The sequence below is a fragment of the Rhinopithecus roxellana genome, chromosome 9, assembly GCF_007565055.1.
Source record: "Rhinopithecus roxellana isolate Shanxi Qingling chromosome 9, ASM756505v1, whole genome shotgun sequence".
Taxonomy (NCBI): domain Eukaryota; kingdom Metazoa; phylum Chordata; class Mammalia; order Primates; family Cercopithecidae; genus Rhinopithecus; species Rhinopithecus roxellana.
The window spans coordinates 113,774,671-114,063,028 of NC_044557.1; the positions used below are offsets into that span (position 1 = coordinate 113,774,671).

The 288,358-nt window shown below is 39.5% G+C and overlaps 1 protein-coding gene across 5 annotated transcripts; it reads right to left on the reverse strand.

The window, feature by feature from the left end:
- Nucleotides 1-10,439: 10,439 nt before the first annotated feature.
- ADRA1A (adrenoceptor alpha 1A) lies at nucleotides 10,440-135,011 on the reverse strand. Of its 5 annotated transcripts, none has more exons than XM_010378133.2 (4): nucleotides 134,666-135,007; nucleotides 131,826-133,376; nucleotides 26,144-26,529; nucleotides 19,853-21,476 (listed from the first exon to the last, which is right to left on the reverse strand). In XM_010378133.2, the coding sequence occupies exons 2-4, from the start codon at nucleotides 132,706-132,708 to the stop codon at nucleotides 21,468-21,470; spliced, it is 1,278 nt and encodes a 425-aa protein (XP_010376435.1). In that variant the 5' UTR covers nucleotides 132,709-133,376; nucleotides 134,666-135,007; the 3' UTR covers nucleotides 19,853-21,467. The 5 variants fall into 5 exon arrangements, with proteins under 5 accessions (XP_030793867.1, XP_010376435.1, XP_030793868.1 ...); XM_010378132.2 differs by lacking the exon at nucleotides 19,853-21,476 and having other exon boundaries at nucleotides 26,012-26,529; nucleotides 131,826-133,126; nucleotides 133,252-133,376; nucleotides 134,666-135,011; XM_030938007.1 differs by lacking the exons at nucleotides 19,853-21,476; nucleotides 134,666-135,007 and adding an exon at nucleotides 10,440-12,703 and having other exon boundaries at nucleotides 131,826-134,202.
- Nucleotides 135,012-288,358: the final 153,347 nt, after the last annotated feature.

A 288,358-nucleotide genomic window follows, 5' to 3' on the forward strand; every position in this document is an offset into this window, starting at 1 on the left:
GGACACGTGTGGTTGAGGGCCTAAATCCAACAGGAACTCACTGATAATGTGTTGTATTACAGGTTGGGTTCCCTACTGGCTTGGCCCTGGGCAAGTTACTTAACCTCTTTAGACCTCTATTCTCTAATAAGGAAAATGTGAATTAATAACTACCACCTGTGATGTTGCTGCGAGCAGCAAATGTTAGTGCATTAAATGTAAGGCATTTAGCATTCTGCTTTGGTTTGTTGCTGTTGGCTTTCCAATACCCACAAATACTCCAACTCTCTGGACACCATCTGGATGCCCTATAATTTAATTCAATTCTGATGCTACCAGGAGTTAATGTGGACCCCGCAAAACTGTCCCCCATTTCAGATGTCAATTCCAAGTGGTGGGTCCCCAGGTCACCTACAACTTCTGTCTGACTTCACTACAAATTGGGGATTTCCACAACCTCCTTCTTAGATTTGATAATTTGCTATAATGGCTTATGGAACTCAGGGAAACACTTGCCTTATGTTTACCTGTTTGTTATAAAGGATATACCTCAGGAACAGCTGAACAAAAAGAATGCACAGGGCAGGTATGAGTCAATGTGCATGGAGCTTCCACAGTCTCTCTGGTTACAGCACGCCCCAGCACCTGAGTGTGTTCACACATCCTATCTTGTTCAAGAGTTTTCAATAGAGCTTAGTCTCCAACACTCTCTTCTTTTTGGAGGTTGACTGGTGGGGCTGAGTGTTTCCATCCTCTACTACCTGGTCTTCCTGGCAACCAGCCACGTCCTGAGGCTCTCTAGGGGTTCCACCTTAAGTCACCTCATTAGCATGAACTCAGATGTGACCGAAGACACTCCTGTCACTCTAGAAATTCCAAAGATTTTAGGGGCTCTGTGCTAGGAACCAGGAACAAAGACCAAATACATTTCTTATGATCTCACAGAGTATTGCGTGGTACGTAGGGAGTACTCCACGAGTGGCAGCAATGGTTATTTTTGAGGCAGATCATTGGCTTTGCTACACTTTGCAGGGAAAGGGTGACTGAACCAGGAAACTGAGGGCTCCTGTGGTCCAGGTCTAAAGCAAGAGCTCCAGGCTGGGTGAGGAAAGAGGTAAGACAAGATGGGAGATTCAGAACACATGGGCACCCAGGGAGATAAGGATGATTTTCTTAATATTTCCAAGTGCACTAGTGGTCATCTACATGGCCTTCAGTCTGTCCTGGAGGCAATCTCAGAACCATCTGGGCAGGAAATTTTGGGCCTAGAATACCTGGGACATGATCTATAAGGGCAGCCGGGGTGGTTCTCTGGCCTCGCGAATTTCTTGCCATATCCAAGGTGAGGTTCCTGAATGTCAATGTACCATGCCTTTACTTGCCTGGGCTGAGGACTCTACTGCCTGTTCAGACAGCTTCTAACCGTAGCAAACTAGAAAAGGATGCTTGTCCATCAGAGTTGTTTCTCTTCATTTTCTGTAGAGTCTTTCTCATGTGATTGCAGTCCAAAACAGTGCCTGGGGACCTTGTGCCTGAGGCATGAAGGTCTTGTCTTTCTGGCTTTGTCCTCATGTCCTCTTTAGGTTTACAGTGGCAGGCACACTGTGACGATGTGAGGATGTCTCTTCTAAAAATGGATGTGAATTATTCTCAAACCTCTCAAACCTCCCGGTCCACATGGGACTGAGCTTGGAGAGGAGAGTCCCTTTCTTCCCTTAGGAAATCCTTATCATAGAGTGGCAGGATCCCCCCTTCATGTGGGTGGCAAGCAGCTATTAAATCAGCATCTCTCCAGTCACCGGCTAATAGGGAGCAAGGGGATTAACTGGTGCTCATTTTGCAAGTAATTAAAAAATGTGTTACCATGATGAACTCTGGGAAGAAATTTTCTGGAAGCAATATTTACTATTTGGAGAATTTCAACTCTGAGTCCTAAGAGAGCCTTCCAAGCAGCAAGGCTGGAATTAGCTGCAAAAGGAATAATAACTTTCAATACTGGTGTCCATGTTTTACTGGGGCTGGGTCTCTCATTGGCTTCCTCATCAGAAAGCAAAAATATCAGATCGTCTCAGCTGTCTTATGGTGTCACAGCGCTTGCTTCGGGAACTGGAGGCTGATGTAGTGGCCACAACTCTATGTTCAGGGATGCCCTTAGTCTAGATATTCTGTTATGTTTCTAAAACTGCGTGCTTTGATTTCAGGATGTTAGAATATTATCAAAGGTGGGTAGTGAATGTGTTTTTGGAGAAAAACCATATTAAACATGTTACTAGGAGCTTTATTATACAAGGTGGAGAATTTGAAAAGCCATGCTCTAATTTAGGGCAGCATTTGAATGTGTCATATCGTAGCAAGTTTCTTTTCTTTGCAAGAAGTCAGTTTGCTATACGGAGAGAAGGAACATGATGCTGGCCCTGGACAGCAGGAACTGAGCAGGTGCTTAATTGTGCTATGCCTCAGTTTCCTCATCTGTAAAAGGAACATACTCTGGACTTTAAAAGCTGACTGTGAAGAATAGATTAGACAGTGTGTGTAAAGTGCCTATCCTAAGGAGGTGTTTGAAGCCACCTAGTACATGCCCTGGTTGCTGACCCTTTGCTTAGCTCTTGGGTCCACCTTTCATAGCTTCTTCAGTCTCAGGATATCTGCTGGTTTAGACCATTTGCAGAGATCTAGTCTCTCCACTTTGCTTTATTGCTGTCTCTTTGTCCTGTCCTGAATTTTGCTTCCTACCCAACTTTGGGTCCCACCATTGCCCTGACCTTTCCTGTCTCCCTCTGTGCTCCTTGTTAGGGTGAGTGTGTCCTGCCCACTCCTCAACTCTTCCTCCACCCATCCCATGAAGGAGTAGCTTAATCCAATTGGTGAATCTGGAATGAATCAACTGGCAGGCTCAGTTCTAAGACTACTTTTATCCTTTTGGGATGAGCTGCCTCCAGAGAGCAGCAGTTTCTTTTAGCTTTTCCAGGCTGTGTCCCCCTTGGGCAGGCTCCTCCACACCCCATCTGGTATGGGTACCCTGGTTTTGCACTGCCCATAGGGCAGCCCCTCGCAAAGCTCATTTGCCCACAGATATCAGCTGTGTCCTTCAACTTGAGTCTTTACTGGGAATAAAACTGAGAGTCTAGTGTCTAGGGGGGCATATTGGTTAAGAAATTGGTCTCTGGAGTTAAAGTACCTTGGTTCAAATCCAAGCTCTACCATTCACTTGGAGTGAAAATTTTGTGTGTGAAAATTTTTCAAACCCCTAAACCCCATTGAGCCTCAGTTTTCCTTCTGTAAAAGGAGGGAAACAATAGAAACTACTTCATAGTTCTGTTGGGAGCATTACACGAATTAGTGTATGTACATCATTTGGAACAATGCCTGCCCCTGGAAGCCATAACTGAATGCTGGCTAACTGTACATATCAGTGTATTCAGGGCTTGCCAGGGAAGGTGGAGAAGAGCACCACTTGGGCACTTCAGAGACCCATTCCCAGGTCCTGCCTCTCTACTGGTACCCTCAAGGTGGCTTCAGAGCCAGGGCCCAGTGGCTTCAGAGCCAGGGCCCTCCTGACCACACCTCAGCACCTGCCCTTGTCATGCTTCCCATGTATGTCCACTTGATCCATGTGTTACTTCCCTAGGTTTCAAATCGATTATTATCCCTGCTGGAGGAGTAGGGAGCAAAATGAAAATGGAGCATTTGTCTCCTCCTCTGTCATCAGTTACCATCACCCCATTCCCCCAGACCATAGGCTACCTCCTACTCATTCATGTTATGAATTCAAAGAGTGCTAGGATGCCCCATCTGTTTTTTTTCCCCAGCCTTCGAAAACTTCTCTCTGCTCTGGATTTCAACCTATAGGAAATTGTTCTTGCAGATACGAACCACTGTTTGCTAATGATCTTTGGTAGATCAAGAGCAGTGGGTCTTCCATTGCTCTTTAGTAGTTTCCTTTAAATGTTGAGCTCTTTTAAGAGCCCCCCACCTTCTACTCCTTCAACAGCCATTTACTACCTGATCCCCTTTCTCATTTGGAAAACCTTTATTAACCATTGGCTATGGGCTGGGTGTCTATGGGAAGGTAAGATAACTGCCCCAGAAGAATGTGTAGTCCAGTGGTGCTTAAATCATGCTCCACAGTGTCCTGTGTGCTCTCTAGAGGCCCCTCAGTAGTCACCGTGGAGAGTGTGTATGTGTGTGTTGGGGGTGGTTCTGAGTGGTTGGGGTCTTACCCCACTCTCAACATCCGTCCAGAACTACTGTTTTTCTTTCTTTTGCATATTGAGCAAGATTTCATCCAAAGAAAGGATTGCACCGTTAAAAAAGAAAAAAAAAGTTGGGAAGGGTGCAGTGGCTCACGCCTGTAATCCCAGCGCTTTGGGAGGCTAAGGCGGGCAGATCACAAGGTCAAGAAATCGAGATCATCCTGGCCAACATGGTGAAACCCCATTTCTACTAAAAATACAAAAATTAGCAGGGCCTGGTGGCACGTGCCTGTAGTCCCAGCTGCTCGGGAGGCTGAGGCAGAATGGCTTCAACCTGGGAGGCGTAGGTTGCAGTGAGCCAAGATCGTGCCATTGCACTCCAGCCTGGTGACAGAGCTAGACTCCATCTAAAAAAAAAAAAAAAAAAAAAAAAAAAAAAAAGTTGAAAAACCATTGACCTAATTTTTTCCACTGGATTTATTCAGCATGGCTTTTTATAGTGGTTTGATCCTCCCAGCTTGCATTTGGCCAACAGGATGACCTGGCCAACGTCCTGGCACCAGTCACCTACGGACTCAACCAGAGAGGACCTCTGAAACTGTCTCCTCAGCAGGTGAGGTTCACCTTTTGTATTGGAGAAAGATGTTTTGTGGTCAAAGTTAGTATTATTTCCAATAATAAGTAAATAAGGAATTTGTTGGGAGAGGTACCACACATAAATTGACTCTGAAGGCAGTCTCAAAACAGTTTCAAAAATGTTTTAGGCAGTGACAACACGATTGAAATATACTCATGGCCCCTAAAAATACTAGAAGCTCTAAAATAAGCTCCAAAATTGTTTTGTAGGACTCATAATATCAAACTATAACTTTCCAAAGGACAGGAGACTGGACTTTTCTTTAACTTTGTGGTGTGTTTGTTATGGCAACAACCCAGGGATCTAAGATAATCAGGGGCTGATGGCCCAATCACTGATCTATAGAGATGCATCTAATATAACCAATCAATATCTGGCTCATTCTGTTTTTACAAGGATATTTATGCAGTCCACATATTTGCATGTTTATAGAGCATTTCTGGAAGATGTTCTAGCATGTTAGCTTCATAGAGTAAGCCTTATGTTATTCTGTTTTGTTCACTAATGTGATCAAAGATGATGCCTGGCATGTAACAAATTTTTAATAGCTATGAATTGAATGAGTAAACTCACAAGAAAATGATAAAGGTGGTTACCTCTAGGGAGTAGGACTAGAGATTGGTGAAACTATTACTTTTCAATTTATATCCACATATGGCATTTATATGAAGAGGGCAGGAAGACTGTCTGCTTTTCTCTTTGTATTTGCTCCTTTACCCACAGAGAGGAAGAAATTTCTGCCTTTGCTTTCACTGCTGTCTTTTGGCCTTATGACTCCTCCATGGGCAGCCCAAACCAAAAAGGAATGCACAATCTGGCTGGTTGTTCTTGGACCATGTATTCTTAGTGGGCAAGATTCCACTCTTCTTCACTCATTTCCTATCTCCATTGCTTTATGATCAGGGCCTCCCTTCCAGAATAAGTCCTGCTCATGACTCTACTCTCAATTTCAGCTTTTCCATTAGTGTTTGGTTCACAGGGCTAGAGGCATGTGAGCATTTAAATTTGTCCTTGTCTTACTTCATCTGGGCTGCTGTAACAAAATAACATAAATAGGTGGCTTATACACAACAGACATTTATTTCTCTCAGCTCTAGAGGCTGGGAAGTTCAAAGCAAGGCACCGGCAGATTTGGTATCTGGTAAAGGCCTGTTTTCTGGTTCGTAGGTGGCCATCTCCTCACTGGAACCTCACATAGCAGAAGGGACAAGGAAGCTATCTGGGCTGGGGTCTCTTCTTTTTCTTTCTTTCTTTCTTTTTTATTTTTTTGAGACAGAATCTTGCTCTGTTGCCCAGGCTGGAGTGCAGTGGCAAGATCTTGGCTCACTGCAACCTCTGTTTCCTGGGTTCAAGCGATTCCCCTGCCTCAGTCTCCCAAGTAGCTGGGACTACAGACATGTGCCACTATGCCCAACTAATTTTTGTATTTTTAGTAGAGACAGGGTTTCACCATGTTGCCCAGGCTGGTCTCGAACTCCTGAGCTCAAGTGATCCACTGGCCTTGGCCTCCAAATGTGCTGGAATTACAGGCATGAGCCACCACACCCAGCTGGGTCTCTTCCTATAAGGACAAAAATCTCATTCACGAAGGCTTTGCTTTCATGACCTAATTACTTCCCAAAGGTCCCAACTCCAAATAGTTTTATAATGGGAATGATATTTTAACATAGGGATTTTGGAGGGACACAAACATTCCTTCTGTGGCATTCCTCAAACCTGGACATTTTAGATGCAAGCAAGTTGGGTATAGGAAACCCTGAGTGAGACAGAGTAGCTCAGCAGAGATGTTTTAATTTTGGGAACACAGCTCTCCTGGTGATTAATAAAAATTCTAACTTGTAGGCTGGGCACAGTGGCTCATGCCTGTAGCCCCAGCACTTTGGGAGGCCAAGGTGGGCGGATCACCTGAGGTCGGGAGTTCGAGACCAGCCTGACCAATATGGAGGAACCCCATCTCTACTAAAAATACAAAATTAGCCGGGCATGGTGGTGCATGCCTGTAATCCAGCTACTCAGGAGGATGAGGCAGGAGAATCACTTGAACCCAGGAGGCAGAGGTTGTGGTGAGCCAAGATCACACCATTGCACTCCAGCCTGGGCAGCAAAAGTAAAACTCTGTCTCAAAACAACAACAACAACAACAACAACAACAACAACAAAAATTGTAAGTTGTTTCGCATTTTGCTCTTGTCCTCCTATGTACAGTTTCTGCAACGAGGCTGCAGTGATAGGATTCAGAAACCCAGAGCCCATTCCAACCTCATGATACTGCCGTGCTTTTACTTGTTTAGTTTGTCATGTGCATATATAATTTGGAAATGAGTATATGGATCAGAACATAATAACATGTGAGGAGTGAGTACAAAGTATTTTTTCCTCCACCTACACAACATAATAAAATAGTTGTTTTTCATAAATTCTGTTGGAGGCAATTTGTATTTATAAACAGGAGAAAATAATAATAATAGGCTGGCAGGATGATTTAGCATTAACAGGCCTTTTGTCTAAGAAAACTAGTTCATAGAATCATTAAATACTTTGGTTAAAATTGAAAAGGAAAGGGACAGAGTTAACCCCGAAACTTTGGAGTCTGAAGCAGAGACTTAACAAATTCAGTATGGGTGAGTGTAAGGAGTAGGTGCTACATCGTGACCAAAAAAAGGATTGTAATGCTGCCACACATATTTCAGAAAAGTTGATCTACTAGGGAATGTGTGTGGATGGACACTTTTGCTGTTCTGAGATGTCTGTGATCTGTGCTAATAGGCATCAGTATTGTGTTAACAATAACAGCAATTACAACAACAACAGCTAAGACTCATTGAATGTTTATTATGAACTACACAGACATTCTTTACATGTATCGGTCCAATGAGGAAACTTCTATTATTATGCCATTTTACAGATAAGGAAATAAACACTCAGGTAGGCTTAGGTCACATGCTGCTAAGGGGCATGGGTGGAATCAGTGGAGTGTTGAAGTTGGCTTGTACAGGCTCTTGAGAACAGACTGTGCACACCTCTTTGCAACAGTGTGTTCAACAACATCATGTTGCTACCTTGAATTTGGCCATTGTGGGCTAATATACACCACAAAAATTGATAAAATACCACAGATCATGTGGCATTTTTTTTTTTTTTCCAGAGAGCTCATTGGCAAACATTCTAACAAATCACTAGATAGGATTCAAACCCAGGCGGTTTGACTGGATAGCATCTTGGCAAAGATGCATGTTTTCAGGCCAAAGTATTGATAATGGTTTTAACAATTGTCTTATTGTGTGAGCCACTTTTATTTGGTTGGTTTTATAGATGAGCTTGAGGAGGCAGTGTCTCATTTACATGGGGCATAGTGGATTGGTTGGACCAGGTGTGCCATTTACATAGTGCCAGAGGAGGCTGACCATTCCACCCTAATCTTTTATTATGCAAATGAGGTCTTTACCTGGCCTGTGCCATGTTACCTGCACATGTGGCAACAAAGAAAAGGGAAGGGAAAACCTCCATTTTGAATATAACTGGCTTCCAGGTATCCCTTTTTTATTGGTATAACTGCTCGCATTTACCTATGCAAGCTTCAAGCTTGCTTGTCTATGCCTGCAGCTTGATTTTTCAGGCTGCTTTTTGTTAGAAAAGAGATTATTTTGGGGCTGCTTTTTATTAAAAGGAAATTCCACCGAGAACTCTTTTACCCTAACTGCCTAAATAATTTCTTTTTAGCTCCTGTATTACTATCATTTGACTTATATGCCAAGGAGTTTGGGTGGAAAATAATGATCCCTCCTCATCAGGAAGCAGATGCTCACCTTTGTGGATAGTCAAACTGACAGCCACAAAAATCCCCCAGCAAGATCAATGAGAAAAAAAACAACCTGTGATTGCTGAGTGCTAACTATATGTCAGGCATTTCCTTAAATCATTACCTGCATGGTTTTATTTCATTAGCCCAGAAGCCCTCTAATGATGCGCAGTAGCCGTTGTTCTCATTTTTGAGAAGAGGAAGTGAAGATTTGGAGATGGTGAAACATTGGCTTGAGATCTTCTAAGTGGCGAGTGGTTGAGGGAATTTGGAGCCTGTAACAGCTGCCAGACAAATCTGACTCCAGAGTTCATGTACCCCAGGGAGGAAACCATACTGCTGAGGAGTCCCACTGAGGGAGTGGGGCAGAGAGCGTAGCCCCGAGGCTTCCAGGTTCTGAGCAGAAGAACCTCCATCAAAGCACTCCACCAAAACACAGCTGTGTTGTCTGTGATCTTCTCTGACCTCGGCCCTCATAACCTTTTGCCTTGGCTATGGGTAATTTAATATGTCCTGTCCTGAACACATCCAACATTTCCATGTGTCTGACTTCTAATACCACATTCCCCCACTACCTGCTTCTAAACCTGATGATCCAGGCGTATTCTGGTCTTTGCCCATATCTTGAATGCAGTCCCTGTACACCCTGTGTCTCTGTACACCCTATGTCCAATCTACCCTATTTATTATTATTTTTTCCAGTATACTTTCTATTTTATTTTTTTTAAAGTGAGGATATAAAAATGAGATTCTTGAAGAAAATAATAAAGTGTTATCTTTGGAAGGTAAACTTAAAGGCACCTTCTATTTTGCTCTTCCTATACTTATGTACTTATTTTCTACATTTTCTATAATGAATGAGTTATTTCCATAACAAAAAAATGCTACTTACAAATGGATAAATGAAGACAAATCTTAAAACAAATCTTAATACCTATTCATCCAAAAAGCAAAGGACACTTTGCAAACTATTACAATCTACCTTATGCAACTGGCTGAAGATACGAACTTTCTTTGTCTGCACTACCCACTCCATTTCTCAAGAGACATTAACAACACACCATGATTGAAAAACTAGGGTGTTATGTGTTTAAAGAAAGGGGTTTAAAATATTTTATTAGAGAACACATATCAATATTAAACAACACTTAAATAGATGGCATTCATATTAATAAGGACAATATAAATTCTTATAATTTGAACAGTCACTTTGTTCAACAAATAAAATAAATTCATTTTTATCAGTGGGCATGATCCATGAAGTATATGTTTTCAATAATTTATTCATCTGCTTAGTACTATATACATTCATTTTCTTTGAAAAGAAACATAAAATCAACGTGATTGTTTATCACATCACATCATAAACAGATGGACCTGTAAAAATGGCGTGTAGAAAATTCAGAAACACTTAAACAGCACATTCCAAGGATACTGAGTCCATGTAAGAGAAATTAAACGCTTTGAAGCCATTGTAGTCAGCCTGGTGTCATATATATGCATCAATACAAAATGTTGCCACAAATTCAAGTATACTGATTCACACACATAAATATATTATTCTGACATAGGAGAGAATGCTCCCTTGAATAGTATAGCGTGCATACCAAACTCTCAGCACGATTCAGATTAACTTTTTTTTTTTTTTTTTTTGTAAAATGGAAGGAAAGGTAATGACATCGTCAACTTAGTCGACAAAATACCAAACCTGGAGAAGGTGGACGTAGTTCACAAACACTGTACAGTTAGAAATTGCACCATACATGGAGTCTTATTTGTCACAACAATTGTTAAAGGTTACAGAAAAACCATAGCAGCTAAAACCAGCCAGTCAGCCCACATTTGCTTCTGTGGCAACGTGGAAATGCTGTGTTTGTATTTTGAACAAATGTAACAAGGAGACAAGCAGAAACGCTGCAGCAAGCCAGGAAATGTCACTGGGTTCATGGTTAAATGGCGTCAGCTTTATTTACTGAAGTATAATTTTAATTTCACAGGCAAAATGAACCTCCAAATTTGTTTTCCTTAGCCCCAGCAAGTCAAGTCCTTCCTAACTGCTAGTTGATTGCAAAAGTGCAGCTTCAAGTCTGTCCCTTTTGTGTTCATTTCTGCGCCCCCACCTCTAGTCCATCAGGTTTCTAACACGAGCAGACGCTGTTTCATATGCTTCAGTGTAGCGTGAGATGTGACCCTTCCGTGATGTGAAAGTCAGCCTTTGGGGGTATTATAGTGATTCAGTTATTTTCTGTTTGTTGTTGTTGTTGTTGTTGCTGTTGGAAAACTTGTTTTTTAAAAACATGCTGCAGAACATCTTCTTGCTAAAAACAATTTCTCAATTAGTAGGAACACTGAATTGCCTTGTATATGATTTGCTTGTTTAGACGTCCAAAGCATTTGGTTATTCTTAAGAATTAGGCACTTCCATTCTTGAGCAAATATTTATTTGTGTGAAGAGAGAGAAATAGACCTCCTTTTTTTTTTTTTTTTTTTTTTTTCTGTTTGGCCATCCCACTGTAATGCTGCACCAGGCCTTGAGAACAAAGAGAATCAGACAACTGGAAAACCAAGGCTTTGTGATTTTCAGCCAAGCCAAACATGGTTACTCTGTCAGGAAAGCCTTGGACTCACCACCGACTGGCTGTTTCAGTGAGTTCTTTCTTGGCTTAAAAAAAGAGTGAGAAGAAGAGCAGTTGTGTGGTTTGCCTGTGGGGACTTGGGCAGTGGGGGTTTGTAGAGCCAAGTGGTCACCGTGATAAGCGAGACTGACTTCCCTGTGCCCTGACATTTGGGAGGAGGCAGCAGCCCCACCACACGCCCAAGGTTTACCAGCCCCTGGGCCTTTGCACAGATTCCTCCCTTCTTTGCAACTGTTTCTGTTCCCCACCCCATTGTGTCCTCCAAGACTCACCATAGAGATCATCACTTTTGAGAAGCCTAACTCTGCAGTTGACTGAGGCCCTCCACCAAGCTCCCATGGCACTGTATCAATATCATAGATGCTTGGAGGTCAAGGACTATGTCTCTGCCCTTGCTATTCTCCACCCCCTGGACTTGGGGCTGGAGCACAGTCAGCCTACACTGAATATTACAGAGGGAATAAAGAAATGAGAGAGCAGAGAGTGCAACAGCAGCTCTCTTTGAACAAAGGGGATTTTGTTTTGCAGCATGATTTTCATGTCTATGAATGTTTCAGAATTCAAGGGACACTGACTTTTACAAGTTAAATGTGCCTTTTTCCTTTTAAAAATATTTTATTCTGAAAAATTTCAAACATGCACAAACATGGAAGAACTGCGTGTGGCCTTGCCTGCCATTCTTATTTCATCTTTCACCCTTGCTTCTCCACTTTTGGCAATAAAACTTTAAAGCAAATTGTAAACATACTTCGATATGCACTTACCAGTTAAGAACAATGCCATTATCACATCCAACAAAATTTAAAGTAACAATCTAATTATCTAACATCTAATAGGACCCAGCCTCTTCTTAATTTTCTCCAATTACTTCAAAAATGTCTTTTTACACTTTGTTTTAATAAAAATCTAAATGAACAAGGCTTATACAGTATACTTGATGAATGCATCTCGTAAGAATATTTTAACCCATAAAAGTTCCCCTTTTTAAAATGCCATTTACTTATTGAAGAAACTGGGGTGCCTTATGGAATTCCTCATACCCTACACATGGCTGATCATTCTCAATGAACTTCTAGGAATGAAATGGGGGAGGGAGGTTGTACGAAACTGATTTACAAAAAATCGAGCTATTTGTCCCCGAAGGCTCTTTTCCTCTTGCCCTTTGCATTCATGATCATTCCTTAAGTTACTGTTTTTCTTGCATCAGCAACAGTAATATGTTGGATTTGTGCCTTAGTCAGATGGATTCTTGATAAAGAAATAAATCCATGTGACAGGCAAGGCTCCTGGGCTCCTGGGGTGGATTCCAAAGACAGTGGTTCACAGGATGAGTGGTGGGTTTGCTTCACTCGTGCATTTGCTTCAAATGCTCCCCTTCCTTGGGCAGTAAGGACAACAGTCGTGGACAGGAAGCTGGCTTCATGTTATGGGTGTGTGTCCCTTTAAAACACAAGGTAGACTAACCTTTAGTTAATCATGCATTTTTAATATCCTAGGCATCATGCATCAACGTGATCACAATTTTACCCTTTTGTAGAGTAAGAATTCTTACTCCAGACACAATGTGTCCATTTTCACAAGTTCAGACTTCGGTAGAGCGGGTTCTTCTCAAATTGAGGATCCCTCTAATTTTCTCATTAGCCAGGCTGGTCACATTCTGCTCCCTGTGAGATGATGCTTTTGGTCTTCTTTCTCCAAACACTGAAAGAACTGAACACTCTTCTTTTTAATTTGGGCCAACACCAATCTGTTCATCCTTGCAGCTGCTTCTCAAAATCCAGAAGACTGAAATAGTCATAGACTGTGTTTACATAAAGCAGAGTTGGGCCAAGAACCTCATCCCCGAAAGTGACTTTTTTCCTCTCTTTAAAACAATTTTGAGATTCTGAGTCACGAGAGACCATTTGGCAGGGAGATGGCAGCAAGTCCCTGCCAAATTCAGCCTCCGAGCATGGCTGACTGCCCCGTCAGCCTGAGTCGTGGTGAGCTGAGCTTGCAGTGTGGACCTCCCTCTGAAGCCACCTGCCTAGAAGGCTGCTGGAGACCACTTAAAGGGTGCCCCAGAAATGTCTAGACTCGACTGGCAGAACCTGAAATTAGAACTAAGATTGCGACCTGGAGCTTCCATGACAGTCTGGAAGTGCAGCGTCAAGTCTGTCCCTTTTGCTTCCATTTCCCCCACCGCCCACCTCTGCTCTGTCAGGTTTGTGACACAAGCAGATACTCATACGCTTCAATGTAGCATGAATCATGACCCTTGGATGATGTGAAAGCCAGCCTTTGGGGGTATTATAGTGATCTTCAACTTGCAGTGAAATCAAAACGACCTCTGTTCATGACTGGGAATTTGCGGTTTTGGCTTGTAAACATTTACTTCCAATAGTTGCCCAAGCCCGGAGGTGCTCATCCCGTATTTCCTTAGATGATGTTACATCTTAGTTTTGCTTCAAATGCTGTACTGCCTTCCAGTGGTCAAAACTACTTCTCTTTCCCATAACATCATTTATATAAGCACACGCACGCACACACACAAAGGCACACACACACACCTTTTCTATAATGACTGCATTTTATGTAGTGTCTTTCATAGGACAACTATGATAACTTAAAATACTTTCTATTGCTAAGCAAGTAGCCAATGTGAGGAAGATGACAAACACCAGCCTTGGATACTCTTGTTCTGACCTGTCTACAATTCAGAGAGCTTGGTGGAAATCTTCAAAGTCGTGCAGTTTGCCTGATTTTTAAAAGCTAAGATAAATTTTCCATGTGGGGTTATTTCCAACCCAAAGAAAATAGCGTGGTGTGGGGAATAACTGAGAGCTGGGATTTGGTGCCTAGCACATTGAATGTAGGAATGACAGGACCCGAGCCGCGGTGCAGCAGGTGCTTTGTGACCTGCTTTCTAATTACAGAGAAATGAATGTCTTCGGGTGGGCATGACCAACTCCTGGAAATGTAAACCTGAAGTGAGATAAAGAGCAAAGGAAAGTGAAGGACTTATTTTCTCTCTTCCTGTACATGGCACTTTCAGTGCTTGAAGATACTTTAAAGGTCATCTAATTTATAGTTGCGTCTTATTTAGATAGCATTTGAGAGGGGAGATGAAGACGGGAAAAGAGTGCTAGCATTTATAGGGGACCTGCTATGATTTTATAGCTTTATCAGCTCATAAGGCATTTCATGTACACAATTTTATCTGCTAATCCCATTTCACAGGTGAGGAAAATGGCTCAAGAGAGGTCACATGACTTGTTTAGGGCCTCTTAAATAGGTACAGAGATGGGGACTGCAATGAATCCCAGGCCTATGGCTCCCAGTCCGTCATCAGTCTTCTCTCAACACCATTTTCCAGATCCTTCCAGTCCCCTTCCTAGTTGGGAAGGTCACGTTTAGCAAGCTAAGCAGTGAGCACAGGAGAACACCAGAAGAACATACAAGAGAACACAGCTCTTTCCAGTCTTTCTCTTTTTCAAAACTCCCTGCAGACTTGACTTACTTTCCTCTTCTCATACCCATAATATATTTATTCTCTGGGAAAATATTTCTTTTGTAATGTGACTATGAAATCTCATACCTTACCATACCATGTGCAAAAAGCTTGGCATGTAGTGGATACTCCAAAAATACCATTTTTACTATTTAAACTTTATCTTTGTATAAATCATCATGGATGCATTATAGGGAGCAAAATGATTTCGTTGTTGGCAATATTGGGTTAAGTTTCTGTGTTAATACTGGAGAGTGAATTGCTCGTGACTTGTTATACCCAGAGATAAAAATAGTTTGTTTTCCCTCACATCTGATGAAGAAAGCATGTGTTTTTGATTCAGCTTTAAATGCTGAGGCAGAATTTCTGTTGCACAAATGTCAGCTCTCACTTGTTGAAGTTTAAGTATCAGGGTTGTGTATGATGTTCAGAAGAGGAAGTTGGGGCCAGACAAGCTGCTGGGAATGGAGATGAGAGCAAGCAACGGACCTCAGTTTTTATTCAATTATTTCCTAATAAAAGTTTGACTCTTTTTGTTTAAAGTATGTAGAAAACTAGCAATAGATTGTTATTTAAATATTTGTAATGCATGCTTTGATCTTAAAAATACTTCACAGAAGTACTTTTTAATAGCCTTCCTACTTGTCAGATTGACTTTGGGCATCCTTATTTGTAGATTCAAGCTGCTCATTCCCCACCACGTTCATCAAGATCCCCTCCTTCTCTGCTCTTCACAACCACTGTCACCTCTGCTATGACTCCAGGACTGACTGGGAGAGGCACTGTGGGGCACGAAGTACTCTACCTAATGCTCAGCTTTTGATTAATGGGCCACAGCCCTCCTATCTCTTGAGACTTCAGTTAGTCGAACTCTTTTCATTATGAAAGATAAGGCTGCATTTAGCAACCGGAATGAAGACAAGGGAGTGGAAGAAATGCAATGTTTAAAGATAAATCAATAAGCCATTGCTACACTTATTCGAACCTGGTTTTGGATGGCTTTTGGGCTTGATTGACCGAATACTCTTGTAGGCTTTTCCTTTTGATGTGATTTTCCCCCTGTCATTTCCAGATTGGACTAAAGTTGGTACATCACGTGACTCTAGACAGCAAGGGTGTTCTGATGTGATTGATGTTGTGGAAGCAGAAACACTTGCAACCTGAGAGTGCCCAGGGAGGAAGGAGGGGGATAGGAGGTCACAGCAGCATGGTGTCTTGCCCAGAAAACACAACAGCAGGTGCAATGCAGTTAGAACAGTCCTGATTCTTCCAAATGAGGATAAATGCTCAGTTGCTTCTCAGCAGGAACCAGGACAGAAGAGAATATATCACTCTGTGGCTGTCAGGGAAACACTGTGAGGCAATACAAGGGTCTTGGGTTGGGTGATTAAGTGGAAATGGCATGGAATTTTTCAAGAGGCACAAGGTGTGCAGGCCAGGATGCCCTGAGACCAGGCAGAGTGGGCAGCAGGGCAGCAGGACCGTCTTATTGCGCTCATGAAGGCTTAGGCTTTAAGAGTGGGAGGTGGTCTTCAGAAGGTCGAAATTAAGACAGCTTTTAGCAGGGCCTGGCTGTCTACATCCTCATATCAAATCCAAACAGTGCAGCTTCCTTTCCTCTTTTCTGTCTTTCTTAGGCTATGAGAAGAGTAGGGGAAAACTACATGAGGCTCTTTGGCACCCATTTTTTAAGCCAGTTGTGTGATACAGGGCAGACAGCACTGATACACCCTTAACCCACCTATCACTGGCACGGGGGCCCCAGTGTGATCACAGGGCTCTCATGTGGTCCTCAATGCCCCAGTTCCCAAGATTGGGCTCTGCTGTTGGTTCTTATCCCATCTTGTTCAGGTCTCACCCTCCTCTCGGAGTCTAGGGTCTGTCCTATTTAATGATGGGGCTCTGCTTCCTCAGGTGCAGATGTCTCTGGGTAAGCATATGCCCACCTGACTCAAGATGGCTGGGATTCCCCACTGCTGACCTGGGGTTCCCCACTGCTGTGCTCTGTACCCCTAACTGGGATCTTACTGTCCCTTAGAATCCTCAGGGTCATCAACTTGAGCCTTTCTGGGTGGATCTTCTGATGTTTCCAGGTCCCTGGGGACTGGCCTCCCAGCTGCTATCTGTAACTAGTGGTTGGATCTTATTACTTGTTCTGCTGTGCACCCCTCTCTCCATGTTTGCTTAGGGGCTGGAGTACTGTCATGGGCATGCTAAGTGACAGACCATTGCTGCCATCCAGGAGTTCTCCTCTAGTTGAGAAGACAGGACTTACATAAGTACAGTGTATACAAGGTACCCTTTAAAATATTTTAAATAGATATAGACTTTTAAAGACAACAGAAAAATTACAATAGACTACAGAATTAGTTGCCAAATACATTCTACAGACAATTGCTGTAAGAACTTGGAGAGAAATTGGAATGATCAGAAAGGGCCGAATTTAAACTTCTAATCTGGGAAAAGAATTATGGATACATTTAGTACTGAGCAGAAATGAGAGAGTGAGGAGAGAGTCCTTATGGGCTCAAATGAAGTCTCCCACAGATTCCTATGTTGAAGTCCCCAAGACCTCAGAATGTGACTGTATTCAGTGATAGTGCCTTTTAAGGCATGGTGTGGTTAAATGAGGTGATGAGGGTGGACCCTAATCCAATAAAACAGGTGTCCTTATAAGAAGAAGAAATTGGGACAGAGAAATGCACAGAGGAAAGACCATGTGAAGACACAGGGAGAAGATATCTATCTGTAAGTCAAGGAGAGATGCCTCATAGGAAACAACCAGCCAACGCCTTAATCTTGGACTTTCCAACCTCCAGAATTGTGGGGCAATATATTTCTGTTGTTGAAGCCACCCCATTTGTTTGTTATGATTGACTAGGACACTAATATGATGGGGCTGGAAATGCATGGAGCTGTGCTGTATCTGCAAAAGCAGGAGCATACTGGTTGGGAGAAGATCCTTTATTTAAAGCAGAAAAGTTCCTGGAACAAGAATATGATGAGTTGGCAGAAGGACTCCATGAACAAGTTCTAGCAGCAGATGGGCTGCTGGGGACAGGGACAAAGAGCAGAGCACCAGAAGAAAAGAACACCCTTTGCCTGGTTGACAGTTTTGCTTAGGGTATACATTCCGATGGGTTAAGCATTGCTCAATGCTATCATAAAACCAGCTTTACTTTATGAGATTAATCAAGGCCTGGAAGGCCCTCAGGTGCTTTTAAGAGGGAAAGTCAACAGGAAAGGAACAATAAGGGCAAGAGACAGAAGATGCAGAAGAAGAGAAAGAGAAGGTGACTTTGCTGGGCTCAGTAGAGACTTTTGAACCATCAGAGAGTGGTAAGAGGTGCACACCACAGAGGCTGATAGAAATACTGCAGCCACCCATTCTGACCACCAGCTCTTTTCTAAAATGCGGCTGCACATTGTGTTTGTACTTGGAAGTAATTGTATGAGAACAGAAAGGCAGCACTGCAAGCAGAGGGCAAAAGTCCATGGGGGCCTTCAGCGTGTCCTCATCCTCCTGGCACCATCTCCTGCCCTGGGCTCTCTGGAGGCTGTGGGCCTGGAGCTCACAGAATCAGGCTGACCTGGGAAGAGGATGGAGTTGCTGAGGGCAGCCCCATCTCGTCACCCAGAGCTATGCATGGAGCATGGATTCCATGGGAAATGGCACCCTCTGGAGCAAGGGCACCCACCCCAGCTTCTTCCACTGTTTGTAAGTTTAGCAAGAAGGGGACAGTGGAATTATGGAGTGGATGGGATCAGGAAAGGAGATGGGAAAGATGAAAGGGCACAGGACCAAGGCCAAACAGGGGACAAGGAAGGGAAGGGAGGGGAAGCTGCCATGTGGCATCAGCCCAAGGTGGCAGTGGTGTTATTACTGAATGGCCTCAGTATTTCCAGGTTCTTCCATATCAGTTCTGCACCCGTCACCGTCCATGCTCCACCCCAGAGCCCTGCTGTGGAGTCTCCTCTCTCAACACTGAACACCGTGCCCTTGGCTGCAGGAACTGCACCTTATTTCTGATTGGGAGAGTCTTTCTCTTCCTTGTTGCCCATCAGGACTGGAGAGAGGAAGGAACAAGAGGTCCCTCCAACAAAGTGTGTCAGCTCAGGGAAACATGGATCTGGTATTCCCAGGAGAGGGATAAATATGCTTCCCCATGGTAATATCATTTCTATTCCAGTTAGTCAAAGAAAAAGGAAAAATAAGAAAAGAAGAAGTGGAGAAGGAGGAGGAAGAGGAAGAGAAAAAGGAGGAGAGAAATTCTGCATCCTATCTGTCATTTGGAAATGCCTGTCATACCCAGCATGCTTTGTGAACCCCATGACTCTTATTGGTGAGCTCCAGGCAGGCCCTCAAATGCCCTGGTGTAGGTTGCCATGTCTAGGACTCAAGGAGTCAAGTGTGGCCCTGAAATTCTCTTGGGGGCCTCTGGGGACCTCCACTTGGGCAGGTCCCAAGGGTCTGGGAGGAATTTCAGGTTGGCCTTGCTCAAGAGGTGTGTATTTATTATTGCTACTCTTAGGGTCAGCCAGATTGTGCTGTGGGGGTTTCCCTGATGAGGTGAGGAGCTGAATGATGTTGAAACTCCCTGGGCTCCAGTGTACCTTCCTGCTCTACAGACGACAGCAGTGGGGGTGGCAGACGCTCACCTCTTATCCTGATGCCTGCTTGGAAGGTCACAATAATTCATAGAGTGGGGCCACTCTGAATATGGACTTGTCACTTTATCCAACGACTCAGTGCAGGCTGAGAACTTGAATTTAGCCAAGCGGAATTGTGTCAATGGCATATGAAAAAATATTTGTATGTTGAACACCGAAACCCATTGTTTAGCATCATCTGTGCTACACTGTTAGCTAGTAATGGCATAGATCATGACAGCAAATTATGGCCCATGAGCTCACTCCAACCTGCAGCCTGGTTTTTTGTTTGTTTGTTTTGTTTGAGAGAATAAGGGTTTTTACATTTTAGAGGGTTGTTTCCCCTCCCCCCAAAAAGGCTAAACAAATAAGAATGTGTGATAGAGACTGTATGACCCCACAATGCCTAAAATATTTACTATCTAGTCACATACAGAAAAGGTTTGCAAACTCCTAAGGTACATTAAATAGATTTTTATTTTTTGGTTCATCTGGGAACATCCTCTCCCTCCCCCATTTATAACAATGCCTCTTGGAAAAATGCTTTCTTGACTTTGAAATAGATGAACCCGGACTCCATCCAGCTTGTAAGCTGGGGACTCTCTGTGCCTCTTTTTCATGCCAAGTGCAGGGCGGGGTGCAGGAGAGGTTGTTTGCTGCTGCTGATGACCAATGGGTATGCAATGACCCACAGGCTGACCGGGAAAATAATTATTCCCCAAACTCCCTTTGGGACCTCTGTATTCCTGAGGACATTAAGGTGACAATCACTGCCTTACATGTCACCCTGTGGAGCAAACCAAGAGCCTCCTGCCCTGCATATTTCCTTGGCTCCGCTGCTGCCATCTAGGGAGAAAGAACAGAATCACCTGTGCTTGTCTGTCAGTCAATGACAGAAGCATAGACAAATATGCCCTTGGCCCCTAGAACAGTGGCATGCCGCCCAGCCATGGCAGAGATAAGGCGGGAGAGAAAGTGCCAATAGAGCTGGGATTATAGGTCAGGGACAAATGAGTGAGATATGAACGTCAGAGTGTCGAGAAACACAGTGGACCTGGGAAACATTGAGGTGTCATGGAAAAAGGAGTTGGAGGCTGGATTTGGGGATATTCAAATAAACCCTTAAATCTCCTACCTCCTCTTTTCTTTATATGCTAAAGTGTAGGTAATAATCTTTTCCTTCTCCTTCTACTGCACAGGGATGACTAAGATAGGCACAATTACTTTGACAAATATAAAGTGCTATATAAATGGACAGAAATAGTAAACTCAAGTTGGGATTTTCTGTCTTAGCTTTCTCTCTACCGCATTTGAATGCACGTATGGGATCCAGGCTTTTGAAGAAGTCAGTGCCTTCATGTTTTTTCTCCAAATACAGTGTATATTTGCTCTTAAATTTTCTGCCTAATTAAGTCTGTAGTTTTTATAGTTTAGTAATAATCATTTCCAGCTTATAACGTGGCTCCACTGAATATGATATGGAGAAAAAGTAAAGTAATAACTCCTGAGCCACACAAAAAGGAAAGGCAATTATTTTGTCTTTTGAAATGAATAAGCCACAATCTTTAGGGCAGTTCCTTGCTTATCAGTTGCAGCAAGGCATGACTCAACCATCCTGCTTTGAGCGATGTCTATGGTAAATCTTCCTGCTTCTAAACCCCTCCACCCCCAAACCCCACAACCTTCCTTTTAGGTGGGAGAACCAGTAATGCATATTTCAGCAGCAAAGCAGAAATGACAATTTCCTGCATAGAGTAGATAGGGCCCATTCTCAACCCCTCCTCCACGACATTTGGGTCTGGGGAGCATGAATGAGCTAATGCTGATGGGAACAGGGCTGGCGTCCTCCGCTGAAATCCTAACTTGCTTTTGTCAGCCCAGCCCCACAACGGTCATCTCCACTCACTCCGCTCCCAGGGGTTCTGGAGGGCCAGGAGGCCACAGCTGCCATTGCTTTCTGAAGATGGTGGGCACCACAGAAGCCTGGCTCAGCCCAGCTCCCCAGCACAGTCTGCAGACATGGAGCGGTGCAAACAGTGTTCCAACTGGGCTCCACTGGAGCTGTGCGCATGTGGTTTCATGGTTAAAAGTCCTAGTAGTGTAAAAAAAATCAGAGTAACTAACTGGTAAGCATACCTCTGATGTCTCCATATTTGCCTTTTCTGCTTTCTTTTCACTTGGTTTTTCCTTGGAAAGTTTACCTCCCATCTGCTTGGGTGCCCTTTGCTGATGAGCAGAGCTCTTTCTTTAATTAAGTCAACAAGTATTCGTACAAACAGGCAGCATCGTTTTTGGCTAAAGGACCTGAGCAGACCAGCCCCAGAAGCAATTGAGAAAGTCTGCTAAGCTCTGATTAAGTAGCCGTGATCAAAGAGTAAACAATTACCTGCCCAAGCAAATAGTTCCTAAAATGTTCTCACTCCCAGGTCTTAACCATGAAACCTACTGGGCCAGAAGGTCAGGATATCCAGTGTTCACTTGTGAAAAGAAATTAGGAACAAGTGATGTCACATAATACATAGCCATAACTTCCAACTGACTCCTAATTTTCAGACTGCCTAGGTCTCCAGCTATCTGGAGATCAACATTCTGAACTCTTTCCCCACGGTGGCATCATAAAATTCACATGCTTGATATGCCCTCTGCAATTCTTGGTGAAATATCTACAATCCATTCCCCTCTGTCCAACTAAAAAAATAGTTGGAATACAGGTGAGTGAGAGTGAGTTATGTTGTATTTGTTTTCATTTATTTTTAAAAGGGATGTACTTCCCGAAAGTGTTTCTATGAACTGTGGTTGGTCATCAATAACTTCAATACAACACCCGATATGTGTCCTGTCTGCAACTGCATTTTACTGTTCTTGGCCAGTGTGGCCCCTTCTGCATTCTCTTCTATGCTCATCTTCCCCCGAACATGCCATTAGTATGTCCTCCTTGCAAGGCCTTAATCACATTCCAGGCCATTAACTCCTAAAAATGTGGTGCAGTCTGATAGTTAGAAGTGCAGACACCAAACCCTTCCACAGATGCCCTGCTCTTGGGTTTGACTGGGCTGGAGATTTGGCAGCATGTTTACCGTGGTTAATTTGGAGGGAAATCCCAAGGAAACAGAACATTAAAAAGTTTGGATGTGGCTTGGCATTCTCAGCACATCCAATCCAAATGGGAAAACTTTTACCTCCATTCTCTTGAGGAAGGAGGGATATGGAAAATGTGCAGGTTGAGAATAGGGAGACCTAGGTTTAAATCATGGTTCCCCCTTGGCCTTGGGCAAGTCCTTAACCTCTCACAATGATGGGATTTTTATCTGTAAAAATAGGGGTAGCAGAGTTTCCAGGGAGTTTAGAGGCAATGGGTGCAAAATTTCCTGCAGATGCCTGGCACACAGTATGACCTAACAGAAAAATTTTAAGAGAATATTTATTTACCCAAACACTACTGTCTACCAGGGAATATTTATTTTTGAATATTTTGGAGAGTGTTAGATATACTATGTGACTACAAGCAGAAGTCCTCTTGGATAAGACATGAGAGAGGCAAAGGAAAGAAAACTGACGAGTAAAATGCTTTTCTGAAATCCTTGACATAGTCTGGGGAAATTTTTGAATAACGAGATTCAGGGTCTCTCTTAATGCATGCAGTTTGAGTTGCAGAATAAACTCAAAATTTCCCTATCCCATAATGTCGTGTTGATTTTTGTGATATTTAGACAATCCCAAAGCAACTACTTTTTATAACACATTAGAGAAGACATCGTTACTCTGGGTAAATTCCTCAAATTCCAAATAGAAGCAGTAAACATGTGAGTATAAATATGACAATCATTTGCTAAACTGCAACAATTTTAGATATTTTTTGGCATGCCTAAAGGTACAGAGATTTAGGGGGAATTAGCAAAAAGTAATTCAACTCATATATTGTTTACCCCACTTTGACTAAGTTTTGGGTGATGTTATCAATTTCTTGTAAAATTGGTGTATCATGCTATGGGAAAGGAAAAAAATGTTAAAAGTTTACCTCCCTGGAGAGAGGGAGCTGGAGAAGAGTATAGCAGACAATTATTTACGGATAGTTTTACATGGATACAATTGTCATGGTTTTAATCTGATGACCGAAAGATTATCTAGTTGTTTATTTAGATTAGATGTAGCATTAGTGCCAGATTTCATGTGTTTCTAAGCTTTCCCATATCTAAAATTTAAATGTGTCTGTAAAGGTGTTTAAAGGATCATTTCTAACATGGAACCATAATTTGCTGAAGAAAAATGATAATCATTCTTCCCATGGGGACGCTCTTTCTGTAAGGAGGAGTGGGGCAAGTGATTTTCTTATTCAGATTCTGGACCAAACTCTTGTCAGCAATGAAACTGATCTTTCCTATCAAGGCCAAAGAGAAGCAAGAGTTTGCATATTCAAGTTCTTCCTAGATGCCTGCCTCTATAATAGGACATCCACATCTGGCAGAGCTCTTATGGGACACACAGAGAGAACAGAAGAGTCTAAAAATCCAGCCAACATCTCAGTGCCAGAATCCAAATTCTGAACACAAGGCTGAATATGTATCTGGCCAGTAAGAAGACACTCTTCAGAAAAAGGCTGAAAAAAGAGTCACACTCCAGGTCTTAACACAACCTATAACAAAACTCAAATAAACATACAAACATACCCTCCATTGCAACGTGGAAAGAGATTTGTTTTTTTTAGGAGGATTTAAGGAAATTATCATTTTGCTGCAGGGGAAGAAGAAAAGGATGTTGAGGCCACTACTCTTGCTGTGAAGGTTAGAGCTGCTTTGAATTTCCTGGAGGAATTACCCCAACAGAGGAAAGAGGCTAGGCAAATGGTCTTTAGTTTTAGACCACTGATTGTTGTCAAGAATTATTCCAAAAACATAAATCCTATTTGAAATCCTTATTGTGGAATGGCAGCCATATATAATTTTTGCGTATAGTTACCATCTTCCTCATTAGTAATCTATAGCTTGAGCAGCCCTAATCTGAAAATCTGAAATCCAAAATGCTCTAAGATCTGAGATTGTTTGAGCACCGACATGACGCCACAGGTGGAAAATTCCACACCTGACCTCAGGTCTATGGGTTGTAGTCCAAAACAGTCAATTAAAAATATTGTATAAAATTACCCTCAGGCTATGCATATGCAGTGTATATGAAACATAAATGAATTTTGTGTTTAGACTTGGGTCCCATCCCAGAGATAATTTGAAAAAATCTGTAATCTGAAACACTTCTGGTTCCAAGCATTTCAGGAAAGAGATACGCAAGTTCTGTACTGACTTATTATGGTTTACAAAAATTTGGTACACATAAAGCAAAATATAGCATGTTCCCCAAGTTCTTGCAGAAAAGTAGGAATAGATGAAGTTGAGTTGACTACTGGATCTTTTTCCAGAACAAATGGGCTTCTATCAAAAAATGTTTGCAAACTCCTGCTTTAGACAGTTCTTTGGTGATCCATCAGTATCTCTCTGAAGCTAAGCATTAGTATATTTCAAAGTTTGGGAAGAATGTACTTGGATCATAAGGCTCATTCCAACATGCCACAGGTGAAGCTCATTCATTATGCAATAGTGAAGCAGATGAGAAGTAATGGGAGACAATCTTTTGCCTTTCAAAATATTATAAGCTCTGGATTTTCATAACAGAGTTCTGGAACAGGTAAGTGATTTGTCAAGAAAGCCTTTTGTAAGCCATGTTGAAATGGCTGTGCAGTAAGTGAACAGCCTCTCTCTTTGCAAGAAATTAACAGCCACCCCAAGCTCTTGATGTTTAAAGATATTAGAGAGAAAGCCTATCATCATCTGATCTTGGAACTGTTTAATGGATTTTCTCTCTAGTAGTTAAATTGAAAGAATGATGCTCAGGTCTACTGTCTTCTCTTGGGAAAAGCCATACCACCCTGGTTGGTTCTTTCAACCCTCTCCTGACCCCAGGATAGAGAATGCTACATTCTGAGACATCATGAGTGCCCCTCACCCTCATCTTTGGGAAATGAGGAGCAGCATCCATTCGAAGTGTAGCCAAAGGTAAACCTCACTGTCAAGTTTCCCTCAAGCTGAGAAATTGGATGTATCAGAAAGGGTGGAGTTTCAGAACTTGCTCTAAAAATAATGTGTCTGGATCTCGGCCACCATCTTAATGCTCTTCCTCTCTAGGCCCTCTCCCCATAAATGTCAAATGTGGCTGTCAGTAGGTTTAGCCTGAAAATAAAATCCCCTCACTTCCTTCAAGAAATAGCTCCAAACTTAGAGTGTGTGCTCAAAATATTCATGATGAAATCATAATCCTGTATTTATAGTCTTTTGGATTGTGCATGAAATTCTGTTTCCCATGGTGGTTTTCGTTGAAGCGGGCACAGAGTGACCGAGAAAGCATTAGCTGCAGGGAAATGCTGTTCCGTATCGTTCTGAACTGGTTGGTTGTGAGAAACCCTCCCTCTTCCCTGTGCCCTATCCACTGCCTAATGAGTTGGGTCTACCCCCCACCCCATTCCCAGAAGGTCCCCTCTTTGATTGGTCCTGTCTTGTCCTCCAAGAAAAGGTGGCCTTCTGAGAAGGAAGTGGGGTGGGTACCTAAGATTATTCCCCTTTCCTCTGCATCTTTCCTGTCCTAGACTTCCTCCCCATTTTCACTGAGGGAGATGGTGTGGACCTTAATGGTTGGAACTTGATGGTTCTTGTCAAGGCTGGGGGTTGAGGGCCCTACACAGCAGCAGACCTGCAAAAAGCTTTTACTTCTCACCCGGGCTGTGGTGCAGGAGGATTGGTCTTTGGACACTGTAATCCTGGCAGATCCACGGGGCATGGAAGAGAAAAATTTCCATTCACAAACGCCATCCGTCTTGGAGATCCTGTAGAAAGTCTCTCCTGATCCCACGGGGATGCGCACCGTGTCCTTGTGCTGCCCTTCCAGGGCCTGACTGGGCGGGTGCAGGGTGTAGCCCAGGGCATGTTTGGAAGACTGCTTTCTGCGGAGACACTGGATTCTCAAGACATTCTGAAAGGCCTTTTTGAACTCTTGGCTGGAACATGGGTATATGATGGGGTTGATGCAGCTGTTTAGATATCCAAGCCAAAATACTATTTTAAAAACTGTTTCAGAGGGCTTGATATCAGGGAAGAAAGACCCTGGAAGAAAACACACAGATTCATATATATTATTTGCAAGCCAGCAGGCCAATTGGCTAAGAAAACAATAAAACAAACATCTTTCTGTATTTTTAAAGCTGTTAAAATGATCTCAAACACATTTGAGTTTCTCATATTTGACTGACTAGCTCCTGTGACTGTCACTCTTTTGCAGTATCTTCAAAGACCATTCCTACTTGGTTCATGTGTGTCATTAATTACAGGAGCAGGCCCAGTGGATAGGGTTGCATTGGCTCTCAGTGACCAATGGCTGCTGTGAAGTTTTACCAAATGAAAATGTGAAACTCAGACTGATCCCACATATGTACATTGTTTTGCCTAAATTGAAAAGTAAGTTGGAACCCATGCAAATAATCCGTATTAAAATTCAGTTACCTGAACATGCCCTTTATTCTCTGATTCAGTGTTAGGTAACAGACACAGCCTCGGTGTTTATGAATTCTTCCCCTCTCGAATATTAGAATTGTGGATTTTGATGAGAATCTCAACTTTACACAGTATTGGCCTTGCCAATGTTGGGCCAGTGATTCTCAATCACTTTTCCTAGATGATGTCTTTTGACGTCACCTCGAGTTCCCTTTGTCAATATCCCTTGATGACTCCCAAATGTGTGTTGTTTGCTTCATACTCAGAGTCCTCCACAGCCCCTGGTCTGACCAGCTTTCTAATATGATTGGTTGTTATTTTTTCTCTAGCCAGACTCACTACACTTTTTCTCCAGGTCATTGGTCAATTTTTTTTTGTCCTCTCAAGTTGGGCCACTGTGTCCTTGATGCCCTTTTCCACCTTCTCTACCCACCCAAACCCTACCCATTGATGTGCATAGCAGGAACCCCACCTCAGGACCTGTCATGTCCTGCACAGAGAGTGCCATGGGGCATTTGGCAGCAGAAGAACAAAACTGTGAAGTCTTAAAGGGGAACAATCTTAAGGATTATCTCCTCCAATTACTCAATTTACAAATGTGAAAAAATGCTTATTTGGCCTTTTCCCAGCTGCCGCCAAGACTTGAGCTGAGCTCTTCTGAGCTGAGGTTGCCTTGGGGTGAGGCCCTCACTGCATCCAGCACTAGCACTATTCCGGGCAGCCCAGCCTTGCACTTGTCCACACCACAGACTCCATCTCAGAGCTCGTCTGCACCGACTCAGCCCTCGTTCTGCATAACGCTGAGGGGATCATCACAGAGGATAAGGTCAATGTCCTTTCTAAAGCAGCTGGGGTAAATGATGACGACTTTTGGCCTGGCTTGTCTGCCAAGGCCCTGGCCATTGTCAACATCGGGAGCCTCCTCTGCAGTGGAGGGGTGGGGTGGGATGACCTGCTACAGCAGCTGGTGGTGCATCTGCAGGAGGTCCTGCCCTTCCATCACTGCAGGCCAGGTAGAGGAGAAGAAAGTGGAAGCAAAGAAAGGAGAAACTGGAGTCTGATGATAACATGGGCTTTTTTTTTTTTTTTTTGAGTAAGACTATTTTATAGCATGTTCAATAAAAAGCTGAACTCTTAAAAATGCTTATTAAGGCCGGGCGCGGTGGCTCAAGCCTGTAATCCCAGCACTTTGGGAGGCCGAGACAGGCGGATCACAAGGTCAGGAGATCAAGACCATTCTGGCTAATATGGTGAAACCCCGTCTCTACTAAAAAATACAAAAAACTAGCCGGGTGACGAGGCGGGCGCCTGTAGTCCCAGCTACTTGGGAGGCTGAGGCAGGAGAATGGCGTAAACCCGGGAGGTGGATCTTGCAGTGAGCTGAGATCCAGCCACTGCACTCCAGCCTGGGTGGCAGAGCAAGACTCTGTCTCAAAAAAAAAAAAAAAAAAAAAAAAAAAAAAAGTGCTTATTAAAGAGATTGTCACAAACCTCATAGCTATAATACTGATAAGAGTGATGGATAAAGGGTATGGGACTCCCAGTCGAATGTTCTTTTTTCTCTGATTCTCAGACTTGCACGGGCTTTTACTAAAGGAGCTTTATGAATTATGAAATCCCAAATGTCCCTCTTCACTCCTTTCAGAGAAATTACAAAATAACATCTTGACTTTCCTTCCACCTCCTTTCTTTTCTTTCTCCACTCCCAAGCTCGTTTTCCTTCTCCACAGGCTTTTAGTCACAGCTTTGTGTACAGTTGGCAGAATGGCTTTGGGAAAGTCCCATGATCCCTTTGGGCCTCCAGTTTTCTTATCTGGAAAAGGAGTAGGTTGAATGGATGATTCCTAATGGCCCTGAACAATTTTGTTGTTGTTTCAAACCTAAGGTCTTGATTTTATGTCTTTCTTTTCTTCTCTGCTCTGTGGACCTATCAGAGTCATGACAAATTGCTGGTGCTCTTAAAATCTACTCTGGCAAACAGTGCTCTGAAATTAAGTCAAAAAGTTCATCAATATAAACAGAAGGTAAACTTAAATACTGAAGATCCCAAAGAAGACACAATATTGTGGTTGTTGATGGGAACATTTATTATCTCTGAAGCAACACTCCCTGCTAAGTTCCATGTATCTCAAATTCACACACACACACACATATACTCACAATGGGTGTTTATTTGGGGGGAAAAAAACATGTAAAGTGAGAAAGTTTTATTCTTTAGTTCTAAAGCTCTTCACATTGTCCTATAATTATAATAAAGTTTACAGTCTTTGAATGCCTGATTTGAAACAGGCAAGGGAGTGTGCTGAACACTTTCCATATGATTTAATCATCATTAGTAACATGAAGAGTTATGTTACTCTTCCCTGTTTTACAAATGAAGAAACTGTGGCTTAATGAGTTTGAATAGCTCAACTGAGGTCACTCATATAGTTACTGGTAGGTTTGAAATTGGATAGTGTGATTTCAGGGCCCATGCTCCTTTATGGAATCTCCAAATATATTGGAATAATACATCTCTTAGGAGGATAGCCGATGGGGAGTGATAAAGTGTGCAGCTAGGGGAAGCTGAATTGGAAAAATGCTTTTTCGAACCTCATCTGTGATGGAAAAAATGGCTAATGCCAACATGACTGATGGTTTTGTGCAAATGCGGTCAGTTCCAGAAAAAAATTTGCCTTACATTATGATACCTATATATTGTCCAATATTTCCTCCTAATAGTGACAGTGATGTGATTAAGGAAACCCATTTCACAAAGGCCTGCCTGGGCTTGTGCTTAATGACTACAAGAACGTCTGAGCTGAGCACACCAAAAACTCACCTTGTCTGGGAATGTCGCTACTCTGTAAATCAGCGAGGGAGGGGAGGATCTTTCCCTTATTTGAATAATTTCAATTTTTAAAAAAGACAAAAAATGCGCTCTGAATGTGAATGCTAATAAATATGATTTGAGAGTCTTGGAACTTCCCATAATTCCTTCAAGGACGCTCATTCTGCTTACAGAGCCCAGTTTTGCACTGATAAATCTCAACATTTCCTTTTAGTCACTTCCTTTCCATCCCATCTTTCCTTGCATGGCCCCGCTCTTAATTCCAGGTCTGGCTGACCCAGAGCCAAGCTCTTGGGCCCTCTCTCTAGTCTCTTGCTGTGTTCCTGTCTTCACAGGTGAATCCTGGACTCCCCCTCTCTGTACCCCACTCAAAACACTCATTTCTTCAATGTGGCTCAGGTATAGGTATAGGTATAGGGTGAGAAAGAGAGTTGGTTAAAACTCTAAGATCTGAATGTCACATACACTAAGATCTGAATGTCACATAATCTCTAGCCCTAACCCCAGGAATATTTTCTTTTTAATCCAAGCAAATCTCTAGATTTTGGCTTATGCTTTCAGGCCAGAGACCTTCTGTAAATGACAACATTTGGTTTATCCCATCAAGTGTGTGACAGCAGCCAGATGTGTGTAAGTCTAGCACGGATTTGCATGCTCCCAAACTGACAATTCCACCAGGGGCAGGTTGCAGGATCCATTGTCAGGCTTGGAGTATTCTTCCCTTGCGATTGGGAGCAGGTGCAGGGAGTCACGTGATTTTCTTTGTGCAGCTGCTGACTAGCTGGGGTTAGAGGAGAGACTCATAGCTGTGCTTCCTTCAGGAACTTTCCAAAGAGTGAGAAGAGACAGCAAAAGGGGTAGGCACGGTGGCTCACACCTGTAATTCCTGCACTTTGGGAGGCTGAGATGGGCAGATCACTTGAGACCAGGAATTTGAGACCAGCCTGGGCAACATGGTGAAACCGCATCTCTACTAAAAATACAAAAATTAGCTGGGTGTGGTGGCATGCGCCTGTAGTTTCAGTTACTCAGGAGGCTGAGGCAGGAGGATTGCTTGAGCCCAGGAGGTGGAGGTTATAGTGAGCCAATGCGCACCACTGCAGTCCAGCCTGGGCAACAGAAGTGAACCCCTGTCTCAAAAAAAAAAAAAAAAAAAAAAAGAAAGAAAAAAAAGGACAGCAGAAGGGCAGCTCCTCTCCTTATTGACATTATTCCCAACTACATATCTCTTCCTTCATTTTTCCTCTCCTAGGAAGGACAGATGGGGCTGGAATCGGGCTTGGAAAGCAGCTGCCTGGTCCTATTCAGGGTTCCCTCCTCCTGCTCTCTCCTTCTCTGCCCAAACCTTCGCCATCTGTGCCCGTTTCTCTGAACTCTGCATTAGTTCTATCCCCAGCCTCCATTCTTCCCAAATCTCTTTCTTCGTGAGGACTGGCAATGCTTTTTAGGGTGAGAAGACAGCTGGATAATGCTTGTCCCTGGCCTCCACCCATCAGGACCTAGAGTGTAAGGGCTGAACCTGGTTTACGGGTGGGTGCCTCTGATCCAGTCACTGGGTGGGGAAGTCCATTCGAACAGCCATCCGGCCAGCTTTGCTCACTCACGGAGCTCCAGAATCCAGTACAATGCTAGAGTCTTGAAGGCATTCTCCAAGTTTTTGCTGCATGGATGGCCAACCTCCTGACTGACGGATGGACTGACTGACTGAATAAATGAATGGCTGTGTCTCTGTGTTCTTGTCTTGGTTCTTCTTCTCAATGTGGCTTGGTTTTCTTCTCTGCTTGATGGCTGTAGCCTCATAGTCTCTCCCAACCCTGCCTTCCTTATGCTGTCTCATTCTCCTTTTTTTTGGCCCACCATTTATGTTCAGTCATTTGGTTGTTTTCTGTAATGTTATTTTACTACCATTTTTTCCTTGCCCTATCATCTGGCATCAGACCCTCTAGTTTTTCTCATCATGCTTCATAGGAAGAGATGGACTTCCAAATCACCCACATGAGAATAGGAGCTCCTATTTTTTTTGGTCACCATGGCTATGGTTTTTCTCCTCAACAATCTCTGCTTCAAGAGGAGCCAACAGCTCCTGACTTAATCCCCTAAACACCTTGCCCTGCAGCTCAAGCCATCCTTTGCATGTGAATTTGCCTGGTTTAATTCTTGGGCTTTGGAAAATCCCCACACCCCAAGGACTCTTCCTTTCACTGAGTTTCTTTCCACCATTTGCTCTGCTGCAGAATTTCTGCCTCTTTCTTGACACCTCTTTCCGGACACCCTGACCAACTTACTACTGGTCAGACTGAGGTGGAAAGAACAGGTGTTTATGGCCAAAAACCATCAACATTCTCATTCATGGAGATTCAGAATCCTCACTTCCACTGTAAAGGCCTCTAGATGCCAAGAAGAAATTGAAACGAATAATTTAAAATGTTGCCTCTATGTCTTTCCACTGAATGCTATATCCATTGGGAACATCTGACTTCATTTTTGAACTGGGGCTCATCTAATAGGCTTATGGGGAGGGGGGCACTAGGAGTCATCCCAGTAAAGGCTTGGCCACTAGTCACCTTTTATAGCTATAAAATTACAGCAGTGTTTGCCTCAATGACTCCAATACAAGATAAAACCATTTTTTTCCTGCCCATGCTGGTCCCCTCCATGAATTTGATACACCGGTGAGTACTACGGTTAGCTTCAAAAGTCGGTGAGAGTAGGAACTGAGTTCTCAAATTCCCATCCAGCACTGGTCATTAAAGCGTTCCTCCTTAGTTCAACTGTTTCTCTCAGAATGAGGGTGACTTGATATGGAAGCTGAAAGCTGTGAGTCAGTCTTCTTGGTTGCAGCCTCCAGCTTCTGTGCTTCATTTTACCCCCTGGAAAACTTGACATCTTAATGACAACTTTGAGAGACATTGGGCTGTGGTAAACCTTACTTAGCTGGAGTCGCAGAAGGCTCAAATGTGAAGACTGGCAGGCACTTTGAGATCAGCGCTGTCAACCTGTCCTTTACAGGTGAAGACAGTAAGGCTGAAGACGGGAGTAGTTCCCCAAAATCACACAACTGGACCCAAAGTCGGTTCCACCTCACCCATTTCCACTCCTGATCTTTGTGTGCCATTTAGCAACCCTACGATGGCACGGAAGTATTAATGGCAATATGTCCAGCTTTCACTGAATGGCAACAGGTTTTGCAGAGATATGGAGAAAGAAGAAAGAGGAGAGTAGTATCCTCAATAATTGCATTATTTTAAAAGTCAGAGTGTGCTGTTTAGAAGAGTTTGTCGGCAGGGCATCACATTCTGAGAATTGGAGTTTGAATGATCTCAATTTAAAAAAATGTTGACTCCAAAGAAGAAGCTAATGTTCTGTGACCATGGGATAAAATAACCCTTAATTGTTTCTCCTTTTCCAGCGAGTGGTCTCTCCGATGTGCCTGGTACACATCCAATGATCAGAGGAGAGAGACAGGCTGCCACACCAACAGGCCAAGGAGCTCCAGTGCCAGTAACATTCAGGCCAGACTCGATGGCGCCTTCTTACTAGGAAGAAAACTGCCCATCAAATTAAACCCCAGAAACAAGCTGTAGAGTCAAAGTTTAAGGGCAGACCATATTCTACCAGATGCCTTTGTGCTGAACTACTTTGGCCTGAGCCCTCCTGGGGTTTATGTGGGGCCACTTGGGCAGCTCTCAGTCAGTAAGAAGTTTTTAGATTATCTACCTTAGATGGTGACCAGGGCTGTCTAAGAAGGTGGCCAGAATAACCATGGACTGTAACCTTAGGCGTGAAACCTCAGGTTCACAGACAGACTTCACATGATTGACATTAAATGTGTATGCCCAGAGATACATTTTCCTAGGAAGAGCCCTTGGCTTGTATTAGCTTCTCGCAGTGGTCTCTGGTGATAGTAAAGATGGTTCAGCCTGGATTCCAGGTAGAGAGGACAAGCTGTACCCTGGCTGGGGAACCTCACTTAGCCCGTATGTCCTAATGATAGAATCAAGCTTACCAACAGAGCAAGCAGATGTGACTTCGGTGCCTCTTTGGAAGGACTTCACCAGTCTTTTCTTCCCCGATTTAACTGGGGCCTGAAATTGTACAGCTCTCCACTCATGTATCTGAGTAAAGTCATGTGCATGCTCACTTGAGAGTGTTGGTATGTGGAGTCTTTTCTGAACTTTCTGGCAGAAAGCATGAGTGGTTGGCAAAGTGAAGAAGGTGGCACTGAGCAGGAATGGAATTAGCTCTCCTCCTGCATGGAGCAAAGCATGGGAGCATGGCACGGGAGGGTGCAGTGAGTAAGGGGAACCGGGCACACTGTGCTGGGTACTCAGTCCCAAAGGAGGCAGGCTCGGGGCACCCTGGGGCCTGCCCAGTGTGGGATGGAAGTGTTGCCCACTTTTCCAGGGACTGGGGTATGTTGGTCTATGGTTACTGTGAAAAACCATTGCTCTTTCCAATCCAGGCACGGAAAGAGGTCACTTGGGGAGATGTCCTCTCATCCCTCAAACTTCTGCAAGTGGCAGCTAAAGCTCTCTTGACAGGACCTGTCTGGCTGGCCAAGGAGAGCTCTGCAGAATCAGGAATTTCATCCTGGATGAGTCTGAACTGCTTGAATTAAAACTTGTCAAATGGTTTGTCTTGCCAGTTAACAAAGCCTAAGCAGCATTTCTCCTTTTAGGAAAAAGGAGCAGGCCCACTCGAATGCATGATTTGGACCCCAATGCCCATAGAAATGCTGGAAATACTAACAGGGGACCCCACATGCAAGCATTTCTCCCTAGAAGACCTCCTTGCATTGAATAAATAATTTGATTTGAAACACTCTCAAAAGATAGCAAGATTCTCTACCCCACCCCCTTTATTTAAAATATTATTTGTTCAGGGAAAAGCTAGCGATGAGGAAGTCGTCATGTGCTTTTATGGGCTGCTTCCTTTAAAAAGCAGATCTGCTTTCATAAGCCAGTGTGTTTTCCAAGACTTGTCACTTTCACTAAGGTCACCATTGTTTCACGAGTCTTCCATTTGAAACATTTTTTAGTTGTCTCTGCACAAAAGCTCTCCCTGAGACCACCCAGTCTAAAGAAGAGTAATCTTCAAACTCACACCTGCTGAGTGGCTTACTTATTTCACGGTACATATCACAGTTTTTATGTTTTCTTATTTACTTGTTTTCTTTGATTGTCTCATCCTCCAGAGCACAGACGATATGCTCTCCAATGGCAGGAGACCAGGTTATCTCTCTCACTGTAGTGTGAGGTGGGGGCAGGAACCCAATTAACAGTTCCTGCCAGAAGAATGTGTATCGAGTTCCTTCTCCCTTTTTTGCTTCTTACATTCCAACTGGTCACCAAACCCCACAGGTGTCTTTTCTTGAAACACCTTCCAAATTTGCCTTCTCCATCACCTCCATCCCCAGCACCCCTGAATGGTGAACTGGTTATTTAAAGCTGGGTGAGTCATTTTTCCCTCTTGGGCCTCAGTTTCCTCATCTGTAAAGTTAAAGACTTAGAACAGTAATTGATACTACCCCTTCCTATCTGTAAGAGCAGATGCTTCTAGGCAAATGGAAACAGTCAAAAGGGGAAAACAGACCCATGACAAGCAGGATGAAGAAGGAGCATGGTGGAGAGATGGCCAGAAAGGAAGAGGGCAGGCTTTGGAAGGAAGAGGGGACCTGAGGTTTTGGGGAGGGCTTTGGGAGGACATCCTGATGTCTATCCTAGAGATTTACTCTGAGATCACAGAAAGGAGGGATGGGAGGAGTGCACCTGCATAGGGACCCAGGCAACTGTGGTTTCACCAAGCGGGAATGGAATTAGCTCTATTCCTGCTTGGAGCACAGCACAGTTTGGGCTCCTGGTCGCGTTAGAACTCATGTGCTCTTTAATAATACATGGGCCGCAGACCTCCACATCTGAGGCCTGGGAGACTAAGGCTGTGCTAATCTGGTCCTTTCCAAGGAGATGGGATGGAAAGGGTAGAAACCATCGGGGAAAATTCCCAGAAATAACTAAAGGGAGGGGAGGCTTATCAAGGGGCTCAGTATTGTAGCTAAGGGAACCTCATAATGGGGTATCTGCCAAGACATGTGTTATACATTATCTTTTTGTTGCTGATAAGATCAAGTTCAAGCTTCTCACTCTGTCATTCAAGGCCCTTCATCATTTGGTTCCACCAGTCCTACACAACCTTCTCCATTCCTCATTCACTTAACACATAATTTACTTAGCACCTGCTCAGGCCAGGCGCTTCCATAGATACTGGAGGTAGAACAGTCAGGAACATGCAAAGGTGTTTACCTTCTATGAGTATCTCCAACAAATGCCTAAGTTGGAGGCATTTGTTGCTCCAACAAATGAATTATGAATTTCCAACACCAAGGCTTTCTTCCTGCCACTGTAGACTTTTCACTAACTTTGTTAGTTCGCGAGGTGACTGTGACCTCAAGCTCCTGTGGTTGTGGTTCTCTGCTGCACTCTTCTGCTCTTCACTCAATGACCTGTCCCTCTCCCCTGTATCAACTCAAACTGGAATCTGTCCAATTCTCTCTGTCTTCAAGGCTGTGTTCAAAATCCCACTCATCCACAGGCCCTTCTTTGTTGCAGTATAACTTGCTTTCTTGCCATTTCCCCTATGGATTTAGCACCAGTTACTTTTCTCTATAGCAGAAGAAACCCCTGGTCCACAGACCAGTACCAGTCTGTGGCCTGTTAGAAACTGGGCTGTATGGCAGGAGGTGTGTGGTGGGCCAGCAAAGCTTCATCTGTATTTACAATTTACAGCCTCTCTCCATTGCTCACATTACCTGTCAGATCAGCAGTGGCATTAGATTTTTATAGGAGCAACAACCCTATCATGAACTGCACACGCCAGGGATCTAGGTTGTGTGTTCCTTATGAGAATCTAATGCCTGATGATCTGTCACTGTTTCCCATCACCCCCAGATGGGACTGCCTAGTTGCAGGAAAGCAAGCTCAGGGCTCCCACTGATTCTACATTATGGTGAGTTGTATAATTATTTCATTATATGTTACAATGTAATAAGCATAGAAATAAAGTGCACAATAAATGTAATACACTTGAATCATCCTGAAACCATCCTCCCATCTCCAGGTCCATAAAAAAGTTGTCTGCCATGAAACCAGTCCCTTGTGACAAAAAGATTGGGGACCACTGCTCTATAGCCCTTATCACCATTTTCTGTGCTTTACTTATTTCTATTTTTGGTTGCTTTTCTTGACTATAAACTCCCTTGAAGGAAGAGATTTTTGTCTTTTAAATTTACTGCTGTATCCTCAACACCCATATCGGCGTACAGCATTTAGTAGGCTCCCAACAATGTTGCTGAATGAATGACACATTCAATCCTCGTGGTTTTAGTCTCCTTAAAGATACACCCTCCTTCTTATCCTTCATTCGTATCTCTCTAAGTGATCAACATGATTCTCAATGAATGCTTATTGAACCAATGGATGACATTGATTGATGGAAGAAAACAACATTTTGAATACAACTCCTGCTTCAATTACTCACAGCTGGAGAGAGATTCTCAAATGCAGAAACGGAGCCTGTCTTAACTCACATTCCAAGGAGGTCTTTCAGATCTTCAAGACACTCACATTTACATGAAAACAAGACCATTCTCCAAATAATTTTATACAGCTAAGTTGCAGACACTTCATAAAATGATTACTTCCAGTACTTTTTTTTTTTTTGAGACGGAGTCTCGCTCTGTCGCCCAGGCTGGAGTGCAGTGGCGGGATCTCAGCTCACTGCAAGCTCTGCCTCCCAGGTTCACGCCATTCTCCTGCCTCAGCCTCCTGAGTAGCTGGGACTACAGGCGCCCGCCACCTCGCCCTGGCTAGTTTTTTGTATTTTTTTAGTAGAGACGGGATTTCACCGTGTTAGCCAGGATGGTCTCGAGCTCCTGACCTTGTGATCCGCCCGTCTCGGCCTCCCAAAGTGCTGGGATTACAGGCTTGAGCCACCGCGACCGGCCACTTCCAGTACTTATAAAAACATTTTATGCGGTCCTGGAGGAAGGGTTGAAGCCTATAATTCAGATGTGATAGTCATCATCTCCTCTCATATTTGTGGGATTCAAGTCCAAGGCCAAACACCACACGTCTGAAGCAGTGACGCAAACAACCAAAACTCATCTCCCAAGAGGAAGTGTGAGGCTTTTTCAGGACTGTGTCCCTTCGTATTCAGCTGAAAGCCTAACGCAGGTTCAGGTCCTGATCCTTGCCAGCAAGGACATAGGTGAGTTGGCTGATGCTTGAGTAGTCACAGGTGAACAGGGGAGCAGGAAAATGGGTTTTTGGTTTTGGACTGCTGCAAAGATGCTTAATCTGAGTGCTCTGGACAGTTCCCTACTTGGAGAGGACATACCAGGTCCTCTCCCAGGCCACTGGCTCACCCAGAGGCATGGCCCTCACATCTTCCAACAGCATCTTCTAGCTCTGTGCAAAGTAGGAATATGAATAAACCCTTGCTCTTCACTCCCAGCTCCTTCACATCTCCCTCCCCTGCCTGAATTAAGCTAGGGATGAAGATTGGCTGTAGGTCTCCGCTGTTATAAAGCTGCATAAGATTGTATACAGCTTAGATTTTATACATCTGGACTAGAACACCTGACCAGAGCCTGACCTCCATCAATCATGGGTCCTGTATTCAAATGGACATTATATATATATATATATATGAATTTTAATAGCTCATTTAAAACATGCAAGATGTCTTTTGGAAGCTATAATATGGCTTCTAAGTATAGCTGGGCAGACCAATTTTAAAATGCAGAAAGGGATTGGGGCAATTTCCTCTTTAATTTTAAAAGGCAATAGAGTATGGTACTGTTTTGATTATATACATTTTTGAAAATAGGAATTGGCCCTGCCTCCTTCTTTCATATAAATGCCACATTTAGAAAGCTCAGCTTTGCTTGCAAGACACATCCTTGCACTTTTCAAACTTAATGAAGCCTTCTGCGTTCTCATCTGAGAACTGGCTGGTACTTTCAGGGGGAAGAGCAAGGTCAGGGCAGCTCATTCATTTCATACCTTTAGTTTCTTTCTTTTCCCTGATGACTTGCAAATCTCTATGCCTAGACCATCTCTGCCTCCTGAGCTCCTGTTCTGCACACACAACTTTTACCAGACATCCCTCCTGATGTTTCCAAACTATCTCATCCTTAACATCATCAAGCTGAACTCATTATCAAGCTGAACTCCCCATCTCCCACAAAACTGACTCTTGCTCCTCTGCTTCACTTTTGGCAGCCTTCCTCTCGGTTGTCCAAGCCAGAAACCCACTGTCATCCTCAACCTTCCACTCTCCAACCTCTTCCACAACATCCAATCACCCAGCCCCGACTACGAAACCTGTGTTCACTTGCTATTGTCCATTCCAGTTCTGGCCACCACCACGTCTAGCTAGAACCTCATATCAGTTTTCTAACTGGGCTTCCTGCTTCTGGTCTTATCTGCTTCCAACCCATTTCTCACACTCTTGCCAGCAAGATTCTGAGAAAGCAAGCATGACGCTATCCCTCCCTTGAGTAAATCGTTTCAATGATTCTTCGCTGAATTAAAGATGAAGTATGAGTTCTACATGAAAATTTATTAGGCCTGGGAGACTGAGAATTCACTTGACTGGTTAAGTGGGTAGTAGAGCATGGTAATCCAAGTGCCCACCCAGAGACTCTAGTCAGTGTCATAGAAGAGCAGAGAACTACATCTGCCAGGATGTGATCATTTGCGTATCTGTTAGCTGAGCAGTGTGGAATCTTTTGTTCAGTAGGATGTAGGCTAGCATTATAGTGGTTGAGATATATAGAATTTAATTTTAAGAAATAAATATACGTCTTCTATAAGGCAGTGCATCCACTAAAAAACTCTTCCCAAGGCCAAAGAATATTAAGAATGAATTTCCAACTGTTCCAGAGATAGTGGTGACAATGATTCAGAAAGTTTTGTAAAACCTGGAAGACCCAAGACAGGCATAAAAATACCTGAAGGATCAACAAGAAAAGTGGTAAAAATACCATTTGACCCAGCAATCCCATTACTGGGTATATACCCAAAGGAATATAAATCATTCTATTTTAAAGATACATGCATGTGTATGTTCATTGCAGCACTATTCACAATGGCAAAGACATGGAATCAACCCACATGCCTACCAATGATAGACTGGATAAAGAAAATGTGGTGCATATACACCATGGAATACTATGCAGCTATAGAAAGGAATGAGATCATGTCCTTTGCAGGGACATGGATGGAGTTGGAACCTGTTATCATCAGCAAACTAACGCAGGAACAGAAAACCAAATACCACGTGTTCTCACTTATAAGTGCGAGCTGAATGAGCACATGGACAGATGGGGGGAACAACACACACTGGGGCCTGTTTGGGGGATGTGGAGAATGAGAGCTTCAGGAAGAAAAATAGCTAATGGATGCTGGGCTTAATACTTAAGTGATAGGTTGATCTGTGCAGCAAACCACCGTGGCACAAGTTTACCTATGTAGCAAATCTGCACATCCTGCAACATGTACCCCGGAACTTACAATAAAAGTTGAAGAAAAATAATCAAACATAGAAACAAGTGCATTTGAGGCTATCTCAGAAGAACTAATCCCTGGTACCCGTTGTGATTTTCTGTGACCCCAAACCAGCCATGTTTCTAAGAAAAAAGTCGTTTCTCACTGTCGGGATTCCCCTCTGAAATGCTCACCCAGTATCTGCTCCAATTAGGTGATTAATTCGGAACATATCAGATTACCACCAGTAATAGTTTCTGTATATGCTGTTAGGGAACAATAGTGTTCATTAACAATCTCAGCACAGATGTACTAATTCCCCAGGTGGGTGTGGAAGCAGTGGAACTTTTACCCAACCGTAGTTATCAATTTCTCTCTCTCTCACTCACAGAAAAATGTTCATGAGAAGAAAAGAAAGCGGGCATAGTTTGTCGAAATGCAAATAATGAGACTCACTATTGTCGTTTATTCAGATTTGATTTTGGAGAATTCTAATTCTCCAGAAAATCCTCAAGATAGGAATTGGTGTTAGCAAGTGACTGCCTTCAGAATGTGTTAGAACCTGGGGATCTGGCTTGACTCTATTTTCCTAAGTTTTCCATAAGGCTTATACTATCTAAGAATAACTGAAGAAGAAGGCTGCTAGGGAGACCAACCAGGAGGCTAGCAGCACATTGGTTTGGGGTCAGAACTCTAAGCGATGGCTGAAAGCTATAGGAAGACTGATTTGGGCTGCCCTGGAACTTGACCTTACCATCAATGATACATAAAAAGTATCTCAGAATAGGCTGGATACCCACTCACTGAGTTCCAAGACTGGGGAGTTCAGCATCACACAGCATCCTATTAAAATACTTGTTAGGGGACATTTAAATCCTGAAGTTTTAGAACTTACTGAGAAAGCAAACACTATTAGAGGAGAGAAAGTTAATTATTTTTTGAATGTTGAATGAATGAAAAAGTTGAATGTCTTGCTTCCCTTTTAATATTGCAATAAGGTGTACATTAGAAGCATTTTAAAGAGCATATATATATATATAAAAGAATATGAATATATTATTGGACATGACAACTTATTTATTTAACACGATTTATCTATTTCTGAGACTAGGACTAGTGTGCATGTATTTCAATAATTCCTAAATTTTCCCCATTTAGGATTCATTTTACACATTTTGATCTAATTTGTGGTTGAAGTCATTTATAATCATGTTGTATAAACACTTAAGGCACCAAGAGCTGAGCTGACATCTGGGCTACAGATAGGCAAGGATGTCAACATTCAGAAAAGATCAGGAATTTGCTCAGGGTTACGCAGCCAGTGAGCAAAAGGACTAGGTTAAAAACTCTGTTCTTCAGATTTCCAATTTAGAAATCTTTCTTTTAATTGATACATTGAATTTTTTCAATTGCAAGAGTAGCAATATCCTCCAATTATTTGGGGGCTCTCAGAAACCCTACTCTAAAAAAAACCATGAACACGTTCAAGCTGAGTATCTGTAGTTAGCATTCAGCCATCAAGCGAGCGGCTTCAGTCCTTGCTTATTTTTTCAGCTCATGATTCATACATACCTCTCCATGTAAATGTCTCACAGAAACCTCAGGGTTAATGTGTTCAAAATGACACATGCTAGTCTGCTTGCTTCTAGCATTTCCCATCTTTATAAGTGATATTTAGCATTCACTCAGTGTTATAAAAACATGACAATCAGTCCTGATGCCTTCTTGACATCTCCAGTAGATCAGAACTCCTAGTATTACCTCAGTCTTTGCACGTCTCTCCATCTCCACTGTTAGTTCCTACTCCAGCCACAACACCTGTCACCTGTAAGAGCCTTCTTATTGATCTCCTGCATGCCTGGGTCACCTTCCCTTTTCCCTAGGATGACCTTTATGGAATACAACTCTAATTCGGTGACATTTCCACTTCAAGACCTCAAACACTTTCCAGTACTCTTAGATGAAGCCCAATGTCCGTAGCATGGGCCATAGGGCTGTACGATCTGCTCTTGCCTTCCTCTCCTGGCCTGCCTTTCACTCTCTTCCCTATCCCCTGCTCTGGCCACCCTGATTTCTTTTTTATTTTTATTAAAAAAAATTTTTTTTGAGATAGGCTCTCACTCTCTCACCCAGACTGGAGTGTAGTGGACACTCCTTGCATGGAGTGTCCTCTCTACCTCTGTCCCCTCCATTCACCATTTATATCTTAGCTTAAGTCCCCCTTCCTCAGGGAAAAGATCTTTGATCCCCTTCCACCCATCCACGTACCTCAGACTCCATGCTGGGTTGGAGGGTCTCATTAAATGTTATCAAAGCATCCTAAACTTTTTCTTCATAGCTCAAGCAATTGTTCTTATTTGATTTTGTGGGTGATGATTTGTTCAATATATCTCCCTATATAAATTTCATAAAGATAGGATTTGTGCCTGGTACATTGTAGTTGTTAAATAAGTATTTGTTCATGAATAAAATATTTATAGAGCACTCATTAAGTGCCAGACATCATGCAAAATATTACACAAACATTATCCCATTTAATTCTCCCAAGAACACGATGTGACTGTATTACCAACCTCATCTTACAGATAAGGAAACTGAGGCTTAAGGAGTTTAATTTGCAACTAAGGAAAATGGCTGACCTCAGATTCAAATCCAGGCTTGATGCCCAAACTCATGTTTTAAATTTCTAGACGATGCTATCTGCGAGTCTATCACTGCTTTGCGGTCTTTACAGTGAAAATAGTGCATAGAATCATGGTACTTGAAGTTCAAAACAAAGACAATCATCAGAATAGCCAAGAGAATTAATCACACATTCCATGTCCTATTTTTTTCAGAAAGCAGAGACATGTGTAATTCAAATTATTAACACAAAAACAAAATCCTCAAATGTTAATAATTAGGTTTGTTCAGAATAGACATGTTTGGACATGGAAAAAAAAACCACACATACTATATTCTGTCTAAAAAGCTTTTGACAAAATGCAACTAATAAAGTATGCCTAAAAAACAATCAGGTAAGACTGGTCAGAAAGTATGATCTGTTATTTATGAAAAAATCGGAGTGAAAGTATAGGACTAAAAGAACTGTCATCTGTAGTTCTTGGATATGGAGAGAAGGGAAGAGTGAAGGAGAGATGATAACAGAAATAGTTACCATCTTGTGTGCTGCATAAAAATATCAATGCCTGACACGGACTTCTGAGTGCTTAGTACTTATTCCCCAGGGAGGAAATTCCGATAGCTCACTTGGTAGTTCAGGGATGAGGGCAAGATTGTTCCCTTTTCTGTGCCTCAGTTTCCTGGCACACGTAAGTGCAGTGTCTGACTGTAAGCATTTGCTCATTTGCTATCCCAGAGCTATGATCAGTTTCCTTCCTCTGCATGTAGCAGCTCTGCATCTACTTTCAGGGTATCTGCTCAGTCATTAGTGCTCATCTTGTCTATTTTTTTTTAACACTTGGGAATAACCAAGGTCAGAAACCGGACATTAAGTGCATCTTCCTGCAGAGATGCCCCTGGATGTGTGGTTCTGGTTTACACAATGGTTACCCAGATGTCACACTTGTCAGCTGCTCTGAGAATCCTCAAGTATTTCCAGAGAACTTCTCTTATTCAGAGTTTTGGGGAGAAACACTGTGCTCGCATTTCTTGCAGAGCCTGTTGTCTGATACTACCTAATTGTGGCTACAGAAAGGTAAGGTATAATTTTATTTATTTGGGATGTTTTTCAAGACTAAGTTGAATCTAATTAGGTAAATAATAGGTGTGTTTCTACAAGTTGTGCTAAGTCTACTCTAGAGCTAAGGCCACATGGTTATTACATTGGATTTCTTGCTGGAATTTCTTCCTCATGGACACCTGGGCTTTGTATCACATCTGGCACTTTGTTTCTTATTTTTGTCACTTTTAAAGAAAAAGCCTCCTAGAATTTAGACATAATTTTTGAAAAAGAGTTTGAGAAGTTTTTAAGTTTCATGATCTCATAACCCATGTGGAGAGTTCTTCCGAGCACCATGAGGTTGATGATGGTGGCACTAGTAATATTAACTATAACAGTAGATGTAATTTATCAGTAATTTCAACTGTCCAGCAATGTACTAAGTACTTTTCATGCACCACCTCATCACCTCATCTCAACCCTGTAAGGTATGCATTGTTTATCCCTATTTTACAAATGACGAAAATGAGACTTGGGGAGTTTAATAACTTGCCATAAAACAATCAGCCAGTAAGAGTGAAGCTGGGTTCAAACACATGCTTGCCTGGCTCCAGACCCTGTCCTGTACCCCCTAACACTGAACGTGCTACAACCCACTGCCTGTTTTCTCTACTGCTGTGTAGTGCTATGTGCTTATTGCTAAATTTTCACTGGCAAACTAAGATCCTGATTTAGACAACAAAACAAAGCAATTTGAATTGATTATTAAGAAATTGTTTTTGTGATAGTTAAAATATATATTTTTTAAATTTTACTTTAAGATCTGGGATGCATGTGCTGAACATGCACGTTTGCTACATAGGTATACATGGTGGCCTGCTGCACATACCAACACGTCATCCAGGTTCCAAGCCCCACATGCATTAGACATATGTCTTAATGCCCCCTTCCCCTTTTCCCCCACCTCTGACAGGCCCCCAGGTGTGATGTTCCCCTAAATTGTTTTTTAAAAGGGTAAAATTCACATGGAACCACAAAAGACCCCAAATAGCCAAAGCAATCCTGAACGAAAAGTACAAAGCTAGAGGCACCACGCTACATGGCTTCAAAATATATTGTGAAGCTATAGTAATCAAAACAGCATGGTACTGATATAAAAATAGACACATAGACCAATGGAATAGGACAGAGAATCCAGAAATCAATCCATGCATTTGCAGCTAACTGATTTTCAACAAAAGTGCCAAGAACATACAGTGGGGCAAGGATAGTCTTTTTGATACATGGTGCTGGGAAAATTGGATATCCATATGCAGAAGAATGAAACTAAACTGTTATTTCTCACCTTACACAAAAATTCACCAAAGTGGTTTAAAAACTTAAATGTAAGACCCAAAAGTATATACTAGAAGAAAATGTAAGGGAAATGCATCAGGACATCGGTCTGGGAGAAATTTAATAAACAAGACCTCAAAAGCACAGGCCACAAAAGCAAAAATAGGTAAATGGGATTATATCAAACTAAAAACCTTATGCACAGCAACGGAAATAAGCTATGTGTGTGACAAGGGATTAATATCCAGAATATAAAAGGAACTTAAACTATTAAACAGTGAAAAATGTGATAATCCACTTAAAAAGGACAAATAATCTGAACAGATATTTCTCAAAAGAAGACATACAAATGGCTAACAAATATATAAAAATATCACGAATCATCAGCTATATGCAAATCCAAACCACAATGAGATATCTTCTTACCCCAGTAAAAATGTTTACCGTCAAAAACAAAAAATATAACAAATGCTGGTGAGGATGTGAAGAAAAGGAAACTATTATACACTGTTGGTGGGAATGTAAACTAGTACAGCCATTATAAAGAACAGTATGGTGGTTCCTCAAAAAACCAAATACAAGTAGAACTACCACAATCCAGCAATCCAGCTATTGGGTATAGAGCCAAAGGAAAGGAAATCAGTATCTTTAAGGGATCTCTGCACTTCTGTGTTTATTGCAATGTTATTCAAGATAGCCAAGATATGGAATCAACCTAAGTATTTATCAACAGATGAATGGATAACAGAAGCGTGGTATATATACACAATAGAATACTACTCAACCCTAAAAAAGAATGAAATTCTCTCATTTGTGGCAACATGGATGAGCCTGGAGGATACTGTATTAAGTGAAATAAGCCAGGAACAGAAAGATAAATACCACATGTTCTCACTCATATGTAGAAGCTAAAAAAGTTGATCCCATAGAAGCAGAGATTAGAATAGTGGTTACTGAAGGCTAGAAAGAATCGTGGGGCGGGGGATAGGGAGAGATTGGGTAAAGGATACAAAATTACAGCCAGATAGGAGGAATAAGTTCTAGTGTTCTATAGCACTATAAGATGACTATAGTTAAAAAGTTATGATATATTTATGGCTAGAAGAGAAGAGTTTGAATGTTCCCAACACAAAGAAATGATCTTATAAATGTTTGAACTGATGGATATGTTAATCACTCTAATTTGACCACTATACATTGTATATATCAAAACATCACTGTGTGCCCCATAAACATAGTATGTATGGTTATTTTGTGTCAATTAAAGAAATAAAAAAAAATTGTTTAAAACTTCCTAACATAGAAATTATAGTGACTTTCTTTTTGGAATAAGTTTAATCTATATTCAGGCACCAAAACTGTTTGAAGAAGGTCATAGCAACTATGTTTAAAAATTATTGTGCTTTTTAAGATACAAAATTAATACATGCCAAATTTGTAAAATCTGTGATATCCACAATTGGTATGCATCCCATGCACATATAGGTGCATGTGTACGCACACACTCACTCACACACACACACAAAATACAAAACTCAACCATGATGCTACAATCTAGAAATAAGAACAGATTTTAAACAACTATGATTGTATTTAGAGCACATGCTTTTGTGACCAGCGTTTATGTAATATGTCATGAACATTTTGCTATTTTATTTTCATTACAGAACACAATTTTTCATGGCATTTTAGTGTTTCATCACATGAATATAACAAAATTTATCTACTTCTGCTAATTTGAATATTTTGGTTCTTTCCAGTTTCCTCTATTATAAAAAACCATGAAATAAATATTTGCGTGGATAGATTTGGAGTATTTTCTTAAGTTACATTTCTAGAGAAAGAATTATGGGTCATATAATATAAAGTTTGTAAGGTTTTTGATCCATATTGCCAAATTGCTCTCTGGAGAGAATATACCTACTTATACTTGTCCAGCAGTGAAATGTAATGACAGTATGGTGATGATGATGGCATTAAATTATGAGTGCCCACTGGGTGCTAAACTCCCAGAGCTTCACATGCAGCAGTTAATCTAATTTTCCCATGTGTTCAGTGAGGTTGGGTGCCACGAAGCCTGTTTTATACAGGCAGGTTTTATCTGCATAGGTGCTAAGAAAGATATCCTTGCCAAAGACTACAAAGGTCTGCCTGATCTGGCCTCTGCCATTTTGTAAGAAAACATTTAACAGTCATGCCAAAATGCTTTTTACTTCTTAAACTGCCCAGATTTTCCTAACAAAGCTTTTGTATTCATTCATGTTCCCTCTTCCTGAGATATTCTTCCCTTGGGTTTGCAGGTCTAGACCTTTCTCTTTTATGTCTCAGCTCAGAGGCTCTTCAGTGAGGCTGGGTGCCACAAAAATGCATTTTCTAAACATGTAATCTAAAGGATACTTCTGTCCCTACTCCCCAATATCCCTAACACCAGCCTCCCTATCACATCAGCCCACTGTATTTCCTTAATGGCTCTTGTCTTTTTCTGAAACATTTAAAAACTGTCTGTTTCACTAACGGAAAGTAATTTCCCTAAGGACAAGGAGCACTAGAATAGGGCCTGGTAAATAGTAGAAACACAATACATACTTGCTGGCTAATGAGTAAATGCCCATATGAAAGGACAGCTAAAAAACAGCCATCAGGATTGGAACCCAAGTGCGCTTTTGAATCTTGCTTTAATCATTGCAATGTACAGAGGATGTCTCCTATCCCACCTTCAGCAGCAGTATGTATTTATTTGCTCTTTGCCAGTTTGATAGGTAAAATATGATATATTTTTATGTTTTATTAGTTATTTGTATTTCTGCTTTTGTTAATTGCCTCTGTCCATTTTTTCCATTGGTTAGTCATCTTTTCTCATTTTTTCTATTTATCAACATTTATATTAGACTTCTAAATATATCCTTGCCAAGTAAGAAAACAGGTAGAAAAGAAGAATACATGATTAATTTGATAGATGGACAAAGACATTAAGTAGAATTCATCAACAATTCTGGATAAAATCATTTAAATTCATATAGACTGGAAGGACACTCTCTTAGTAGCACAAAGAAGGTCTGTAAGTTCCATCACAATATTTCACAAAGAGCTACTAAAAAGATAGACATTTAACTCAGTACTTTCTCACTCCCCCTTTGCCTTAGGTTCTTTATGTAGGAAATGTTTACTTTGTAAGCATCAAATGAATTAATATAGAGAGGAATATGTAGATCAGTGTCTGGCACATAGTAAGGTCATATACATTGGTGATTATTGTTATTACCACTATATAACATATACAATTAAAATAATGAGTTTGTAACCAATCATTCACTCTTGCTTATATTTTTAATACATCCATGCTCATCCTTTTGTGACTAAAGTTAAGTATGAACATGTTCCAATATGTGAATTATAAAAATAAATATAAATGGATTAAAGTGCTGTATTAAAAAATAAAGCCTCTCACACTGAGTTAAGAAAAAAATTGAATATATACTGTTTATGACAGACATAAAAGACATGGTTACAAAAATAATATGGCTTGGAAATATATACTAAACCTAGGTTTAAAAAAATGAGACAGTAATATTAGCATTAAACAAAGCAGACTCCACAACATAAAGCATTTCATGGAATAGACAGGATTATTTTAGGTTGATAAAAGTCATGCTTACCAATAGAGCCATATCTATTAAATTTTATGTACCAGGAGATAGCAAATATGAAGGTATATGTATGTATATTTTTAAAATGCTTAAAAATTGATAAAATTTTGCTTGAAGTAGATGACTAAGATACAGACAACAAAATATGTATCAAGTTTTCAGTTCAAGAGTAAATCAAAACAAGAATGACAACTTAGAAAATACTGAAAATGAGAGCTTCGTGCAAGAAGCCAAAGTTATTCTCCTCTGTGAAGTCTTAGATGGTTATATTTAAACAAGAAAGACACAAATAGCTTCATTGGGGCATGAGAGTAAAGAAGTTGGAAAAGAACTACAAATTAAAACAAAGGAAGCAAAAATTAATGAATTAAAAAACAAAATCTTTAAAATTAATTAGTACATTTAAGCTGATTCATTGAAAAGACTTTAAACTGGAAATGCCTCTGGCAATCCTGACCAGAAAGTAAGAGGAAAAGCATAATTGTCCATCAGTAATGAGAAATAATTTATATTCAGATGCTGAAAAAAGTGAAAGCAATTTCAAGTAAAAAACTGTATGCAGATAATATGAAGAATTGTGATAAATTTGAAGATATTTGTCAAATTTTATTCAAGGAGAGATAATATATGAAAACTATAATCATTATAGAAGACACAAAAACTGATAAAACTTCTCCTTAGAAACTGTTGGATCCAAATAGTTTATATTCATGCTATGTAAGTATTTTCAGATTCTTTAAGTCTGTAAAAATGCTTCCTAATTTCACTTTCAAAGCTAGCATAATCTTGATCTCAAAACTGAGAAACAGAGCCAAATCAAAAGAAAACAAATAACAAATAAATATGAACAACCCACTGTCACCACAAAACAAACAATTCCATTGACTTGTATCATTTAGAAATGAAGTTGAAATACAATAAAAGTTGTCAATTATATCTACCAGTCTATTAAGTAAAAACAAACCATGATCAAGTAGGGCAGGAACTGGCAAACTTTTGGAGTTTTATTATTAAAAACATCAGGGAATAATGGAATAATTAACACAAAGGGAACACTTTCATTTCAAGGATTAAAGTTGTTACCTGAGGTGGCTCTTTTTCTATTCAGTGATACACCATTAGATTCTGCATCATCTTCATGCAACTTTATCTGTCTCTTCATTGTTGTCAGAATAAATTAAGAGAAAAAGTGAAATTTAGAAGGAAAGAAGCCTGCTATCTGGTAATAGATAGTCTGTGTGGTTCTTCTGGCCTCAGAATTGTGGTTCATGAATCTTGCATGAATTTTGGGATACAGGGCCAGATAGTAAATATTTTAGGCTTTGCTAGCTGTATGGTCTCTGTTTCTATTATTCAGCTCTGCCATTGTAGCTTGAATGCAACAATAGTCATTAGGTAAATGAATGTGTGTGACTGTGTTTTAACAAAACTTTATTTGTGAACACTAAAATTTGAATTTCATATAATTTTCCTGTGTCATAAAATAAATTCTTTGATTGTTAAAAATTATTTAAAAATGAAAAAATTGTATTTATTTCATGTGGCCATACCAAAAAAAAAAAAAAAAAGGAGGCAGCTTGGATCTGACCTATGAGCTTTAGTTAGCTAACACCTAAGGTAGAATTTATCCCTCACTTTAAAGGGAATTAAGAACAAAAGTGTTTCTTCTGTCCTTTGATTATTAAGAATATTATTATGAACAAGAAACAGATGTCTAAAATTATAATTAATGAACGATGTTCTAGAAGATTAAGTCAATGTAATGAGAGAAGAAAAGAAAGAAGATATAAATAATGGAAAAGGCAACTTATTAAGATTTGTATCCTGTGTACTATAATAATTTGTTACCTGGAAAACAAATGGTGTATTTTTAAAAATATTTTTTCCTAACTTTGAATTCTAAAAAAACCTAGAAGCAATGATCAGTGCAGTTGCAATGAATATTCCATTAGATTGTGTCCTTCAAACACCATCTCCTACTAAAAAGACCAAGACTTCCTGGAGAAACGGCTGATTCCAGGTCTGGGCAGGAAACATACAAGAACAGACTTACTGCTACAGGTCAGGTAGCCACAAGAGACTGCAGCATCATGTCAAAAGAACTCAGGAACTAACTTAAATAAACAACCATTGGCCAAGGATGAGACAATGTGAGACTTGATAAGGATTCACAAAGAACTAAAAATCTCTGCAAGGATTAATAATGTGTTTCAATTAGTAAGCTCTCAGTGATGCTGGGGGAAAATAAACCTTCTTTTATTACCTTTGAAGGAAACTAATAACTGCCTTATTATTTTGAAAATTGATAAGTAAAGAAACAGGCATATATCCCACCTTTCTTATAAAATCTACACCTCAGTTAATCAAATGGTTGATGAGCAGAAGTTGCTCCATCTATGTGTTTTCCAACTAATAAATTAAGGTGGAATGATAGAATGTCAACATTTTGAAACCCTAATAAATAAAATAAATTAATAAATATAGGCAATTACTATAATTAGTAATATTTTCAAAAACAATAAAACATGATGTACCTCCTGATGGAAGTATATACCATCCAAGCATTAGTTTTACCACAAATAAACAGACAAAGTGATAAATCCTTCTAAGTCCAATAACCAACTTCCAGGAACTATAAGGAGGAGAATATATTAAATGACACCACTGTGATTAAGTCAACAAAATTCAGACTATGGAAAATTGTTTATTCAAAGGAAAACTAAATCGGAATTCCAAGAAAAAGAAAAGATAAGGGAGAACTTGTACAGGAAACAAATTTAGACATATAAACCATTCATACTATATGGACCTGATTTGGATCTCAATTCAAATAAAAAAGTTCTAAAAGTGTCCTAAGAAAATTGAAGATATTTGATTATATAAAATTATTGTCAGCTTTTGTTTAGATATAATAGTATTTTTGTTATACTTTTCAAAAAAAGAGTAACATTTAGAGGTAAATAGTAAAATATTTACAGGTGAAATGACATGCAGTCTAGAATTTGCTTCCAAAGAACCTGAGTAGAGTGAGAAATCTGAATAAAATAAAACTGCCTATGAATTAGTTTACAATTATTAAAATTGGGTGACAAGTACATCAGCTTCATTAGGTGATTTTCTCCACTTTTGTACACATTTGATAATATCCATAATAAATACTTAAAATATTACAGAAGAATAAAAGCACATAACTAAAAAATAACTCACTGATTACCTACAATATTTCATTACCTTCATCTGCATTTCCAAGTTGGTTTTTAATAGCTTTCTTAAATAAGTTTGCTTTTTAATTCATCCTGCTTGAAGCCAAATGCATTCAGGGCTGTGAAGGACACAAAGAGGTGGGATTTTGTTCCCAACCTTCTGGATTCATTATGAACCAAGACTGGTAGAAATCCTACAGTAATTCACAGCCTACAATGTGCGAAGACATGGAGCAAAGATTCAAGGACAAATGTATCCTACACGTGGCCACAGACAACAGACACCATGGGGACATGTGAGACAGTGAAGTGGAGGGTATTTTAAATGAAGGGGAATGATGCTAAAGGAGGGTCAGAGTGAATGTGGATAGAGAGATGATTAATTTTGAAAGGGGGGTACAAGATGAAGGGATGCCCCTGAAATTGGGCACAGGCAGGTGGATTTGATACCAGGATTATCAGGCAACCTCTGTAATGTGTGATCACAGGAAGCTCTTGCATATGACTTTGTTTTAAAAGGCAGATATGTTCAGCACATATTGGAGAGGTTTATTCCCTCACTGAGCAAATTTTTATAGTGATGAGACTAGAAACGAGAGTGAAATGAAGGGATTCGTATTAGAGCATCAGTTCTCTCAATGTTCTCCTCCAAAGGGTCTGCAAGGTGAACAATATGTTCACAACGATACTAAGGCAGTATTTGCCTTTGCCATTATCATTCTGTTATGAAAGTGGAGTGAAATGTTTCAGAGATGAAATGATGTGTGTTATTGTAACAGATTAAATGAAAGGCAGATATGAGGATCTAGCTATCTTTTATAGCCAGACATCAAAGACACTTGCAAAAATGTAAAACAATATCATCCCTCTGACTTTTAAAATTTGGAAAATACAGTTTGTTTTCACAAAAGTATGTTATTTATGTTAATATGTAATGGGTTTATTATTTTTATTTTATTTTATTTATTTTTGAAACAGGGTCTCGCTCTGTCGCCCAGGCTGGAGTGCAGTGGTGCGATCGCAGCTCACTGCAGCCTTCAACTCCTGGGCCCAAGCAATCCTCCTGCCTCAGCCTCTTGAATAGCTGGGACTACAGTCATGAGCCACCATGACTGGCTGATTTTTTGATTTTTTTTGTGGAGATGGGGTCTCATTGTTGCCCAGGCTGGGCGCAAACTTCTGAGCTCAAGTGATCTTCCAGCCTTGGCTTCCCAAAGTGCTGAGATTACAGGTGTGAGCCATCATGCCTGACCTATTATTGTTATTTTAAAGAAATTAATAAATATTTTTTAAATTTCTCAGTTTTAATGTTGAATATGGTAAATATCAACAGAGTCAACATACACGAAAGCTCTTTAAAGTCCTACATAATTTTAAGAGTGTAGAGGGATCCTGAGACCAACAGGTCTGGGAATTACTACATTTGAGTGTTTATTGAGGCTATGGAGAAGAGGGATTCAAGAGGAATTTCAAAGGAAAAGTGATCATGACATGGTGTTTACATCAATAAATAATCGTTAAGCACTCACAATGTCCAAGGTCCTAAACATGAAGTAGAAGGACACAAGGTGTCTTCAGGTGGTCAAGGTGGAGATCGGTTTGATTCAGATACAAATTGTCATCTGCATTGACAAGTAAGTTAGTCTTTTTTTTTTTTTTTTGAGATGGAATTTCACTTGTCGCCCAGGCTGAAATTCAGTGGCACCATCTCTGCTCACTGCAACCTCTGCCTCCCAGGCTCAATTGATTCTCCTGCCTCAGCCTCCTGCATAGCTGGGATTACAGGTGCTTGCCACCACACCTGGCTACTTTTTGTATTTTTAGTAGAGACAGGGTTTCGCCATATTAGCAAGGCTGGTCTTGAACTCCTGACCTCAAGTGATCCTACCACCTCAGCCTGCCAAAGTGCTGGGATTACAAGTGTAAGCCATTGCACCTGACTAGTCTTGATAACTTCTAGTGATGTTCCAAGTGATTTGCTCTTTCAGAGAATTAGATAGGTGAGGTTCTAAATCTCATTCAGAAAAGCATGGCTTTTTTAACCCACAAAGAAAGAATGCTTTCTCAAAAGGACTCAATATGTTAAGCAGATCCGAATATACTTATTCCTTTGCTTACATGAGTCATCAACTCTGTCAGCTCTCACCTACCTCCTGCTTATTCTCATTTACTTTTGTTCAAAGGACATATTTTTATTCCCAAATTATTTCTCCAGACAGAGATAATAATTCAGTATCTTGATGTTCATTTAATGCATGTGCATGGGAAGCCAAGTCATTTGACTATCTGGAGTCTAATGAAAAACAGAATTAGAATGGTATCTGCCTGTAAAAAAGACACAAAGTTTAGAGAATATACTAAAGTTCACAAAAAGAGGATTTTGGGGGTTATGTAGGTTACCATTATTAAATACCCAAATAAGATTATTTCTATAAGAAACAGTTTAAAACACCACTCACCTACCACCATCCCCATGCCAAAATTAAACACTCTCCTTGTGCTCCCACGAGTACTGCAATTTTCCTCCTATAGTATTACCAGCACCTCTGGTATATGACAGTTTGTTGCATTTCTTTCTTTTTTCTCTCTCTGCCCAGGGAGATCTTGCAGAGCAGGTATTTTGCTTTATTCCTATTTGATTTTCAACAATCCCTTACATGGTGCATTCTATCTAGCAAGTTTCAATAATGGATGTTGAATTTAAGGAGCTAAAGAAAGCCCTGGATGTTGTCAAGATTGCATTTGTTTATTTAATGTTTGTAGTTGTTCAAAATTTCACTAGTGGGGTCCAGTTATGACATAGTAATGGGTATGATATACTCTTCTGCTGTTAAAAAAAAAAAGATATAATTGATTACAATATTTGAAGTCCTTGTTTTTAAGCATTTAGGATTTTGATCCTCTGGAGAAGTGAACACATGAGATGAGCTCAATGTTACTCTGTCTTTCTCCTTCAGGGCATTTTCTAAATTGTGGCACAGAGAAGTTGGGCCCTAATGAAACTGATCTCTGGGTGGAGAAAACAGGTTGTCGCCCAGGGAAACTGAGATGGGTGAAATTTGCAAGACAGGGTGCCACAGAGGAGAGAGCTGTGCAGTGACTTCCAGTGAATCTATGTGCTGGATCTCAGTGAAACTATGGCCAAACATTTGCATCTATGGTCAAATATACCCAGTGCAAGCATTGAGTAATTCCCTGCAACAATACCAGTAGGTGGGTTCATTTGGTTCTTTGAGGCATGGCCTTAAGCTTTGCCATTACTTTTAAGGCTAGAGCAATGCTGCTCTAAGATATACTTTTCTGGGGTCCAACTAAGCCCAGATTACAGAACAAGCTCTCTACTGTAGCTTGTTTCACCTTCATTGTGTCATGTGTGACCTCTGGAGTCTCTGTTGAGTTTGCAGCTCTCAGGGACAATAAGTGAATATTTTAGACTGTATGCCAATAAATTAAACAAACTAAATGAATTGAACAAATTCCTTGAAGTACACAAATTTTCAAAAGTGATTTAAGAAGAAAGAACATTTGAATAAATCAATTTACATGGCAATGCAAATAATCTAGAATTGCCAATTCAGTGTGGAGAAAAATAAAGTTGGAGGAGTTATGTTACTTGACTTCATGATGTAATAAAAAGATTATCATCTGCTGGGCATGGCAACTCATGCCTGTAATCCCAGCACTGTGGGAGGCCGAAGAGGGTGGATCACTTGAGGTCAGGAGTTCAAGACCAACCTGGTCATCATGGTGAAACCCTGTCTGTACTAAAAATACAAAAATTAGCCAGGCATGGTGGCACATGCCTGTAATTCCAGCTACTTGGGAGGCTGAGGCATGAGAATCGCTTGAACCTAGGAGGCAGAGGTTGCAGTGAGCTGAGATCGTGCCACTGCACCCCAGCCTGGGTTACAGAGTGAGACTCTGTCTCAAAAAACAAGAGAAAAAATGATCATCATCAAAACAATATTGCATTAGCGTAAGGACAGACTAATAGATGAATAGAAGAGAACAGAAACTCTAGGAACAGGCCAAGACACGAAGAATGATTTTTCAAAAACGGTATAAAAGTAGTTCAATGGAGGAAAGTAGCTCAGTGGCGGAAAGTCTTTTCAACAAATGGTGTAAGAGTAACTGAATATCTATATGAAAAAAAGATCATCCTTGAACCTAGAAGAAATGAATATATTCCTAGACACATACAACCTACCAAGACTGAATCAAGAAGAAATCCAAAATCTGAATAGACCAATAACAAGTAATAATATCAAAGCCATAATAAAAAGCAAAGAAAATCCTGGAACCCAATTAATGATTTTATTGCTGAATTCTACCAAATATTCAAAGAAGAACTAATACCAATCCTATTCAATCTATTTCAACGAATAGAAGAAGAGGGAATACTTCCAAATACTCATTATATGAGGCCAGTATTACCTTGCCACCAAAACACATGAAAAATCATCAAAAAGAGACACAAAAAACCCCAAAACAAAATTACAGGATAATATCTCTGATGAACATTGATGCAAAAATCCTCAACAAAACACTTGTAAACCAAATTCAACAACATATTAAAAAGATTATTCATCATGACCAAGTGAGATTCATTCTAGGGATTCAAGGATGGTTCAACATATGTATATCAATCAGTGTGATACAGCATATCAATAGAATGAAGTACAAAAACTGTATGATCAGTTCAATTGGTTTTGAAAAAGCATTTGATAAAATTCAACATCCCTTCGTGATAAAAAGCCTCATAAAAGTGGGTATAGAAATATTCCAACACAACAAAAGCTATCTATGACAGACCCACAGCTAGTATTACACTGAATTGGAAAAAGTGAAAGCCTTTCCTCTAAATTCTAGAACAAGACAATGATGTTCACTTTCACTGCTGTTAGTTAACATGGTACTAGGAGTCCTAACTAGAGCAATTAGACAAGAGAAAGAAAGTAAAGGCATCCAACTTGGAAAGGAAGAAGTCAAATTATCCTTGTTTGCAGATGATATAATCTTATGTTTGAAAAAATCTAAAGACTACACTGAAAAGCTGTAAGTACTGATTTAAAAATTCAGTAAAATTGCAGGATACAAAAATCAGCAGCATTTCTAAATGCCAACAGCAAACAGTTTGAAAAAGATATTTATAAAGTAAGTCTATTTACAATAGCTACAAAGAAAATAAAATACCTAGGAATAAACTTAACCAAAGAAGTGAAAAATTTCTACATCAAAAACTATAGAACACTGATGAAAGAAATTGAAGAAGACACACAAAAAATGGAGATATACTATGTTCATGGATTGGAAGAATCAATAACTATTAAAGTGTTCATACAACACAAAGCAATCTACAGATTCAGTGCAATCCCTATCAAAATAGCAATGAAGTTCTTCATAGAAATAAAATAAATAATCTTAAATTTATATGGAACCAGAAAAGTCCCAGAATAGCCAAAGGTATCCAGAGCAAAAAGATCAAAACTGGAGGAATCACACTACCTGACTTCAAATTATGCTTCAGAGCTGTGGTAACCATAATAACATGGTACTGGCATAAAAACAGACATACAGACAAATGAAACTGAATAAAGAACCCAGAAATAAATAGATACATCTACAGTGAACTCATTTTTGACAAAGGTGCCACAAATATACACTGGGGAAAGAACAGTCTCTTCAGTGAATGGTGCTGGGAAAACCAGATATCCACATGCAGAAGAATCAAACCAGACCCCTATCTCTCGCAATATACAAAAATCAAATCAAAATTGATTAAAGACTTAAATCTAAGACCGGAAACTATGAAACTACTAAAACAAAACATCAGAGAAACTCTTTAAGACGCTGGACTGGCATACATTTATTGAGTAATATTCCAAAGCACAGGCAACCAAAGCAAAAACGGACAAATTGGGATCACATCAAGTTAACAAGCTTTTGCACAGCAAAGGAAACAATCTACAAAGTGAAGACACAATCCACAGAATGCGAGAAAATATTTGCAAATTATCCATCTAAAAAGAAACTAATAACCAAAATATATAAGGAGCTCAAACAACTCATTAAGAAAACATACAATAATCTGATTAAAAATGGATGAAAGATATGAATAGACATTTCTCAAAAGAAGACATACAAATGGTAAACAGGCATATGAAAATGTGATCAACATTATTCATCATCAGAGAAATGCAAATCAAAACTTCAATGAGATGTCTCACCTCAGTAAAAATGGCTTTTATTCAAAAGACAGGCAATGACAAATGCTGATGAGGATGTGGAGAAAAGGGAACCCTCATACACTGTTGGTGGCAGTGTGAATTACTACAACCACTATGGAGAACAGAATGGGGGCGCCTCAAAAAACGAAAAATAGAGCTACTATATGATCCAGCAATCCTACTGCTAGGTATATACCTAAAAGAAAGGAAATCAATATATTGAGGAGACATCTGCACTCCCATGTTTTTGGCAACACTATTCACAATAGCCAAGATTTGAAAGCAACCTAAGTATCCATCAACAGCTGAATAAATAATACAAATGTGGTACATATACACAATGGAGTACTTTTCAGCCATAAGAAAGGATGAGATCCTGCCATTTGCAACAATATGGATGGAACTGGAGGACATTTTGTTAAGTGAAATAAGCCAGGCAAGGAAAGACAAACTTTGCATGTTCTCACCTATTTTGGGGAGCTCAAAATGAAAAAAACTGGACTCATGGAGACAGAGTAGAATGATGGTTAACAGTGACTGGGAAGGGTAATGGAAGGGCGAAGGTGGGAAATGGGGATGGTTAATCTAAAAATATAGTTAGATATGAAGAATATTATGTAGTATTTGATAGCATAACAGAGTGACTACAGTAAGCAATAATTTGTTGTATATTATGGAATAACTGAGGGAGTACAATTGGAATGTTTGTAAAACAAAAATTGATGAATGACTGAGGTGAAGAAAACCCCATTTATTCTGATATGATTATTACACAGTATATGACTGTATCAAAATATGTCATGTACTCCATAAATATATCCTACTATGTATCCATAAAAATTAAAAATGAAAAAAGATGACTTTCAAATTATACCTTATACCATGCACAAAAATTAATTTCTATGGAGTCTGAACACAAACATAAAAGCTAAACCTGGCCGGGTGCAGTGGCTCACGCCTGTAATCCCAGCACTTTGGGAAGCCGAGGCAGGCAGATCATGAGGCCAGGAGATCGAGACCATCCTGGCTAACACGGTGAAACTCCGTCTCTACTAAAAATACAAAAATAAGTTAGTCAGTCATGGTGGCGGGCACCTGTAGTCCCAGCTACTCGGGAGGCTGAGGCAGGAGAATGGCGTGAACCTGGGAGGTAGAGCTTGCAGTGAGCTGAGATCACGCACTGCACTCCAGCCTGGGAGACAGAGCGAGACTCCGTCTAAAAAAAAAAAAAAAGCTAAACCTATAAAGCTTTAAGAAGAAAACATTGAACAATACCTTTGTGATCCTAGAGTAGTGAAATATTTCCTGGATAAGTCTTGGAAAATGATAAATGTAAAAGCAGATAAATAAGCTTGATAAAAATGCAAACTTCTGCTCATCAAAAGATAGCATTAAGAAAATAGACAAAACACAGCCTACGAGACAATACAGACAATATAAATATCTAACAAAGTACTTGTATCTAGAATATATGCAGAGATGCTAAACTCAATAATTTAAAAAATCCAATTAAAAATATATAAAAGATGAGAATAGACACTTGACATAAAAAGATATACAAATAGCTGATGAGCACAGGAAAAGATGCTCAGCATCATCAGTCATCAGGGACATGCAAATTAAAAGCATAAGGAGATACTACCACATACCTACTACAATCACTCTGCAAAAGAATATTTTGGAAGTTTCAGTTTTTTTGAGACGATTTCACTCTGTTGCTTAGGTTGGAGTGCAGTGGCAAGATCATAGCTCACCGCAACCTTGAACTCCTGGGTTCAAGAGATCCTTCCACTGCAGCATCCCAAGTAGCTGAGACTACAGGTGTGTGCCACCACACTTGGTTAATTTTTAAACTTTTTGGAGAGTCGGGATCTTGCTATGTTGTCCACGCTGGTCTCGAACTCAAGGGCCAAGTGATCCTCCTGCCTTGACCTACCAAAGTGTTGGGGTTACAAGAATAAGCCATGAGTTTCTTGAAAAGTTAAACGTGTATCTATCTTAGGACCCATTACTCCCCTTAATGCTTACCCACGAGACATGAAAACACATCCACAGGCAGACTTGTCTACGAGTGTTCAAAGAGGCTTTATTTGTAATAGCCCCAAAGCGGAAACAGTCCACTTTGTGAAAGTATAAAAAATTATACCTATTACTCTAGAATAAAAAAGAATAGACTATTGACACATGTGACATGCATCTCAAAATCATTATCATGAATGAAAGGAAAGAGGCCAAAAAGATTCATACTGCATGATTTTCTTCATGTAGGAATCTAGAAATTGCAAGGTAATCTACAGTGATGGTAAACAGATCAGTATTTGCCTGGGGACAGAATCCGTAACTCCATGGATTCCATGGGTGTCAGAGTTGTACTCTGACTTGTCTGACATATATCACTATTTGATGAACAAATGATCATATAAAGTGAAAAATCAACCTCTAAACTAAAAGTGTGGGGTCTAATTCCAGAGCAACACCAGTAACCTCTGTGTGTCTCATTGGAAGAACATATGATGCTTCAAGGAGGGTTATGTCAGAGATCAAATGAGATGGTATGTGAAAAATAATGGTAATTATAATATCTGATAGAAATTTAATTTATTCTTATTGTTTGTTATTAATAACAAACTCTGATAAGCTGTGTCTTTACCAAGGGCCAGCATAGCTTGGCTTTGGCTCTGTTAATAATGTCAAACTTATTTCGGGACGAAAGTGCTATAAAAATAAACGTGTTCACTGAACGGGCTTACTAAAATTCCAGTGACTCTTGGCTTGTCAAGTTTCTTGTATCAGGTGGAATCAACCCAAAAAGAAGCCTTGTAATACTTTTCACAGCAAGTGATTATTACCCTTCATAAGAATCACAAATTTAAGCTAGAGATAAGCCTGAAATTATAATTTCATAGCTCATCAGTGAGGATAACGAAGAATTTGCATCAAAATAAGCTTTGGAGTCAGTCTCTCTCTCTCTCACATACACACACAGATACACACATGCGCTTATGCATGCACACACACAAACATACACCACTCAGGTTTCATAGACATTATTTCTGGAGATAAAGGGTATGGCTCCGAATTTTGTTTCTAATGCTGTTGATTATTTGCATGCTAATTCTAGGCTAGGAATCAAATCCTAAAAGGTCAGTTAGATTGTGTCCCACTGTGACCACCAAAAGTGGGGCTCTCACCTCTGCCTACCTGGCTCTTCACTTGAAGTCACCTTTCTTATTTGTCCACTCTCAATTTATGCCTATTGCCTCACTATGGTTATTCAATTGTAATTTCTTACATTTTGAGTGTTATGAGCTAGACAGTAAATTAACATTGAATTAATATTTCCTGGTTTGGATCTACAAGGTGGGAATTATTCCTACTTAAAGATGAGGCAAATCGCTTGCCTACTACGCTGCCACATTGTCTTAGAGAAGGGAGACCGGATAATACAAGACCGAATACTTACTGCGTGTCCACTCTATGCCCAGTGCTTTGGAAATGCTTTCCATATATTAGCACATTTAATTTTCCAAAAATGCTAGGAGGATACCAATACATTAGTGTTATTACAGATTAGGAAACACGCATGAGAGACTAAGTAACTTGCCCAAGGCCATGCAACAAGTGAGAGATGGAACTAGATTTGAATTCTGGTACCCCAGCTCCAGAAGTGGTGGGTAATAATTACTTGCTGTGAAAAGTATTACGAAGCTCTCTTTTTTGTATTGCTTCTACCTGGTACAAGAATCTTCATGAGCCAAGAGTTACTGGAACTTTAGCAAGCTCATTATTTGAACGCATTTATTTTTAACCATTTCCCCCCTACAGAGGTTTGACATTATTAACAGAGCCAAAGCCAAGCTATGTTGGCCTTTGGTAAAGACACAGCTTATCAGAGCCTGGGCCCCCCTTCCCCTAAGCATCTTCTCTCTCTGTTGCAGATGCCGGCCCCCTCCACACCCACTCTGGAAAGCTGAGGGTTGTGGCTGGTTCTCCTTTTCTAGGATGCTCCCTGAAGCCACTTCCAGCAGCGGCCGATGTGCTTGCTCTTCCTATTTTATCCTTCCAGGCATGTGGCGGCTTTACCTAATGAATGAACTCCCGAATGTTCATTCCCATTCTGTCCTGCCTCTCTTTTCCCCTTACTCCAAGAATGACCCATTACGGGGAATTAGCACTGCCCTGTTTTTAACTGGGTTGCAATTCATGCAGCTTCCTAACTGAAAAATCACTTCCCTACAGCCTTCCTTCAGACAAGGTGGCACTGGCCCCAGAAGCTGGGTGTTTACACCAAAGTTGTTTTTTTTTTTTTTTGTCGTTGTTGTTTGTTTTTTGTTTTGTTTTGTTTTGAAAGCTGCCTTCTGTTTTGCTCTTCCCTTATTGTATAACAGATAGCAGGGTACAAAAAGCCCTTTATCCTGTTAATAGTGGCCTTAGGTAAGGGAAAAAAAAAAGCATGATTCAAGTTTTCTGTGGCCTCTGGCTCAGTTTTAATGGAATGTGAGTGCAATGCCAGAGCCTGGTAAAAATAGAAACTCTCCAGTGTCCAGACTCCTCTCCAGATGGTGTGGGAATCCAGATAGTAACTCATCACTAAGGAGGGATGCCATTAATTAGTGGAGAGATGTCATGCCTCACACTGGGGAGTAAATGAAATGGCCTATAGCTTAGAGTGGAACCTCTCGTATCGCCAGAGAGTCCCAGGTTGCTCCCTAAGTCTCTTTACTCTGGCTCAATCGAGAGTTTGGTCATTACATAAAGCTGCCACATGCCTGGAAGGAGGAAATAGGAAGAGCAAGCGCAGTGGCCACTGCTAGAAGTGGCCTCATGGAACATCCTAGAAAAGGAGAACCAGTCACAACCTTCAGCTTCCCAGAGTGGGTGGGGAGGGGGCTGGCATATGTGATAATGAGAGAAGAGGGAGTTGGGCCCAAACTCTGATAAGCTGTGTCTTTACCAAGGGCCAGCGTAGCTTGGCTTTGGCTCTGTTAATAATGTCAAACTTATGTCGGGGGGAAAGTGCTATAAAAATAAACGTGTTCACTGAACGGGCTTACTAAAATTCCAGTGACTCTTGGCTTGTCAAGTTTCTTGTATCAGGTAGAATCAACCCAAAAAGAAGCCTTGTAATACTTTTCACAGCAAGTGATTATTACCCTTCATAAGAATCACAAATTTAACCCCTTTCCATTAAGCATAGCCTCCTAAAAGGAATTAGCTTTGGGCCCTGGGCAAGCCACTGAGCTCTGCTAGTCTCCCCTTCTTTATCAGTGTCATGAGGGTGATCATACCAATTTTCACATGACTGCTTCTGTTGGCAATTAAATAATAAGAAGGTACAAGAATCAAGAAGGGTGACAAGCACATGGGTGTCTAAAAATATTAACTGAAGAAATCAAAGCAATACAAATGATTGGCACCATTAAGTTAGAAAAAATGTATGAGAACTGGAAGGAACCCTTCCACTGGTCAATTTTTATTATTTGGAGTAAATGTCACCTCTCAAAGAAAGTGTTCTCGAAGATCATGTTGCATTGTTAATTTCAGTGTCTGTCTCTCTTAATAGACAGTGAACCTTCAAAGTAGGGAGGACTATGGCACATTCAGGTCTCATTATAGCATCTAGTGCATAAGGTGCTTGGATGTTTATTGAATAAAAGAATGAGTGAAGATTTGGAATAACGGAAAACATTGGGAAGGGTGTTTCTTTCGGTGGGAATGTAGCATGATAAAAACTACGAAGTTACTTAGAATGTCCAGGAAAAGACAAGGGAGGGTGGCATGTGTTGAAAGCAGGAATTGGGGAGTACTGAGCAAGAGACACACTAAAGAGGCCAGGACCCATTCACCTTATCTCCTCACCTATAAATTCTGCTCCCCTCCTCCTTTGCAAGGTCCAAGCCTCACAATATGGCTTCCTCTCTCCACCATCACATCCTGCTCCTCTTTGGAAATGGAACCACAGTTCCCAAGCTCTTTATACTAGACACAGGGCTATGCATTCTGCACTTATTTTTCTAAGTTCATACTTTGAATAGGGTAATACATTTACGTGGCTCAAAAATTAGAACAATATAACAAATTATACTCCAAGGTGTTATACCCTTGACTTTATCTCCCCTATCCCCCTTCAATCCCTACAACATAATCCTTTTAATTAGTTGCTTTTTTATTCTTCCAGTGTTTTATGCAAATATAAGAAGTATGTCTATGTATTATTTACTTATGTTTCCTACACAAAAGATTGCATACTACATATATTTCTACATATTGCTTTTTCCACTTAATATACCCTGGTCCTTTTTTCCCTATCCATGTGTAAAGGTCTTCATCCTTTTTTATAGCTGTGTAGTATTCCATTGTATGTATTTAGCGTAGTTTATTCAACTAATCTTCTAGTGCTGGATTTTTTTTTCATTATATACACTGTGGAAATGAATAATAATTTTGAACACTTTTTGAACTTAGCCTTTTACCTGATTGTTGATGCCTTTTTTCTTCTTTGGTGATCCTGGCAATTTTTAGGACTCCATAGATCTCTTCTATGCTGATGACAAAGGCCCCTTGTGGTGTGCATCCCCTCTCCTGCTTCTAGCTGCCTTCCTGATCTATTACAATGTATTATCTCACAAACATCTCAACAGCAACTCTAAACTTGACCTCATTTTCTCCTCCCACCCTCCTCCACTTAGGAGGTTTTCCTAATGAAAAGTATACACTTAGATGTCACATTCTCTCTCCTACTCACTAAGGTAAGAAACTTCAGTTGCCTGTGATTTCTTCCCTGCTCTGAACTCTGCATCCATTGGGTGCAACAAGCACATTGTTTTCTTGCATAATATTTTGGACATATGTCCTTTCTTTTTATTCTTATTGTCATAAATAACTGATTTTTCCACTTCTCTCTTTCATGTCCTCTGCAATAATCTAGACAGCTTTGGTAGGAAACGTTTCACAACTTTGGTGGGATCATTTTTCTGCCATTAGAGGTATCCCAATGCCTAATGAAGAAAGTGTACATTGCTGTTTGTAATGAGAAACTTGCTTTCTCTTTATTGATGGGTGAACTCTTTAAGAGTAGACACCTGCCTTATTTACTACAATACCCTTACCACCTGCCATGATGCTGGTCTTAGGTATGTGTTCAGTAAATAATTGTTGAATTTGTCTCTGCAATATAATTTCAATGGGCATTTCCAATCTTACCTCCCATTATTCCCCTAAATGAACTTTATTGCCAAAGCTAATTTGAACTACTGTCCAGATATACTATTTAACTTTCATGACTTGGATTATGCCATTATCTCTGCCTAGCATAATCTTCACTCTGTCTCTATGTGCTACTCTGTTCAGTTACTGAAAAGCCAACAGTTTCCAAGGCCCAGCACCTCTGAGAAGTTCTATCTGACTACCCTGAAAACACCGAGGCCCAAAAGAAAGCAACTTCCTCAGTAGAGGAAATGGACCCAGAACCCTGGTTTCTCAGCACTCATGAGCCTAGAAAGAGTAGAGACTCTAAGATCCAGAACTACACATTCTGTTTCCCAGTAAGCCATGACATCCTGCTTTGGAAGCTAGAATGATACTTTCTATACATTCTATACTTTGTATACTTTCAATACAGTCTTACAACTGTATTGGATAACAGGGAGGATTCCATGGAATGGTGGAATTAGTAATCATTTATAAAAGCACAAAATCTTATAAACTGTAGTGAAGTATATAGTCATTTCTATTCAATTAAATAAACATGTATTAAGCTCTTACCTCTACTCTACACTAAGCAATGTGCTACAAATGGAAAAGTTTCTTCCCACAAAGGGCTGAGAAAGAGAAAGCTGTAGCCTTACTGAAGCTATTGATTTAGCCTCAATAAATGCAGAAGGATGTCATCTACTCACACGAAGATGAAAGAGTTACAATCATGGACATGGCTTACCTCTCTAAATAGCTTGCTATATAATTTTGGCAAAGTCCCTTGAACAATGTAGTCCTTAGACTTCCTAGGTTGTTCGTGGAACTTTCTTCTTAGATTATTATACCGTGTTCTGTGTCTCAGTTTGCAATTTTTATCCCAGCAGAGGAACTCTGGTTCTAAGATGGAGATCTGCCCTTGAAAACCGGCTACCCTTATTACTGCCTGCCTTTCTTTTAACTGAGCTCCACTGGCTCAGACACATAATTTTTGTTAACCATGAATGCTTTAATAAACTCAGAGGTCGAATCAATAAAGCCAAAATTTTTGACCAACTGTGGTCATCACAAGTAACAAAGTGAATTTTTACAAAAGGTCTGCCATTCAATTTCTAGTAATTCAGGGCAAATTCCACTTTGGGTTAATTTCATGCTGCATTTCTGAATTCCCAAAGCAGTTTCTATGGAATGTCATCATGATTATGGGTTTTTCCCCTTGATCCATCCTAAGACTTGGTGACAGGCAATAAGCCTAAAACAGTTACTCTGTTTCACTGGGGAGAGAGATTGCATGTGTACCCTGAATGAAACCATCTACTAGAAACTTCCAGCAGTGCAATAAAGGAGAATGAAATGGAGAATTGTTCAAGGATCTCAGTTGAACGTAACAGTATTTATGGGATGATCTAAAACAATTCAAATAAGAAAGCCAGCTTTAAGTAACAATATTCCACTGCTATGTCACACTAGTGAGGCAGTTCTGGCATGGTGCAGCTTAAAATGTGGCCAGTGATTTGATTGTAAAAAATTAGCTAGTTCACTGGAGTACAGGACTTTAGAGAAGACCTGGACTCATTTTTCAGGTCCCACTTTTCAACCTCAGCATTCCCACTCCCATAGAATCATATATGCCCCACACATCTTTGTTCCTTGGATGGCACATTTTGCAGTTACTCTTAATGATCATGCTTCCTACTCAACTGACCTTAAATAGTTTGGAAGTAAAATACAGAGAATTGCCCTAATTTCAACTATGACTAATCAATTAGTTGAAAAATCAATTATCTGAAAAAAAATCCAAGATTCACTTGGTATGAACTTTTAGTCTTTCATCATTTCCCACATTTGTGCTCCTGTGTTCAACCAGCTTTGGAAGTAAATTAATAGAAAAAGATGAAGGAACTGCTTTGAATCCATACAAGACATGGTTTATCAAACACTTACTTCACTAGCAAACATAGACGAACTCTGGGTGCATTTATTCATCATCATTTTGTGTGAGGCTCTAGGGTGAGAAACAGAAATGAAGGCTGGTTTCTGTCCATTTGGGTCTCACTGTCTAGCTTTCTAAAGACAAACTGGTATTTACACCAATCTCTCCTTGTCACTGCCACTAAACTCCAGTCCACTAGAGCCCACTCACAGAACCTTTCTCAACTGATGGGAGCATAAAATTTGAGATTTTGAGATCACTCTCAAATTTCTTCTATTTTTTAGATGGATATAACTTAAGATTTATAAAGTTCCAAATCTTCAGATATAGAACATTTCCAGCACCTCAGAAGGCTCCGTCATGCTCCCTCCCTATAAAGGTAACAACTATTCCAACCTCTAACTCTACAGCTTAGTTTGATCTGCTTTTGAACTTGACATAAATGAGGTCACGTGGAATGTACTATTTGTGTTTGACTTTGTTTACTCAACAGTACCTCTGTGTGATTGACCCACATTGTTATATGCATCAGTGCTTTGTTCCCTTTCATTGTATAGTAGGAATATAACACAATTTATTTACCTATTCCACAGGTGAGGGACATTGGTGCTGTTTTCTGCTGTTGGGCTATTACAAATAAAGCAGCCAAAAACATTCTTATAAATATCTTTCGGCCGCTATGTCTTTTCTAAAGAAATCAAAATTTCTAATTTAATAAATTATATGTTTTCTACCTTGGAAGACGAAGACAATGAAATCTAATGAAATGAGAGGCTGAGAAAACCGGACCTGATTAGATGCATCCAGAGGTAACCTGTGAGAAAACTGTGTTTTTTCCATCTTTGACATTCACATGCCTCTTTCTTCCTCCTTCTGTGCTCCCACTCTTAGCAGTGGTAACTCCTGCTCACCCATTTTTCTTCTGAGACATTTCTCATACTATCTCCATATTCTGTCAACTGATAACCACTCAGAAAACTTAAAATCAAATAACTGATGCTTAGGTTAAAATAATAGTTACACTACTCTCCTAATAATCAAATAACTAATAGGTTTAAATAGTAATGACTACTTTCCTAATGATATGTGCTCATTTAAAGGAAACAGGGATCTATCTCTGGGGAGAAATTTTAGAAGTCAGTAAAGTTCAGGAGATAGTTTTTGAGTGGGTAAAAGTGATTTTCAGTATCAGAAAATCATAAAATAAACGTCTTTCTTGTGAATCCTGTTCTTAATACATCCAAAAAAGGGAGTTGCCTTTTTATAATACATTTAATTTTTTAAAAATGCTGATAAAGACCTCTAGTTTGATCTATAATTCTCAGAGTTGTGCTATCATCTAACTACAATTTTCCACTGTTAATTGTAGTCATACCCTTCTCATCAATTGCAAGCTAAGGGACAGGTAATAAAAGACTATACTTGCATTAACAGTAAAACATACTAGGGAAAAGTTTTTCAGTTAGAGTTTCAGAAAGTTGTTCAGTTGCTGTGAAAAAGTGGAAACTAAATATTTGCTTCCTTCTATTATAAACACAGCAGGCAACCTAACCTAAGTCACCAAAGAAGCAGTTAAAATTATTTTCAGTGACATCGCGGGGCTGGGCTTTTTAAAGCAAGATTGAGAAGAAGGCAAAACAACTCTAAGGCATCCTTTTGTTTTTTTCTTTCCTAACCCACTCATCTAACTTTCTGCCTCACTGAGCTTCCTTCTTACAAATAAGTGAATTAATTAAGACCCTACTTGCAAGAAAACCTGTGGTTAAAAGGCATCTTAATTCCCCTTGCATCCATCCATCCAGTCAGCCAGCCATCCATCCATCCATCCATCCATTAATCCAGCCAACCATCCCTCAGATGCTTGGCTTGGATCCCAGGCCAGTAGGTTACACTGTGGACATCCATCCTATGCTTGAGTGTTTCCGGTGATACAGAATTCATACAAGCCAAGCAGCCAGCTCAGTTCTGACAAGGTAACAAAGTTGCCTAATTAGAAGGTAATCAATAGGTAGTTTTGATAAGATGGCATTTTTTTTCTCATTATTTTTTCCCATTTTTTAAACTTTTTTTTTTTCAAACACTGGGAAAATAGGATATTAAAAACAAAAAGCAATTTCATATGTAAATGTCTTTTTAGACTAGGCTCAAAAACCTGGACACAGTGAAGGATGATGTTGGCAGCTAACATTTTTCTATCTGACTTGGAACAGGTGAAAGACTTCTCTACAAGTGACATGGACCTGCCAAGCCAAACCAGTGATCCTCAGGTCAGGCCAAGCTTTGTAACTTGGGGCCCACAGATGTGGTTTGCTTGGCTAGCATGATAATTTTTAAATGATGAGTTAGTTGCCAAGTTTTAAAATTAGACTGTTTCACATAAAATTTGAGTCTGGCTGATCCTAACAAAAAGAGGGTGCTTATTTATTTTTATAAAGATTTTTTCTTAGCTTTACAGGAGTGGTTTTAGTGATTGCTATCTCCTATAGTGAAAAAAAAAACCACACTTCTTAGAATTAAGTGATTCCTTTCTAAATGTTTTTATTTATTTATGTTTTTAGAGACAGGGGTCTTACTCTGTTGCCCAGGCTGCAGTGCAGTGATGTGATCATAGATTACTCTAGCTTGAAACTCTTGAGTTTAAGCAATCTTCCCACCTCAGCCTCCTGGGTAGCTGGAACTGAAGAATAGCTGAGACTTCAGGTGTGAGCCACCACACCTGCCTAATTTTAAAAATTATTTGTAGAGATAGGGTCTTGCTACGTTGCCCAGGCTGGTCTTAAACTCCTGGCCTCAAGGAATCCTCTCACCTTGGCCTCCCAAAGGCCAAGGATTACAGGTATGTGCCACTGCACCTGGTCAAGTGATTCCTTTCATTTAGCTTTAATTTTACTTCTGTTAAATAATTAAAATTTAACACTTCTTTCAAATAAAGAAATATATATCATCTGTTTTATAATTTTCTTTCTCTCCATCTATTTACTCATCCATCTACCCTTCCATTTAGAGAGCTGTCTAGATTTGTGTTGGCCAAATGATAATGGTGGTTACTTTAGGATGGTGGAATTTTAGATGGCCTTTAACTTTCTATTTTGTATTTTGCTATGCTGAATTTTTAGTACTTAACATATTTCATTTTTATATAACATTAGTCCTTGTCACTTAAGAAGTCCTTTAAAATTAAAATATATCTCTCTTCTTTTATCTCTTGAACTGGACCTTTAATGGATGTGATTAAGTGAAATCTAAATTAACGGTGAATGCCATTTTTTAGGTAACAAGAAAAATTTGAAAATTTCAGCTTCCTTATTAGACAACCTTCTCCCCTAATACCAATCCTTATGTGTTTAACTCACTTTAGTAATTTAGTAAAACGTGTTTTATTTCTTTTGTTGGTCAATATAATTTAGATGCATGGGCCAAAGTATCAAAACTTTCCACTACCAAATCCTCACCAAGACATACTGGGTTAAATCTTCTGGTAAAATATCTTAAATAGATACTTGCAATTGCATGCAGATTTCCTTTTCTGGAAATAGGGCATTCTAGAATACTGAAAAATATTTTGCCAGAGAAAACCTAGACAGAGTGGAAAATTTGATAAGCTTTCTTTTACATGCATGGTTAGGTTTGCAAGATAGTAAAATTTTTCCAAAGCAGCAAAAAATTCTCCAAAGCACTAAAACAAGAGGTAGCTGAAAACCTAAGTATTAATGTAACACTGATTTCAAGCTACCTTATGGGATTTGTTGGTCTTGACAATCAAGTGATGTGGGTTGCATAAACCACATCAGGACAGAAGATGAGGCCTTGGGCTTACTTAAAATTGGAAGGAACATAAACTGAGGTCCCTACATGCAAACTTGAACCCTCACAGGACTAGGTCTTTAGTGAAAGGCAGACGACTAGGAACCTGATCAGTCTCAGCCTGGATACTGTTTGTGGGAGAGAAAGGTCTCTGTTGAGTACTGAACAAGAATGAAAATAAAGCATACCAAAACCTGTAGTATGCAGCCAAAGCAATAATCGGAAATGTGCAGCCTCAAATATTTCTACTAGAGAAGAACAAGGCTGAAAATTAATAAGCAAAGTAGCTGTCTCTGTTCCCTATAAAACAAAGAGTAGGCAGTGATTAAGTGCTAATCCTCCATTGGAGAGGTTCCAGGGCAGAAGGAATGAGAGGAAAGGGAAATGAGACAGGGCAGGATGAGAAGCGAGGGAGGGGGCATGTCCAGGTGCTGCTGGTTGCTTTATCTTGAGCCTTGAAAAGACCTCGCTGGTTCCCTGGCAGCTGTACCCATTTGGTCACTCTTCGGGATCTCCAGGAAGACAAGACACAGAAACAGTGCCTCACAGCAGCATCCCGAGGTGTCCCTCTTAGTGTAGGCCTGAGGGGGTGGGGAAGAGCAGCCTTCAGGATAGGTGTAAAATCCCACCTGGATCTGTCTTTCCTCTATTTCTTTTGAAACAAAAGCCTTAAATTGGTGTGGGAAGGGACACAAAGCCTGTCACCTTTAAGGAACTGGAGAAAATCCACTAAAACTGGGGAAGGGCATGGGAAAAACCGTATTCCTTGAAGGTGGGGCAAACTTGCTGGGTTCAGACCTATTGATTGGGATCAAGGCAGATCACTGAGGGACTCCTCTCCTGAGATCCAAGGATGCAGTGCCTGCCAAGGACAGAGACTTAACCAGAGCATCAGAGCACACCCATGTACTGCCCCTGGAACCAGTGTAGCACACATTGAGTAACAGGTAACAGTGGTCTACGGCTGGAAGAAGGGCAAAAACAACAAGAGAGGTGCTCATGGTGTGTGTGTGCGTGTGTGTGCGTGTGTGTGCATCCACATTGTATGCACACACTCATGTGCACATGCCTAACACACGGAGGCAGCCTGCATGGCACCCAGACCAGAGCACCTGTGCGGTCACACAAACACTTGAGTGGACACTGGCTCACTCACGCTTCCATGTGGCACCTCAGCACCTACCAGCTGCTCAGCAGCTTGTCCACACATGCTTCTTGTAGCACAAGGGGAAGACCTAAAGCAGAAGATGGAGAAGACACTATGAAAGCCCCTGGCATGCCAGCTCCCATCCTACAGGAGTTTGAACCCCCCCTCACTCTTTGCAACAAACTAACTCAAACATATCATAGACTCAAATGTAAAACCCGAAACTGTAAAACATCTAGAAGAAAATGTAGTAGAAAAATCTTTGTGATGTGGAGTTAGTCAAGGATTCTGGGGTTAAAGATTTCTTAGCTACAACTCCAAAAGCATGACCCATAAAAGAAAAAGATAAATTGGGCTTCATCAAGATGAAAAACTGTTATTTAAGAAGTCTGTGCTGACAGAATGAAAGGTAAGCCATACACTAGGATAAAAATATTTACAAATCATGTATCTGATAAATGACTTGTATTCAGAATATGCAAAACCATCAAACGAAGTAATAAGAAAACAGACAATTCAATAAAAATAGAAGTGAAATATTTGAACACACACTTCACCAAAAAGATATGCAAATGTCAAATAAGCAAATGAAAAGATGCTCAACATTATTACTCTTTAGGAAAATGAAAACTAAAGCAACAATGAGATACCATTTTACATGTATTAGAATGGCTAAAACCAAAACCAAAACAAGAGCACTCTGACAATTTTGTGTACTGGATTGTTCATATATTGCTTAAAAGAATGCAAAATGATGCAACCACTTTGGAAAACAGCTTGGTGGTCTCTCATAAAGTTAAATATATGAGCTGGGCACAGTGGCCCATGCCTGTAATCCCACCATTTTGGGAGGCTGAGGCAGGTGGATCCTTTGAGTCCAGGACTTTGAGACCAGCCTAGGAAACACGCAAAACCTGTCTCTACAAAAAATACAAAAATTAGTTGGGCATGGTGGCCGATGCCTATAGACCCAACCACTAGGGAGGCTGACATTGGAGGATTGATTGAACCTGGGAGGTTGAGGCTGCTGTGATCTGTGATTGTGTCCCTGTATTCCAGCCTGGGTGACAGAGCGAGACCTTATCTCAAGTAAACAAAAACAAAAACAAAATAGGCTTATCCTACCACCCAGAGATTCATTTGCTGATGTTAACCCAAGTTAAATGAAAACTTGTTCATTTAAAACCTGTATGTGAATGTTTATAGTGGCTTTAGTTATAAGAGCCAAAATCTAAAATCAACACAGACATACATCCCTCAGCTGGGGACTGATGAATACACTGTGATATATCCACATAATGGAATGCTACTCAGCAACAAGAAGGAACATCCCAACAACACATGGATGAATCTCAAATGCATTACACTGAATAAAAGATGCCTGACTCCAAAGACTACAAACTGTATACCTCCATTTATATGACATTTTACAAAGACAACACTTTACAGACAGAAAAGTCAGTGGTTGACAAGGATAGAGGTGGACAGACGGTTTGACTACAAACAGACACGAGAACATTTCTGTGGGTAATAGAACTTTTCTGTCTTTTTTATGGTCATGCCATGTGACTGCAGAAATTTGACTCACAGAACTGGATACTACAAAGGTAAATTTTACTCTATATAAATTAAATCTTAATGTTAAAAATGAAATAATATGAAGTCAAAAAGAATTCCATGGTATCTCACTATCCAAAGACAACTTTATTAACATTTTTTTGTTTTTAAAATTTTCGGAAATCATTTTTTTAAAAACTGCACTTGCTGCTTCCTACACATGAACAATAGACCCAGAAAACTTTACAAATGAGTTTCACAAAACATTTAAGGAATTGATGGGTTAACTATCTCAAAGTACAATATATAGGAAAAGGGGGGAAATTTCCTAGTTCATTTTATATGACTATAAATAAAAAGAACCAAAGGGAAATTCTGGAGCCGGATAATACAGTAATACCTCTGGAAATGAGGTAGAGAGCGTCAACAGCAGACTTGATCAAGGAGAAGAAAGAATCTGTGAACAAAAAGGCCAGTAATTTGAAGTTATCCAGAGAAGAAGAAGTAAAAAAAATTAAAATAAAAAAAGTGAAGAAAGACTCCAGGATTTATGAAATGTCATCTAGTAAAATAATATATGCATAATGAAGAATTTAAGAGGAAAAGAGAGAGAGCAAAAGGGGCAGAAAGCTTGTTTAAAGAAATAATATTTGAAAACTTTCCAAAACTTAGAAAGGATGTGGACATTCAGACTTTTGATGCTCAGAGTTCCACCAAAAGGATCAACTGAAAGATAATTACACAGAGACACATTATAATCAAATTATTAAAAGTCAAAGACAGAGGATTCCAAAGGCAGCAAGACAAAAGCAGGAAAATTCCATGAGGTTATCAGTGGATTTCTCAGGAGAAACCTTGCTGGCCAGGAGGTGAGTCATATACTAAAAATGCTGAAAGAAAAAGACCACCAACCAAGAATATCATACTTGGAAAGCTGTCCTCCAGAATTGAAGGAGAGAGAAGACTTTCCCAGAGAAACAAAAACTGTGGGAATTCATCACCACGAAACTGCCTTATAAGAAATGATAAAGGGAGTTATTCAAGTTGAAATAAAGGGATACTAATAAGTAATTTAAAATCATAGGAAAGTATAAAACTCACTTTTACTCTAGTATAAAAGTTAAGGGAGGGCGGAGCAAGATGGCCGAATAGGAACAGCTCCAGTCTCCAACTCCCAGCGCGAGTGACACAGAAGACCGGTGATTTCTGCATTTTCAACTGAGGTACTGGGGTCATCTCACTAGGGAGTGCCGGACAATCGGTGCTGGTCAGCTGCTGCAGCCCGACCAGCGAGAGCTGAAGCAGGGCGAGGCATCGCCTCACCTGGGAAGTGCAAGGGGGAAGGGAATCCCTTTTCCTAGCCAGGGGAACTGAGACACACAACACCTGGAAAATCGGGTGACTCCCACCCCAATACTGTGCTTTAAGCAAACGGGCACACCAGGAGAATATATCCCACACCTGGCCGGGCGGGTCCCACGCCCACGGAGCCTCCCTCATTGCTAACACAGCAGTCTGCGATCTAACTGCAAGGCAGCAGCGAGGCTGGGGGAGGGGCGCCCGCCATTGCTGAGGCTTAAGTAGGTAAACAAAGCCGTTGGGAAGCTCGAACTGGGTGGAGCTCACAGCAGCTCAAGGAAACCTGCCTGTCTCTGTAGACTCCACCTCTGGGGACAGGACACAGTTAACAACAACAACAACAAAAGCAGCAGGAACCTCTGTAGACGCAAACGACTCTGTCTGACAGCTTTGAAGAGAGCAGTGGATCTCCCAACACCGAGGTTGAGATCTGAGAAGGGACAGACTGCCTGCTCAAGTGGGTCCCTGACCCCTGAGTAGCCTAACTGGGAGACATCCCCCACTAGGGGCAGTCTGACACCCCACACCTCACAGGTTGGAGTACACCCCTGAGAGGAAGCTTCCAAAGTAAGAATCAGACAGGTACACTCGCTGTTCAGCAATATTCTATCTTCTGCAACCTCTGCTGCTGATACCCAGGCAAACAGGGTCTGGAGTGGACCTCAAGCAATCTCCAACAGACCTACAGCTGAGGGTCCTGACTGTTAGAAGGAAAACTATCAAACAGGAAGGACACCTATACCAAAACCCCATCAGTATGTCACCATCATCAAAGACCAGAGGCAGATAAAACCACAAAGATGGGGAAAAAGCGGGCAGAAAAGCTGGAAATTCAAAAAATAAGAGCGCATCTCCCCCTGAAAAGGAGCACAGCCCATTGCCAGCAACGGATCAAAGCTGGTCAGAGAATGACTTTGACGAGATGAGAGAAGAAGGCTTCAGTCCATCAAACTTCTCAGAGCTAAAGGAGGAATTACGTACCCAGCGCAAAGAAACTAAAAATCTTGAAAAAAGAGTGGAAGAATTGACAGCTAGACTAATTAATGCAGAGAAGGTCATCAATGAAATGACAGAGATGAAAACCATGACACGAGAAATACTTGACAAATGTAAAACCTTCAGTAACCGACTCGATCAACTGGAAGAAAGAGTATCAGCGATTGAGAATCAAATGAATGAAATGAAGCGAGAAGAGAAACCAAAAGAAAAAAGAAGAAAAAGAAATGAACAAAGCCTGCAAGAAGTATGGGATTATGTAAAAAGACCAAATCTACGTCTGATTGGGGTGCCTGAAAGTGAGGGGGAAAATGGAACCAAGTTGGAAAACACTCTTCAGGATATCATCCAGGAGAACTTCCCCAACCTGGTAGGGCAGGCCAACATTCAAATTCAGGAAATACAGAGAACGCCACAAAGATACTCCTCCAGAAGAGCAACTCCAAGACACATCATTGCCAGATTCAGCAAAGTTGAAATGAAGGAAAGAATCTTAAGGGCAGCCAGAGAGAAAGGTCGGGTTACCCACAAAGGGAAGCCCATCAGACTAACAGCAGATCTCTCGGCAGAAACTCTACAAGCCAGAAGAGAGTGGGGGCCAATATTCAACATTCTTAAAGAAAAGAATTTTCAACCCAGAATTTCATATCCAGCCAAACTAAGTTTCATAAGTGAAGGAGAAATAAAATCCTTTACAGATAAGCAAATGCTTAGAGATTTTGTCACTACCAGGCCTGCCTTATAAGAGACCCTGAAGGAAGCCCTAAACATGGAAAGGAACAACTGGTACCAGCCATCGCAAAAACATGCCAAAATGTAAAGACCATCGAGGCTAGGAAGAAACTGCATCAACTAACGAGCAAAATAACCAGTTAATATCATAATGGACAGGATCAAGTTCACACATAACAATATTAACCTTAAATGTAAATGGACTAAATGCTCCAATTAAAAGACACAGACTGGCAAACTGGATAAAGAGTCAAGACCCATCAGTCTGCTGTATTCAGGAGACCCATCTCACATGCAGAGACATACATAGGCTCAAAATAAAGGGATGGAGGAAGATCTACCAAGCAAATGGAGAACAAAAAAAAAGCAGGGGTTGTAATACTAGTCTCTGATAAAACAGACTTTAAACCATCAAAGATCAAAAGAGACAAAGAAGGCCATTACATAATGGTAAAGGGATCAATTCAACAGGAAGAGCTAACTATCCTAAATATATATGCACCCAATACAGGAGTACCCAGATTCATAAAGCAAGTCCTTAGAGACTTACAAAGAGACTTAGACTCCCATACAATAATAATGGGAGACTTCAACACTCCGCTGTCAACATTAGACAGATCAACGAGACAGAAAGTTAACAAGGATATCCAGGAATTGAACTCATCTCTGCACCAAGCGGACCTAATAGACATCTATAGAACTCTCCACCCCAAATCAACAGAATATACATTCTTCTCAGCACCACATCGCACTTATTCCAAAATTGACCACATAATTGGAAGTAAAGCACTCCTCAGCAAATGTACAAGAACAGAAATTATAACAAACTGTCTCTCAGACCACAGTGCAATCAAACTAGAACTCAGGACTAAGAAACTCAATCAAAACCTGCTCAACTACATGGAAACTGAACAACCTGCTCCTGAATGACTACTGGGTACATAACGAAATGAAAGCAGAAATAAAGATGTTCTTTGAAACCAATGAGAACAAAGATACAACATACCAGAATCTCTGGGACACATTTAAAGCAGTGTGTAGAGGGAAATTTATAGCACTAAATGCCCACAAGAGAAAGCAGGAAAGATCTAAAATTGACACTCTAACATCACAATTAAAAGAACTAGAGAGGCAAGAGCAAACACATTCAAAAGCTAGCAGAAGGCAAGAAATAACTAAGATCAGAGCAGAACTGAAGGAGATAGAGACACAAAAAACCCTCCAAAAAATCAATGAATCCAGGAGTTGGTTTTTTGAAAAGATCAACAAAATTGACAGACTGCTAGCAAGACTAATAAAGAAGAAAAGAGAGAGGAATCAAATAGACGCAATAAAAAATGATAAAGGGGATATCACCACTGACCCCACAGAAATACAAACTACTATCAGAGAATACTATAAACACCTCTACGCAAATCAACTAGAAAATCTAGAAGAAATGGATAATTTCCTGGACACTTACACTCTTCCAAGACTAAACCAGGAAGAAGTTGAATCCCTGAATAGACCAATAGCAGGCTCTGAAATTGAGGCAATAATTAATAGCCGACCAACCAAAAAAAGTCCAGGACCATATGGATTCATAGCTGAATTCTACCAGAGGTACAAGGAGGAGCTGGTACCATTCCTTCTGAAACTATTCCAATCAATAGAAAAAGAGAGAATCCTCCCTAACTCATTTTATGAGGCCAACATCATCCTGATACCAAAGCCTGGCAGAGACACAACAAAAAAAGAGAATTTTAGACCAATATCCCTGATGAACATCGATGCAAAAATCCTCAATAAAATACTGGCAAATCGGATTCAGCAGCACATCAAAAAGCTTATCCACCATGATCAAGTGGGCTTCATCCCTGGGATGGGAGGCTGGTTCAACATTTGCAAATCGGATTGTCGGATTTGGAAGATGGCCGAATAGGAACAGCTCCAGTCTCCAACTCCCAGCGCGAGCGACACAGAAGACCGGTGATTTCTGCATTTTCAACTGAGGTACTGGGGTCATCTCACTAGGGAGTGCCGGACAATCGGTGCTGGTCAGCTGCTGCAGCCCGACCAGCGAGAGCTGAAGCAGGGCGAGGCATCGCCTCACCTGGAAGCGCAAGGGGGAAGGGGATCCGTTTTCGTAGCCAGGGGAACTGAGACACACAACACCTGGAAAATCGGGTAACTCCCACCCCAATACTGCGCTGTAAGCATACAGGCACACCAGGAGAACATATCCCACACCTGGCCGGGAGGGTCCCACGCCCACGAAGCCTCCCTCACTGCTAACACAGCAGTCTGCCACGATCTAACTGCAAGGCAGCAGCGAGGCTGGGGGAGGGGCGCCCGCCATTGCTGAGGCTTAAGTAGGTAAACAAAGCCGCTGGGAAGCTCGAACTGGGTGGAGCTCACAGCAGCTCAAGGAAACCTGCCTGTCTCTGTAGTCTCCACCTCTGGGGACAGCGCACAGCTGAAGACCAACAGGGGAAGTAGCGGGAGCCGGTGCAGATGCGAACGACTCTGTCTGACAGCTTTGGGGAGAGCCGTGGAACTCCCAACGCGGAGGTTAAGATTTGAGAACGGACAGACTGCCTGCTCAGGTGTGTCCCTGACCCCTGAGTAGCCTAGCTGGGAGAAATCCCCCACTAGTGGCAGTCTCACACCCCACACCTCACAGGGTGGAGTACACCCCTGAGAGGAAACTTCCAAAGGAAGAATCAGACAGGTACACTCGCTGTTCAGAAATATTCTATCTTCGGCAACCTCTGCTGCTGATACCCAGGCAAACAGGGTCTGGAGTGGACCTCAAGCAATCTCCAACAGACCAACAGACAGTCCTTCTGACTGTCAGAAGGAAAACTATCAAACAGGAAGGACACCTATACCAAAACCCCATCAGTACGTCACCACCATCAAAGACCAGAGACAGATAAAACCACAAAGATGGGGAAGAAGCAGGGCAGAAAAGCTGGAAATTCAAAAAATAAGAGCGCATCTCCCCCTGCAAAGGAGCGCAGCCCATCGCCAGCAACGGATCAAAGCTGGTCAGAGAATGACTTGGACGAGAGGAGAGAAGAAGGCTTCAGTCCATCAAACTTATCAGAGCTAAAGGAGGAATTACGTACCCAGCGCAAAGAAACTAAAAATCTTGAAAAAAGAGTGGAAGAATTGACAGCTAGACTAATTAATGCAGAGAAGATCATAAATGAAATGACAGAGATGAAAACCATGACACGAGAAATACGTGACAAATGCACAAGCTTCAGTAACCGACTCGATCAACTGGAAGAAAGAGTATCAGCGATTGAAGATCAAATGAATGAAATGAAGTGAGAAGAGAAACCAAAAGAAAAAAGAAGAAAAAGAAATGAGCAAAGCCTGCAAGAAGTATGGGATTACGTAAAAAGACCAAATCTACGTCTGATTGGGGTGCCTGAAAGTGAGGGGGAAAATGGAACCAAGTTGGAAAACACTCTTCAGGAAATCATCCAGGAGAACTTCCCCAACCTAGTAGGGCAGGCCAACATTCAAATTCAGGAAATACAGAGAACGCCACAAAGATACTCCTCCAGAAGAGCAACTCCAAGACACATAATTGCCAGATTCAGCAAAGTTGAAATGAAGGAAAAAATCTTAAGGGCAGCCAGAGAGAAAGGTCGGGTTACCCACAAAGGGAAGCCCATCAGACTAACAGCAGATCTCTCGGCAGAAACTCTACAAGCCAGAAGAGAGTGGGGGCCAATATTCAACGTTCTTAAAGAAAAGAATTTTCAACCCAGAATTTCATATCCAGCCAAACTAAGTTTCATAAGTGAAGGAGAAATAAAATCCTTTACAGATAAGCAAATGCTTAGAGATTTTGTCACCACCAGGCCTGCCTTACAAGAGACCCTGAAGGAAGCCCTAAACATGGAAAGGAACAACTGGTACCAGCCATCGCAAAAACATGCCAAAATGTAAAGACCATCGAGGCTAGGAAGAAACTGCATCAACTAACGAGCAAAATAACCAGTTAATATCATAATGGCAGGATCAAGTTCACACATAACAATATTAACCTTAAATGTTAATGGATTAATGCTCCAATTAAAAGACACAGACTGGCAAACTGGATAAAGAGTCAAGACCCATCAGTCTGCTGTATTCAGGAGACCCATCTCACATGCAGAGACATACATAGGCTCAAAATAAAGGGATGGAGGAAGATCTACCAAGCAAATGGAGAACAAAAAAAAGCAGGGGTTGCAATCCTAGTCTCTGATAAAACAGACTTTAAACCATCAAAGATCAAAAGAGACAAAGAAGGCCATTACATAATGGTAAAGGGATCAATTCAACAGGAAGAGCTAACTCTTCTAAATATATATGCACCCAATACAGGAGCACCCAGATTCATAAAGCAAGTCCTTAGAGACTTACAAAGAGACTTAGACTCCCATACAATAATAATGGGAGACTTCAACACTCCGCTGTCAACATTAGACAGATCAACGAGACAGAAAGTTAACAAGGATATCCAGGAATTGAACTCATCTCTGCACCAAGCGGACCTAATAGACATCTATAGAACTCTCCACCCCAAATCAACAGAATATACATTCTTCTCAGCACCACATCGCACTTATTCCAAAATTGACCACATAATTGGAAGTAAAGCACTCCTCAGCAAATGTACAAGAACAGAAATTATAACAAACTGTCTCTCAGACCACAGTGCAATCAAACTAGAACTCAGGACTAAGAAACTCAATCAAAACCGCTCAACTACATGGAAACTGAACAACCTGCTCCTGAATGACTACTGGGTACATAACGAAATGAAAGCGGAAATAAAGATGTTCTTTGAAACCAATGAGAACAAAGATACAACATACCAGAATCTCTGGGACACATTTAAAGCAGTGTGTAGAGGGAAATTTATAGCACTAAATGCCCACAAGAGAAAGCAGGAAAGATCTAAAATTGACACTCTAACATCACAATTAAAAGAACTAGAGAGGCAAGAGCAAACACATTCAAAAGCTAGCAGAAGGCAAGAAATAACTAAGATCAGAGCAGAACTGAAGGAGATAGAGACACAAAAAACCCTCCAAAAAATCAATGAATCCAGGAGTTGGTTTTTTGAAAAGATCAACAAAATTGACAGACCGCTAGCAAGGCTAATAAAGAAGAAAAGAGAGAAGAATCAAATAGATGCAATAAAAAATGATAAAGGGGATATCACCACTGACCCCACAGAAATACAAACTACCATCAGAGAATACTATAAACGCCTCTACGCAAATCAACTAGAAAATCTAGAAGAAATGGATAATTTCCTGGACACTTACAGTCTCCCAAGGCTAAACCAGGAAGAAGTTGAATCCCTGAATAGACCAATAGCAGGCTCTGAAATTGAGGCAACAATTAATAGCCTACCCACCAAAAAAAGTCCAGGACCAGATGGATTCACAGCTGAATTCTACCAGAGGTACAAGGAGGAGCTGGTACCATTCCTTCTGAAACTATTCCAATCAATAGAAAAAGAGGGAATCCTCCCTAACTCATTTTATGAGGCCAACATCATCCTGATACCAAAGCCTGGCAGAGACACAACAAAAAAAGAGAATTTTAGACCAATATCCCTGATGAACATTGATGCAAAAATTCTCAATAAAATACTGGCAAACCGGATTCAGCAGCACATCAAAAAGCTTATCCACCATGATCAAGTGGGCTTCATCCCTGGGATGCAAGGCTGGTTCAACATTCGCAAATCAATAAACGTAATCCAGCATATAAACAGAACCAAAGACAAGAACCACATGATTGTCTCAATAGATGCAGAAAAGGCTTTTGACAAAATTCAACAGCCCTTCATGCTAAAAACGCTCAATAAATTCGGTATTGATGGAACGTACCTCAAAATAATAAGAGCTATTTATGACAAACCCACAGCTAATATCATACTGAATGGGCAAAAACTGGAAAAATTCCCTTTGAAAACTGGCACAAGACAGGGATGCCCTCTCTCACCACTCCTATTCAACATAGTGTTGGAAGTTCTGGCTAGGGCAATCAGGCAAGAGAAAGAAATCAAGGGTATCCAGTTAGGAAAAGAAGAAGTCAAATTGTCCCTGTTTGCAGATGACATGATTGTATATTTAGAAAACGCCATCGTCTCAGCCCAAAATCTCCTTAAGCTGATAAGCAACTTCAGCAAAGTCTCAGGATACAAAATTAATGTGCAAAAATCACAAGCATTCTTATACACCAGTAACAGAGAAGCAGAGAGCCAAATCAGGAATGAACTTCCATTCACAATTGCTTCAAAGAGAATAAAATACCTAGGAATCCAGCTTACAAGGGATGTAAAGGACCTCTTCAAGGAGAACTACAAACCACTGCTCAGTGAAATCAAAGAGGACACAAACAAATGGAAGAACATACCATGCTCATGGATAGGAAGAATCAATATCGTGAAAATGGCCATACTCCCCAAGGTTATTTATAGATTCAATGCCATCCCCATCAAGCTACCAATGAGTTTCTTCACAGAATTGGAAAAAACTGCTTTAAAGTTCATATGGAACCAAAAAAGAGCCCGCATTGCCAAGACAATCCTAAGTCAAAAGGACAAAGCTGGAGGCGTCACGCTACCTGACTTCAAACTATACTACAAGGCTACAGTCACCAAAACAGCATGGTACTGGTACCAAAACAGAGCTATAGACCAATGGAACAGAACAGAGTCCTCAGAAATAATACCACACATCTACAGCCATCTGATCTTTGACAAACCTGAGAGAAACAAGAAATGGGGAAAGGATTCCCTATTTAATAAATGGTGCTGGGAAAATTGGCTAGCCATAAGTAGAAAGCTGAAACTGGATCCTTTCCTTACCCCTTATACGAAGATTAATTCAAGATGGATTAGAGACTTAAATGTTAGACCTAATACCATAAAAACCCTAGAAGAAAATCTAGGTAGTACCATTCAGGACATAGGCATGGGCAAGGACTTCATGTCTAAAACACCAAAAGCAACGGCAGCAAAAGCCAAAATTGACAAATGGGATCTAATTAAACTAAAGAGCTTTTGCACAGCAAAAGAAACTACCATCAGAGTGAACAGGCAACCTACAGAATGGGAGAAAATTTTTGCAACCTACTCATCTGACAAAGGGCTAATATCCAGAATCTACAAAGAACTCAAACAAATATACAAGAAAAAAACAAACAACCCCATCAAAAAGTGGGCAAAGGATATGAACAGACATTTCTCAAAAGAAGATATTCATACAGCCAACAGACACATGAAAAAATGCTCCTCATCACTCGCCATCAGAGAAATGCAAATCAAAACCACAATGAGATACCATCTCACACCAGTTAGAATGGCAATCATTAAGAAGTCAGGAAACAACAGGTGTTGGAGAGGATGTGGAGAAATAGGAACACTTTTACACTGTTGGTGGGCTTGTAAACTAGTTCAACCATTATGGAAAACAGTATGGCAATTCCTCAAGGATCTAGAACTAGATGTACCATATGACCCAGCCATCCCACTACTGGGTATATACCCAAAGGATTATAAATTATTCTACTACAAAGACACATGTACACGTATGTTTATTGCGGCACTATTCACAATAGCAAAGACTTGGAATCAACCCAAATGTCCATCTGTGACAGACTGGATGAAGAAAATGTGGCACATATACACCATGGAATACTATGCAGCCATAAAAAAGGATGAGTTTGCGTCCTTTGTAGGGACATGGATGCAGCTGGAAACCATCATTCTTAGCAAACTATCACAAGAACAGAAAACCAAACACCGCATGTTCTCACTCATAGGTGGGAACTGAACAATGAGATCACTTGGACTCGGGAAGGGGAACGTCACGCACTGGGGCCTATCATGGGGAGGGGGGAGGGGGGAGGAGGGAGGGATTGCATTGGGGAGTTATACATGATATAAATGATGAATTGATGGGTGCTGACGAGTTGATGGGTGCAGCACACCAACATGGCATAAGTATACATATGTAACAAACCTGCACGTTATGCACATGTACCCTAGAACTTAAAGTATAATAATAATAAAAAAAAAAAATAATAATAAAAACATTCGCAAATGAATAAACGTAATCCAGCATATAAACAGAACCAAAGACAAGAACCACATGATTATCTCAATAGATGCAGAAAAGGCTTTTGACAAAATTCAACAGCCCTTCATGCTAAAAACGCTCAATAAATTCGGTATTGATGGAACGTACCTCAAAATAATAAGAGCTATTTATGACAAACCCACAGCTAATATCATACTGAATGGGCAAAAACTGGAAAAATTCCCTTTGAAAACTGGCACAAGACAGGGATGCCCTCTCTCACCACTCCTATTCAACGTAGTGTTGGAAGTTCTGGCTAGGGCAATCAGGCAAGAGAAAGAAATCAAGGGTATTCAGTTAGGAAAAGAAGAAGTCAAATTGTCCCTGTTTGCAGATGACATGATTGTATATTTAGAAAACGCCATCGTCTCAGCCCAAAATCTCCTTAAGCTGATAAGCAACTTCAGCAAAGTCTCAGGATACAAAATTAATGTGCAAAAATCACAAGCATTCTTGTACACCAGTAACAGACAAACAGAGAGCCAAATCAGGAATGAACTTCCATTCACAATTGCTTCAAAGAGAATAAAATACCTAGGAATCCAACTTACAAGGGATGTAAAGGACCTCTTCAAGGAGAACTACAAACCACTGCTCAGTGAAATCAAAGAGGACACAAACAAATGGAAGAACATACCATGCTCATGGATAGGAAGAATCAATATTGTGAAAATGGCCATACTGCCCAAGGTTATTTATAGATTCAATGCCATCCCCATCAAGCTACCAATGACTTTCTTCACAGAATTGGAAAAAACTGCTTTAAAGTTCATATGGAACCAAAAAAGAGCCCGCATTGCCAAGACAATCCTAAGTCAAAAGGACAAAGCTGGAGGCGTCACGCTACCTGACTTCAAACTATACTACAAGGCTACAGTCACCAAAACAGCATGGTACTGGTACCAAAACAGAGCTATAGACCAATGGAACAGAACAGAGTCCTCAGAAATAATACCACACATCTACAGCCATCTGATCTTTGACAAACCTGAGAGAAACAAGAAATGGGGAAAGGATTCCCTATTTAATAAATGGTGCTGGGAAAATTGGCTAGCCATAAGTAGAAAGCTGAAACTGGATCCTTTCCTTACTCCTTATACGAAGATTAATTCAAGATGGATTAGAGACTTAAATGTTAGACCTAATACCATAAAAACCCTAGAAGAAAACCTAGGTAGTACCATTCAGGACATAGGCATGGGCAAGGACTTCATGTCTAAAACACCAAAAGCAATGGCAGCAAAAGCCAAAATTGACAAATGGGATCTAATTAAACTAAAGAGCTTCTGCACAGCAAAAGAAACTACCATCAGAGTGAACAGGCAACCTACAGAATGGAGAAAATTTTTGCAACCTACTCATCTGACAAAGGGCTAATATCCAGAATCTACAAAGAACTCAAACAAATATACAAGAAAAAAACAAACAACCCCATCAAAAAATGGGGAAAGGATATGAACAGACATTTCTCAAAAGAAGACATTCATACAGCCAACAGACACATGAAAAAATGCTCATCATCACTCGCCATCAGAGAAATGCAAATCAAAACCACAATGAGATACCATCTCACACCACTTAGAATGGCAATCATTAAAAAATCAGGAAACAACAGGTGTTGGAGAGGATGTGGAGAAATAGGAACACTTTTACACTGTTGGTGGGATTGTAAACTAGTTCAACCATTATGAAAAACAGTATGGCAATTCCTCAAGGATCTAGAACTAGATGTACCATATGACCCAGCCATCCCACTACTGGGTATGTACCCAAAGGATTATAAATCATGCTGCTATAAAGACACATGCACACGTATGTTTATTGCAGCACTATTCACAATAGCAAAGACTTGGAATCAACCCAAATGTCCATCTGTGACAGACTGGATGAAGAAAATGTGGCACATATACACCATGGAATACTATGCAGCCATAAAAAAGGATGAGTTTGCGTCCTTTGTAGGGACATGGATGCAGCTGGAAACCATCATTCTTAGCAAACTATCACAAGAACAGAAAACCAAACACTGCATGTTCTCACTCATAGGTGGGAACTGAACAATGAGATCACTTGGACTCGGGAAGGGGAACATCACACACCGGGGCCTATCATGGGGAGGGGGGAGGGGGGAGGGATTGCATTGGGAGTTATACCTGATATAAATGATGAATTGATGGGTGCTGATGAGATGATGGATGCAGCACAGCAACATGGCATAAGTATACATATGTAACAAACCTGCACGTTATGCACATGTACCCTAGAACTTAAAGTATAATAAAAAAAAATTAAAAAGAAAAGAAAAGAAAAGAAAACAAATAAATACACAGCAAAAAAATAAATAAATAAAAGTTAAAAACAAAAGTATTAAAATAACTATAGCTACAATAATTAATTAATAAACAATACAAAAGATGTAAATTGTGACATCAATAAAAATGTGTGTTGGGGGAGAGAAGTTAGGGGTAGAGTTTTTGTATGCAATTGAATTTAAATTGTTATCAGCATAAAATAGATTGTTACAAGTATAAGACGTTTGATATAAGCTTCATGGTAATCACAAAGCAAAAACCTTTAGTAGATACACAGAAGATAAGAAAGGAATCAAAGCATACTACTACAAAATATCATAAAGAAAGATAGTGATATAGGAAAAAGGGAACTACATAACAGTCATAAAAATAATAAATTGGCAATAGTAAGTTGCTATCTATCAATAATTACTTTAAATATAAATGGATTAAGTTCTTCAATAAAAAGACACAGAGCCGCTGAATGGGTTTGAAAAACAGGATCCAAAAATATGCTGGCTACAAAAGACTAACTTTAGATTAAAGAAAACAACTGAAAGTGAAGTGATGGAAAAAAGATATTGCATGTAAGTGGTAACCAAAAGAGAGCAGGGGTAGCTATACTTAAACCAGACAAAATAGAATTGAGGTAAAAATCTGTGACAATAGACAAAAAAGGTCATTATATAATGATAAAGGGGTCAATTAGCCATGAAGAATAACTGTAAGTGCACCCAACACTAGAGCACCCAAGTATATAAAGCAAATATTACCAAAACTGAAAAGAGAAATAGATAGCAATACAGTAATAGTAGCGAACTTCAGTACCTCATTTTCAATAATGGATAGATCGTACAGATGAAAAATCAATAAAGAAATACCAGACTTGAATTATGCTACTGACCAAAGGCTAACAGACATAGAGAATATTTCATCCAACAGCAGCATGATATATGTTTTTCTCAATTGTAGGTGGAACATTCTCCAGGATAGATCATATATTGGACCACGAACAAGTCTTAACAAATTTAAGAAAACTGAAATCATATTAAGTCATTTTTTTGACCACAACTATTGTCAATTATTATCTCAATAGTGCTGGGAAAAAAGTTTAAATCTAAATCTCAGCCCCAGGGATACTTTCTTGACTAAACATCATTGATCACCACAGATTTACTTTGTTTCTGGCTGGATAGTACAGCCATTCCCTTCTCAGTGTAGACTTTTCACCACCTTCCCCATGGCATAGACTGAGCATTTTCTGGCTCTTTGCACCTTACACCTTCTCATCTTACAAATCCACGCATTTGTGGGCACATGCACCATATGCCCATATGCATATGCCAATATGCGAGCATTGTTAGAAAGAATCGGCTTGATGACACTGAGATTCTGGGAAAATGCAGCTTCTGTAGGTAATGAGCATATATATCTAGTCATATTAAAAAAATTTATTTTGAGTTAATTGTAGATTCATATATGGTTGTAAGAAATAATACAGACAGATTTAGTGTAACCTTTACCAGATGCGTTAGGCCATTTTGTTGCTGTTATTGTTGAGACAGAGTCTTGCTCTGTCACCCAGGCTGGAGTGCAGTGGTGCCATCTTAGCTCACTGCAACCTCCGCCCCCTGGGTTCAAGCAATTCTCCTGCCTCAGCCTCCTGAGTAACTGGGATTACAGGCAGGTGCCACCACGCCTGGCTAATTTTTGTATTTTTAGTAGAGATGGGGTTTTGCCATGTTAGCCAGGCGGTCTCGAACTCCTGATCTCAGGTGATCCACCCACCTTGGCCTCCCAAAGTGCTGGGATTATAGGCATGAGCCACTGCGTCTGGCCACATTAGGCCATTTTAGTGTTGCTATGAAGAAATACCTGAGGCTGGATGAGTTATAAAGAAAGAGGTTTAACTGGCTCGTGTTGCTGCAGGCTGTACAAACATGGCTCTAGCATTTGCTTCTGGTGAGGGCCTCAGGAAGCATACAGTCATGATGGAAGGCTAAGGGAGAGCAGGCAATATCACATGGTGAGAGTGGGAGCAAGAGAGAGCAAGGGAGTGGGGAGGCCTCAGACTTTTACAAAAGCAGATCTCGAGTGAACTGAGAACTCACTTTTCACCACGGAGATGGTGCTAAACCATTCATGAGGAAGCCAACCCCCTGATCCAATCACCTCCCACCAGGCCCCACCTCTGACATTGGGAATCACATTTCAACATGAGACTTGGAGGGGACAAACATTCAAACCACATTACCAGGTTTCATCCAATGGCAACACCTTGCAAAACTACAGTACAATATCACAACCAGGATATTGACAACGATACGGTCGAGATACAGAATAGTTCCATCCTGGCAAGGAGCTCTCAAATAGCCCTTTTATAGCCATACCCACATCCCTCCTGCCCCACCCCTATCTTCACTCCTGGCAATCACTAATCTGTTCTCTATTTCTATAATTTTGTCATTTTAAGAATGTTATGTAAATAGAGTCATACAGTATGCAATCATTTTGGGATTGGCTTTTTCCACTTAGCATAATTCTCTGGTACTTCATCTAGAGAATGTTGCATGTATCAATAGCTCACTCTTTTTTATGGCTAAGTAGGGGTGTATTACCATTTGCTTAACCCTTCATTCACTGATGAATATCTGGATTCTTTCCAGTTTGGGGCTATTAACAAATAAAACTGCTGTAAAAATTCCTGTACAAGTTTTTGTGTAACCATAAATTTTCATCTCTCTAGAATATGCGACCAGGAGGACAACTCCTGGGTTGAATGGTAATTGCATGTTAAGATTTTTAAGAAATTGTGAAAGTTTTTCCAAAGTGTGGTATCATGGTTGAGAGAGAAAATTATAGAGCCAGACCAACCGACATCCACCGCTTTTCAGTTGTACGTGTCTTGATATGAAAGCAAATCTCTCCAAGACTCAGTTTCTTTGTCTATAAAGCTATGCCTACTTCATAAAATGTTTCGTTAAATTGTCTGAGGGTTAAAAGGGATTATACAAACAAGTTCTTAGCATGCAACTACTCAGAACTTGAAATGTGGCCAGGATCATTGAGGAAGTGAAGCTTTTCATTTACTCAATTTTAAATCACTTAAATTAAAATAGCCACATGTGGTCAGCGGCTACTCTATCAGACAGCACAGATTTATGTTGTTATAAAGTGAAAACTACAATAAGGTTGATACAGAATGAAAAAATGCAAAAGAAAACTGCATTGAAGACATTGTAGTATACAACCTAAGGTGCTATTTATAGACAATAACTAACTCAAGGGTGGTTTAGATACAGGCTGTATTAGTCCGTTCTCACATTGCTGTAAAGGAATGCCTGAGACTGGGTAATTTATAAAGAAAACAAGTTTAATTGGCTTGTGGTTCTGCAGGCTATGCAGGAACCATGGTGACTTCTGCTTCTGGGGAGATCTCAGGAAACTTACAGTCATGGTGGAAGGTGGAGGGGAAGGAGGCACATAGCTGGAGCAGAAGCAAGAAAGTGGTGGGAGGAGGTGCCACACACTTTTTAATAAACAAATCTCATGAGAACTCACTATCATGACGACAGCACCAAGGAAAGATGGTGTTAAACTATGAGAAACCACCCCAATGAGTCAGTCACCTCCCATCAGGCCCCACTTCCAGCATTAGGGATTACAATTTGACATGAGATTTGGGTGGGGACACAGATCCAAACCATACCACAGGCCAAGAAAGATTTTCTCTCCTTTCCAACTGTGAACTCTAATTTTTTGTTATAGATATTAACAGAAGAACAAACATCAGCGAGAAATGAACAAAAAATGGGGGAGGGCAGTGTCATGAAGCAAAATATGTGGCTAGCCTTTCTGCAAAGTGTGCTCTTGTCTGTGACACATGCTCCTATGGCCACACGGTATAGTGTCTGCCTTACACACTCTGTCACGTGCTGGGGGCTGGGCATGGACGGTGACTTCCAGCTGCCTCCTCATGGAGCACAGCCTCACAGAATTCATCATGGAGATAGGTCATGAATGGGAATACACACCAGTGTAATATCTTTGTCCCTAGTGAGCCCCATCTCTGATACCTTCTAAAACATTAGCTAGAGAAAGTGGAGGTGTTTCATTGACAGGTAATTATTGTTGTCTCATGAAATCTGTGAATTCTATGAAGAACAAAACCTTTCCTCCATCCTGGAAGTTGGGACAAATGCACTGGCTCAGGGAGTGCTGGGCTAGGGATCAGGCTGCTTGGGCTATCAATATATTTGTGTCACCACCTATCTAAGTGGCACCAGAAAGCCCACCTCCCTTTTTCCTATAAGACACAGGATCAGGACTAGGTGGCCTAGGACCCCTACCAGGACCATCATTTCATCATTTATACTTGACACTTGCATATTTTTGCAACTTCAGGGGCAAAACCACTCTCTGATGTGTGTTATAATTATAGTTGTCAAGGCGAGGAACCAGAGGTACCATAAGGCTATGGCTTGGTCAAAACCCCACAATATAATAGGATGGTGGCTGAATTGGAAATGAAATCTTCATACTCCAAGCCTTTCTTTGGGTCTTTGTTCCATACTATGTTACTCTGGGCTCATTTAGAAGAAAGTATTGCTCCGGGCTGGAAAATGGAGTGCCCAGTGAATAGAGCTGCTCCTCTCTCCTTCCCCTGCCTCTTCTTGCTCAGCCCCCACACCGGCTATACTGGCCTTTGTCTGGATGTAGTAGGAGAGAGAAGAAAAGTAGAACAAAATAGGTAGAGAGCAAGATAAGAGAAAGATATTAGAAAGGTAATAGAAAGGATGTATAGTGGTTTTCCATCTGTCCAGAAAGAAAGGCACTTAGAGCTTCAGAAGAGCCAGCAGTTTTACAGAATCATGAACAGTTAAAGCAATCAAGGACAGAGAGGTGAAGTGACTCATCCCGGGTAACAGGGGTCTATTTAGTAAGAAAAAGCTAATAAAAGACGGCAAAGCCTAGGAATTAAGGCCAACTAGAGTCTCCGTGTCAGCCCTGTTGCATGCCCGCTGGGAAGCCACGGTCAAGGCAGCCTCCTCCAAACTTTGTTTTTCTCATCTCTGTAAAGGAGGCCATGATACCAACATTGTAGGGTTATTGTGAGGATCAAACAAGGTAATGTCTGTAACACGGCTGACCAAAATCTAAGAGCTTAATAGAAGAGAAAATTGATGAGTTTGGGCTAGAACCCAGATATTCCTGTTCAATCAAGTGCTCTTCCCAGTAAAACACGCTGCCCCTCCCCCATTCCTCCCTTTTTGCTCAATGCCAGCATGCTCCCTTAAGCTCTCTAATTAGCTAAATAAAGAGTGCAGACAGGGCCTATGTTAAAAAATGCTTTCTGAGCCAAGTGAAATCCCTAGGGAAGTGAAAAGAAAAGAAAAAAACACACACATGGCCAATTACCGTAGCATCATTTCATTTCCTCAGAGTGACGAATACCCAGAGACAGTCACTTAAACACTAATTGCAGGAGAACAGGTAGAAATTATGTTAAATGAGCCCATCTTTATTCCTGGAAGAAAAGACAGCAAAGCTCTCCGATGGCTGAGTATGTCTGCCTCTTAATCATCTGCAGAAAGAGAAGGCGGCTTCCTTCTCTGATTGAACATTGGATTTTGATGGCATCGTAGTTCTTCTTGAACTAGCTGGCAGACCTGCAGCATGGAATTGAGTTACCAGTGGAGCAACATGTCAGCTTCCTTCTGACAGCGTTTGATTGTTCAGAATTCAAGCATGGCATAAAACAATGCCTGCATGCTCCAGAGAGACCCCCAGCCCCCACATGTCCCACCCTGAGCTTGCCAGGCCTTCCAGGGCCTCGGTCCCCACGTATGTGTTGGGAGAGAGGAGACAGCTCCTTCTTTAGGAAATGGGGGTCATAGAGATGTCTTCACTCTCTGGCTTGTTTTCTTCTTTCTGACTGTAGCTCCTTTTCTTTTCTCCTCTCTTCTTCCTGCCTTTAACCATTCTTCCATTAAATTCTCAAGTGGGAGAGTTTGGTTGTTTGACAAAAAACAGGGAGGGTGGGTAGGGAGGAAGATGGAGTTCCTTTGCTTTCTAACTCTGCCCTACTTCATTTCCTATAAAGTGACCGTGAGCACTTTTCACTGGTCATCCTGGAACTTCTCATCCCCTGAAGGCCATATTACCCCAACTTCTAGTTGTCAGCTATTCTTGTCAAAATTTCCTAATTTTGACACTTATATCCCACTTATTCACTAATCCCAGGTCAATCTTAACTTCCTCCAAAAAGTCTTTTTTAACTATGTCAGCCTTTACAGAGCAACAGTCATTCTTTAGGAAAAATCAAATTTTAGCTTGTAATGATATATAAATTGTACATGCACGCTAATTTATACTCTCCCTCCTGATTTAACAATCCTTAAGAGAACAGTCTCTCTTGTATCCTGTGGGCATTCTGGTTCAATACTAGGCACAGGGTTGATTGCCTGTTTGATACCTGCTTAAAACAGAAAATCCACTTCCAAGTTCTGCACACTGGTGTTTGCGTGAGGACATGAACCCCATTCCTTGAATTCCTACAATGTCCCAACTGCTGAGCTGGGCACTGTCCGTGCCAAAAACACATCTGTCCAGAGAGTGCTGACCTCTTCTTCCTGAGGAGATGGCCGGCTCAGTTACACACTGACTTCATTCTTGTCATGGAGATCATGAACACAGGGTGCATTCCAGCTGAACTAGTACTTCTGCCCCTCAAACCTCAGCTCAAACTGAGTTTCCTTCTGTGGACTTCCTCAGGCCATGGAACCTTAAGTTTCTTCATTTTTTTCCCTAAGACAATGAAAGGAAGAACGCTACAGTAGTTAATGAAAGTCTCATGAGTGATCTCTTGCATCTATTTCCAGTGGGTAGTTGGGTGTTTCTGATTGTCAAGCAGTTCTCCTGCAGACCAAATTCAGGGACCCAGGCTCCACTTGTGGCTCTGCCACCCGCAAAGGCCTTGGAGTGACTTGCATCCAAAGGGCAATGGCAGGGTCACATTATGACTTTTATGGCTCCAATGACTCTTGCCTTCATGGGCTCCTTCTTTCGTGCAAAGTATTAATTATATTCTATAACTCTATTGGTATAAAGATGACTATATCGTATATAAATATATTTTATTTGGCCAAAAAGTCTATTTTGTTGTTTTGATTTTAAAGAACTAGAAACATTTCCATGAGGCCTTAAAACTCTTGTGGACCTGTGCTCATCTTTGTCTGTGCTTACCTCCCAGTCTGACCCCTGCGGTGCTCACCGGTCCTATGCCCTTGGCTCCAGCATGTGCCACCTTGCTTTGCCTTCTTGGTATGTTCCTGTCAGCCTCCCCATACAGACAGCAAGATCTTAGGTCTTTGGCTAGCTGCCCAGCACATTACACCATGCCTTGCCTAGGGCGAGGGTCTCCCAGTCTGATCCCTGAATATGACCAGTAGGACAGCTATCTGCCAACCAGAAACACCCAGTTACCAGCTGGAAATAGATTCAAGAGATCATCTCATAAGACCTTAGTCAATTACTGTAGCATTCTTCATTTCACTATCTTAGGAAAAATGAAAAAACTTACGGTTACACGGTCTGAGCGAGGCCACAAATTTATATGTATTGACGACACAGCTATGCATGACTGCGCCCGTTCTGCAACTCACTAACCCTCAGTTTCCTCATCTGTAAAATGGAGTGCAAGAACTGAATCTCCCTCATGGCACTGTGTGAGGAAGAAATTCATGCAATGTGCTTAAAATAGTATCTGGCACATGGTAAGCACTAAATAAAGATTAACCTTTTTATTATTATGACAATACAACAATGATTCTTATTTATGAAATACGTGCATTTTCCTAAAAACTGCCACAGGATGATACCATAGCTATAAGTGTAATGTCTCATTGGAGCCAAAACTTGTTTATGGGAAATGTTGAGATTGAATGGAAATATTAAAGACAGATGTGGATTTAAATCCCAGCTTTACCACTTGCCAGCTTAGTGACATGTGATACCTACTGAATTTCTGAGGGTCTTAGTCTGTTTGGGCTGCTATAACAAGATTCCCTAAACTAGCTGGCACATAAAGAACAGAAATATATTTCTTATAGTTCTGGATGCCAGGAAGTCCAAGATCCAGGTGCCAGCAGATGCGGTGTCTGGTGAGGTCCACTTTCTGGTTCATAGAAGGTTCCTTCTATCTGTGTCCTCACAAAGTGGAAGGGGAAAGGCAGCTCTCTGGGGTTTTTCTTTCTTTTCTTTTCTTTTTTTCATTTTTTTTGTCTTTTTAGCAACAAGAATGCTCAATTTATTTATTTTTTCTTAGCAGCAGGAATGCCCAGTCTTGGGCTTTTTCCGTAAGGACACGAATCCCAAACATCAGCGCTCTGCGCTCGTGACCTACTCACCTTCCAAAGATCTCACTTCCTAATACCATTACATTGATGATTAGGTTTCAACATAGGAATTTGGGGAGGGGGGACACAAACACTCGGACCACAGCACTGAGACTCTGTCTTCTTACTTGTTTTTATTTTACTTTATTTTATTATTATTATTTTTTTGAGATAGGATCTCTTTCTTTCACCCAGGCTGGGGTGCAGTGCCATGATCATGGCTCACTGCAGCCTCAACTTCCTGGACTTCAGCAACCCTCTCACCTCAACCTCCTGAGTAGCTGGGACTACAGGCATGTACCACCATGCCCGGATAATTTTTCTATTTTTTGTAGAGACAGAGTTTCACCATGCTGCCCAGGCTGGTCTCAAACTCCTGAGCTCAAGCGATCTACCTACCTGGGCCTCCCAGGGTGCTAAGATTACAGGTATGAGCCACTGCACCTGGCCTCTGTCTTCTTATTTGTAAAATCAGGTAATAATACCACTTACTTCACAAGTATTAAGAAACTGTTCTTGGCATGCTTGACACCAGGCTGCCTTTTCTTTTTTTTTCTTTTGTCGATTGTCTAAACAAATACCTCCTACTCATCCATGGTTACCAAAGCTTCAAGTGCTCATTAGAGACAAGCTTTGGTGTTAGGCTCAAGAATGCTAGCTCCCTTCCCTTTTCCCTATCCCTATTAAAATAAAAAACACTACACACCTCGAAGGATAACACATGAGTCCTTCCTCAGTCATTAATACCTTAACCTAAATGTGCTTCTTGTCTCCAGAGAGCAAGCTCTATCAGCTGGGGAAAGAAGGGAGGGTTTAAGAATGCAGGGCCAGAGGCACAGGTCTGTGATGCCGAGACTGATTTTGTTTCTGTTAATTTTATTTTTCTGTGATACTAGCATTCGCATAAAATGACATTTTCTGGATTTTAGAGGATCACATTCTCTGTTGAACTCTTCTTGATTAAATGAAGTCACAGGGTGAATATTCCAATTATTTCAAGTCTTTGTGGTCAGTGATCTAGTATTCAAGTGACCTGAACACTGAAAACGATCATCATGCCTAGGGTTATTTGCTTGGGACACGTGATAACCACATGCAGGAATTCTGGGTAAGAACTCAGGACCTCATTCCTGGAAAGGAATGAGGACCCCGCCTTTCCCAAATGCCTGCTCTGTGAGCCAAATCACTTAATCTTAGGATTCTTTTGTTTCTTCTCTTATAATTTTAAAAATAACAGCACCTACCTTATAAGGTTTTACGCATGAGATGGTGCACATCAAGTGTATAGTGGTTCGTGTGTGATAATTTTGCGAAAGCGTCACATCCCAGTACAACAGAGCCACATGACATACATGACTGCTGGGAGCTGGGAAACACACTAGAAGCAGTGGTGCCTTCCAGCTGTCACCTGAGCAGACACTGAACCACCACTCACAATGCTCGGGAGACTCACCTAATGCCAAAGCCAGAGTCTGGATAAATCCTGCTTGATACAAGACTATATAAAGAGAGAGAGAAATATAGGGTTGACAAAAAGTGGCTACAAAGCAAGGCAAATTCAAGTGGCTACTAGTAGCATGTATAAAACGGAACTGCCCTGGGAAAGGAACAAATAAAAAACAAGATGGTGCCTGGGGAACTTTCTCAAAAGTGAGGAAACAATGAGCTATGTGTGCTCCTTAAAGCAAAGATACGGCAAAGATCCCAATCCATCTCATATTTTTAATAAATATGTCATTCTAATAGAATTTTCCTTGGTACTTAAAATTACATTATAAATTTTACCCATAGAAAAAAATATAGTTAGGAAAAAGAAGGATGATTGAATGAATGAAAAAAGGAAAAATAACAAGTGAGCAGTCAGTAATATGATAACATGCTTAATCACCTCTCAAAGAAATACAGCTACAAGTTACATAATCCTGGATTCCACATCTGGAAACAAGGTGCACTCCCTGTATTTTGGAGTTTATTATAAAGATAGGCAGAAAGGCTGCAATGGAATTCAGAAGAACAACCTAGTAGAAAATTAAAACCTGGAAAAAAATCAGCGATTCCATAACACATCACTTATAGACAGCCTCACGCCCCGCCCCTCCCCATCCAGTAAGTTTTTGCAGAAGAACACGAAAATCCTTAGCTAAGGTACAAACAAGCCAAGTAGAGGTCGAAGCATTTGGGAAATAGTGGCTCCACACTCCTAAATGTCAATGGTGTGTGTCTGCGGGGGGTGGGGGTGGATGGGGAAGGATTGTGGTGTTTCAAGGAGAAGGAATGTCAGATGTTTGAAGACGGTACTAAGTGTATATGAGTGACCACTGTCCTGAGCCTCTAATGGACTGCATTCTGAGATCTGTCTCTGTACTGTCAAGAACCCAGCCTAGCCCAAAAGAGTTAATTTATCACCTCCCACCCAGAGCTGACCCTGCTTCTCAGATTGCTTCCGGGCAGGTCCCCTGCAAAGAAAGCCAAAGGATGGGTAGACACACAGGACTGGTATTAGAAGAGATGCTTCATGGTTTATTTCTTTTGCAACCTGCCCTCAAAGCTTGAAGGCAGCTCTTGAAATCCTTATTTCAAAGAAAGGGGAGGAATTTGGCTGTGATATTATGATGCTCCCTAAGATCTTGTGCTCTAAAAGCTGGCTTGGAGACTTGTTTTCTTCTGCCATCTCCAGAACCCCAAATGTACAAATCAAGACTCCCTTGTTCGTGCTAGGATAACACATTGACTAGACCACAGGGAAATAAATGGCCATGGAAAGATGACACCCTGAAGCCAGACAATATTCTCCTAATATAGAAAGGGGAAGAGTTAACAGAGGGTTAAACCAAAGAGTTTGGCTAGAGAGAGCATAGTTGAACCTTCTCATCAGTTGTGGCTATAACAAGAGTTTGCAAAGATGAATTATTTAAGGAATTAACCAAGAAATAAGCTGTTCTGCCCACAGTCATCACAGCTGCCAAAAGCCAAATTATTTTCTTACCCTGAGATGATCCTAGGGGAAAGCATGATTCAAGTTCTACCAGAGTGTCAACTACTCCCTCTGGGCTTGTGTTAACTCCCTTGGAATATTAAAATTGTTTCTGTAGCCTGCCAGAATAGAGCTGGGCTGTTGCAGTAGCCTCCCAGATGAGGTTAGGGTCATTGCGGGCGGGAGGGAGTCTTTCTCTCGCCTTTTTTCTCTTTATCTTATATACACAAAGTTAAATGACTGGATGAAAGCCCAAGATACTGGTCTGCAGAAGTGTCTTTGTTCTCATGGATGCACTGTTACTTCCTGGACTTTGGAGGACTGAGGTCTTTTATAGTTAAAGAAATATACTTGGGATATGGATCTGGTTGGGGCTCTGCCACCACAGTCTCTGGAGCTGTAACCTAATCACATATCCTTGGCAGCAAAGGCAAGATCCCCTGCTGACTTGTCAAACTCTCACATGGATGTTAAGAAGATTAAGATAATAGCATGCCTAACATAGCTAATAAGAGAGATTTAAAACAATTGGCAGAAACAGATTGAGTTATGAAATGCTTATTATGGATAATGATTCTGTGTCACAAAAACAGCATATAGGGTCAGCTTAATTTCTCACACCAGTAAGGGGAGAGGAGATGCCAATGATGATGAGGCAGAGAGAGAGAGAGAGAGAGAGAGAGAGAGAGAGAGAGAGAAGGCAAGAGAGAGAGAGAGAAAGAGAAAGAGAGACAGAGAGAGAGCCTGCTATGCCATGCCCAGTGCTCAAGTGGGCAGGCTGATACTGAGCTCTGCTGGGACTGCCCAGTACCAACCCCCTGCCCACACCCCACCACTGATCATGGCCAGTTTGGAAAGGGTGTAGAGGTCATGGAAGTGCCAGGTCACATCCAATGTCCTAGACACTGGAGGAGGTGCATCTGTGCCCAAATATCCTAAATAGATTTTCCTAAATTTAAGAATAGTCACTTCAATCTTTCTTCTTTCCAGCCTGGGTAGATCAACCACATGCCAATTGTCTTCTTCCTTTCTTTCCAGGACAAGAAGAACATAGTTTCACTTGCAGGGAATGAAGGACCCCTTTGGGCCTTGGGGGGAACACACTGCATGCTGCTTCCTTTCCATCCTTGCATCTTCTTTGCTATCTAGTTCTCCTTGTCATGGTCTCTGGGGCTGTCAGCAGCCACTGCCCTTGCGCTGTGGGCTCCCTGCCCTGTGGAGTCCTGTGCTCCAGGCTTGCTCCCTCCTCTCCCTAAGAGACACCTGGGCCTGGCCGTGTGCTTTGTAGGCTGGAGTGGGGAAAGAGTCATGCTGGTCTCACCCCACACTTCCATTTAGAGGAAGGAGCCACCTGAGAATCCAGGGATGCTCCTGAGGCCCACCAGGCTTCTCTCCTCCCTCCCAATCTCCCCTTCCTTTCACAAGGGAAGGGAGGGGATTGGGTTTGTAGCGAGATATGTTAAAGCCGTGAACGAAGTCTTTGGAGTGGATTAGCCTTTTCATCTTCAGGTGGGATCTCCAGGTGGGATGCTCACAGTGAGAACAAGCAGCAGGCTGCTCTCCTGCCTTGCTGGTGAAACCGTGTCCCAGACCCCTGAGAAAGTGACCTGTCAACATTGTTAAAATTGCAAGCACACATTCCTTTTAAATCAGAAATCCCCCTCTTAGGAGTCTCTCCCACAGAAGTAAAAGTATCTAGCTACAAAGGGACCTCTGTAAACAATGTGCACTCTTTGCGGAGGCAAAAGTCTGGAAACTAGATAAGCATCCCTGATAGAGGAAAGGAGGAATACAACAGACTACAGACACCGCTCAGAGAAAACTTAATGAAAACCCTGGCAGATACAAATCAGGTTGTGGACACGTGTTTTCTTGGGAGAAACTAAGGAAGCTGAAGTTGGTGTATGGCGCAAGAGATGAAGAGAGGTTGGTCGCTCCCAACAAACAAAAAAGAAAAAAAAAACCCAAGAAAAATGATGACACTTTAACAATTCAAGCAGATTGTCTAAGGCAGGGAAGTAGACTGGGAAACAGGCTCTGGGGAGTAGACTCTGAGATGGAGATTTGCCTACAGGAGGATGTCACCTCCATGTCACATCTGTGGAGGAGGGAGGCAAGCAGGATGGGATGAAGGGAGAAGGTGGGCTGCCATGCAGTCAGGACAAAAGCTTCAGCCCATCCCAGGGAAGCTGGCATTGCTCTGGACAGCTGCCCAGTCATTAAATGTGGGCTGCCCCCAGGAAGAAGGAGACTCTTATTTGCAGAGAGCAGCCACCAGGAGTGAGACACAGCTGGGAGCTGCCAGGCATTGGCCCTCCCAGCACCATAGGGAAGGGACACAGAGGGCACACTGTAGCGCCCATCGCACGGGTGCATGGTCACATGTATGTATATTAGTAACGTTGTAGATATATGTGTGTGTGGAAATCGATAAAGGATGAGAGTAGGCAGAAGAAAAGAGGGCCTCTGATTCTCAGAGTGTAAGATTTATTTCTAACACTGGTGAGTCTGAAGCCTCACTGGACCCCATTCCAATGGGAAACAGATGAGACTCTCAGCCTGGGCAGTTTCAGCAGTGACACTGGCCGAATGATTTCCCTTGACCTTGCCACATGGAAGCCAGGCACCCAGCCCCCCATCGTCTTAGCTCCTGAGAACTCTGACTGCTTTCTATTTTTGAATGGGTTGGAAATAGAACCAAGGGATAAATTTTGTCTCCCTTTTGCTTGTCAGGGATGGGTGCCTTGAACATGGGTTCAAATTGGAACCAAAAATAAAATTCAAAGTAAACACCTCAGAAGGACACCCAGCTATCTCCATGGCAGAACTTTGCATAGGGTGCTGGAAAATTCAGGCAACTGCTCTGACCCAGCCCAAACTAAGAAGCCCAGCAATGACTCAGTAACTCCTCTTGAGAGCAATTAAGATGTTATAAAACATGTAGGAATCTGATAAATAGACATACAATCAGTCCCTAAATCCCACCTTCTCCTAGCACCATATTGTTAAGGCAAAGCAGAGACAATTCATTTGGCTTGCATATTTTCCTCAAGATTGTCATTCATACTTCTCTGAATGAGATTTTGTTTTTATCAGCAAGTGTTTGAGAAACTATGGAGAGGAAGAGGAGGCTGGCATATGGTTTCAAAATAACTTATTTCTGTTGATATGAAAAGAAAGCCTGTTATATTTCAATAAGATATCTTCATGTATTCAGCATTGTTCTGGAAATAACAGTTAATGCAATGAGCCAAGGAAAAGGTGATTATATGTATTGAGAAGGAGGAGCAGAGTTAGTAAATATTGATAGCTTTTGTATGTCTGGATAACCCAAAAGTTATTAGCTGGAAAAAGTTATTAGTAGGATATAATAAGAAAGCAGGAAGGTAGCTGGGTAAATATGAAATGCATTAAAATCTATAGCTTTCTTATATGCTAGCATTAATTGTAAGTAGAATGTAAACATTCTACTCACAGTAGCAACAAAACTGTAAAATACCAAGGGATACATTTAATAAGCAATGTATACAATAAACAATAGAGAAAGCTACAAAAATGAACTGACTTGAAAGAAGTAGTACATTTCTGGGATCGAAATCTTTAGGTTATGAATATGTCAGTTTTATCCATTCTGATTTATAAAGTAACAGCATTCCAACCAAGAGTTTACTTAGATCAGACAAAATAATTCTAAATTTTACCTGGAAGAATAATTATAGGTGAAAAACTAAAATGAGATGGGTGGAAGCGGGGAGCTTTTCCTATTTGATATTTGGATGTGTTTTTAAGTTGCATTCATTTACAGATAGGAAGACCAAAATAGAAATCAGGCCATCTGCTGATTATTCAGCCATTTCTGATGTTTCCAGACATGGAAATTAACATTCTCTCTTTCCTCAGTTGACCATAGATTCTCATGAGTGTTACTTAGCCTTGTAGAGCACAGCAATCTCCATCTAGATCCCACCAGCCCAGAAGAGCCGTCAGCCCCTGCGGTCGGATAGCTCTTCGCTTTGGACCTGTATTCCTCTGACGATACTGAGTGCGTCTCCAAGGACAGAGCATGTCCTCTGGCTGGGTCTACAGGACACCGACATCTGGCAGAGAACTGACCCATCCAGTTGGAACTCTGGACTTTTTCCACTTCCACGTTTTCCTGGATAAGTAAAACATGCAGACTTCTATTTTAAATCTTCACTTGTTTCCTGGGACTTTTGATGTCACACATGCCAGAGCTTTTCAAATCATATGTGTAAAGAGCCAGTTTTTCTCAAATCCATTGTGCACCATGATGTTTTTTCAGTGTATGAAAAATAAATCGTAAATAATGAAATTGAAAAGAAAGCCAATGTCAAGCAAATACAAGCCCCAATTTATATTACTACATTTCATAGAAATCAAGTTACTCTGTCATGTTGCTGTATATGTCCTTAAACACTTATTTTCTTTGGTGACCTGGGCCTTGTCAACTGACTGCACTATTATATAACTCATCACAGGTGGACTGGCTACTACTTTAGCTAGTGATTCTTTATGCTTTGTGATCTATGTAGCAAAATCTTACATTTTTATAACACTTAACTTTTTGTAGTATGTGAATTTTTTTCCTCTCCAACAACACTGTTCTGAGGTAATTGGGGCAGCTTTTCACAAACCCAATTTCTCAGGTAGTGTATTAGTCTGTTCTCAAACTGCTAGAAGGACGTACCCAAGACTGCGTAATTTATAAAGGAAAGAGATTTAATTGACTCATAGTTCTGCAGAGATGGAGAGGCCTCAGGAAACTTACAGTTATGCTGAAAGGGGAAGCAAACACATCCTTCTTCACAAGGTGGCAGGAGAGAGAAGAACGAGAGCCAAGTGAAGGGAGAAGCCCCTTTTAAACCATCAGATCTTGTGAGAACTTACTATTACGAGAATAGCATGGGAGAGACTGCTCCTGTGATTCAATTACCTTCCACTTGTCCCTCCCACGACACATGGGGATTATGGGAACTACAATTCAAGGTGAGACTTGGGTGGGGATATACTCAAACTATGTCAGGTAGGAAATTAAGTTCCTCACAGAGATATTCAGTGACATGGTCAAAAGGGTTACTGACAAAGCTGGAATGCACCCTGGAATGCCCTCCCTGATTCATTATTTTGTGCTATTTCCACTCCTTTCCCCCTGCTTTTCCAATGCATTTTTATTCATAGTTAAGTTATGATTAAGGGCTCCAGGGTGAGGATCACCATGTGTCCAGGTTTCCCTTTGCCTGGGAGAAAGATGGAGGACATAGGAGGAATGAGATGCAGCCAGGTCAGATTTTTCCAGGAAATGTGCCTTTAGCCCAGCTGTCATCCTAGGTTGAAACCCAGGAGCAGGGCAGAAGAACTTGTACACACACTGGTATCATTCACACATAGAGACATCACCCCCTTCAGTGGTTGTCTTCTCACAGAGGTGGAAGTCCAGAAAGTTCTGCCAGCAGTTCCTAGTCTGCTTGAGGAAGCATCTGTCAAAAGGGGCAGTCTTATAGTTCTTGATTTTGGTCTTCATGTCTTTTGCCAAGGTGCTGACTTCTAAAGATGCTCATGATGCAGCTGGTAGCTCAGTGTGACCCTCACAAAGACATCAAGGTTGGACCTTGTTCCACTCTTTAACGAATCTTTTACGTCTCAGTGAATGGAGCTACTAATCACTGACTCAGTGAGTCTAATCCCATGGCCCTGACTGACAAAGCATTGTAAATGCTAATCCTGCAAAAGTCCCTTCTACCATTCTCTACACCTTGAAGAGAAAACCCACCAAACTGAACAAAGATGATGTTCTTACACAGCATCACTGCATTAGGAAGAAAATTTCAAATAATTCATCACCTAGTATGAATATTTCTACAAAACAGTAGCAAAATTCACTAAAGACTCTCATTAAACACTTTAAGAAGAGAAGTGTAGCGAGTTATTTCGGCTACATAAACCAATTGTTGCCCTGGTAGCTCTTTCTTAAAACAGCAGGTAACACATGTAAGAGCAAATAAGTCGTGTCTTATAGACTGAGTTTGCAAAAATAAACTACAAAGAAATGTGAGAAATTTTAAGCAAAATCTCTGCTCATTGTTCAGAAGGAGATGCTCTTCTCTGTGCTCTGCAGGAGGGGCCAGAAGTGGTATTTGGACCGGGTGGCAAGTGAAGAGGAGTGCTTAGGTCCCCTCAGACTGTGTGCCAGTGAATGCAGTTCCAAAGAGCTGAGAGAATGGCAAACGACCAGCCCAGGAAGGCATCATTGTACAGGGGAAAGCCCGTGGTTCCAGAATCCAAGGGTTTTGGTTTGAATCCCAGCTTTGCCACTTCCTAATGGGGTAATGGGCCCTCACCTCACTGTGCCTAATAGAACTGTGATTACTAAACAAAGGTAGGTATACAATGGCTAGTATATAAGTGCTGACAGATATTTGTCCTTGTCAATAGAAAAAAAAGCATACAGAATTCACCTTCCTCTACCAGGCATGTGCCTGGACCTCTTCAGGTTTTTTAAAAAAGATTTTTAAATTTATTTTTGCCTGACACTGATTATGTGGAATAAAAATATCTCCAGGTGCGGTGCAAAATCTCTATGAAGAAAGACAGTTAAGAAGAGAAGTAGTCACATTAAAGTCAAATTAAGAGTCCTATTAAAGTCTACAATAGCCAGGCTAGGCATGGCAGCCTACGCCTGTAATCCCAGCACTTTCGGAGGCTAAGGAGGGCAGATCACTTGAGGCCGGGAGTTTGAGACCAGCCTAGTCAACATGGTGAAACCCCATCTCTATTAAAAACACAAAAATTAGCCAGGTGTGGTGGTGCATGCTTGTAATCCTAACTACTTGGGAGGCTGAGGCACAAAAATCTCTTGAGCCTGGGAGGTGGAAGTTGCAGTGAGCTGAGATGGCACCACTGCACTCCAGCCTGGGTGACAGAGAGAGACTCTGTATAAAAAAAATAAAGAAAAAAAATTCTACAGTAGCCATTGGGCTAGATAGCCTGAGGCCTGACCAGTGCCCACAGGGGGAATGTGTTATAGCACAGGGAAAAAATCTTTGCTTTATGAGACAATTTTGCAAGGGCTATTCTGACACTCACCTGAGTGAGCTGACATGTTTGGAGAAGGCTCAATGAGTAGCTCAGTACCTCTCATGTATGCTCAGAATGTTCCCATTTTTACTGGCTTTGATTCCTATCTCAATACATTACTTTAGTCTCTACCAAAGTAATACAGAAGACAGAATTAGAATTGTCTTTCAGTGATTGTATGCAGTGCAACGTACAACCAGGACAATGCTGTTGTTTTTCTGGCTTGAGTTGCTCCAGTTGGCTGTCTATACCAATCACGAGACTTGTATTTCTCAGGACTGTGCAAAGTTAAGCCAAGTAGTTGAGTACAAACTAGGACAGGCGTTTAATGATACAGATGTTCTACACCGTGTTTTCTTTTTTTTTCAGGCACCAAAAAGCTGTGTGGTTACCTTCTTTAGTTTATAAGACCACATTTAAGTACTTTGGACAATTGATATATTTTTCTTTTTTACATTCAGATATTTAACAAAGCAAGGCACAGGTCCAGGCTTTGTATGAATCTATATCTGAAGAAGCCAAGATGGAGCAGCTTACAGATCCAAGTCACTGACGCCACCTTCCGAGGCTTAGTGATGGTTAGAAAATCCAGACCCTTCACCCTGCTACTCATATGAAATAGAGGACAATAACTGGAATCTCTACACTCTCCAATAATGTAGGACTGGACTTTGAGTCTCTTCAATTTAATTGAACAAATATTTATTCAGGACTTACTACTGTGCTTAGGCCCTGAGGATTCCAAGCTGATAAAGACTGATTCAGGTTAGACCTATGGAATCCAATTTAGAGCTTAAAAGATGATTACCTAAGCTACTTCCATCATTCAGCTGATGAAGAAGTGAGGCCTGGAGAGAAGGAAGCTTCCCAAGGGCACAAAGCAAGGGAGAACCAGCGTCATTTGAAATGGTAAAAATGTAGATGCCATTACTATCAAAGAAGTGGTAGAAGAGAAAAGTACTGTGTGCAAGTCCCTATTCTATAGCTTTGGGCTTAGATGTGGATCCATTCCTCACGTGGACACAGAGGAAAGGCCACCCTTCTTAATGTCTGCATAGGGCCACCCCCTCAGGTAAACCACCTGTGTGTCCTCTAATGTGTCCCCTCAGCTCTGGAACTAGAGTTAAGGCCACCTGACCCTCACCATGTGACTAGCTCTATCCTGGACAAGTGAGATATTAAACTCTGTATAATGAAAACCAGGTCTTTACTTTCGAGATTTTTGTTATTTCAATAGATCTCAAGACAGACTTGCATGCAATTTTGTGTATTTAAAGTATATGATATAATGATGGACTATGCGTGCTAATTATAGTAATTATAGAAGGTAATGAGGATGCTAGTTAAGTGGTGCTTCACTTCACTTCTCTATGAAGAATTTTTTTTTTTTTTTTTTTTTTTTGAGATGGAGCCTTGTTCTGTGCCCAGGCTGGAGTTCAGTGGCACAATCTTGGCTCACTGCAACCTCCACCTCCTGGGTTCAAGTGATTCTCCTGCCTCAGCCTCCTGAGTAGCGGGGACTACAGGCTTCTGCCACCATGCCCAGCTCATTTTTTTTTTTTTTTTGTATTTTTAGTAGAGATGGGGTTTCACCATGTTAGCCAGGATGATCTCGATCTCCTGACCTTGTGATCCACCTGCCTCGGCCTCCCAGAGTGCTGCGATTACATGCGTGAGCCACCACACCCGGCCTGAATAATTTTTTTGACTTCCTGAACTTCATATTGGAAAACCAGCCTCCTCTGACTGTACCTGTACAATGATTTTGGTCCTTTATTGGGCTCGATTACATGCTAGTCTCCATCTTGAAGTCAGGGTCTGTTCCTGTCTGGCGCCCAGTAGACTCTCAATGTTTCTTGAATAAAGTAAATAAAAGATATTTTGAGATCTTAGTCCACTCTGGGGTGGCTTCCCAGAAGAGAAAAGCTGGGATTTATTTTAAGAAATGGAAGTAATTTGGCGGAAGGAGGCATATTTCTTCCTTAGTGCCCTCATCAAGCCTAGAAAATAGGAGCAGGTCTTGGGGTGGGGTGGTGGGAAGGGTGTCGGGGGAAGAAAGGCGCAAACTGTTTGTGTGATTCCCCCATGGCTGGAGAGAAGCTCTCGGAGGCAGGCTAACTCTGCCAAGGTCAAGGAGCAAACAGGAATGGAAGCCTTGACCCTTGGCCCAGCCTCACACCACATGTTATCTGTAGGAGACACCTTTGTACCGAGCTTTGCACTGACCTTGGGAAATAATTTCCATCTGGAATCCTGGGTGAATCACAGGAAGGCAATCTGCAATTTCTCAAGTTTTCACTTGGCTGGGGTTGTCGGATCTATGTTGTAACCCTTATGAAACACTGTTGCCCAAGAACATTCGAATGGATGCAACATTTGTAAATTAAAAGCCTGCTGCTTTAATTCCCTTCCAGTGGACACAGTTAGGCATATAGAGAAGTCACAGTTGGTTGCAGCTGGAGGTTTGACTTTGAGAGGATGGGAGACTGGAAATCCCTGGGCATTTGGTCAGCACAGTAGCAGAGTGCTAGGGTTTGGGAAGGTAGCAGTTGGGTTGGAGAGGGTGTTGCATGCAACATTTTTCTTTCTGGTATTTGTCCCGGGAGATCCATACTGACACCTGAACTTTGTGACACAGTCGAGCCTTGCTCCACTGGCTTCTATACAAACAACATGATGCAAACCAGCTGGGGTCAAAGTGGTTACCATGGAAACCCTAGACTTTGGTTTGGAAAGTAAAAGTAAAAGACATTTACGATGACCACAGCAGTGGTTTGTACCAGTGCACTTCTTGGGAAGTTTCTTTTTTATCCTGAACTTTAGCGTTTTTTTTTTTCCTTGCCCTGTGGAATTTGGCAAAAGAAATATTTAAAATCAGATTGGAAATATTACCTTCCCAGTTAAATAGCTAAAACAGGAAGTCTTGATTTATTCAAACCATATTTGCTGAAGACAAATTTAACTCTAAATGGAGAAACCGCTTAAAGGTCAAGTTTTGTCTTGGATACTTTGAAAGAGTTGCTAAGCATTTTTGTCCCCTATGGAGGCTGGGTTGACACCAGGAGGTGTTATTTGTGTTATTTCCCCTCAACCATTTTTCCATTTTTCCACCTCTCAGTAACGACAGGAGAATTACGGCTGTAGAGAGCAAACACAGCCTTATGTGGGCATGATCAGAGTTGTAGCAAGCCAGTCACGGTAGCAGGAATAGGCTGGTTGCGTGAGTGCACTGGGTGAAGAATACAGAGGACATTAAGGGCACCAGAGAGAACAGGTTCCGTTTCCACTCCGTCACTTACTTGCTGCATGATCCTGGGCCAGTTACTTAACCACCCTCTACCACAGTTTCCTCAGGTTGCAAATGAGAATCAAAATACCCAATTGCCCCCAAATGTTCCCATGGATTCAATGAAGTAAAGCACATAAAGCACAAACTGAAATCCAGATGGAAAGCAATCACAAAAAGAATCCAGTGGAAGGGAAGTGGGGAGTAGCAGGCAGATCAGGCTGACACGTTGGCTTCAAGCAACGGTTCCAATTTCAGAGGATGACAGTCCCAAGGCCACCTACAGCTCCCTTTACCTCCCACTGCCTGAGCCACCAAAGCCTACCCCACTCTGGCGCCTCCTTTCTTACTCCATTCCAACTGTGAAGGCATCGGGCTCTCCCAGATACTCTTTTCATTCGAATCCTCTCAATCACCGCCCGCAGATTCCCCCTTCTTCTGTACTCATCTTTCTTTTCTTGGAAAAAAACAAAAACAGTGTTGGACTCTTGGTGGAGCCCTTGATGGTGACAGCACAATCTTTCATCCCTTTGCTTTGTCCTCTCAGCTCCTGACTCTGTTCCTCACCTCCATTTTCACTTCCATGTCTCCATGCCAAGCCTCCCATCCCTAACATTCTGCTGAAACTGTTCCTAGATCCCAAACTCCTACCCCAGCACAAGAGAAAGCTGGTGGCATTCCTATTTAGTGACATCTCTTCCCGACTCTGCATCAGCTTTGATAGGTCACAAATGACCTCATATTACTAAATACTACTTCTTTTTTCTCACTTTCTTTCTCCTTGACTTCTCTGCTGCATTTGACATTGGCGCCACTTTCTCCTCACTCAAATTCTGTCTTCTTTTTGTTGCCAGGATTTTATGCTGTGGTGAGTCTCCCACTTTTCCAAAACATCGTGCAGTTTCTGCTTGTTTTTATTCTGCCTACTCATGCCAACATATTCTAAAATGCAGCCCTCCTTAGGAGATGACCCATTCCCTTAGCTTTGCTATTTTCTATTCCCATGACTCTCATCTCAAGAGCTCTCCTTCACCAAATGCCAATATTTCTACTGATCTCTAGGTCAACCCTGTCCAACAGAACATTCTGAGGGGATGGAAATGTTCTATGCCTGGGCTGTCGAATGCAGTGGCCATTAGCCATATGAAGCTATGGAGCACTTGAAATGCAGTTAGCCTGACTGCAAAACTGAATTTTTAATTTTATCTAATTTCAATTTAATTTATTACATGTGGCTAGAGGCTACCATATTGGACAGCATAGTTCCAGATAGTTTAAGTTAAACACCATCATTTCAGGCAAAATATGGTCAATACTAAAGGTTTTCTGGAACCAACTCCTCTCCCAGCATCTCTGTCTGTGGACAGCTACTCCCTACTGCACACAAAGCTCAAAAGCCTCTTTTATTAATTCCACTCTGATTCCTCAGACGCAGTCTCTGATTCCCATTGACCTGCCTTGAAATATCGCTGTTCTCTCCCCGACCTTCTGTATCTTACTGCCACACCCCTGGGCAGGTCCTCATTCAAACCTAAACAGCCAGCCTGATTCTCTCACTTCAACACACCTTGCCATCACTGCAGTTGGGATCTTACTCTAATACTGCTCTGCAATGTTGCTTCCCTGCCTCAGACCCCCAGTGGCTCCCCCACTTCCTCTGATTTCTTGGCCAAAACTTTTGTCTGGTTTTCAAAAAGACACCCAGAATAATATTGTCCCACCAACTCTGGTCAATGTTGTTTTCCATGACTCTCTCTCTCCCTCTCTCTCTCTGTACACACACACACACACACACACACACACAGACACACACACACAAACACACATACCACTTGAGGATCATCCCACGAGCTCATGAATGTGCTGTGTTCACTCCTGTCTTGGAGCTTCTACTGGTTTTTGAAATCCTCTATTGTCTTTTCAAATCCACCTTTCAAGACCCAGTTGAAGACTCCTTCCCTCTATGGAAACTTCCCTAATTAAGACCTGCCTGGCATATCTCCCCTCTGGATTCCTAGACCATTTATAATGAGTGTTATCTTGTCCTGATGACTATTGTTTCACGTGTGTTATCCTTTTCCCCAGATTAGACTTGAAGAAAGTGGCTCTTCTTCTTCCTGACCTCCAGAAGACTTAGCTCAGAACTGAGCCCGCAGCAGATGCTCAGTGCTTTGTGAACATGTCTTGATTAATCAGCAAGTGCAGGATAAGAACTGGATGTGACAACATCTGAGAACTCAGTGAACATTAGACTCACCTTGTTAATAATTTACTCCCTTTGCCCCTAGTTTTCTGCTCATCCCTCTATTTCTCCTGGCCCTTTCCAGCTTCAATTCCTCTCATTTGTCCACTTTTGCCTTTTGTCCAGTAAACCACATGAGCTAAACAGGGTTGGAGTAAAGAGCGTAGGATTGTTTATTTTCTCTTGGAATTGATGGCCATGGCAAACACCTTGTTTGCCATATGATCAACATGGCTCTGGGAGGCAGTTAAAACTATCTAGACAATTTTTTTTTTGTCAGATAAAATGAGGATAAAAATACCTCCTCATCATCATATACAGGAACTGTGGAATTAAGTGAATAATGAGTAATGGGCTAAGAATATAGGATCGGATATACCAGAATCACAGAGCAACTGCCTCATGGAAAAGCTGAGTAGTTTCATTTCAAAGGATGATCCAGAAGGGCAAAGTTTAAAACCAAGGAACTGATTAAAGTGCAATATTTTACATGGTTTAAACATTTGAAGGAATTCACAAATGGACCACAATGGCTGCAGAGACAGAGTGGTAAAATGCTTAATAAATTGGTGAACATGTGTTGTGCCATAAATGTTAGGTGCATAAAGCAAATTATGATTATTTGTTTCCCTTTGTGTTTTTCTAATCAAAGACTTAAAAATCACGGGAGTTTTGAGCATCATGAGATAACCAGTGTTATGATACAGGTCCACCATTCCTTTTCCAAAACCTTTGGTATTAGATGTGTTTTGGAAATCAGGAATTTTCAGATTTTATAAAGGTCATCCGGATCATATGTTGTATATTGTATACTACTACCAGTGGGATATGGTTCAGCACCCTACAATCAAACACATAAATATTTCTGCAACACAACGTGTAAAATATAAAATCTACAAATGGATTCACCTGAGTTAAGACTGAGTTCACTGCCAAATTAGTTCTGATAAGGTCAGACTTAGGCCCCAAATTATTAATGCAGAACTTTTGATTTTCAGAGCCTATGAATTTAGGAATACAGACATTGTGTACCCATATTATTCTATATTATTTTCTTTAAAAAGAGGTAGTCTTTTTGAAAATTTCTATTAAACTTTTAGAAATGTAAAAAGTAGTGGGTAGTAATTACAGAACTTACTACAAAGCTAAAGTAATCAAAACAGTGTGGTACTGTCATAAGGATAAAAGACATATGAAATGTGGAATACAATTCCATTTGATGGAATATAATTTAGACTCCAGAAATGAACCCACACATCTATGGTCAGTTGAATTTTGACAAGGGTGCCAAGACCACTCTGTGGGAGAAAGAATAGTTTCTTCAATAGATGATGCTTGGACAACTGGATTTCTACATGCAAAAGAATGAAATTGGAAGCTTACCTCCTATCACTTATAAAAATTAACTCAAAATGGATCAAGGACCTAAGTGTAACTATAACTCTTAGGAGAAACTATAACTCTTAGGAGAAAACCTAAGGATAAATTTTTGCAACTTTGTCAGGGATGTCCAATCTTTTGGATTCCCTGGACCACAGTGGAAGAAGAAGAGTTGTCTTGGGACACATATAAAATACACTAAAACTAACAATACCTGATGAGCTAAAAAAAATTGGAAAAAATCATAATGTTTTAAGAAAGTTTATGAATTTTTGTTGGGCTGCATTCAAAGCAGTCCTGGCCATGGGTTGGACAAGCTTGAATTAGACAACGATTCCTTAGACATGACACCAAGAGCACAGGCAACAAAAGAAAAAGTAGATAAATTGGATGTCATAAAAATTAAAGACAGCTGTGCACCAAAGGATACTATCAAGAATGTGAAAAGGCAACCCACGAATGAAAATTTTGCAAATCAAATATCTGACCAGGGTCTGGCATCCAGAATAGATAAATAACTCCTGCAACTCAACAGCAAAGAGACAAATAATCCAATTAAAAAATGAGCAAAGGATATGAATAGATATAACTCTAGAGAAGTTATATGAATGGCCAAACATGCACATGAAAAGACACTCAGCATTATTAGTCATTAGAGAAATGCAAAGCAACATCACTAGAGATACTATTTCACACCCACTTGGATGGACATCATTTCAAAAAATGACAAGTAATAGTGAGGATGTAGAGATACTAGAACCCTCAAACATTGCTGGTGGTTATGTAAACTGGGGAATTTGCTGTGAAAAACAATTCGGCAGTTCCTTAATTAGCTAAATGTAGAAGTTCCAGATGACCGAGCAATTCAACTCCTAGGGCTATAAGTGAAAGAACTGAAAACTGGTACTCAAACAAAAACTTGTACACAAATGTTCATAGGAATGCTATTCACAGTGGTCACAAGGCGGAAATAACTTAAATGTCCCTCAGTGGAGGAATGGATAAATATAACACGGTATATTCATACAAATAAATAGTATTCAGTCGTACAAAAGGAATGAAGTACTGAAACATGCCATAACATGGATGAAGCTTGATAACTTTATGCAAAATGAACAGGTATACACAAAAGGCCACACATATGATCCTATTCATATGCAGTATCAGTAATCAGCACATCTATACAGTTTGATGGCTGCCAGGAACTTGGGGAGTGGGGAATGTAGAGTGATTGCTAATGGGACCCAGTTTTCATTCTGAGGTCATGAAGTACTTTGGAACTAGATAGTGGTGATGGTTGGATAACTTTGTCAACGTATTAAATGCTACTGAATTTTACAATTTAAAATGGTTAAAATTGTGAATTTTATGTTATGTGAATTTAATTACAATAAAAAAACAGTGAGTAGACAACTATTGCCTCTGGAGAACTCAAGGCATCTGGAGACCTCAGGGTTTGTTTGGTTCATGTGTTTTGTTTTGTTTTGAATCACTAGCTAAGATATTGGCAACAGAGTAAACAAAATCTGAACAATAATAATTGATGTCCACTTTAAATGTGCTGTTTCTAATGTATTTTGGTAAATTTCAGGAATCCTGTAGCATAAACCAGAGTTTGTTAATCTTGGCACTATTGCTATTTTGGGCTGGTTAATTCTCTGTTGTGGGGGCTGTCCTGTGGTTGTGGAACATTCGGCAGCATCTCTGGTCTAACCCACACAATGCCAGCAGCATTTCCCACCCCAATTATGACACTGTGGCAAAAAGGGGTCTTGGACCAGGCGCAGTGGCTCATGCCTGTAATCCTAGCACTTTGGGAGGTCCAGGTGGGTGGATCACTTGAGGTAAGGAGTTCGAGACCAGACTGGCCAACATGGAGAAACCCGATCTCTACTAAAAACATACAAAAAATTAGCTAGGCATGGTGGCAGGTGCCTGTAATCCCACCCACTCGGGAGGCCAAGGCAGGAGAATCACTCGAACCCAGGAGGCAGAGGTTGCAGTGAGCCGAGATCACGCCATTGCACTCCAGCCTGGGCAACAGAGTGAGACATTGTCTCAAGAAAAAAAACAAAACAAAACAAAACAAAAATACTAACAAAAACAAAAACACCAAAAGAAAAACATCTCCAGACCTTGCCAAGTGCCTCCTGGAGGTCAAAATCACCCCTGATTGAGAACTACTGATGTGACCTCTTTAGGAATAGTTTATTATCCTGGGATTTTATCCTCCCTAAAGTTTCTTTTTAAAAACCCATTTCTGAGATTGTTCTTTAGTAATTTCCAAATGACAGCAAAGTCATGAAACAAACATGAAAATTCCAGGTAAATGTCAAAAACCTTTTGCATTAAGAGGAACTAAAACTACGTGGTCCACTAATAGACAGTAGGTTTCTCACTGGCAACGAATGCCCTGGCAATAAGCTAAATGTGGATAGCACATAAAAAAAGTGAGTGTGCAATGTTCCCTTTTCAAACCCTTTTTGGGCAAAGACGGCTGCTCTGCCAGCATTCCAGTATAATGACAGCTCATGCGCCCTTTGTCAACCTTGCCCCCTTCTCCTTTGAAAATGCAAACCACACTTCTTCCCGAACTTCTTCTGATACCATTTAATGAGTCTGGGATCAGACACCGTTAGCACAGAGAGCAACCTGTGCTCTGGATCCCCCCTTAGCAGCTGCTGCCAGCAGGAAGGGGGGGCTGAGTGTTCAGGACACAGGGTTCCCTGGCTGCTTCACCAGTGCAGTGCTGCCTTTATCCATTTTATGTCTTGGGTTTCTGAGTGGGATTTATTTTGCACAAAGAGTTCTGAAGCTGAGAAGTCTGAAAGCCACTGGCTTGACCCAAGCCCCTTTCCTACAGATGAGGACACCAGAGTGCAGAGGGAAGGGCAGGACCAGGTGTGATCCCAGGGCTTTTAACTGTAGCCAGGCCCCTTTCCTCTGTTCCAGGGAAGGCAGCCAGGCAGCTGCTGCAAGATGTCACTAATCCCTTGTGTGCCTCAGTTTCCTTATCTCTACATGAGCATAGCAACTTCCATCTTCCTGGCTACTTCTGGGATTTAAGCTAGACGCGTTAAGTGCCATGCAAGGTACCACTAATATGGACGGAAAGTTTGTGTCCTCCCCAAATCCACATGTTGAAACTCTAACCACCAGTGTGATGGTGTTAGGAGGTGGAGCCTTTGGGAGGTGATTAGGACTAGATGATGTCATGAGGGTGAACCTCCATAATGAGATTACTGCCCTTATACAAAGAGTGAAGGATCAGAGCTCGCTCTCTCTCTCTCTCTCTCTCTCTCTCTCTCTCTCTCTCTCTCCATCAGGTGAGGATGCAGGGAGAAGGCAACCATCTGTGACCCAGGAGGAGAACCCTCACCAAGAGCCTGACAATGCTGGCACCCTGATCTCAGACTTCCAGCCTCCAGAGCTCTGATAAATCAATGTCAGCTGCCTAAGCTGCCCAGTCTATGCCCGCCCAGGTATTCCATTATAGCAGCCTGAGTTGACAAGGCTACTGCTTGACATCACACACATCCTCAGGTGTGTGAATGGTTCCACTTCCTTTTTCCTAGGAAAAGAGTTATTAAACTCTACACATGTTTCACATCATCCTCCTGTGATCACAGCCACAAGGGAAAGCTTAGCTTACTGAACTGTGTAGGGACACTGCTACTGTCTGACCCCACAGTTGTCTTCCTCTAACTGTTGAGAATCAAAGGCTGTAGGAGAATGGGTCTGCTTTGTCTTGAACCACAAACTTCTGAAGGACTAAAGGAGAGAACCACACTGCAGGTGACTCACTTCTGCTTCACACTCTGATATCCCCATGAAAAGGAGCCTGAACTCAGGCAGTGAATTCTAGACGGAGCTGAACTCTCAGGTCCTCTTTCTAAATTCTCTGTCTAAAAGAATACCCTTACAGGTGAAATTTTACCTCCTTGATAAAAACCTCAGGGAAAGCCAATATTCATAAGCCAGAATCTCTGAGAAGTTTCTTGAAACTACAGTTTGGTTAGAACCAGCCCGAATAAAGAACTGATGAGTCCTCGGTTCACATCAATGAAAGATAGGAAAGATGGGCTCCAGCTGCTTCTCAGGAGTAGCCCCGAGGGCTTGAGAGAATAGAAACTGCGACACACACACAGGATCAGGGCCAGCTTGTCAAAGGCAAATCTCAATGCTCACATCCAGGCAGGATGGGAAGGACCCTGGGCTTTGCCAGGCAAGGTCAACAGACGAGGGAGGTTCTCTACAACAGCTGCCCAGGCAGTCAGTTATGCCACCCAGAGGAGAGGGCACCACACCCCCTGCATCTAGCCGACAAGAGAAAGAGGCTTTGCTGTGCAAAATTAAAACGCGTTACTTCTATCTCCTGATGGATAAAGAGATCTGTACTCTCGCGGATTCAAACCACAACAAAGACAATCCATTTTCCTTCTCCCCTTAATCTGGATCTGAAAGATTTGAAGAGGAACCTACCCAGTTTCAAACAAAGCCCATTTCAAATTTTAATACCAGATCACCCTCTATGGGGCTGAACAAAAAGAGAAAAAGTACTGTTCCTATGAAAAGCTTCAGCTATTCAATAGAGGAGATTGATCTGAGGAATCAGAGCAAGTGTACATCTTTAAAATGGTGATGCGGAAGACGATCTCTAAATTGTATTCAAACAAGACTTAAGCAGCTATTAGGCTCACAAAACAAGTGTAGGGGGTGACGAAGACGGACAGTGTGCCAACCAAATGGAGTGGGATGGAGGGAGTATGGAGATTGTGTATTACAAAAACCAAGTAAGTCAAGTGGAACATGAACTTGAGAAATTCAAATGGAAATTAAAAAATAAAATAGTAAGAAAGTGACTAATGAGAGAGAAATGCAAAAGAGAAAGAGGGCAGGTATAGGAATTGAAATTCCAAGAGAAAGAGCAGAGCAGAGGACGTCATCATTAAAGGAGGCTGCCTTTGGCTTCAGAGCAAAAGGTGCACCAGGTCTCAGGCAATAGCAATGAAAATTACCCCAAACGGGAAGTCCCCAGGATATATTTTTTTAACTTAATAAAGAAAAAAATTTTTTATAAACATCTTAGTTGAAAAATAAATACATAAACAAAGAGAATACTTGACAAAAAAAACAATAATCAAGGGGACCACATGTCTTTTATGAAGCATTAAATGCCAAGAAACAAAGAAGCAACAAGAGTATTTTGAAATGCAAAAAACAAAAACAAAAAACAAAACAAAACAAAAAAAACTCACGTGAATTCTAAGTTGTCTTCACATAAGTTGTCTTTCATGTATTAAGGCTCAGGCCTGGAAGGGCTGAGAAAATGTGTTTTGCTTGTATCTTTTTGTTTTTGTTGTTGTCAGAGACAAAGTGTTGCTCTGTTGCCCAGGCTGCAGTGCAGTGTGGAAATCTCGGCTCACTGCAACATCTGCCTCCTGAGTTCAAGTAATTCTTGTGCCTCAGGCTGCTGAATAGCTAGAATTACAGGTGTGTGCCACCACGCCTAGTTTTTGTACTTTTAATAGAGACGGGGTTTCGCCTTGTTATCTAGGCTTGCCTCAAACTCCTGGCCTCAAGATCCGCCCACCTCGGCCTCCCAAATTGCTGGGATTACAGGCGTGAGTCACTGCACATGGCCCTTGCTTATATCTTTATTGGTAAAATTTTGTTTGGTGCTACAGTCTTCTCTAATATAATAATAAATATTTTAAACTTTGTGGGCCACACAGTCTCTGTAGCATCTACCCAAGTCCACCACTGTCGCATGGAAGCACCACAGACAATATGTCAATTACAGGGCATGGCCAACCCAGCTGGAAGAATTTACTCACAAAAGCAGGCCATGGTTTACTGACCTCTGCTCCATCTGGGAGATTAAGAAAAATCCAGAGCACAGGAGTGAGTAAGTCATAATATATAACAGGAGGACGATTGATAAACTAAACTGTGGAAAGTTACAAAAGACAGGAGAGGCAATACAAAATTTAATGAAAATAATCTAGATTTAAAATGCACTATTTTATGAACTAAAAGATAGAGGTTTTAAGGAGAAGAGAAAAGAAGAGTGTGCTAAACTTCTCACCTTCCATGGGCAAAGGTGGGTGGTGGAGTAACAGTAAGAGAGAACTGAAGGTTTAAACATGATTTTGAAAAGCTCAAAAGTTATGTCTAGTAAAATTAAACACAGGAGACAAGCTTTCCAAACCACCACAGAATTAAAAAGCAAAGAAAAAAATTACCCGTTTTATGAAAGACTGAAAATAGTGAAAACGAAGGAAGCACAGAACCAGAAAGTATATGATAAGTTGACAAAAATCACACCAAATAATCTGTCACGATAAATGAAAATTAGTTAAATCCTTATTAAGGACAAATACCCAGATTAGTGACATGGATTATGAGAAATCCATTTGATGTGAAATACACAAGCTGATAAATAAAATGATGAACAAATGTGAACAAAAATAGAGATTGAGATATTATTTTTTTTAAATGTGCATATCCAGGAAAAATAATTACATAGAATAAAAAGTCTGTCTTTAAATGAAGATATTATTGACTTGATCTTCTATGTGTGAAGCAAAAGCATAAACATATATAAAGCAAAACTTGTTAAAAATTTAAGAAATAATGGGAAGAAACCTGGTAGCAAAGGGAAACTTTATCATACCTCTCTCATTATTTGGCAAGCAAAGTATATAATAGATAGTAGTAAGATAAATAAAGATGAATGGATAAAGAGGATCTGGAAAACATCACTATTAATGTTTAGTTAATATATACACTAAAGATTAAATCTATTAAGTGTGTTAAGTATTTATTACATATTAAGCCATTAAGGAAATCTCAGTAAGTCCCATAGCTAAAAATTACTGAGCTCACACTCTCTGACCACAATGCATTAAATTGGAAATTAAATATTAGAAAGTGGGAGATAAAATTACCAATTATTTTCAAATGAACAAACAACAACAACAGCACAACGAATCCTTTCCTGTCTACACAGGACGAGGGAAATATTAAAAGCAGAAAGACAGACCGATTGGATGAGGGCACTCCCTACCCAAACATAAGGGAAGAAAGTGAACTTTGCTTAGAAGCAAATGTACAGCTTGGATTGTTTTTAATCTTAGACAAGACAGAATTAAAATACATGAACTAAACATTCTGGGTAAGCTAATATTGAAAAGCAAAATATAACCAGAAAATAAAAGAGAGAAATCTCTAGAGATTACATTAATGCACTAGAAAGGAGATTAAAATAACTAATAAATTCAGGACTTGGATTCTTTGAAAAAAACTAATAAAATATACAGGCTTTCAGAAAGTGAAGGCGAAAAGAAAGAAGAAAGATAGCAAAGAAATAAAAAGTTACAGAATTTCATGTAGAAGTCTATGCTAAAAACTTGAACCTCAATGAGAAGGCAAATGGAAAATATGAAAATAAAGATTATCAAATCTGACAATCAGAACAGACCACTATCCTTGGAAGAAATAGAAACCAGTCTCAAAGAATTGCATCCATAAAAGGAGCTGGGCCCGAATGTTTTATGGGCAAGTTTTTCAAACCTTCAAGGAACACATAATTCTTATGCTATTTAAGCTGTTACAGTTCATAGAAAAAAAATGAAAAGTGTCACAATTTGCTTTATGAAATTAACATAAACCGGCTACCAAATGCAACAAAGACAGTGCATTAAAGTAAAACAATAGACTCATTTCACACAGAAATATAGATGCAAATGAGAAGTGAAATATTTCCTGTGATATAGCAACATGAATAAGGGTAATATCACCTGATTGAGTAGAATTTAATCCAAGAATACATGGATAGGTTAATAATATGAAATAAATTTTTATCAAATCAATGTCAATGAAAAAAGATTATATTGACTGATATCAATAAAGCAAATGTTTAATTTAACAAAATTAAAAATTCATTTTTGATTGAATTATATTAAAAATGCAAACAAATTAAAATACATTTTAAATCTAGATCAGTATAGTTTTATAAACTCTAGAAAGATGTTTCTTTGATATGATCGAGTATATCAATCTAAAACCAATGGACAGTGTCATATCTGTCAAAATATCAAAGCAGCATTTCCCAACTTCATTGTTATAATCAGTTTTCCAGGAGATGTTAGCAGATGTGCTTAAAAGTAAAGTGTAAACAATAGTTCAAAAGTAGTTTGGGAAGTAAATGGAGTGACAAAATGAATCCAGAGTTTTCTTGGCAGAATGAATGTACAAGAATAGACTAAAATAATTTTGAAAAAGAATATTCATCCAGGCCTTAAACTGGAGAATATTAAAATGTATTATGCAACCACAGCCATTAAAGTAATGTGACAGCAATACTAGAGCAGAGAGACAGATAAATGGAAAAGAAACGAGTGTGTTCCAAAATAGATCCAAAATTCTTTTTAATATAACAAATGCGGTTTTCCAAATAAGAAAGGAAATGATGGATTATTTGATAAGTCTTTTGAGACTATCTGGCTAACCATTTCAAAATGAATACAGTAAGGCATAATCTACCAAAATACAAACACGAATTCCAGGTAGATTACAGATGATGCTCTAAAAGAATGAGGAGGAAATAGACTTACATTGTGGAAGGTCTCTCTGAGCATCCCTGAGAAGGCACATTCCATGAAAAAACAGATGAAAATATTTGACTATATAAATATTTTAAGTGTCCAAATATTTGTAAAAAGCATAAAACAACAAAATGCAAATAACCAAGCGGAAAAGATAGTTTTAAATATGTATAAGGATTATGATATTTTAAAATACTCCTCATCTTTATTCTTTTCTTAGTAAATCTCTGTCTCTCTCTGCTGTCCACTTGGCTTTGCTATTCTATACAAGGTGGATGCCACTCTGGAAAGGAGGAGGAGTATCCCCTTTAGCCAGATCAAGGAAAAGGAAAGACTTCCCTGTCTTCCCCAAGGGACTGTGAGAAAGGCGGAGAAGAAGGTAGTGGAAATAGGCAGTTGGCATTTGTTCTGATTTCTCTCTCTCAACAAGAATGGTAGGAATGCCTGAAGATTGGCTGGGCATGGGGGTGCATGCTTGTAGTTCCACCTACTCAGGAGGCTGAGAAGAGAGGATCACTTGAACCCAGAGGTTCTAGGCTGCAGTGAGCCATGACTGTGCCACTGCACTCCAGCCTGGGTGACACAGCAAGACCCTGTGTGTAACAAAAAAAAAAAGCCTGAAGTTAAAGGTGGGAGCAGAGGTGCTTTCTCCCATTCTCCATTCTGGGTGTAGTCAGTCCTTTACATGAGAGACACCATACCTATTAATGTGGCAGCCAGTGTGTTGGGGCAGAGAATGTGGTGTGGAAGGAACCCACAGGGCTTTCTGTGCCCTGAGACTGGGATGGAAACGTTGTTGAGAATTTGGTGCAGGAGGTTGTCAAAGTTGTTCACAGGGCTGCAGGGACAAAGTAACTCCCTGGCCAACAGCAACAGAGCCAATGTCAACGGAGCCAGGAACCAGTGAAGTCATAGTCAAACGCTCTCTGACTACTATGAGGTTCGTAAGCACCGAGGCCCGGTCAGTACCTTAGAGGGCAGATCTGAAAGGCCCTGTGCTGTGGTCTGTGCCCCATCCCCGAAATTCCTGTATTAGAATCCTGGCCCCCAGTGTGATGATATTAGGAGATGGGGCCTTTGGGAGGTGATGCAGAAAGAGACCCTAGGGAGCTGCCTCACTCCTTGACCAAGTGAGCACACAGCCAGAAGGTACCATCCATGAAGAAGAAGGTAGGTCATCTTCAGACACTAAATCTGCTGGTACCTTGAGCTCAGACTTCCAGTCTTGAGGATTGTGAAAAATAAATTCCTGTTGTTTATAAGCCACCCAGTCTACGGCATTTCATTATAGCAGCCTGAATGGACTAAGACACCAAGCCATCCAAAAGAGACTGAATATGCAAAGGCGATGCATAAACTACTGGATTTGAATAAGTTTATTAAATTTATCTAAAAGTGTGTGTGCATGCATGTGTGTGTGTGTGTGTGCATGTCAGTACATGCGTATGTGTATTTCCATGGAAGTTTGTAGAAAAGATCACATCTGTTTTTGGAAAATAAGCTACATTTTCTTGGCACATTTGCATATGGTGTGAGAAGACTGGCAACCCAGGATTTATGATAAACAAGAAATTATTTATCTTCAATGTATAAAATGAGCTTACTGATTAAAAAAAGACAGAAAAACAGCTGTATAAAAAGTGGCCAAAAAGCACAGATAGGAAATTTCACAAGAGGAGAAATATAAGTGATGGATAAAAAAATAAAAAGAAATGTTCAAATGAGAACACATGGACACAGGGAGGGGAACATCACACACAGGAGCCTGCTGGGGGTTGGGGGGCAAGGGGAGGGAGAGCATTAGGACAAATACCTAATGCACGCCAGGCTTAAAACCTAGATAGTGGGTTGATAGGTACAGCAAACCACAATGGCAGATGCATACCTATGTAACAAACCTGCACATTCTGCGTATGTATCCCAGAACTTAAAGAAAAAAAAAAAAAAAAAGAAAAAGTAGAAGAAAAGAAATGTTTAAATAGCAAAGAAATATAAAACGTAAAAATGAGAAGCCACTAGGCAAGTGTCAAACTGGCAAACCAAATAGCAGGGCTAAAATACAGCAAACCTGTTAGACAAAGAAAATGCCTTAGAAAGCTGTCCTCACATCCACCATGAAACCATGAGGTGACAGAACACAGCAGTGACTTTGTTACTAAGTGACTAAGGATTATTACTCCACCCAAGTAATAACTCACCTGTCTATAGGCTGACCTGAGAGTCAGCTATTGTTCACAGCGTTGTTAGAGCTCATTGTTGACATCTTCTGAGCCTGTAGCACGTTCTTTTGAAAATGATGGTAAATCTTCATTGACAGATTTGTCTTGTGGAAAGAGCCAAAATTAATTTAAAGCCTAGTCTGGTTACACTGCTTCTGATCACGAGAAAGGTTTTCTCATAAATCTAAGCTCTGAAGGCAGTGACAAAAGAGGCATTCCAGAATGATGTGGCAGCTCACGGAAATAAGTTTTTTAAATGGCATGGTAGAAGGATTGCATTTGTCAGGATACAGCTCCCCTTCTCCTGCATAAAGGTCTCCCAACTGGTCTATCCACAATCTTGTTTTCACTAAGCCTTTGATATCTTGAAATGCTGTATAAACTCAATCATGTCATTCCTGCTTGTCTTTGGATAAAAACACAAATTTGTATAATGGCTATAAAGCCTTGTTTAGTCTGGTTCTTCTCTTTCCAGCTTCACTGGACACCAGTTATCTCTTGGCCTCTTGTTTCTGGCCACAGTGGCCTTCTAGAAAGTCATTATGGGCATTAAGCCGGCCCCACTAGAGTCTTTGCACGTTCTCTTCCCTCCCTCCCCATTTTTGCCACTAAACACCTACTCCTTTAATAGATCTGGACTTAATAGTCAAGCCCTCCTTCCCAGAAAGACCTTTCTACCCTCCCAGTCCAGGACCACCCTTAGCCACAGGACATATTTTCAAGGCATCATTTATGTTCCCTTCATTGCTCTGTACACGGTTTTCGATAACTTAATGTGGCTATCTGATTAATGTCTGTCTCCTTCTGGAGATTAGAAGCCTGCAGGGAGGCAAAGACCCCAGTTGGTTTTACTCTGTGCACTGCATGAAGCCTGGCATACAGGGTTCTCAAAATAACTGATGGATGAAAGAGAAATGTAATTTGGTACACTTGTGAGGTCGGTGATCTGCAAGATGACTACAATGATCCGCCCCTCCCTGTATGCACCTGCTGCTCTCCCATCAAGAGATGAGTCTGTCTCGCTTCTCCTTGAACCTAGGCTGGTCTTCTGACTTGCTGTGACTGCAGAATGAAACAGCAGTGATGCTGAACCAGGTGTGAGCCCAGTTCTCCAAAGGCCTCACAGTTTCTGCCTTGGCTTTCTTGGGGGAGAACTGCCATGCTATGAGAAGGCGGTTTAGACCATGGAGGGAAGAGAGGCCACCAAGACTCACAACCAGCTTCAACTGCCAGGCAAGCTGGGTGCTGACGTACTTCTGCCCATAGAATCATGAGACACAGATGGCTGTTGCTTTAAGCCACTACCTTTTGGTATGGTTTGTGGTGTAGTAAGAGTACCTGAAACACTGATTTCTTGTCTTAAAATAAATTCTAGCCAGGTGTGATGGCTCATGCCTATAATCTCAATGCTTTAGGAGGCTAAAGAGAAAGGATTCCTTGAGCCCAGGAGCTCAAGACCAGCCTGGACAACAGAGCAAGACCCCATCTCTATAAAAATGAAATATAAAAATTAGCCAGGCATGGTGGTTCATGCCTGTAGTCTCAGCTACTCAGAAAGCTGAGGTGGGAGAACCACTTGAGTTCGAGGCTGCAGTGAGCTATGATTACCACTGAACTCCAGCCTGGGTGGAAGGATGAGATCCTGTCGTTAAATAAATAAATAAAATAAAATAAATCCTAGTGGCATTAGTTTCTCTTCACATGATTATCTGTAAGAGGTGAACCTTTTCCATGAGAACCAGGGGACTGCTCCCCATTGTACCTGCAGTGAAGCAACCCTCAGCCCCTGGTTATCTTGGGCATCCACAGAGGGTTTGGGGTTATCATATAGCATTGTATGTACTTGTCCTTTTTCCTTGTCATTTTTCATTTACTTTTGCTAGGTATCTAATTGTTCAGATGTTCTGCTCCTTTAGGGCAGGGATTTATTTGTCTTTATCTCCAGTGATTCTATAGCTTCCTAGCAAACAGTAGATGTTCAACGAAATTCTGCTGAATGAATGAATGAATCGTTCTCTGCCTTGCTGCCTCCACCTGACAAATTCCCTGCCAGCTGTGCCCTCCTCAAACATCCAATCTTAAAACACATTCTCCTGCTCTATCAATGTGCTGCCTTCTGTTCTTTTATAAACATAATCCTCAAAAATTCTACATCTATGTAAGCCACATCTCAGCCCAACACTGCTTCTTTTGATGCAGTGGCAATAGCAATCAATGGCTTAGGTCCTATAATAACACTGGGGTTTGTGTTTAAATCAGATAACATATCCAGAATTCAGACACCTAACTATATTTTCAGTGAATGTTACCTTTTCATCTTCTTTCCAATGCTCTCTATTTCTCAGAATGCCAAGGATATCCACCCCTCAACATGCAACATCCGCATGTTGACAGACATCAGTAATAGTCTGTGAATCCTTTGAATTCTGGTAAGATGGACATTTATTGACATTTACTCTGTGTTAGGCACTATGCTGAGCAGCTGACCTATATAACATCCCCTGTCACATGAAAAAGAAAGCCTAGGTTTAAATATCAGGCCAACAGTTTCTCCACTCAGCAGCACATTGCCTCTGGAACTAGTGGACTCTAGACAATGGGATGAAATCATCAAAGATGATTCACAGGTTTTAGATGCTGGAGCTTCCTGAGAAGCAGAGTCCTTATCCTTCCTTTTCTTTCGTAGGTTGAAGGCTAACACCTGTCATAGTCTCTCTACTCATCTCAATGACCAAAATGTGCTTTTTGAAAGCATTTGCTCCAAAGTATAAATGACTGTTAACAACCTCACAATGCAACCCCCTCCCTTGAAGGCATTCTGAATTTCAAGCAAACATTTAGGATGCAAAAACGGAACAAGACTAGCAAGATTTAGACTTGGAAGCAGGCAAGTCAGATTCCTCCCAAAAGTCATTCTATTGAATGCAGCAAGCAACCCAGCCTTAGTGGGGAGAAGCTTGGGGAAAAGGGAACATGAGACTTCTCATAATATACGGGAAGGACCTTCGCAGTCAAATAGCCACTCACCTGATTTTTCTGGGTCAATCCCTATTAAACATGGATGTTTCACTTCTTAGCTGTGGATAGCACACTCATCCCTGTCCTGGTTTTAGGTTTTAATCTCTTTTCTCTCCTGCAGTCTAGTGTAGACCGACAACCTTTTTTTCCAAAACAGCACATGTCATATTTAAGAATGAATGTCCCTTGCATATAATAATATGATAGTATATTTATTCTTCTGTTCACATTTTGCATGAAAAACATACTTAAGACAGTTAATAAAAAGACATACAACATCTAGTTGATGACCCAGCGGAAGTAGTGGCATCTTCTTTAAGTCTCTGCTCTGTCAATGGCCATGCATGTAGAAGCTTCTCAGTGACCTCTAGACACAGTTAACAGCTGGATTCCTTAGCACTGGGTAATAATGTCATTCTGAGCACCACCCTGAGCACCATGCAATAATATCACTCTGAGCACCAATCTCACAGACTTGCAATAATTGTTGACAATTTGTCTCCTTAACTAGACTGTGAGGCCCTTGAGGGCACTGTGCTTTATTCATCTTTTTTATTCCATGTAGCCCAGAGCCTGGTGCTTATTACATAGCCAGTACATTCTTGGAGGAAATCATCTCTTACTCAACTGGTGTCAGGAGGAAACTGGGGACCACAGATTGGCAGGTTCAGGAATGCTTTGCGCTACTGAGCAGCTACTCAGACCTTGTGAACTGTATGTTCCCTACTTCCCTCCTGTCATATAATCTTTTCCCTTTTTTTTTTTTTTTTTTTTTTTTTTTAGACAGAATCTCGCTCTGTCGCCCAGGCTGGAGTGCAGTGGTGTGACTCAGCTCACTGCAACCTCTGTCTCCTGGGTTCAAGCGATTCTCCAGCCTCAGTCTACCAGGTAGCTGGGATTACAGGTGTGCACCACCATGCCCAGCTAATTTTTGTGTTTTAAGTAGAGATGGGATTTCACCATGTTGGCCAGGCTGGTCTTGAGCTCCTAACCTCAAGTGATCCACCTGCTCAGCCTTCCAAAGTGCTGGGATTACAGGCATGAGCCACCGCACCCAGCACCTTACTAGGATTTAAAGTCCACTGATTCCGAGGGTTCCTGTCTACTACCACTTCTCTCCACCACAACATCTTCTCCTCCACACTGCTGACTCCCTGGGAGAGCAAATCCAAGAGTGGGCTATGATTAGACAGAGCGTCCACCTCCCCTAGATGACTGCAGGACCCAGGCCATTGTTTCTCATCTCTATGCATAGCTCAGCCACCACCACAAGCTCCAAACTCTCAGGCCACCCATCATCACCCAGGCTCCTTCTACCACCTGGCTGTGGATGCTCCCTAACCTGACTGAGTCTGTGTCTCTTCACACACTCTCTGGGACTCACAGTTGGTCCTCAGCAATGCCTCCTGTATCCCTCAGCTGCTTAGCTCTTAGAGAAAAACACACAACCCTCCTGACTGCTCTACTTTAATGTTATGACCGTAAATCTCAAATAGGTCTTCAGGACTATCTAGTGACTCTACTAAACTTCCATAAAATGTTTACTCTTCCACTTTCAAAGATGAATCTTTCACACCTTCTCTACTGCTCAAACTGCCATCGTTCCCCATTCCTGACTCACTCTTAGCTGATGATCTTGCTTCATATTTCACTGAGGACATAAACATATCCTAAAGGGATCAATATGTCTCTCCCTCCGTCTCTACTTGCCTCAGGACTCACACACTTTACTTTCCTTATCATTTTCCAGTGCTCTCCTTGGGCACTGAATCCTGTCTCCTCTCTTGCCTATCCCATCAGTGCCTCTCTCTATCCCATCGTTCCCATCAGAATGTAAATATCATGTCATATACCCACCTCCCACCATTGAAAGCCTTCTCTAGACCCCTCCAGCTACACCACATCTCCTAGCTCCACTGTATAGCAAAACCTTTCACAAGAGTTGTCTATTTTCCCTGTTCCCACTTTTTTCATCCTTTGTTCTTTCTAGAAGGTACACAATCAGGCTTTTGGTTCCATCACTCCCCTGGAGCTGTGAGCCTCATGTGCTTTCCTCCTATCACTAAAAACCTCCTTACTGCCAAATCCAATGTTGGCTCCCAGTCCTCCTCTAACCTGACCTCTCAGCTCCATGTGACAGAGTTGATTATTCCTGCCTTCTTGAAACATTTTCATTAGGCTTCCAGGATATCACATTCTCCTGATTTTTCCTCTCCCTGGCTAGTCCTTTGCAATTTTGTTTGCTGGCTGTTTCTCCTCTTTTTTCTGACCTGACCCCCAAGTATCAGAATTCCCTGGAGGGTTTTTTTTTTTTTTTTTTTTTTTGGAGATGGAGCCCGCTCTGAGCCCAGGCTGGAATGCAGTGGCGTGATCTCGGCTCACTGCAACCTCCGCCTCCCGGGTTCAAGCAATTCTCCTGCCTCAGCCTCCCGATTAGCTGGGACTACAGGTGTGGAGGCTCTGTTCTTATGTCTCTTTTCTCTCTTTACCTTCTCTTTTGTCAACCTCTTTATTCCTATAGCTTTAAAGATGTTGATACATGCCAAGTTTATATCTGTATCCCGCCTCCTCTCTAAGCTCCAAATCTATGTACAGTATCTAACTCCCTACTTGCCATCTCTACTTTGATGTCTAATGAATGTTTCTCAACACAGTGTACACAAAAGAAAGGTTCCTACTTCTCACTGCCTGCAGCCCCTTGCAACCAAGTAACTCTTTGGTTTTGCCAGTCTCAGTAAAAAGCATTACTATTTACTCAGCTCTTCAGGCCCTAAACCTCTCTTTTTCTCACACCTTTGTCCAAACTCATCAGCTTTACCTTTAAAATAAGTGCTAAATGTGATCACTTCTTACCACCTCTACCTGTCCCACCTGAGTTCAAGATGTCATGACCTCTATCCCCTCGACTTCTAATAGCCTTTTAACAAGTCTCTGCTTCTGCTCTTGCCCCCAAACAGCCAATTTTCCCCACAACAACCAGAATGATCCTTCAAAAATATAAATGAGACTGGCCGCTCACCTGCTAAACACCCTTGAATGACTTCCCACCACAGTTAGAATAATATGGAAATTTTACTTTGGTTTAAAAGACCCCACATGACTTTGGTGTTGTCTATCTCTCCAATCTCTTCTTGAACTTGACTGCTCCCTCCCTGTCTGTAGCTGAGTCATACTGGCCTCCATGATCTTCATTGAACAGGTCAGGCTCTTTCCCATCTCTGTACTCACTGCTCCCTCTGCCCAGGAAGCTCTTCTTCCCAGATCTTGCAAGCTTTGCTCTTCAGTCCAGTCAGGACTCTGCTCAAATATCACTTCTTTAGACAGAATTTTCCCCACTACGCGCTAAAGCAGACCCTCATTGTCTTTGGCACTTTCTAATCTCTCATCCTGTTGATTTTTTGATAGTGCATGTTAATCTTGACTTTTTAGAATACATTCATTTGCTTAAGTCTATCCTTTCCAAATGCAAACGTCTCATGGGCAAGGACTTTTCTGCCCTGTTCATCCAAAGTGCCTAGGACAGATGGTCCATAAATACTTGTTGAGCGAGCAGATACATGAAAAAATGTGCAAAGGGACTCAGGTAAAGAGTGTCATTTCTATAATTTCAAAGCTGTGATGTACTTCCAGGAGCAGAGTAAGTAATAATGATGGGCAGGCACAATGGAAGGCCAGGTGTTGGACTAAAGAGGGCCTCTCTGGCAGCCCTACAGGACAGACATTTCTGCAATGATAGAAATGACCTATATCTCTGCTGTCTAGAACAGTAGTCACTGGCCATGTGTGACTATTGGGCACTTAAGATGTGGTCAGTGGGACTGAGAAATTGAGGAACCGAATATTAATTTAATTTAATTTCAATTAACATTTAAATAGCTATCCATGGCTGGTGGCTATGGTATTAGAACCTGAAGAATCCCTTCCCATGACTTGAGACTGCAGGATAATTGTGTATAACTCACCGAGTTGTCAAGAGGACTAATGAAATAAAAAACTTGGGAAAATGTCTGGAACATAAATGGCACAAAAAAAATAATAGTTGCTATTATTCCACAGAGTTGCAAATTAAAGTACTTTAAGTACATGCCATTTAAATTAGGCTGTAAAGCACTTGAAATGGACTTTTATTAATGTTAACCATGATGTTTTGTTTCTTAGAGTTGGTGGATAATCGATGTTTGGGTCTATATTTGAGCTTCCAAACTAAAAACAGGATACAACCATTTTGGGATCTCACTGAAGGAGATAGATGACTATTCCAAGTGGATCAGCTTGCTGATACTTATAACGAGCTAATTAATTTTGACAACAGCTAATTTAGCATCTGCAAAAATTGGATTTGTAACATTATGTGTACTGTATTATTTTCAGTGTCATCTGCAACTTCCCGGATGATTTTGGGTAAGAGAAGTGTTTGTTTTAATACTTACTATTAAAATAAAAAAATAAGTATTTACTTATTGGAAACATTATGATTAATTATTTAAGGCTAAAATTGGTTTGGACATAAAATCGTTTCTTTTTCTTAGTGGCTCACCATAATTCCTTCCATACTGAATCCAGAAAATAAAATTAGCACAGATATAGAACATAAACAGACCATTATAACAAACCCTTATGAATAACCTAATGCAATAATAAAATCGCACATTTGTCCAGAATGAGTGTGGTACTTATTTTCAGGTCAAGAGAATTTGCGTTCTGTGGCAGAGTGAAAATGGCATTCCACAGTCAGCCTAAACACTTGGTGGAGACTCTGAGACTAGAGAGAGCAGATGCATTTAAATTAAACACGTGCTTATAGGCATTAAGAAAAGTTGACATTCTTATTAAAGAGAACAATTAATCTGCAGCAGTTGGAAGCCACTTTACAGTTGAAAAAGTGCTCTAGGACCTAATATAAATGAGACTGGAGTAGAAAGAGAATGAAAATTCACTTTTCTACACGGGAGCCTTTTCTAATTGTCCTAGAGCTGTGCCGTTTGAAATGCTAATCCGTCCTCTCCCATCCAGGACTGGGAGCCTGGGGTAACAGAAGCCAAGAAGGGTGAAGACTCCCCAAATGCTAAAGTGAGGGGTGGTCAAGACTTACCAATGGGCATCACTAAGAAAAAAGGCAGCCAGCAGAGGACGAAGCAGCCCACCACGATGCCCAGCGTTTTGGCCGCTTTCTTCTCCCGGGAGAACTTGAGGAGCCTCACCGAGAAGTGCGTCTTGGTCTTGGTGCTGGCCACTCCGCTGCCTCCTGCCGGGGCGTTTTTCCGATGGATGCGGAGCGTCACTTGCTCCGAGTCCGACTTGTCGGTCTTGAGGCCAGACTTGAGGCCCCGGCTCTCCCTCTTGGCCACCACGTAGACGCGGCAGTACATGACCAAGATGATGGCCAGCGGCAGGTAGAAGGAGCCCAGCGCTGAGAAGAGCACGTAGCCCGGCTCCTCGTTGATCTGACAGATGGTCTCGTCCTCGGGGGCCGGCTGCCTCCAGCCGAACAGGGGTCCGATGGAGATGACCAGGGAGAGTGCCCAGACGCAGAGCAGAGCCATGAGACCCCTCCTCTGGGTGACGATGGTTGGGTAGCGCAGCGGGTAGCTCACGCCGATGTAGCGGTCGATGGAGATGATGCAGAGGCCCATGATGGACGCGGTGCAGCACAGAACATCCACTGCCGCCCAGATGTTGCAGAAGACCCTGCCGAAGGCCCAGTAGCCTAGGACCTCGAAGATGGCGGAGAAGGGCAGCACAGTGGAGGTGAGCAGGAGGTCGGCCACCGCCAGGTTGACGATGTAGTAGTGTGTGACTGAGTGCAGGTGTCGGTGACAGACTACGGAGAGGATCACTAGGATGTTCCCCAGCACCCCGAAAAGAATGAGGCCCCCCAAGATCACCCCAAGCAGAATGGCCTTGGAAATGTTCACCGGTGCCGGCGGTTGGGTGCAGTTGGAGCTGTCGGAAGCATTTCCGGAGAGAAACACCATGGTCCCAGCCGGGGCCGGGCGAGGTCCGGCTCTCCAGGGCCACCCCGCGGGCTGGCGCGGAGGCGGGAGCGCGGGAGCCGGGAATCAAAAGGTCTTGGCTGGAGGGAGCCCTGTCAGCTGGGTTTGGCTGGGAGTGAGAGCGCGCGCGCGGGTGGGAAACAACCCTGGCCAGCCCTGGGAACCCTCAGAAGGCCACATGAAGGGGCAGGGCATTAAAGGCGACATGGCCAGGGGCGCGCGGGGCTGCCCGGGACCCTCTCCACCTGCTGGACTGGCCTAGCCCGGACCCCAACTCCCTCCCTACCCGAGGGTGGGCGTGAAGATCCAGGAGACTCCTTGCAACATGCAATTCCAAAATTACGAGAGTCTGCTTTTCCGCGTTGTGTGATTCGTCCTGGCTCGGGGAAGATTCAGCATTCTGCACAGAATCGGAATTCAAAATTCCAGCGCCAGTCTCCCCCTCAAACCAAAGGATCAGCCGTCGACGCTCAAAGGCAGGGACCGATGGCATCCGGGTGCTGCTCCTGGCCCGCAGTTACCTACATTTTGAGCTGCCCCACCGAAGGCTCCTGCTGTCTCCAGCTTCTAGGAGCACAGGCCAGGGGACGTGGGTGTGAAATATGTGTTGAGACACAGGCGGCTGCCGGGCATCGTTTGACCGCGTCCACCTGAAAGAGCGCAAAGAAAAAGGCGGGCTGTGAGCTAGGCGCCCCAAGGAGAGAGGCTGTGCTGAGCTCGACGGGCTGCGGGACGCCAGCTGGGAGCCGGGCTGGTTCTGCGATCCATCCAGAAGCTACTTCGCCCGGCTGCGGCGGAGGCGATTCCGGAGCGCATCTCGCGCCCCCACCACTGGGAACCTGCCTCGCGCGCTCTACTGAGTCACCTCTGCCCCAGTTCAGGATCCTAAGCGAAAAACAAACAAACAAAAACACAAATCCCCCAAACCCCAGGCTCCAGCACTCGAAGGCTGGATTTCGAGCGCCGGTACCGAGAAATTAAAATCCTCGAAGCCCGGGAAGGGCGATTGCGGCTGGCGAGTGTGTCGCACCGATCGTAGCCGGGGAATTCTGGAGGATGTACTCGGTTTCCATTAGAACAGGTTGCTTCGCAGTCACCTGGAGGGGGCGGCCTGGGAGAGGGAACCGCTGCGAACCAGGGACCGCAGGGCCAGGACCACGCGCACGCTCACGCTCATGCCGGTGGAATTCGCACTCGGGTGTGCAGAGCGCGCGGGTCTGTCCACCAGCCAAGCTGACTTGAGAGCCAGGTCCCGAGCGAAGCCGGGAGGGACCCGAGGGCTGAAAGCGACCCAGGTCTGTCCACGACGCCTCTCCAAGCCTCACTGTTGGCCATCCGAGGGGCTCCAGCTGCCAGCCGTAGCGGGACTGCCGGGGGACGGAGTGAGGAGGACGTCCCTCTGCAGAGGCAGCTTTGCAAGTGACAGTCACTGCGGATTTTGCAGGCGTAAACATTAAGCCGGCATGCCAGCGGGCAGGGGCCGCCTTCGATTTTCTGGGCTGGGGGCCACCATCTGCGTAAGAAACCTGGGTTTCTACAACTGCGAACCGACCGCAGGGACCCGGCAGGACCAAGGGGCGTGAGGAAGTGCCCACCTTGCCTTCTTGGGTTGGGCCCTGAGGTGGGACCTCGGGCAAAGACTGTTGTTAAAATCCCAAGTTTAAGACCTCACAGGTGGTATTAAAAACGTGCCACTGCAGAAACCCTTTTCCTTCTACCTCGAGGGTGATAAACACAGGGTTAAAAAGACACTTGTTAAGTAGAAGGCAACTTCGCAGAAGATGTAAGGGAATCGGGGGTGGGGTAGAGGGGCCGGTATAAAATCTGGTGGAAAAAGCGAGAGGCTGTGGGAAAAGTGGGGGTTCGGTCTCACCAGATGGCGGGGGATGTCTGCCTTCACCCACTCGGCCCTGCGGGACGCCCGCCCCGGCGCACTCACCTGAAGCGCCGCTGCTGAGCCACCAGCTCGCGAGCGTGGGAGGCGGACCCGGCTTGGGTCCCAGGAGCTGCCTGCCTGCTCTTCTCTGGAGGCGGAGAGGGGACCGTCTCTCCGAGGAACCAAATCCTTGTCCTTTTGCACCCGCTGACTCACCCCTCCACCACCGATGTCTTTAAGCTCCTGGCCCGCTGTCACTTTACCTGCATTTTTTAAAAGAGTCAAAATAGGACAAGAAAAAAAAAATACTGATAACCGATAACTCCATAATCACCCTTTTAATATTCAGCTGCCCGACACCAGAAAAGAATAGCAAGGAACTTTGCAGCTCTCGCTGACGTAACACAGACAGTAGCCCAGCTAGTACCGTAATCTCCTGCTGCTACCGTATTACTCTACGGCAACAGGCACAAGTGCGTGTACAGCTGCAATGTTTTCCTCTGGCCTAAAGTGGGTTGGGTTCTAGCGTTTCTTTAAAAAGGTTTGTGTGTGTGTGTGCGCGCGTGTGTGTGTAGAGTCATTTGTAGTAAATAACTTCTTTAAATGATCTGATTTTAAAAATAAAGAAAAACTGACACCCTTGCTAGATATTGCTGTGTGTATGGTGTGTTCATAGGAATGTGTTATAAAGTAACTTTGAACAGTTTGATTTGATTAACATTTGGCCTAGGTTTTGTTAAAATCAAGAAGTATATTAAGAACATTGTAATTCCAAATATGCAAGTAAATTATAAAGTATTTTAAATAGCAAGTCAAATCAGATAAAATTTGATAAATTCGATTGCAATGAAATTATATTTTCAGGAAGATACAGTGGACATATCTAAACCTTATTTAATATGATTCACTTCTAATTTCTTTAGACAGATGAATTTTAAGAGCATTACGGCCACAGAGTTTGTATGTTTTAAATGCCACACATTCTTTTCCAGCTTTCTTGAGAAAATGGTATCCTTTCAGGAGTGTTAGTCTCTTTAATTCATTAATAGCTGGAGTATGAAAACCTAGCACCACCAGTCTCATTACTTTTTTCTGGTAAATTACATACTCTGTTTACCTTATGACTGAATGAAGTCAGATGTGTTTCAGAATATTGGGAACATAGAAAAATGTTTCCCACTCCAATTCCTACCTCCTAAGTCATCTTCTTTCATCTTTATTGATGCAGACAAAGTGGAATGTTCTTATTTACTAGTTTCCCTTAAACCTAGGAACAAAGAAATAATTTTAAGCAGTGGTGTGCACTTAGATTCTCTCCTGTGAACAAAATTATATTAATATGATTACCTTTTCTAAGTGAGATTATGTTTGGGAGGCTCTTTTATAGCAATAAATCTCAAAATGCTTCAGAGGAATGCCCATGAGAGGGTCAGTGAATCCTATGTCATGGAAGACCTAATATTTATATTTATTTATCTATTGTATACAAAGTCCTCCACCTCTGCCTCACACCTGTAGGGACAGAACTCACACCTAACACATTTGATTTGAATTTAATATATTTTTAAACCTGAATTTTGTGCCATAGGAGGAGCCTCCTGGTTGAACAGACAGCTCCCCTTCTCATTACTAAGTCACCTGCTCTCTCTGGGATTCAGTCCCCTTAGGAGGAAGCTTGACCTCAATTTCCTGCACTTCTAGTACTTTATCATCAAATATGTGTATAATGTCTGTGCCTCCGAAATCCCATCCATCAGAAGGATATACACTGTTTAGTTTCATATTCATTAACCGGATGCTGTGAATGCAAATTCTTCATTAAGATGTGTTCCGTGGTAGATAAGGGAAGCAGTGTTATCAGCAAGTAAAGCAACTGAAAATTGCTCAGCTCTGCAAGGTCGAAAATCACAAAGGTCTTTGTAACTCCCAGTATCCACTCTCCAACAATTAAGAATACACATAATCCACCCCTGCACCCACCTCCAATAATTAACTAGTTAATGCCAAGATAAGGAAGAGCAGCCCTTCATGCTGCTAGCAGGTAGGTCTTTCAAATCTGCTTCTCAGCCTGTGACCATCAATCCTTGCAAAGCGAGCTCTCAGAACCAATTTTTCAGTCACCTACCATTGATTCACAAACAGAAAACTATCCATCTGTTGGTTATTCTTTAAACAATAGTTGACATGGACATCCCAGAAGGCGTCTGAGTTGGACACATGGGTAGGTGGAGTGGAGTATGCTCTGGGGTCACAAAAATGCTATTCTGACCCTTCTATGAGACCATGGCAAAGCCTTGGTTTCCTAATTTTTAAAGGGAGGCAATGAACCCCCACAAGGTTGTTATTAGTGTTGAAAGAAATTATGTTTCTCAAAACTCAGTTCATAATGTAAACTAACTCTATTATTAATCTTATTAAGTCCCTTTCTGCTAATTTGTATGTTACTTTATAGTGAAATATATTTCTAACCCAGGTAGTCCATGAACACTGGTAAATTCAGCTGGAGAATGTGCTAAGTGTCTTGAGCATTGCACTTGAGCTAAGTGGTGTAATCAGAAAGACCCAACATGGCTGAGTTGCGAGAGCTGGCCCTGATCACCGGCTACTTCTTTTCTTCTTACTTTCCCCCTTGTTCTTTGAATTGAGGGGCAATGCAAATGTGTGTGAATACCTCAGCCCCTACATCCAGAAAGCTTCCTTCTTGGCCTCGGGCCTTGGGGTGCACACATTTGTGATGTCTGCCCAGAGAGGATGGACCTGAAAGTGATTGTGTGGCCATCTAGGGTAAGGGATTCTGAGTCCCAGGGCATGGTCTAGAAGGGATGGCACAGGCTCCAGGTGGGCATATCACATTAGTCCTATGGCCAAAAGGAGTCAGAGCTGGACTCTTTAAAGCATGAAACCCTAGCCAGGAGTCCCTCTTGCCTGGCTGTGAGGGTGATACTCTGAAGACTTCCTGTGTGACAGAAATTGAAGAATCCCCTGAAGGGGTGGTTGTGGAAAGGCTCATAAAATGATATTGCTTGATGTAGGATTTGTGGAATCAGCAGGATTGAGATTTGTAGACACAAGTGAGGAAGGTGAACCATCAGCAGCCGCATTTTAGAGTGGTGTGTCAGGGATGCTGGGGGAATGAGTCTGATTGGAGAAGGGCTGAGCAATGGACATAAACCCATGCATTGACTGACAGGACTTTCTTAGTGACTAGTGAGGAACTCAGCAAGTGTGGTAGGCTTAGAGGTTTAAAAAATAAAGAATCTGTCTATCATTCCCTTAGAAAACAATACACAATGGAATTAGGAGCTATGTTCTGGAATTTATGATTGCAAATGACAGAGTAGAAGACTTAATGTTAGTATCTACCCCAAAGACTCGGCTTTTCAACTAATTCTCCTAAGGCTTAAGAAGTTAAAGAGGCAAGAAAATGAAAAACATTTCTCAGAAAGATATTGATGCAGTATCAAGTCACAGTTCTCCAAAGAAGCATTGTGTTCTAATCCTTTATTGAACTGAGAACACTGCACAGCCCACAGACACTGCTGAGGGATGTCTTTGATGAGATAATAATTCTGTCTTTGCTATCATTTGTCCAAATCTTCATTGCCCTGAGAAAATAACATACTCCAAGTCTTGGGAGTCATACCACCCCATCCCTACACTGTGGGACTATCATGGTGGATAGTCCCACAGTGTAGGAATGTGAGGTCAAGTCACCCTATAGCTGATCAGCAAATAATTCCTTTAAACCAATAAGACTTTGCTCTTGCATAGCAAATCTGAGCTGAGGCATATCAATCAAATTTTTTCAATATCTTTGTCAATATCATCTGGAAATGGAAGTAAAAGAAAGTCAATATGTGTACCAAGTGCAGACACATTTTTATCTCATCTCTTCACTTGCTGATGGGCTGTTATAGGCACATTAAAATGCTTATTGACTTGTATTTAATTATAAAATTTATGCTCATAATAGCACATTTGGAAAAGTCAGACAGAAATGTATGAAAATAAAAATTATCTGTAATCCTGCCACTGGAGAAATAGCTACTGTTAAATATTTGTCATATTTTCTCATTTTTTGCTAATGTGTATAAATTATATACATGAAAAATATATATACACATGTACATACCAGGAAATATTTTATGTATATGTATTTATTATGTGTACATGTATATTTCATATATTGTACATTGTATACATTACAAAAAATCGTGTAATCCTACTGTACCTATAGTTATATATCTTACTTTTTCACTTATATTATTTTGTGAACTCATTCTATTATTACATTTATACCAAAACATGATTTATAACAGCTCTACAGTGATTCTATTCTTTTTTTTTTTTTTTTTTTTTTTTTTGTTGAGACTGAGTCTCGCTCTGTCGCCCAGGCTGGAGTGCAGTGGCCGGATCTCAGTTCACTGCAAGCTCCACCTCCCGGGTTTATACCATTCTCCTGCCTCAGCCTCCCAAGTAGCTGGGACTACAGGCGCCCGCCACGTCGCCCGGCTAGTTTTTGTATTTTTTTAGTAGAGACGGGGTTTCACTGTGTTAGCCAGGATGGTCTCGATCTCCTGACCTTGTGATCCGCCCGTCTCGGCCTCCCAAAGTGCTGGGATTACAGGCTTGAGCCACCGCGCCCGGCCCAGTGATTCTATTCTATGTATATGCTATTGTCTGAATGTTTGTATTCTCCCCAAAATTCATATGTTGTAGCCTAACTTCTGAGGTGATGGTATTAAGAGGTGAGGTCTTTGTAAGATGATTAGGTCATGAGGATTCCGCCCTCAGTAATGGAATTAGTGCCTTTATGAAAGAGGAAGCCTCTTTGCCCTTCTGCCATGTGAGAACACGTAGAAGGCGACATCGATGAGGAATGGGCCCTTGCCTAGCACCAAATCTTCTGGCACTTTGATCTTGGACTTCCCAACCTCCAGAGCAACATATTTCTTTTGTTTATAAATTATTCAGTCTAAGGTATTTTGTTATAGCAGCCTGAACAGACTAAGACACTGTATGTCATGCTAAATTAAATATTTAAATATTCAGGTTTTAAAAAAATCCTGATCTATAACTTGAACTGTGGTAAATACTCTTATTTATTTATTTACTTATTTATTATTTTACTTTAAGTTCTGAGATACATGTGCTGAATGTGCAGGTTTGTTACATGGGTATACATGTGTCATGGTGGTTTGCTGCACCTATAGGTTTTAAGCCCCACATGCATTAGGTATTTGTCCTAATGTTGTCTCTCCCCTTGCCCCCCATCCCCTGACAGGCCTTAGTGTGTGTTGTTCTCCTCCCTGTGTCCATGCGTTCTCATTGTTCAACTCCCACTTATGAGTGAGAACATGCGGTGTTCAGTTTTCTGTTCCTATGTTAGTTTGTTGAGAATGATGGCTTCCAGCTTCATCCATGTCCCTGCAAAGGACATGAACTCATTCCTTTTTATGTCTGCATCATATTCCACAGTGTATATGTGCCACATTGATAAATACTCTTATATATAACATTGTACTCCAAATTTTCCTTAAGATTAATTTCTGTAACTAAAATTAGAATAACAAAGATTATGAATACTTAAGAGGTTATAACAGATATTGACCTCTAGAAAGGTTTTACAAATGTAAATGTGAAATATAAACTCCCCACAGGAGTGCATAACAGTACCTGTTTTTTGTCTTTTTACTTGTTTATTTTTTGTCTCTTGCCAACTTTGACTGTTTATAATAAACTAGACAAGTACATAAATATATGTAAATAAAATAAACTTTAGCCAATTTGATAAGTAACAAATATCTCATTTTAAAAAATTTGTATTCTTTAATTATGATTTTATTTTTATACATTTATTTCTATGTATTCATTTGTGATTTACTTGTTCATGCTCCTGCTAGCCAGGTGATATGGTTTGGCTCTGTGTCCCCACCCAAATCTCATCTTGAATTCTAATCCCCATGTGTCAAGGGAGAGATCTGGTGGGAGGTGACAGGATCATGGGGCAGGGTTCCCCTATGCTGTTCTTGTGATAGCAAGGGAGTTCTCATGATATCCGATGACTTAAAAAATGACAGTTTCTCCTGCACTCCCTCTCTCTCCTGCCGCTCTGTGAAGAAGGTGCCTTGCTTTCCCTTCACCTTCCACCTTATTGTAAGTTTCCTGAAGCCTCTCTAACCATGCAGAACTGTGAGTCAATTAAACTTCTCTTGTTTATAAATTACCCAGTCTCAGTGTGAAAACGAACTAATACACCAGGATTTGGTCAGAAACTGCTGTAATTGTTTCATGCAGGAAGGATTTAATACAGGGAATCAGACGGTTATAATATTGCTTGGAAATATTGGGAAACAGATTAGAGAAAGCTACCGTTAGCTTCCAGAAATTCTGAAGTGCAGGTGTATCAGGAAACCGTGCTGATGATTTCAGCTGTCTAAAGCACCAATGATGTGCATGCAGGAGCTCCTGGCAAAACCTCACCTCTACTGTTGACTGAAGTCTTCATCCTTGCACAACACGGTTACAGGGTGAGAAATGGCTTCCACTTCTCTTCCACTTTCCAAAATCTCACAAAATTCCTCTCATTGGTGAATTGTGACCCAGAATCCTGATGGCTTTTGCAATGCAGAGAAGAGTATAGAAAGAAAAAAATGTGACCCTGAGTGGACAACAGACAATTTGGTATAGTATCCATTACCCATTTTGATATTGGTATTTTCTCTTTTATCTTATTAATTTGTAAGAACTTCTTATATATTATGGTGGCCTTGAAAACATGCCATTCGATCTGCAGCAAGGAGCATAGTTGACTTAGATTGTCTTAGATTTTGCTCTTCTGGATCCACTCCTGTATTCATGCCACACTTTCTATAGGCTGTTCTCAACCATTGGCAAAGCAGGGCAAAGGTTCTAATGCAGGCTCATTACTGTAATATATGAGATTTCTTGAATTGGTGAATTTGTCTCAGGTCAGCTGAAACTTTCTTATGACTGTAACAGTCTCACACTTTTCCTTCCCTTCTTCTTCAGAAGGTGTCAACTTGGATCATAGTCTGGAGGCTCTCCTTACCTTCTGAATTAATCTCTTCTCATGCTTCTAATAAGACATACTTGCGACTGGGTAATTTATAAAGGAAAGAGGTTTATTTGACTAACAGTTCCACATGGCTGGGGAGGCCTCACAATCATGGTTGAAGGCAAATGAGAAGGTCAACATCTTACATGGTGGTAGGCAAGAGAACTTGTGTAGGCGAACTCCCCTTTATGAACCATCAGATCTCATGAGACTCATTCACCACCATGAGAACAGCATGGGAAAGACCCTCCCCCATGATTCAATTACCTCCCACTGGGTCCCTCCCATGACATGTGGGAATTATCGGAGACAAAATTCAAGATGAGATTTGGGTGGGGACACAGCCAAACCATATCAGCTTTCCCAGCTCCTTTCCTCCTTGCCTTTACAAGCACTTCCCAGTAAATCTCTTGTATGCTGAAATCTTATCTTGGTGTATGCTTTTTGGAGGGCCAAATGTAACACATATATTAAAGATATTAGAACTTTGTGATATTCATTGCCATTTCTTCTTATCATAGACATTTAAAAAGAAAAACTTCATGAATTTACATAAAGAGAGAGGCTTCCACATAAGTTCTTCCATAATCAGTATATAAAGTATCATATTATTTATACCTGGGTAACCTGTAAGCTTCATATATTTGTGCGGATTTTATAGAATTTTACTTATTAGTGATTTTTCTCTATGATCAGGATGGTTAACCTCATGAAAGAAACCACATGGGCTTCCTTACGTCTCTCTATTCAGGGAATTTTCCTAAAATTAACCTACATGAAGAAGATAAGAATTTGTACCAACTTTAAAGCTCTTTCCTTCTGAAATGAAAAGAGTGAGTATTGATAAGGAGCAGTCCCTTGATTTCTTCTGGCTGAAGATCAGCAGATAATAACACTATTACTTTAAAAGCTTAAAATCAGAGTGTTTTGTCTCTTTTATTGATGGATAAGCTTGAGTTCTGGATCAATATTCAGAATTTCTCTAGTCTTGTTAATTTAACGGCCAGTTTATTTACTTTCTGAATGAAGATGTGGGGCATGTATTGATAAAATGGTTTTGTTCCTCTGTCCAACATTAGAAAAAGCAAAACAGAATAATTTTTACAGTTCTTTTTTTTCTTACTTACTGAAACCACCTTTATTACCTTTTCTACTCCCTTGTAGCAGTGAAATGAATCCAACTATGAGGAATTAAGCCTATAAGAAAAGACACTCATCGGAAGTCAGGCTAGTCTGATTTTATCAGGAGTACCAACTGTACCTGGGGAATCCTTGGAAAGAATGGTTGAATTATCAACTGAGAAAATCTTGGGGGAAAAAAACCTTGAAAGCCGAGGATCTAGATAATCTATTTTATATTTTTGATGACAAATGAGTTTATAAATATGAAGACAGAAAGTTGCTTAATGATATAAACACTAGTTTAAACTAACAGAGGGAGATTCATCTCCATTAGCCAAATTTCCAAGTATTCCTGTTACTGATTTCTAGTTTTATACTACTGTGATCAGAAAAGATACTTAATGTCATTTCAATCTTTCTACATTTGTCCAGATTTGTTTTGTGATGACATATGTCTATTTTGAAGAATATTCTGTGTGCACTTGAGAAGAATGTGTATTCTATTGCTACTAGATAGAATGTTCTACATATGTCTGTTAGATCTATTTAGTCTGAAGTGTAGTTCTAGTCCAATGTTTCATTACTTACTTTCTGTCTGAAAGATCTGTCCTTTGTTGAAAGTGGATTATTGAAGTCACCTAGTATTACTGTATTACAATGTGTTTTTCCCTTCAGATACTTTAATATTTGCTTTACATATTTAGTTGACCCAATGTCAGGTATGTATATATTTACAATTATTAGTCTCTTGTTAAGTTAATCCCTTTATCATTATATAATGTCTTTCTTTGCTTATTTTTAAAATTTTTAACTTAAACTTTATTTTATCTGAAGTAAAGTATAAGTATCAGATTACCCCTGTTCTCTTTTGGCTTCCATTTGCATAAAATAATCTCTTCCATTTATTCACTTTCAATCTATGTGTGTCCTTAAAAGTGAGGTGAATCTCTTGTATGCAACATATATTTGGGTCTTAAAAGATCAATTTAGGCACTCTTATGTATTTTTATTGGAGAACTTAATCTATTTACTTTCAATGTAATTCTTGATAAGTAAGGACTTATCCACTGTCATTTTGTAAATCATTTTCTGTTTTGTATTTAATAGATATTTTGTTTCTTTCTTCCTCTTTTTCTGTCTTTGTGGTCTGATGGTTTTCTTTAGTGGGATGCTTTGAATCCTTTCTATTTATATTTTGTGCATCTACTATAGATTTTTATTTTGTGGTTACCATGAGCCTTACATAAAACATTTTATACTTAAAACAGAGTATTTAAAGCTAATAACAACTTAACTTTGGTTGCATACAACAACTCTGCACTTTTACTTTCTCTTCCCCGCATTTTATATTTTCAATGTCAAAATCAATATCACTTTGTAATTTGCTTCTCTTTACAGCTTATTTCTCCTATAGTTGTTTTTAATAGTTTTGCCTTTTAATCCTTGTACTACAAGTAAAATTCCTTTAAAAACTACCATTACAATCCCAGAATATTCTGAATATGACTCTCTATTACTTTTACCACTGAGTTTTGTGCTTTTGTATGTTTTATGTTGTTTATTAGCAGTCTTTGGTTTAGCTTAAAGAACTTCCTTTAGCGATACCGGTATAGCAGGCCTAGTGGTAACGAACTCCCTTAGTTTTGTCTGGGAAAGTTTTTTTTTTTTTTTTTTCCTTATTTCCGAAGTACAGATTTTTCAGGTAAAACTGTTCTTGGTTGTCAGGTTTTTGTTTTTGTTTCTGTTTTTTGTTTGTTTGTTTTTACCTTCAGCCCTCTGCATATATCATAGTACTCTCTCCTGGCCTGTAGGGTTTCCATGGAGAAATCCACTGATAGCCATTTTAGGACTCCCTTATATGGATATGTTTCTTATCTCTTGCCACTCTTAGGATTTTTTCTTTGTCTTTGATTTTTGATAATTTGGTTGTTATGTGTCTTAGTGAACTCCTCTTTGGGTTTAATTTTACTGAAGATTGTTCTTACTAAACTTGGATTTTTGCATTTTTCTAATATTTGGGAAGTTTTCAGCCATTATTTCTTTAGTTGTGTTTACCGGCTTTTTAATCTGTCTCTTATCCTTTTTGAACTCCTGTTATAAAAATATTAGTTCTAATGAGAATACGTGGACACAGGGAGGGGGGAACATCACATAATGGGGCCTGTTGGGGAAAAAGGGGAGGGAGAGCATTAGTACAAATACCTAATGCATGTGGGGCTTAAAACCTAGACGATGGATTGATAGGTGCAGCAAACCACCATGGCACGTATATACCTATGTAACAAACCTGCACGTTCAGCTCATGTATCAAGTAAAAATAAATAAATAAATAAAATAAAACTTCCAAAAAAAAAGAAGAAAATGTTAGTTATCTTAATGGTGTACCATAATTCCTGCAGACTTTCTTCATTATTTTTAATTCTTTTTCTCTGACTTCTCTGACTGAATAATTTCAAATATTCTGCCTTCAAGCTCACTGATTTTTTTATTTTTTTTATTTTTATTTTTTTATTATACTTTAAGTTCTAGGGTACATGTGCATAACGTGCAGGTTTGTTACATATGTATACTTGTGCCATGTTGGTGTGCTGCACCCATCAACTCGTCAGCACCCATCAATTCGTCATTTATATCAGGTATAACTCCCAATGCAATCCCTCCCTCCTCCCCCTTCCCCATGATAGGCCCCGATGTGTGATGTTCCCCTTCCCGAGTCCAAGTGAGACGAGGTCTCACTTTGTCACCTAGGCTGGAGTGCAGTGGTGTGATCTTGGCTCACTGTAGCCTCAACTTTCTGGGCTAAAGCAATCCTCCCACCTCAGCCTTCCGAGTAGCTGGGATTACAGGCACATGCCACCACACTCAGGTAATTTTTTGTATTTTTTTGTTGTTGTTGTTGAGACAGGGTTTTGCCATGTTTCCCAGGCTGGTCTTGAACTCCTGAGCTCAAGCCTTGGCCTCCTAAAGTGCTAGAATTATAGGTGTGAGGCACCACGCCTGGCCTGATTCTTTTCTTTTTTCATTTTTTTGCTTGATTGAATCAACTATTGAAGCTTGTTATTGAAGCTTTTCATTGAAATTTTTAGTTCAGTCATTGTGTTCATTTTTAGAATTTCTACTTTTTAAAACAATTTTGTTTCTATTTATTTGTCAAACTTTAAGTTTGTTTGCATATATTTTCCAGATTTTATTTAATTTTCTATTAGTATATTCTTGTGATTCACTGAACTTCAAGAGGATTTTTCTAAATTCTTTTTTAGTCATTTCTTAGTTCTTCATTTATTTAGTGTTCAATGTTAGAGCTTTATTGGTTTCTTTTGGTGGTGTCATGATTCTCTGATTTTTTTGTAATTCTTCTGTCCTTGCATTGATGTCTACACATTTAAGGAGATAGCCACCTGCTCTGGCCTTTACAGGTGTTATTGGCAGGGATAGAACTTCGTTATTTAGACTAATCCTGATCCTGGATGGGCCAACTTGTACCAACCCTGAGCAGGCAGAGATTCCTGTCAGGTTGTTTAGTTGGATGGGCTGCTGTCTTTGCTCTGAGGTCTGAAGGGACTACTGGCTGGGCTCCACCATTTGGCAAGACTATTGGCTGGTCTCTACAAACAGGCCCAGCTGCTGGCTGGGCACTGCAATAACCATCCATTGGGCAGATTTCCAGTGTGTATTCCCTGGCCAGGTTGAACCACTGTTGGCATTTTGCAGCTGGGTAGGTCTGTAGGCTGGGCTTTGAGGTCAGGTGGAGTTACAGCTTAGGACAAATGGGTCCAGAGACTTTGCTTCACAGAACTGTCTTTCTTTGCTCCATAGAACTGTCCTTCCTTGCTCCATAGAACTATATTTCCTTGCTCCATACAACTGCCTTTCTTTGTTCCATACAACTGTCTTTCTTTGCTTCACAGAACTGTCTTTCTTCGTTCCATGCAACTGTCTTTCTTTGCTCCGCAGAAATGTCTGATTGAGACTTGTCTTTCTGACTGGGTGGGGTTTTGGAGTGAATTCTGAGGCTTGCCTTACTTTTCTGGACTCCCAAGTTGAGCAAGACCAGCCCCTGTTCTCTGCTGAAATGTGCTGTGGCAGGTGTTTCCCTCCCTGAGTGGAGCCTTGGCTTAGGCTCTGAGGCTGGGTCAAGCTGCTGTTTGAAATATATGGTTTGCAAATAATTTCTCCAAGTTTTTACTTTGTCTTTTCATCCTCTTAACAAAGGCAAATATTTTTAATATCAATGAGATCAGTTCATCATTTTTTTATTTTATGAATCATGCTTTTGGCGTGAAGTCTAAGAATTCTGTCTAGCCTTAGATCCCATTTTTTTCCTATTTTCTCTAAAGTTCCATAGTTTTAACAATTAACTTTTTAACATTGTTCCTTTTAGTTTCCATTAGTATTGGTTTTATTTCTTTAAGCTAATGTATGTTTTAATTTTGATTTCAAATTTAATTGCATTGGAATCATATTGTGTTACTCTGCCTTCTCTCCCATTAACTTCTGCTGTTTTTAAATTACTTTTCCCTTTTTTAAAAAACATTCATTTTAGTCTTATATGAACATATTTTTTGGGCAGTTTAGACTTTAGCAGTTGAATGTTTTATAATTTATTTTTAAATTTTCTTTGCAAAGCAAATGCAGTTATAGCAACAAAATAACTGAATTCCACTTAATACCCCACAATGCTTGATTTGATATCTAGTGTTTTCATAGTCATCCAGTTCTAAATATTTCACACATTCCAATATGGTTTTCTTCTTTATCTAGGAATTAATTAGCAGTGTGATTTTCTTAGTATCAGACTTCAAACTATTATTTTAATGTCGATATGTAATTTAATTACATGGATGTCTGGGAAAATCATCTATGTGATATTTACTCTATAAAATTCTTGAGACTCACTTTGTAATCTAGAATGTGGCCAATTTTTGAAATGTTTCCTATGTGCTTGGAAAACATGTATATTCTCTGTTTGTTGAGTGTGGGGATACCTGTACCACTATTAGATCAAACACATTAGTTTTGTTATGAAGATTTTATTTGTTCTCTCAAATTTTAGGTCTGCTTGATCCACTAGTCTCTGATCAAAGTGACCTAATGTATTCCATTCTGATTGCAGATTTACCATTTTCTCCTTATAATTCTTTTTTAATGTATGTTTTATTCTTGTAAAAATAGCAACCTTTAATAGTTATTTCACAGATTTTTTTTAAGTTTCACAAAATTTTCTTAATGTGTGTATATTTGAAAACATCCTTATTTCATGTTTTCTCTTGAAAGATAGTTTCATTGGTGATAAAATTCTAATATATTTCTCTTCACCATTTAGATGATTAATCATTTGTATGATGTTATTCATTTTTGCTGATGGTAACTTTGCTATTGCTATAGTTATTATTTTTTGTAATAATCTTTTATCTCTAGTAGCTCTTAGGGTCTTATTTTTATCTTTTATGCCCTAAAGTTTCATAAAATGTGAATTTGTTTCTATTCTGTTGGATTCTACTTGTGTCATTTCAAAATGAAGATTCATGTAATTCTTTAATTCCTGAACATTCTCATTGATTATCTTTTGTTTAAACTTCTGAAATTGAAGCAAAATACACAGTGCACCAACTGTAAATGTACAACTTGATAGATTATCACAGTTGCTCAAGTATGAACCAGAACATTGCCAAAGTCCTAGAAGCCTCCTTCATAGCCAGTCATCCTCTTCCCCATAGGTAAACACTACCTTGATGTCTAATTTTATACTTATGCCTATTTTTGAGCTTTATGTAAACCATACAGTATATATTCGGTCATATTTAGTATCTTTAATTCAAGGTTATATTTGTGAGAATTAATCACGCTGTTTTACACAGATCATGCTGTTTCTTGTAAATCATGTAGATCATTTACTGATACTGTTTATTCGTTTATTTCTGTGTATGAATATACCATTTTTATGTATCCTTTATACTCTTAATGGGCATTTAGATTATGTCCAGTGTTTAACTATCATGAATAATGTTGATATGAACATACTGTAAAAGTCTTTTGATGTGTATGCACCTGAATTTTTATTTCAATGTCTATTTCTAGAAAATGAAATTGCTGGATCATAGGACAAGTATAAATTCTATATGTTCTTCTTTAGTAAATATTGACATATGCTTTTCCAAAGCAGTGGTAGCAATTACATCCCTACCAATAGTACAAGATTCTCTGTTATGAGTCTTACTAGTTTTAGCCTTTTTGGTGTGTAGGAATAGCTTGTTTTAGCTTTAGTTTGCATTTTCCTTATTACTAATGAGGTTGAGCAACTTTTCATATGTTTCTTGGGTATTTGACTATCTTTTTGTGTGATTTGTCTGGTTAGTTCTTTTTCTGAAATTTCTACTGTAAAATTTCTACTGTGTTCTCACTACTCATTCAGTAGACTTGCTCTCCCCTCCAGTATACTCATATCTAAATTATAAACACATTTCAATATTCATCCAAAGGTCACATTTTCTGTGATACTTTCCCTAATACACCCAGCCAAAATAGATCTATTTATCTAGCAGACTTTCTAAAATGTTTATATAAGTGTTGGTAATTATCACTTTGTTCTTAAGTTCATAGTTATTTGTATTTGTTTGGTCTCCTGCAATATAGCCAAGGTGCCAGGGGACATGAACTGTTGGTATTATGTATGATTTCTAGCATTGTATTAGGTTGGTGCAAAAGTAATTGCAGCTCTCGCCACCAAAAGTAATGGCAATAACCGCAATTACTTTTGCACTAACTTAACACTTGGCTAAGTTGACTGTATGTTCCATTTTCTCAGGACAGCCCAAGTTGATGCTACATCCTGCTGGTCCTGATGGACCGTCTAGTTAGCACTTCTTTCTGCTCTCAACATTACCCTGGTTTTTATGTGGTGTTATATGGTCACCCTGTTCATATTAGAATTAAAAAAAAAAAAAGACTTGGCAGCAGTGATAACTTGCAATTAAATCGATGCTTACTGAGGGGAAAAGAGATACTTCCAAGTGACTTAAAAATCATGGTGCCATTGGTATAATGAAGTCAGGAGGAGGAGATTTGTGAGGCGGCTACTAAATGTGGTAAGTGTGGCTTGGATATATTGAGTTTGAGGTCACTGGTAAGAAATGGGGCAGAACGCAGAGTTATGCACAGAGTGTTAGATAGACGGGGTGACAGAAGCCCTGGGAGTGATATTGTGAGCCAGCTTTCACATTCCTTACGTAGGGATTTAGCAGGGAACAAGACAAAGTCCCTGCTCTCGCAGAGCTTATGAGAATTAGAATAGGCACATTAGATAACTATTTATGAGCGATTTTGTCATCCAAGAGATGGAGGTGAGGAGAGAGTTTGGGAACAATAAAACAAAATTGGGAAATGCTCATGTTTTCAGGGGAGCATGAGGATGAGGGCCCAGAGAATAAAAGAGCTGGCGGAGTTAAATGTTAAGCATTTCAAGGTTTTAAAAGAAAGATGTTGTCTGATATTAAATGCAGAATATTAAAATAAATTGGAAAATTGGAGATAGTGTTTTATATTTTTGTATGCTTTTCATATTTTTCATATTTGCACAACAAACAAAATACAAACAAAATTTGTAATACATATTTTTGAAATAGGTATGCTTCATTGTCGCATTGACCACAATTTGTTGAAGCTCTTATTTAACTTTTTTGGGAGACATACCTTAAGAGTCTATTGCCATACTGCCAGGAATATACCTGCTTTCACCTGAGAAATACCTTAAAAGTCTCATGAAAAGAATAAAAATTTATTTTTTGTCTTGACTGTTGCCCAAGTTTGGTGACAATTACTAGCTGTTCAATTCCGAAATGTATTAAGCAAGGAAGCATTGCGGCCACAGCCAGCCAACAGCATTTAGGTAAATGTGTATTTCCTCCTTACCAAAGTATATTATATTAATTTATAGCAAAATCTCAATTTCTCTTTTTTCAAAGAAATGAGTCATCACTCATTTTAATTTTAAGAGGACAAAATCTTTGGCATTTGAAAATTGACCTCTACAAATATGCTTTATAAAAATATTTTTTTCTTTTGTGGTTTTTAGCCTTGAATGTGGAAAGTTAGGAAACCACAACATTTTTTCCTTAAAAGTAGTTTCCCACACAAACAAAATAATAGCTTCTAAGAAAAGTTAGAAGCTTTCTAATAATTTATAATTCAAACCAATTTTGGGGGGGATTTTCCCACACTCTATCTATCACTGGAACTGTATATATACAAACTAAACCATAATGTCATCAGAGTAATTATGTTTCCTGAGAATTCAGTAACATTAACAATAGTAACAGCTCACATTTAAATAGAACTTGTGGTTTACAAAGAACTTTCACATACATTATCTCATTGGAGTCTTTGAGCAACGCTATAAGATACTTATCTATGACCCATGTTTTCACGATGAAGCAACTGAAGATTAGAGAAGTCCAATGAGCAGGCCCAAGTCACACAGTGACTTGGAGGGAGAAAACTAGGTTATCTGAACCTACGTCATTAATTCTTCAATAAGAAAACCTTCCTTAAAATAAACTTATTATTGTGTTGGTAGTACCACCAAAGTAAAAGAATATCGCTAACCTTTCTCTTGGGTTGCTAAACTGGATCTTGTGGGCCAAATCCAGTTTTGCAGCCTACGTTTTTGTAGTAGAGTCCTCCAGTGCAGAATGCTTTTGTAATGCTTCCAATGTTTGTAAAAAACAAACAAAAAGCAAGCAAGCAACAGAAAAGCAAACGCCGCATGTTCTCACTCATAGGTGGTTGAACAAGGAGAACACATGGACACAGGGAGGGGAATATCACACACCGAGGCCTGTCGGGGGGTGGGAGGGCATCGGGGGAGGGATAGCATTAGGAAAAATACCTAATGTAGTTGATAGGTTAATGGGTGCAGAAAACTATTAACATGTATACCTATGGCACATGTATACCTATGTAACAAACCTGCACTTTCTGCACATGTATCTCAGAACTTAAAGTATTAAAAAAAAAAAAAAAAGGAAGCAAGCAAGCAAAGAAGAATATGCAATTGACATGTAGGTGACGCACAAAGTATTTTATACTTACAATTTGGTCCTCTACAGGCAAGTTTTGCTGAACCCTGTTTACAGCAGTGTAAGTATTGGGTACCGCAGGAGACTTTGCTGGCAAATGCTCCCTCAGGCTGAAGTTTTTAGGGGGAGGGTTGTCTAGGCTGTTTTCGGTGCACTCCTGAAAATGGTATACATAGCAGAAAGAACACCTCACAGAGCCTCTAGGAACTGATCTATGTAGTTTCTGAAGCTAGGGAGCTGAACCTGAGCAGAAAAGGGTAATTGGTTTGAATCCTGGCTTCCACTGGGCAGCTTCTGCAACAGGGTCAGGTTTGCTATGCATTAAGTATTGTACACTTGATATTGGGCATCCTTCAGCATTGTGCGTAGGAGAACAATTATGGAGCCTCTCTGTATTTCAAAATTCTCCAAGAATGATCTGAAATATTTGGTGTAGAACCCTATATCAAAGTAGTCTAAGGAGTATTTTTCAATAGTGAGCACAAAACCAAGTAGGTTTTCCCCATTCTCACTTTCTAATTCACCGCAGTCATGTGAGAGGAGGTAAAGAGCATTAGGGAGTTGAATAGGTTTCCCTCCACTTGACATATGGCTTTAGTCTCTTATATTTACCATTTGCAAGATTTAATGTAGGATGACACTTGCTAAAGACGGTATTTTAACAGTCTTTTACTCTGTAAAGACGTTGTGTCAAGTGCTGGGACCATGACGATGAATGAGACACTCTACCTGTCCTCTAGGATTTCAGGGACTGAAGAGGGAGGTTAACATATAAATAATTGCACAAACACATTATAGTAAGTATTAAAGAGAAATGTAATGGAAGGATATGCGTGTATTTTTGACATTGAGTATGTCTGTGTCTTGACAGCACGTAGCTCTTTTACTGCTAACGTGAATATTAGAGGTAGCTCTTTATCGATGACTGATCAGTAGAGGTCAAGTAAATTCTACAAATTCTATTCATTAGGGACAAAATATCTACCAGGCAGGCTTCTTCTCTTCTAGTTAAGAAATTCTACAAACAAATGGCAAGTGGCACCAACACCAAAAACCATGTAAACCTCCAATTAGATGTTGAACTAGAAATCCCATCACTGACTAGTGACAACTCAGACAGGTACAACCAGAAATTACATCTGTTTGCTGTGTCTGCCTGAGAAAGTTACAAGGAACCCAGTGACAGTCCAGCTCCAGCAATCAAAGCAGCTATGGAAAAGTGGGTGTAATAATTCTTGCAGGGAAGTCCCTGGGGCACTGCTACGTGGACAGGTATTGCTACATGACAGCTACTTGGGGTGACTCTGTCCTCAGCACTTTGAATCACATGCAAATGTGACCTTCATTCGCTGCCATCACGAACTGCCTCTGCTTTTTTCACATGCCAGTGTTCCCTACCCACTTTTCAGATGTCACAGCTTCTACTTTACCCTGGAGTAAAATAAGCTTCCACACCAAAAACAAGTCTCCCTGCTGGCAACATATTTCCCTCTATACTCCAGATTCCAAAAGAAGAGTTTGCTACACTGGTCTCCAATCTCTGGGTATTGCTGCCTGGAGCTCACAGAATTACTCTCTCATGCTCTGGAGTTACTTTGGCTATCAGGAGAGTTTGAGTTGTCCCAGGCTTCCGGATAAATTATGAGAAATTGGCAGTGGGAGAAGTGGTATCAAAACTAGAGAAAGCAAGAAGTGTTGATGCCAGACCAAATTCAAAAGGAAATAGTCATTCTCCTTTTAGGCCCATGAAAACTTATTCATGCAAAGCATTTGGGGAAGCCTTCTTTGATTGCATCACCCAACAGGTATTTACTGGGTGCTTATCTTTGGTCACTGCAGCATATAACCACTAAGAATACCCTCCCCTGCAGAAAGACTACCTGGAGCTAAATCAACTAGAAAAGTAAGAGGCATCTGTTTCAAAGGCAAAAGCAAAATTGATCTAAGACACTTCAGAATTTTCATGTTTATAGAAAGAAATGCAAATAGGTTCTAGTTCCAGTTTGTGAGGGAGCTTATCCCATGCTGTGCTGCAAAGAGCATGTACTGTGGGGAGATAGAGTGATGGCTGTTGACAGATGGACCATGGCTTTAGGTGTGGGGACATCTGGAATGGAATGTTCTTCGAAGTGGGAGAAATTCAGAGGTACCAAGTGAAAAAAAATCTCCTTTACTTTTAGATTGTATCCGACTCCAGTCAATGTATTCCAATTCATTTTTATGGCTGGTTGTTAATGGAATGCTGGGCTTACATTACATGCATTCGGGGTGAGTCTGGAGAAGGGAAGAACTGACCGCCAAAAACCATTGAGGAAAGCAGGCTGTATTCTGCATTTCTTCAGACTTATCTTTGTGGAGTTCGATTGGAACCGTGGATGCCTTTCCTGGGGCTTTCAAATTCCTTGTTTCCGAGACACTCCACAGTTACCCAAAAGCAGAGAGATCTGAAGGTTAATCCAAAGAAGATAAGCTCCTCCATTGTCACCTTGTGTGAATTTGAGCAATACACTCCATAACTCTTCACCTTTGCAGGCACAGATGACACCATATTTCTTTATTTTTTTCGGTTAAGACTTGCTTAAGCCCCCACCTGCCAGTCTTTATTCTCTAATCCAAATCTTCCCAAACCCAAGCTTTAGAAATGGACATTGATGTCCATTTAATGTCCTCACACTGTGCCCACCCAATGGAGAGTAGTGGATGAAAGCACAGACTCTGATCAGAGTTCCTGGGATTGAGTGCTGACTCCACTATTTACTACCTATCTGAAGTTGGACAAGTTTCTTAATGTCTCTGTGCCTCATTTTTCTCAGTGATGAGGTATAGATAATAAGAACAGGTCTTCACGATGACTAAATTAGTTTGTATACATGTCTTAGTCTGCTCTGGCTTCTATGACAAAATACTACAGACTGGATGGCTTAAACAACATACATTTGTTTCTTATAGTTCTGGAGGCTATGAAGTCCAAGATCAGGGTACTAGCAGATTCATTCCTGTTAAGGACCTTCTTTCTGGCTTGCAGACATCTTCCTTCTTACTATGTTCTCACATAGCAAAAAGAAAGAGAGAACTACTGTCTGATGAGTGTCTGATAAGGACACTAATCCCACACAAGGGGCTCTGACCTCATCTACACCCAATTATCTCCCAAGGGCCCCATCTTTTAATAGGATCACATTGGAGGTTAGAATTTCAACATGCGAATTTGGTGGGAGGACACAAACATTCAGTCCCTGAAAACATGTAAATTGATTAGATTAGTGTTTGCATAGAAAAGTGTTCAATAAATAGTGGTTCTTATTGTTCCCACCCCCCTTATTTCTCCCAGCCACACAGTGTCATGATGTCACTGTTGAGGGTCTGTGCTCTGCAGTCAGAAGCTGCCGACCTCTCTGTAGTGAGACCTTATTGGTCCATCCCTGTGGTGGGAAGCCTCTAAGAAAACCTACAAGGATTTCTGCCTCCTAGCATTCATCTCCTTGTGTAGTTCCCTTTTCTTTAGTGTGGGATGGACCTAGTGACTCATTTCTAATAACTGGAATATGGTGAGTGATAGCATGACACTTCTGAGATTAGGTTACAAAAAGTTAGTGACTTCCATGCTGCTGTGCCGTGGCAAGGCCCATGAAGCAAGGTTCTGAGTGAGTCCTTCAGTCAACAGTCAACAAGGAATTGAGGCCTACTGAGATCCATGTGAATGAGCTTTGGAATACAGCTCCCTACCCCTCAATGGCACTTTAAGATGAGACCACAGCCCCAGCTGACATCTTGACTGCAACATCAGAGACTTTCAGCCAGGGGTACCCAGCTGACCCACAAATACCAACAGATAAAAAATGTCTCCAGACATTAATTTTGGGGGTAATTTGCTAACCAGCAATAAATCACTAATATATAGGTTGTCAAGGCTGTCTAAGGGCAGAGGAGTGCCAAACTCAGCCAGGATGCTCCTATGTGAACTTTTATCAAGTTGATGCTCTCATGTTCAGTTACTTTCCAACAATACAAACAATGTAACAGGGGGTTTGGTCTGGAGGAGCTCCCAGTATCAGCGTCATTGAATAAACCAATCCTTTTCTATGAAACCTCAGGTTTTTATCTTGAATGCTACTCTTCAGCTTGACTCCCACTTTTCTCAATGCAATTTATTTTAGGGACTTCAATGTACCTCCCTGTCTTTAGGTCTTGGTTGAAGGTACCTTGATCTAACAAATCAGGACAACCTAAGTTCAGTTATTGAGAAATTCTGAGTAGTTTCAGTTATTTCCCTCCCACAAGGCCCAGTAATTTCGGGGAATGGCAACCAAAACTTAGTCACAAAATGTTTTCTTACACCGAAATTCCAGCGCTTAGAAGAGCTACTCAGGTCTATAATAGTTCAAAAGACAGTGAAGTCCAACTTCTATCAACAAAAATAAAACCCATCCCACACAAACACACAATATATTGTACCTAATACATGTGAGGGGAAATGCTCCACTTTAGTGGGAAATAAGGAAGAGTATTAAGAAAAGGCACAGCTGCTTTGGCCACATGACCACAGTTCAGATCATGTGAGGTCCCCATGTGTGTGGTTGTGAGAACCACTGCTTTGTGGAAGTCTAGAGGAATTATTGAAGGGACTCTGTTGCTGTTGTTGTTTTGAACCAGTCTGACAATCTTCAGCACCAGTCTGACAATCTCCAGCTTTGAGTTGAAATATTTTGTACATTTATGTTTAATGTAATTACTAGTGTAGGTTTAAATTTCTTATCTTAGCATGTGCTTTCCATTTGCCCTACTGGTACTGTGTTACTGTGTTTGTTTTTGATTTTGCTTCTTTAAAATTTATTAAGAATTTTTTTATTCCACTTATTTCCTCTGTTAGTTTGGAATTTATGCACTGTTTTACTATTATTTTAGTAGTTACTTTAAAAATTCAGCATATATACTTGATCTATCAAAGTTTCTGATAATTGATCCTTTTACTCTCCTCTGAAACAACAAAAGGACCCTAGAACATTTTGCCTTCCTTTAGTCCTCTCTTTGATTTCATGTTGTTATTGTCATTTACTTCAGTTGCATACATAATATCCAAATTAGACATTGTGATACCTTCAATGCTTATTCAGGTTTATCCTTTTATCTATCCCTTTTGTCATTTTTCTCTTCTTTCTATATCTCCAACCTTTATTTGAGATTACTTTATTTCTGCCTAAAGAACATCCTTCAGATTTATTTTAGTATGGGTTTGCTGGGAGCAAATACTCTCATTTTTGTGTATCTGAAAATGTTTTTAGTTCATCTTCCTCCTCAAAGGATATTTTCAGTTGAGTCTCAAATTTTACATTGAGAGTAATTTTGTTTGAGTATTTTGAAGGTCATATTCTGCTGTGTCCTAATTTCTGATATTGCTGCTGAGAGGTAGGCTTTAGTCTGTCACTCCTTTGAACTGTCCTTTTTCCTGTGACTGCTTTTAAGATTTTCTCTTAAGTTTATCTTAAGTTTTCTGCAATTATGCATTATGCACTATGATATACCTAGGTGTGAATTTCTCTTTTATTTATCCTACTTGGGATTTACTAGACTTCTTAAATCTATAGATTGATATCTTTTATTGGTTTTGAAAAATTATCAGGCATTATCTCTTCAATTATTGTCTGTATTATTTTCTCTTTTAACTTCTGGGATTTTAATCAACTATATGTTAGATCTTGCCACTGAATTTCCCACATCTCTTCTCTATTCTTTGTTTTGTCACTCTATGCTTTTTTCTTGATAAAATTTTCGGACCTATGTGCTAGTTTACTAATTTTCTCTTCAGCTGTGTTTACTCTGCTATTAAATATATTAACATAAATGAGTAAATTTCTAGGATAACCACAAAACCCATAGTAAAACAGTGTGTACATTTTAAACTAATTAAATCTTAATTTTAATTTTTATTTTTTTGTTCTAGAATTTTGGGGGGGAGGGGGTGGCAGTTATTTTCAACTGTAAACTGTTATTTTACGTTGGAATACAAGGAGCAATGGGACAGTTGTTTGGAAGGTTTAGGACTAGGAAAAGTCTGGGAGATGGGAGGGAGTTTGGAAGCTGTTATAGTTCTGACAACTGAGGAGTGAAGTCCCAGGAGGCAGTCAGAGCAGGAAAGGGCAGGAAGGTGAGGTTTATATCCACCACTGCAGAGAGCAGAGCAGGATGCAGGAGCACTGTGGAGGGACTCCAAGTCTGGAGTGATTTACACTTTCCTATATTCCCTGCTACCTTTTGGGCCTCACAGGTCTGGGACAGGCACTAAATAGAACTAAGAGTAGCAAAAATCCCACAGTTGAAATTAATTCCTAATCCCTAAGTAAGACAAGGAAGCTAAAATTCTTTGCCAGAAGACAACATAGACTGATGAAAGTTTTGTGGTAAAGCAAAATCATAATAAATAAAAATAATATTTTAATGTTACTCTTTTTCTCTGCGTTCAGTATTTTGTATAATCCTTCAACTGTTCTACCTTCAGCACCTCTCACTATAAAAATATAATAGGAAGATGGAGGCCAATGACTACCAAGTTTCAGTTTTGCAGGATACATAAGCCTAGACCTCTAATGTACAGCATGATGACTAGAGTTTATAATATTTTATTGTACACTGGAAATGTGCACAGTTACCACACAAAAAAGATAACTATGTGAAATGATAGTTGTTAATTTACTTGAATGTAGTAATCATTTCAGTGTGTACATGTGTATCAAAACATCATGTTGCTCAATAAATATATAGGATAAATGAATAAAAAATACAATAGAAGCATCTTCCTGGAATTAAATTTTAAAAAAGAAGAAAGGAAGATTATATTTAAACCTAGAATGATAAATGAGAATTAAATACACAACTTTTAAGTTTTCTTTATCAATATGAACTGTGTAACCAATTTTGGTTTTGCAATTTTAGGCACTTTGTAATTTTATAACCTGCCTAAATGTTTGCAGGGCCTTCTTGCTGAGAAAACAACAGGCATTTAATCCATGTGATTTCTTTCTCCTGTTCACTGCTAACACATTTCAAAAATTCATATCCTAAAAAAAATCATTACATTAAAAAAATGCAAATATGGCTCAATTAATACATCTTCTAGGACTAAAGCATTTTTGGAGGTATTTGCTTTGTTAAAAATGACAATGAACCTTCTCTTTACTCTGGTAGAACCCAAGAGGTCAAAGGTGAAAGCAGTTCCAGTGTTGGAAGGATGTGGGGACTGTATTGGTTTTTTCATTGCCAAATTGAGGGTGGGAGCAGTATCTGAGATGGGATTGGCATAAGGGTGGAGTGACTGAAGCTCCTGTCAGTCCATAGTGGTGGCAGGGACAATTGTGGTGATGGTATCCAAGGCCCAACAGATGGCCCAGAGAAGGTGGAGTTGGTGGCCCTGGAGTGGTAGCTGTATTGACTTAGCTGCAGACCCCCTGTGGGCAGGACAGAATTCAGGAATCAGAATGTGGTTGCAGAGTTGTACCTAGGAGTCAGGAAACTTTGTCTCTCCTTTAAATTCTGTCACTGTTCTCACACTGCTATGTAGAAACACCTGAGACTGGGTAATTTATAAAGAAGAGATTTAATTGACTCACAGTTCCACATGGCTGGTGAGGCCTCAGGAAACTTACAATCATGGTTACAAACACCTCTTCACAGGGTAGCAGCAGAGAGATTGAGTGCAGCAGGGGAAATGCCAGATGTTTATAAAACCATCAGCTCTTGTGAGAACTCAGTCACTCTCAGGAGAACAGTAAGGGGGAAACCACCCCCATGACTCAATTACCTCCCACTAGAACATGTGAGGATTATGGGGATTACAATTCAAGATGAGATTTGGGTGGGGACACAGCCAAACCATATCAGTCACCAACCAGTTATGTAGTCTCAGGTAACTTTCCAGTCACTTGAGGCAGCAACTTCTACATCTCTAAAGGGAGGGTGTTGGAATCAATGTTCTCCGATGTCCTTCTCAGCTCAAAAAGTCTCTATTATCATTGGATTCTCATACCTTATATTGTTTCTATGGTTGGAAAATTTAAAAAGTTTATGATGAAAATATTTAAAAATTAAAAAGTATTTTAAAATATTTTAAATAAATAATTTTAAGTAAATATTTTAATAAATATTTTAATACTTAATTTTGAATAAAATATTCAAATTTTAATTTTAGTAAGAACTTTAATAATAAAAATTATAAGCATAGGGAAAAATAGGCAAAATCTTATAATCCTCTGAATAATCCTCTATATTCAATAACTATTAGCATTTTGCTACATTTGCTTTATCTATTTTTTTGCTTAATTTTTGAAAATTATGAATATCTTGACATTCTTCATGCTGAATACTTCAGAATATCTTTCTAAAAATAAGGACATTTGCCTGCATAACCATAATATTATTATTACAGCTAACAAAAATAATAATAATTCTTCGACATTTCTAATACCCAGCCTGTAGTCAAATTTCCCCAGTTGTATCCCAGATATTTTCTACTTTTGGTTTGTTTGAACTTATTAAAGTCCACACATTTTATGTGGTCATTATGCATTAAAATTTTCTTTTAATAAATATCAATCTCCTCCACCTTTTTAATGTGACATTAACTTATTGAAGAAAATAAAATTTTGATGCCAAATAAACTATCAGCCTGCATCTTCTTTAGCAGAAGTACAATATTATGCTGCATTGGATTGGTTTATAAGCACCATTTAACTTAAAACCCCTTTCCAACAACCCTGTTCCCACTAAGAAACAAAACACAACAAAACTAACATCTTTGGCTCAGACAACTGTGGCTCAAAGCAGCAAGCTCCTGTCCCCAGACTCTGGGGTCACAATTTATCAGGCAGTCAGGCCAGGGTGCTGGGTCAGTGGTTGATAACTGCACACGGAGACAGAAAGAAAATGCTTTCCTTGCTGAATAGGGAGAAACTTAATGGAGGACATGAAATCTGCAATATTATTCATAATGAGTTTCTATTTTGTTAGATACATGCTTTGAGTTTCTTCAGTCCTAGGGGAATTTTCAAAAACAGCCAGCCACCTTTTTCCATTACAAAAGCTATAATTTTTAATATGTTTCTTGAGGCTATTCTAACCAAAGATTATGATTTTTTTATTTTATTGTACACAAGTAAGATGAGCTTTTAGGGGGGACTTTAAACTTTGATCAAACAATTTGAGATGAGTCTGCTTATTATATAGGATTCTCACTAGTGGTATCTTTTTAAAAAATAATTTCAAGTTTTATTTTAGATTCAGGGGTACATTTGCAGGTTTGTTACATGGGTACATTGTATGATGTTGAGGTCTGGGATAAGAATGATCCCATCCTAGAGCCAGGGAGTTTGAGGCTATAGTGAGCTATGATCATGCCACTGCACTCCCTTTTCTCCATGTTCCATGTCCTCACCAGCAATTTTTTTTGTCTTTATGATAATAGCCAGTCTAACTGCTATGAGATAATATCTCATTGTGTCTTTGATGACATTTTCCTGATGATTAGTGATGTTGAGCATTTAAAAAATACTTTTGTTAGCCCTTTGTGTATCTTCTTTTGAGAAATCTCTGTTCAGATCATTTGCCCATTTTAAAATCAGATTGTTTATTTTTTTGCTGTTGAGATGTTTGAGTTCCTTATGCATTCTGGTTTTTAATCCCCTATTGGATGAATTAGGTTTGTTTGAACTTATTAAGGTCCACACATTTTATGTGGTCATTATGCATTAAAATTCTTTTAATAAATATCAATCTCCTCTACCTTTTTAATGTGACATTAACTTATTGAAGAAAATAAAAGTGTGATGCCAAATAAACTGTTTGCCTGCATCTTCTTTAGCAGAACTACAATATTATGTTTTCTCCCATTCTGTAGGTTGTCTTTTCACTTTGTTGATTGTTTCCTTTGCTGTGCAGAAGCTTTTTAGTTTTATATAATTCCATTTGTTTATTGCAGCCCTATTCACAATAGCCAAGATATGGAATTAACCTAATTGTCCATTGACAGATGAATGGATTAAGAAAATGTGGTATATATACACAGTGGAATACTATTCAGCCATGAAAAATAATAAATAATGCCATTTTATAAAAATAAATATAAAATATTATAAAATAATAAATACTGTAATTTTCTGCAACGTGGATGAGCATAGAGGACATTTTGTTAAGTGAAGTAAGTCACCAACAGAAATTTAAACACCGTGTTATTACTTATATATGGAAGCCAAATAAGTGGATCTAATAGAACTAAAGTGTAAAACAGAGGTTACTAGAGGATGGGAAGAGTAGGGAGACAGGAAGAATAGGGAGAGATTTATCAAAGTGAGTGTCCCCAATCCCTGGGCCGTGAATCAGTACTGGTCCATGGCCTCTTAGGAACCAGGCTGCACCAAAGGTGAGTGGCAAGTGAGCAAGTGATGGCTTCATCTGCATTTACAGCTGCTCCTCATCATTCCCATTACTGCCTGAGCTCCCCCTCCTGTCAGATCACTGGCAACACTTGATTGTCATAGGAGTGCAAACCCTATTGTGCACTGCACATGTGAGGGATCTACGTTGCATGCTCCTGATGAGAATCTAATTCCTGATAATCTGTCGCTGTCTCCCATCACCCCCAGATGGGACCATCTGGTTGTGGGAAAACAAGTTCAGGGCTTCCACTGATTCTACATTATGGTAAGTGGTGTAATTATTTCATTATGTATCACAATATAATAATAGAAGTAAAGTGCACAATAAATGTAATGTGCTTTAATCACCCTGAAACCATCCTTCTCCATGGTCTATGGAAAAATTGTCTTCCATGAAACTGGCCCCTGGTGCCAAAAAGGTTGGGGACTGCTGTATTAAAGGCTACAAAATTACAGCTAGAGAGGAGGAATAAGTCTTAGTGTTCCATAGCACTGTAGGATCACTATAGTTAACAATGTATTATATATTTTCAAATAGCTAGAAGGAGGATATTGAATGTTCACAACACAAAGAAATGATAAATGTTTGAGATGATGGATATGCTAATTACCATGATCTTATCACTTACATTGTATGTATGGAAACATCACTATGTACTCCATGAATACATACAACTATTGTGTATCAATTTTAAAAATAAATAGTTTCTTAAAAAACTAATTTGAAGGTAATCCAATGGTTTAGTGGTTTCAGCAAATTTAAGTCTCCAGCTTGGCTTGTTATTTCAGCAGTGTATTCTGTCACTTAGTTCTAGACATTATGCCAACTCAAAGGGATGGGTTGATCTTGAGTAGAGTCCTTCAGAGTCTCATATTATACATTTTATTGTGCCAAGTCATGCCTAACGATAATATTGAACTGCTTTTCATGAAGAAAACAATAAGATTTAGTGAATGTAAGGATCTATTCTATTCTGAATCATTGTTGAAACCAAGTCCTATGGCATTTGGTTCCTGTAAATAAAAGAGAAGAACCCCAGGAGGCACATGTTTGTAATACTACTTTGATGAAGTTTTCCTCGACGAAAGATTTCTTCTATATTCTGTATACATAAAAAGAGTTACTACTCATATGAGCTGAGCCACAGTGGAAAGTTTCCTGCAAAGTCAGTGAAGGATAACACGTGGATTACTGGGAGGATGTAAAAATGCAAGCAAAGTTCCCTGTGATGGGAGGAGGAAGCATTAAGTGCTAAAGTTCAACACATAGAACAAAAACAAAACATAGGCAACACTAAACCGTGAGAATTCCTTAAGGTGTTCATAAAAATAAGTACAAAAGTACACATAGTTTAGGGCTCTTAACCAAGTACAGTAATACATACTGTATGTATTAATATAGTGTATATACAAAATCTATAAAATGTAACTTTACTGGTATTATAAATTATACCATTTAAAACTGTTATTTTCTTTTCTCTTTAAAAAGTGTCAAGCATATCTCAATACATTTATATACATGTGATATTGGTGGCTAGAGATTGAGATATTCTTTATTATGCTAATTAAGACTTAGATGCTTCTTTAAAGTTTGCAAGGACAGATGTTGAATATTGACTAATATCTTTTTTTGACTTCTAATGGGACCACCATATGACTTTTCTCTTTTGCTTTATTAATGTGATTTGTGTCAGTTGATCTCTTAATATTAAGTCTGCCTTCTTTTCTTCAGATGAGGCTTCCTTGATACGGTCTATTCTTGTTTTGAATAATTGCTGAAGTTTATTGTATTTTCTGTAGTCTTTCTAGTACTATCATTTTCAGGCTTGGATATCAGAGTAAAATGAATTGGGAAGCTTTCTTTCCTTTGTTATGCTCTGGAGCAGTTTAGACCATATGGGAATAATTTGTTCTTTGAAATTTTGGAATAACACATTTAATAGCTTTAGTAGCATCCCACAAATGTTGATATATATAGTGTTTTCATTGTCATAATCTGAATATATAGTTCTTTAACAATGGTATTGATCTCGTCTTTCATCCCAGAATTATTCAGAACATTGTCCAGGAGTTTGAGAATATTTTTGTTTGTGGTTTTTGTTTTTTTTTTTTTTTTGTTATAAGTTTAATTTTATTGCATTGCAATCAACACTGTGGTCTGTACAATTTCTACTTTCTATATTTAATTTGTTTTTCTTATGGCTATTAAGACTATTTTTGTAAGCTTGAAAAGAAAGATATTTTTATGCTTGTAAAGTGTTATCTATCTAATAACTCTCATTAAGGATATTGTTCAAATACTCTATATTTTGGATGTTAATCTGTCTTAGACTGAGGATGTATATTTGAAGTTATTCCACTACTATTTCATTTCTGTTGGTTTCTATTTGTATTTCTAGTAGGTTTTTCTTTATGTATTTTGGGCCAACGTTATGTGACAGAGAAAAGTTTGTGATAGTTGTGTTTTAATTTTGTATTATATATTTTGACAATATTAAATGACTTTTTCCCATATAATATTTTCAGTTTTGTGTTTCTTTTCATTTAGTTTGTTTACTAATATTAGTGTTTTTGTGTGTTTTTCATTTTTTCTTTGACTTTTCCTATACAAATTTGAGTTATTGTTATCTTTTATTTATTCTGCAATAATTTAGAAGTTATATAATATTTAATTCTACTATTGCTTACCAGTAAGTTTTAAAAATCATATTTGAATCTATTTTTCCTAAACTCAAAGGAAACTTTAAGCAATATTATTGTTTTCCCAACGCATAAACTATGAGATATCTCTACTCTTCTCCATTCTACTTCCTAAATTATATTTACGGTTGTTTAAACCCATATTACCTTTGTGCTATGAATCATCTCTCTAAAATGTTTTGTATTTGTACTCATATCATTGAACTCAATCTGTATATGATAGAGTTTCCTGCCTTACTGTAGCATTTTATACTACTTTATTCCCATTTATGAATTTAATGTAGTCTAGTTCATGCAGGATAATTCTGAGTAATTTTTTCTGGTTTTGTCTGTGGATGATATACTTTCTAATCTCTTGTAGATCTGAAAGTGTCTTTCTGTGATTCTTATGTGCACATTTAAATGGAGTGCAGGATTGTGGAGCCACAATATTTTACCTCAAAACTAGATGTTGCTCCGTTGTCTTACAGTGTCTAGTGCTGCAAGGAAGTTCGATATCCTCCTGATTTTCATTCTTTTGGGGGTGATTGCTTTTCCATCTGGATACATTTTTTCTTTTTTTTTTTTTTGAGACAGAGTCTCACTGGACGCCCAGGCTGGAGTGCAATGGCGCGATCTCAGCTCACTGCAGTCTCCGTCTCCCAGGTTCAAGCGATTCTCCTGCCTCAGCTTCCCAAGTAGCTGGGATTACAGGTGCCCACCACCACACCCAGCTAATTTTTTTGTATTTTTAGTAGAGACAGGGTCTCACCATGTTGACCAGGCTAGTCTCGAACTCCTGACCTTAAATGATCCACCCACCTCGGCCTCCCAAAGTTCTGGGATTACAGACATGAGCCACAGCGTCTGGCTATCATCCAGATGCCTTTTGGACATTTTATTTGGCCTCACATTTTTTAAATATTTGCCACGATATCTTTGATCTTGACCTTGTAGATTATAGGCCATTTTCACCTGTAGACTTAGGTTTACATTGCTTTGAAAAATTTTCTTCTATGGTTTTAAAAAAACATTAGTACTATTGTTCTATTCTGTTCTTTACCTTTGGGACTACAATTAAATATATTTTGTGTATTCTTGTTTTTCCTGCCACAGATTATATCATGTTCATTTTTCTTGTTTCTTCTGTGTACTTAAGAGAAGTAGCTTGTCTTCTACTTCACTGATTAGATCTGTAGTATCTAATCAATATTCAACATCACATTGCACCTTTTAATTCAAAAACTAGTTTTCATCACCATTTTCTTCCTGGTCTCAAACAGTTTATTTTTTAATGAATACGAGCTCTAATCTCATACCTGTAGTGCCCTTTTGAAACTGAGAACAAAGACTATGCAATTTCTTTAAAATGTCAGTTTCTGATAACAACTGTAGATTTCAGAAGATGACATTTGTTCCCCTTGATACGAAATACAGTGGTTTCAATGGCTTTCTGCTTAGTCCTCCCAAGGGAGGGAGGTCTGGGTTTACCCAGTGGTGGCTTATAGAGTTAAGATTTGACGAGTTTTGTGTGTGCATTCTTTATTTAAGAATGGGTAGCTCTTGTCTCTTTTAGAGCCTTTCAGTCTAGTTGGAGGAAGACAGGGCAGCTGGGCTTTTCTGTGGTTTACTTTACTACAGTCCTGGGTGGCCTCTCTTCTAGCCCCGCTTCAATACTGGTCAACTCTGGGGTTGGGGATCTGAACCAGGGATGGGGATCTCAGCAGGGAGCGAATCCCCAAGGAGGCAGCTTGCTGCTGTGCTTCTTCTGGGTGGCTGCAGCCTAGGGAACCTCCAGCAGATGCTGGTAGGGTGGAAATGTCCCTGCCCACGCCCAGCTCCCCGCAGGTGACACCAGGACCTTCAGCACTCATCCTTTCTCCTCTGCATTACAGGATCTGAATGCAATTTTCCTGGATTCTCTTCCACTTACTTTCTGGGCAAACAGTACAGTGGTAGATCATTCTTCCTTTCCATTAAATCCCATCTCACTTCACTGTTTCTAAATGACATCGTGAATACTCTAGTGCTTCTGGAACACTTGTCTGTGCATAATCTTTCCCTGAACTCCAGCACTGGGTATTGACTTTTTTCTTCTTTGTGTAGTCTCGATAGCCATTTAAACAGGAACCAGGGAGGAGCAATTTGATGTTTGTACACGTATCATCCTCTTGGCTGGTCTTCACATCGTTTCTGAATGTTTTCTGTGACTCTCATGCATATCTCTAACTAGACAGCACAGAGCTGGCCTAAGTTTTATTTTGTTTTCTGCTGTCTGCAAGAGGCTCGCTTTTTTCAACCTTTATTTTAGATCCAAGGAGTAAAAGTGCAGGTTTGTTACCTGGGTTTATTGAGTGATGCTGAGGTTTGGGGTTTGAATGATCCTGTCACCCAGATAGTGACATAGTACCCAATAGGTAGTTTTTTAACCTTGCTCCTTCCCCATCTTCTCACTTCTAGTAGTCCTTAGTGTCCATTGTTTCTGTCTTTATGTCCACATACACCTAATGTTTAGCTTCCACTTATTAGTGAGAACATGTGGTATTTGGTTTTCTGTTTCCGTGTTAATTTGCTTAGGATAATGCCTTTCAGCTGCATCCATGTTTCTGCAAAGAATATCATTTCATTATTTTTTATGGCCACATAGTCTTCCATGGTGTATCTGTACCATATCGTCTTTATACAATCCACCATTGATGGGAATCTAGGTCTTTGCTATTGTGAATAGTGTTGCATGAACATATGAGTGCATGTGTCTTTTTGATAGAACAATTTATTTTCCTTTGGGTATATACCCAGTAATGGGATTGCTAGATCAATTAGAAGTTCTCTTCCTAGTTCTTTGAGAAATCTCCAAATGGCTTTCCACTGTGGTTGAACTAATTTACATTCCCACCAACAGTGTGTATGTTCCTTTTTCTCTGTAGTCTTGCCAACATGTTATTTTTTGACTTTTTAGTAATAGTCATTCTAACTGGTGTGAGATGGTATCTCATTGTGGTTTTGATTTGCATTCCTCTGATGATTAGTGATGCTGAGCATTTTTTCATACGTTTCACAGTCATTTGTATGTCTTCTTTTGAGAAATGTCTGTTTATGTTCTTTGCTCACTTCACTATTTCTAAATGGTATTGTGAATGCTTTAATGCTTCTAGAACATGTGAGTGTGACTGTGTATGTGTGTTTCTGTGTGTGTGAATGTTAACTTTCCTTGAACTGCAGCATTGATAGTGATATTTTTTCTCTTTTTCATAGTCTTTATAGTCATCGAAGTAGAAATTGGAGAGGAGTGATTTGATGTTTGTACACACATCATCCTCTTGGTTGGTCTTCACATTGCTTCTGAATGCTTTCTGAGTTTCATGTACTGTCTCTAAGTAGACAGCAGAGAGCTGGCCTTAGGTTTTCTTATATTTTTCACAGCCCAATCAATGCTTTGCATATCATTTACATTTTATAAACACTGGAGGAATTCAATTCTAATGACATCTCCCCCACTTCCCTACCCCTAAATCCAGGCTTTAAATATCAATATTTTTGCTGGTTGGGATTCTTCTAAAATAAGAATTGAGTCTCTAGTTCTCTTTTTCTGTTTCAGGAATAAAAAGGTAACATTAGAGCACCAGATAAGATAAATTTTCTGTAATTTATTTAATAAAATAATTGGGCTAATATGCCTGGGTCTGTAGCATTACAAGTGAAATCCACGCTTCATTGCTTTCACACTGAGTGAATTACACACAGAAGCAGAGAGACTGAAAATGAGAATAATAGTCTCTCTTTCCCTAGCTTCTCGTGCTGTCCCTGCCTTCATATTCAGATTGTGCCCAAAGAACAAGGCAACAGGAGAACACTGTTTAAGTCTTTTCTGAAATGTTCACACAGATATGGTCCTGATAGCTGTCATGAAAATCAAAACTAACCCTCTGAATTAGTTGAATAAGTCATCTGTGAAGGCCGTGTCTGAGAATGTTGGCCTACTAAAGATGGCCAGCCACAGGAAAGACATCAATTACAGACAATAAAACTGCAAAATTATACAATTATTTCTTATTTCCCTCCTAGTGATGGATACCCCACCTGACCATGGAGGTGAGCAGTTTGACTCTCGTTTTGTCAAGAGGCAGTGCTGTGGGAGTCAGCTTGGGCTGCCATAACAACACACCACAGCCTGAGTGGCATCCGCAATACTTATCTATCACAGTCCTGAAGGCTGGGAAGTTCAAGATCAAGGTTACAGTAAGATTTGGTTCTTAGTGAGGCCTGTTTTCCTGGCTTATAGATTACACCATCTCACTGTGTTCTCACATGACAGAGAGAGAGAGAGAGAGAGAGAGAGAGAGAGAGAGAGAGAGAGAGAGAGAGAGAATGCATACTCTCTGGTGTTTCTTCTTATTTAATACTGCGTTAGTTTTATCATTGTATCACGGTCGCACCCTTCAACCTCATCTAAACTTAACTACCTCTGCATAAGCCCCATTTTCCAAATACAGTCACATTGTGGGTTAGGGCTGCAACATACAGATTTTGGGAGGACACTATTCAATTGTAGCAGGTGGACTGGATAATATGGGTGTATGTGGAGAGATTTGGACCAGGAATTGGAAAGCTTCTTTTCTTCCCTGGTTGCTATATGAATTCAACAAGTCATTTTACATTTTGAGTCTTATTGATCTCATCTGGAGGATATGCATGTGACAATCGCAAGGCTTCTGCCAGCTGGGCCCTCCAGGGTCATGCTAACATTGCACGCAGTCCAGCCTTTCCAGTGAGTTCAGCAGCCTAGCCTCCATTATGCATGCTGTGTTTGGCCAGACATTATTCCTTTCTCTATAACATCACAGTGCCCAGAGAGCCCTTCTCTTACCAGGTTGCCAAATGCGGGAGGCCTTTCAGAATACCTCCATCCATCCATCCATCCATTTACTCTATAGTTTCTCTTTTGCTTTGTTCCAGGTGCTGCTTTAGGTGCTGGGGATACATGTGCTCTGATAAATTCCATGCTTTAGTGGATTTGCATGGACAGGAGGGACAATAACAAACAAACAAATATATAGTATGTCAGATGGTCCATGAGTGCTATGGAGAAAAATAAAGTAGGGAGAGAGAGTGAAATGGATGGAAGGGTGGGAGGCTGTTATTTTATATCTGATGGTCAGAAAAAGTCTCCATGCAGATATGCAGAGGATGTGAGCTAGCTCAGCATGTATGGGGTGCAGAGGGCCTAGGTGGGCAGGGCAGTAAGCACCTGCAGTATGCATGGTGTGGCTGGGGAAGAGTGAGCAAGGAAAGCAGTGAAAGGAAATAAGATGAGAAAAGCAGAGTCCCTGAGCTGGCCAGGCTTTGTTCAGACTCCAGAGACTCGGGTTGCCTTTTCTATTTTGACCAGAATTTATACTGTTCTTTGCAGGAGGATGGTTTGTTAGGATCTCACTCCTCTATACCAGAAACAAAACTCTCTAGATTGATATTTTTAAAATGTAAATTGAATCGTGTTAGTCACTTGCTTAAACCACTTCACTATTTCTTTTTCATTTTATTATAGAACAAAATCAAAACCTTTCACCAGGACTCCCCACGGATCCTTTCTTATCATCCTAACTTCATTTTGGCCCTGTTTCCCATCCCTTCATGGCTTCATAAGCTCCAGTCACCGGGTCTCCTTCTAGTTTCAAGAATCCTGCAAACTCATCTTCCCTCAGGGCTACTGATGCTGGAGGGTTTCCTGGCTGCTCCTCACTTCTTACTCTATAGGTCTCAGTTTAAATGTCCTCTTCTTAGGTAGACTGAAAGCATCTCTTTACTAGTACATATAATAATTTGTAATTACTTGCTTTATTTTTTTCCCTTTCAAATGTACACTTCTTGAGGGCAGGCACCACCTGCTGGCATTGAATCTGAGGATCTGGAATGCGGTAGGTACTCAAAACATTTGTTGAATGAATAATTAATGGCTGGGGAATTGAGTGTTTGATAGCATTATCTGAAGTAGACTAGAATTTTCTGTGACTTTCCAGAAAAATCCAGAGAAGTGGATGGGTTCTCAGCCTTCATCTTCCTTCATCTCTCAGCAGCATGTTACTTAGCTGATAACAGCCTCTTCTAGATATGTAAAGCTCTCTTAAATTATAATTTTAGGCTAGGCATTATGGCTCATTCCTGTAATCCCAGGACTTTGGGAAGCCAAGGCAGGTGAATCACTTGAGGTCAGGAGTTCAAGACCAGCCTGGCCAACACAGTGAAACCTAGTCTCTACTAAAAATACAAAACTTAGCTGGGTGTGGTGGTGGACACCTGTAGACGCAGCTACTCAGGAGGCTGAGGCAGGAGAATTACTTGAACCCAGGAGGCAGAGACTGCAGTGAGTCGAGATTGTGCCACTGCAATCCAGCCTAGGTGACAAAGTGAGACTCTGTCTCAAAAAAAAATTAAAAAAAATTTATACACACACACACACACATATAATTTATATTTAATAATAGTTCTATTAAAACCAAAATCTTTTTCCTCATTAACAATAATTTGCACAATTTGATTTACTTTATATTAACTGTGTAAAGAAAGTATAATTTGTTGAGAAATGAATTAGAAAAGACTGGGTTGTTTTGGTCTCAGAATGGAATGTATGCTAATATGTAGGTTGAAATGCAATTACTTATTACTGTACTAAAAATTGACAAAAGCTGTCAAGGCTTAAAAATCAATGGTTTTATTTTTGTGGTTCTACATGTTAAAACAACAGATGGTTTTCGGCTGCTGTGTTTAACCTTTCTCTTCAAACAACATAGTGTGTTATTCTTTGCATCCCATAACTGAATAGTCAATTTAGATATATTTATTACTATATTTCATATTTTCAATTTTTTGAAAAGTAATTCATATATATTAATCTGCTGCATAAGAATTTATATACAAGTTATAGATACAGTGAATATCAATTTGAGATAAGGTTGCAGAATTGTTATCATTTTGATTCTTCTTCTAAGTTACATTTTGACATTATATTTTTATGCTTTCTTTAGCAAGTGATCCATTATGGATACAAAAGAAAGACTCTAAGACTATAACTAAAAGCAATTCAAAACCATCATGACTAGTGGGGGTTAGTTGAGTAACAAATAAATGAGTCATAGGCTTACTTACTTTGAAATTCACTGGCCACAGCATACCTGTTCACTAGATACAAACTGAGATATTAGCAAAGTGTTCCTTTTTAAAAGGGAAGATATTTAAAATCGTCGCTTTATTTACTGATTCATTGAACTTTGTTTCTGTTATTAACTCACGGATAAAAGATGAAAGGGATAGACACTATTGTGGTTGTGAATGACCTGAACCTTCTGGAACCTTTTGGAAGTCCTCCATTAAATCCCTATTAAATCCTCTCACCACCAACTAGGCAGACCCAGTCGAAAGACTAGCAAAGGGATTTAAGAAGGGGACACACTGATTAGATTTTCCTTTTAGACAGGTCACTCTGGATTGGACAATGAAGCCACTGAAGGCAGGCAATGGCAACAGCCACTCAGGTAAAAGTGAGCAGGGATTTGAAGGGATGAGGTCAAGAGATTTTGAGGAGGCAGAGTCAACAGGTCATGGTGATTAAGTTGGAGGAGAGCAGGAAGAGGGATTAAGGTGTTGAGATAGACACCGGAATGTAAATTAGATAAAGAATTCAGACGTGTGAGCAGGTTTGGAGGGAGGGAGGATGAGTTTCCTTGGAACATGTTAAGTTTCAGTTGCTCACGGGATTTACATATGGAATGGTACATGGTGCACGCACTACAGTGATTTAAAAGCATAATTGAAGGGTAGCTTTTATATTCTGTATTTTTTAACCACATAAAAATAATTTGGATCTGCATGGGATGTGTTGGGTTGTCAAAATAACTGGAAGGGTTGCTATTGACATTTAAAGTCAAGGGGGAGGGAGAGAACTATCCTGTAAAGCAAAAGTGACAGGCTTGCTGCACCCATTTGCTGAACTATCCTGTGAATCAAAAGTGACAGGCTTGCTGCACCCACTCAGCACCCTCTTGAAAAACAGTGAAGGTGCTGGTAGAAACCATAAGCCTCTGTAGACTTGGTAGAAAAGCACAGAATCCATCACAATCTATGTATGTATGTATATATGTATCTCTATTTACCTACCTACCTATTTATCTGTCATTATCTATCTATCTGTGCTTTAAGCAAGGGAAGCTGCTATTTAAGATTCTGAAGCTATGCCTGTGTCTACAGGTGATGACAGCAGGTCATCTTGGAGCACATTCTCTAGTATGATAAATATTTGGTTTTTGTAGGTATATAAACACAAGACAAGAAGGCACTTACTGTCTGAGAAAAGGTGTAAGAAGACACTGTACATTTGCTTCTCTCTTTGTGACATGGTAAATTCTGTCCCTCTCAAAACTGCTTGAGATCTACAGGGCTGTGGGAGGGGGTGTGGGGTCATCAAATATTTTTGCATAAGGAACTCAGAGGAAGGAAGAGGATTAAGAACCTCCTAACCTCTTCTGCTCATGTTAAAAGTTAGAGAAATCTCTTTGCATATTCATGATTTATGATAGTTTTAGAGACCCCTGGATAGGGTTTTCCCTGCAGGTAATACTACAATTATTATTTTTTTTTCTGCCAGGTCATCATTACTTAAATAAACAGGTGATTTTATAGCTAAAGGGGAAAAAAGGATATGTGTTAAGAAGTTAAATTTTATTTTTAAGTGATTGAGACATTTTCTTAAACTAATATAAAATGCTTCACGTTTGTCACCTTTTTACTGAAAGTACATTAGCCTAAGTTCACTGCTGTGTGGCTACCTAATGGAAGGAATAAATCTCCGAATGCCACTGAGAGTGCAAATTCACTTTGGAGTGGTGCAATATCTCAAGGTTAATGGATAGAAAAATTATAATTTAATGCTCAACCATCTAGGTTCTTGTGTTGTATGGGATAAAGGATTTTGGAATAAAAATTCTCATAATACTGCTTAAAAAAAGTTACAGAAATCTGTTTATGTGAACCTGGCCCTAATAAAAGCTCTGGGGACAGCAAAGGGCAACAAAATTCACAAATAAAATGACTGTGGGCCTGGAAATAGTCATTACCAGTGGGCTGGCCCTTACTCTGGAGTCTTAAGCGGTTGGTTCTGGGACCCCAAGATGACAGATATCCTAACTCCGTAGGTCTCTATATGTCTACAACACATTGAAAACATATGAGTGAACCCAGCCAACAGATCAAATAAATGCGTATCTTTGAAGGGTAGGCATCAGGCATTATTAGTATTATTGGAAAGCTCTCCAACCCAAATAATGCCAGAAAATACTTGAAAATCATATATTTGATAAGGGACTTGTAACTAGAATATATAAACAACTCTTATAATTCAATAAAAAGACAAGTAATCCAATCAAATAAAATGGGAAAGGTATCTGAATAGACATTTCTCCAGAGAAGATAAACAAACGTCAAAAAGCACATGAAACAATACACAACATCATCAGTCGTCATATGGGTTTTGTCTTTCATTCTATTACTGTGTTGTATCACATTTACAGATTTGCATATGTTGAACCATCCTTGAATCCCTAGGATAAATTGCACTGGATCATGAGAAGTGATTCTTTTAATATGTGCTATTGAATTCACTTTGATAGTGTTTTGTTGAGTATTTTTACATCTATGTTCATCAGGGATATTGCCCTGTAATTTTATTTTCTTGTAATGTTCTTATCTGGCTTTGGTATTAGGATAATGCTAGCCTTGTAAAAAGAGTTTGGAAATATTCCCTCCTCTGATTGTTTGGAAGAGTTCGAGAAGGACTGATGTTAGTTTTTCTTTAAATGTTTTGTAGATTTCAGCAGTGAAGCCATCGTGTCCCGGGCTTTCTTTGATGGGAGACTTTTTAATGACTGATTCAAACTCTTCTTATTAGTCTTTTCAGATTTTCTGTTTCTTAAAGATTCAGTCTTCCTAGGATATACATGTCTAAGAATTTATCTATTTCATCTAGGTTATCAAATTTGTTGGTGTAAAAATTATTCAGAATAATCTCTTATGATCTTTGTATTTCTGTAGTATCAATTATAATTGTTTCTCTTTCACTTCTGATTTTATTTTTTTCCCTTTTTTCCTAGTAAGTCTAGTTAAGGGTTTGCTGATTTTGTTTAGCTTTTCAAAAAAACCAACTCTTAGTTTCATCAACTTTTTTTCCTGTTGTTTTTCTAGTCTCTATTTTATTTTTTTCTTCCCTGATCTTTGTTATTTCCTTCCCTCTATTAATTTTGGGTTTAGTTTGTTCTTTTTCTTCCAGTTCCTTGATGTGTAAGACCAGGTTATTTGAGATCTTTCTTCTTTTTTTGATCTAGACATTTATTGCAGAAATGCAATGTGGTAGATTTCATCCCGCACCCCCCTCCCCCACCGTGGTCTCTTGTGTGGGCTTTGGGGCCACAATGAGCACTGCTTAAACTCATGAGTGTGCCATAATTAGCCCCTGCTTTTTGCTGAAATGTGCTGTGATGAGCATCTGTCTCCCTTAAGGGATCTTGGGGCGGAGTCTGAGGCTGGGCCTGGATCTAGGGATTCAAGCCAGATAGAACTGTCCACCACTTCTAGGGGTGACCAGCTGGGCTTCTGTAGGTGGGCTTTGTTGTTGGCTGGTACCACGAATTGGCACAATGGCTGGCAGGAGCATAGCTGCCACCAAGATCCTCGTGCTGGTTTTTATGCACCCTGTTTCACTTCTGTTCTGTGTTTCTACCTGACTCCGAGTTGTCTAGTGGTGCCATTATCCTCAGTGTTCTCCATGAGGTGAAACTGGAGGGGGATTCTCAGGAAACATCTCAGAATGCTAGAGAAGATGAATGTCCCCCTCTAGTTCTCTTTTCTCACAATAGAAACCATAAGCTCTAGGGAATTCTCTCTTCGTGGCACTGTGCCAATTTGGGAGACAGGAAGCGATGGGAGTGATGTGGTCAAAGTGAGACTGTTTCTCTTACTCGCTCTTACATTTTTTATTAAGTTCCATGACCCACAAAGATGTCTTGGTCTCATTCCCATGTTTCAGGGTTTTCACAAGGTGTTCTTCTCTGTGGCTAGTTTCTAATTGGACTCTGTGTGGGGATCATGCTACTTGGGACCCCCTATTCTGGCATCTTGCTGATGTTATCATTAGGGAAATGCAAATCTAAACCACAGTAAGAAACTTCACACTCACTAGGATAGGTAGAATGAAAAAGTCAGATGGTAAGTTTGGTGAGGATGTGGACAAAGCAGAACCCTCATACACCACTGATAGTAATATAAACTTGTACAACCACTTGGTAGTTTCTCAAAAATAAGAAACCATAAGGTTTACCATGTGATCCAACAATTCCATTCATAAGTATATATCAAGAGAAATAAAAGCATTTGTCTACACAAAACTTGCACAAGAATGTTCATAAAAGCATTATTTATAATAAACAAAAAGATGAAAATGACCCAAATGTCAACCAACTGATGAACGGTAAAACAAAATAGGGTATGTCTACACAATGGAATATTACTCAGCCATAAAAAATGAAGTGCAGATATATGCCACAACTTAGATAAACCTTGGAAAATTATGCTGAATGAAAGAAGCCAGCTACAAAGGACTACACATATATCATTCCATGTATATGAAATATCCAGAATAGACAAATCTATAGAGTCAAAAAGTAGACTAGTTGTTGCTTAGGGCTGGGAAGTTGGGGTGATAGAAAAGGTGGTGGAAGACAGCTAAAGGATACTGGATCGCTTTTTGAAATTATGAAAATGTTCTAAAACTGATAGTGGTGATAATTACATGATTCTGTGAATGTACTAAATCCATGGAATTGGATATTTTAAATGGAGGAATGGTGTTGTATGTGAATAAAACTCAGTAAAACCATTACTTAAAAAATAAAAAAGAAAGCTCCTGAAGTGATTCCAATGTTCCACGAGAGTTGAGAACCTCCACCCTAATTTATTCTAACTCAGCCTGGTGGGCAGGGAGTAGGGTGAGGTGGGGTGTGGGCAGGGACAGATTTAAGTTCTTAAGTATTTGTGAACTGTTGCCTTGAGAAACCCAGTTATTTTGGGCATGAAATATCCTTGGCTGACTGCAATCCTGAGGTGGAGGCCATGGCTCTCCCTCCCTTCCAGAATCCTGGCAGCTCTGGCAGCCTGCTATACCAGCAGGAGCAGAAGGCTCAGTCTGCTGTGTTACCTTAGACTTGGGGAGAAAACAGGGCCAAGGAGCACTAGTTCTTTACACACTGGTTGATACTGAATGACATAAAGGGTATGTATTAAGATAGGAATAGCTTAGACTACTTGCCAATAGTCCCTAATCGTCTATCATTCACACCTCAGCTGAAATGCTGACATGTCACTTATACATGGATAATGTCACTCAGGTAAATGCACAATGAGCAGACTTTGTTTAGTTAAATTTAATGATGCTGACATGGTGCTAAATCAATGGACCAAAGTCCATCTGTTGAGCAGAATAAAAATCAGAGTTACAGAATTTTAAAGATGAATTATTCTTTAATGAGCACTAAATTCAACTTATGTTTTTCTGACGATTAAAGAGGGGCAGAAAAATGTCAACTGACTACCTCGGCACATTGCAAACATTTAAAGAGCTACTTTGAGGGCTCCTTCCATCTTGAGATGGTAAATGTAGCAGTGTTTGAGCACAGTCTATACTGCTATCTTAATCTGGACCCTGCAGGGAAACAGAACCAATAGGATGGAAGTGTGTGTGTGTGTGTGTGTGTGTGTGTGTGTGTGTGTGGTGTATGTGTTTATGATTTATCATAAGGAATTGGCTCATGTGGTTGTGGAGGTTGACATGTCTCAAGATCTGTAGTAGGCAAGCTGGAGACCCAGGAGACTTGATGGCATCATTTTAGACTGTGTCCAAAGGCCTGAGAACCCAGGGAACTGAAGGGAGAAGTTACAGTTTAAGACTGAGTTTGAGGGCAGGAGAACACTGATGTCCCAGCTCAACAATAGCTAGGCAGGAGAAGTTTCTTCTCAGTTATCCTTGGATGAGGCCCACCCACATCAGGGAAGAACATTTGCTTTACTCGTCTACCGACTGAAATGTTAATCTCATCCATAAACACCCTCACAGACACACCCAGAATAACGTTCGGCCAAATGTCTGGGCACCCCACAGCTCAGTCAAGTTGATGCATAAAATTAACCATCAAAACTGCCTTTCGGTTCTGATGGATCCTGTGTTTACACCAGAAGTAGGATGTCAGTTCTCTGTGCTATAGGGTTTGATCTCTCAATGTTGGGCATCTGTGTGCACTCTCCTTGGCACCCCAGTGCAAGGGTCTTGCATGGAGGAGAAAATTGCAGAAGGGTGAGGAGGACATGCAGCCATTGTGGTCCCGTGAGAGCAGTGGAGGCTTACAGAATGGCAAGGTCACTGTGGTCCAGAGTAGTTAGAAGTTTCACGGAGGGGATGTGACCTGAATGGTGCCTTGAGGAATGATTGTACTTTTTCTGGGGAGAGAGGAGACAGAGAGGATCCAGTGGAAAAAGCAACATGAACAGACACAGCATGAAGGAGTGGGTGGGGCAACAGGCAGGAAGCAACCTGACTGCAACAGAGTGCATGCTGGGAAACAGGAAGAAGCAAAATGGGTAGATGTGGTCTAAGAAATTAGAGTGAAAGATTTAGACTTCACACCATAATAACAGGAAGCCACATTCTCAAGTCGGGCATTCATCTGATGGTAATGACATTTGAGAAAGAGTTGTCTGCTCTTCCAGTTAAATCCTTAAAGATGAATGATCATGACATAATGGTCTCCAACAGCCCCCTTATCATCAGTCACCTAAAAAAACTATAATTAAATTTATTTTACTTAAAATATGGTAACGGAAACTAATTCAGTAATAACAAGATTTGATTTTATTCTGTTCTTTAGATACTGAGAAAATTAAGAGCAAACTCTCCAGGCTTGGTGTGAATTTCAGAAGAATAGCCTCATTTTACATATGACAAACTGAGGCAATGGTCTCAACATATAATATAACAACGTAATCTTATATTCTTAAGAACCGCTGTTAAGAACTACCATTTAAAATAAATTTTTATATTATTATTCTTTCAAAAATTTTGCTATTAGTCTTGTAATATACTTGTATTCTGGGACTACTTCTACTTACTTTTATGTGTTGCCCAATTTTGCAAGGAAAATACTCTCTTAATAGTTGAAAAACGGCAGTGTGCTACTGGCTTATATTTTACCAACATTGCTTCTCCCCAGTGCACATTTAGGTGCAGAGCCATTTCATTATCACAGCAGAATAATTGCCATTTTCAAAGCCAGCCCTCAGAGCCAAGCAGTGAAATGTAAAAATTCTTTTACAACTAGCAGTTGTGAGATCTTACATACGTAGGGTGCATTTCTAGGACAAGCATTTAAGATACTTGGGCTCTTCCTCAAACCATTCTAACATTATCTCTGGCTACTAAAAATAAAACAGGTAAGTCATACTTTTAGGACCACATTTGTAATTCTTTTAGAAAGAATAAGAAAATGATATCCATGTAATATTTGAAGGTGAATTTGAATATGAAAACCATATGATATGTGAAAAACTATGAAATAGGCTTAAATGTTTTAATACTTCCCATCAATCACACTGCACACTTTTTGACATCTTTTATGTTCCAATTGATATAGATGTAGAAATTTCCATCAAAAACTTGGGGGAAAATCATATATCTAAACTGAGTGCTATTGTTCCTTCATGCTTTTTCTTCCTTATAAGGAAGTTTTGCAAGAAACTTGGCCCCAAGAGGTCATCTTCCCCTGTAAAATACAGTAAACACCCTTTTTAAAGATGAGAAAAAGGGGATTGAATTTGGGAGACGATGGTATTCCAGAAAGGATGGAGAAATGCATGGCTGTCAAACACAGCTGCACACTAAAATTACCTGGAGCATTTTCAAAACTGTTGATGCCTTGGTCTCACCCACCAGAGCTTCTGATTTAATTGATGTGTAGTGCAGCCTGGCATCAAGATTTTTCAAAGCTCCCCAGGTAATTCCAATGTGAACCCAAGGTTAAGGACACTGGGGTGGCAGCCATGGGCTTGAGTAACAGCTGGAGGGAGTCAGGTGTGTAATACAGACTCCATGATCCTCTGTCCTGTATGTGAAAAGTGGAAAAATACCAGCATTTTACAGGGCTATTGTAAGGATAAAATAAAAGGAAAAACATGAAATTTCACTGAAAACTATAAAGGGCTCATCCAGTGTTGATCTTCTCAGAGATATATTCAGACCTTTTTGCTCCAAAAATATAACAATCTAATTTGCACAAAAAGTCATGCTTCAATCATCTACAAAAAACAAAAGTCCTGCCAATTTTTGAAATAGTTATTCATCACCCTGGTAGATTTTGGAAACTCACTGACCATTTTGTATGATATGTAGATTTTATGCTAACAGTGGAATATGTAAATGCTATTACAAAAACAGATATATTTAGCTGTTTGTATATATATACACGCACACAGGCACATACAGCTGTACATCTGTACATATATGCACAAATAGCTAAATATATCTGGTTTAGTAATAGCATTTACATATTCCTCTGTTAGTATATTTCTCCTGGGGTAACAGATACACACACACACACACACACACACACAGGAAAAACTGAATTGGGTGGGTAGACTAGCAGACTAGCAGTAGAATTTTATCTCTGCATAATTTGGATGCATTGACAAAAAAAGGAAGTCACTGAAAGAATAAGGAAAATAGAGCTCTCTACTAACGTGGATAAATCTGCAAAGGAGAGGGAAATTGTTAAAGGAAGATAAGAACATGGAAGTGATTGATGAAATTGACAACGTGAGGGAGTTTTGAGACTTACACATGGGTAGTATCCAGTGAGTTGTGGGAAATGTAATTCAAGGAAGATGAATTGAAAAATGAACAAAAATTCCCAAAAACAGGAGTGCAGAAAAACGCATCAAGGGAACTATGACGCCAAGGGAGAATTTATTCATAACATGCTGGAATTAGTAGAGTATCCTTGGATACTGGTAGGAATGACCCAGGGAGGAAAGGCTGATGATGGAGAGAAGGGCTAATTGCAGGAGTGAGATCCTTCAGAAAGAGTGATGAGATGCTATCCTAAAGGAGTCTGATAAGGAAATGAAAAATGAATCATACATTTGTAACGAGACAGAACACCGAGATTATAGATACGGATGTCAGCTTATTACAAATTTCAGGATGGGAGATTTTCAACTTTATCAGTGAAGTGTGATGCAAGATCATCAGCTAAAAATGTTGAGAGCGGGAGCCTTCGGGCCAGAGGAGAAGGTAGGAAATTGTTGTCCTACAGTGTGGAAAACAGACTTATTAGGCAGACTGAGGTAGGATTGTTGATGAGTGTTTAATGTCAATTTGTTATCACTGGTCATGAATTTAATATGAAGTCAGTCAGTTCTTTGGTCCATTCTTAGGCACAGGAGCAGGAAAGGTGGAGGTTTGGGTTTCAACAGAACAGCGGTTTTGTTCAGGAAGAACGAGGGGAGTTGTTGTGTTAGTAAGTAAGTTTGGTTTCATGAAACACTGAACACTTACCAGTTGAGTTTTAGCAGGGGAATGTACAGAATACTATTATAGAACCTGTTCTTTCAAATGCCGCTTAATTCAGTGCATGGCTTCTGCCTTCCTCTCCCTAGCCAATAGCCAGATTTGGGATGAAGCCAATTTGGAAGCTTCAAACAGTCAGTCATCTCTAAGGGGCTTTAAATTATTAAAATATATCAGAAATACAGGACCAGTTAGCTCAGGTTTTCACATCCTGTTTTTACATTTCTGACACAGTGAACTGAACGGTGGCCCACCAAAATGTATGTCCACCAGAACCTACAAATGTTATCTGATTTGGAAAAGTGGTCTTTACAAATGCAATTGAGGATCTCAAGATGAGATCATCTCTAAATGCAATGACAAGTGACCCTTGTAAGACAAGAGAAGGAGAGAAAATATAGAGAAGGCTATGTTAAAAAGAACGAAGAAAGAAAGAAAGAAAGAAAGAAAGAAAGAAAGAAAGAAAGAAAGAAAGAAAGAAAGAAAGAAAGAAAGAAAGAAAGAGAAAGAAAGAGAGACAGAGAGAGAGAAAGGAAGGAAGGAAAGAAGGAGGGAAGGAAGGAAGGAAGGAAGGAAGGAAGGAAGGAAGGAAGGAAGGAAGGAAGGAAGGAAGGAAGGAAGGAAGGAAGGAAGGAAGGAAGGAAGGAGGGAAGGAAGGAACGGAGAATAGGCAAAAATTACACGCACCTAAAGTAAATTAATGGTTGCCTAGGGTTAGGGACTGGGATGGACAGTGACACCTAATGGATATAGGATTTTTTTTGTGGGGAGCAAAAATATTCCAAAATTAGATTGTGGTGATGTAAAGCTTTGTAAATATACTAACATCATTGAGTTGTATACTTTAAGTGAGTGAATGTATAATATGTGAATTATTTCTCAATTAAGCTGTGAAAGAAAGAAAAACAAATAAACAAAAAAGAAGGCCGGGCGCGGTGGCTCAAGCCTGTAATCCCAGCACTTTGGGAGGCCGAGACGGGCGGATCACGAGGTCAGGAGATCGAGACCATCCTGGCTAACACTGTGAAACCCCGTCTCTACTAAAAAATACAAAAAACTAGCCGGGCGAGGTGGCGGGCGCCTGTGGTCCCAGCTACTCGGGAGGCTGAGGCAGGAGAATGGCATAAACCCGGGAGGCGGAGCTTGCAGTGAGCTGAGATCCGGCCACTGCACTCCAGCCCGGGCGACAGAGCGAGACTCCGTCTCAAAAAAAAAAAAAAAAAAAAAAAAAAAAAACAGAGGCAGAGTTGGAGTCACGCACCTGTAAACCAAGGAACAGCTGGGGCTACCAGAAGTTGAAAGAGGCCAGGAAGGATTCTTCCCCTAGAGCCTTCAGAGGGAGTGTGGCCGGCTGGCACCTTGACCTTGTACTTCTGGCTTCCAGAACTGTGAGAAAATAAATTTCAGTTGTTTTAAGCCACTTGTTAGGGCAGCCCCAGGAAGCAAACACAACTGTCAACATGGAAATAGTTCCTATTCCCAATAAAAGGAACAGTACCCCTAAGTAAATAGAAAAAATAATAAAACTAGTAAACTTTGCCAGTGCTGGCCTAGGTCTGTTGAGTGTATTTGTGTCATGCCTATGACAACTTACAGGGCCCATTATCTGTCCAGTCACTGATCTTCAACTGTATTAGTCCATTTTCATGCTGCTGATAAAGACACACCTGAGACTGGGCAATTTACAAAAGAAAGAGGTTTAACTGAACTTACGGTTCCACATGACTGGGGAGGGTTCACAATCATGGCAGAAGGCAAGAAGGAGCAAGTCATGTCTTATATGGATGGCAGCACGCAAAGATAGAATGTACCAGCAGGGGGGAATGCCAGATGCTTATAAAACCATCAGATCTCTTGAGAACTCACTCACTATCACAAGAACAGTATGGGGGACACTGCCCCCATGATGTAATTATCTCCATCTGGCCCCAGTCTTGACATGTGAGGATTATTACAAGTCAAGGTGAGATTTGGGTGGGGACACAGCCAAACCATATCATTGACCAATCTGTTGACAATTGCCTGAAAACGTCAGCAGAGCCGTCTGGAATTCTGAAATGAATAGTGCATGGCATGAGGGTGGGACTCATTTTCTTATCTAAAATTAAAAAGCACTAATATCTCATCTGAGAACTTAGTTTTTTTGAAAACTGAAAGAGAAAACTCGATGGAGAATGATTATGAAAGGAAAGGGAATGTTGTGTTAATTTGTTTATTTTTTTTTTCAGTGGAAGTAAGTTAGTAAGTGACTCTGTTCTTCCTCCAGTTTCGAGTAAACAGTCTTTGCACAGGATCTGATTCTTATCTCAGTCTGAAATAGAAATTAAAATGGAATAATATTTGCCTTTCTGCTGTTTCAGATAATTAATGTCAAGAAACAATAACTGAAAATTGGTAGGATTAGAGTAGGGCTCTTTTCCATGTGAAAATGGAAGCCTGGGATTTCATTGCTGCTGCTGACATCAGTCATGATGCTCCGGCTCCACAGCCTGGTGCCTCTGACTGAGCAAATGGTGAGCATGTTGTGCCGTGAGAGCAGGAGTCCCAGCTGATCACTGCTTTCTCTCTCTCTGGCTTCCAATGTGTACAGCAGAAACTCAAAACAGCAAACGGGGGTCAAGCCCCAGTTTTGCTGTTGACAATATTGTCATGGAGAATAGGGCTTGAACCTGAGCCTAAATGGGGGCATTTTCTCCTGCCTCTGAGTTTGAGATAACTGGCCATCACCGAAGAGCAAAGGGCTGACTGCAGTTATCGACCCAGAGGCTAGAACAGAAGGATCAGAGGCTTGGCTGAGCTGTCAGAGGAGTGAGGGCCAGGGAATGTGCTGGTCAGTTCACCAAAGGTAAATTCAGTGGGCTAGCCTGGTGGGTAATAACTGAACCAGATAAGTGAGCCAGATAAAGGGAACCTTGGCTGTTTCTTTGAATGTGGCTGTAGAGAAAATACTCAGCCTGTAGCTACCTGCTCCCACTCCCACCACCAACCCCATTTACCAAACTCACTGACTGGGGAGCCGGCTGGGGATAAAGGATCCCCCAACATGAGGCATAGGTGGAAAAAAAAACTTCATTTATTTTAAAGTTTCCAATAACTGCTGCTTCTCTGATTCAATATATTATAGGAAAATTGCTCATGGGAAAAAGTTATAAATGTGATGACTGAATAAACTTAAAATGATTAAGCCGTATTTACAATCATCAATATCAAATCAGCGTTTAAATTCTCTGTGGGAACTTGTCACTTGAAAATGTTTCTGTTGTCAAAGAGAATGTGTCAGCAAATCAAAACTTTTTTTTTCCAGCATGAAAGCAAAAAAGAAAAAAAGAACCCAAAACAATAAAACAGATTTATCCTTAGTTGAGTAATGCTATCTGGTTATGTGATGAACTGTGAAACGATAAGCAATTCTAAATAAGTTTTAAATTCAGCACAAGTAATAAAGCCCTTAACATGGACTCAGTGAAAGAGACATATAATTCCATTAATCACTGAAAGCAGTTTCTGGAAGTCACATATCTTGGGCTGCCCCTGCCTGGTCTGATATGAGTCTAGGTCATTTCAGAGCCTGTAAAAATTCTAGAAAGGAAAAGGAGATGTGAAAACAGGAGTTCAGTATTTACTATTCTCTGATATTACGTAGTTAAAAAACACCCCCATCCCCATTCCTCCAGTATTTTAGGGACCCAAAATGTTAATGGAAAGATTCATTATGGGGCTGGGCGAGGTGGCTCATGCCTGTAATCCTGGCTCTTTGGGAGTCCAAGGTGGGCAGATCACTTGAGGTCAGGAGTTCAAGACCAGTCTGGTCAACATGGTGAAACCTGTCCCTATTAAAATTACAAAATTTAGCTATGCATAATCCTGAGTAGCTGGGATTACAGGCGGGCAGGGTGGCAAGCACCTATCATCCCAGCTTCTCAGGAGGCTGAGGCAGGAAAATTGCTTGAACCTGGGAGGCAGAGTTTGCAGTGAGCCGAGATTGTGCCACTGCAATCTAGCCAGGGCAAAGAGGCAGACTCTGTCTCAAAAAAACAAAAGATTCATCATGATTGGGCATAAACCCACTTTCGTAACAGTATGTGCCACTTTTAACAGTTCTTTTCTAGAGATGCTTATCTCCATTTATGTTATTAAAATCTATCCCTATAAAAGGAATTGATTTTTATAAACTTCAAGGTAGCAATTTAATGACTTTAATAAAATTACTCCCTTAAAACTATAAAACATTAGTGATTACCCTTCTCATATGAAGGACAGGACACAGACGATACATTTGCAAGAACAGAAGGCAGCTGGAATTGGAAGTCACTTTGGTTGTATTGTCAGCCAACTGATGTTTCTACTACCTTTTCTTTACTGTTCTCATTAGCTCATTTTGAAACACATTCAAAAATTATTATTTTTATTAATACTCCAGATTTTTACATATGTTTAGGGTACATGTAATATTTTGATTCATGCATACAATGCGTAATGACTGCAGTATTTAGGATATCCCTTACCGCGAACATTTATTATTTCTTTGTGTTGGGAACATTTCAGTTAACAACAATATGTTGCGTATTTCAAAACAGCTACAAGAGAAAATTAGAAAATTGAAGCATATTTTGATGACATACTTTTCTAGTTTCTTCAAAGAGTATGGATGGGGGACCTTTTCTATTATCCTCACTGAAACAATGACATCCCTTTCCATGAGAATTAATGCTTATTACTTATTACCATGATCCAGACATTGGTCTTAGTGCTTTACATTTGTTAATTTATTCAATCATTATGATAAACCACACAAACAGGGTGTATTAGGTCATTCTTGCATTGCTATAAAGAAATACCTGAGGGTGGGTAATTTATTTTAAAAAATGGGGTCTGATTGGCTCACATTCTACAGAATGTATAGGAAGCATAGTGCTGGCATCTGCTTCTACGGAGGCCTCTGGAAGCTTCCAATCATGGTGGAAGGCAAAGAGGGAGCAGGCACATCACATGGCAAAAGCAAGAGCAAGATGGAGGATGGTGCCACACACCTTCAAACAACTAGATCTCATGTGAACTCACTCACTATTGTGAGGACATCACCAATCCGTGAGGGACCTGCTTTCATGATCCAAACACCTCCCACCAGGCCCCGCCTTCAACACTGGAGATCACATTTCAACACGAGATTTGGAGAAACAAATATGCAAAGGGTCCTATTTTTTATCCCATTTACAGATGACAAAGGAGGGGCACAATGATAGATGCCCAGGTAGTCAGACTCGAGCACATGCTCCCACCAGTCAGGCTACCCTTCCACTCTCCATCTTTATCTTCAAAGGCCGTTTTATTCACGAAAATTCCTGAACTGTCTCTTCCCTTGAGTCCTCTTCCCATAAAGGTTGTTGAGAATTCTCAGAAGGTTAAAGGACTTGCTAAAATTTGCACAGTGAGTGGAGCTGAATTTAAACCAGGCCTTCTGATCTCAAATCCTATTAGCTTTAATAACATTACACTACTGGATATAGCTGAAGTTTTCAACTTGGGAGAAACTGGCTCAGAAACAAAATAGTTGGCACTATTTCACTTCTTTCACAAATAAAATCCAGATGGATTTCAGAATTAAATCTTGCAAATGAAACCATAAAAGTACTGCAGGAAAATTTTGGTGAATATTTATATAATCTTGAGGTGGCAAGGCCCATTCTAAAAATGCCCCTAAAATAAGAAAGATGGATACATTAGATTTCATAAAAATTAAAAAGTCAGTATGTAAAAACACTGCATACAAAAAGGGAAGGCGGGCCGGGTGTGGTGGCTCATGCCTGTAATCCCAGCACTTTGGGAGGCTGGGGCGGGTGGATCACCTGATGTCAGGAGTTCAAGACCAGCCTGTCCAAGATGGTGAAATCCAGTCTCTACTAAAAATACAAAAATTAGCTGGGCGAGGTGGTGCACACCTGTAATCCCAGCTACTTGGGAGGCTGAGGCAGGAGAATCGCTTGAATCCATGTGGCGGAGGTTGCAGTGAGCCGAGATTGTGCCACTGCACTCCAGCCTGGGTGACAGAGTGAGACTCCGTCTCAAAAAAAAAAAAAAAAAAGGAAAAGAAAAGAAAAATTAGGAAGGGCAAACAACTCTGTGGAAAAAAGAAATCCTCTCTTTTTATTGATTCATTCAAAAAAGGTTGACACTGGGGTAAAATAGAGAGTAAAGGCAATGTCCCTGTCTTCATGAAGTTTATAATCTAAAGACGAAGTCAGACACTGACTGATGAATATACAATTACATGAAACAAAGGACCCCAGGGGACTCTGGAGAAGCTTTACATGCTCTCCAGATGGGTTTTTTTCTCCTCACATGGTGACTCTCAAGTAGGTGGACCTTTCCTTCAATCTTGCCACTTATTTCTTACAGAAATTGATTAACCTTTTTGACACCTGGATGCTACACTTCTCTAGTTTTGAGTACCAATATTTCAACTGCGCTGCACTTCTGGGGGTACTCCAGTTGGGTAAAACAAAGGAGAGGTGGGTAAGCGAAGTTTCCAACTGGAACCAGATTCTGTGTAACTTTAGCAAATGTATTCTGCAGGAACACTGCAAAGGGAAACTACGTACTGTCCAGCATGGCCCATGGCCTTTTGGGAAAGATGGGGACACTTCTGCTCTGACTCCAAGTTCTTTCATTAGAGTCAGAGGCAATTTGACCAGGAAGGACTCTGACAGTGTTTCTACTAGGAAATATTCAGGCCTTCTTTCCTCTCTTGCCAGAAAGTACCCTCAAGGCCAAAGGGAAGAAAACGAGCAGTAGTAAAGACCAGTTACTAGCAGGGAGAGTGCTTCCCTTGCTCTGCCCATGCCCAGGATGACTTGGCCATCAGAAGCATTAAGTTCTCAAGGTCTGAGCAGAGATACAGGGGTCTTTATGTGAGAGGAGCCCATAGCTGGTGAGCCTCTCTAAGCCAACTCTGTTGTACCATTCCTCTAAGATAAAGGATTTTAAAAACTGGCAGAAGGAGTGCGCAAATTCTTTTCTTGCTTCTAACTTGCTTAGCGTCAGGCAATTTCTGTAACCTTTGAGTGAAGTAAAACACAGCCTAAATCGTGGTCCTCAACTGTGAGTCGATTTCCCCCCACAGGATTTTGACAATGTCTGGAGACATTTTTGATTGTCATGACTGTGTGGGAGTTGTTGCTACTGGCATCTAGCAGGTAGAGGCCAAGCATCCTGCAATGCTCAGGACAGCCCTCATGACGAGGAATTATCTAGCCTAAGTGTCAGCAGTGCCTAGATGGAGAAATACTGACCTAGGGATACAAATACTCCTTCAAAAAATCTCTCAGAGCAAAAACAAAACAAAAGGAAAAGGTACCAGACTGGATTAGCCAACATTTTGGAAAGAAAGAGGGCTTTGGTTTTATTTCTCATTTATTTTGCACACAATTCTCAGACTTTTCACAAATAAAAGGGAAGTTATAGGCATGACTGGTGTGAAGTCAAAGTAACAGCTTTCACCATGACACACAGTCAAGTATATTTCTTAGACTCTCTCTCTTTTTTCTTTTCTGTAATTCCCACTTCAAAACCCCAAATTAAAACTTATCTAAATATCTTTGGTAAAAATACACACCCAAGTGTTGTACTATTTGGATACTTACCCCCTTTAATTCTACAACGTTACATATTTTCCTACTGCATTTTTAACTTTCTAACTAGCTTGAATGGGCATTTTATATTAACTCCTTCTAAAGTTTTTGTCTCAAATAAAAATGTATTGACTTAATGTAATAGCTGTATTTTACTATCATTTTTAAATTGTTTTAATTTGTGTGTGTTTTATTTTTATGGCCCACTGGTTTCACTTGTTTCTGAGAATAAGTTTTATATGGCTTGACTTAATTTCACAGATGTGTATAAATTTCCCTTTACTTGCTGTAAAAGTAACTGTGAATTATGAGCATGTGCTCTAGTAAATGTTCACAGCTTCTCCATTAGGAACGCTCAGATGACTGGGAAGTTACTAAAACTGGGCTTCCAAGAAAAAACAGTGGATAAATGTTTAACTCCTTTAGCCCTAACTCCTTTCTGAAAGGCAAATTTTTAAGACTTCGGATTCTTTATATGTTAAATGTGGTTTATTCCTAGGAATTTCATCTGGTTATGTGACAGGCAAGATCACTGACTTGAGCAGGAGAGGATTTTATTGTTTCACTTTTGTAAAACAGGTCTGGAGACAGGCAGTCTAGGACTGAGATGGTCTGGTGGCACCATCTGGTCATCTCAAACTGAAGCTCCTTGCTTTGAGTTGCTTCATGCTCAGTGCAGGGCTTCTGCCTTCAAGGTCCCCTGTAGTTCACATTGAGGACTGGAACTGTAGCCATCACCTGCACATTCCAGCACAGAGAAAATAAGGGAAATAGGACAAAAGGGTGGCCATGCCTTTTAAGGAGCCGTCCTAGCAGTCCCGTATCATACTTCTGCTAACATCTCATTGCTGGAATTTATTCTCTGTCAGGAAGGCTGGGAAATGCAGTTCTCGAACTGAGTACATTGCCATCTCCAATAAAATTGGGATTCTGTTACTAATGAGAAAAGAGAGACTAGAAGAGGAGTTATACAGTGAGCAGTCTCTGCGACAAGTATTTCTAGACTTTTAAAGTTAAGCAACCATGTTTTTCCCCAAAAAGTTCTATTTGGGAGTCCACTAATTTTCACTGCTTTCTTCTGACACTGATTTCTCTCTCAGCCCTTCTAAGGTTCTGGAAGATTTCTATGGAAACTTAAGGGCCCCATGGGTTTGAAAATCATTAGCTAGGATAATTTTCAAAGATGTATTCTTTTTAAAAAATTCTGACTCTTTGATTTTGTTGATTTGTAGGATAAGCAATATCTAAAGAATCACATTTCTCCGTGATTATGACAAGCTTTAAAAATTTTTTTTTTTTTTATTTTTGAGACAGGGTCTTGCTCTGTCACTTAGGCTGGACTGCAGTGGCATGATCACAGCTCACTGCAGCCCTCGACCTTCTGGGATTAAGCGATTCTTTCACCCTAGCCTCCTGAGTAGATGAGACCATAGGTGCATACCACCATGACTGGCTAATTTAAAAAATATATTTTTAATTTTGTAGAGATGGGATCTTCTTACATTGCCCAGGCTGGTCTCAAACTCCTGGGCTCAAGTGATCCTCCTGCCTAGGTCTCCCCAAGTCCTGGGATTATAGGTGTGAAACACCACACTCAGCCATAACAAACTTTAAAAAATTGTGGTTATTAAATTATAGGTGTCAAAAACAATGTTTTAATTCAGTTTCCTTAATCTGAGCATTCCATTCATGGAACAATACCCCCTTTTTCCTCCAGTCCTCACGAAGTTAAAAATGGATAAAGATGAATTGGGATTGGGTTAAATATATTTGAAGAAATCTGTGTATTTATTTATTTTGCTTTCCTGTGTTCCTCTTAGTAGTGTTGGCATAAGTTAATCGTTCTGAATACGTTCAGTGGTGTTTGAATCTGTTGTGTTTTCTGAGATCATTTGTAAGGCACATATTGTTCTCCCTATACCTTAAAACTAATTCCACTTTTACCACTAAACTAAGACATTGTAGAAAGTATATGGTTGTTAACAGCACACATCCTTATACTCAAATATCATTTCTCTCACTTAATAGCTGTGAGATTTTGAGCAAATTAATTTTCTTAAAATATGTCTTCATTTATAAAAGTAACAATGATATCTATCTTGTTGATTTTTTTAGGGTTAAACAAAAATAATGCATTGTAGGCACTTTATAAATGTTAGTTTCCTTTTATGAAGAGTACAAGCTACTTATATCATAAAAAAAGCTTTAGGCACTTCTCTGAAAATGAAGAACCAGAAGAAGATGGGCATAGGGAAGGAATCAGAACTATTAAGATGGTGATGGCTTGGTCTGGGAATTCATGTCAAGGAACGGAGGAGCCTTGATTATAGGATGCAGGTTGGTATATTTAATCTCACTCTTACATATAATACCATCACTGTATAATCACACACATACACACAATGGGAATACAAATCATGAAACATCAACAGAAATGTAACAGCAAAAGATAATGTATGTTTTCTAGACTTGTACCCTGGTTGTGATTCTAAAATTTCTTGGCTTCAGAAAGTGGCATTGGTCTGATTCAGGTTTATTCTTGGCTCTCACATGAAAACAGCAGGCCCGGCCAAAGGCTAAACTATGAATCTTTCAAGTTTGACTTTGGCAAGGCTCCTCCTTTCAGCACCTTCCTCAACTCCAGGACAAAGTGGAGGCTGGGGGAAGAATGGGGAGGTGTTGATCAAAAAAAGATGAGGCTGTGTGAAGACATTTTTTTCCAGCTATAGGGATGTGAGGAAATGATGCAGGACACACCATTTTTGGGGGTGCAAATTTCCTACTTTGAGAAACACTACTTTAAGAGATAGCTCCAAAATGTGTTCCCTTTTCTTGTAGGACTATAGCTGATGAAAGCATTTCACCCAGACCCGGATCAGTCAGAGGGAGTTCCAAAAATAGTAAAAGTATGTTAAGAGCACATCTGTTGAGAAAATCACAAGATATTAGTATCTGCTGCAGCTTTTCGTCTCTCTTCATGTATCTTCTTCCTTCATTTATGAATATCCTCAATTCAGCCTATTTCCAAGGGATTGATTTCACAATACCTGCAATCTCCAACCTTGCCAGCTATAGGCATTTAACCTCCAGGAGGTTCAGCTGGCTTGAGTCCCTGCACCAATATCAGACACCAGAGTCTCCCGAGGTCTTGCCTCCTCATTCCTGGTATTTGGGGCCTGGGTTGATTTACTTCATATAAATATCTGCCTTGGTTTCCTGACCTGCAGTAAGCTGTGCTGGGGCCCTGACATAGTTTACCAAGATTAGATTTCTTTCACCAGGGAAAATCTCATCCTTGCCCCACCCAGGCATTCTAGATGAAGTATATCTCAAATGCTTCCTCCTACTGGAGACTTGTGAATTTTTATGGTCTGGCCCAACACTTGTATCAAGTTCTCTTTCATATTGCTATTGTTCCAACCATAAATAGGTTTGCTGAGCCACTTTGGGCGTAGTGATAGGCATGGCTGGTGCTATGGTGTGAATGTTTGTGTCCCTTCAAAATTCATGTGTTGAAACTTAAACCCCAAGGCAATGGTTTAAGAGGTGAGGACCCTTGGAATGCGATTAAGTCATGAAAGATTCACCCTCTTGGCTAGTGCTCTTAGAAAATAGTTTGAAGCAAGTAACCTAGTGTCTCTTGCCCTTTGATCTCTTCTGCCATGTGAGGACACAGCATTTGTCTCTTCTGCAGGATAAAGTAACAAGGCACCACCTTGGAAGCAGACAGCAGCCCTCACCAGCCATGAAGTCTTCTGGCACCACGATCTTGGACTTCACAGCCGCCAGAACTGTGAAAAATAGATTTCTGTTGTGTATAAGTTACCTAGTAGGTGGTATGTTGTTATAGTAGCAGGAACAGACTACGACAGTTGGTCACTCCCTTTGAGTGAGTTAGACGTTCTAATAACAGCCACACAAGACTGTATGCCCATGGCCAGAATATCTCATGGCAAAGCTCCTAAAGAACAGTGCTCTTTATAGCAATAACTGCATTTGGAAAATATAATTGTGTGGGTGAAAGATTGGCATAAAAGATTAGGATCAGAAAGAATATCAGAGGAGGTTGATTTTAAATGCCATTTTCATACTGTGTTAAACTCCAATATGTTTTTAGGCTGGTTTCTGGACTTTGGCTTTTATTCAGTTGTGCTTTCAGTTGCTCCCTACATCTTTACTACATTATCGTAGTTGTCTGAACTTTAAATACAAGTTTTAGTGTATTACAAAAACACTTTAAACAATATTTTTTTCAAAATTTTCTTATGTGGATTTACTTGAGCTTAATTTATTTGGGGAAACGTTTTCCTTTTCTGATCTCTTTCATATTTTTGGCATTTTCTTCTGCATTACTGAGAAAATTTCTCAAGGTTTTATCATTTATTCTATTTGATGCAGTATTGATTCTGTTATTCTCTGGGTCTAAAGTCATTAAAAAAGTTATCATTCAGGATGTCACCACATCCAGAGTAGAATAATTAATGTTACAAAATAATCTATTGTACTACAAACATATGAAACAACTTCAATGAGAGTGGTGGAGGGGAAAAAAGCATTGACCTTACTGCATGTGAAAATGAGTTGAAACTGTAAGACTAAAGGCAAAAGGAGCCGCACATAAACACTGTGCTCTAATTGATACAGTTGTTTCATAAGGGGTACAAATGAACAATTCCAATGCCACTACACATGTATACTGGAATTGGACAATTACATAAATGGATGACAAATGGTGGAAGTCAAGTTTTTCACTGTTGGAGTAGGACGTTATAGATAAGCAAGGGAAGGAGAAGAAAATGATCCGTGTGGTAATTGATTAGATTTGTTAGCATCTGTATGAACTTATGTTTAGCTTAATACAGATGGGTACATATGGAATAGTTATAGATATGTGTATATATTTGAGTTACTATATACACATATATTTTCTTGTTCTGATAGCTGAAAGGAGGGCCTAGAAACAATGGCACTCCATTAGCAATGAGTATCCCTAGCACCCAGATCTTGGTTTCTAATACCTTTCTCTAATAAAAGGAACCAGGGCTCTTTGGAGAAATAGCTGATTTTTGAACTTGGTAGGGAAGGAAATATACAAGATGAGCTTGGAGAATTGTATAGTGCCAGAAAGTAAGAGAGTGCTAAAACAAAAAATCCGCAATGATGGGGGTATGCCAAAGGGATACAGGAGCCAACTGAAAGAGCTTCCAATGGCCAAAGCCAGAGCAATTTGAGCAATAAAATAAAGTATTATTGGATTATAACCAGAAGAACAAGATAAATATTTATGAGTCTATACTTATGTAAGAAAATGATTGAATAAATATATGTGAAAGAATAAACAAATTGCCCACACAGAAGAATTTCAAATAATTTATGTGGATACTCTGCCCTCAAAAAGGTGGAGCATAACTCCTCACTCCTTAAGTGTGAGCTCTGCATAGTGACTTTTTTTCAAAGAATACAGTATGGATGGAGGGAAAGTAACTTTGCAGTGCAGAGATCCCACAAACACTACCTCAGCCAGCTGAACAAGTTCTATATAAACAATTCTAAATCATGTTGGTCATATATTCTCACTATATGATGTGATAATAATGATATTTTACCTCTGTGGTCTTCCTTCCCAAAGCACATAATCCCAGCTTAATCGTGAGAAAAATAATCGACTAAATCCCAGCTGAGATACATACTATAAAACTCCTGACTAGCACTTTTCAAAACTGTCAAGGTTATCAAAACAAGGAAAGCCTTAGAAACTGTCAAAGAACCTGGGGAGATATGATAAATAAAACTATTGTGGTATCCTGGGCAGGATTCTGGAATAGAAAATAAATATTAGGTAAATCCCAAGAAAATTTAAATAAATTATGAACTTTAGTTAATACAAAGTGCATTGATATATAATACAAATGCATTAATCGTGACAAAAACACTATACTAATGTTAAGTGTAAGTAATAAGGGAAACTGGGTGTAGGGTATATGGTAACTTTTTGTACTATCTTTAACATTTTTCCATAAAATATTATTCTCAAAAATGTTTAGTTTAAGAAAGCTTTTTTTTTTTTTTTTTTTTTTTTTTTCAGCCATTCTCCTGTCTCAGCCTCCCTAGTAGCTGGGACTACAGGTGCACCACCACGCCCGGCTAATTTTTTTTGTATTTTTAGTAGAGACGGGGTTTCACTGTGTTAGCCAAGATGGTCTGGATCTCCTGACCTCGTAATCCGCCCACCTTGGCCTCCCAAAGTGCTGAGATTACAGGCGCGAGCCACCGTGCCCGGCCATGACATTTTTTAATGTTGTTAGCTCTCTTATATCTGTCTCATCTTTCACGTTTAAATAGAATTTTGCCTTATTTAATTTCCTTGTGAAAGATTCCAGATCTTCTTGAAAATTTCATTCCATTTCCTGTAAGTTTTAAAAGTATGTTTTCCAGACTTTCACATCTAATAAAAATAAAACAGGGACTGGATTTATCTTATACTTGAAACATTCAAAATAAAAATAAGTAAATAAAACAGCCAGTATACATAAAACAGTAGTTTTTAAGACACTATATCAAACAGTGAAGGACAGCACCCCCCAACAGATGGGAAACAAATGAAGTAAGCCCTGTAATTGTCCAAGCTTACTGCCTTGAGAGAGCATCAGAACAAGGAGAGGAAACCCAGGGAAAGCACTATAGGCTCCTCGAATTGAGGAAACATAGCTGAAAGTCCAGGTGGAACCTGACTGCTAGAGTTTGTAGCACAGAGTACTAGAGAGGAGAATACTACATAGAAAGAGAAAGAATGCTGAAGCTCTCCAGAGGGTCCACTTTGAGTGTTCAGCATTGTATAGAGCAGCATATGAGAAAGAAAATATCTGGGAGAAGAAAATTTAAAATAATTACAGGGAATAGTGCCTGATGCTCATCTGAGCCTGAAAAAGTGCCTGTATCCAACAGAGTGGGAAACTTTACAATTAATAGATCATTGGATAGAGTACCCAGAAGGGTTTTGACTCAATGGTGAGAAATAATGATTACTACAGACAAAATGTTTCTTTGGTCCAGTCTAGCAAATCTTCATAGCAAGATCCAAAAGGATCAAACTATTTCCAAAATACTTAATTACATACTAGAACAAACTTGAGAATATAGAAATACAAAAAATATCCAGCATCCAACAAGGCAAAATTAGCAATATCTGATATCCAATTAAAGATTGCTAGCTATACAAATAAGCAGGGAAATATGACCCATTATGAGAAGAAAAATAGTCAATGAAAATCAACCTAAAACTAACACAGATATGGAGACTCAGTAGACAAGGACATTAAAATAGTTATTATAACTGAGTTCTGCATGGTAACAATGATAAATAGATAAATGTAAGTTGGTTTAACAATCTAAATGAAACCTCTAAAGATAAAAACTAAACAATGTAAGATGAAAAATGCAGGGATGTGATTAATGGCAGATTAGACATTGCAGAAAAAATATTAAACTTGGAGACAAAGCATCAGAAACTATCAAAATAAAACAGAAAATAAATGTTTAATGAAAAGAGCATCAGTAAGCTGAGAGACATCATTAAACAGCCCATATATGCAGTTAAGTCTCTGAAAGAGAAGAGAGATAAGGGAACAGAACAAAATATTTGAAGAAATTATGGCTGCATGTTTTCCAATTTCGATGAAAATTATAAGCCCATAGCGTCAAGAATCTAAACAAATTCCAAAAAATAAAGAAAGAAAGAAAACTACAGTAAGGCTTGCCATTATCAAATTTCTCAAAACCAGTGATAAAAAAAGAAAGCTTAAAAGCAGGCAGAGAAAAAGTATAAATTATGCATAAGAGAACAAAGATAAATATGAAAGATTTCTTTTCAGGAATAAATTAAGCAAGACAGTGAAGTAACACCTTGAAAATATTGCATGAAAAAACTGTCAATTTAGAATTCTCTACCCAGAAAAAAAAAACTTTAAAAAATGAAGAGAAAATGAAGACTTTTTCACATAAAAAAGAAAAAAAAATTCATCATCAACCCTATAAGAAGTGATAAATTCTTTCAGGTAGAAGAAAAATGATAAAAGATGAAAACCTGAATGTACATGAAAGAATGACAGGAAATATAAATGCTAACTACATTGGTGATTATATATAACTTTCTTACCATTTAAACGTTGTTAAAAGGTAATCAACTTTGTAAATAAAAATAATAACACCATATATTGAGGTATACAACATATGTATAAGTAAAATGTATGACAAAATAGTGTAAAGATCAGAAGGGGAAAAATGAAACTATATTATTATGCAGTCATTTTACTATATGTGAAGTGGTATAATACTGCTTTCATGTGAATTGTATTAAGTTAAAGATGTATGTTATAAACCATGAAACAAACAGTAAAATAACAAAATTAATAAATATAGCTTATATGCCAAAAAGGTAGTTGAAATATTTGATTAATACAAATTAAAATATATTATTTATCCAAAAAGAGGCAAAAAAAAATTGGAAAGAGGAACAAAGAGTAGATAGGCCAAATAAAAACCACATAGGAAGATAGCAGCATTAAACCTAACCATATCACTACTTATATTAAATATAAATGGTTCAGACAGTCTAATTAAGTGGCAGAGATTGTCAGACTGTATTAAAGTACCTCTAAAAAATATTTTAAATATAAAGACATAAGGAAGTTAAAAGTGAAAGAACGGAAAAGATACATTAAGCTAACACTAAATAAAGGAAAGTTGAAATGATTATAGTAAAATCAGATATAGTAGATTTCAAAGAAAATAATATTATTGGGGATAAATAAGATTACCTCATAATGATAAAGGGTTCAATCTATTAAAAAGGCATAACAATCCTAAACATTTATGTACCTAATAACAAAGCTTTAAAATACATGAAGCAAATTCTGATAGAGCTATAAGGAAAAACTGACAAATCCATGATTATAGTTGGAGATTTCTATACCTGTCCTTCAATGATTCATAGAACAGGTATATAGAAAATCAGTAAGTATATAGGATACTTAAACAGCACCATCAAGCAACTTGAAACTTATAGGATACTCTACCCAGCAACAACAACTAAGACACATATTAGTTTCAAGTGTACATAAAACATTTATCAAGATAAAATATATTCAGGGCCACATGACAAGACTAAATAAATTTTAAAGGATTCAAGTTATATGAAGTGTGTTCCCTCAACTAGAATGAATTAAATTAAAAAATCAATAATAAAAAGAAAGACCTTTTAACTATTTAAAAATATTTGGAAAATAACAAACTTTTAAATAATTCAAGGATTGAAGGGAAATCAAAAGAAAAATTAGAAAGTGTTTTTAGCTCATTGAAATAAAAACACAGCATATACAAATGTGTGTGATGCCACTAAAGCAGTATTTAGGGTGGAATTTGTGGTATAATAACTGTATTATAAATACAACATAGCAAACTATATAGTATATTATAAATAGAGTATAGCAAACTATATTATAAGAGAAGAAAATTCTCAAATCAATGATCACTGCTCCAACTCAGAAACTGGAAGCTAGAAAAAGAAGAGAAAACAAAACCCAAAGTGGGCAAAAAGGTAATAATATCAGAGCAAAAATAAATAATATAGAAAATAGGTAAACATTATATGAAATCATTGAAACCAAAAGATGGTTCTTTGAGAAAAATGAATACAATTGATAATCCTCTAGAGAGACTAGAAGAAAAAGAGAGAACACATAAATTGCCAATATCAGAAGTTAGAGAGGTGATATCACAATAGTACCTACAAATATTAAATGGATAATAGAAGAATATTATGAACAACCTTACATCAATAACTTCATCAGTTTAGATCAAATGAATAAATTCTTTGAAAGATGTAATCACCAAATGTGTCTCAAGAAGAAATACCAGACAACTTTTGGGATGATGCCATGAGAATCTCCCTCTGATGGAAGCTCCACTCTGTATAGTTGTGGTCAAGAAGTCTTTCTTTTCTTCAAGTTGAGAATTATGGCATCTCCCTGGAAGGAGAAGGTTACCACCTTGTTATCCCTTTAGATCTTTGTCGTGGAGGTAAAATTCCAGACTTGTGCAGCCAAGAGTTTGGAGATCCCTTCTTCCACCCGATTCTCACTCATGGGGTAGAAGCTCTATTACAAGAACAAAAGGTGAAGAATATGGGGGCTCTGATTATACTCACCCTAGCTTGCTCATGGGGCAGAATTTCCACACTAAAATAAGCAAGGTGTAATGACCAGTGACCACTGCCCCCACCCAGTACTGTACTTATAAATTCCAGTGTCACTCAGAGAGAAGTGGGCCACCATTCCTGCTCCTGACTCCTGAACAGGGGCTCAGAGATTTTTCCCAGGAGAGGGATAGACCATAAGAAGACAGAGCTCCAAAGCTCTCCTCAAAGGAACAGTTTTAATTTAGAATAAAGTGTTGAAAAGTTAAAGTTAAAGGGCGCTTATGAAAGCAATAGAAATTTTGGTAGCAGGCAATTAAGAGGAAACTTCTAGCTCAATGAGAGCAACAAGGTAAACTGTAGGCCAGCTAGTTTATTGGAGAGAATGAGCACTCCTGTGATTAGAAAAAATCTCAAAGACTAGCCTCAAAAACTGCTCCTGTGAAGATGCCTAAATGTAATTAATCAGACTGTGGAGCAATTTATGCTCCATGGCATCATCAAAACCGACAGAATAATCAGCTGGCAATTAGTGGAGCTAACAGCTGGCTGTGATACCAACAGAGACAGACAGCCTAATGGGGAAAGAAATAGTCAAACTGCTGTTATCTCAGGATAACTGTGTTTTTCCTGAAGGCTGTGCTCTCTCAGTAAGGACATCAGAGGCTTCATACTGTGGGGGAAATATAATTAACTAAAATAATTCATTCAAATTATTAAACAAATAAACAAAAATTCTGGAGAATTGGGAAAGGTGTGATAGGGTTCAGCACTCAGAGTTGCAATATGTACTAAAAAAAGTACTATTTTAAAAATATATAAGACATGAAAAAGCAGAAAAGTGTGACCTATACTCAGCAAAAAGTTGGAGCAACATCACTGTATTCAATGGGATTAAGTATAAATCTGAAGTTGTTTCTTTCAAGTTAAGATGTATATGGTAAACTAAAACAATTACTAAAGAAATAACTAAAAAAAGTTAAAGGAGACTTGAAGAAACTGAAATGTTGCATCACAAAATATTCATTTAGTGTAAAAAAAGCAGTAGAGAAGAAATAGAACAAAAAAGAATGAGACATAGAGAAAACAAAAAATAAAATGGCAGAAATAAACCCAACTTTATCAACGATAGCATTAAGTGTTAATGAATTAAATAATTCAAACAAGGCAGAGAATGTCAAACTAGAATGGAAATTTAGATTTAATTATATGCCATTTCTAGGAGATAAACTTTGGATTCAAAGATTCAAATAGATTGGAGGCAAAGGTAATAAAAAAATGTATAGCATGCAAACAGCAACCAAAAGAAAGCTGAAGTGGCTATACTAATATTAGAGAAAACATATTTTCAAAATGAACTTTAGAACAAAAATATTTTAAAGGGAAACATTTTTAATGATAAAGGATCAATACATTAGGAAAATATAACAATTGTATATGTAATATACATATATATATATATGCATCTAACAACAGAACTCTCAAGACCAGAAAATTAAGAGAGAAATAGACACTTTTCACAATATAGTCGGAGACTTTAGCATGCTACTTTCAACAATAGATAGAACAAGCAGACAGAAAAGCAACAAGGAAGTAAAAGACCTGAACAACGCTATAAACCACAAGACCTAATAGACATGTATGAAACACTCCATCCCCAATGACATCAGTGTATAGATTCTTATCAAGCACACATGGAGCATTATCCAATAAATAAAATGGTAAGGCATAAAACAAGCTTCAATAAGTATAAAGAAATGGAAGTAATACAAAATATGTTCTCCAACCACAATTGAATGAAAATAGAAATCAATAGTGGAAAGAAATTAGGGAAACAACACATTCGTACATAACAAGTGGATCAATAAAGAATTATCAAAAAAGAGGAATTAGAAAATCACTTGAGATGAATGAATTTGAAGACACAACATACCACAATATATGAGATGCAGCTAGAAAAAATCAGTGCTTAGAGGTTAATTATTGTTGTAAGTGTCTATATTAAAAAAGAAGAAAGAACTCATATTAACCATCTAATCTTCCACTTAAAGACACTGGAAAAAAATCACAGCAAACCAAATTTAAAGTAAGCGGAACAAAGAAAATAATAGTGGCTACAGTGAAAATTGGTAAAATACGGAATAGGAAAGCAATACCGAAAATAAATGATTTTCAATACAGAAAATAATAATGATTTTTTAATCATTTCGTATATTTTAAATGATCAAAAAATTGAAAAATCTTTAGCTAGATTAATCAAAGAAAAAGAAGAGTCAAATTACTAGAATCAGGGATGAAACAGAAGACATCACTACAGATCTAATAGAAATAAAAAAAGTATTATAATGGAATAATACAAACAATTGTATGCCAAAAATTTAAGTAATTAGATAAAATGTACAAATTCTTAGAAAGACACAAACTATAGAAAATGACTCAAAAAGGAACAGAAAACTTGAATAAATCTATAACAAGTTATAACAAGTGAAGAAATTGAATTAATAATCACAAACCTACCCACAAGGAAAAGCCCAGGCCTAGATGGTTTTGCCAATGAATTCTAGCAAACCTTTAAAAAACAATTAACACTAATTCTTCACAAAGCCTTCCAAAAAAATAGACAGGAAAGGACTACTTTTCAGCTTATTTTAGAAGTTAGCATTATCCCAATACTAAAACCAAAATATCACAAGAAAACAGAACTGCAAACCAACATCTCTTATGAATATGAATGCAAACTCCTCAACAAAATACTAGCAAACTGAATCCAGCAACATAAAAGAAATTATACACTGTGAGCAAGATGGTTTTATCCCAGTGATGCAAGGTTGGTTTAATATCTGAAAATCAATTACAATAGAATAAAAAACAAAAACCACATGATAATTTTAATAGATGCAGAAAAAATGTTTAATAAAATCCAACACTCTTTCAGGATAAAAACAGTCAACAAATTAGGAATACATGGGAACTTCCTCAACTTGCAAAATGGTATCTATAAAAAAGCCACAGGTAACCTTAGAATTAATGGAGAAAGACTAGAAATGTTACCCTAGGATTGGTAACAATACAAGAATGTCTGGTCTTACCATTTCCGTTTAACATTGTACTGGAGGTTTTGGCCAGGACAGTTAGGCAAGAAAAAGAACCTAAAGGTACTGGAATTGGAAAAGAAGAAGTAAAACTATCTGTATTCACTGATGACATAATCTTTTATATAGAAAGTCCTAAGAAATCTACTTAAAAATGATCAGAACTAGTCAACAACTTCAAGAATATTGCAAAATATATTAATATACAAAATTAAATTGTGTGATGGATATTCCAATTACCCTGATTTGACTGTGTAAATGTGTCAAGTTATCACATGTGCCTTGAAAATATGTACATCTATTATGTATGCATCAAAAAAAAGAAGAAAAATTACTGTATTTTCATACACTTGCAATGGACAATCCAAAATTAAAATTTAAAAGCAATTTCATATGCAATAGCATTAAAAGAATAAAATATGTATGTGTAAATTTATCAAAGAAGTGTAAAACTTTTACTCTGAAAATTACAAAACATTGTTGAAAGAAATTTTTTTTTTTTTTTTTTTTTTTTTGAGACGGAGTCTCGCTCTGTCACCCAGGCTGGAGTGCAGTGGCCAGATCTCAGCTCACTACAAGCTCTGCCTCCCGGGTTCACACCATTCTCCTGCCTCAGCCTCCCGAGTAGCTGGGACTACAGGCGCCGCCACCTCGCCCGGCTAGTTTTTTGTATTTTTTTAGTAGAGACGGGGTTTCACCGTGTTTGCCAGGATGGTCTCGATCTCCTGACCTTGTGATCCACCCGTCTCGGCCTCCCAAAGTGCTGGGATTACAGGCTTGAGAAAGAAATTTTTAAAAGTCTTAAGTAAATGATAAAACAGTCCATGTGCATGCATTAGAAGACAAATATTCTTAAAATGGCTATATTCATCAAAGTGATCCAACTGACCCACAGATTCAATAAAATCCCATGAGAATCCATGCTGACTTGTTCATAAAAGCTGAGTAGCTGATTCTAATATTTATATGGAATTGCAGGGAACCAGGATAGTCAAAACAATCTTGAAAATGAACAGTAAAGTAGGAGGACACACACTTACTGATTTCAAAATTTTCTACCAAGCCGTACTCTCAAAACAGTATTATACTGACATCAGGATAGACACACAGATCAATGAACTATAATCGAGAGTCCAGTACAAAAAGTATGTGTCTATGGTCAACTGACTTTTGACAAGAGTGCCAAGACTTCAATGGGGGAAGGAATAGTCTTTTCATCAAATGATGCTAGGGCAACTGAATGAATAACCAAATGCAGGAGAATGAAGTAGGACCCCTTTCTTATATCATATACCAAAATTAATTCAAAATGCATTAAAGATCTAAATGTAAGAGCTAAAACTATAAAATTCTTAGAAGCAAACACAGGGATAAGTATTCACAATCTCATATTAGGCAATAGATTCTTAGATATGACACCAAAACCACAAGCAACAAGAGAAATAATAGATAAATTGAACTTTATATAAATTAAAACCTTTTGTACATCAAAAGAAACTGTCAAAGATTAAAAAGGCCACCCACAGATTGGGCAAAAATGTCTGCAAACCATATACCTGACAAATGATTTGTATATAGAATATGTGAATATGTTTTACAACTCAAAATTTTTTTTAAATGAAATAAACCAATGTACAAACAGGAAAAGGATGTGAATTAATATTTTAAAAAATATATGCAAGTAGTTAAAAAGCACATAAAAAGATGCTCAACATCATTAGACATTAGAGAAATGCAAAACAAAACTACAATGATATACCGCTTTGCACCCAAGAACATGGCTATACTAAAAAAGACACAACAAGTGTTGGTGAGGATGTAGACAAATCAGAACTTTTTACACTGTTGGCGAGATATGACCCAGGAATTCTATGCCTAGATATATACCCAAGAGAAATGAAAATACATGTCTACACAAAAAGTTGTATCTGAATGTCCATAGCAACATTTATAATAGTGACAAATTGGCCACAATCCAAATGTCCATTAGTTAATGAACAGATAAATAAAATGTGGTATATTCTTAAAATATTTTTCAGGAATAAAAAGAAGGAAATACTGGTAACTGTTTATCTTAGTAAATTTGGGCTACTATAAAAAATTACATAGGCCGGTCCAGGCACGGTGGCTCACGCCTGTAATCCCAGCACTTTGGGAGGCCGAGGCAGGCAGATCACGAGGTCAGGAGATCCAGAGCATACTGGCTAACACGGTGAAACCCTGTCTCTACTAAAAATACAAAAAATTAGCTGGGCATGGTGGTGGGCGCCCGTAGTCTCAGCTACTCGGGGAGGAGAACGGCGGAAATAAACCCGGGAGGTGGAGCTTGCAGTGAGCCAAGATCGCGCCACTGCACTCCAGCCTGGGCGGCAGAGCAAGACTCTGCCTCAAAAAAAAAAAAAAAAAAAAAAAAATTTTCATAGACTGAACGGCTTAAACAGTAAACATTTATTTCTCATAGTTCAGAGGCTGGGAAATCCAAGATCAAGGTGCCCAACAGATTGGTGTCTGGTGAGGGCCCTCTTCCTGGGCTGCAAATGGCTGTCCCTCTCCTTGTATCCTCACATGGTGGGAAGAAAAAGAGAAGGCAGACTTTCTTATAATTTTTATAAGGGCACTAATTCCATTCATGTGAGTTCCACCCTCATCTAATCATATTAGTAATTACCTCTCAAAGACCCAGCCTCTAATACCATCACATTAAGGTGTACAGTTTCAACATATGAATTTAAGGGTGGACACAAATGTTCAGTCCATAACACTGCTACACCATGAATGCAATCTGAAAGTGTTATGCTACGTGAAATAATCTCTTTACAAAAGACCACACATTGTATTATGACTCCATTTACATGAAATGTCCTAAATAGGCAAATCTATATAGAGAAAGCAAATTAGTGGTTGTTTAGAGTTGAGCAGGTGGAGGTAACTGGGGACTGAGTGGTAATGAGTATGAGGTTTCTTTCTGAAGCAAGAAAATGTTCTGAAATTGGTTGTGATGATAGCTGCACGACTTTGTGAATAAATTTTAAACAATGAACTTGTGTACATTAAAGAGGTGAATTACATGGTATATGGATTACATCTTTAGAAAATGGGTGTGTGTGTGTGTGTGTGTGTGTGTGTGTGTGTGTGTGTATTGATAGCTAGCTAGCTAGCTAGGTAGGTAAGTAGGTAAGTAGGTAGATAGATATAGCTAGACAGATGTAGATATAATCTGAATAGCCCAACATTTATTTTAAAAATTGACTTTGTACTTAAACATCTATCTACAAATAAAAGTCCTGGTCCAGATGGCTTCAATGGCAACTTCATCCCAACATTTAAGGGGGATATAATACCAAACCTACCCAAATTCCTCCAGAAAATGAAGGTGGGGAATTGCTTCCCAAGCCATTCTGTGAGGCCAATATTGCCCTCATGCCCTCATATGAAAACCAAAGGCATTATAATAAAAGAAAATCACAGATCAATATTTGATGTGAAACCTAGCGCAAAATTTAAAACAAAATTATGGCAAATTGTATTCAACATATACAGAAAAGGTAATATATCCTGGCTGAGTAGGTTTTATTCCAGGAATTAAAGGATGGTTTAACACTTAGAAATCAATTAATGTAATTTACCATGTATGCATGTACATGCATGTGCATACATGCACGCACACATACACACACACACACAACTATACAATCATCATAGTAGATGCAGCAAATGCATTTGACACAGTCTAGGTTTGAGTAAGTACACTCTGTGGTTTCACACAACGGCAAAATTGCATAATTTCTTAGAACATATCACCATTGTTGAGCTGTACATCTTTGCTCATCCTTTTAATTTTAGGCTTTTCAACTTAGTCTGCTTTGAGTATATCTCTCGTACGTACTGTGGTATTGAATTTTGCTTGATAAACCAGTTGAGAACCTCTTTTTTCTTTTTTTAAAAATTTTCCATAAGTTATTGGAATATAGGTGGTATTTGGTTACATGAGTAAGTTTTTAGTGGTGATTTGTGAGATTTTGGTGCACCTGCCACCCGAGCAGTATACACTGCACCATATTTGTAGATTTTTATCCCTTGCCCCACTACCACTCTTCCCACGCCAAGTCCCCAAAGTCCATTGTATCATTCTTATGCCTTTGTATCCTCATAGCTTAGCTCCCACATATCAGTGAGAACATACAATGTTTGGTTTTCCATTCCTGAGTTACTTCACTTAGAATAATAGTCTCCATTCTCATCCAGGTCACCGAAAATGCTGTTAATTCATTCCTTTTTATGGCTGAGTAGTATTCCATCGTATTATATATACCACAGTTTCTTTATCCACTCGTTGATTGATGGACATTTGGGTTGGTTTAACGATTTTGCAATTTTGAATTGTGCTTCTTTAAACATGAGTGTGCAAGTATCTATTTTGAATAATGATGTCTTTTCCTCTGGATAGATATCCAGTGGTGGGATTGCTGTATCTAATGGTAGTTCTACTTTCGGTTCTTTAAGGAATCTCCACAGTGTTTTCCATAGTGGCTGTACTAGTTTACATTCCCATCAGCAGTGTAGAAGTGTTCCCTGTTAACCAGATCCATGCCAACATCTACTGATTTTTGATTTTTTGATTATGGCCATTCTTGCAGGAGTAAGATGGTATCACATTGTGGTTTTGATTTGCATTTGCCTGATCATTAGTGATGTTGAGCATTTTTTCATGTTTGTTAGCATTTGAATATCTTCTTTTGAGAACTGTCTATTCTTGCCCTTAGCCCACTTTTTGACGGGATTTTTTTTTTTTACTGACTTGAGTTCATTGTAGATTCTAGATATTAGTCCTTTGTCAGATGTACACATTGTGAAGATTTTCTCTGTTCTCTGTTTACTCTGCTGACTGTTCCTTTTGCTGTGCAAAAACTCTTTAGTTTAATTAGGTACCAGCTATTTATCTTTGTTTTTATTGCATTTGCTTTTGGGTCATGAAATCCGTGCCTAAGCCAATGTCTAGAAGGGTTTTTCCAATGTTATCTTCTAGAATTTTTATAGTTTCAGGTCTTAAGTTTAAGTCCTTAATCTCATCTTGAATTGATTTTTGTATAAGGTGAGAGGTGAGGATCTAGTTTCATCCTCCTACGTGTGGCTACCCAATTATCCCAGCACCATTTGTTGAAAAGGGCATCCTTTCCCCCACTTTATGTTTTTGTTTGCTTTGTCAAAGATCAGTTGGCTATTCAGGTTTATTTCTGGTTTCTCTGTTCTGTTCCATTGGTCTATGTGCCTATTTTTATACCAGTACCATGCTGTTTTGGTTACTATGGCCTCTTAGTCTAGTTTGAAATCAGGTAGTGTGATGCCTCTAGATTTATTATTTTTGCTTAGTCTTGCTTTGGCTAGGTGGGCTCTTTTTTGGTTTCACATGAATTTTAGAGTTGTTTTTTCTAATTCTGTGAAGAATGACGGTGATGTTTTGATGGGGATTGCATTGAATTTGTAGATTGCTTTTAGAAGTATGGTCATTTTCACAACATTAATTCTACCCACACATGACCATGGGATGTGTTTCCATTTATTTGTGTCATCTGTGATTTCTTTCAGCAGTGTTTTGTAGTTTTCCTTGTAGAGGTCTTTCAACTCCTTCATTAGGTAATTTAGGTAATGGGTTTTTTTTTTTTTTTTTTTTTTTTGCAGCTATTGTAAAAGTGATTGAGTTCTTGATTTGAGTCTCTGCTTGGTTGCTGTTGGCGTAGAGAAGAGCTACTGCTTTGTGTACATTACTCTTGTATCCAGAAACTTTGCTAAATTCTTTTATCAGTTCTATGAGCTTTCTGGAGGACGCTTTAGGGTTTTCAAGGTAAATGATCATATCATCAGCAGACAGTGACAGTTTGACTTCCTCTTACCAATTTGGATGCCCTTTATTTCTTTCTTTTGTCTGATTGCTCTGGCTAGGACTTCCAGTACTATGTTGAAGAGGAGTGGTGAAAGTGGGCATCCTTGTCTTGTTCCCGTTCTCAGAGGGGATACTTTTAACTTTTCTCCTTTCAGTATTATGTTGGCTGTTGGTTTGTCATAGGTGGTTTTTATTACACTATGGTAATGTCAATTTTGTATGCCAATTTTGCTGAGAGTTTTAATCATAAAGGGAGGCTGAATTTTGTTTAATGCTTTTTTTTGCATCTATTGAGATTATCATGTGATTTTTGTTTTTAAATCTGTTTATATTGTGTTTCACATTTATTGACTTGCATATGTTAAACCATCCCTGCATCCCTGGTATGAAACCCACTTGATCGTGGTGGATTATTTTTTTGATATATTGGATTTGGTTAGCTAGTATTTTGTTAAGGATTTTAGCATCTATGTTCATCAAGGATATTGGTCTGTAGTTTTCTTTTTTGATTATGTCCTTCCCTGGTTTTGGTATTAGGGTGATGCTGGCTTCATAGACTGAATTAGGGAAGGTTCCTTCTTTCTCTATCTTGTGGAATAGCATCATTATGTAATGTCCCTCTTTGTCTCTTTTAACTGCTATTGCTTTAAAGTTTGTTTTGTCTGATATAAAAATAACTACCCCTGTTTGCTTTTGGTGTCCATTTGCACGAATTGCCTTTTCCCACTCCTTTACTTTATATGAGTCTTTATATGTTAGATGAGTCTCCTGAAGGCAGCAGATAGTTGGTTGATGAGTTCTTATCCATTCTGTGGTTCTGTATCTTTTTTTTTTTTTTTCCTTTGGAGATGGAGTCTGGCTCTGTCGCCCAGACTGGAGTGCAATGGCATGATCTCGGCTCACTGCAACCTCCAGGATTCAAGTAATTCCCCTGCCTCAGCCTCCTGAGTAGTTGGGATTACAGGGGCCCACCACCATGCCCGGCTGATTTTTATATTTTTAGTAGAGATGGGTTTCACCATGTTGGTCAGGCTGGTCTCAAACTCCTGACTTCAGGTGATCCACCCGCCTCAGCCTTCCAAAGTGCTGGGATTACAGGGATGAGCCACCATGCCCAGCCTGTGGTTCTGTATCTTTTAAGTGGAGCATTTAGGCCATTTACATGTAATGTTAGCATTGAAATGTGAGGTACTGTTACATTCATCATGCTCTGTTAACTGTGTACTTTGGTTTTTGTTTTGTTTTGTTTTGTTTTTTTTGAGACGGAGTCTCGCTCTGCCGCCCAGGCTGGAGTGCAGTGGCCGGATCTCAGCTTACTGCAAGCTCCGCCTCCTGGGTTCATGCCATTCTCCTGCCTCAGCCTCCCACGTAGCTGGGACTACAGGCGCCCGCCACATCGCCCGGCTAGTTTTTTGTATTTTTTAGTAGAGACGGGGTTTCACCGTGTTAGCCAGGATGGACTCGATCTCCTGACCTCGTGATCCGCCCGTCTCAGCCTCCCAAAGTGCTGGGATTACAGGCTTGAGCCACCGTGCCCGGCCTGTTTTTTGTTTTTAACTTATATTTTCGTTTTATAGGTCCTGTGGGATTCATGCTTTAAAGAGGTTCTATTTTGATGTATTTCCAGGATTTGTTTTAAGATTCAGAGCTCCTTTTAGCAGTTCTTATAGTGGTGGCTTGGTAATGGTGAATTCTCTCAGCATTTGTTTGTCTGAAAAAGACTGTATCTTTCCTTTACATATGATGCTCAGTTTCACTGGATACCAAATTCTTGGCTAATAATTGTTTTGTTTGAGGAAGCTGAAAATGGGGCCCCAGTTCCTTCTAGCTTGTAGGGTTTCTGCTGAGAAACCTGGTGTTAATCTGATAGCTTTTCCTTTATAGTTTACCTGATGCTTCTGTCTCACAGCTCTTAAGTTTCTTTCCTTCATCTTAACTTTGGATATCCTGATGACAATGTGTCTAGGCAATGATCTTTTTATGATGAATTTCCCAGGTGTTCTTTGGGCTTCTTGTATTTGGATGTCTAGGTCTGTAGCAAGGCTGGGGAAGTTTTCCTCAATTATTTCCCCAAATATGTTTTCCAAGCTTTTAGAATTATCTTCTTCCTCAGGAATGCCAACTATTCTTAGGTTTGGTCATTTAACATAATCCCAGATTTCTTGGAGGCTTTGTTCATATTTTCTTATTCTATTTTCTTTGTTGGATTGAGTTAATTCAAAGACCTTGTCTTTGAGTTCTGAATTTCTTTCTTCTACTTGTTCAATTCTATTGCTGAGACTTCCCAGAGCATTTCACATTTCTAAAAGTGTGTCCAAAGTTTCCTGAATTTTTGGTTGTTTTTTCTTTAAGCTATCTACTTCCTTGAATATTTCTTCCTTCACTTATTGTATTTTTTTTTTGGATTGCCTTGCACTGGGCTTCGCCTTTCTCTGGTGCCTCCCTGATTAGCTTAATAACTAACCTCCTGAATTCTTTTTCAGGTAAGTCACGGATTCCTTCTTGATTTGAATCCATTGCTGGTGAACTAGTGTGATTTTTGGGTGGTGTTAAAGAGCCTTGTTTTGTCATATTACCAGGATTGGTGTTCTAGTTCCTTCTCATTTGGGTAGGCTCTGTCAGAGGAAAGGTCTAGGGCTGAAGGCTGTTGTTCAGATTCTTTTGTCCCACGGAGTGTTCCCTTGACGTAGTACTCTCCCCCTTTTCTATGGATGTGACTTCCTGTGAGCTGAACTACTGTGATTATTGTCTCTCTTCTGGGTCTAGCAACCCAGTGAGTCTGCCCTACTCTGGGCTGGTCCTGGGGGTTGTCTGCATGGTGTCTGCACAGAGTCCTGGGCACATCACATAGATGTGAACCATCTATGGGTCTCTCAGTCATGGGTACTAGCACCTGTTCCGGTGGAGGTGGCAAGGGTGGTGCAATGGACTCCGTGAAGTTTCTCAGTTTTGGTGGTTAATGCTCTATTTTTGTGCATGTTGGCCTCCTGCTGGGAGGTTGTGCTTTCCAGAGAGCATCAGCTGTGGTCGTATGGAGAGAAGCTGGTGGTGGGTGGGGCTCTAGAACTCCGAAGATTATATGCCCTTTGTTGTCAGCTACCAGGGTGGGTAGGGAAGGACCATCAGGTGGGGGAAGGATCTTGAGCTAGGCATGTCTGAGCTCAGATACTCCTTGGGTGGGTCTTGCTGCAGCTGCTGTGGGGGATGGGGGTGGGATTCCAGGTCACTGGAGTCATGTACCTGGGAGTATGATGGCTGCTTCTGCTGAGTCATGCAGGTTGTCAGGGAAGTCGGGGAAAGCCAGCAGTCACAGACCTCACCCGGCTCCCCAACAAACCAAAGGGCCACTCTCACTCCCACTGTGCCCTCACCAACAGCCCCAAGTCTGTTCCAGGAGGTGGGCAAGATGGGCTTGAAATCTTGCCCCAGGCTACCCACCTCCCAGTTGTGAAAGAAAAGGGCTCGGTTCTTCCCCTGGCTGTGGCGTCTACACACCAGATTTGTGCCCTCCCCTGAGTTCTGGCCAGGAGGCTTCTCGCCCAGTTTGAATTGTTACAAAGTTCATCTAGAGATTTCCTTCTCCCTGTGGAGTTTTACCTCCTGCTCCTCCAGTGCCCTCCCTATGGATTCCTGTGGTGCCAGGCAGGAATGGACTGTCTGGGGACCCAGTGAGCTCCCAGTGCCTTCCTGCTGCTTCCTCAAACTTTATATTTTGCTCAGCTCTCTAAATTGAGTCAGCTCCAGGTAAGGTCAGCAACTTCTCCCACAAACAGAACTTCAGTTTCTCCAGCGGGTGTGTGTGTTCGGGAGAGTAGGGTATCCTTTTCCACTTCCGCAGTTGGGACACTCACAGTATTTGGGATTTCTCCTGGGTCGTGCAGGAGCAGTCCACTTCCTTCAGAGGGTCTGAGGGTCCTCTTGGGATTGCTGCTTTGTTCTTGCAGTTGATCTTGAGCTTAAATTCACAGTGCGAGCCTCCACACACTGCTCTGTCTGTAGCTGCAATCTAGTCCTGCCTCCTGTCTGCCATGATGATCCCTGAACCTGGAAATCTTACTTAAATGACTGATGTATGTGAGCTCAACTCTTTCTTATTATCTTAAGTTACAGTTTGGGGTTATATATTTCAGTTTAGGTTATAATTCCTGTATGTACTATGTTATATTTACTATGTTTGTTTATGTGTTGTATCTTCTTTGCTCCTTTTTAGAATTTACATTGGTAGTTAGGAAGCTTTTTAATTAAATTCAAGTGGTTACCTTCGTACTGGTATCTTTTTACAATTTTCTCTTGTTTATTTTCTGGTGTGTCAGTTCTATTAGTCTTCCATTGCTGTCATAACAAAGGACAACAATCTTAGTAACTTAAAATGAAACAAATTTATTATCTTACAGGCTAAGATCACAGCCTCATTAGGGATGCAACCCTTTCTGGAGGCTCCAGGGGAGAATCTGTTTCCTTGCTCACGCAGATTTCTGGCAGAATTCATTCCTTGTGGTTGTAGAATTAAGGCTGCTTTTTCCTTGCAAGTTGCAGCTGAGGGCCATTCCAGCTTCCAGGTGCTGCCCATATTGCTTGACATATAGCTTCCTTCCATCATCTTCAGGGCCAGTGGCCCACTGAGTCCCTCTTATGCGTCAAATCTCTCCTATCTCCTCTTCCATTGTCACATCTCTCTGACTGACTGTCTGCCCTCTTATTTCACTTTTAAGATCCCATGTGATTACATTGATCCCATCTGAATTATCAAGGATAATCTCTTTTAAGACTTAGGGCATTAACCTTATCTATAACACTCCCTTTGCTATGTAACTTGACATTGTCAGAAGTCTCAGAACTGAAGCATGGACATCTTTGTAAGTCATTATTCTGCCTTTCACACCAGTTTTAAATGGTATTCCTTAACTCTCATTTATTACCTATACATCCATTAATGATCTTATTTTATTTTTAAAAATTCCTTTTCCTGACATTTGTTTTAGTCACATGCTTTCTCAGAACACACAATGTTTGCATATTATTCTTCCATTCATGTCCTCACCCATAGTGACCTCACTTTTAGATTTAGATATACAAATAAACATATTACATCTTCATTTTCATCCTTTGCCAAAGATTTCTCTATCATTCTACATTCTGGTAGAATGGAGCTTCCTCTCTAGAAGATTTCACCATAAGGGTATGTGAGTAGAAGGTATTCCCTTTACATTAGGTCTATCTCCTAACACCAACATGGCACATGTATACATATGTAAAAAACCTGTACATTGTGCACATGTACCCTAGAACTTAAAGTATAATAATAATAATAATAAAGAAAGTATTCCCTAAGGACCTGCAGGTTAAAACTATTTCCATAGCATTGATACTTCAAGATCACTTAGCTTGTTAAAGTAAATAAGCAGGAGATCATCAGCCCGAGGCTATTTCTGTACTTTGAGTTTCTATACAACAAACCACAATCTAACTTAGCAAAGAAACCCAAATCTAACACAGAGTATATTTTTTGCAACAAATAACCAGGTTTCAGGCAATGACAAACAGCCACGCTTCCACCAGTCACAGGCTGCCAATTGATTAGACCACATCTAAATAAGGCAAATGCCTAGCTGTAGCCAATTACGTGATTTATCTGCTTTCATGTTCAGCTTACAAAGGTTTACCATTCACACCACTGGCATGAGCTTTCTGTGCCCCTTCTGGTGCTAAGTGCTACCTGATTAATGAATTGTTCTTTGCTCAGATAAACTCTACTAAATTTAATGGGTCTGAAGTTCTTCTTCTAACAAGCTGTTTTAATCTGTTTTGTGCTGCTATAACAGAATACCTGAGACTAGTTCATTTGTAATGAACAAAAATTCATTGGCTTATGGTTCTGGAGGCTGAGAAGTCCAAGACTGAGGGCTGGCATCTGGAAAGGGTCTTCTTGCTATGTCATTTGATAGTGGAAAGTAGAAGGGAAAGAGAAGGTGAGTGAGAGAGAGAAAAAAGGGGGCTGAGCTTGTCCTGTTATACAGAACCCAATCCCATGACAATGGCATTAATTCATTCATGAGGGCAGAACCCTCATAGCGTAATTGCCACTCAATAGGTTCCACTTCCCAACACTGTTGTACTGGGGATTAAGTTTCCTACACTTGCTTTTTGGAGGACACATTCAAACTTCTATAATACACTCTTTTGTCAGACACATTTCTTATTTTTGTGGTGGAATACTAGACATTAGGATGGGCATTGAGATATGTCATATACGTAGAGCTAACTTCAGGGGTAGAACATTTTTTCACAGAAGATGTATGAGTTGATCATACTGGAATAGTGGGTATGATGCCTGGATTCATAGAACTATAGTGGTTAGTAGAAGTGTTTCAATAGCAAAGTTAATTGCACATATTTCTGATAAAATACAATCCTTGGCTTCTTTCTTTCTCTTTCTCTCTCCTTCCCTCCCTCCCTCCCTCCCTCCTTCTTTCCTTCCTTCCTTCCTTCCTTCCTTCCTTCCTTCCTTCCTTCCTTCCTTCCTTCCTTCCTTCCTTCCTTCCTTCCTTCTCTCTGTCTGTCTTTGTGTATATTGAAAATACTGCTCTGCTGTTTCTGTGCTTTGTGCATTTCTCCTGAGAAGTCACATGCTAGCCTCATTTTCTTCTTATTGCTTGCTTGTTCTTTTGTCTGGAGGCCAAGTAATTTTTTTTAATGCCTTTAAGATCTAATTGTTTTTCTAGGCTATGTCTCAGAGTTGATCATGCAGAATAATTTTTCTGAGGTATATCGTGTACCCATTCAATATGTAGATTTAACTTTTCTCTATTTCTAAAACATTTTCTTGAATTATAGTTTCAAATATTAGTTCTGTTTCATTGCTTCATATTTCTTCTTCAAGGACTCCAATTACATATATATTGAATATTCTTTTTATTCTGATTTTCAACTACTTTCTGTCTACCCCCTTTTACCTCTTTATTAATTTTTAGTCTTAGTTGTTTACCAGCCTTTCTCCATTATTCTTTATTATTATATTTTACTCTATTCCATTGGAGACTTTTAATTCATTCTTCATTTCTGAGTTAATTTTTTTTTTTTTGCCTTTCCTTTTATTTTTGTCTTGATCTTGATTAGCTTTTGTTCCATTTCTTTCTGTGTTTTTCGCATTTGTAATCTTAGTTTTTGAATTTCGAATTGTAAGAATTTAAAAAGTATTTCTAAGATGCTCATTTGGAGATATTTAATTCAGTTTGAAGTATCATGTTAGTGCTCTCTTCTGCTTCTTGACTGATGTTTTGTGGGGGAATTTTTATTTTCTATTTTCTTTTTCAGGAACATTGCATACAGTTGGTGTTTTTTTTTTTTTTTTTTTTTTTTTTTTTTTCTATTCCTAGGCATTTTATAGCCTGTGCAGTAAAATGCATTTTATTCCATGGATGATGTTGGGGAAGAAAAGTGCAAGGTTGGCATGCCTTGCCATATAGTTCTCTTTCATTTCTGCAGGATCTTTAATTTCCTCTGTTGCTTCTTTCTTTGCCTTCATTGCTGCATCCTTTAAGGGGACCACATTGTCTCTATCTCCTTCTCCCCTGGGAGCATGCTTCTATGATGCTGCTACTACCAGTCCCACTCACTTTCAAGCTACTTCCCTGTGGCTGATGCTGTGAAATACCAAACCTCCAGCCTGTGCTGGGTATTTTAGCACTTAGTATTATTTTTCTTTCTTGCGGTGATGGGGAGGGAGGTTTTGTCTAGTTTATCTCTCTCTTCCATGCCCCTCTTGTCAGAGTCTCTTAATTCTCTGTCCCCTGATCTTTCTCTGCTTGAAGTAGCAGCTAGAGCTCAAGCTCTTTTGAAATTTGGTGTCTATTTCTCTGTTTACAGGTAATTAGAAATTGATAATAGCCTCTAAGTAATGCTGAAGGCATGAGTTATATATGGCATTATTTGCACTTCATGGTGAGCTTAAGTGTTTGGGGGATGATGTGTGGAGTGATTTAGATTTAGCTGACTGCTATCCTTCTAAGATCAACAGCACCCACCCGGCACAAGTCTTTTGGCCTGTGTTAGAAAAGTGAGTTCCCAGTGCTCTGATTCCTTTTCTCCTAAGGCCCAGTCATGCCTCCATTTCTTGTTCCTTCATGTTAGCAGCTGTGAAAGGGCTTCTATTGGGATCTGCCTTTATTTTTGGCTGCATCTAGCCATTTTCTCAATATGAGGATCTATGAAGTAGTTACCAGCTGTTTCCTTTCATCAGGTTCAATTGACATCAAATCCAGAAACAATGCCTTAAAAGTGGATGTCCCTTTTGCCTAGGATCCAGCCCCCATGCAGATTCCCTTAATTGTTCCATGCCACTTGTCCTGAAGCACTGGCAGGGAGAACTTGGAAGGAGTTCATGCTGACTCTGCAGTCTTTCCCAAATGCAGATAAGATACTTGTTTTGTGGGAAAGAGTTAACTGCCTGCCAGGTTGCCAGGCACTTATGTAGGCATTTTGAATGTCAGCTTATTTAATCCCTAAACCAACTCTGAAACTGTTTAAGGGCACACAGTTCAGAAAGGCACACACCAAATTCAAGCCCTGGTATGTTTATTCCAAATGCTCTTCCCTGCCTCTGTTTTATATTGAATAATCATTTCAGCAAAGGGAAAGGTGTCTTCTCCAGGCATAAACACTGATGGATCCTTTCTGTAAAGCATGTCCAAATATTCAACGATGTGGCCAGGCGTGATTGCTCATGCCTATAATACCAGCACTTTGGGAGGCTGAGCAGGTGGATCATGAGGTCAGGAGTTTGAGACCAGCCTGGCCAACATGGTGAAACCCCGTCTCTACTAAAAATAGAAAAATTAACTGTGTGTAGTGGTGCATCCCAGTAGTCCCACCTACTCGGGAGGCTGAGGCAGGAGAACCACTTGAACCTGGGAGGCAAAGCTTGCAGTGAGCCAAGATAGCGCCATTGCACTACAGGCTGAATGACAGAATGAGAACAAAAAATAAACAAACAAACAAAAAACAAATATTCAACAATGCTCATGCATCTATTTATCTATCTATGTATATTCTTAAATTAGTCACAATTTGGCTGCATTAATATTATTTTTCTTTCTTGCAGTGATGGGGAGGGAGGTTTTGTCTAGTTTATCTCTCTTCCATGCCCCTCTTGTCAGAGTCTCTTAATTCTCTGTCCCCTGATCTTTCTCTGCTTGAAGTAGCAGCTGGAGCTCAAGCGCTTTTGAAATTTGGTGCCTATTTCTGTTTACAGGTAATTAGAAATTGATAATAGCCTCTAAGTAATGCTGAAGGCATGAGTTATATATAGCGTTATTTGCACTTCATAGTGATGCTCTTCTTCTGGCTTCTATAGAGATGAACTCTCTGATATGTTTTTTTGTTCATAATGAACAAAAACTACTCCTCCAAAAAACCAAAAGGAGAAAATACTATGTCTTTTGTGGTATACTCAGAGTCAGTTTAACTGGGAGAATGCTGATCATGGAGGGAGAAGACAGCATAAATCTTCTGGGCGAAGGGCAAGGACCTTCACTTACGTGGCCCTGAGATTAGCCTGTTGAATGGAAGTATCGAGTTGGGCAACTTCTAAATGTCTTCTAGTCTCTACTACTTACGAATCGCAGTCACCTATGGCTCTCCTGCAGTGTGCACAGTCACCATCCAAGTACAGATGATAGTTCACCCCTGTGCTCCACTTTATGAGTGACCAGGATTAGCTGCGGCTTAAACTCTATTTGGTATAATAACTGGAATGAAGGTGAATCTAAATCGTTATAAGATTTAGATTTCTGAAGACACTGAAGGGAACTTCTTGAGGTTCTTTTAGTATTAGTAAGCACAAAAATGCTAATTAATTTATTGGCATGATTTGCTACCTAATGAGATGATAGCACTCTGATGCACTGAGCCTGTGAGAACTTGCTAACCTCAGGGTCCTTATAATTTAGTTTTACCTCCTGCTGAATCATTTTTCTAATGGCATGAATCAGGTCTCATTGGAACTCCTCTGCATTTTTTTTTTCTAATTTCCCTGCTGAAACACATCCTGCCTGCATCTTAAGGACTAAAGATTAGGAATTTTAACTAGAGAACTGGAGGATTACTGAATGAGTAGGCAGTTAGTTGCTGAAGGATGTGCCAATTGTCATTGGAAATATAATTTCCCCCAGATTTGCAGGAAGGGATTTGGTTACAGAGTGTTCTCCACATTGGTGATTTGAGCTATTGTGCTTGCCAGGTCTTTAAATAGGCACCTGAACTTTATATTCTTGGCTCAAAACCTAAGAGACTGCATTTTATTGTGTTAAGCCTGCCTTCAATTTTGGTCTCAAGTTTTATTGATTTATTGCCTGATAAGAAATATTTTTAAGCGGCCATTTCTTCTTTACTATTTTGTAAAAATCATGTTAGTGATTTCTATAGACAGATAAATATGCCCTAAATGTTATTGCACTTTTGTATTTCAGAAATTGACCATCTATCCTCTTTTAGGAATAGAAAATTGTCAAAATAGAAGGCCAATATTCCCTATGAAAGTAAACAATTTTAGAGATTAAAAAAAGCATCTTAGAGACGTTAGTCATCTCATTTTTGCAGACGATGAAACCACGATGCTGGAGAGTTGAATGTCATGTTCAAGGTCACAAAGCCGGCTATTGCATAGAACCACATCTAGTACCTATTCAGTCTAGCGATTGTCTCCCCAAACCACATGGCCTGTCCGGCATTACCAAAGTTAATAATCTTATTTTAATTTCTTTCATTGGTCTAGTGGATCAAACATTGGATGGAATTTTAAAGCCTGGCTCTGAGCCCTGCCTGACTTTTCAACTTGCTAATTGTGTGATACTAAGCCTCAATCTTGGAGCCATTTATTTTTCATCTGTAAGGCAAGGATAAGAATATTGACACTGCAGAACTGGTAGAGCAATGAAATGAGGCAATATTTGAGAAAGCATACGCTGAAAAATTGTGTACAAATAGCAGTGAAGGGTATCTATGGTTGTCTATATTATAGATTATTTTGGTTGCCTATTTATAGAATTATTTTATAGATGATTTTATTGACATCAAGAATTTCAGTGAAATAAGCCAGGAACAGAAGGACAAATAACTCGTGATATCACGCACACAGATAACCCCCAACTTACAATGGTTGGACTTAGGATTTTTTTGATTTCACAATGGTGCAAAAGCAACACACATTCACTAGAAACTGTACTTTAGTACAGTATTTAATGAATCACATTTAGATATTTGGCACCTCATTATAAAATAGGCTTTGTATTAGATGATCTTGCCCCAGTGTATGTAGGCTGATGTAAGTGTTCTGAGCATGTTTCAGTTAGGCAAGGCTGGCCGGGCACGGTGGCTCACGCCTGTAATCCCAGCACTTTGGGAGGCTGAGACGGGTGGATCGCGAGGTCAGGAGATTGAGACCATCCTGGCTAACATGATGAAACTCTGTCTCTATTAAAAAACAAAAAATTAGCCGGGCATGGTGGCAGACACCTATAGTCCCAGCTATCGGGAGGCTGAGGCAGGAGAATGACGTGACCCTGGGAGGCGAAGCTTACAGTGAGCCAAGATCGCGCCACAGCCTGGGCAGCAGAGCCAGACTCCACCTAAAAAAAAAAAAAAAGGTTAGGCAAGGCTAAGCTATGGTGTTTGGTAGGTTAGGCGTATTTAGTGCATTTTCAGCTTATGATACTTTCAACTTATAATGGTTTTATCAGGACATAACCCCACTGTAAGTCAAGAAGCATCTGTACGTGAAATCTATAGTAGTTAAACTCATAGAAACAGAGAGTAAAATGGTGGTTACCAGAAATGGGGGTTGAGGGGTTTGAGAGGATGTTAGTCAAAACATACAAAATTTTAGATAAAAAAATACCTGAAGGAATAAATTCAAGAGAAGTTCAAGAGATCTACTGTTCATCACAGAGTTAATAACAATATACTGTATACTTGAAAATGCTAAAAGAGTACATTTTAAATGTTCTCACCACAAAATAATGATAAGTATGTGAGGTAATGTGTGTGTTAAATAGCTTGATTTAGCCACTCTTCAATGTACACATATATCAAAACATCATAGTTGTACACCTTACCTATATGCAATTTTTACTTGTTAATTAAAGAGAGAGAGAGTTTCTACATCCAACTCCCTCTGTAGCTTAGATAATTATTCTATAAGAGAGTTACTGCTTCTCCCCTTGTTGCCCAAGGAATAGCTGTCAAGAGAGAAAATCATGTATATGAAGAGCTTAGTCAAATCAGTTGGCAGTTTTAATAATCATACTTTTTCAATCACCGTGATTGTTTGACTTACTCAGGATCAGATCTTTCCTGACATTGCTTATTCCTTGAAAGTTGCAATCTGTATCTTATTCAGTGTTCGCTATAAACATAATAAATGCTCTGTAATTTACATTATATGTAAAGTATAGAGGTTGTCTTTTCAACAGGCCATTGCCAACAAAGTCTGGGATGGCATTTTCTTAAGTATGAAAGGAACTTGAAACAACTAAGCTGATCAATGAGTCTGGGCGTCAGAATAGTCAAATCAGTAGGTCACATTATTTCATCACACTTGTGTTTACGGAAGCATCACCACAATCAAGATACAAAATGATTCTATCACTATACAATTCCCTCATGTCCCCCTTTCTAGTTCATTACATCCACTTCTCTTTCACCAACCATCCCCGAACCTAGGCAATCACTAATTTGGTTTCCATCTCTATAATGTTGTCATTTTCAGAATCTGACATAAATGGAATCATACAGTGTGTGTTCTTTTGTTACTGGCTTTTTTCACTCAGCATGATTCCTTTGAGATTCATCAAAGTCATTATGTGCAATAGTTCATTCCTTTTTATTGCTGATCAGTGTTCCAAGGAAGAGTGTATTAGAATCTATCTAACTGTACACCTGTTGAAGGATACTTTCTTTGTTTCTAGCTTTGGCTATTACAAATAACTTTGTTTTGTTTGTTTTTAAAGAGACAGGGTCTCACTCTGTCACCCAGGCTGGAGTGCAGTGGTGCAACCATAGTTCACTGTAACTTCAAACTCCTAGGCTTAAGTGATCCTCCCACCTCAGTTTCTTAAGTAAACAGGACTACAGGTGTATGCCACCATGCACTACTAATGTTTTTATTTTTTGTAGAGATGAAATCTCAGTATGTTGTCCAGTCTGATCTTAAACCCTGGCCTCAAGTGATCCTCCTGCCCTGGCCTCCCAAAGCACTGAGAACATTATTTTAAAATAAATTTTATTGTGTATATTTGAGGTTTACAACATGACGTTCATTTCTATGGGATAAGTGCCCAAGAGCACAATGCTGGATCCTATAGTAGGAGCATGTTGAGTTTTTATAACTACACTGCCACACTATTTTCCAGAGTGGACTGTACCATTTTACATTTCCACCAGCAGTATATGAATGATTCAATTTCTCTGCATACTCACCAGCATTTGGTGTTATATTATTTTTCATTTGAGACATTTTGATAGCTGTGTCATGATATTTCATCACGGTCTTACTTTACATTTTCCTAATGGCTAGTGAAGTTAAACTCTTTTCATGAGTTCACTTCCATCCATATATTCTCCGCGCCAAAATGTCTGCTTTTATCTTTTGCCCATTTTCTCATTGGATTTTTTTTAACTTTGAGGTTTGATCATTTTTCATATGTTCTAGATATGAGTCCTTTGTCAAATATGTGGCTTTCAAATATTTTCATCTCCTTAACAGATCAGAAGTTTTTAATTTTGATGAAGTCCAGTTTATTGATTTTTAAGGAATTGTGCTTTGGGAATAAGTCTAAGATTGCCTTCCAGAAATATTGTTCAAATAACTATTTTTCTAATCCTCATTATTCATTGATTAAAATATACCAGTTTAATGGACAAAATAATAACTTTTAAGATAAATGGTTTTTAATAATGTATTTAATTTTTGTGTTTATTGTTTATGAATTCCCTGTTCATCTCCTTTGTTCATTTTTCTAAAGGTAATTTTCTTCTTCTAATGTATTTCTGATATATTAAGGTACAATTTATCAATCATAAATATTACAAATATATTTTTGTACATTTAACTTTTATCTATTATATTTGGATGTATAGATGGTTTTAACCAGTATGAAGCCAAATCTATCAGATTTTCACTATATGTCTTCTATGTCTACATGTGTAATTGATTTAGGATTAATTACGTGGCTAGTTGAGAAAGATTCTTTTTTCCTAAATGATTCATTAATTATAATATCAAAGTATATTGAATAATCTATCCCTTTCAGGAGCTGAAATTTCAGGTTAATCAAATACAAATATTTCTTGGCTATCTTTTACCATTTTTCATACAAAGAAATTTTAGAGTTATTTTTCTAAGTTACAAAAATCTAACTGAAAATTTTTCTTAGAATTTTATTAAATGATTGACTTGGGGAGAGTTTATATCTTTACAATGTTATCTTCCTGTTAAAAAATGTGATTACTTTCCAGTTATTTGTCTTTGTTTATATCCATAGTAAAGTTTTTTAGTGTTTAACACACTCTTTGAGTTTACTTCATGTGTTTTATATTTCACAAAGCTATTGATAATGACTCTTTTTTCTTTATATTTTCTAATTGGTTACTGTTGATGAATAAAATATTTCTTTTATAACTGGCTGAAATGTCTATTTTCTTGTTCCAGTCAATTTTCTGTTTTTCCTAGTTATTGCAGTTTAATACTCACATAATCTAGAATAGTGATAATTTTGTCTTCCCAATTGTCACCCTTGTTGAGTTGCATGAAATTAGTGTTTCAGAATAATGTTATATATTGCAGTGGTTGCTTTGTCTTATTCTTAACTTTTATTAGAAAATCTCTTGTGGCTCAATATTAATAAAATATTGGTTGTTAACCTGAAACAGATTCTTCAATATATTAAAGAAGAAAATGTATCCTAGTTTACTAAGAGGTTACTGATAGGTTTCACACGTGCTTGGAACCTGGGGTCCCATTTCTCTTTCCTATTTCTCCATTGTGGAATGGGAATGTCTATCCTATGCCTGTCCTACCGTTGTATTTTGAAAGCAGATAACTTGTTTTGTTTCATAGGTTCACACCTGGGAGGAATTTTGCCTCAGGATGAATCATTTGTTTTTGCTTTATCATAACTGATTTAGATAATGCTTAGATGAGATTTTGGACTTAGAATTAATTCTGTACTACGGTAAGACTTTTGAGGCTATTGGGATGGGGTGAATGCATTTTGCATATGAGAAGACCATGAATTTGAGAGTCAGATAATGGAGTATTATGGGCTGACTTGCATTCTCCCAAAATTCGTACATTTAAGTCCTAACCTTAGCACCTCAGAATGAGACTATATTTGCACTTCAGTCCTTTCATGAGGTAATAAAGGTAAAATGATGTCATATGGGTGGGCCCTAATGCAATATAACTGATGTCTTTATAAGAAGAGGAAATTAGGGTACACACATGTACAGAGGAAAGGCTAAGCTGGAGTGAGTCCTTCAAGGGAAAGGTGGCTTTTTACGCTCTAAGGACAGAGGTCTCAGAAGAAATCGTCCCTGCCGACACTTTACAGCCTCCAGAACCATGAAGAAATAAACTTCTGTTTGTGGTACTTTGCTACAACAACTCAAACAGACCAACACACTTTTCCCCAACGCCTGGGCCATGGACCAGTACCAGTCCGTGGCCTGTTAGGAATCGGGCTGCACAGCAGGTGAGTGGAGTACGAGAGAGCATTACTGCCTTAGTTCCATCTCCTGTCAGATCAGCAGCAGCATTCGGTTCTCATAGGAGCACAAACCCTACTGTGAACTGCACATGCAAGGAATCTAGGAACACTCCTTATGAGAATCTAATGCCTGATGATCACAGTTTCATCTCAAAACCATCATCCCCCACGCCAAACCCATCCATGGAAAAATTATCTTTCACAAAACCAGTCCCTGGTGCCAAAAAGATTGGGAACCACCAGACTAACACATTACCCTTGGTTCTATTGTTCAAGGCACAGGGGTATGTCTGGATGGTCATATTATTCTGTACCAATTTCCTTTCACAGGTTATTCACAGGGTCCTTGCTCCTCATCCCTACAGATTAAAGATGTGGCTAAAATGTCAGAGGATGTGGGTGGAGGACTGGAGACAGAATAACAAACTTGAACTCCACATTCCCACATTATTTGTAAAATTAAACTTTCTCTCTTATTTTTTAGAAAAAGTGCCTAAATGAGCAAATAGCTAAAAGCAGGAAGTTGTGCAGCATTGCTTCTATGACTGGCAACTGGGTTCAACTAGGCAGTTCATTCACCAAAGAAATAGTGATCTCATGCTGAAGACATAGCATCACCACCTAGAACTAAAAGAACCAAATCTTCCCCCCCGCCAGCATGTCTTATTTTAAAGCCTATGTTAGAAGCTACAACTGTCTGTCTAGTACCCAATCATGTAGATATTGGTTTAAATGTTTTAATAAAAGAAGAATAAATGGGAGTCCTTTTTTTTCTGCGTATCTGAAGCATTTTGGATTTTATTAAGTCTACTTTGAAGCAGACCAAGAATATTTTTTCTACCTTTCATTGATCCTCCTATTTCACCTGATAATTCTTTTCATTGATTAAGCCATGCCCCCTGAGGATCTGATTGGAAAGAAAGGAATCAGAAACTCAGAATGTTCACTTGAGCTGGGAAACAACTGCAGGATAAATTTCCCTGTAGGAGCCTGAAGGGCCCTGTGTAGTACGGCTACGCTCTCAGCCAGGAGTTAACTACAAGATAGAGAGCCCCTATTTAGTTAATTTTTTAAATCAGTCTGCTTTTTGCATTCAGCGGTAAAGTCCTATTTAAATGAAAATGATTTTTCAGGAAGGAAAACCAAGAGTGAGTAGGGATTTCCAGAGAGGAGCTAGTGGCTTACAGAGCAGGCTCTGAACTCAGTCCAACTACTGCTCAGCCTTTTGAGCTATTACATGCAACAGGGGAAGCTTATTCCTCTGTTGTCACAGAAGGAAGCATTTTTCTTCTCCTCTGTTAAATACACTCTTATCCATTAAGCAGCTTCCTGTGCTGGCATCTGGCTCTCTTCCTGCAGCTAAGGGTTCTCCCCTCTTGTGTTAGGTCCTACCCAAGCCTCACTAGCTCTGCCTCATCGAGATTCAGGCCTCTGTTGGAAGAAAGGAGCTAACCTTTCAGAGCCAAAGTGATCATGCTGGCAGACGGCCTCTAGTTCTCCAAGTGCCTCACTGAGCTCCTGCTATGACTTTGCAAAATTCTAGATTCTGGGGAGGTACATGGCTTGTGCCAGACACTGTGGGAAGCCTGGGACCTGGATTGTCTCATTCAACTCTCACAGCAAATAAGGGTGAATTACTGTAGTAGCTCCTTGACATCATCTAATGCCTAGCCCACAATTTTTTTCAACTTTTATTTTAGGTCCAGGGGATACATGAGCAGGTTTGTTACATGGGTAAATTTCATGATGCTGAGGTTTGCTTTACAAATGATCCCATCACCCAGGTAGTGAGCATAGTATACAATTGGTAGTTTTTCAACCCATGCCCCTTCCCACCCTCATCTCAAGTAGGCCTCAGTGTCTGTTGTTCCCCTCTTTATGTCCATGTGTACTCAATGTTTAACTTTTACTTATAAGTGAGAGTACATGGTATTTAGTTTTCTGTTCCTACATTAATTCTCTTAGGATAATGGCCTCCAGCTGCATCCATGTTGTAGCAAAGAGCACGATTTTGTTCTTTTTTCATGGCTGTGTAGTATTCCATGATGTATATGTACCACATTTTCTTTATGCGGTCCACCATAGACGGACATCTAGGCTGATTCCATGTATTTACTATAGTAGTTCCCAATGTTTTAGTGGCTGTATAAATTACCTGTATAAATGGCTAATTCAAATTAAATCATACAGACATACCATGATTTATTTAATGAATTCAAAATGGCTAGATATTTCATTTGTTTCTGATTTAGGGCCATTATAAGCAAAATTGTTCTTTTGTCTTTGTAACTAAATCTTAGCACATTTCCTTAATATTTTTCTTGGTAAATGTCTAGAAGTAAAACTGCTATTGCACAGGTGATGCCAATTTTAAGATTTCTGATACATAACTGGGAGACTCTTTTCTGTAAAGACTCAATTAATTTCCCAGCCATCGAAACTATTTAAAAGCTCTTTCTCCGTGTCTTCACCAAAACAGAGTATTACCTTTTCTGGCTACCTTTTTGGCTATTATCATAGGTGAACATGGAATTGCATTGAGCTTGCTTTTCTTTGCCAACTTTAGTGTGTTTATGGGCCATCTGCATTTCTTCTTTGGCAAATTGCCCACTATCTTAGTCCATTTACTATAACAAATGCAAGAGACTGGGTAATGTTTAAATAACCGAAATTTATTTCTCGCAGTTCTGGAGCTCAGAAAGTCCAAGATCAAGTTGCTGGCATCTGGTAAGGGTCTTCTCGCAGCATCCTCACATGGCACCACACAGAAGGGCAAGAGAGCAAGCTAGCTGAACACTGTGTGAAACCTCTTTTATAAAGGCCTTCATCCTATTAATGTGGAAAGAGATTTCAGGACGTAATCACCTTGGAGAGGCCCCACTCCTTAATATTAGCACATTGGCAACTTCTGAATTTTGGAGAGGATACATTCAAACCATAGCACCTGCTTATATATTTTCTTTTGAAAGAGGTGCTCATCTTTTTCATGAATTTTAAAAGCTCTTTTATACTAAAATGTTAACCCTTTGTTCATTATAGTATATGTATAGTACACTGCAAATACTTTCTCCATTTATTTGTTTCTAAAATTTTGCTTTTCTTTTTGTTTTAAGACATTTATAACTATCAATCTTTTCCTTTATGCTTGCTCTGGGATCATTTTTATAAAGACCTTCCCAGATCAACACCTAAGATAATATAGTCATATATCATATATATTTACCTTAATATTTTGTTTAATGTAATCATATTTAATTTACATAGAACTTACTAATATAAAGTGTAACTAACCTATGACTTTATTATTTTTCATATATTTATTCAATTTATCCAAGATCTTATAGAGACTGAGCAATAGATGTAGATTTATATATGTATATATATCAAATATTATCCAATTTTTCCAAGATCATATATAGACTACATATATATATCTGATATACATATGTATATACATACATATATATATCTCCTTTGATATATACTTCTATATATCTGTCTCCATATGTGTGATCTTGGAAGAACTGCATAGATTTCTATCATTTATCCCCTTTCTCACGTTTATTACTAAACACGTTTTCTTTATTATTTATCTAATCAACTATAATTATAGAGCTCCTTTTATATTCTATACACAGTAATTAATAGGTGCAGAGGATTTCTTTGTGAACAGGAAGAAAAAGTCTCTTTCATTTTGGAGATGATCGTGCAAAAATAGGGGGCTTGATGAAAAAGTCACAAGTAGCTATACAATGGAATTTTAACTCTAAGAAGAAAATAAAGCAAGGGAAAGGAATAAGTGAGTGATGAAGGCAGGCAGAACAAATTCAGGAAATTCAAAAAGGTTTGTCTGAGGATGTGACCTTTGACCAGAGACTGGGATTAGCCTCGCTATTTGTGTTTTATCAGTCTCTTCAAAGAATGAGCCATTGGATTTATTTATCAGGTCTACTGGCTTCCTATTTTGTTTCATTAGTTTCTATTTGTATACTTATTTAGTTCTTCTTTTACAGCTTCTTGAGAGGCATTGAGGCATTCTGGACAGCACCTGAGAATAAGAAGACGCTCACGTTTCTGCCTCTTGGTCTGGCTGGAAGGGATTATTACTTCCTTGCCTTGGATAGGTCTGCCCTCCTCCAACTTTAATGAAGAGATTCACAGGTCATTTTTTAAATAGCTACTCTTTATTCGAGAATTTCCTTTTCCCTGGAAAGAAGAGAAAAGATTTCTTTTCTCTGATACTTTTAGGAGCACCCAGCAGTCAGATGATTGCAAGGAAAAAAGGAACATTCTTTGACCCCGAGGGTGGTACTTTTATTCAGTTGGCACTCGCTGAACCAAAGCTTCTGCAGCATAAGCAGCCTGAAGCAGCAATCTATCTACAAGAAAGTGCTTTTTCATGCTAATTTTAAATTCAGGATTCATACTACCAAAATGGACCGGAGAAGAATAACTTGCTGTGAAATAGCATTAGTTCTATTTGAAGCTGGAAAATTCATTGAAGTTCTAGCTCCAGACTAGGGTAGTCCATTTACCCAATTTGCCTTTCATGCTCACAGAAAACTCATTTTGTCCATTTCACTATTCAGGATGACTTTTAAATTGCATCGCACCTGTTCAAAAGCTGAGAGGAAGCACGGAGACCACATACTGGAGGTGGTAAGTATCATACTTCACAGTGAAATAATAATGAAGAGCCCCTAAAAAATCACCCATCAGACAGCCACAATAATCCCAGGTATGTCTGAGTCTAAAGACCAGGAGTGCACAATTACAGTGCTTGGGTTATTTTCATCAGTAGCAGACAGGCTGGTTATTTGCACATGGATAAAGAGCTTATTCATTTGTGTTGGAGTATATATATATATTTGTTACCTTGAAATGTAGATGAAAAGCTCAAGTCCACAACTCCATGGCAAGAGAAATAAACTCAGGTAGAGTATTATCAAACATTTGGACACATAGAAGCAATTTTAAGAAAGATGGAATTAATTGGTTCCCATTTTCCTCAGTCCTCTATGCTGAGACTTCTAAAAGTCTTCTATATTCTTTAAACACAAATCTAGAGAAAGACAGAGAGAAAGATTCTGGAAACAGTTTATTGTCATCCCCTTCTTAGAGATCTACCATGTGTATCTTCATAATAAAGACATTTAAAAAATCCAACATTAAAGAAATCCATCTATTTTTATTCCAAGCATTTCACGCAAAATCTTAAGAAATCAATATTTGATAAAATACATATTAGAAAATATTGTCCTCTGCCAACCTTTATTTGCTGAATAGAAAACTTCAATAATGTATAGCACATTCTTTGACAGTTACTCTGCTAATTTGGGGTCAAGCTCACCGTTAATCTTTTCAACTATCATAGAAAATAATTCTGTTTCGATCAGCTTTTCTATTTTGTACTTATTGTGCAAAGGTATTACTGTCATAATTCTTAAACTCCTTCCATGCTCCTGATACCCCTTCACCTTCTTAATGGGTTTTCTAATGCTGACTTTCTTGTTTTGAGACAAGAATATTTTGGAATTTACAAAAATAAATTTGGGGCACAGTACTTAAGTCAATTCAAAATATGAAATTTGGTTTCAGGAGATGATAAAAATACCTTCAGACCTCATGTTGTGTGGTAGGTTCATAGGATTTGGGCCAGTAGTCATCTTTGCAATCCTGCAGTTACTACAATGTTTGTACATTTTAGGTAATTACAAAGGATTGTGAACCAATGAGAGATTTAATAGTAAATTATTCTTTTAGGAAGAAACTGTAGAATAATTGATATTGCCATTGGAATTGGAGACAGCAGATTTAGTTGCTGGACCTGCCCACTGCCACTAATGAGTTCTAAGCTATCTAAAATTCCATAAACCTAAGCTCTCTACTTCAGATTCCCCATCTGTTAAATTGGAATCATACAATCCACTCACCATATTTTTCAGGGTAAAATAAGGTAACTAGTGTATGACTGTGTTGAAAAAGTTAAGAATACTCAATGTTTGGGAAATAATTTTGTTGGCATTATATTTGCACCCCCTATATTGCTTTAGCTTTCGTGTGAACTGGAAGCTATCACTGCATCAAAACTTGAGCCAGGGAGAGGATGATCTAGCACCATACTGAAACTGCAGATACAGCCAGCTCTAGGCAAAGTTGTGAAGGAAGAAAACTTGGTCACCTTCCTGCATTGATTCTCCTCTTTTATTGCATTCTTCCTTCTAAGCCAGTCAGTGAGTGCATTCCTGAAATATTTATTTAAAGGAAATTTCTAGAAACCTGGTAGATTATGCTTACTTTATGAAGAAAGCAATAGTTAATTTGAAAAATCCTAATCATTACATGTGGAATTTCAGCAATTAACAAGGCATTGAGGAGGGCTGGGGAAACTTTACTAGCCCTTTTCCCCAGTATCTCTTCTATTATACCCAAACACTTTGAGATATGAATTAACATCCCCATTTTACAGATAAGAAGATAGACTCATTGAAGTTGACTTGTCCTGACTTCAAAGACCGTAAATCAGAAGAACCAGGATTTGTCACCTGCCTGACTCAAAACTTATTCTTTTTCTTTACATCCTATGACATCAGTGGGTGAGACTAAATAACCCCAGAGTTTCAGATATGAAGAGAAGCAAATAAGTTATTACATTCTTCATTCTTTATTTGGATGTTATTTGTCAAGAAGGCAGGCCATGGAAAGTTTTGTCCAATACCAATGAAATATAAGTTCTAATAAAGACTATTAGAAGATACAGTGATCTAGCATACTGGTTACAAGCCAGAGATGTGGAAGAGATTGCCTGTGCTCTTATCTGGTCTTTGTTAATTATTAAATGTGTATATTGAGCAAGTTAGCTCAACTTTCTATATACCTCAATCTCCTCATCTATAAAATGGAGATAAATACAGTACCAACATTTTTGGCTTTGAATCAGGATTATAAATTTAAAAATTTAACTTACTGTCAGTTCTGCCATAACACTTGTTTTGAAAATGGGAATCTGGCCCCATCTAATTAATATATTAAGGAAGAATTTGAGCATTCACTTGAATTTTGCATGGTTGTGTGCATAATTTTATTCATGAGAAATGCTAGATGAGCATAGAAACCTGCATTTGGCTTAGCAGGGCTAATGTAGAAATATACCAAATGTTTGCATGCACACACCTGTACACACATACAGCACACATGCACACACACACCTCAAGCAGCTACCCTCTCCTTCAGTTCACTACATGTATCATGAGCCACATCCAGTGTTTCCATTTTCCTTTCCATTTCAGATACTACTCCTTCCATCACTTCAAAATAACACAGGCCAGCAGCCTTTCCAAAGCCCAATTCCACAAGCAAACTTCAGGCCTTGTTAAAGTTCCACATTTATTCCAGTAATTTACGTGTTTCTTAATCATCCAATATATGTAAAAGCTTGCCACATTTTTATTGGTTTTCTAAATTATTTTATGTGTCACTGACGCAGTTTTTGAGTGTTGTATCTCAACCCCATTTTTTCCATAGGTTTTTTTTTATCACATGATTTTGCATAATATGGTGATTTTTTTGCAATGCAAATATCTCATTATAAAAGAACTGACTATATTTAGAACAGTGCCTGGTATACAATAAAACATTCAACAAATTGTTATTATTATGCTAAACAGATAGAATTCTTTTGACCAAATGTTAAATCTGTTTCATTATGAAAGAAGAAAGAATGCTAATATATTTTAAATCATGGATAGAATTCAACCACTTAATATTCACTCAACAAATAATTACTGGTTGCCTCCTAGGTGCCTGGACTGGCTGGATTGGCTGAATACAAAACCAGGGGAAAAAGATGCGGTCACTGTCCTCACAGAACTGAAGGTCTAGCCAAGGAGACAAACAACTGAACAAGCAAACTAAGTGTCCAGGCAATGTATACGGGGGTGCTTTGCTAGTGAGTACATTGCAGCAATAATTAAGCTAGCATAAGAAGGTTCAGAGAGAAAATGACTTTAAAACCAAGTTCAAAAAGATGTGTAGGACTTTCCCAGAGAGAGCTGCTGGGAGTGGAGAGTATGAGGTGTTCTAAGAACAGTTAAAGCAAAGACCTGGAGGAAGGAAACATCCCACTGAATGAAGTTCCTTGTCTTGTGTAGTGAGACACAAGGAGGGGTTAAGGAAGGAGGTTGAAGAGGAAGACAGACACAAGTAAAGAAGTGCCTGCTAAAACCTACCAAGAACTCTGAGTTTTATTCTAACAGTGATGGGAGATGATTGAAAGGCTTTGAGAAGGGGATTCAGATTTTCACCTGTAGAAGGTCCCTCTGGCTATAAATGAACAATGGACTGAGGAAGGACAAGATGGGGTGGATCAACTCATTCCAGCAAGTTATTGCACAAATATGGACAAAATGCACAATTCCATAGGCTGGCTGCTTTGGCACTGACAAGGATGAACTCCACTCACTGAGACCTCCTGCACTGGGATGAGGAGCATGCAGGAGCTGGGGTGTTTTTGGGCACCAGCAGGAGTGAACTTTGTACTGGCCCTGTGGCAGCATCTGGGGGTAGGGGGTGGCCGTGACCTCTGAAGCCCCAGAGGAAGTGTTACAGTATTCTTTTAGCTCTGCCATTTGCACGAATGAATTGAAGATGGTAAATGTGGGAGATTTTATTGCCTGTGAAAGTGGCTGTCAGCTGGAAGGGGAACTGAAAAGGAGATAGAATAGGAAGGTCACCTTCCCCCGAAGTCCAGCTGTCTCTGGCCAGATTTCTCTCCGAAGCTGCACCATCAAGCTGTCCCTCTGAAGTCAATCCACTTCTCTCCAACATCCAACTGTAGTCTCCAACATCCAGTTGCTTCTCCTCTTTCTGCCAGCTAAGCCTGAGGATTTTATGGACATAAGATGTGGGGCAGGGTGGGCATGGGTGGTTTCGGAAAAGGCAATATTTAAGCAGGAAAACAGAGATGTAAGTCCTCACATTGGGCCGCAGTTTCAGGCTTGAGGGTGGGGCCCTTGCCGGGGACCCACCCTCTTCTGCCTAGAATTCCCCTGCCTCCTGTCCCTGTCACTTGGAGGTGGAATGAACTAAATTCAGTGGAGTGTGGTGAGGGGAGGGGAGTGAGTGAGAAGCAAGGATCTAGGATGACTCTCAGGTTCTGGGTGAACCATTTTCTGAGAAAATAAACTTGAAGAGAAAAACAGATTTGGAAGGGAAGATGATGGGTTTTCAGCCAATGGGGCTGTTTGGACAGGAATAATAGAGGATGGTCACAGGAGAATAAAACTTCCAGACAGCAGTTTCACATGATTAGATGCTATAGGCTGATAAGACCCTGAAAAACAGGTGTGGGTCAAGCTGGCTAAGACTGACTGGGACCAACATGGTGCTGGGTTTGATCTAGGTTTCACCTAGAACCTCATTATATGCTCATTTACGTAATTACCCACCTGCCAGTGCCATGACACTTCCAGGAACACCCATATTTGGTGTAAAAATGGGTGGCTCCACAATTCCAAGAACTCTCCACCTTTGCCCAGGAATTTTCACAAATATCCCACCCCGTGTTTAAAGAAATTCATAAAGATAGATACCCTAAACCCCACTGGGTGACCCTGTCTTGAGTACACCTGCACTCTCCTTGCTCGAGTGTGTACTTTTCCCATTACAATAAATCTCTGTACTTTCACTATTTTCAGATTCATCCTTGAATTATTTCTTACAATGGTGTTAAGAGCCCCTGGAAACTGGCTGGACCTGAGGTCTCACCAGCATTTGGACCTCCCCCAGCCCACCAGTATCACTTTCACCATAGAATTATCATGGGACGAAAAACCATGCAGGATGGAAAGCTTTAGTTCCAGTAGATACCCAGGACTTGAATGGCCCAATGAATTTCAGATGGAATGAAAACCCAGTGGATTTTTAAACTCAATTATATTTGGTAAACATGACTTTATGGGTTCTAAGAGAAAAGTGCTTGGTAGACTCTACAGTGAGATTCTAGAATTCAGGTCTCTTATAAACAAGAGAGCTTGGTTTTATTTTAGCCTATCCAAAATCATGCTGTGAAAAGTTTTGATGAAGTAAGTGTAAATAAATCAGAAAATGTTGTAAAAGTTTACATGATCACTTGAAAACGAAAAGAAAGAATGTTTAGGACGAAGTACATTCTGAGTCCTTCTGAACCAAAAATATTTTTACAAAGAATATAAAATGTACAAAAACAGCCAAACTGAGGCCTATCCATCCTTAATTATAACCAGAATAACATGAAAAGAAACCAAAGACATGACCCAATCTGCTTCCTTGAATGGTAATGAAAACCCAGTGAAACATTCTATTATTTTCTGCTTTCTACCACAGTGGGCATCACATTCTAAAGGGATGAGAAATACGGCAATGTCATTTATTTCTTAAAGCATGATTGTTTTTGTAACGTGATTTGTAACTGGGCTAAACTTGTAGAATAAACTGGTACACTCTGACTCCACTTAGCTTCAGTTTTTAACTAAGCCTGGAAAATAAGAGAGGGAAGCATCACATTGCTATAATTAGGGTCTCTAAATGTGTATGGTTTCAGATATACTATATCATTATACAGTAAGTACAAAGCTGGAATAAACACTAGGCTTTCTGAGCACAATGCTTACAAAACAACTAATTGCAATTTACCTTTGTTCTACTTGTTGGATTTGTCTTAGTATCTGCCAACCGATTTCTTATTTATATAAATATCCTTTAAAAGTAAGATTTACTTTTGTCACGTCTGAAAAATTTGCAGTGGCCAAATAAAGGTATATTTTAGCTAACTGCATTTAATTTGTTACTGTGAGAACATGACTTGAAAGTGGAAATTTAATGTTTTAAAAATTTTTGTAGGTACATAGTAGGTATACATATATTTATGGGTTGCATGAGATATTTTGATACAGGCATACAACACATAATAATCACATCATGGAAAATGGGATTTCTATCCCCTCAAGCATTTATCCATGATGTTACACACAATCTAATTATACTATTTTACTTATTTTAAAATGTACAATTAAATTACTATTGAATAGTCATCCTGTTGTGCTATCAAATACTAGGCCTTATTCATTCTTTCTAACTATATTTTTGTGAGACCATGCGATGCTTGTCTTTCTGTGCCTGGCTTATTTCACTTAACAAAATGATCTCTAGTTCCATACATGTTGCTGCAAATAACTGAATTTCATTCTTTTTAAATGGCTGAATAGTACTCCATTGTGTATAAGTACCACATTTTCCTTAACCATTCACCTGTTGATGAACACTTGGGTTGGATATTTAATTTTTTTTCCAACTATTGCTGCCTGGTGAACTGATAGGGATCAGAAATTTACAAATATGAAGAATTTTTTTTTTTTCCTGTCCGTGGAACTTGTTCTTATTTGTGGATGTTAAGTGAAGCGAAAACAAACTATTCTTGATTTGGTCTTAAATAATTCATGGGCAAATGAAGCCACAGACTGTAAATCACAAAGGCTTTCAGAAGGGCAGAGTGAGGCACACAGGGCCATTGGTGGCAGAGAATGCAGAGGTGAGCTTCATGAGATCAAACACGGCTGTAGGCAAGGTGGGCATGAAGAGGACTTGAGATGGCACAAGGACCCATCTTAGGGACATGTGTGCCCCACGAAGCATGGAAATAAAGAAAAATCTTGAGTTCCTTCAAGGTAAATTCCAGGCATCTAGCTAGCCATGAAAAGTAAACGACTACCTTAATAAATAAGGAGGTAATAGTAACTTAAAAATAATAGCTGAGGAAGTTAGAGTCAGGAGATGTTCTGTTTCCTATGGAAACTAAAGTAACGTCTTAACATACTCTGGGTTGTTTTTAGAAACCTGGACCCCTACCACATGAATCCACTGGCTGGCACATAGACCTCAGATAAGAGGGTATTAAAGACTGAACACTGATGGCTGTTTTCGTTCTAAACTTCTTCCCAAAGAGCCTCAAGGAGGTCATGCCCACAAGCCAGAGCTAACATTATTTTCTCCTGACCCCAAAATTTTAAACAAAGCTTCTTTTCCTTGATCAATTGCAAATCAGAAAATCTGAATTTGCCTATTACCTGTAAGCCACCCCTGCACCCCCTCCCCACTCCCCACTCCCACTTTAAGATATCCCACCCTTTTAGGCCAAAACTGATGTGTAACCTCCAGGTATTGGTTTGCAATTTTGCCTGCAGTTTCCGCTTTCCTGAAATCAAATCCTGCCTTTAAAAACCCTTACCTGCAAATCAATGGGGAGGTCAGAGTTTGAGCATTAGCTACCTGGTGCTCCTTGCTTGGCACCCTGCAAATAAATGCCTTCCTTTTTCCCACTGCAAACTTGGTGTGGCTATCTGGTCTTAGTGTGCTGGGTGAGTGGACCCCAGTTCAGTTCTATTACAGGCTGGGCTGGGTAAACCTTCCCATATTTGAATGGTAGGAGACTACTTATTCATCAACCGTTAGAGGTCCAACATAGGAAGAAAAAATGAATCCTTATTTTGTCTCTCTTGCCAGATTGTGGAGAGAGTCAAGCAAGTGTCTGGTGTGTGTGTGTGTGTGTGTGCGTGTGTGCATATGTGCATGCGTGCATGCTTGCTGGGGGTGGGGGAGGTGGGTGGTGAGGGTAGAAGAAATGACTTAATTCAAATACCACAGGATATGCAGGTAGAAACAGTATATGAGGATCAGTAAGGTGTTCTCTGAAATTTGACCAGTGGTATCCTGCATGAAGTAGACTGTAGACTGTGCAGTGTACAGTTCTTTTATTAAGAACTTGGGGTCTGTAGTCACACTTTCTGGGGCAAAATCCTGCCTCTTATGTTGTGACCTTGGGCAAGTTACCCCACCTCATAAAACCTGTTTCCTCACCTGTAAAATGGGAATAATCATAGTACCTATGTATGGTGATTGAAATGAGAATTCAATGACAGTCTTGATTAAACACTTAGTACATGGCTTGGCATGGAGAAAATGCTTCAAAAATGGTAGTTCCTATAATGACATTTTTATTAGTGTTATTTATATTCTGCATTTGTCAGAAAAAGTGTTCTGCTTTTGTATTAGTCTGAGTTCTCTACAGAAACTATATATATAGTTTTATATATATAGTTATATACATATACACATATAGTTATATATACATAAATAAATTGCATTGGTCATGCAATTCCTTGGAGGCTAAGAACTCCAAGACCTGCAGTTCATGCTGGAGAGTCAGGAGAACTGGTGATATAGTTCAGTCCCAGGTTCAAGGACCCGATAACTAAGACAGTCAATAGTATAAGCTCTGGTTCTAGTCCAAGTCCAAGTCTGAAGACAAAGACCAGTGTTACCGCTCCAAGACAGTCAGGCAGGGAAAAAGAATTCTTTCTTACTCAGATTTTTATTTTATTCAGACATTCAACAAATTGGATGAATGTTTTACTGCTTTACTCAATGTAATGATTCCAATGTTAATCTCAACCAGAAATACCACCAGCAACACACCCAGAGATAATATGTAACCAAATATCCGGGCACTCTGTGGTCCAGTCAAGTCAATCCATAAAATTAACCTCCACAATCATTATCACTTTCTTCATCCTGCCTTCTTAGTGTTACTTTGTTGCTTTTTCTAGCTCCTTGTACTACTTTATTTGTTTACTTATTTTAAAATTCTTTGATTAAAATAGCACTTAAAAGCTGTACTTGGGAGGCTGAGGCAGGAGAATTGCTTGAACCTGGGATGTGGAGGTTGCAGTGAGCCGAGATCACGCCATTGCACTCCAACCTGGGCAACAAGAGCGAAACTCCATCTAAAAAAAAAAAAAAGCTATACATTTTATCTAATAACTATTTTGCGACTACACCCATAATATTTAATGTCATAATTTTTCTTTTATTTTCTAACAGTCTGTAACCAGTTTTTTTCATATTTGTTATTAAGGTGATTTTAGTTTTATTTACTTATTTTGCGTATATTTTTGCACCCCAGAGAAAGTGGCTTGTACAAGTTCTAGTTTTGGGAATTTCTTGAGGCAGTCACTTAGTGTGTAATAATAATTGCATTTATTTTTAAAATGTACTATTTAGATATATTTTTAAAAGTTCTTCATGTGTGAATTTTATTTAATTCTTACAACAATCCTATAATGTAGATATGATTATTATCCTAATAATACAAATGAGGTCAATGAAGTTTAGAGAGGTTGACTAACTTACTCAAGAGTGCACAATTTTAAGAGTGAATAGTAAGCCCAAGTTAAGAACCAGATTAAAGATCAGACAAATAAACAGTCATCCAGGGCACCAAGCTATTAAGTGTGGTGTAATAGTTAACTAAGATTGCCATAGCAAAGTTCTGCAAACTGGGTGGCTTAAACAACAGAAATGCATCATCTCACAGTTCCGGAGGCTGGAAATCCAAGATCAAGGTATTAGCAGATTTGGTTTCTTCTGAGGCTACAAGGGAAGGATCTTTTCCATGTCTGTGTCCCAGCTGCTGATTGCTTCCCACCAGTCTTTGGTATCACTTGACTTAGAGAGGGATTATCTTTGCCTTCATCTTCACATGGCATTCCCCCTGTGTGTGCCTGTTCAAATCCCACCCCCCCCGCCCCCGCTTTTAAAAATAAAGCCACCAGTCATATCAGATCATGGCCCACCCCAGTGACTTCATTTTAACTAATTGAATTTGCAACAATCCAACTTCTGAGTAAGGTCATTTTCTGAAGTTCTGTGAGCTAGGACTTTCAACATACATAATTCAACCCATAACAAGTGGTAAGTCCCCATGGGAATACATTGAAAATCAGTTTGCAGGTAACTTTGGTTTCCACTCAGAACTTCCTAAGATACTGATGAGCTAGCTGCAGCCTGGTACTGTTCTGACTGCAACCTGGTACTGTTCTGACAGAAGAGATAGAAATTTGAGACAGGATTAAAAACAAACAAACAAGCAAACAAAACTCCTTTCCAGTGCCAGTCTGTCTCTTCTACCTTTGTTTCTTTGTGGCACGCATATGCAAGTTATTGGATCTAACTATGGACAATGCCACTATCACCCAGAGTAACTAATTGGTTTGTGCCCGAGACTGAAGGCAACATCAGCTAACATTTTGAAACTAAGTAAGTTGCCGTGCTATTTATTAATGACAATCCTTGTACTTTGTAAAATAAATTTTCACATTTCAATATTTTTCCTGAGAAACCATCTGGCCATAATATCAGATTTAAAAGTGAAAGCCGAATAGCAAAGACATAGAATTAACCTAGGTGCCCATCAACGGTGGATTGGATAAAGAAAGTGTGGTACATATACACCATGGAATACTACCTAGCCATAAACAAGGTTAAAATCATGTCCTTTGCAGCAACATGAATGCAGCTGGAGGCCATTATATTAAGTGAATTAATACAAGAACCAAAAACCAATTACCACATGTTCTTACTTGTAAGTGGGAGGTAACCAGTGGGACATGAACACAAAGATGGCAACAATACACACTGGGGACTACTGGAAAGGGGAGGGAGGAAGCGGAGCAAGGGTTTAAAACCTAACCGTTGCATATTATGCTCACTACCTTGGCGACAGGATCATTCGCATCCCAAGCCTCAGCATCACACAATATCCCCAGGGGGGCACATGTGCCACCTGAATCTAAAATGAAAGTTGAAAGAGAAATGAAAATGAAAGCCACATATACCCAATAGAAATGAACATCTGTGTTCACCAAAATGTGTGCTCTGAAATGTTCATAATTGCACCATTCTAAACTGGAAACAACCCAAATCCTATCAAAAGAAAATGGATAAATGATACAATGACTATCACGACATAATGATGAGCAAAAGAACTCATAAGCACAATGTATGAGTTTTACCCATCTAAGTATCAAAAGTATGATTTCACTCATCTAAGCATCAAAACAGGGACAATGACTTGATGGACCTCAGAGGAGCATTTATCCTCAGAGGATGCTATGACTGTGAGGGACGTGAGCAGTGGCTCCGGGGTATTGGTAATTTTCTGGGTTTTGTTCTGGTTGCTCACTATATGGTATATTCATTTTGTGAAAATTCATTGATCTGCACCCTTATGACAATGGATACTTTTATTTAAATATATTTTGCTTCAATAGAAAGTTAAAAGTAAATGCAAATATTAAATCATTAATTGTTCTGTTTTCATAAAAGCATGGGGTTGCATTTTTATTCCTGCATATGAAAACTTTTTAAAATAGCAAATCTCTCTCCACCCTCACAATGCAGAAACAGAAAAAATGTCCAAAAGGAAAGAATCAAGCATTTATCTTGACTTCTTCATGTGAGCAGCATGACTGGGTAACCAAATAGGAGAAGAGGGGAAGCATCTCTTTATATGTGTTTTATCTAAGAAATGAAAAAGAAATGATGGAATTGGAAATCACTGTTTGGCAACCACCAATGAATGAATGTATCTAAGCACAGGGCACCAACAGCTGCTAAGATCACAGAAGGAGAGACAACCAGATGGATGCTGGTGAAAGTGTACAACATCACATGGTCTTGCCAAAGGACTTGAACCTGAGTCTGGATCCAGCCTCTGAACTCAGCTGCCAATCTGCAGGAAATCCAGAGGACAGGGAAACTGCATTATGAGTATGCAATTAACAGAATGAAACTGTGGAATATTCCAAACGTCCTGGATTTCTCAAAAAGTAAATTGTGGCTGGGGCAGTGGCTCACACCTGCAGTTCCAACACTTTCAGAGGACAAAGTGGGCAGATCACTTGAGGTCAGTTCGAAACAAGCCTGGCCAACATGGTGAAACCGTGTCTCTACTAAAAATACCAAAAAACAAAAAAAAATTAGCTGCACATGGTGGCGGGCTCTTGTAATCCCAGCTACTTGGGAGGCTGAGGCAGGAGAATCACTTGAACCTGGAAGGTGGAGATTGCAGTGAGCCAAGATCATGCCATTGTAGTCCAGCCTGGGAGGCAAGAGAGAGACTCTGTCTCAAAAACAACAGCTCAAGGAAACCTGCCTGCCTCTGTAGACTCCACCTCTGGGGACAGGGCATAGCTAAACAAAAAGCAGCAGAAGAGAGAAGTGATTCTCCAAGCATGGAGGTTGAGATCTGAGAATGGACAGACTGCCTGCTCAAGTGGGTCCCTGACCCCTCGAGTAGCCTAACTGGGAGACATCCCCTACTAGGGGCAGACTGACACCTCACACCTCACAGGGCCGGGTACACCTTTGAGACGATGCTTCCAGAGGAACAATCAGACAGCAACACTTGCAGTTCAGCAATATTATCTTTTCTGCAGCCTCTACTGCTGATAACCAGGTAAATAGGGTCTGGAGTGGACCTCAAGCAAACTCCAACAGACGTGCAGCTGAGGGTCCTGACTGTTAGAAGGAAAACTAACAAACAGAAAGGACATCCACACCAAAACCCCATCTGTACATCACCATCATCAAAGACCAAAGGTAGATAATACCACAAAGATGGGGAAAAAACAGTGCAGAAAACATGAAAATTCAGAAAATCAGGTGCTTCTCACCCTCCACAGGAACGCAGCTCCTCACCAGCAATGCAACAAAGCTGGATGGAGAATGACTTTGACGAGTTGAGAGAAGAAGGCTTCGGTCAATCAAACTTCTCAGAGCTAAAGGCGGAACTATGAACCCAGTGCAAAGAAACTAAAAGCCTTGAAAAAAGACTTGACAAATGGATAACTAGAATAACCAATGTAGAGAAGTCCATAAACAAGCTGATAGAGATGAAAACCATGACAGGAGAACCACGTGACAAATGCACAAGTTTCAGTAACCGACTTGAGCAACTGGAAGAAAGAGTATCAGTGATTGAAGATAAAATGAATGAAATGAAGTGAGAAGAGAAGTTTAGAGAAAAAAGAGTAAAAGGAAATGAACAAAGCCTCCAAGAAATATGGGACTATGTGAAAAGACCAAATCTACGTCTGATTGGTGTACATGAAAGTGATGGGGAGAATGGAACCAAGTTGGAAAACACTCTGCAGGATATTATCCAGGAGAACTTCCCCAACCTAGCAAGGCAGGGCAACATTCAAATTCAGGAAATACAGAGAATGCCACAAAGATACTCCTCGAGAAGAGCAACTCCAAAACACGTAATTGTCAGATTCACCAAAGTCGAAATGAAGGAAAAAATGTTAAGGGCAGCCAGAGAGAAAGGTTGGGTTACCCACAAAGGGAAGCCCATCAGACTAACAGCAGATCTCTCGGCAGAAACTCTACAAGCCAGAAGACAGTGGGGGCCAATATTCAACATTCTTAAAGAAAACAATTTTCAACCCAGAATTTCATATCTAACCAAACTAAGTTTCATAAGTGAAGGAGAAATAAAATCCTTTACAGACAAGCAAATGCGAAGAGATTTTGTCAGCACCAGAGATTTTGTCCTGCCCTACGAGAGCTCCTGAAGGAAGCACTAAACATGGAAAGGAACAACAGGTACCAGCCATTGCAAAAACATGCCAAAATGTAAAGACCATCGATGCTAGGAAGAAACTGCATCAACTAATGAGCAAAATGACCAGCTAACATCATAATGACAGGATCAAGTTCACACATAACAATATTAACCTTAAATGTAAATGGGCAAAATGGTCCAATTAAAAGACACAGACTGGCAAATTGGATAAAGAGTCAAGACCCATCAGTTTGCTGTATTCAGAAGACCCATCTCACGTGCAGAGACACACATAGGATCAAACTAAAGGGATGGAGGAAGATCTACCAAGCAAATGGAAAACAAAAAAAGGCAGGGGTTGCAATCCTAGTCTCTGATAAAACAGACTTTAAACAAACAAAGATCAAAAGAGACAAAAAAAGCCATTACATAATGGTAAAGGGATCAATTCAACAAAAAGAGCTAACTATCCTAAATATATATGCACCCAATACAGGAGCACCCAGATTCATAAAGCAAGTCTTTAGAGACTTACAAAGAGACTTAGACTCCCACACAATAATAATGGAGACGTTAACACCCCACTTTCAACATTAGACAGATCAACGAGACACAAAATTAACAAGGATATCCAGGAATTGAACTCAACACTGCACCAAGCGGACCTAATAGACATCGACAGAACTCTCCACCCCAAATCAACAGAATATACATTCTTCTCAGCACCACATCACACTTATTCCAAAACTGACCACATAGTTGGAAGTAAAGCACTCAGCCAATGTAAAAGAACAGAAATTATAACAAACTGTTTCTCAGACCACAGTGCAATCAAACTAGAACTCAGGACTAAGAAACTCAATCAAAACCGCTCAACTACATGGAAACTGAACAACCTGCTCCTGAATGACTACTGGGTACATAATGAAATGAAGGCAGAAATAAAGATGTTCTTTGAAACCAGTGAGAACAAAGATACAACATACCAGAATCTCTGGGACACATTTAAAGCAGTGTGCAGAGGGAAATTTATAGCACTAAATGCCAACAAGAGAAAGCAGGAGAGATCTAAAATTGACACCCTAACATCATAATTAAAAGAACTAGAGAAGCAAGAGCAAATACATAAAAAAGCTAGCAGAAGGCAAGAAATAACTAAGCTCAGAGCAGAACTGAAGGAGATAGAGACACAAAAAACCCCTTCAAGAAATCAATGAATCCAGGAGCTGGTTTTTTGAAAAGATCAACAAAACTGATAGACTGCTAGCAAGACTAATGTAGAAGAAAAGAGAGAAGAATCAAATAGATACAATAAAAAATGATAAAGGGGATATCACCACTGATCCCATGGAAATACAAACTATCATCAGAGAATACTATAAACACCTCTACCCAAATAAACTAGAAAGCCTAGAAGAAATGGATAAATTCCTGGACACATACACTCTTCCAAGACTAAACCAGGAAGAAGCTGAATCCCTGAATAGACCAATAGCAGGCTCTGAAATTGAGGCAATAATGAATAGCCTGCCAACCAAAAAAAGTCCAGGACCAGACAGATTCACAGCTGAATTCTACCAGAGGTACAAGGAGGAGCTGGTACCATTCCTTCTGAAACTATTCCAATCAATAGAAAAAGAGGCAATCCTCCCTAACTCATTTTATGAGGCCAATATCATCCTGATACCAAAGGCTGGCAGAGACACAACAAAAAAAGAGAATTTTAGAGCAATATCCCTGATGAACATTGATGCAAAAATCCTCAATAAAATACTGGTAAACTGAATCCAGCAGCACATCAAAAAACTTATCCACCACAATCAAGTTGGCTTCATCCCTGGGATGCAAGGCTGGTTCAACATACACAAATCAATAAACGTAATCCAGCATATAAACAGAACCAAAGACAAAAATCACATGATTATTTCAACAGATGCAGAACAAGCCTTTGACAAAATTCATGCTAAAAACGCTCAATAAATTCGGTATTGATGGAACGTATCTCAAAATAAGAGCTATTTATGACAAACCCACAGCCAATATCATACTGAATGGGCAAAAACCAGAAGCATTCCCCTTAAAAACTGGCACAAGACAGGGATGCCCTCTCTCACCACTCCTATTCAACATAGTGTTGGAAGTTCTGGCTAGGGCAATCAGGCAAGAGAAAGAAATAAGGGTATTCAATTAGGAAAATAAGAAGTCAAATTGTCCCTGTTTGCAGATGATATGATTGTATATTTAGAAAACCCCATCATCTCAGTCCAGAATCTCCTTAAGCTGATAAGCAACTTCAGCAAAGTCTCAGGTTACAAAATCAATGTGCAAAAATCACAAGCATTCTCATACACCAATAACAGACAAACAGAAAGCCAAATCACGAATGAACTCCCATTCACAATTGCTTCAAAGAGAATAAAACACCTAGGAATCCAATTTACAAGGGATGTGAAGGACCTCTTCAAGGATAACTACAAACCACTCCTCAAAGAAATAAAAGAGGACACAAACAAATGGAAGAACATTCCATGCTCATGGATAGGAAGAATCAATATCATGAAAATGGCCATACTGCCCAAGGTAATTTATAGATTCAATGCCATCCCCATTAAGCTACCAATGACTTTCTTCACAGAATTGGAACAAACTACTTTAAAGTTCATATGGAACCAAAAAGAGCCCGCATTGCCAAGACAATCTTAAGTCAAAAGAACAAAGCTGGAGGCATCATGCACCTGACTTCAAACTATACTACAAGGCTACAGTAACCAAAACAGCATGGTACTGGTACCAAAACAGAGATATAGACCAATGGAATAGAACAGAGCCCTCAGAAATAATACCACACATCTACAACCATCTGATTTTTGACAAACTTGACAAAAACAAGAAATGGGGAAAGGATTCCCTATTTAATAAATGGTGCTGGGAAAACTGGTTAGCCATAAGTAGAAAGCTGAAACTGGATCCCTTCCTTACTCCTTATATAAAAATTAATTCAAGATGGATTAGAGACTTAAATGTTAGACCTAATACCATAAAAACCCTAGAAGAAAACTTAGGCAATACCATTCAGGACATAGGCATGGGCAAGGACTTCATGTCTAAAACACCAAAAGCAATGGCAACAAAAGTCAAAATTGGCAAATGGGATCTAATTAAACTAAAGAGCTTCTGCACAGCAAAAGAAACTACCGTCAGAGTGAATAGGCGACCTACAGAATGGGAGAAAATTTTTTGCAATCTACTCATCTGACAAATGGCTAATATCCAGAACCTACAATTAAGTCAAACAAATTAACAAGAAAAAAACAAACAGCCCCATCAAAAAGTGGGCAAAGGAAATGAACAGACACTTCTCAAAAGAAGGCATTTTTACAGCCAACAGACACATGAAAAAATGCTCATCATCACTAACCATTAGAGAAATGCAAATCAAAACCACAATGAGATACCATCTCACACCTGTTCGAATGACAATCATTAAAAAGTCAGGAAACAACAGGTGCTGGAGAGGATGTGGAGAAATAGGAACACTTTTACACTGTCAGTGGGACTGTAAACTAGTTCAACCATTGTGGAAGACATTGTGGTGATTCCTCAAGGATCTAGAACTAGAAACACCATTTGACCCAGCCATCCCATTACTGGGGATATACCCAAATGATTATAAATCATGCTGCTATAAAGACACATGCACACATGTTTATTGCGGCACTATTCCCAATAGCAAAGACTTGGAACCAACCCAAATGTCCATAAATAACAGAGTGGATTAAGAAAATGTGGCACATATACACCATGGAATACTATGCAGCCATAAAAAAAGATGAGTTCATGTCCTTTGTAGGGACATGGATGCAGCTGGAAACCATCATTCTCAGCAAACTATCGCAAGAACAGAAAACCAAACACTGCATGTTCTACCTCATAGTTGGGAACTGACAATGAGATCACTTGGACACAGGAAGGGGAACATCACACACCGGGGCCTGTTGTGTGGTGGGGGGAGGGGGGAGGGATAGCATTAGGAGATACACCTAATGTAAATGACGAGTTAATGGGTACAGCACACCAATATGGCACATGTATACGTATGTAACAAACCTGCACGTTGTGCACATGTACCCTAGAACATAAAGTATAATAAAAATAAAAATAAAAAAATGAGACTGCAAAATCCGAAGTCAAAAAAAAAAAAAAGAAAAAAAAAATAAGACTGCTGACTATTTACCTAAATGTATCCTTTTTTGGTGTTCTTTACATATACAGAATGTGCCTTTCCAGTTTGTTTTCAAAAGCAATTTTTAAAATTATACTGTGGTTAGTAAGAAAGCTTCCTGAGCTGCACATTAATTTTGTTGTTTAGTAAATGGTAATTGACCTAAGATTCTTTCAGGCATTAAATGCCACTTAATTCAGCAATATTTGGAATCTTTTTCTGTATTAATGTTTATTATTAATCGCATTTAAAGCATGCAAATATAAATAATTCTGGCTGTACAGGAAGGAGGCAGTTATACAGAAAAACAAAGGACTTTGAGCAGTTACTTCTCTGACAATTTGTGCTTTGAGCTCTGGAATCGCTGAAGGTGTTCCATATCCCCTACCATTAGATTTCTAGAGAATTCCCTGAATTTTTGTTTTGTTTGTTTTGTTTTGTTTGAGATATAGTCTTCCTCTGTTGCCCAGGCTGGATTGCAGTGGCACATTCTTGGCTCACTGCAACCTCTGCCTCGTGGGCTCAAGCGATTCTCCTGCCTCAGCCTCCCAAGTAACTGGGATTACAGCTGTGTGTCACCACGCCTGGCTAAGTTTTGTATTTTTAGTAGAGACGGGGTTTCACCATGTTGGCCAGTCTGGTCTTGAACTCCTGACCTCAAGTGATCCGCCTGCCTCAGCCTCCCAAAGTGCTGGGATTACAGGCATGAGCCACCACACCCGGCCCCATAAGCACTAATTTAAAATTCAAATGACAAATTCTTCCTTCTGGATTATATATATACTATAAAATTTATCCTTTCAAGGTGTATGATTCAGTGGTTTTTAGTATATCCACAAAATTGTGAGCCCATCATCACTAATTCCAGAATATTTCCATCACCCCAAAAGGAAACCCTATATCCATCCTTAGCATTCACTCCCCATTCCTCCTTTTTCCCAGACTCTGGTGAATACTAACCAACTTTCTAGTCTATGGATTTGTTTATTCTGGACATTTCATGTAAATACAATCACAGAACATGTGGCCTTTTGAGTCTGGCTTCTTTCACTTCACTTAAGCTTTTATGGTTCATCCATGTTCTAGCATGTATGGTATTTTATTTCTTTTTATTGTTGAATAACATTCCATTTTATTTATCTATTTATCCATTGATGAACATTTGGATTGTTTTCACCTTTCATCTATTGTTAATAATACCGCTATGGACATTTGTCTACAAGTTTTTGCAAGGACATGTTTTCAGACCTTTTTGATATATACCTAGGAGTGGATTGCTGGCTCATATGGTAATTCTATCTTTAACTTTTTTAGGAACTGGCAAAATATTTTCCAAGTGACTGTGCCATTTTATATTCCCACCAAAAATGTACGAGGGTTCTAATTTCTCCATATCTCTGCATTTGTTATTATTTATCTTTTGATTACAACTATGCTAGTAGCTGTGAAGTGGTATCTCATTGTGGCTATTTTTTTTTTTAATACATCCTGAAAAATCCTATAACAAAATCAACATTCATGGTAATGATACAGGAGTTAAGAAGAAATTACTTAGGCAGGTAGTGAGGGTATGGAAGTCCTTGGTAAAGTTTTTCTTTTAATGAAAAGCAGCCTCAAATTCTTTTCCTTTCTAACAAACAGCAGCCTGTAAGATGGTCCTGCAGACACACTGTGCAGGGAGTTATGACAATCATGTTCAAGATGGCAGCTTCACCTTCCCTCTCTTTGTCAGCCACGTGTATAGTAAGGAGGAGACAAGATGGTGCCTGGCCAAGGGGAAAGTTCATTTACATAATAAAACTAGGGTGAAGCAGCCAGCTTCCCAGCACTATGTAAATGTCATACATAATGGAACCAATCTGTGAGCCCTATGTAAATCAGACACCGCCTCCTCAAATCTGACTACAAACTCCAGGGCATTCCCTGCTGGCCAATCTTTTCCTCACACCGGAGACAGCTGTTTTCCTTTCTCTTTCTTTTGCCTCACACTAGAGACAGCTGTTTTCCTTTCTCTTTCTTTTGCCTATTAAACCCCGCTGCTAAAATCCTCGTGTGTGTCTGTGTCCTAAATTTTCCTGGTGCGAGATGATGAACCCAGTGTGTTTACCTCAGACAATGTAGAGGTAGCCGCTTCAGTAACATCACATGTAGGCAAGCCAGAATGGGCAGAGAAGCAAACCTGTAATCAAATCCTCAATCCCATGATGGTCACATAACCCAGGATAGGGCACCTACCTGACAGTCTCCTGGGGTCCTCTGAAGGAAACATCTGTTTGCATTGGCATCACGGGTTAATTAGGAGTATTATGGGTCTCCTGAGTTGCTAGAGACAGCCATGCTTGAAGTCAGTTTTACCCACGGGTAATTTAATTACATGAGCCAGCAAATTCTCCTTTGTTGTTGTTTATGTTAAATAATTTTTGTTTGTTTGTTTGTTTAAACTAGTTTAAATTTGACTTCTCTCACTTTTAACTAGAAGTCCTGAGCAATACAATCTTCTTTAAAAAACTTAAAAGTGGAATTTCTCATATAGTTTCTACTGTATGAGAAGAAATGACTTCTAATTTTTATGCATATAAATTAAATACTATTTTCCTTTTAAATAATAAAGGACAATTGATAAACACTATGCATTTCCTTCTCAAATTGGCATTCACCTAGCAGTACACCAAACTCCACCAAACTTCTCAACAAATTTCCTAAAAGAAAACACAAAAGACAAAAATTTGCACTCTTACTAAAACTTAAAGTTCACAGACAACTGTGAAAATCTGGAGAAGTTTCCAGATACATTACAAGGTAATTCGGAAAAATTATCCAAGGATAATTGTACACTCCCATGTTGCTTTAATAAAATAAATTACACACAACAAGTAAGGAAATTGTACATCTTTAACAAGCTGTTCCTTCAATTAAAGACCTGGAATCTGTACTGTTAACAATGGGAGCTGCTTTCTCTTCTACTCCATGAGTTGTACCATGAGGCAGGCAGAATGCCGCATACTAACATCATTCCCTTAATACTTGATTTGTAAAATCATCAGAAGAATCCACCTGTACACACGCACAAGAAAAAATCCTGAAAACTTCCAGACAGAAAAAATAGGTAATTTACAAAGGCCAAAAATTTGTTCATTTTCTTTTTTTTTTTTTTTTTTTTTTTGAGGCGGAGTCTCGCTCTGTCGCCCAGGCTGGAGTGCAGTGGCGCGATCTCGGCTCACTGCAAGCTCCGCCTCCCGGGTTCACGCCATTCTCCTGCCTCAGCCTCCTGAGTAGCTGGGACTACAGGCGCCCGCCACCGCGCCCGGCTAATTTTTTTTGTATTTTTAGTAGAGACGGGGTTTCACCATGGTCTCGATCTCCTGACCTTGTGATCCGCCCGCCTCGGCCTCCCAAAGTGCTGGGATTACAGGCGTGAGCCACCGCGCCCGGCCAATTTGTTCATTTTCAATCTTCTCCTGATGTAACATAAAATACAACCAAACACCGCCTGTTCTCACTCATAAGTGGGAGTTGAACAATGAGAACACATGGACACAGGGAGGGGAACATCACACACTGGGGCCTGTTGGGGGGTTGGTTGGTGGGGGGACTAGAGGAGGGATAGCATTAAGAGAAATACTTAATGTAGATGATGGGTTGATGTTTGCAGCAAACCACCATGGCATGTGTATACCCATGTAACAAACCTGGACGTTCTGCACATGTACCCCAGAACTTAATGTATAATAATAATAATTTTTTAAAATAATTTAAAAAAAGAAGTAGCCCTGAGGTAGCCAAGGATAAAGGGGTTCCTGGAGAATCTCCAACCAGCCTCCACACTGGGAGGATGGGGCAGGGCCTCGGGAAGCTGGTGCCCTTTGCAGTGGGGAGGAGCCTTACCACTCCTGTTCCTTTGTGGTAAACTGAGATTCAATCTGTGAGATGAGGGCGTGTTAACAGGAGCCCCTATCATTTTGCTGGGATTTTTTTCCTTCTCACCCAATAAGTTCCAGTTTTCTCACCCTTCTATATGTCCATGAACCTAATCTTTCCTGGTCATGTGTCAAGAACCCGGATTTTAGCTGAACTGAGCAGAAAGTCCTACAACAGCCCCTGAATCTTTGCGATTCAAAGTACTTTCCATGGACTCAATAATTGAACACTTGGAGCATGTTAGAAATGCAGAATCTGAGGCCCCACCCAAGACTCCTTGTATCTTAACAAGATCCCGCACAACTTGTATGCACAATACAATATGTGAAATACTGGTCTAAAAACCACACAGAAAACATGTACTTCACATCAAGGCATATAGCCTTTCTGTTCATTTCAGAGGAAAACTCCTGTCACTAAGGTATGACATATCATCAGGGCATGACAGACTTAGGGAGAATGAGTTCTAAATTAATACATTGAAATGTAAGTAACATCACATTTTTGCACTCTTACTAAAACTTAAAGTTCAAAACTAAAACTGACTTCAAGCATGGCTGTCTCTAGCAACTCAGGAGACCCATAATACTCCTAATTAACCCGTGATGCCAATGCAAACAGATGTTCCCTTCAGAGGACCCCAGGAGACTGTCAGGTAGGTGCCCTATCTTGGGTTATGTGACCATCCCATGGGATTGAGGATTTGATTACAGGTTTGCTTCTCTGCCCGTTCTGGCTTGCCTACGTGTGATGTTACTGAAGCGGATATACAGAATTCAATGCAATCCCTATAAAAATTCCAATAGCATTATTTTCAGAAATACAAAAAACAATCTTAAAATTCATATAGAACTACAAAAGACCCCCAATCAAAGCAATCTTGAGAAAGAAGAACTAAGCTGGTGTTATTACACATTCTGATTTCAAAATATGTTATAAATTTTCAGTAATTAAAACATCATGGGGCTGGGAGAAAGACAGACACACAGAACAAGGGAACAGAATAGAGAGCTCAGAAATAAACTAATACATGAATAGTCAACTGATCAATAACGGTGTCAAAAACACACATTGGGGAACGATAGTCTAACAATGTTTGGAAAATTGGACATACATATGTAAAAGAATGAAATTGGACCTTTATCTTAGACCCTACACAAAAATCAACTCAAAAATGGAGTAAAGACTTAAATATAAGACCTAAAATGGTAAAACTCCTTAATGAAAATATTTGTCAATTATTCTTGGCATTGTTCTTGGTAATGATTTCTTGGATTTAACACCAAAAGCACATGCAACAAAGCCAATGTAGACAAATGGGACTATATCAAACTAAAAACTTCTGCACAGCAAAGGATGTAATCAACAGAGTAAAAAGGCAACCTGTGGAATGGAAGAAAATATTTGCAAATCATGTATCTGATAAGGGGTTAATATCTAAAATATGTGAGAATCTCCTACAATTCAGTAGCCTAAAAAACACAAGTAATCTGATTTTTAAAAAACGAAAACTGCTTAGTAAACCAAAAAATATCTGAGACAGGTCTCAGTCAATTTAGAAGCTTATTTTGCCAAGGTTAAGGACATGCCTGGAAAAAGGAACACAAATCTGGAGGAGCAATATGTGGGCTGTACCTGTTTCCAAAGATTTTGAGGCTTTAATATTTAAAGGTTCCGGAAAAGCAGACTGGAGGGAAAAAGGGGAGGCTATGGCCACGTTACTGAATCCACATGTTGCAAGAGAAAGGAGCAGGTAGAGAAATAATTAATTATGTATTTATCTTGTGCTCAGTGAATTGGCACATTACATAAGATAAGGCAACCATAAAAGTTGCTACCTGTGGAGATATTTAACCTTTTATCTGTAGCTATCTGCTTAGGAGCAAAAGGAAAGACAGTTTCTTACATGACTTAGCTTTGGATTTATTTTTGTTTCTCAACTTGAATAGACACTTCTCCAAAGAAGACATACGAATAGCCAACAAGTATATAAAAAGATGCTCAACATCATTAACCATCACCAAAATCCAAATCAAAGCCACCATGAGATATGACCTCATACCTGCTAGAATGGCTACTATGAAAAACAATAGCAAAAAGTAACAAATGGAGAAACGGGAACCCTTGTACACTATTGGAAATGTAGATTTGTTGAGCCACTATGGAAAACAGCATGGAGTTTCCTTGAAGAATAAAAAATAGAAATACTGTATGATCCAACAATCCTACTGTTGGGTTTATTTCCAAAGAAAATTGAAATCAGGATTTCAGAAGATATCTGCGCCCCTACATTTATTGCGGCATTATTCACAAATGTCAAAATATGGAAACAACCTGAAAATTGATCAACAGATGAATGGATAAAGAAACTATGGTATGTACATACCATGGAATACTATTCAGCTATGAAAAAGAAGCAAATCCTTCCATTAGGGACAATATAGATAAACCTAGAGAACATGATACTAAGTGAAATAGGACAGACATGAAAAGGACAAATCCTGCATGATTGCTCTTAAATGAGGTATCTAAAATAGTCAAATTCACAGAAGCAGAGAACAGAACAATCAGTTGCCAAGAGATGGGGGAAGGGGAAATGGGAAACTGTTGTTCAATGGGTATAAAGCTTCAGGTACACAAGATGAATACGTTCTAGAGATCTGTAGTACAACATAGTACCATATTTAACAATGTGGCATTGTGCTGTTTAAAATGTGTTAAGAAGAAAAATCTAGGTTAAGTGCTGGTACAACAACAAAACAAAACAAAACAAAAATAAACAAACGAAAGTTCCCAAAAGAGCACAAGGAAATCTTTGTCAACGACAGATCTGTTTAGTATCTTGACTATGGTAATGGTATCGTGAGTGTATGTATATGCCCCAAAACATCAAAATGTATACATTACATAGTGCAATTAAAGAAAAAAAAACACTGTGCACTGCAGCACTTCATAACCCCCTCCTTTCTAAAATATTCTTTGTGAAAAATGAACAATTATAAATGAAAAAAGAGAAGGAAATGAGTAATAGAGCCTATGCATTATAAACTACTATTAAAAAGGGAAAGCATGAATTAAAATCAAAAGGCAGGTAATTAACACAAAGCAGAAGACAAATGTGGCCTCAAAATAGAAGAAAGTTTTAAAAACATTGGTGATTTGAGAGACATTAAAGAAATATGGCTTCACTGAAAGAAGAGTTATAAGGAGAGGTATAGCAGATCAAGAGAGAGACGCTAAGTCCACAAAAGGCAAGGAAAAAGTGAGCTGGCAGAGTTAAAAAAGGAAATGAAAAAGAAAGAGAAAACATTACGTAAATTAAAGCCACATTTTAAGGAGTATTGGATTAAATTAAAATGTGAAGCTCAAAACACAGTAAGATTGAAAAGATTTAAAATTGTCTTAACTAAAATTTGCTCAAGTCTTAATACTGAAGAAGTACATGAGGTTCTAGAAAAATGTAAACAGAATGATACCCACTGATCCACATCTTTGTCACGTTTCTAGACCTCAAGAATGAAGGAATAATTTCACAAACATTCAGGATAAATCCTGTTTAAGAAATGAAAAGATCAACTTGGCCTCAGACTAACAGAAGACACTCAATGATAGAAGATACTGGAACAACTGAAAAATTAGGAGGGAGAGAGACTATGCCTCTAGAATTTTATACTGAGCTAAGCTGTCCTTCAACAGACTGGCCTTCTGGCATGCAGGAATCTAAGAAATGGAGCACACATAAATCTTTCTTTAAGAAAAGATCACAGGAAGACAAAATCCAACAAACCAATACATAATTTCAGATTAAGAACTCAGAAACATAAAGGCTATAGTGGTCACATTAGGGTTCACTCTTGGGCTTCTACAGTCTGTGGGTTTGGCCAAATTTATAATTATATGTTTTTACTATTACAATATCATACCCATCCATGGATTTTTAAAATTTAATAACAACATTTTATTAGGCCATTCTCACACCACTATAAGGAAATATCTGAGACTGCCTAATTTATTTTAAAAAAAAAGAGAGAGAGGTTTAATCGGCTCACGGTTCTGCAGGCTGTACAGGAAGCGTAGTGCTGGCATCTGCTCATCTTCTGGGGAGGCCTCAGGAAACTTGCAATTATGGCAGAAGGCGAAGGGGAAACAGACATGTCTTACATGACCAGAGCAGGAGCAAGGGAGAGAGGGAGGGCAGGTGCTACATATATTTAACCACATCTCGTGACAACCCACTCACCAAGGGGGAAATCGACCCTCTTGATCCAATCACCTCCTGCCAGGCCCCACCTCCAACACTGGAGATTACAATTCGACATGGTATTTGGGTGGGGACACAGATCCAAATCATATCTAACATTTTAGCGTATAGATTTCTAAGAGGTTCTGTTTTATATTCACTGCTTCTTATTTTATTTCTGCCACTTAAAAAATATTGTCTTATTCTTTCTTACTGATGTTAGTCTTACATTTTTTTCAAGAAGCTAAATTTACTTATTTCAAACTATCCACTGGGTGCTATATTTTTCAGATTTATCTAAAAGGATTTAATCTTTGCTTTTGAAAATTTCTTGGTCATTTTTCTTATTGTATTTCTTTACTTTTCACTCACAAGTTCATTTTGAGCAAAATTCTCTTTTTATCCCTCCCTTTCTCTTCCTCTTCGTCCCCTCTTCTCCTCCTCATCTTTCTTTCATCCTTCTCATTGTTTCTCTCCCCCCCCTTTCTTTCCACCCCAAAATATTTGTTTCCATCTAACCTCTCAGAAGCTCATCCCTAAAACTTCCAGATTGTGTACTGGGAAGTGGTTTAGAACCCCTTCCCATAGTGATACTGGGGCTGCTGCAGATCTCGTCACTAAGCTCAGCTGTTGCTGATGGGGAGATGTATCTGTGTCCCCCCACTTCCCTGGTTATGTCCCTTCACTCTGCTCCAAGCCCAAGCAGGGATGGGCAGCAGCTTTTGTAACCATCTTTCATGAGTGCAGGAGACTGCTTGAGGCCCTCTTTTCAATTAGGGGCTGCTGACTCTGCACTCCTGCCTCTTGTAAAGTCTTTTTATGATCTTGACATTGTAATAGAGGAATTCTGGGCCACTTTGGTCTTTTGGGGACCTGAAGTCTGTGAAGCCCACAGATTAGGCCCTGACTAGTCCTTTGACTTTCTGACCCCCACTCTGGAGCCACAAGCTGTTAATTTTTGCGCTTGGGTCTGTCCTTTAATTTTCTATCTCTCAACAATATCTTTCAATGATATATGTGCAAAGTAGAGTGTAGTTCAAAGCATGAATTTACAACTCTTTCTCTAAAAGAAGCACCCCTCATAAGATAGTTTTAACTCTGTGACTACTAAGAGATAGGATAGCCACCATTCCTGTGAATTCAAATAATTTGATTGGAACTGAGTTCAATGGACTGAAACTTGTTCCATTAGCCAGAAAAGCTCAAGTGGTTTTTTCCCTTATTATATAATGGTTATGCATTTCAACTCTAAGACCAACTATCTTCCTATTGGAGCAACAAGTTTTCCAGACTAGAAAAAATATGCTTTAAATGTATAAATATTGAAGTTTTTTTTAAGGAAATCTTTGTTCATCACATAATTTTTATGTGATAAGTGGCATTCCATAAAAATATAAGTAGCTCTAAAATAAAGATAATGAACTATACTGTTTTAGCAATACCAGGGCAAATTTGGTACATTTTGTTCCATCCAGCTATTGCATCCTTTTCATATTAGTCTTCTTTTAAATATTAGATAAAAATGGTACTGTGGGAACATGCATAAAACCACTAGAGAAGAAATAAAATACAACATCTGATCTTTCTGTTTTGTTATGACCATCTTGTTCTTTGGTCAATCAGACAGTTGTCTCGTTGATGGCCAGGTCTTCCTTATACAGGCATTTTTATCACAGGTCAATTTCTTGTAAATATCATCAACACTTCCCTGAACTACTTGCATTATTAGTGCTTTAGTCACAAATGTGCTAAACTCTCCAAAATAAGAAAATATATTGAAAGAAGCTAGAATAGCGTCCAAATCATGCACAAACATCAAAATACCAAGAGCTGGAATGATTTCTAATTTTGCCCAACTTTTGAAAGCTCATCCTTGAATTGAGATTGTAGTAACAAAAAAAAAAAAAAAGTAGCAATGCCTTAAGAGAATAAACAAAATTTTTAAACAAAAAGAAGACATATAATTAATGAATTGGGCAACAATGTTAAACAAAAATTCCTTCTTTCCCTGCAGCATTGTGAAAAAAATTCTTAATTTGGTTGAAGAAAATAAAGCAAGAAAAGAAAGAAAATTCTATATTTAGAAATTGATGATGGAACGCTGGCTAAAGACTACATAATGAATATGAGCTTTTATTTCTGCATCTTCCAAAAGCAGAAAATGAAAGAAAGGGGACTTTATTTACAACAAAAGTTATAAACCCACATGATGAGCATAGGTGAGACAGTTAGGACAAAGGTGGCTCACGTATTGCACTCCAGCCTGGGCGACAAGAGCAAAATTCCATCTAAAAAAAAAAAAGGGTTTTGGAAAATAGAAAGCAGAAGGAAAAATGGTGATTGACTAACTAGACCTGATAGAGTTGAAGCCAGGTTGGCAGGAGAAAAAGTGGAGGATCACTTTTCCTCAGGCTTCTGGGGATAAGAAGAATGTTAGAGATGAAAACAAATCCGCAGAAAAAGAAAAAAGAAACTTGGAAGGATTGAGATTGTTGAAGGGGATTAAAACTTTGAAACAATTACTAATATTTTCCAAGAGGTAAGAAATGACAAATGATGCTGCATCTGTGAAACAAGTACAGGATGCCATAGATGACTGATAGATAGAGGGACAGATGGATGGATAGATAGAGATAGATGATAGATAGGTAGGTAGGTAGGTAGGTAGGTAGATAGATAGATAGATAGATAGATAGATAGATAGATAGATAGATAGATAGACAGACACACAAACAGGGAGATATTCAGAAAATGAAAAGAGTTCTTGGAAAATTAAAAGAAACATGACAGCAGAAAAAGCCTCAAAAAAGGAGATTTGGAAATACATTTGAAGAAATATACCAGGAAATAGAAGGAAAAGGCAGAGACGGGAAACAGAGAAAACATTAAAATAAAAGGTAATTAGAAGATTCCTACACCCAACCCTGACCCTAACGCTAACCAAATATCTGAATAATAGGAGTCCCCGAAAGAGAGAATAGACAAAACAAAATGGGAGATGTGATCAAATAAATACTTTTTAAAAAATCCTAGAATGGAAGTATGTGAATTTTCAGATTGAAAGGATACTCTGAGTGTCCAGAATAATGGTAAAAAAATAGACCCACATTAAGGCACGTCATCGTGAAATATCAAAACAATGGCAGCAAAAAGTGAGATCCATAAAACAGGGGTGGAGGGAGGCAAATAAAGTTCCTGGTTTGAGGATTCTTCAAATCCTCTTCAGATCCATCAGTCAGGTCCTCTGTGGCTTTAACCGTGTCCCATCAAGACAGATTGCCTTTTCACCCTGCAAAACTAGAGGCAGCTTATAGTTTGCAGTTTTTCTGCTTCTCATGTGTAAAAGGGGATTTGCTGATGGACAACTTAGTGCAAGATGCAATGGAGATCATAGGATTCTTAACTCCAATATCCAGAGGTGGCTTTGACCTTGATTCAAAGAAACATGATAGCAGAAAAGGAGAAACTCAATAAAAGGAGATTTGGGAATAGATATGAAGAAATCTACAAGGAAATAGAAGGAAAAGGCAGAGACAGAAAACAGAGAAAACATGAAAACAGAGGATAATTAGAGGATTCCTATACTAACCCTAACCCTAACCCAACATCTGAATAATAGGAGTTCCAGAAAGAGAGAATAGATAAAACAAAATGGGAAACATGACCAAATAAATACTTTTTTAAAAATCCTAGAATGTAAGTATGTAAATTTCCAAACTGAGATGATGCAGCGAGTGTATCCACCTGACATGACCAGCAAAAGCAGAAATGTCCACCTGTGCTGGGGCACCTGTTCCTCTGGCCAGTCCTCCTTCAGAACACAGGGCTTCACCTACACCACTTTTCAGACCTTGCACCCTTCACCTTCTGCTCCAGATGACCCCTCATCATCACCCCTTCTGCACCCACAGCTGCATCTGAAAAGCAGCAGTGTTAGCTGAGACAGCTCCCCAAAGTCCACTGTTTACCAAGGATCTGAGGAGACCCATGTGGGAATGGGAGCTACCAAGGTTCAGCAACCTCTCACCACCTGTTTGATACAACCTCTCCTCCTCACTCTCCTATCACACACTCCCCACATTCCCTCTCTTAATATCTCCCCCCCACACATCTTGCTCAGCATCTGTTCATCAATAACACAATCATTAGAGGCCCTTCATTTTGTAATCTAATTTTACATTGATAATTCTTAGATCATGATTTTTTTTTTCCTCAAAACACTGAAGACCTGGTTTCACCATCCTGGAATTAAATGTTGTTGACAAGTTATCCAACTATGACTTGGGTACACATGAGTCTTCAAAAAATTTTAATTTTATTAGTTTACTGATTGAAGTAGAAATTTGTCTGTGTGGATTCTTTGTCAATTATCCTCTCTACCATCTCTCTCAAAAAAGAGTTTGTTTTGTTTTTCCCTCAGGAACATGATTTCACTGGCCTTGTAAGGAAGAAACAAAAATACTACACTTCAAACTAAAACACACACTTACATTCACTGGGGTAGATGATAACTTGGCTAAAATCAATTATTACTCCTGCTTATGGGTAAGACTAGGAAAATTGGTATGTGACCAAGAGTTCTTTTAAAATTTTTCATGAAAATGCACATACGCACACACAACACAGATGCACACACACACATTCTACTAGCAGTCATTTTTAATTGATCAGTATGGGGCAGCCAGGTATACATGAATCCATCAGGTTAGGCTCTTATCTGAAAAGTGGCCAAATGGTAATATGATATTGTAAATTTCAATAGAGAAGAATTCAGGATTAATTTTGCACTGTGATCACCTGTGGTCAGCTGCGTAAATTTTAGAAAATTAAACCTGTTCTCTCACCCAGGGAAACTGAAGGGAGGCTATTATTCTTTCTCTTCATCTTTTGACAGTTAGAGCAGAAAGTGACCTAACGGTGACAAACAGATATTCTTGAAGGAGCAACAAAAATCAGAGCGTCAGCTAGGAATTATTTCTGGCAGTTGCAGTTGAGTCTAGAGCCTAGTGGCTTGCGCACCGCTCATTGACCATTCCTCAGCCAGGAACTTGACCCATCCCCTCCCTTTAGCCCTGCTCAAGCCTGTTTCTCCAGCTTTCTGATCCCTCCCAACAGACTGCCTTCTTGCTAAGTTTCAGGTTCAGTTTCAGTAGTTTGTAACCAAGGAATCATGATCAATTCTGAAGAAGCTGGTAACTTTATGGCTGTTGACCAAACTTCTTTGGGGAATATTGAAAGAGTTTGGCATGTCTGTGCATGATGAAGATGTGTAGAGCATCCTTTTTCCGTAAAGTAGCAAAATCCAGATGTCTCACAAGCATCAGAGGGGCTCCATCTGTGCAGAGTAGGAAGTTGTTACTTTCAGTGAAAGTGGTTTGGCAAAAAAACAAAAACTATTTACCATTTCCAAAACATTGGCAATCTTTGTTATTTCAAAAGGAACTCACATAATAAGATCTTTTTGATGGCATTAGCATGTAAATAGTGAATATAAAAAAGGAGGTGATTATATAAAAAGATGTCTGTAGTTTCAACCAGTTGCATGCTGAAGGGGAAAAAGGAGGCTGTCAATTGCTTGATGACTTGCTTCAAAATGTTAAAAGCAATGTCAACTATTCCAGAACGTGTCATTAGACAAGAAAATCACTTCCAGTTTTTCCTCTATTCTACTCCACAAACCAGCTTGACTATTTTCAACGCATGACTTTACTTAAGCCTCTCCAATAGAGTGAAGCTTCCTGAGCTTGGCAACTTTCTAGGATGTGTTGAGAAAAGATTTTTGTGAAACAGTAAATTCAATATTTAGGAAGGTCCCGGCTTCTTCAAGTTATTATTTTCTCACTTTACCACTTTCTCACCTAAAATATTTTGTTTAGATCTGTTTATAGGATGGGCAGATGTGAAGTACGTTATCAGTTTCCTGGATTAATACTTTAATTGACAAGACTTTTTGGCCCAGAAAACACTATGGCTTTTGTGTTCTACCATCACATCACATCAACAATGCAAGTGAAAGCGTGTTTACCAGAGTCACCATCCTTCCATTTCTTTGGCACTGCAACTTAAATGAATCTGTAACAATAAATAATAAATCATTCCTCAGTAATGCTCATTCAACTGACTTTTGAAACTCATTTATTTTGCATTTTAATTAGTTTAATCTGCAAAGATCCAAGTAATTTTTATGTTAAGCATAGAATATTCCAGAAATTTATATAACAAACAAAAGACAGCAGATTTTACAATTTATTCAAAATTTTAATGACTTTTAATCCTTATGTATACAAGCAGATTACAACAACAGTTTAGAATGCATGTCATTCCTGACATTCAGCAATGGTCAAGGAGAGAGTTGCTTGGTTTTGCTTTGTCTTGTTTGCCTTTGTAATATAGTGATTTCTGATAGCTTTCACAGTTGTCTTGCAAAGATTTTTTAGATGTATAGAATTTTCATGAAATAATAATATATGAATATGGTTTGTGTCACATAGTGCATGTGCATGCCATTACTTTGCATACCCAGAGAGAATACAAAAGAAAAGGGATACAAAGAGAAAGCAAATTTGAAAAGACTCTTTACTGTTCTCATAATATGCTACACTGGGAATGGCCTATGCCTGTCAAGGAATCAAATCATTTAAAATAACACACTTCAACATTTATCTTAATCATGAGATATCTAAACTTGCTTGGTTTACATTCCCGTGGACCTAGTTACCTATTGGTCAACAAATAATTATAAATAGCTAAAAGTGAAAATCAACGTAGATGAGCTGAGTCTCCAATATAGAAACAAGTCATTTTACCATTTCATGGCAGAATGGCCAGTAGACATAGTCTGTTCAGAGTTGTTCAACTGGTCATACACGTTTCTGTAGAAGGGTGATCTGTGGACATGTGTGACAAACAAGCAGGCCTAATGACTACTGTAATTTTGAGATAGTGATGAGCATAGATAGTATTTCCAGGTATGTGCAAAACTGTAATGTGAGAGGAAAATATTTATGATGTCTATGGATAACAAAGTTCACTGTCTTTTAGGAGGACAAGTATTAAAGTGCTTGATAGAACTAAAGGTAGAAGTTTTGTATTCACCAAAAGAAAAAAAAAAAAAAAAACTCTTGAAACACTTTGAGATAAACGATTTTATCCCTGGGTCAGCTTACATGGCAAGCATATTTAATTATGTGAATAAGTCTTTTAATTCAAGGTTCTGAAGTCACCATCAGAGATACAATTGAAAAAATTACAAACTTTCTTGGCTAGGCTGCTAACATGGAAGGAGAGAGTAAGGCCAATACCACTGCAAGCTTTCAAATACGGAACAAAGTGCTTTTCCTGCATGAAGATGAAGTAGAGACTTCACTAATATGTTTGAATAGAGAAGTAATGAACACCTGGAAACACTTCAGAACCTTTTCAAATGTTTCTTCCCCTTATCTTGATGGCATCAAAATTAATCATAGATCCACAAGTCTTTTCTTTCTGGTATGAGTTGTTTGAAGATATTGACCTAGCAAAAATTAATTCAATTAATCTTAGGACAAAAATAATCTATTGTAATTGAAGTAATTAAAGCTTTGGAGAATTCTAGTTTCTCCTGAAAGAATCCTATCCCTGCTTTTTTAAGCAAGCTCTGAAACTTTAATTCCATTTGCAACAATGTCTTTGCAAATTGAGGTTTTTAACACTTATAATTATTAAAACAAATGGTCAAGATGAGTTGCTTGTCAACATGTCCCTTACTTTCCCATTTTCCCTTCCCTTCCTTTCCTTTCTTTCCTTTCTTTCTTTCTTTAATCTTTATTTCCTTCTTTTCTCTCTTTCACCCAGGCTGGAGTATAGCACATTGCAACCTCATTCGACATGAAATGCATGCTTTCTTATCAAAGGCCACTCCATAGTGGCATTCTTATTCAAACTTAGCAACAATAATCTTCATTTTAACATATCTTTAAAAATAAAAATAAATTTAATTTACCTGTATTTCAAATGTCTTTTCTTTGTATTATAATGCAGGCATTGCTATAACCTACATTTATTTAATATAGGTATTAATTTAATACAGATATTGCTATAACCTACATTTATTTAATATAGGTATTAATTTAATACAGATATTGCTATAACCTACATCTATGTTTAAATATTTTAATAACTGTATTTCAATTTACTTGGTTTCCTTTATAATCCTAGTTTTTAAATTTATTTTAAAAAATTCTGAACCTCAAAAATTAAATATAAAATTACCACATGATCCATCAATTCCATTTCTGGATATATACTCAAAAGAATTTAAAGCAGGGACTCAACAGATATTTGTATTCCATGTTCACTGCAGCATAATTCACAATAGGCAAAAGGTGGAAACAATGTAGGTTTCCATTGACAGACGAATAAATAAAGTATGGTATATACATGCAATGAATATTATTCACTCTTAAGAAGGAAGGAAATCCTGACATATACTACAACATGGATGAATTTTGAGAACATTACACTAGTGAAATAAGCCAGTCACACAAGGACAAATACTGTATGTTTCACTTATATAAGGTACTTATAATAATCAAATTAATAGAGACAGAAGGTAGAACGCTGGTTACCAAGGGCTGCAGGGAAGGATGAAATGGGGAGTTAGTGTTCAATGGGTGCAGAGTTTCAGCTGGGAAGATTAAGAGTTCTGTAAGTGCATGGTGGGGATGGTTACATAACAATGTGAATCAATTTAAGGCCCTGAACTATAAACTTAATAACAATTAGGATGGTAAACTTTATGCTATGTATATTTTACCACAATAAAAAAATTATTAAAAAGATGATTTTTATCAGACTGCCAAAAGCATTTTTGTCACAAAAGAGTTTAAGAACTGGTTCTAGGACCTGAGGACTTTTACCACGGTTTCGGAAACCTCATTGTCTTTTCTTTTTTTTTTCAGTCTCACTACATCACCCAGACTGAAGTGCAGTGGTATGATCTCAGTTCTCCATAGCCTTGACCTCCCGGGTTCAGGTGATCCTCCCACTTCAGCCTCCCCAGTAGCTGAAACTATAGGTGCACACCACCACACCTGGCTAATTTTTGTATTTTTTTGTAGAGATGGAGTTTTGCCATGTTGCCCAGGCTAGTCTTGAACTCCTGGCCTCAAGCAATGTGTCCACCTCAGTCTCCAAGTGCTGGAATTACAGGCGTGAGCCACCATGTGTGGCCTGTCTTTTTAGTAGAGTGTATTCTGTGTAGCACCTTGCTCTTCTCTTCATTAACTTTTTACTTCTTTCCATTTTTTGATTTTTAACATATTATTTTATACCACAAAATTTACCAATATTAAGAATACAATTTGGCCTGGCATGGTGGCTCATACCTGTAATCCTAGCACTTTGGGAGGCCGAGGTGGGTGGATCACCTGAGGTCAGGGATTCAAAACCAGCCTGGCCAGCATGGTGAAACCCTGTCTTTACTAAAAATACAAAAAAAAAAAAAAAAGAAATTAGCTGGACATGGTGGTACGTGCCTGTAATCCAAGCTACCTGGGAGGCTGAGGCAGGACAATTGCTTGAACCTGGGAGGTAGAGGTTGCAGTGAGCTGAGATCATGCCACTGCACTCCAGTCAGAACAATGGAGCAAGATTCTGTCTCAAAAAAAAAAAAAAAAAAAGAGTACAATTTAATGAATTTTAGTAGATGTATACAATTGTGTAAATAATGTGCAACTAAGATACAGAACAGTTCACGCATCCTAAAATAGTTTTATGTTTAATCCCCTATGCCCACCCCAGCACACTAGACAATCACTGATCCCCTCTGTCACTGTAGAATCTCACTAGAGTTTCATATAAATGAGGTCATAGCATATGTAGTTTTCGTGTTGGACTTCTTTCATTTACCGTAATGTTTCTGAGATTCTTCCATGTTGAATGCATTAATATGTCATTCCTGTTTAATGCTAAATACTATTCCATTGTAGGGATATACAAAAGTTTGTTCATTCACCAGTTGATGAACATTTTGGTTGCTTCCAGTTTGGAGTTCTTATGAATCTTCCATGAACACTTGTGTTTATATTTTTGTATAGATATTTGTTTTTATTTCTCATACTACTATGCTGGATCATATGATAAACATATATATATATATAACTTTATAAGTTATCTGCCACACAGTTTTTTAAAGTAGTTGTACTATTTTCCATTTCCATCAGCAATATATGACAGTTCCAGTTACTCCCTAACCTCACCAATTGCTATTGTCTTTTTAACTTTAGCCATTGTAGTGGACGTGTAGTTGGAACTTTCTGTGTTTTACTTGCTTTCTGATGACCATTAATGTTGAACATTTTTCCGTGTGCTTATTAGTGATTCTTATATCTTCTTTAAAAAGTGTGTCATCAAATCTTGTCCACTTTTTTGTCTTGTATTATTAAGTTGTAAGAATCCTTTATTCTGGATCCAAGTCCTTTGCTAAGCATATATTTTGCAAAAAGTTCTACCAGTCTATAACTTGCTTTAAATATGCCTTTCAAAGAGCAAACATTTTTAATCTTTTTTCTTTTTCTTTCTTTCTTTTTTTTTTTTTTTTTTTTTGAGACAAAGTCTTGCTCTGTTGCCCAGGCTGGAGTGCAACGGTGCGATCTCAGCTCACTGCAACCTCTGCCTCCTGGGTTGGGTTCAAGCAATTCTCCTGTCTCGGCCTCCCAAGTAGCTGAAATTACAGATGCCCACCACCATGCCTCGCTAATTTTTTTGTATTTTTAGTAGAGACGGGGTTTCACTATGTTGGCCAGGCTGGCCTTGAACTCCTGGACCACAGGTGATTCACCTGCCTCAGTCTCCAAAAGTGTTGGGATTATAGGCATGAGCCACTGCACCCAGCCACATTTTTAATCTTAATAAAGCACATCTTACCAGGTTTTTTATTTTATAGTTTGTGTTTTTTAATATCCTGATTATAAAATCTTTCATTAAGCCAATGTCATTAAGATCTTCTCCTGTATTTTATTCTAGGAATTTAGGTCTATGATTCATTTTGAGTTGTTTTGTCGATGGTATGAGAGAAGGGCCAAAGTTTATTTTTTTCATACAAATACTGCAGCACTGTGAAAAAACTAGCATTTCTCTATTAAATCACTGTGACACTGATATCAACAATCAGTTGGCTTTAGAAATGTGGGTCTATTTCTAGACTACCTGTTCTGTTTCACTGAACTCTAAAGCTTAGCCTTTCTCTAATACCATACTGTTCTTAATTACTATAGCCTTATAGTAAATCTTGAAATCAGCATAAGCCTTTCTACTTTGTGTCCCTTTTACTAAATTGTTCTAGCTATTCTAGGTCCTTTGCTTTTTTGTATTAATCGTAAAACCAGCTGTCAATTTTTTTAAAAGTTTGTTAATATTTTGGCTGAGATTGCATTGAATCTATAGAGAGAAGATTGCCATTTTAACAATATTATGTCTTCTAATCCATGAACATATTGTATATCTTTATTTACTTAGGTTGTTTGATTTCCCTTTACATTGTCTTACTAGTTTATTTATAGGGTATAGGACTTGAATATCTTTTGTTAGGTTTATTTCTAAGTGTTTGGTGGTGCTTCATGTCATATGAAATAGAGTAGTTCTAAAATTTCAGGTTTTAATTGTTTATCGCTAGTATAAAAAATGCAATTGAGCTTTGCATTTTGACCATAAATAATACAAATTATTTTTTCATATTGCATATTTTTGTACTTATTTATTAGTTCTATTAACTTTTGGGGGTAGTTCTTAGGGTTTTTATACTTACGTGATTATGTCATTTACAAATAAAGACAGTTTTAATTATTCTTTTATAATCTTTAAATGTCTTATCTGTTTTTATTGCTTTATTGCACTGGATAGGACCTCCAATACAGTGTGAAATGATAGTGGTGAAAGTGGATTTCTTTGCCAGTGTTCTTATTCTTAGGTAAAAAGCATTGATCATTTCACCATTGAATAAGATGCTAGCTATTGGCTTTTTACAGATGTCCTTAATCTGATTGAGGAAATTCCCTTCTATTCCTACTTTGCTCAGTAGCTTTAATAATCATGAAAGAGTATTTAATTTGTCAAATCATTTTTTCTGATCTATTAAAATGATTTTTATGTTTTATTCTGTTAATATGTTGAATTATTTCTGATTTTCTGATGTTAAATCAACCTTGCATTCCTGGGATACACTCACCTGGTCATGACTTATCATTTATTACATATGTTCTTAGATCTCATTTGCTAATATTTTGTTAGGGATATTTGTGTCTATGTTCATGAAATATATTGGTTCTTGGTTCTTATGTTGATATTTTGGCTGGTATTGTAATTAGGATAACACTGACTTCATAAAACAAGTAAGGAAGTGTTCCTTCCATTTCCACTTTCTGAATGAATTTGTGTATAATTGAGATTGTTTTTTCTTTAATGGAATTTACCACTGAAGCCATCTAGGCCTGTGGTTTTCTTCTGGAAAGCTCTCAAATTATAAATTCAATTTCTATAATTGATATAGGACTGCTGAACTTTTGTTAGTCAATTTTAACAATTTGTACTATTTAAGAAATTTGTCCATTTTATCTGGTTGTTAAATTATTGGTGTAAAGTTAATCGTATTCCCTCATTATCTCTTAATGTCTGAAGAGTTAACAGCGATACCTCCTCTTTCATTTCCAATACTGGTGATTTGTGTTTTCTTTCTTTTTTTTTTTTTTTTTCCTTGATATTTCTGGCTAGATCACTATCAACTCTATTGCTATTTTGAAAAGCAGATTTTAATTTGTTTTCTCTATTGTTTTTCTGTTTCCTATTTTATTGATTTCTGCTCTCTTCTTTACTATTTCCTTACACCTGTTTTCTCTGGGTTTAAATTGGATCTTTTTCTAATTTCTTAGGGTAGAGACTTAGATCATTACTTGAGAACTTTCTTTTCTAATGTTGGCACTAAACATTATAAATTTCTCTCTCAGTACTACTTTAACTGCACCCCACAAATTCAAGAAATTCAAACTATTTTCTATTTTTTCTTATTTCTTGCTTGACTCAATGGTTATTTCAAAATAAGTGTGCAATTGCAAATATTTAATGCTTCCCAGGTTACTTAATTTTGCTTATTTTTTTTAAGGTAGTGCCATTGTAGCCATTCTCTATGTGACTTGTTGCACTGAAACCACTTTTGCAAAAATGATAACAGTTGGGGAGATCTGATCGAGCCAATCCTCTTGCCTTTAGCCTTCAAGCTTCCTTTAATTATTTCTGGGCTTAAGCCAAGCTAACTTTGGGAAACATTTAATTGATAGTTTCAATGATAATAGCCCTTCCCCAAACTCAACCGTCTTAATAAAGCTAATGAGAGACCACCAAGCTAGGAGGAGAGAAGAGCCTGAATTCTGCTAAGGTGTAGATAGATATAAAGGGTTTCCAGCCATTATTCCAGAATTCACAAGATATGCAACTTTCTCTATTACTCCTGCAGCCTCAGCTTGGCTCTTTGAGACACCTTTTCAGATTTTCTGCATGTCTGACACTGATGGCTCCACCTGGACTCACCAACTGCTCACGTGGTCCCACCCAGAGGTGGTCCCACCCACCCTCTTGTGGTCTACTCAGCACAAGAGGACAATTTCAACTCCTTATGATTTCATCTCCCATCAACACTCCTCATACCCTAGCCCTCTGCCCACCAAACTACCTTTGAAAAGCCCCTAACCTATGAGTTTTTAATGATATTGATTTGAGTAATGACTCTGTCTGCCACGTGGTGTGGCTCGCCTTGCATCAATTGAACTCTTTCTTTACTGCAATGCCGTGATCTATTTTGGTTGTGCAGGGGGACGAAAGAACCTGTTAGGCTGTTACAGTATGGCTTAGAATATTGGTAAGCATACCATGTGCACATAAAACAATTTGCGTTCTGTTATTGTTGGGTGCAATTTTCAAGTAAAGGTAGATAAGATTTTTGTCTTGTTATTTTTTCTAATAGTTTTATTATATACTCAGGAAGTATTAAAAATCCATTATTAGAATTATGATTGACTATTTCTCTTTTTAGTCCTGTCAATTTTGGCATTATGTATTTTTATTTGCTTCATGTATGTTTTATTGTTATGTCTTCCTCTTGAATTTACCCTTTTATTATTATGAAGCATACCTTTTTATTTCCATTATTGCAAGTTATTTTTAAGTTTGTTTGACCTAATATTAATATAATCAGTTCAGATTTTTTACATTTCTAATGCATGGTATATTTTTTACCATCCATTAACTTTTAACCTATCTGCATTTTTATTTAAACATGTATCCTGTAGAGAACATATAGTTGTGTCTTGTTTCTTTATCCATCTTGACAATCTCTGTCTTTTAATTGAATGTTGTTTATTAATATTTAATATTATCAGTATGGTTTGGTTTGAGTCTAGCTTTAAAAAAATTGTTTTGTCCTTGCTTGTTTTTGCTGTTATTACTTTGTACCCCCCTTCCTGCCTCTTTTTGGATAATTTGACTATTTGTATAAATACCATCTTAATTTTCCTAATGGCATACCTATTATTTTTTGCATTATTTTTATAGCAGTTGCCCTAGGGAATATAATACACATTCAGAACTTTCAATGCACCAATTTATAGTTAATAATGCACTATTTGTTGCAAAATACAGGAATCTTGCAATCTTACAAACCCATGCTTTCTCCTTCTTTTATAGTCTAGTTGCTATTTATGTCAGACAAACTTAGAAATTTGTTCTAAAGAGAAGCACAATGTATAAGAAAATTAATAGGAAGCATGCAAAAATATAATATTTTGCATTTATCTACAGATTTATCACGTTTGGTGCTCTTCACTCTTTTCTGAGGATCTACATTTCCATCTGGCATCATTTTCCTTCAGCTTGGAGAGCTTCCTTTAGCATTTCTTATAATACACATTTGCTGGAGGTAAATTTTTAGTTTCCTTTTATATGAAAGCATCTTGTTTCACTGTCATTCTTGATGATATTTTCACTGGATATAGAATTCTGGGTTGCCAGTTTTTAACTTTTTTCTTCTGCACTTTAAAAGTGTTGATCCACTGTCTTCTAGTCCAATGATTTTCGATAAGTCAGCCACTAACTGGATCATTGGTCCCTTGCTTGTAACATGTCAAGATTTACTCTTTTGTTTTTCAACAACCTGATTATATGGTGTTCTTTAACATGGACTTCTTCGTATTTGTTCTGCTTAGTATTTGTTTACCATCTTACATCTATACATTTCTGTCTTTCATAAATTCAGGAAATCTCCAGACCTTCCTCAGCTGGGCTTCTTTGCATCTCTTCCACACATTCATGCTTCAGAGGTTAGTCAGAGATTTGGCAGAAAGAGATTGAAGTTCCCCTGTCTGGCTCTTTCCCCTACAGGATTCCCCCACTCTCTTCAGCCTCCACAATTTTATACCTTCTCTTTTCTGGTTGACAGGGCAGAAAGAATACAGCTTTTTCCACATGAGCTCCTGCCTGTGTTGTATGCCTTGTGATTGCTAAACTTAGTCTTCGGGTAAAAACCTGAGGAATGGAAATTTACTCACATATCTCTCTCCCCCTTCAATAAAGTATTTCGTCCCCACCATAGCCTCTTTACTTCTGTGCATTCTTCAGTAACTTCAAGAAAGTAGTTTAAGTTTTAGTTCACATCTTTGTCTTGAACTGGGATGTTTAGAGTCTGTTTCATACATGTAACATTACTCACTCTTAAATAGAAGTTTCACATGGGTGCATCTGATTTGAGGAAATTTGTCTAATGCTTGAGTCCTAGCTTCAAAGGAGACTGGAAAAGAAAATTTCAGGTTTCCATTTTACAAAGACAGAGCTAAAGATAGGACATTTCTAAAACATAAGAGCATGAAAATTATTGTTCATTTTCACAATTTTAATAATATTTGAACAACAGTTTACTTATTGGTTGCCCAATATTACGAACCAGATTTAAATTTCCAAACAACCAACAACTATGAAATAGTTACCTCATTTAGTACAATTATATTTTATGCAAATGAAAAGTACTGCAGAACATCCTAGTCTGAGAGGAAGGAAGATATAGCCTGGGATGTTCTGGACATTTCCTCCTTACTGTTAGGATGTTGCATTGCAAGCCAGCGGGGGGAAGAGCTGGGTCAGCCAAGGCTATCCAGGGACCTGTCCTTCTGCAGGCAGTGCTAAAGTTTTCTCAGTTACATAGACTTAATGGGACCTTAGAGAACCATCCATCTTTTTTTTCCCCCCTAGAGACTTTACTGTCCTTTAAAAGTATGTGTGAAACATCCACTTTAAAAAGTTTCTGTTAATGAGTAGTTCTTGCAAATCGTTGGTGTGTAAACCTTTCCTAGGTATGATTTGTTTTTGGCATCCCAGGCCCCACAGGTTCTGCAATCAGTTATAGGTTAGAGACAATGTCCAGGAGGGGTGGGGAGGAGCCCTGGAGGATCTTTAAAGAGGTGAATGCTATGAAGGAAGCCATTAGGAGGTCTTTAAGCAAGGCAGGAAGAGGATCATCAGATTGGGAAGGAGGGTGTTTTCCATTATACAGGTCTTTTGGGGGTTAGGAGTATAAGGTGCCCAAATCCTCCTCTTTGGTCCTAATTCCTATATTCAAGATTATAGTCATTCCTCTTTGATGCCTTAATATCCACCAATGAAATCAGGCAGTACTGTGAATTCCTCTGACACTGAATGTTGGCAGCCCTCAGACTCAAACCTTGACTTTGATTTTTGGCTACAGAAGCCCTCTGTCTGCAGTAAAGATAAGTGATTATTTCAGCACAGCCATAGAAATCAAAGAAAGTCCCTGGTTTTCTGACCATGCCTTGGGCTAACAAATAAAGACTTTGGAAATTGTTTTCTTTCTTTAAGCTCTTCCGCTCAGAAGCAGCCAGCTTACCTTATCGTCCTTGCATTCCATTTATTTGAAGGCTTCTTGACAGCAGACACTTCTAGAATCAATTACTACACCCATTGGGGTTCTAAGTTGCAAAGAGCAGGACTCACTGGAGCTAGTTCAAGCAGGAATGTAGTTTATTAAATCATATGAGAGGCTCCTGGAGACTGCAGATGGGCCAGGGACCAGCTTGAACAATGGCATAGAAAGCTTGCTCCAGGGTAGATCTGACAGGTATCCTGTGCACTGTGTAGCCTGCTTCATGATGCTGGGTTGGGGGGTGCCACCACTGAGACCTCTTCCTATTATGTCTCAGCCAAGATCCACTAGCCTTCCTGAAATGCTTTAAGGGCATCACCCCCTTCACATCACCCTTTTCTGAGCTGGAATCTCCAGTGGGTGCATGGGATTGGCAGAGCTCATGCCACATGCCTGCCCTCTCCTCTCAAGGCACTGGGAGAGCAAGGTGTTCCTTTGAGTTTGGGTGAGGGCACAAGGTGAGAAATCCTGCAAACTTTAGATAGGGATTCAAAAGGTATTATGAATACTTTACAAATATGAAGGCAGCTCTGGACTTTAACCAATGCCCACTGCAAAGAGCCAGCCCCAAATGTTACCTCCCCCAAATGCCATCTCCTGTCACCCAATCTAAAGTGGCCCACACCCAGGATACTCTTTGTGCATATTCACATCTTCTAACCCATATATCATATTTTGTAACTATCTTGCTGATGTATTTATTTGCTATTTTTCTGTTTCTCACCTAATTAAAATGTAAAGCTCTAGAAGAGCTTAGCACAGTTCCTGGCAGATGAATAAAATTTACAAAAAAATTTACTCCGTAAATATTTGTTGAATTAATGTAGCTGTAAAATAAGATGTTTCTGAATAATGATTGTAATGCTGGTTTTCAAACTTTTTTCCCAAGGTGCTGCTGGACAGCCACCCAGGTGGGCCCATCTGGGCCTGGGCTCTGATCTGTTCCTGCCCCTGCATCAGCCCAAGAAGTTGAATTTCTTCATCGTCAGTGAAACAGTAAACAATAGAGTTTTTAAACTTACTTATTTAACAGTGATTTTTTTTTTGACACCACAAATTGTAAACTATTTCCTCCCTGGGTTAAGTCATTTATATAGGAATGGTTTGTTGCTGCAATAAAGTGAGACAGATGACCTTAATCAATAATTTCGTATTTTTGAAATCCTTACCCTGAATCGGAAATCTACTAGGTTGTTTGTTAGTTCAGAACTCTACAAGAGCTTGCCATTCCCTGGAATACCACAACTCCCACAGCACTCACAGCCCCTGACAACTTACTGTCCCCTTTTCTTTCCATGTTTGTTTTCTTTTTGTCCTGCGCAATGAGCTCACATTTCAATCCATGTGTGATGAACACACTCTCGCAATGTCAGAACTGAAAAGGACTCAAAAAGCAATCTTGTTAAACCTCTTGTTTTAATACAGGCAAATGCTAAATCCCAACGAGGCTAGCTGATAGAAACATAGTACACACTACTTAATATTTCATTGACTGAGTACATTTCCCAAGACCATACTCCTACGTAGTGGAATAGTTGAACTTTGAAAGCAGACTCTGAGAATATTTTAGCCAGTGTTTAAATTTTTGTTTCAGTCCGAGTAATGGATAACATTTATGGACCACTTCCTAAGTGCCAGTACATATAGGAACACATTTAATCCTTGTAATACCCTTACGGAGAAGGTTACTATTGTTATCCTACCTCACAGTTGAGAAAACTGAGGCACAATAAAGCTTATGTGATTTAATCATAGCTGCACAGTTAATAAGTGCCAGAGTGGGGATTTGAACTCCAGAGCCTGTGTGCATGATGACTGTGATGCTGCCTACTATGGGCTGAACCAGCTCTCATCAAAATTCAGGTGTTAACTTCCTAACCCCCAGAAACTCATAATGTGATTGTATTTGGAGATACGATCTTTAGAGAGCTAAATGACAGTAAAATGAGGTCACTGGGATGGGCCCTAACCCAATAGGACTGGTGTCCTTATAAGGAGAAGAGATTAGGACACAGGCAGGCACAAAGGGAAGACCACGTGGGACACAGGGAGAAGGTGGCCATCCACAAGCCAAGGAAAGAGAGGCTCAGGAGAAACCAATCCTGCTGACACCTTGATCTCAGACTTCCAGCCTCCAGAACAGTGAGAACATAAATTTCTGTTGTTTAAACCACGGGGTTGTCCCTAACCCCCAGACCATGGATCCGTATTGCTCCGTGACCTGTTAGAACCAGGCTGTACAGTAGGAGGTGAGTGGCTGTGGGTCAGCGAGCATCATGGCCTGAGCTCCTCCGCCTGCTGCCAGAACAGCAGCAGCATCCCATTTTCACAGGAGCGCAAACCCTGTTGTGAACGGCGCATGCCAGGCATCTAGTTTGCACGCTCCTTATGAGAATCTAAGGAATGCCTGATGATCTGAGGTGGAACAGTTTCATCTTCAGACCATCATCCCCCCTACACCGCCCCCAGCCCCCGCCATCTGTGGAAAAATTGTCTTCCATGAAACCCGTCCCTGGTGCCAAAACTGTTGGGGACCGCTGGTTTAAACCACTCAGCCAGCCGGGCGCGGTGGCTCATGCCTGTAATCCCAGCACTTTGGGAGGCTGAGGCGGATGGATCACGAGGTTAAGAGATCGAGACCATCCTGGCCAACATGGTGAAATCCCGTCTCTACTAAAAATACAAAAATTAGCTGGGCATGGTGGCATGTGCCTGTAGTCCCAGTTACTCGGGAGGCTGAGGCAGGAGAATCTCTTGAACCCTGGAGATGGAGGTTGCAGTGAGCTGAGATCATGCCACTGCACTCCACCCCAGCAACAGAGCGAGACTCCGTCTCAAAAAACCAAAACAAACAAACAAAAACAACAAAAAAAATCCACTCAGCCTATAACACTTTGTTACAGCAGCCTGAGCAAACTAAGACACTGCCTACATGTGCATACTGACTCCCATCTCTCTCAAAGCCTTGGCATCTTCTTCCATAGCATTCCCTCCATCTCTGGTGTTCTTTGTCCCACATTTTACCTCCCTTCTTTTATCCCTCCACCATGTCCCTGTTCTTCCTGGACCACCTTAGTTACTATCTCCTCCGTGAAGCTCATGAAGCTTTTTAAAATTAACTACTAAAATATGCAATTGCTCTGTTGTCGTCCTTCCTACACCTTGTTTACCTCTGTATGTTGGGCTTAATACATTCTGCCTGGATTTATGATTAATCTGTGCAACTGCTTTATATCCCCCTACTAGATAATGAGGTGTCTGAAGACAATGGCTGAGACGAATTCAGCTTTGTTCAGTTCAAGTTATATTTACGAGGCCCCTGCTGCATGAACCCAGCACTATGCCAGGAGGTCCAAGTACAAGGTTAAGGCATGGTCTCTGTCCTGAGGCACTTACAGTCTAGTAAAGGAAACTTTATGTTCTTGGCAATACCCGTAACACTACCTCACATTTCTTATTATCTAATATGGCTTGGTTGCATTTAATTGAAAATTGATCTACTCCAAAGAAGATAAATTAAAGATGTAAATGAGAGCAGTCTGTTTTACAAAATAGCACCAGCCTCTGAGGCAAGAGATATTTATTCCTGGTTGAGTGGCGTGGGTATGGCCATGCAGGGAAGGTGGCCACAGCCACCCCAGGTAACTCCTTGGCAAGAGCATCTGAAGCCTGGGACATCACTGTCAGACAAACATAAAATCCAAGGTCTCCTGTGAAATGACTGTGTAGCGGAGGCTTTCATTAGACAAACTTGAGTCTGAAGACTTACGTAATGACCACACAAGCTGGAGACTCCTGTATCAGAGCATGAAGCACTTGCCTTGTGGCAGGAAGCTGAGGCTGGACCAATGTGTGCATCTAATCATCTCAGACTCTGTAAGACCTGACCTTGCTCTTTGATGCCACCTCAAGACGAATGCTGATGGCAGACAGACTTCTGAGGCAATTACGAAAGACTGATTTCATCATATCTACTCAGAAGTCGCCCATCTCTGTACCCAGGTAAATCACTTTTCAATTAAATTCAACCAAGCTGTATTAGATAATAAGAAATGTGAGTAGTGCTATGGGTATTGCCAAGAACCTAAAGTTTCCTTTACTAGACTGTAAGTGCCTGAAGACAGAGACCATGCCTTAGCCTTGTACTTTGGTCCCCAGGTATAGGGTGGGCTAGGACAGGCAGAGGAATGAAAAGGGCTTCTCTGTGTTTCATATTTGACTTTGCTGTGGTTTTGTTACAAAAACCTAGACATTATGAGTCAATAATGAAATCTATTCCATCTTGCTAGGGAGAATATTATATTCCTAATTATTTCATGATAGCTATATAATGTTTTATTAATGACTCCAATCTAGCCTAACATCATTCTAAAACAGGTTAAAAGCACTTTTGAAATTGCTGCAAACTAAAAATGCAAGATAGGCAATGGCCAACATAGGTCCAAATATTCTACATACTTGGATCTTGAAGTGATAGTAGCAGAAAGGAAGGAGAAACGGAAGTGGAGGAAGAGGAGGTAGTGAAGAGGGAAGGGGAAGTAGAGGAGGAGGCCTGACTGGGTGTGGTGGTGTCATGCCTTTAATCCCAGCACTTTGGGAGGCTGGGATAGGAGGATTGCTTGAGTTTAGGAGTTTGAGACCAGCCTGGGCAAAGAAGACCTTATCTCTACAGAAAATAAATTAGCCAGATGTGGTGGCACACACCTGTGGTCCCAGCTACTCAGGAGGCTGAGACCAGAGGATCCCTTGAGCCCAGGAGGTCAAGGCTGCAATGAGCCATGATTGCACCACTGTATTCCAGCCTGGGAAACAGAGTGAGATCCTTTCTTTAAAAAAGAAAAGAAAAGGCTGGAAGGCTGGATCGTTCACTTTTGTTTCAGTTTTGTGATCCTTTTTTTCACTTAAGGAGATCTTCCTGCCCCTTCTCAGAATCCTCACTCTGAAGGTTAGATCTCTCTCTCTTCTATTTATAATCTCTCTGTAACCGGACCCTTCTCACCAGCTTTTGAAGATGCTCCCTCACTTACACCCACTCCACAGGGTCCTGACTCCATTTCTTAGACCCCAAGTAGGTAAGTTGATGAAAAACTTGGAATAAACTCCAGAAAGAGAGGAGGGCTGCCTGTCTGCTGAGAAGAAACAGAAGGGGTGGACGAGCGGGTGGTGGAGGGAATGTCAACTTTGTTCTGACAAGATTGTGTGTGTAATAACATCCTGTAGGGAACACAGAATTTGGGCGATGTATTTTTAAAGCACATTAACCATTACACATACAAAGGAATGAACGGGTAGATGCAAACAGTAATCTCAAGATGAATTAATCCAGTCGTGCCCTCAGAAACCTGAAACTTTCCGTTGTTTTCTTGAACGCAACCAACAATTAGGAACTCTCAATAAAAGAAATACTCACTAAAAAAGAGGCAGAATGAAATCATTGTTAAACCTTACATTGTAAAGGTATATTGATGCTGTTTTTTTACAAAGAAGCTGATGAATGTGGTACTCCCCACTCCACACTAAACCAGTATTTTTCTTGTCCCCTTTGGGTGTCCTGTGTCCTTAGTCTAACACTATCAGGGTCTTTATAGGCTTTGAGCTCGTTAACTTTTCACTCTCACTCAGAATCCTGTAGCTGATCCTCAGGAGGCACATGGTGTCTGCCTTAGGCAAGCTCAGAGCTTCTGCAGACACTCTGTAAGACAACCTGGCATCCTTTTCCCATTAGCAGCAGGGCCTGGGTTCACACCTGCCACCCCTGTGACTGACTGTATATCCTCTTTCCCACGTGTTCTGTCTTTTCTTCAGAGAACTGGAATCTCTCATGATCTCGGCTTCTCTAATGAGGTTGTTCCATAGGCAGGCATCCCTGAGTTGACTATGAACATGTACCTTCGGTTACCTATGCATTGCAGTCATTTCTGTAGATTTACTACATGTTAAAGAATGGAAAGAGACAGGAGAAATAATCCAGTCCCATGATTCTCAATGTTTCAGTCAGTTCCAGCTACTATAACCAAATACTTCAGACTGAGTGGTTTAAACAGCAAACTTATTTTTCATAGTTCTCAAGACTAGAAAGTCCAAGGTCAAGGCGTCTAGGGATTCAGTGTCTGGTGAGGGCTCTCTTCCTGGTTTGCAAATGGCCACCTTCTTGCTGAACTTTCACATGGTAGAGAGAAAGGAAGAGAACTCTCTCGTGTTTCTTTTTAGGAGAACACTAATGACAGGCTCTATCCCCGTGACTTAATTGTCTCCCAAAGGCCCCACCTCCAGATACTATCACACTGGGGGTTAGGGCTTCAACATATGAATTTGGGGGAAGACAAACATCAAACATTCAGTCTATAGCACTCAATAAAGAAAAGCTGTCCCCTTCCCCAGAAAGTGTGTTGGAAATTTGTGGAGACGTTTTTGGTTGTCATAGAGATTGGGGGTAGCAACAGCACTTAGTGGGGACATTTGACATGCTGCAATATACAACCTGATGAAGGTTTCCCCCACATGCTACACAACTTTTTAAAATGCTCTACTGGACATTTTTAGGACTATTTATAATTATCCAAGCCTTGATTCTAGCTCACCTAAAAAGATAAAATATATTTTACATATACATTTGAATGAATTTGTTAGATTATAGAAACTGAGAGAGGAAAGTACTGAGCTTTCTTCTCAACTTCATTGGATACAACAGTATGAATTGATCTGCATTTGTGCATTTGCAGCTGCTATATTCACAGAGGTTCTATGGATAGGTGCCCGGACTATGGTATTATATTATCTATCGTAGTTGGGTCTGAACACTTACACATGGAAATAACATTTTATAATTAATTATCATATTTTTATATTATAGTTGGGACACTTAATTTTTTAAAAATTATGTCTGGAGATCAATTACATTATTTATAAATTTCATTGCAAAGGGGCATTGCAAAATCATGAATGTTTCAGCATTTATTTAACTAGTCTTTGATTGATACACACTTTGGCTATTTCTAACGTTTTGCTTTTACAAATAATGTTGCAGTGAAGAACTTTATAGACACCATTTCATACGTTCACAGTGTTTGAATTTTTATTAGTTAATAACATTAAAAATCCAGGAAATTTTTCACATCAAGATCTGGGCTTCTGCTTTCTGATAACCATGAAATTCCAACAATCTTGGGGCTTTTGTTTCTTCCCGGCAATGTCTGGGACTGAGAAGTAGTTACCCACTTTTCACAAGCTATGTTAGTCTGCTCAGGTTGCCATAACAAAACATCACACACTGGGTGGCTTAAACAAGAGAAATTTATTTCTCACAGTTCTGGAGGCTAGAAAGTCCAAGTCAAGGTGCTGGCAAGGTAGGTTTTATTCTGAAGCCTCTTATCCTGGCTTGTAGGTGGCCGTCACCTTGCTGTGTTCTCAGATGACCTCTCTTTTGTGCACACTCAAAGATAGAAAGGGAGAGAGCGAGACTTTCCTAGTGTCTCATTTTATAAGGTCACCCATCTTATCAGAGTAAGAGTAAGGCCTCACCTTTATGAACTCATTTAACCTATCTCCAAATACAGTCACACTGGGAGTTAGGGCTCCAGTATATGCATTTGGAAAGGGGGGAACACAATTTATTCTATAGCACAAGGCACATACTCTCCAGTTGCCAATAGTGTCCATCACTCCTTACTGTCTTCTTAACGCTGACTACAATCAGTTCCCATTCATTGTCACACATGGGCTGCTGTATTTCTTATAACAAAAACAAGAGGAGGGCCAAGGGTGGTGGCTCAAGTCTGTAATCCCAACACTTTGGGAGGCCAAGGTGGGAGAATTGCTTGAGTCCAGGAGTTCGAGACCAGCCTGGGCAACATTGCGAGACCCCCATCTCAAAAAAATTAATAAACAAATAAAAAGAGGAAATTATATCGCTATTACGTCTATGCCTCTATCAAAAGTTAGAAAATTCAAGAGAACCTGTAAGGGCCATGAGTTTCAAACAAAATAGAGGATACATATTTAGTGGAAGTAAATAATATTCCTATGCATATATGCAAATAGAATGCGATTTTTGTCGAAGAATAAGACTTAAGGTGCCATTGTGAAACAAACCACCAGAAAAGCACACACTTAGTCTGAATCACATAATTGGGTCATCTGCTTGGCCCTGTATACATCTGAGTCTGGGATCCCTGTGTGATTCTATTTTGACTCCTAAAATATCTGCCTCCACTGATGTTGCATTCCCTTTCCTCACATACCATGCAAATTGCAAATATTGAGAAAAAACCAACAGATATCCCCCAGTCTCAGACACTAGCAGCAAAATCCATGCATGGATTCTTTGCTTTTTGTTTTTATTTGAGACAGAGTCTCACTCTACTGCTCAGGCTGGAGAGCAGTGTTGTGATCCCAGATCACTGCAACCTCTGCCTCCCAGGTTCAGGGGATTCTCTTGCCTGAGCCTCCCAAGTAGCTGGGGTTACAGGCGTGTACCACCACGCCCGGCTAATTTTTGTATTTTTAGTAGAGAGGGAGGTTCCACCATGTTGGCCAGGCTGGTCTCAAACTCCTAACCTCAAGTGATCCACCCGACTCGGCCTCCCAAAGTGCTGGGATTACAGGTGTGAGCTACCACACTTGACCTTTTTTTTATTTTTATTTATTTTTATTCTCTTAGAAATGTCTTTAGGTCTGTGGAACTGCCACTCTTTGAGAAATGGGTTGCTATGTTCTCTTTCCCTACGAATTGCAGACATCATTTAATCGGTTTTCGAGTCTCATAAATACACTGCCATGTGATGGATGGAAGCCAAGTCCCTGTGCTGCTGCAAACTCAAGCTGAGCTGCCTGAGCTACTTGCCTTGTTCAACTCTTCAGCTCAGAAGGAAGGCAGGATATTTGTGTTTGTTCATTTCCTCTCCCAAACATGGGCTTGCTGCTTGCTGCAGTGCAACAGGCTATGAATTCAAAATAGGATAGAGCTGTCCAGCGGGTTACACTTCAAATGAATGTTCAGTCTTGACCATGGCCTCAGATTATCTAAGCCACGAAATGGGGGAAGGGAGCAGCACACAGAGGAAAACAAGTTCTTGTAGAATTTCCAGATTTTCTTGAGCTTAATGGGGTCAGACATTCTAAGGCAAATAATCTTTCTAGAGGCAAATCAACCCTCTTTCCAAGGTAAATAAAAGCGATGCTTGTTTCCATCTATGCAAATGCCATAAGCAACAGTTTCAAAGCGAAAACAATGTGAACTAACATGTTTCCTATTTTCCAAGTCCTAGATTTCTTTTTTATTCTCTGCATGTGGCACACAACAAATAACCTTCCTTTGTTGGAGTCGATCTGTAACTCCAACTTCAGTGAGACTCGTCTTTTGTTCTGGCAGAACAAGTTTTTCCTTTATTGGTGTCATTTTGGTGTTGTGACAATCACAGTGCCACACTCATAGAGTGTGAGAACATTTGCCACAAGTCTAAAAGAAAAAGGCACCAGCCAGGGAAGAAATTATTGCATCTTGGCTGACATTGCAAGTCAGAGTGACTATTTTTTCTTGCAGTGTTTATGGAGCCTGAAGGAACTAGGACCATCATCTCAACGCGGGGCAATGATTGAACCCTAATATATAGTTTACCAAGTGCTTTATACACTTTTATCTCATTTAATCCTCCAACAGTTTAATGAAAGTGGAAGCCATGAGAGATAAATAATCATCCTACCACCCCAGAGCTGCAGGTGGCAGAACTGAAATTCTGAGTCCAGTCTCTTTGTTCATTCATTCACTTATTCCATTGCATTCAGCAAAAATTGAGTTCCTAATGATTGTCTAACCCCAAAGTCTATGCTTTTACCCTGAGGTATTACAATTCCTTTAAAAAGTCAAACTATGTCAAAAATAATGTTTTAAAAGGCTGTTCTGGTGTCATAAAAGTGAGAGCCAGGCCGGGCACAGTGGCTCACGCCTATAATCCCAGCACTTTGGGAGGCCGAGACGGGCGGATCACAAGGTCAGGAGATCGAGACCATCCTGGCTAACTCGGTGAAACCCCATCTCTACTAAAAATACAAAAAATTAGCCGGGCGAGGTGGCAGGCGCCTGTAGTCCCAGCTACTAGGGAGGCTGAGGCAGGAAAATGGCGTGAACCCGGGAGGCGGAGCTTGCAGTGAGCCGAGATCGCACCACTGCACTCCAGCCTGGGCGACAGAGTGAGACTCCGTCTCAAACAAAAAAAAAAAAAAGTGAGAATTACTGGAGTCTTCGGGGCCAAAAGTCATCAACTATGAAGCAATCTTGACAGGTCAGGTTAGGAAAATCCTTTAACCCAGACTCTCAGCGCATCTGTGGGGAATGGTAGGTCATCTGTATAAATACAGATCAATCTTATACATACCACGGGGTAATGCCTGTTTGCCCTATAGGGTCATTTGGCCCACTTACACATTATGAGAGAGAAGGCAAGGCTAGCAAAAAGAAAGATGTTAATAAACTTGATACAGGTTGCTGCTGGATCTTGTTTGGATTTATTTTGGTTTTCTTTAAGCTGTCATCTACTTCAATGGACCGAAACAGTGAAGAGAAATTCAACATAAAATAAGAAATGGTTGAAAACTTATGGTTCTTAACCTAATAAGCACCAAAAGGACATTTTTAAACTAATAAGATAGAGCTTACATTGGGCTGAAACCTGTTTACTTTCTTTAGCAACAAGAAAACTGAGAAACTTAGGGTACAATAAATTCTTTCTTTATTCTTGTGTTGCCATCTGAATACTACATACACATAGATATTTCTTTGCATTTTGTTATGAATGACTTTTAAGATTCCCTTCAAGAAGATTAGGCTAAAATTAATCCTCTGTAGATAAGTGAAAGCAGATGATCTTACAGAAGAAAATCTATCTGATGGAAGAATATCAGGTTGACAGGCACACTTGAATATTACAATTACAATTAAGATAAGCTCTTCTCCTCACTTGGCATGGAAACAATGGAGGCCATAAAGTATCAGGATTCTTTTTGCATTACAGGACTAATGAGAAAATGGACAAAAACCAATCTCTCCTCTGTGGCAGTACAGCCTGGATTCTGAACATCAGGCATGTGCACACCATGCGGAAAGCACAGGAGACTGGACTTCACTTCTGAGATAATTCATTTTTTTAATTCTGGCAAGCCTTATGTTTAAACATAAGGCCCACAACCACACTGTTTCAGACAACATACCAAATGGCATGCCCAATATTTTGATTTAAGAAGAAGAAGAAGAAAAAAAAGCAGTTCTCAGTTATCACTGCCTTTCTTCTTCTTTTTTTTTTTTTTTTGAGACAGGGTCTCTCTGCGTCACCGAGGCTGGAGTGCCATCTCGAACTCCTGGGCTCAAGTGATCCTCCCAGCTCAGCCTCCTGAGTAGCTGGGACTGTAGGCACCTGCCACCATGCCTGGCTAATTTTATTTGAATTTTTTGATTTGCTATGTTGCTCAGGCTGGTCTTGAACTCCTGGCCTTGAGAGATCCTTGCACCTTGGCCTCCCAAAATATTGGGATTATAGCCATGAGACACTGTGCCCAAACCATCACTGACTTTGTTATGCTTGATGTAACATGAAAGAAGGTGGAGAAGAATCCCCTTCCCAGAAAAGACTATAGTTTCTATTTCTTCATGTCTTAATTTCCTGCCTTACCTTGGAAGAGAAACAGATGGCAAGGATGAAAGGAAGAGGGGACTAGAACATAAATTATTTTGAAAATAGAAAAAAAAAGGTCAAAAATTTATCTTCCAGTTGATGCAGCCACCAGGAAAGGCTGATGACACAGCAGGTAGAGCCTTGGGGTCACCATTCTTAGACCTCAGTGAACAGGCAGAGCTGTGGGCAGCCAGAGCTCTGCCCACTAAAGGGCATCTGTCTACCACTCTGCAAGCTTTAACCCACAGCAGTGTTAAGTCAGGGCCTCCTCGGGAGTCTCGGGAAGGGTTAGAAATGTCTGAGATCAACTAAAAAACATACTCATCTTCCAGAGTTAACTACAATTTTTCATGTTGGTTCTTCCCTGTAGTCTTTTTCTTTTGCAGAGTTCTTCACATTTATAATAGATTTTATAAAATTACTTTCATTTTTGTGATTGTTTCAAAACTAACATGTATGAGTTATAACGAGTTTATAGAAAACAAAGAAACAAATGAAAACAATTCACTTTTCAACCACACAGAAGAAATGCCAACAGTTAATGTTTGAAGGTGGTATTAATTTTCTCATACTATATATTGAGTGCCATTTTGGACAAAAGAAACTGAAGTTCAAAAATTTCAGGCTTGGAAATGAACAAGGTTGATAGATGGGGCAAAGCAAAAGCAAAAACAAACTGGCTAATTTTTTTCCTTCTATACTCTCAACATTCAGTGCAAGACTGCTCTGTGACTAGATGTGTGGGGTTTTTCCCCACAATTAATTCTCCAGCCGACTCAATGGAGCTCGATGTCCTAAAATGTAACACAAATCTGTCACTATCTATGCAGAGATAGTGTTGGATCCCACAGGTTAAGGTTTTCACATCACCAACGCAGTTTTCACATTTACTATTCAATAGCTCATCCTTTCTCCCACTTATCTGAATTTCCAGAAAAATCGTCTAAGTCTTTATATATATATATATATGCATCTATTTCTAGATGTTCTAATCTGGCCCATTGAGCAGCCTGTCTTTATTTCTATGCCAGTATATAGGAAACCTTTATTATTTGCCAACATAACCCTTAATATTTGTTCCTTCCTTCCTTCCTTCCTTTCCTTCCTTCCTTCCTCCCTCCCTCCCTCCCTCCCTCCCTCCCTCCCTCCCTCCTCCTCCTCCTTCCTTCCTTCCTTCCTTCCTTCCTTGAGACAGAGTCTCTCTGTCCCTCAGGCTGGAGGGCAGTGGCATGATCTCAGCTCACTGCAACTTCTGCTTCCCAGGTTCAAGCGATTCCCCTGCCTCAGCCCCCAGAGTAGCTGGGACTGCAGGCATGCACCACCACAACTGGCTAAGTTTTGCATTTTTAGTACAGACGGGGTTTTTGCCTTGTTGGCCAGGCTGGTCTCGAACTCATGACCTCAAGTGATCCACCTGCCTTGGCCTCTAAAAGTGCTGGGATTACAGGTGTGTGTCACTGTGCCCAGCCAACCCTTAATATTTTCTTGAGGTCATTATCCTCTCTCAAAACAAGTGGCCAATCGTGTGCCCTGTCCCCCACTAGCACATTGGGACAGTTGGGCCTACATGAGCCAACTGGCGCTTCCTACACCTCAAGTCTCAGGAAATGGTTCCAGAATTGTCATGTGATCCAAACTGGGCCTCAGGAGTTTTCAGCTGGAGCAGCTGAGGAAGATTGCCCCTGGCATTTGCCATCTGCGTGCTGGAAGGAAGTGACGCCTTCCCAGCCACATGGAGGAAGCTCATCTGCAGAGGGAGGAAATGAGAACCCAGAACAGGGGAGCTAAGCCACGTAAAAGACGCAAAATACTTGGGCTACGTGGAGTTGGATTCAGTTTGGACTCAGTCATCTGGTTTTTCTAGTTACAGGAATCCATGAATTCCCTTATTTTTGGATGAAACTGGTTTGAGTTTCTGCCTTAGCAGGTAACATCTAAGTGTCTCATAAACAATAAGGGACCACACAAATTCAAGGTAGTGGTAACACCTGGGAAAAAGAATCATTTCTTCTAATATTAGTCATTCCAAAACTCTTAGTCCAAGTTTCTCCATATAGTGTAGACCATCATTTAAACTCTACCTATATTATAGAATTATTTTATAGATAAAAGGAAAATATATATGAAATCTAAAAAACTACAAAGATGAAAGTATTATTTTAATCATGGGCATATTTATTTTCCTTAACTTTGCCCATCTTATTTGAGAGAAATTACTTTCATGTCTTTATGTATGCTACAGCCTCCTAACAGGTTCATTATGGTTTATAAATGTAAGTTATAATTAGATTTCTATAAGGTCAACACTATTTAGAAGTATTAGGAAAGGCAGCTGACTTGTATTATCTGTTTCTATTCATGTAAAATTCACCACAAGAAGATGATTGCTTTAGTAATTTTATTTTTCACTAAAAGCTGCCTAGTTCAAGCATTATCAATAGAGAAATGTCTCAGATAAATGGTACCTGCAGCTGTCACATCAAACCAGATGACAACAAAATCTCCGTGTACACCAAGGTGTCTAAATGTTCAATGTATCCAAAGACCACTTTCATTCCCAAAGTAGCTTTTACAGTGGCCCAAACCCCCGCCCACTCCTCCTTGTTTTTGAGACAGGGTCTCACTCTGTCATCCAGGCTGGAGTGCGGTGGCGTGACCTCGGCTTACTGCAACCTTTGCCTCCTGGGCTCAAGTGATCCGCCTACTTCAGCCTTCTGAGTAGCTGGGGCTACAGGCATGTATTCAAACACTCAGCTAATTTTTTAATTTTTGTGGAGATAGGGTCTTCTTGTATTGACCAGGATAGGCCCTGTATTTCTTAAAGAACAGCACAAATAATGGGAAATGATTGTTAAATTCTTTAATTCCCCGCACTGTAAAATAATTGATGTGTACGAGAAGAATTTCTGTGAGTTGACTGAAGCAGGCAGGAAAATGATGTTTCTTTGTCTATCGTTTTGTTTTAACACCACTAGATACACTGGTTCTGCTTCATTCTCTTGAAAAAGATTTTTGCTTGACTTATAACATCTTGCCGAAGAACACCATGATATTTTAACGTAACAGGAATTAATTAATCTTTAAACCTCTAAAATTAATTCCATCCTTCCTGAGGAAAGACAAAGGGAAATGGTCAGGATGCCCACCATGAAGTACACAGGAATCCCAGCTCGAACCTTGCCTCTGGCTTTATCTGTTTAATTGCTTGTTTGTCTCAATTCTGAGATTATGTATTCTTAAACATAATCTCTTTAAAACCTTGAAACCATATTCCAGGGGAGAAAATAAGCTTTATGTCATCATGTTTGATGGAGAAAACCAGTTTCTGCGTCTTTTCATCTCTGTTGTGGTTGGTCGTTAAGGAGATGTAATTAGTCAATATCTTTGGCTTGCTGTATTCAGATTGAACAAAGCTTTTTCAGAACAACTTTTACGTGCATAGCACCTTGTTCTCACTTGTTTTATCTTAATTTTGACAATAACCTTATGAAGTGGTATTTTTATAGTCATTTTAAGTGGAGGAACTTGAGGTTTAGAGCGATTTGTCCAAAGAGCCAGTACTGAGATTACATCATTTGTTCAAGGTTGCACAACTAAAAGGAGTCAGAATTTCAACTCAGGCCTTTCTGATCTATGCCGTGTGCCTTTTTGACCCTCTTCCCTCTGCTTGCTAAACACTGAATAATTGAAAGTATCATGGATGATACAGCTAATTTTGAGATTTGATGAATCTCAAAAGCATTATGCTTCAGCAAAAGAAGCCAGACACACAAAAGAGTATATACTATCTAAAGTCAGGTATATGAAATCCAAATACAGACAAAACTAAGCCACATAGATGGAACACAGACAGTAGTTGACAGCTGCACAATGAATGCTCTGCAGTGTAGGGATTCGACTGAAAGAAACACAAGGGAACTTTTTATGGGGGTGGAAGTGTTCTATATCTTGTTACTTGGATATACACAATTGTCAATACTCTTGGAATAACTGAACATCTAAAACCTGTACTTTTCATTGTGTGTTAATCACATTTCATTTTTTTTTTTTTTTTTTTTTTTTTTTTTTGAGACGGAGTCTTGCTCTGTCACCCAGGCTGGAGTGCAGTGGCACAATCTTGGCTCACTGCAACCTCTACCTCCCGGGTTCAAGCAATTCTCCTGCCTCAGCCTCCCAAGTAGCTGGGATCACAGGCGCGTGCCACCATGCCCAACTAATTTTTTTGTATTTTTAATAAAGACAGGGTTTCACCACATTGGTCAGGCTAGTCTCAAACTCCTGACCTTGTGATCTGCCTGTCTCAGCCTCCCAAAGTGCTGGGATTACAGGCATGAGCCACCGTGCCCGGCCACATCTCAATTTTTTAAGAAGAGAATATTCTATTTAAATGACCTAAAATGCAGTTTCAGGTAACTCTACTTCTCTGGTAGTCTTCAAAGTTGATATATAGAAATTCCTACTTTGAAATAGAAAACAAAAAATAATACTTTTAATGTCAACAATGTCTTTGACTACAAACTTTGCCAAAGTTACTGACTTAGGTTTAGTGAGAAGATTCAGGAGAAATCTGGGCTCGAGGCACAATCGCCAGGAATTCTTACTTTTATCAAGAATCTATGTTTAAGTAATAATTGTATAAATGTTAATAAGCATTAACTGAACATTTTCTAAGTATCAGACACGGAGTTAAATGCTTCACTGCCTCTTCTCACTTCATCCACACATCAAT

What these genes read in the sequence shown, in the direction of transcription:
- ADRA1A (XM_010378132.2), bottom strand. Translation starts at nt 132,708, where the DNA reads ATGGTGTTTCTCTCCGGAAATGCTTCCGACAGCTCCAACTGCACCCAA. An exon ending in TTTCTTAGTGATGCCCATTG is followed by an intron (nt 26,530 to 131,825) that starts GTAAGTCTTGAC and finishes GTTTTCTTCCAG; the next exon opens with GGTCTTTCTTCCCTGATATC.